General features: G+C 43.5%; 7 protein-coding genes and 1 long non-coding RNA gene across 18 annotated transcripts in view; 4 read left to right on the forward strand and 4 right to left on the reverse strand.

The window, feature by feature from the left end:
- Positions 1-82,414: 82,414 nt before the first annotated feature.
- On the forward strand, positions 82,415-87,639 carry LOC110520134 (heterogeneous nuclear ribonucleoprotein A3). 2 transcript variants are annotated; one of them, XM_021597222.2, is made up of 11 exons: positions 82,415-82,551; positions 83,970-84,092; positions 84,177-84,323; positions 84,409-84,619; positions 84,712-84,798; positions 84,900-84,968; positions 85,056-85,109; positions 85,208-85,345; positions 85,467-85,595; positions 85,688-85,758; positions 87,125-87,639. In XM_021597222.2, the coding sequence occupies exons 1-10, from the start codon at positions 82,546-82,548 to the stop codon at positions 85,741-85,743; spliced, it is 1,020 nt and encodes a 339-aa protein (XP_021452897.1). In that variant the 5' UTR covers positions 82,415-82,545; the 3' UTR covers positions 85,744-85,758; positions 87,125-87,639. The 2 variants fall into 2 exon arrangements, with proteins under 2 accessions (XP_021452897.1, XP_021452896.1); XM_021597221.2 differs by lacking the exon at positions 87,125-87,639 and adding an exon at positions 85,863-86,546.
- A 3,814-nt stretch (positions 87,640-91,453) lies between these two features.
- nfe2l2a (nuclear factor, erythroid 2-like 2a) lies at positions 91,454-99,251 on the reverse strand. Its single transcript, XM_021597223.2, has 5 exons — positions 99,012-99,251; positions 95,276-95,551; positions 94,918-95,010; positions 94,618-94,797; positions 91,454-94,044 (listed from the first exon to the last, which is right to left on the reverse strand). The coding sequence occupies exons 1-5, from the start codon at positions 99,051-99,053 to the stop codon at positions 92,794-92,796; spliced, it is 1,842 nt and encodes a 613-aa protein (XP_021452898.1). The 5' UTR covers positions 99,054-99,251; the 3' UTR covers positions 91,454-92,793.
- Positions 99,252-100,644: 1,393 nt separating this feature from the next.
- Positions 100,645-102,253, forward strand: LOC110520136. The gene is made up of 2 exons (XR_002472946.2): positions 100,645-101,116; positions 102,006-102,253. It is a non-coding gene; the product is annotated as an uncharacterized LOC110520136 (long non-coding RNA).
- Positions 102,254-104,511: 2,258 nt separating this feature from the next.
- On the forward strand, positions 104,512-143,435 carry agps (alkylglycerone phosphate synthase). 2 transcript variants are annotated; one of them, XM_036974477.1, is made up of 20 exons: positions 104,514-104,773; positions 111,690-111,779; positions 114,937-115,027; positions 115,121-115,241; positions 115,481-115,558; positions 116,592-116,663; positions 116,922-117,001; positions 118,261-118,341; positions 119,572-119,697; positions 120,013-120,121; positions 126,510-126,637; positions 127,254-127,305; positions 130,337-130,413; positions 130,522-130,634; positions 132,057-132,126; positions 132,543-132,604; positions 133,557-133,646; positions 137,363-137,462; positions 137,654-137,711; positions 141,220-143,435. In XM_036974477.1, exons 1-20 carry the CDS (start codon positions 104,568-104,570, stop codon positions 141,339-141,341), a joined length of 1,926 nt encoding a protein of 641 aa, XP_036830372.1. In that variant the 5' UTR covers positions 104,514-104,567; the 3' UTR covers positions 141,342-143,435. The 2 variants fall into 2 exon arrangements, with proteins under 2 accessions (XP_036830373.1, XP_036830372.1); XM_036974478.1 differs by lacking the exons at positions 133,557-133,646; positions 137,363-137,462; positions 137,654-137,711; positions 141,220-143,435 and adding an exon at positions 132,699-133,537 and having other exon boundaries at positions 104,512-104,773.
- A 1,309-nt stretch (positions 143,436-144,744) lies between these two features.
- On the reverse strand, positions 144,745-202,419 carry pde11a (phosphodiesterase 11a). The gene is made up of 20 exons (XM_021597227.2): positions 201,036-202,419; positions 200,095-200,253; positions 190,238-190,327; positions 189,401-189,541; positions 189,122-189,186; positions 187,099-187,231; positions 181,795-181,870; positions 179,447-179,514; positions 179,200-179,292; positions 170,025-170,075; positions 168,137-168,283; positions 167,132-167,239; positions 166,527-166,636; positions 163,756-163,846; positions 162,120-162,220; positions 161,730-161,807; positions 161,571-161,634; positions 161,356-161,430; positions 151,494-151,577; positions 144,745-147,261 (listed from the first exon to the last, which is right to left on the reverse strand). The coding sequence occupies exons 1-20, from the start codon at positions 201,834-201,836 to the stop codon at positions 147,037-147,039; spliced, it is 2,760 nt and encodes a 919-aa protein (XP_021452902.1). The 5' UTR covers positions 201,837-202,419; the 3' UTR covers positions 144,745-147,036.
- Positions 202,420-206,545: 4,126 nt separating this feature from the next.
- Positions 206,546-209,275, reverse strand: LOC110520139 (cytochrome c). Its single transcript, XM_021597228.2, has 3 exons — positions 209,125-209,275; positions 207,339-207,512; positions 206,546-207,237 (listed from the first exon to the last, which is right to left on the reverse strand). Exons 2-3 carry the CDS (start codon positions 207,505-207,507, stop codon positions 207,092-207,094), a joined length of 315 nt encoding a protein of 104 aa, XP_021452903.1. The 5' UTR covers positions 207,508-207,512; positions 209,125-209,275; the 3' UTR covers positions 206,546-207,091.
- Positions 209,276-221,383: 12,108 nt separating this feature from the next.
- osbpl6 (oxysterol binding protein-like 6) lies at positions 221,384-286,210 on the forward strand. Of its 9 annotated transcripts, none has more exons than XM_036974479.1 (23): positions 221,384-221,653; positions 256,420-256,722; positions 265,266-265,388; positions 265,563-265,616; positions 266,108-266,221; positions 267,773-268,021; positions 268,680-268,821; positions 269,830-269,933; positions 271,110-271,202; positions 273,235-273,415; positions 274,787-274,929; positions 275,957-276,064; positions 276,589-276,720; positions 277,681-277,768; positions 278,181-278,434; positions 279,243-279,380; positions 280,611-280,674; positions 280,772-280,850; positions 281,516-281,660; positions 281,890-282,034; positions 282,269-282,395; positions 282,761-282,883; positions 283,111-286,210. In XM_036974479.1, the coding sequence occupies exons 2-23, from the start codon at positions 256,567-256,569 to the stop codon at positions 283,217-283,219; spliced, it is 2,871 nt and encodes a 956-aa protein (XP_036830374.1). In that variant the 5' UTR covers positions 221,384-221,653; positions 256,420-256,566; the 3' UTR covers positions 283,220-286,210. The 9 variants fall into 9 exon arrangements, with proteins under 9 accessions (XP_036830374.1, XP_021452904.2, XP_036830376.1 ...); XM_021597229.2 differs by having other exon boundaries at positions 274,787-274,920; XM_036974481.1 differs by having other exon boundaries at positions 268,683-268,821.
- Positions 286,211-286,609: 399 nt separating this feature from the next.
- Positions 286,610-288,358, reverse strand: part of prkra (protein kinase, interferon-inducible double stranded RNA dependent activator) — a 5,067-nt gene continuing 3,318 nt past the window's right edge. Inside the window, exon 8 of the mRNA XM_021597239.2 lies at positions 286,610-288,358. This exon is cut by the window's right edge and continues 73 nt beyond it. Coding sequence (XP_021452914.1) covers positions 288,274-288,358 — 85 coding nt within the window. The 3' untranslated portion in view covers positions 286,610-288,273.

Below are 288,358 nucleotides of genomic sequence, written 5' to 3' on the forward strand. Positions count from 1 at the left end.
TAGGGGTTGGGGTTTAAGGGTAAAGGACGTCCCAAGGATCCCGGATAGCACTAACCAATCTCTTAGATGCTACCGCTACCCGCCGCCCCCATCCACACACTGTACTGTACATTCCCCTGACAGGTGGAGTGAAGGTGCAAGAAAGGCACAATTTACCCACCGCATGCGCTAAACCATGCGCTGTCATCTTTACAAAGGATCTCCAGCGGGTGTGAACGGGATCATTAGTTGTGTGGCAGCGGAAGCGGCAGTGTTGTCAGCTACCTGCTATTTACTTCCCCCTCATTACTGTAGCGCTGGCGCTGGTGGGAGTGTCAACATCATTAACATGGCTGTCATTAGCGCTGTCCTAGAACTACATGAAGAACTTACTCCTGGAGAGATGAATGAATCTTCTCTCACCACCACCCTCCCACTGAGGCTGATAGTGCAGTGAGTGAATGGGAGAGGTGTAAAGTGAATGGATGTACTGTAATTGAAGTCTGGAGATTCGCGTGATTCTTTCTTAAAATATAATATTTTCATGGCTCTCTTACGTGTGATAGCCAGATGATCTGGGCGTACTTCACTCAACGGTTGTGGCAGGAACCACAAATTGGCCGGACACATTTGAATGCTTGTAATCCCCCACAAATCGTAGGGTGAATTTCTGCAGTGCCGAGTTCTGTGGTATTTTCTTAATATGTACAAATGTTGGCAGTTTCTCAAAACCCTTGCGCTATGTAAGGATATACAATAGGACTGTTCTCTACTGATTAGGTGGGAATGAGACCTGTGTTTTCATTCTCACCAGGCATTCGTCTTGTGCAAGTGCCTGGACAGCTAACAGCATATCTAGGCTTGGATGTGGTAGCGTTGCTCCAGCTTGCACTAATTTCCAATGGAGCATAGATATAGCTAAAGAACAGTATGGGATGTTCGTGGTTATTCCAACATCACATTCACCCCATATTGTCAGAGTGTAACCAGAAGACAAGGGCCATCTTGTGTTAGAGGACAACTTCATAGAGATATGATCCATGGACTGAGAGACTGTGAGAATTCAGGTTACAGACGATCCAGCTACAGATGCAGAGGCAGGGTCCTGCTGATGTGAGCAGAGCCATCTGCATCACATTCGACATGGGAAGAGAGGACAGAAGACGGCGTCGAGACAGTCATTGTTTTTCCTAAGAGGCCTGTCCTATTAATTGCACCTAGTGAGGGTTTAAAACAAACAGTCTCTTGCACCTTGTCATCTGCCCGACCTGAGTGGATGTTATTGTAGCCAACTTCAAGGCCTCTGCAGCAGCTGCAATCACTTACAGCCGCCTGGTCCGCTGCCCGGCCCCTCAGTGCCCCCGAGTAGAGTTTCCCCATCAGCCTTTACTGCAGGGATAAGGCCGCTCCATGTCTCTGCTCTCTGTACTACGCTGTTTCTTCAGCCCCTTCAACCTCCTCCCTGATATCTGGTCAGAGACACACAACAGGAAGCATTGTATTTAAGCTCTGTGTCCATGTCTTCAAAAGGACTGTTTCAGAGGCCACAGGCAGGCTGTCTGCTTCCACATGCCTTTTTCTCCATGGGGCTGGGGCTTGGGGATGGGGCTGGGCGGTTTTCGTGCGGTTCTGACCAATGGCGGAGCTGGGACTGCTCTGATTTACTGCTCATCATTAAGTCAGCACATTCCTTCCCCCTGCGGCCCAGGTGGCTGGGGGGGCCCCGAGGCCCAGACCCAGAGGAGCAAGGGCCCATTCTGGAGCAGAGTAGAACATAGCAGTGTTAGAACAGAGCAAAGCAGAGCTGGGAGCAGCAGAGCAGCTTCAGACCAGAGGCATCCTGCGCCACGGACATGCCAACATCCCACTCTGACAGGAAACACTTAATACAGAGCATCTCAGCACCCTGTGCATTTATGAAGGATACGTGCTCTTATTTATAGGCCCCAGAATCCTGTTTCCACCTCACTTCAACTATGTGCCGATCGTGATGGAGATATAGGTACAAGTGAAAACGTAAGGGGATAGTGGACCCTGTCAGATGCAATATAATAAACACTATTCATTACAATAAAGACTGCCAAAGACCATCTGAGGATTATCTCTCACTGAGAATGAATTATGATAAAGCCGATAGCCAAATGACAGAATACACAACAGCTTGTTCTCATAATAAACAATTAGATTTGAGTTACATTTTATTAGTTGTTGTGAGGTTTTCCTGTAGGCCTGTGCAAATCTATAATTTACAACCCCATAGTCTAATGCTTTTGTCCAATTTCAGTCCTCTTGTTTTTTTTTGTTAGTTTTCCCCCTTAAGGACTCAACATTCAATGAATCACCAACGTTTGAAGAAGTCTTAAGAGATTTTTGGACCTACTTTGCCCCCTAGTGGTGGTATATGATACCATGTTTCACCCAGAAACAGCTGCATATGAGCTTCTCCACTGGAAGTCTAAGGAACAGCACACTTTACTGTAGCTCTCCCTCCGCTGCTCTCCACTAAACAGCAATACAGTAAAAACTATATTCAACCCTTTTACAAGTACGTTTGTTATTTTACAGGATGTAACGTGAGCCACTCTAATTTTGACAGTAAAGAAAATGGAGTTGTTGGACTTTTTAGCACTTAATGAAATTTTACAAGCAGACTTTTATGTTTACAAGGCTACAAAATCCCTGGCAGTCTGTCCTCGGGTCCCTTTCAGCTGTGAACCTTAACTGTGAGTGAACTGAAACGTACATTATGTCTTAACAAACTAGTTTTAGGAACACATGGGAGTATCTCGTTTCCTAGCTTGTTATGACATGGGATTAACATGGTTCAACAGGTTTGCACTGACTCTCTTGCACTGGCTCTATGCAGACACTCACTGGACTCACACATACTACACTCCAACACACACACACACACACACATACACACACACACACACACACACACACACACACACACACACACACACACACACACACACACACACACACACATACTTTTTTAACTCCACATTGTTGGTTAAGGGCTGGTAAGTAAGCGTTGCACGGTAAAGTCTACACCTGTCGTATTCGACGCATGTGACAAATAACATTTGATTTGATTTCTGACTCGGAGTTAGTCACTTTTCGTGTTCACCGTCCGTCACAACCTCTGACATTCCTAAAAGCATTGATTTAAAATGATATCCATTACAACCACGTACTCCATAGTGTTTGACTAACATACTGTGTTCGTTGAGGTAACCTACGGTTTATCAAGACAGCTTCTTTGTTTTGCTGTTGGGAAGAGCCTCTGCCTCCCCCCTGCTCGGTGGTAACATGAGACAGACCCCAGGCCATTTGCTTGGTCAGACATGCTGACCAGACGGTCACACCAGGCATGACTTTCAGCTCTGGCCTTCCTCTCTGACACTGTATTGGTCAGTTCACACCCGGGCCACTTGACCAGAGCCAACAGCTAATCATTCACAGGACAATCAATAATGTGTGGTTGTGGTTCAGTCTCATGCCTTATTGTCTAGGAAATCATGTCTTGTGTTGTATAATTTTATCAGACCAATTATTTGTGTAATAGTATGATTCATTTTGTTATTGTAAAAGGTTAAGGTTTACATATCCTATGTAAAAAAAAAAATATATACATTCGAATGGCAATTGTCAGTGATTTGGAAGGTTGACAGCATGTCTGTCTGAAACATAGAATTAGGACTTAGAGATCCTAATAAATTCGTATTCTATGGTTTGACATGCAACTATACACCTTCCCCAACAATCCATTGGTCATAATTACATATGCACTTGCATATAGTTAAATTAAAGATGCAAAATAAAACCGTTACGTTTTTCTGTCTACAACTGTATTCGCAGCCAGTGAAGTATTTGGTCAAAACGAGATGTCAACTTTGAAGTGTGAGTCAATGCAAACGGCAGTCTCTGACATTTATGACGTGTGGAGATGAGAAACATGAATCTCTCTCTCTCTCTCTCTCTCTCTCTCTCTCTCTCTCTCTCTCTCTCTCTCTCTCTCTCTCTTATAGGAAGACAATCTTGTAGCTTGTCACTTTTATGAAATGGACCCCTGTGCTTTGAGTATGGTCTCAACCTTTTCTCAATTCATCCTGTCTTGTTATGAATGGCTAAGAACAAAGCTTCCTCTTACAATTGAAGCACCAAGCGCTTGGCATACAAACGGCTTGATTGTGGCAGGTTGTAGCCTAAATGAGAGTTTGCTGCCAGGGAAAAAGAGTGTGAAACGCAAGTCCACTATGTAGTGTTTGGTGCATTGTCCTATAGTAGCATTAATTCACTGACTGCTAGAGAGAGCGGCCGTGCAGCTGTTTCCTCCATGGGCCCACACACCACCTCTTTGAACAGCGCCAGAAACACTGCATTGTAAAATGAATTGAACATCGTGGCCTTATGGTCTTCTTCCTGTTGTCATTGTGCCATCAGTCGCAGGTTAAAATGGGAGGTTAATAAGTTACGGTAACTTTCACTACACACATTATTTACGGCAGCCCCCCCCCCCCCCCCCCCCCCCCCCCCCCCCCCCCCCACCAATATCAAGTGTGTAATTTGAATGCCATTTGAATGTTGGGTCGATAAAGAAGTGTATGGACTGCCATCTCCTCTGTTGAAATGCTTTGACCACCCCCTTGTCTTTTGAGCGATTAGACTGCCACATGACTGCACAGTAATCGCTGTAAAACCATCCTGTAAAACCATCCTGTACAACCATCCTGTACAACCATCCTGTACAGGGAGCTCAGTGCTAGAGTGGATCCACTGTAAGATCAACGCTGTGCACCAGCTGTTAGAGAATGCAGTGTGGTTTCTTCCGGCTAGCGTTGAGACATGCTCTGGTTTATTGTCAGCATTAGGAGAATAAGTACGCCTCCCTCAGGAGCAAAGGCTTCTCCAGTTGTATGCATAGTACATCATCACTCTTGTTCAACAACCTGACACATATTTTGGTGGGATTGTCGCCACAAGAAGGAAGTTGTAAACCGGAGAGGCTCCCAATCCAGGAAGTCTCTTTTGGTTGGGGATAATCTTGCCTTAAGAACAGGTGGAACCCTGTGTAGCCCTCTAACCTACCTCAGAACACACAAAGAAACTAAGGAGAGTCTAAATATTCTTTCCCTTTTAATGCTGCCAATATCTGCATTATGAAAGCTTCCTTTCAACACTTCCCCCGAGATATGATCACTACCAGCGCTTCTAACGCCGATGATGGCGCCGGAGAGGATGGCTGTTGTTTTATTGGCTCTTAACCAACTGTGCTATTTTGTTCGTTTCTTCTCATTGTTTGTAACTTATTTTGTACATCATTTTGCTGTCGTTGTCTCTTATAACCGAAAAGAGCTGCTGGACATCAGAACAGCGATTACTCACCCCGAATTGGACAAATCATTTTTCTTTAATGAGTCGGATGGGAAGGATATACTCCAACACCTGAACTGGCCCTCATCCCCGTCATTCGCAGGAGAAAGATCGGGGAGCGTTGTGAGGATCAGGCGACGAGTGGATAATCTGCCTTTGCCATCCATACCGTTGGCCAAAGCTTAATCACTGGAAAATAAATGGGACGAACTAAGAGCACGTATATCCTACACACAGGACATTAAATATTGTAATATCTTGTGTTTCACCGAGTCGTGGCTGAACAACGACATTAATAACATACAGCTGGCGGGTTATACACTATCGGCAGGATAGAACAGCAGCTTCTGGTAAGACACGGGGTGGCGGCCTATGTATATTTGTAAACAACAGCTGATGCACTATTACCTCAATTACCTCGACACCGGTGCCCCCGCCCATTGACAATGTAGCTGCTCTTTAATTATTTGATACTTTTATCTCTTATCTTTTTCCGGTATTTTCTTAAAACTGCATTGTTGGTTAAGGGCTTGTAAGTAAGCATTTCCCTTTAGGATAATACACCTGTTGTATTCGGCATGTGACAAATAAAATTTGAATTAACTATCGACTTAGTGAACAACAGATCACATCCAAGCTTAGGGCGTGTTAATGTATTGTTCATATAACCTCTTTCCTGGACACTTATGTAACTCCAACCCGTCATTATATACAGATGTAGGATCTTAATTTGAGCCAGTTTTCTACAGCAGGAAAACACATTACATGACCAAAAGTGTGTGTACACCTGGTTGTCGAACATCTCATTCCAAAATCATGGGCATTAATATGGAGTTGGTTCCTGCTTTGCTGCTATAACAGCCTCCACTCATCTGGGAAGGCTTTCCACTAGATGTTGGAACATTGCTGTGTGGACTTGCTTCCATTCAACCACAGGAGCGTTAGTGAGGTTGGGCACTGCTGTTGGGCGATCAGGCCTGGCTCGCAGTCGGTGTTCCAATTCATCAAAAGGTGTTCGATGGGGTTGAGGTCAGGGCTCTGTGCAGGCCTGTCAAGTTCTTCCACACTGATCTATACAAACCATTTCTGCATGGACCTCGCTTTGAGCACAGCTGCATTGTCATGCTGAAACAGGAAAGGGCCTTCCCCAAACTGTTGCCACAATGTTGGAAGCACAGAATCGCCTAGAATGTCATTGTATACTGTAGCATTAAGATTTCCTTCACTGGAACTAAGGGGCCTAGCCCGAACAATGAAAGACAGCCCCAGACCATTATTCCTTCTCCACCAAACATTACAGTTGACACTATGCATTCAGGTAGGTAAAGTTCTCCTGGTCAATGGCGGCAAGCTTTACACCGCTCCAGCCGATGCTTGGTTTTGCGCATGGTGATCTTAGGCTTGTGTGCTGCTGCTTGGACATTGAAACCCATTTCATGAATCTCCAGACTAACAGTTCTTGCGCCGACGTTGCTTCCAGAGGCAGTTTGGAACTCGATAGTGACTGTTGCAACCAAGGACAGACAATTTTTTACCCGCTACACGCTTCATCACTCGGCAGCCACGTTCTTGTGTGGCCTACCACTTTGGGTCACTTCAAAATAACAGCACTTACAGTTGACCGGGCCCAGGCAGCTCTAACGGGGCAGAAATTGGACGAACTAACTTGTTGGAAAGGTGGCATCCTATGACGGTGCCACATTGAAAGTCACCGAGCTCTTCAGCAAGGCCATTATACTGCCGATGTTTGTCTATGGAGATTGCATGGCGGTGTGCTCGATTTTATACACCTGTTAGAAACGAGTGTGGCCAAATCCACTACTTTGAAGGGGTGTACACATACTTTTGTATATAGTGTAATCCTGCAGCAACAGGAAATTATTATAATGAATGGAACTTTTTGTAGGGGTTGATACATGTTTCTTAAGGGAAAATCAAGTGGATATTACAAACTTCAGAAGCCTTTTTAAACCTCAAATACACTACAAGTTTTTTCCATTTGCAGGAAAGTTCTCCTGCAACAGGGTGATCAAACTAAGACCTTACATCTGTAGCACTCAACAGCTGGCTAGGGGCTCACAGAATGGCTAATTTGCAATGCTTTTTATTGCAGTCATATAGCTGGAGCTGTAAATGCCTGTCTGATTGGGCATTGTGCTAGGTTGTTTAGTACACACGGAAAATGCTCTGAGATCTCCCAGGAGGTGCAGATTGGCATCATTCACTCGAGAACTCAGCCTAAATTCAATGCTGATTTGAGACCGAAAATGCATGCAGGTTGATTAACAAAGATATTTAATGTTTGTATGTTTTTATAATAAAACATGTACTAATCATAGCATTCTAGGACGTTGCTGCAGTAACGGAACATTTAACGAGAGGCCTAACGACGTGAGTGGAATAGGGTTCTTACAACCCAGTCTCTGATTGGCTGGTTGTCACCTGCATGAATACTGTGGGGGCAGAGATTGGCAGCTCTATAACTCCTTCAGACAGGTTTGTCATTCAGTGTCAATGGCCCACCAGGGAGCTCCCCCCAATATCAGAGCCAACACTGACGGACGACTGTAGGCTCAGCTGTTGGGATGGTGTCACTGACACGCCCTCCCATTACCTGTCACATGATATGTGTCACTGACACGCCCTCCCATTACCTGTCACATGATGTGTCTCTGAAGTGTGCCGCAATGACATCCCATTCCAACTAAGGCCAAGAGCATGGTTATGGTCAACTTTGCGCTCAGCCTGCCTCCACAGAGGAAAAATAAAATGGTCATTCTATAATGTTGTGGCTGATAACATTGTAGGGTGGTGATGAAAATACTTTCTATATTGAATTCATTTTCAGCAAAACCAATGGGGCGCTTTATTTCCTCATGGGAATCTTATTGAGGTCCTTGTGGCGTGGCTCACAAAACACTATGCCCTGCTCAGTAACACCGCCTCGAGGGCTTCTATGGAGGTTCCAGTCATTGTTCGATTGTTCTGCCTCGCTTCACAGTTCCTACTGGCTCAAGTGTGAAATACAGTACATAGCAGGAAGGAAGAGGGGCTGGGTGGGGGTTGGGTAGGGAGCATGAGCCCTGACCATAAAGCCTGGCAACCGCCCTGCTGCATTGTTCACCAGCGTCATTCCAACGCGGTCTCATTGGATTCCTCCTGCCACTCTGCACATCCTGTTGTTTTATTGGCACTAAAAGGTCTTTGCTGGCAGCCAGACACAACATGTATCCTGACCATACTGGTTGTTTGCTTTTGTTTTACCATATAGCTTCTTGCCGAGCATGAAGACGGGAGGACTAAAGAATTAGAACCTAAGGGTGTTTAATGCCATGTTCAAAACGGAACGACTGGGTGTGAAGAAGCACTCATAGCAGAGCAACAATCAGGAGAAACATCACCCCCCACCAATAATATGCTGAGAATATGCTGCAGGGTACCGTTGATTGAGCATACTAAGATATTTCCTATCCTGTACCCACAGCCTATGTCAACCAAATGTCTTCTTGTAGCACCACCTTGTGGTCAAGCACTGTGGTCCTCTCAGGGAGAAAAGCTCTCCGGCATTACATTAAAACATTGATCTGTGCAACAAATGGCTCATCTCAATTCTGGTCAACTATACAAACACATACAAGTATGTTATTTTGTTTGTAAAGAGAGATGTTTTTTTCACAGAGGATTATCAAAATCAAATCCAAATGAATTTTATTTTCTGTAAATACAGTCATACAGATAGGTCCTTCATTTGAGCCAGTTTTTTACAGCAGGAAAATAATCCTGCAGCAACAGGAAATGTGAATTGTTATTTGGATTATAATTCATGGACATTTTTGTAGGGGTTGATACATGTTTAGTTCGGGAAAATCAAGTCTGACATTTTAAAAAGTGGAAATTACAAGCTTTAGAAGCCATTTTACACTGTGAATACACTACAAGTTTGCATTTCCTGCTGCGCAAGAACATTCTGAGCAACAAAAGAGTGATCAAAGTAAGACCCTACATCTGTACAGGTCCACATCCATATTTTTTCAAAAGAAACCTATTTTGCATTAATTTATCTTTTCTCTTTATAAATAGTCAGATAAATGGTTTCATATGCTAACCACATTGAAACATTCTAGGGAAGAACTCCACATGTACAGTTTGCAGTCTACAGCTGTCTGGAAAGTCAAACAGCCTGTGTGTGTGATTGGGCCTGGACATGACAATGAATCTCATTTCAACAGGGACTGCACCCTCTGGTGGTGGGGTCTAGAATGCTCTGGACAATTATTTTGTTGCTCTTCCCAACCCCAACCAACAGGGGCTACATTGCGATTTGAGAGTAAAAGTGGAGGAACTGTCTCCACTATTGGTTTGCTGTTGTCTTCCCAGTTTCACCTCTGCAATACCACTCCATCAAATATAAATCAATAACTGAAATCATATTCCTTTTGTGTTTCTGTCATCGCTATTTTTTTCCAGTAGCACTTGTCATGATGGGATTATGATGTGAGTGTATGAAGACACCAATAAATTAACTTATGAATGAGTTATTGTCCAATTGGCAACAAGTCCACGTTAGGTTACTCTAGGGTATTGTCCTTCTCTTGTATGGAAAGTAACCTACCTCAGATGTTAATGAACAATACTTCATAAATTCATTTGTTTTTTTAAACCCCATCTACCATTTTTGATCTATCGCTCATGGTAAGGAAGCGAACATGTGCTGAGAGGCCTGTAGTCGAGAAGTTTGATAAACGTTTCAAGATGGGGGAGAAGACATGCTTTACTGTGTCAGGAAACCTGGTCAAAACAACACAAAATGCCTAGAGTGAACGGAGGCTACCTTGAAAAGAAACTGTATCCATAAACATCTATAAGCATCTATAAACACCACAAAGTTTTAAAAAGCTATCAGATCAGAGAGAACCATCTGCAGAAGGTAAGGTAAGGTAAACTATACAGTTGAAGTCGGAGGTTTACATACACATTAGCCAAATACATTTAAACTTAGTTTTTCACAATTCATGACATTTAATCCTAGTAAAAATTATGTTTTAGGTCAGTTAGGATCACCACTTTATTTTAAGAATGTGAAATGTCAGAATACTAGTAGAGAGAATGATTTATTTCAACTCTTATTTCTTTCATCACATTCCCAGTGGGTCAGAAGTTTTCATACACTCAATTAGTATTTGGTAGCATTGCCTTTAATTGTTTCACTTGGGTCAAACGTTTTCGGTAGCCTTCCACAAGCTTCCCACAATTAGTTGGGTGAATTTTGGCCCATTCCTCCTGACAGAGCTGGTGTAACTGAGTCAGGTTTGTAGGCCTCCTTGCTTGCACATGCTTTTTCAGTTCTGCCCACAAATGTTCTATAGGATTGAGGTCAGGGCTTTGTGATGGCCACTCCAATAGCTTGACTTTGTTGTCCTTAAGCCATTTTGCCACAACTTTGGAAGTATGCTTGGGGTCATTGTCCATTTGGAAGATGCATTTGCGACCAAGCTTTAACTTCTTGACTGATGTCTTGAGATGTTGCTTCAATATATCCACATAATTTTCCATCCTCATGACGCCATCTATTTTGTGAAGTGCACCAGTCCCACCTGCAGCTAAGCACCCCCGATGCACCCCCCATGATGCTGCCACCCCCGTGCTTCACGGTTGGGATGGTGTTCTTCGGCTTGCAAGCCTCCTCCTTTTTTCTCCAAACATAACGATGGTCATTATGGCCAAACAGTTCTATTTTTGTTTCATCAGACCAGAGGACATTTCTCCAAAAAGTACGATCTTTGTCTCCATGTGCAGTTGGAAACTGTAGTCTGGCTTTTTTATGGCGGTTTTGGAGCAGTGGCTTCTTCCTTGCTGAGTGGCCTTTCAGGTCGATATAGAACTTGTTTTACTGTGGATATAGATACTTTTGTACCTGTTTCCTCCAGCAACTTCACAAGGTCCTTTTCTGTTGTTCTGGAATTGACTTGCACTTTCACACCAAAGTACGTTCATCTCTAGGAGACCTAACGCGTCTCCTTTCTGGGCGGTATGACAGCTGCGTGGTCCCATGGTGTTTATACTTGCGTACTATTGTTTGTACAGATGAATCTGGTACCTTCAGGCATGTGGAAATTGTTCCCAAGGATGAACCAGACTTGTGGAGGTCTACAATTGTTTTTCTGGGGTCTTGGCTGATTTCTTTTGATTTTCCCATGATGTCAAGCAAAGAGGCACTGAGTGTGAAGGTAGGCCTTGAAATACACTCACAGGTATACCTCCAATTCACTCAAATGATGTCAATTAGCCTATCAGAATCTTCTAAAGCCATGACATAATTTTCTGGAATTTTCCAAGCTGTTTAAAGGCACAGTCAACTTAGTGTATGTAAACTTCTGAACCACTGGAATTGTGATACAGTGAATTATAAGTGAAATAATCTGTCTGTAAACAATTGTTGGAAAAATTACTTGTGTCATGCACAAAGTAGATGTCCTAGCCGACTTGCCAAAACTATAGTTTGATAACAAGGAATTTGTGGCGTGGTCGAAAAACGAGTTTTAATGACTCCAACCTAAGTGTATGTAAACTTCCGACTTCAACTGTACATACACAAAAGTATATGGACACCCCTTCAAATTAGAGGATTCGGCTGCTTCAGCCACACAACCGTTGCTGATTGGTGTATAAAATCGAGCACACGGCCATGCAATCTCCATAGACAAACATTGACAGTATAATGGCCGTACTGAAGTGCTCAGTGACTTTCAACATGGCACCGTCATAGGATGCCACCTTTCCAACAAATCAGTTCGTCAAATTTCTGCCCTGCTAGAGCTGCCCCGGTCAACTGTAAGTGCTGTTATTGTGAAGTGGACACATCTAGAAGAAACAACAGCTCAGCTCAGCTACACAAGCTCATAGAATGGGACCGCCACGTGCTGAAGCGCAAAGAGCGTAAAAATTGTCTCTCCTCAGTTGCAACACTCACTACCAAGTTCCAAACTGCCTCTGGAAGCAACGCCAACACAATAACTGTTCGTCGGGAGCTTCATGATATGGGTTTCCATGGCTGAGCAGCACACAAGCCTAAGATCACCATGCGCAATGCCAAATGTCGGCTGGAGTGGTATAAAGCCGCAATTAGACTCTGGAACAGTGGAAACGCATTCTCTGGAGTGATGAATCACGCTTCACCATCTGGCAGCCAATGGACGAATCTGAGTTTGGCGGATGTCAGGAGAATGCTACCTGCCCGAATGCATAGTGCCAACTGTACATTTTGGTGAAGGAGTAATAATGGTCTGGCACTGTCTTTCATGGTTCGGGCTAGGCCCCTTAGTTCCAGTGAAAGGAAATGTTAATGCTACAGCATACAATGACATTCTAGACGATTCTGTGCTTCCAACTTTGTGGCAACAGTTTGGGGAAGGCCCTTTCCTGTTTCAGCATGATAATGCCCCCGTGCACAAAGCGAGGTCCATACAGAAATGGTTTGTCGATATCGGTGTGGAAGAACTTGACTGGCCTGCACAGAGCCCTGACCTCAAACCCATCGAACACCTTTGGATGAATTGGAACTCCGACTGCGAGCCAGGTCTAATCGCCCAACATCAGTGCCCGACCTCACTAATGTTCTTGTGGCTGAACGGAAGCAAGTCCCCGCAGCAATGTTCCAACATCTAGTGGAAAGCCTTCCCAGAAGAGTGGAGGCTGTTATAGCAGCAACGGGGGGGACCAACTCCATATCAATGCCCATGATTTTGGAATGAGATGTTCGACGAGCAGAAAAGTCCACATACTTTTAGTCATGTAGCTAAACCGCCAGAGAAAGAGAGAGAACATAACACACCTCAGGTTTTTGTACAGTACCCCTGAGAGCAGGGAGGACACTGAATCTTCTCTGTGATTGGAGAGATACGGCTCAGGGCTGGAATCAGGCCGAGTCTGTGAAAGCCTGGGGATGGTGTAGTGAAGCTAGGCTGGTCCAAGCCGCAGTGTTGCTTCTCTTAATGTAGCGTTGAGATGATGATGGCAGACTCCATCACTCCCTCTCATCTGGAAGAAAACTAGTTTAAAAATAAAAAAAAATACAAATAATACGATGTTTTATGTCACATACACCAGATATATGTAGTGAAATGTGTTGTTTTACAAGGTCAGCCATAGTAGTAGGTTGCCCCTGGAGCAAAGGACAAGGACAAAATCGACAGTGTACCATGGTTGCAGTGTTCCAAAAATGTTGCTTCGTTTATACTGTATGAAGTCTGTTCGTGGTCAGAATCACAGGGTTTGACCATCTACTCTTTCTAGTTTCTGTTCAAGCAAGAGGAGAGGCAACTGATTGATTGCAGTCGTAACCGTAACAAGTTGTAATCGCTAAATGAATATTGAAAGAGATATTGCTCAATGGGAGTATGGGTGTAAACTACACTAAACAAAACTGCCATGTTGGTTTATTGGGTACAGAAGAATAAACCACTCCACTAGCTGCATCTAATGTACAGTACGGTGTAGGCCAGGACTCTCCAACCTATTTCCTGTTGTTTTTCATTCCAACCCTAATCTAGTGCACCTGATTATAATAATTAGCTGATTGATAAGATGAATCAAGTTAGTTACGACTGGAGTTTTGGAGGGTAGCTTTCCAGGAACAAGGTTGGATAGCCCTGGTGTAGGGCTAGGGTACACACACTGCTTCCCTTGCTGGTTCAGATCTCAGAAGGTGTGTTGTTTCCCCACACACATTGGTTTGCTGCTTTCTCTTTGATACTAGATTAAAACTCTCAGTTCCCATGAGAAAAACTCCACTGTTTCCCTTGAACATGGTCTGTACAGTTTTTTTTTCAAATCAATTTCTCTCCTACAGATGGTTGTGATGCCACTGAAGTCATCAGGGTCATGCACTTCCCTCTGTAGTAGTTTGCCAGCAGTGTCTGGCTGAAAAATGGAGCACTCTGGACGAGAGGGGTATATGAACGGAGATAGGTTGACACAACCATTTATTTGGCTCAGGTGAATATAGCCGAACAGCAGCACAGTCCCCTCTCTGCAGCATGGGCCAAAGCCTATTGGAAAATATTCCCTCAGTGTAGTTTAATTTTAAATCCCGTTTCTACCCAAAGTATAACCAGTAATAAGGATGTTGCTGTCCTTAAAAGGGGCAGTACAGTTAAATACGTGATTTTCCTTTATGATATTTCTACTATGGAGGTCGAAATAAAACTGAAATTGTAAAAAACAAAACGTGATAATGTCATTTTTGTGTAAAAAAATGCCTGGGATTTCAGCCTGTCCAGGTGGGATGGAACTTTTGGCCCACATCATGACATCAAAATGTGATCTGATTATAATAGACCAATGACCATTCATTTGGGTAAGGGTGTGGGCTCTAGACCAGACCAATCAGGGCTGTGTATGTAAATATCTTCACATTTGTTTCCTAACTGTCACGGTTTTCTGTATGTGAAGGAGAGTCGGACCAAAATGCGGCGTGTAGATTGCGATCCATGTTTAATAAACAAACGTAAAACACGAATCGATACAAACACTACAAAAACAAAGAACGTAACGAACGTAACGAAAACCGAAACAGCCCTATCTGGTGAAAACACAGAGACAGGAACAATCACCCACAAGCACACAGTGAAACCCAGGCTACCTAAATATGGTTCCCAATCAGAGACAATGACTAACACCTGCCTCTGATTGAGAACCATATCAGGCCAGACATAGAAATAGACAAACTAGACAATGAAACATAGAATGCCCACTCAGCTCACACCCTGACCAACCAAAACATAGAAATATACAAAGTAAACTGTGGTCAGGGTGTGACAGTACCCCCCCCCCCCCCCCCCTTCTCTCTGGAAGAGTCTGGCTGACTGGCAGATCTGGAAGAGTCTGGCTGACTGGCAGATCTGGAAGAGTCTGGCTGACTGGCAGATCTGGAAGCTCCATGCTGACTGGCTGCTCTGGCTGCTCCATGCTGACTGGCTGCTCCATGCTGACTGGCAGATCTGGAAGCTCCATGCTGACTGGCTGCTCTGGCTGCTCCATGCTGACTGGCTGCTCCATGCTGACTGGCTGCTCTGGCTGCTCCATGCTGACTGGCGGCCCTGGCTGCTCCATGCTGACTGGCGGCCCTGGCTGCTCCATGCTGACTGGCGGCCCTGGCTGCTCCATGCTGACTGGCGGCCCTGGCTGCTCCATGCTGACTGGCGGCTCTGGCTGCTCCATGCTGACTGGTGGCTCTGGCTGCTCCATGCTGACTGGCGGCTCTGGCTGCTCCATGCTGACTGGCGGCTCTGGCTGCTCCATGCTGACTGGCAGCTCTGGCGGCTCCTTGCAGACTGGCGGCTCCATGCAGACTGGCAGCTCTGGCGGCTCCTTGCAGACTGGCAGCTCTGGCGGCTCCTTGCAGACTGGCAGCTCTGGCGGCTCCTTGCAGACTGGCAGCTCTGGCGGCTCCTTGCAGACTGGCAGCTCTGGCGGCTCCTTGCAGACTGGCAGCTCTGGCGGCTCCTTGCAGACTGGCAGCTCTGGCGGCTCCTTGCAGACTGGCAGCTCTGGCGGCTCCTTGCAGACTGGCAGCTCTGGCGGCTCCTTGCAGACTGGCAGCTCTGGCGGCTCCTTGCAGACTGGCAGCTCTGGCGGCTCCTTGCAGACTGGCAGCTCTGGCGGCATCCTGCAGACTGGCAGCTCTGGCAGCTCTATGCAGACTGGCAGCTCTATGCAGACTGGCAGCTCTATGCAGACTGGCAGCTCCTTGCAGACTGGAAGTTCTGAACAGGCGGGAGACTCCGGCAGCGCTGTAGAGGAGGAAGGCTCTAACAGCGCTAGATAGGCGGGAGACTCCGACAGCGCTGGAGAGGAGGAAGGCTCTGGCAGCGCTGGACAGGCGAGGCGCACTGTAGGCCTGATGCGTGGTGCTGGCACTGGTGGTACTGGGCCGAGGACACGCACAGGAAGCCTGGTGCGGGGAGCTGCTACCGGAGGGCTGGGGTGTGGAGGTGGTACTGGAAAGACCGGACCGTGCAGGCGCACTGGAGCTCTTGAGCACCGAGCCTGCCCAACCTTACCTGGTTGAATGCTCACGGTCGCCCTGCCAGTGCGGCAAGGTGGAATAGCCCGCACTGGGCTATGCAGGCGAACCGGAGACACAGAGCGCAAGGCTGGTGCCATGTAAGCCGGCTCAAGGAGACGCACTGGAGACCAGATGCGTAGAGTCGATGCTCACTCTAGCCAGGCCAATACGCGGAGCTGGAATGTACCGCACCGGGCTATGCACCCGCACTGGAGACACCGTGCACACCACAGCATAACACGGTGCCTGCCCGGTCTCTCTAGCCCCCCAGTAAGCACAGGGAGTTTGCGCAGGTCTCCTACCTGGCGTAGCCATACTCCCTGTTAGCCCCCCCCCCCCTCCAATACATTTTTGGGGCTGCCTCTCGGGCTTCCTTGCCAGCCATGTTCCCTCATATCGCCGGCTCCTCTCTCCGGCTGCCTCTGCTCTCCTAGCTGCCTCCACCTGTTTCCATAGGAGGCGATCCTTTCCCGCCAGGATCTCCTCCCATGTGTAGCAACCCTTGCCGTCCAACACATCGTCCCAAGTCCATTCCTCTTTGCGCCGCTGTTGCCTGTCACCACGCCGCTTGGTCCTGTTGTGGTGGGTGATTCTGTCACGGTTTTCTGTATGTGAAGGAGAGTCGGACCAAAATGCGGTGTGTTGATTGCGATCCATGTTTAATAAACAAACGTAAAACACGAATCGATACAAACACTACAAAAACAAAGAACGTAACGAAAACCGAAACAGCCCTATCTGGTGAAAACACAGAGACAGGAACAATCACCCACAAACACACAGTGAAACCCAGGCTACCTAAATATGGTTCCCAATCAGAGACAATGACTAACACCTGCCTCTGATTGAGAACCATATCAGGCCAGACATAGAAATAGACAAACTAGACAATGAAACATAGAATGCCCACTCAGCTCACACCCTGACCAACCAAAACATAGAAATATACAAAGTAAACTATGGTCAGGGTGTGACACTAACACCCACATGATCAGACTAAGCATTTCAAGGGCCAAAATGAGGCTCAGGGAAGTAAATGATAACAAATCTACGAGTTATTTTCATTAAATAAACACACACAGTGATTTACAAGACACACAGTGATGATTTAAAAAATACAATTAAAGAGGATGTGTTTTTATGTGTTGCATGTGAGCCTCATGCCAAAGACATTTTTTGGATAGATAAAGAAGCTTTTCGTATTTTGAATTGAATTTCAGCCCTGCAGGAAATTAATTGTCCATTATTTAACATTACAAATTACAGTTGAGGCACAGCGGAGAGAGCTCCGAGATGGAGAGATTTGACAAATGGATTTAAAGTATCAATGATTCCCTCCAAGATGCCTGTAGTGAAAATGCACAAGATGAAATGACAGAGGATATTAGGTAATAATGTGTGATACTCAACATGATAATAGGCATAATGTGGTTAGTATGTAACGAATATGTTTATTTCTGTCACAATTACGTAAACTTAAACATGAAATTACATTAGGTTGAATTGGAGTATTACAAATTGTCATGATGGTTGCACGTTTTGAAAGGGCTGAAGCTATGAAGCAGACGTTGTGGGAGTGTTTTGCTTGGAGGATGCTAAACTATGTGTTTGGACGTTATTATGGAAGGAAGACCTTAGGGTTTGACTGGCCTTCCTCCTCTAGACCCCACCTAGCTCTGGTCTACGGACAGTGGTCCACCTAGGTCCTGCCCCGATGATGCTGAAGACCAATGGATAATTCCATTGAATTCCTAATGGCATGGTCATTGAGCGTCATATCCTATTATATAGCCTAGTTCTCTTCATGCCAATGGAATTTTGTACAACGCACTACATTTTCATATCCCTCGATTGACAGATACAGTTTACGGATGTATATTGCGTCAAAAGACGTACATTTTTCTAAAATAACTCTATGTGCCTACATCTACATTAGTCACCGTGCTTACAAAACATGCTTCACACCATCATACCATCCCACTCTGGAGTTGGGACGTCGCCTGTTGAGTAATGAAGTGTTGGAGTTCAGTAATGAGAATGTTTACAGGGCGTGCTTGTTGCACATGAATCAAGCCCAGTGTGTGGTTACGTAAATATGAGCTTTGCCCTGTGCGCAGCCAGCCAGTCAGAGCCTCTTCTTTTTTTTTTTCCTCCTTTTTTTTTTCAGGAAATGGGAGCCAAATTCCTGTGGAATGAAGAGGAAACGTGCGAGTGTCAGCCCTGGCCTACCACAGGATCCTCTGAAAGGAGAGGGTCTGAACAGCCATGGCTCTTTCCTTTGGTGTGGACTTGTAGCAGGACTCGGTAGGTGAAACTGCCGGAATAACAACACACACATCCTGAGTGTTCTTTTCATTAGCAGCACGGTTGAATGTTTTCCATCATCCTGCTGAGAGAAATGAAGAGACCCTTATTTCTGAACTGGACAAATGACCTTTTCCCCTCTTGGGAGATGCAGCTGCATTTAATATTGAGCGTGTGTGTGTGTGTGTGCGCACTCTAAGGGTCATGTGGGATTTAAGGATTTCCTGTGCCCCTGTTGTGGAAATAATAATTAACCACAACATGTTATTAAAGCCAGGGACAAATGTTGGGCCCTCTCAGTGAGCAGTTAACAAGGACTCAGGTACCTGGATTCCTCTAATTTCCTATTAGCGTTTGACGTGAGGCCATGTTTTCCATTTCGAAGTGCCTCCGTTCACTGATCCTAGCGGTTTGGAAGCATGACCTCAATATGTCAGTTGTGTAAACCTATCAATCCAGCCTGGATGAAGCGATGTTAAGGTATGCTGGCAGACAGTATGTGGAACATGTTATTGGTGATTCATATTAGCCCTTAACCCAACTAATCCCCCCATTAACTCCACCTGCAAACACCTCATATCCCAGGTGACCCATTTTCTCAATTACTAATGCCATTAGTCTGCACATTCCATTTACCCAGACAGCTTTGCCTTTTCGACACCAGCATACAGCCAGTTTCGTGTAGATTCCATGACATTTCTTTCGATGACTACGTTATTATGTGTTCCCTGTAGTCCCAACACACAGACTGCTGTAGAAGAGTTACTGCAGCTCTCAAATGAAACAGGCTTGAGTGATAAATCTCACTATTTCTTCCACTAAGGCACATAAACAGTAAGTTAAGTCCTTGGAGGATTCTACAGTACAGTAGTTACATACATTTGGCGTATTCATAAGGGGTTGGCTTCTCCATAGAAGGCAATATGGGTATTGGTGTTTCTAGCCAATCAGGATACCCGTTTAGTAACCATTCTTTTTTGTTGTTTTTCCTTCTTTGCGGCCTCATGACCTCTGATTTAGTGATAAGCTGCCATAATGACAGTTTGAAGTTGAATTTGATCTTAAGAAAGGAAGCCTGTTCTGTCCTTTACTCTGATCCTTGCAGAATCTTTTTGAGGATTCGCCACACAGAACGCATTGCACCAAAAGCATTTTAAAACATATTTTCCAAAATTCACGTTGAGAAATAGGAAAACTTATTTTGAATGATGAAACCGCATCCATTTTTTTTTAAAGAGCCGACTGCTCTGTAAGATATTGGCTGATAACAAGAATGACAGTACAGCCCAGGTCAATATATTGCTTCTCATCATGATCATCAAAGCACCATCCATCTCTCTGGGCAAACACCACTGACACTTTAATTACAGTTGATAATGCATTCATCCTGTCAGGATAAGGGGATAATCAAGGCCTCTCCACAGCAGCCAGCCACGTAGACAATAGTCATCAATGTCTGAGCTACATCAAATAAATTCCTCATTCACTGCTAAAGCTAGAGTTTAAAGATGCCTTTAGGGATAAACAGTTCCTACTTCGTTTACCGGAGTGTGGTACTTCAAGGAGAGATTAACTTGCTTCCCTGGCTTTGTTACTGAGACTGGCCAAATTTAAAGTGGGGTTTATAGAGTTCTGTTTATATCTACTGTATATAGCTAGCTAAACTACTTTGATAGATAGCAAAGTCAAGGTCATGCAATATTCAAATCACAAAATGCATATATAAGAATACCTTTGAATTATGCTGCCCCCCCCCCCCCCCCCCCCCCCCCCAGGTCCTTTCAAAGGGACATATCCATGCAGTGGTTTTGTCTAACACTGTGGTTACACAATGTATTGGATGTTTAGCTACATTGTAGCTTTCATCAGGGTGGATATCGTCTTCACACAGACCATCAAGTAGAAGTTGGTTTCGAATGGGAGCCACTGGATTCCAGATGATGTGTCAGTGCTGGAGACATCCCTAAATAAACATGGCTGCGCTGCAGTTCTTGAGCACCCCCGCCCAACCCAGGCCGGTCTGCACAATACCACAGCATGGAGTCACACAGCGAGGCAAGGCTATTAACTAGATAGAAACCCAAAGCTGGAATATATACATGTTGTCATTTTTTTTTATTATTGTGTTGTGTAAGAACAGATGCAATTCTGTTCTCAATGAAAGTTATGAGTACTCGGGCTCTATGTGAGAAAGCATGGGGGACGGTGCTGTCCCATTGGAATACAGTACAGATGTAGCAATTAAAGCCGATCTCAAACAATGCTCTACTGTGAGCTAGACATATTGGAGAATGAACAGGAACAATGCATCCAGTTTAGAATGTTTTACTCCAACCTCACCGAAAACAAAATAACTAGCCACTAGAGACAAGGGAAGTATGTGCCTGGCAACGAAAATAAAAGGAGCAACTCTAGAATGCTCTGGGATTTCCTTAAAGTAAACCCTCTTAACGAATAACAGTCAATCAACAGGGGAAAAGCACTTAGCAAATATGTACTTTTATAATGTCTCACATCCAGTTTGTTCGTTGAAACACAGCACAGAGAGATGTTGGTCTCTGCCCACTGCTTCCATCCATTCATTTGTTTTCCTCATATTCCCTATTGTATGCCAGTGACATATCGTCATTTAGAATATCAACCCACATTGGTGCAGGGTTGTCGTTCCGCACCACCATAAGAGTTCCTCACTCCCTGATGAGCCACAATCAACTCCGCAAAGCCATTATAGTTGTTGTTTTATTTACAAATATGACCAAAGTTTTGCCAGGTGTTAAAACCACAGGTTGGAGAAAGAGATGTCCTTGGGCCTGTGCTGTGATGTAGCTGACAGAGGCCATTTTGAAAGGTAGCATGGCCCAACCCGGTGTGTGTGCCTGTCTAATAACCTGCCCCAACCCCTCAGCACAGTAGGAGAGAGACAGCAGCAGGGGGGAGTCGAAGGGAAATTGTATTTTCTTTCCCACCAAGGGGTCTCCCCCTGTCAACCTGTGCTGTGGAACTGTCTGGAAGTTGATCTGCGAGTTTATGCTGTTAGGACATAATTAATACAAGAATCCAATTTCTCCAGCTTCGCATTCACTGTGATGCGATTATTGTGGTGGTGATGAACGTCATATGGTGCTTTGTTCGCTATGTGGGATATTTATAGCAGAGGATTGTGGGGGAATGATCTTCTGCTGTGCTAGACCAAGTCAGGTTGTCAGATATATGGAAGCTGAGGTAAAACAGTAGAGAAACTAGAGAAATTGTCTAAGAGATTATTTTGACAACTAAGGTCTCTCCATGACTTATACTTATATTAGTCAAACATTCAGTGAAATAAACGACTTCTTACGAGCTATTGCCCTTGTGCCCTTCCAACACCTTGCTACTCCTCAAAGTCAACATTAAAACTGAGATTCACATTTTGTTGGAGAAGAACCCTGCATGCCACTGTGCTTGTCTGTTAAATAACCAGTCTCTGCACCTGCTGTAGAGTCTGTCCTGGTTGTGTTGTGTGCTGCAGACACAGTCATGCCTCTCATCGTCCAGTCACCTGCCTGGTGCCTGGCTGCAGCCCTGCACAACCAGATGGCTCGCTTATCACACAATACTTATCACATAATGCACCCAGCTCTCCCTTTCTCCATTATGGCAATTAACAGAGGGCCTGGTGGGCAGACATGGAAAGCAACCTGCTTGTTTGAAGGCTTAAGGCTGTTTGGTTAACATGCCCTCATCAGGATCTCAGACCTTCACTGGGAGAGGGTGGAGAGCCATATGTTCTGACCCACGTTGTGACTGAGTGTTCCTGTTATCACCGGCTTAACTCTGTGCAGGTGGAAATGTCCCACATATTGAAGTGGTTTGGACAGTGTTTTTCACCTAATTTATTCACCTCATACTGTGAGTCTTCCCCATGGCGGTGCTGGACCTTCCTCATTAAAAAAAAAACAATGGTGAAGTTGACTGTGTTCCACATGCCTTGTTCGAATATTCTGTCAGTCGATATGTGCTGTGCTGTATAGCCACGCAGTTACTCTCACTACAGAGCCAAGGATGTTTGCTTAACTATTCAAAATCATCTTTGGTGAGGAGCAGGAAGGACCTCGACAGGAGATGCCAATTGTACTAGCTTTGTGTGCCTTATGTGCCTGGTACTTCGTACTTCCAATTCAAAGCAGCTGTAGATGTCTTAAACTCTGTTTTTTGTGCTTTTTTCCTTTGTGACATACTAGTGTCTCTAATGGTTACAGGTTCTAAGCCACACAATCACAAGACAAGGACTCTCACATGGTCTCATGTGACTGTCACACTTACCCTGGGAGTGACATGACCGACACAGACACAATGATTAGTGTGAAGGCATGCAGGAGCTGGGTAATAAACAAGTGCATCGATTAATGTCTCTAAGTCCCAATAATGGCTCTCCCTGGACCATTTCTCCCTGGGCTCCCCAGTGTCGTCTGGGTCTGGCCGGTGTAGGCCGTCATTGTAAATAAGAATTTGTTCTTAACTAACTTGCCTAGCTAAATAAAGGTTACATTAAAACATTTTTAAAAGTATCTTGATAAACACACCAAAAACAAATATTTTTTATTTATTATTATTTTACCCTTTTTCTCCCCAATATCGTGCTATCCAGATGGTAGTTAGTCTTGTCTCATCGCTGCAACTCCCGTACAGACTCGGGAGAGGCAATCGTCAAGAATCCTCCGAAACACAACCCAACCAAGCCGCAGTGCTTCTTGACACAATGCCCACTTAACCCAGAAGCCAGCCACACCAATGTGTTGGAGGAAACACCGTACACTTGCCGACCGTGTCAGCGTGCATGCGCCCGACCCGCCACACTAGTCGCTAGAGCACGATGGGACAAGGACATCCCGGCCGGCCAAGCTCTCCCCTAACCCGGACGACGCTGGGCCAGTTGTGCGCCGCTCCGTGGGTCTCCCGGGCACGGACGGCTGAGACAGAGCCTGGACTCAAACCAGGATCTCTGGTGGCACTGCGATGCAGTGACTTAGACCACTGCACCGCAGTGACTTAGACCACTGCGCCACTCGGGAGGCCAAACGTCATGGTCTAAAGGCCAAACACATCTGTTTCTGTTCCCAGTTAGAGCAGGGGCCGATACAATCTCCTGTAAAGATCAGTGGGGGTCGGTGCCGTTTAAGATGAGGGAGGACGATTATTGTTTTTATGAGCATGGCCTTATTTCAATTACAGCATATTGGATGACTTATTCATATTCGATTCACTCAGCTCAATGTTACATTTATAGGTTCAGGCTACTACATGATACTCGTGTTTTCCCTATACACATCATAAGGTTGCTACAACTTTGCCCTTGAATGAAAGTTTACAATGTCGGTGCACAGGTCAAAAGTTGACAGACAGTGACACAATACCGCTTTGCACACTTTTGCCTGCATCTAGCTGATCTAGGGTGTAATCATTAGTCCAACAGTTGCAAACAAGAGTTTCTATTGGACAAAGTCAGGTATGTTTTCCCCCGTTTTGTTCTGTTTGCTTCCATTTAAGAAACGGCGTAATGAAAACACGCCTGATCACACGCTAAACACAGTTCGCTTTCATAGCAGCCACATACAAACAGCTCATTGTATATTCCTTCACCAGTCTACGGGCTCTCCTCCTCTCACCTTTTCCCTTCACTTGTGGATTTCAGTACATCAGCTGTCTGTGACCAGGCAAAAAAAACTTTCCAAGCCAAACCTTCATATTATAACTTCTAACTGCTACACACAGCCTACCTCGTTGTCCCCATATTATAATGTCATCGTCAACATAGAATCATGCAGTACAGTGTACAGTTTAGCAGTTACACAGGCGAGCCCCGGTGGTAATAAATTAATAAAACCAAAAGCTTACCTTGACTTTGAAGAGTTCTAGCATTGGATAACCATAGCCTGCTAGCTAACATAGCATCCCTGTCTGTTTGAGCTGGGTGTTTGAGTAGGGTAAACTAGTTAGCTGCATTTGCTAGCTAGGTAACTGAATGTGAAATGAATTTGTTAAAAAATAAATGTTCAACTATTGTCTCTCTCTGAGTCAACTACTTACCACATTTTATGCACTGCAGTGCTAGCTAGCTTATGCTTTCAGTATTAAATTAATTCTGTGATCGTTTGATTAGGTAGACAACATGTCAGTTCATGTTGCAAGAGCTCTCATAGGTTGGAAGAAGTCCTCCGGAAGTTGTCATAATTACAGTGTAAGTCTATGGAACCATCAGCCTCCTAGGTTTTGTATTGAAGCCAATGTACCCAGAGGAGGACGGAAACTAGCTGTCCTCCGGCTACACCATGGTGCTACCCTACAGAGTGCTGTTGAGGCTACTGTACACCATTGCAAAACAGTATGTTTTAATCAATTATTTGGTGACATGAATATATTTAGTATAGTTTAATCTAAAAAGTTTAACTTATGTTTCACTATTTTTATGAAATTTACTGAGGAGAATGGTCCTCCCCTTCCTCTTCTGAGGAGCCTCCACTGGTAAAGATAGAGATCATGGTTTGAAGAATGATTATGATGATTATGATGTTTCCCATCACACAGACCAGTCTACTTTTTCATTTCCTGGTGAGTCATCTCAGTCGTCTCAGCTCCAGTCCTGTTCGGCTTTGCTCTGATACAGCCCTGGTTTCCCTCCCTTGCGGTTTGATTAAATTCCCCATTTGTCAGGAGGAAGATGGTTGATATGCAGAATGTGGCGTTCACGCATTACGCTGAGGCAATCCTAGCTGTTTGTGAAATGAGATCGGAGGCTTGTACTGGTTTGATAGGCTAGATAACAGCAGTGAGTAATGTGCAAAAGGTTTTGCCATTATGTCGCTTTATTGTTTTCCATTTGTTACCGACTGTGTTTGAAGACGCTCGACGTCTTTGGAACCCAAAAACAATATTTTAAAATTGTGATTACGAGGAATTTCATTTAACATGATCAAATTGATGCTCAGACGTTGATAACAAATGTCCTTGTTGAATAAAGAATAGATCATCAGATTGACGTTTTTAAATGTAATTTAGATTTAACCCTGGCTGCATGTGTGCAATTTACAAGTTGTGAATGAATTGTGATGCTGAGAACTTGTAAGTATTCTCTTTTTTTTTTTTCAAGCTAAACTTTGTTTATCACCTATAGTATATCAAATCATGAATTTATTTGGGAAATAGAAAAGTAATAATGTGGAAATTACAATGGAATGAGAACTGAACCTGGCTATATTGCAATGGCAAAGGTTTATTGCGATGCTCACTGGAGTATGAATTAATTTGCAGCATGCAGTCACAATATTAATGAACAATTATTTATCACAAATCTGCACCATTCATACCATTTACTGCTTGACATCCTGCACAATTATCACCCAAATGTTAATATATTCATGGTGTCATATAACTTTTGGTTTTTCGACATATAATGATTTAAATATTCATTTTATACACAACTATTATGATTTTTGTAGCTAATCAATATTATGCCAACTATTCTCAGTACCATAGTTGGTGTCAGAAGCAGACCTGCTACTGTACATTTTTAATCCAATGCACACTCCCTCTGGATGTGATTGCTGGTGCTGAGAGGAAGTGAAAGGACAATGCTGTGGGAAGAAATTGTACTGTAAAGAAGTGACCCTTACCCTCACTTTGCCAAGCAGCAGCTTTACATTTAAATGGCCGTTCTCAACATTTGTCAGAGAGGAGCACAGATCAATCTCAGCGTGAGCCTTAGCAGAACCAGGAAGCAGAACCAGGGGGCTTGTCTGCAGGTTGCTGTTACCAGTGGAGCTTGTCTCCTCAGGCATTCTCCTCAGCACTGTAGCTAGCGTTCTAAAGACTGGCCACTCTCATTAGAGATGTCAATATAGGAATTACAGAAGCCTGGCAATAGATTTGTTACAGATCGTTGTTCTTGGATTCAGTTCAATACATCAAGGCAATACAATCCCGTTTGTGTGTGTGTGTGTGTGTGTGTGTGTGTGTGTGTGTGTGTGTGTGTGTGTGTGTGTGTGTGTGTGTGTGTGTGTGTGTGTGTGTGTGTGTGTGTGTGTGTGTGTGTGTGTGTGTGTGTGTGTGTGTGTGTGGCGGGGGCGGTAAGACTCTTTCCCTTTGATAACTCCCCAGGCATCTCTCTGTTATGTTCTGCTTTTCATTTTCTCACGATGGCCCTCAACATGACAGAGGAGGAAATCTGGAGCCAGAGCACTACTCTAATGAATAAAGTGTGACGAAATACAATTCCATGTTATGGGTGAAGGAGTGAGAGCTTCCCACAGCAGGAGGAATTATTTTTCATTTGGAAAACAATTACTGGAAGGCACTACGCAGGACTGTCAAAGGGTTTAAGGATGAGAAGGTTCATGTTGCTCAAGCTCAGGGAATGCTGGCAGTATCTGTACGCAAACAACAGTTGTGAGGAAACCTATTGTTCATTCAGATAGTGTTGCCGACCTAATCAAGGAGGTGACACGGATTATTTTTTCCAGTGTTATTCAGTCGATCCTTTGGGTCATCCCTATGATGCGGGACATTTTCTGTCCCCAAGAAATATAACTTCTTATTTAGTGTAGAATAGGCTTTAACTATAAGGTTAGGTGTCCTTTACCTTAAAAACACACAGATATGGATCTTGAAAAGTAATTTTATTCATTTTAAAAACACTTTTTTTCCCCAAGTGGAAGTACAGTAGGTGTTTTTGCCATGTCTCCAGGTGTTATTCATCAACTTCTAAGAAAAATATAAGCCAGAAAATAAACTATTTAAAATGTTTATCATTTTATAGACCTAGTTCAAATCTTTCTCAAAAACTTGTAATTATTAGTATTGTATTTAACATTGTGTGTCCCTGATATCACTTTCCACTCATTAGGTTTGTAGTAATTCTGCTTATAGAAAACAACCCCTTCCTACAACGACATGTTCAGGAAGTGTTGTCATTTGGGGAAACAATGGCGCAAAACTAAATATCCATTTTTTCATGATGATACTCTGTCTCACTCATACATTTCCACCATTAGGAAAACGTATACTGACCAAAAATATAAAAGCAACATGCAACAATTTAAAAGATTTGTCTGAGTTAGTGCATAGAAGGACATCAGTCAATTGAAATAAATTCATTAGGCCCTAATCTATGGATTTCACATGGGCAGGGGCGCAGCCATGGTTGGGCCTGGGAGGGCATAAACCCACCCACTTGGGAGCCAGGACCACCCACTGGGTAGCCAGGCCAAGTCAATCAGAATGAGTCTTTCCTCTCAAAAGGGCTTTATTACAGAGAGAAATACTCCTCAGCTTTTTGTGCGTATGGAACATCTCTGGGATCTTATTTCAGCTCATAAAAAATGGGATCAACACTAAATGTTGCATTTATATTTTTGTTCCCTATATCTAGAATGTTTTTCAAATTTCTAAATGTTAAAATACATGCATATAGAAGTTTCAATCATATTCAAGTGTTTACCATTATGCTCGTTAATCTCAAACAACATACAGAGTTAGGGCTAATTTAGGCAAAAAAAACATCCACCCTGTTAGGATTATGCAATGCCTTTATGGGATTATGTGCCTGAGCTTCATCAATATGTTTTTCTGAAAGTCAAGCATTTCCTTTTTCTAATAGAATACTAAACAAATAAAATATATATATAATTTCCCCCCCCCAAAAAAAGGTTAAGAGGTCCAAAAGTCACTGGATTGTTAGAATGACCCCCTTTACATCCTGTTTTCCACCTCCTAACTTCCTCTCTTGTTTGACAACACTGAGTTATATGACATTTGAATTGAAGAGAAAACAAATCACCTCGCACCAATCAAGTGTCCACTCATCTGTTTCCCATGCATGTTGTGTGTGAAGAGGTGCACCACAGACAGTGATAGATATGCACATGGGAATTTGAGCTCTTGATGGGAGTGATGTCCTCATTTGATGTGTGTGGTGAAAATGAGCTGAAATCTTAGTCTCTGCAGGCCTCAGCCCCTCTCCTCTCCTCTTAGACTGCTAGCTAATGAGGCTGTTTCTACATCTCTGCATCCGTTGTTGACTCCCATTCGCCGTTAGAACTGCTGATGCAGTGGATGCACTCATAATTTCTTGAGGACCCATAATTCCTCTGCCGACTGCTTTGCGTTAATTATTATGCTATCTCAATTCACTGGAGCTTTAATTAATATTTTTATCACAGGTTTTGTTTCAGCCCACTCAGCATTAGTGCAATGCCTTGAAGACCCGCTTCTCATCGTCCTCCTATAACAGATGTGAGTTCCTTCTCATTTCCTCGTTTTAATGGATTACTTCCTGTGTTTAGACTGTTCTGACTGTTGAAATAAATAAATGATTAGTTGACGGTCAATAATACAGGTTATTCCATTGATATTGTTGACAGTACGTTCATGATCGGCTACCATACAAGTAGCACTACCACGAGGAGAATTTCCGTCAAGTTCCCTCTCCCCTCATTTTTCATGCTTGTGCCGTGATGACCCAGAAATGTGTGTTTGCAGGGGGGGATGTTTTGATCCCATGTCTTACGCTGTAGAATAATGTAAGAGCACCGGTGTGTTGCTGCTGCGGCGGCTGGGGGAGCGTGTTGCCATAAAATATTAACGACTTGGAGACACCGCTGATGAATGTAATTGGCCCTCGCAGCTCTATCTGTGCATGTTAATGAGATGGGCTGGTATTTTCAAATCAGGCGTGCCCCAGACACTAGCGCTGCGGTCTAGAAAACCACAACAAAGAATATATGAGTGGACGCACCCGCACAACCAAATAACTAAAGACAGGAAATGAATTTCCTCTAATAATACCGTGGCTTAATTCCATTATTTATTTGGCATGTTAAGTTTGTTGCACAGCATGTTGACGTGCCAACGTTTGAAATGGGTGTTGATGTCATTTGTCTGGGAGGTCTTGGCATTTACACCCTGCATGTCCAGTAAGCAGGACGCCACTGTGAGACACTGAGGTTCCAGGAAGAGCGGTGGAACGGAGCCAAGTGTAAAGCTGTCTGAAAACATGTGCACCTGCACAGCACCTGTCCTGCCGACGCGCCCGGGGTCAAGCCCTAGCTGACAGTAGTCCTCTGGAACGAAGCTGCAGTCTCCACAACAGAACACGGTCGGCCACCTCAGGAGAGAACACGCGGCAGCGTTGGCTGCGAACAGCTTGGCTCTGGCCTCCCCAGGGGCAGGGCTGGTAGAAACAGCAGAAAATAGCAACAGTAAAGCCTTGCTCTTAAAAGGGGGAGGATACCAACCTGCAGTTGGCCAAGCAGAGATTACTACACATTGAGAACATCACATTGTTCCCTATTCAATGCAATTGGTCTACGTAATTCTCTTAGGTGTGTGAAAATGTAATCAAGTATAGAGTGAACGCAGCAGATGGAGCACAGTGTCAGACGTACTTTCATTTTCTCGTCGGCTTTTTACCTTTCAACTGACTGCATCATGGCCATCATCATTGGCTCCCAATAAAAAGGACCTAATTTCCTTTGATTGCAGAGAGTTAGCCTTGGCTGGAGTGAGGTGTGATCTACTGTATGCCTAGTGTCCCGGACAGAGACGAGGGATCCTGCTGGAGCTCTCCAGCCCTTTCAAGTGTGTGTGTGTGTGTGTATGTGCCTGTGTGTGCGGACATGGCTGTGGGAAGATGTTTTAGGGTGGGGGTACTGAATTTTTTTTGCATTTCTCCCTGCACTGCTGATGAGTATTTTACTCGGCTCCGCTCATACAGTTGTAATAAAGGCCGAGTGGACTAATTTGGTGGAAAACTTTTGTGCCAGTTATTTGTATGTATTTTTTATTGTGATTTATCAGGGGGTGCTGCGGCTATGCGTGCATAGTGCGTGTTTTAGTGTATGTGTGTGTGTGCGTGCGTGCATGTCCGTGCGGACTGGGAGGGACCTGCCTCAGAGGGTTGGGGGAGAAGGAGGCAGCAGGACAGATGGTCTCCCTCATGGTGGCTGAAATAGGAGGGAATTAAAGGACTCCCAAGGTGTACACTCTGATGCCAATTACACCAAATAGATGGAAGTAGACCTGCAGGCCCCCAGTGAGCCAGCTCCATGGGGGAGAGAAGGGGGCTCACACACACACACACACACGCGCGCGCGCACACACGCACACACACACACACACACACACACACACACAGACATCTGGCCTACAGAGTCCTGCACTGGCTGGGTGGAACCACACCACCAGTCTGCCAGGGATAAACACCACGAAGAGGTTACCGACATACACAACATGACCAAAAGTATGTGGACACCTGCTCGCCAGAACATATCATTAAAAAATCATGGGCATTAATATGGAGTTGGTCCCCCATTTGTTGCTATAACAGCCTCGGTAGTGAGTGATGCAACCAAGGACAGACAATTTTTTTAACGCTACACGCTTCATCACTCACATTCTGTGAGCTTGTGAGGCTTACCACTTTTCGGCTGAACCGTTGTTGCTCCTAGACGTTTCCACTTCACAAAAACACCACTTACAGTTGACCGGGGAAGCTCTAGCAGGGCATAAATGTGACAAACTGACTTGTTGGGAAGGTGGCATCCTATGAGAGTGCCATGTTGAAAGTCACTGAGCTCTTCATTAAGGCCATTATACTGCCAATGTTTGTCTATGAAGATTGCATGGCTGTGTGCTCGATTTTATACACCTGTCAGTAACGGGTGTGGCTGAAATAGCCAAATCCACATATTTTAAGGGGTCCACATACAGTGCATTCAGAAAGTATTCAGACCCCTTCCCTTTTTTCCCACATTTTGTTATGTTACAGCCTTATTCTAAAATGAATTAAATCAATGTTTTCCCTCATCAATCTACACACAATACCCCATAAAGACAAAGCAAAAACAGGTTGACATTTTTGCACATTTATTAAAAATAAATAACAGAAATACCCTATTTACATAAGTATTCAGACCCTTTGCTACGAGACTCGAAACTGAGCTCAGGTGCATCCTGTTTCCATTGATCATCCTTGAGATGTTTCTACTACTTGATTGGAATCCACCTGTGGTAAATTCAATTGAATAGACATGATTTGGAAAGGCACACACCTGTCTATATAAGATCCCACAGTTGACAGTGCATGTCAGAGCAAAAACAAAGCCATGAGGTCGAAAGAATTAGAGCTCCAAGACAGGATTGTGTCGAGACACAGATCTGGGGAAGGGTACCAACACATTTCTGGAGCATTGAACAACCCCACGAACACAGTGGCCTCCATCATTGTTAAATGGAAGAAGTTTGGAACCACCAAGACTCTTCCTAGAGCTGGCCGTCCGGCCAAACTGAGCAATCGGGGGAGAAGGGCCTTGGTCACTGAGGTGACCAAGAACCCGATGGTCACTGTGACAGAGCTCCAAAGTTCCCCTGTGGAGATGGGAGAACCTTCCAGAAGGACAACCATCTCTGCAGCACCCGATCACGGCCGGTTGTGATACAGCCCGGAATCGAACCAGGGTCTGTAATGACGCCTCTAGCACTGAGATGCAGTGCCTTAGACCGCTGCACCACTCGGGAGCAGAGCTAATTCAGTTACTGCAGTGTTGGTTTGTTGTGTCTTTGAGTAGCCCTAACATCTAGAATACAGCATTTCAATAATCCCAGAAGCTGTTCCAGTTTGTTATTCTTAGTTGCCTGCGGGAGTTTGAAACTGTCAATTATTTCTGTCTTTCTTGTTTCCTGTCCATGATTCTCAAAAAGCTTGTTCTGCGCCACCAAGTAAGGATATGTGGCAATTTAATTAAGCAATACCCTACCATCCAATCAATAAGAGAAACATAACAAACCCACTGCGCCTCCGCATAGCCTGAGGAATCCAAGCTTTGCAAATGAAAACACAAACAAATTAAATAGTTTTACAACTCCATCAATACTATTCTTCAGAATGATTGAAATACATCAAATATATGGTTGTTATTATTATCATTGAATATGTAATGCCTTGTACATTTCTTCTGGCAATATTTGCACAGACTTGGATTTCTTGTTGGTATCCTTTCTAAACCCATTTAGAAGACTTGATCATCAGAATCCATTAGCTCTGCATTGCCCCCGTGGCTGACTGACTGAGACACCATTTACAGAATGAGCGTCTCCTCCCCAAAAACCCTGCCTTTCCATCAATGCATTATTGATAATGAAGAAGTGGCCTAATGAAAGTAAAGGCTGCCTGCCAAAATCAGCCATAAAAATAACATTTGGACCAGAGGGACCGTTTGCTCATCCATTATGTACAGCCAAGTGTCTTTACAGAAACCCTCATCACATTGTGAAGGTCTGCCTGATAATATTTTGATGTCACACCTAAGCTTTTCAACCACTGTTCAAAATGTTCTAGGCACCTATCAGCTGACTGAAAGATGGATGGCACATATTGAATTGTGCATACAGTATGTTATACACAGCGGGTCACTGTGTTCCCTCTAAAGGGTTTACACAGCATTCATAAAACAGAATGAGAAATCAGGTTTATATCGTATCGAATGTAAATAATGCCAAATTGTAGCCTGTGAGTTATAGCCCCCAAGCATGCCTGCTGTTTCCCCTGTTGCATAAATTCATGACCAGTAAATCATGGGAATCTGAAAAACAACACTGAGAAAACAAACCAATGCATAAAAGATCATTTGAATGTTTGAACATGTGTAACTAATCAACATTTTTCTTTACATTTCCCTTTGCATTTATTTGTACCCACATTTATGTTGGAGGTTGCGGATGTGTGCTGCGAAAATTACCTCAAAAAGTCATACGCTTGACAAAGGATAAAATCATACGCCAGCTGTTTATTGAAGTAATTCACCGTTTCGTTTTGGCAATCGCGTCAGATGCAGCTCAACAGGAAATTGGAAATCTTGAAGTTCCACCCGTGCTGAGCTGAGTGGTCAAGACTACTGTGTGTCCACAAACCCTGAGTGCGATGGAATCTGTAGCACAGTCCAATCAAAGCAAGCCAATGCTCACATACAGCGCCACACGCTCAGACATGCATCATGTATTTCTATTTCAAAACACCCCAGCAAAATAGGTATGCTGTTATGAAAACATTTAACCTACACATTTAACTACACCAAATACAGCAAAACATCAAATCATTGAACCATAGTCTTTTTTATTTTGTATATCTTGGTCTGGTGTTTTTCCTTCTGTAATGTAGTGAATGACCCACTTTGACCTTTCAGATTCACCAAGAAACTCACCAGAATTGATTTGTGGCTGGGCTGCAGAAAAACTAGTTGGAAAGTTGAAAAGTAAACCCGTAATACAGTTGGTCAATAGTAGAGGTGTACCGTCGTTGCGCAAAAACCGTGTTTAATGTTCCTGTTCCCAGAAATATGAGAAACCGGGGTGAGGAAGCACGTTAGTGTGTGGCTGGACACTATCTTTACATTTTCTCTCTCAGCATGCAGGAACTCCTCCTATGACAGTGGGCGCAACGCTCCTCAGAACCCAATGCTGAAAGGCAGGCGTCTGCCAAGCAGGATCCCAGTCTGAACCTGAGGGTCATCCTCTGACTGAGAAACTGACAGGTAGTCCTTCCTTTGAAAGTTCTGCCAGTGGTAATTGTCCTTGATTAGAGAAAGCACCTATATAAATGACTCATGGGGAAATTGAAGGTTTAGTCAAGTTTAAAATAGTGACACCATGCTCTACTACTGTTCCTCCTAGTTTGTCATGTGAACACCACACCACAGCTGATCACGATGAACTTTAACACTTTGGAGCCTCCTTGGTTGGTGTACCATCAGCATCCTGTCATTAGGTCTGCACAGAGTGGAACATGGAATCCTTTAAACCTGGTTCAGATTGACTATATATGGACAGACGAAGTGGTAGCAGCTGGAATCGCTTTTGGGCACAGTAAACATGCTCCCCTGATTAAAAAAGGTAAACACAACATGCCTATGCATTCAACCAAAGAACCTCATCTCATGCAATACTGTATTCATAACAGAAATACCACTGCCTCCGCCAGGCCAATTCAAACATGTTGGGTAGATGGTGTTATTATTTCAATGACATTATATTGTTTTCTTAGAGGCTTTGGCCCCTCATCCAATTATATTCCCATGTTCAGAGAAACTCATGTTCTCAGCAACTGTGTTAGTGTTATTATCTGAAGGTTCAAGGTTCAGTGCTGAGCCTGCAAACAGTATATGTGTGCTATATCATTTCCCCTGCAAATATTATGAATAGAATCTAGCAGCAAGCTGATCCTTGCTTTCCACAGCAAGCCATGTAGGCTACTATATTTACAACGCTTTAACAAAACACTGATATTAAGACGAAACAGCCAAGCCAAACCGTAATTGGAACATTTGTCTCCTCTTGCCAAGATTAGTTTTTAATTTACTCATCAAAAGACTTAATCAAATGAAAGGAAATCATGTCAGATATTTTATATCTTTAAGCTAGTATTCAGTATCCTTAGTGAATGATTTTAATGGAGTAAGTCATATTTCAGATTCCCTGCTTTTCAGATTGTATCACGTCTCAACATTTGTCACCTGTCAAATTATTTTCCCTCTGCGTGTCACATTCATTTGTCAAAATAGGCCTGCTCAGAGACGCCTACTCTTTCAGATTCAAGTAAATCAGATTTGCATCCATATTTATTTGGACTTCATATTTATGGTAATGTTAGACTAATAAAATTGTGTGATTGTAAATGAAATTGATCTGTCTTAATATGTATAAAGCAAATATTAGCCCTTATGCCTTACTTTATTTTAAAAACTGCAGTTTTCAGTCAACATTTGGGTCAATAAGCCGTATTCCATATAAGATACGATATTGCTAACACAGCTACTGTAGACATAGCCGTGGTTGCCATAACACTTGCCAAGAAAATAACAATGTTGGCCCCATTTACTGTGAAGGTAAAGGAAAGATGAATTCTGGGAAAACTATGTTACCTGAATCCTTAAAGAGAGTTTAACTTCTGCACATAAAGAAAGCTGGGCTTGGCCTGGCTCCAAACTGCAGGCCACGATGACTCCCAGGATAGAGAGTTACTGCAGGCTCTTACCACATTTTTAACACATTCGTATTTCTGCAGGCTAGTCTGATCAATGCCATTGAAAACCATTTCTTATAATTCTTCCAGCTACTTAGGGGCACATCTGAATTATGGGCAGCGTATCCGACACACATTTATTCTTTCCTCCTGACGGTTTTATGGAACTCATTATCCGCTTTGCGGCCGTGCCTCTGAATGGGGAACCTGTGGGATTTTTATGTGTAGCCAGCAGCTACTCTACTGACCACGTTTAATGTTCTCGCTCTCACAGCCAGGAGAGAGCGAGAGGGACAGAGTCCCGTGTTCATACATCCGGGCACCTCTGGAAACACTAGCACCCATCCACCCCTCACAGTGGATCAGTGTTGGAGCAGTGTGATGCGTCTGTCTGAAGGGGTAGAGAGCAGAACGGCAGACCCCAGGACCCAGGGCTTTAATTTATCTCCGGTGCAACGCCTCATTACGATGGTGTTAATGAGGAGCAGATGCAGCTGCGTACATGGAGGATGTGTGTTGAGGTGGCCGGGATGTGGGGGGTGGCCGGGTGTGGATGTAGGGAGTGGGTGAGTGTGGGGGAGGCTGGGAAGCTGGGTGTGGCCTACGGGGAGGGAGGCTGGAGCCCAAGCACTGCCTCTGGCTGCTTACATCTTAACCCATAGGAACGTAAGGAGGTCTACACTCTTCATGTGCTTTTACTTTTAAGGGCAGATATACATTTCAAAGAAATGATCTAAGTGAAATGATGATGAAGAGAGAGGTATGTTATGGTTATGTGAAATTAGGTAGATCTACATAGTCCTTTAGAAAGAGTCACCAGATTTTTGGCAAATGGCTTGGATTTAATCGTGTGTGGTTAATGACTATCAATAAGTCCTGAGAACATCAATCTTCTCTTTTTGAAGTTTAAAATGTCATTAAATGAAATCTCCGCCAAGTGTCTTTTATGTTCCCTGTAGTTTAATCTTCCTCATCAGGCACGCTTTTGACCCTGTCCACATCAAGTAAAGTTTAGAGATACTAGCTTATTTTGTGTTTATGTTTTAAAGTAGGATCCTAGTGTTATTGGTTCTGAAGAGGATGCTTTGGGTTGAATTCATTTCCCTGCAATAAATTATATGATAGGCCTGTAGGTAACACTTTACATTAAGTTGCCCCTATTACTATGTAACTACACAGTAATAACTTTAGTAATTGTAGTTACTATGTCATTACATGGTAAAGGTTATTACACAATTGGAACAAGGACTTTGTAATTACACATCCACTTGCTGAAGGTTATTCCACGTGTAATTACTAACGTTGTTACGCTCTTGTTCCACTATGTAGCTAATGTTTTGCAATTACATGTTCGAAAGTCACCTGTGAATTACCATGTTAATAACTCAAACTAAAATTGGACCTTGTTACATGTACGAACAATGTAGTTACAATTACAAGGTAGTTACAATGTAACAACCTTTGCAGACCACAGCCAAAATTAGGAGACAGGAGAACATTAGGTATAACCCTTTACGTTACTTTGCACTTACAACCAATTCTGTAATTACAATGTTGTTACAAGGGATAGACATGTCTTTACAATGTACTTGCCGAGGAGCAAGCAACTTAAATGTAAAGTGAAGTGACTTTTTATTACTTTGTAGGTACAATGCAACAACATTTGCAGAGCGCAGACAACAGGCTAACCAGGAGCAATAAGGATACTTTCCCTTCATGGATTCAACAAGGATTCACATTCAAACCATTCAAATTCAATTCCCCATTTGAGACTCAAAGGAGTAACTCATTTTAGTTAGTCAAACGTACTAATATGGTTGTATAACGCTAGCTAGCGTTATTATTCACAGCTAGCTAAGCACTGGCACAATGTCAATAAGTTTTCCAACCAGGTCAATGAAAAGGTTACAAAATCGCCATAATTGCTCCTGGTTGGACCATTGTCTGCAAAGATGGTTGCATTGGAATTACATAGTAATTCTAAAGGTTATATCCTACTGGGTTTCACTTTACATAACATTGCTTGCTCTTGGGTAGATACATGAAAAGGACAAGTATATACTATGTAACTACATTGTTCGTACATTACGCTTGATTCAGTATAGGCTTTAAGACAGGTCATAACTTAGAAATAAACTCCTTGAAAATGACTGGTAATTCATGGCAGGGTGTAAAATTGTTGTTACCAGGTCCCAGCCCACTTATCAACCCTGGTATTACATGTGGACTCAGTGGTAGTGGCACCTTGTAGTTACATGTAACAAGGTCCGATTTTAGTTTGAGTTATTAACATGGTAATTCACAGGTTTCAAACGTATAATTACAAAACATTAGTTACATAGTGGAACACGATAGTGTAATAACATCAGCAGTTACACATATGGAATAACCTTCAGAAAGTGGATGTGGGGCGGCAGCAGGAAGCCTAGCGTTTAAGAACATTGGGCCAGTAACCGGTATACTGTCTGATATACCACAGCATTCAGGGCTCGAACCACCCAGTTTATAATACCAGACCGTATACCGCGGGAATGACAAAACATTTCTTTTTAATGCTCTAATTACTTTGATAACCAGTTTATAATAGCAATAAGGCCCCCGGGGGTTTGTGGTATATGGCCAATATACCACGACTAAGGGCTGTATCCAGGCACTCCACGATGCATTGTGCCTAAGAACAGCCCTTAGCCGTGGTATATTGGCCATATACCACAACCCCTCGGGCCTTATTGCTTAAATATACCACTGCATTGTTGAATAGTCGTTGCTGATATTTCTAGTTTGACCAGGTGTTTTCAGCAACTGATATTTTGGAATTTGGTTGTCATATTGTCAGGTTTGCTAGTAACAAACTAGTTAGCTAGCTTCCTAGCATAGTGTTTGATATGCAATGTGCTCTCCTCGTAAGTAACAGGGTCGACAAGTGTCCTGGCGAGAAGGCATTATGCCAGGCAACAATTGGGCCTCAGCAGCTCACTTTGCTGTTATTCTGGCTGCAGAGGTCGGGACTGTGTCAGCGGTAACTCGTTGTCTAGCTAGCAAGCAAGGGATAAGAATATATAGAATGAACAACTGGGTCACGTCCTTAAATATAGGACTAATAGAACGGGGGGGGGGGGGGGTCGTTTCTCTAGCAACCAAAAGATGAGAAATTATGTTTACCGGTAGAAATGACATTTTAAAATGTTTGTTTTTTAAGCAAATTCATACTTCCTCATTTCTACTGGTAAATGTTACTACAGTTATTACTGTGTAGTTACATAGTAAAAGGGGCCACTTCATGTAGTGTTACTGCAGCTTTTATCCAAAGCGACATAGTCATGTGTACATACATTTTATGTACAACTGGTCCCGGGAATTGAACCCATTCACCTGGCAATGAAAATGCCATGCCCTACTAACTTAACTACGGAGAATGAATTGTGTCTCCAGAGGTACTGAGTGTGAAGGAGCACAATGCCATGTCCTGGACAGGACACCACGGCTGCTGAGCAGACAATAGGATGGCTCCTCAGCTTTGAGGTTGCCATTGTGACTACCCAGACAGAGGCAGCCTTCCCTGGAAGTAATGATCTCTCTGATCCTCTGGCTGCCAATTGGGGCCATAACAAGCTTTATTCGCCCTGAAACATCCCTCCTTCTAGTGGGAACGCTGTCTCCCCGGGACAACAATGCTGACAGCCAAGCCCAGAGTCGCTGGCTCTTCTTTTAAGTTTTTATGAGGTTGGCCTTCCCCCTGCTATTGAGGCAAATGTAGGCCATCAAACAAAGCAATTTACGACCCTGGCTAAATTTGACCTTGGGCCTCCTGAAATACCAGACAATTGCTCCCTTTAAAATGGAGAAGCCTTAAGACTGAGAAGCTTTGTGTGTCAAATACACAGGCTAAGACATGTTTTTCTCTTGGCTTTGTTGTAAACACCTATCTATGATATCAGCCATCTATAGACATTTTTAGACTGGACTAGCTGGTACAACTTCCCAAACTAGAGGAGGAAGAAGAAATTCAGATTGAGCGTCTCAAAATATGCCTCATGATGATCGTGTGCTGAGTAATTCCACTGCCTCACTTTACATGTGACAATTTAATTGGCTGTTTGGCATTTTATTAGAGCTCTAGTGAAGGAAGGCAGTGACCTGGGTGACTCCTGGCTTCTGGTTCTGAGACAGAGCTACAGGGAATTCCGTATTTACTGCAGGGGTGTGCTTGCCTGGTTGACTGGCCATCACAGGGCTTTCACTCTGCACTGTTATGATTAGTTCCTCCTAACCCTAACGCCACACTGGTTTCTTTTGTCATTACCGGTCCTCTCTCAGAGATGAAAAACCAAAGCCACACTTGCGTCACAATTCCTGAATTCTCTAATTTCCCCAGTATTTAGCAGAATGCCTCGTCTTAGTTCCACCCTAAATCTCCTGCCCATGTGTAGGGTGTAGCTTAACATTGAGATATGAAAACAGACCTTATGAACAAGAAGTGGACTTGAGAGAATACAGAAACTACCATCAACTGGATAAATAACCCATTGAGTTTCAATACTAAAAACATATTTTTTAACCTTTTTTTAACTAGACAAGTCAGTCAAGAAAACAATATTATTTGCAAGGACGGCCTACCCCAACCAAACCCTAACCCGGATGACGCTGGACCAATTGTGCACCTGCCTATGGGACTCCCAATCACAGCCGGGTTGTGATACAGCCCAGGATCGAACCAGGGTCTGTAGTGATGCTTCTAGCACTGAGATGCAGTGCCTTAGACTGTTTGGGAGCCCCGATAATTAGGAAACATCGACCAATATACACTGAACAAAAATATAAACGTAACATGTAAAGTGTTGGTCCCATGTTTCATGAGCGGAAATAAGATCCCAGGCATTTTCCATACACACAAAATGCTTATTTCTCTAAAATGTTGTGCACAGATTTGTTTACATCCCTGTTAGTGAGCATTTCTCCTTTGCCAAGATAATCCATCCCCCTGAGATGTGTGGCATATCAAGAAGCTGATTAAACAGCATGATCATTACACAGGTGCACCATGTGCTGGGGACAAGAAAGGTCACTCTAAAATGTGAGATTTTGTTCACACAACACAATGCCACAGATGTCTCAAGTTGAAGGAGCGTGCAATTGGCATGCTGACTGCAGGAATAGGAATGCCCACCAGAGCTGTTGCCAGAGAATTGAATGTGCATTTCCCTACCATAAGCTGCCTCCAACTTCGTTTTAGAGAATTTGGCAGTACGTCCGATATCACAACTGCAGCCCACGTGTATTGTGTTGTGTGGGTGAGCTGTTTGCTGAGGTCAACGTTATGAACAGAGTGCCCCATGGTAGCGGTGGGGTTATGATATAGGCAGGCATAAGCTACGGACAACAAACACAATTGCATTTTATCAATGGCAATTTGAACGCACAGCTATACCGTGACGAAATCCTGAGGCCCATTGTTGTGCCAATCATCCGCCGGCATCACCTCATGTTTCAGCATGATAATGCACGGCTCCGTGCTGCAAGGTTTTGTACACAATTCCTAGAAGCTGAAAATGTCCCAGTTCTTCACCCACTCGTTGAGCATGTGTGGAATGCTCTGGATTGACTTGTACGATGAGTGTTCCAGTTCCCGCTAACATCCAGCAACTTCGTGCAGCCATTGAACAGCCTGATCAACTCTATGTGAAGGAGATGTGTCACGCTGCATGAGGCAAATGGTGGTCACACCAGATGCTGACTGGTTTTCTGATCCACGGCCCTACCTTTTTTTTTAAGGTATCTGTGACCAATAAAAGCCTATCTGTATTCCCAGTCAGGTGAAATCCATAGTGTAGGGCTGAATTTATTTTGGGCTTCTACATCTGCATTAAATGCTGTTTGGAGTTTTAGGCTGAGTTTCTGTATAGCACTTTGTTACATTGGCTAAAGTAAAAAGGGCTTTATGAATACATTTGATTGAAACTGTTGCATGTTGTGTTCATTTTTGTTCAGTATATATTGTTATAGGTCAACAGTCACTTGCGAAAGTATTCGGCCCCCTTGAACTTTGCGACCTTTTGCCACATTTCAGGCTTCAAACATAAAGATATAAAACTGTATTTTTTTGTGAAGAATCAACAACAAGTGGGACACAATCATGAAGTGGAACGACATTTATTGGATATTTCAAACTTTTTTAACAAATCAAAAACTGAAAAATTGGCCGTGCAAAATTATTCAGCCCCTTTACTTTAAGTGCAGCAAACTCTCTCCAGAAGTTCAGTGAGGATCTCTGAATGATCCAATGTTGACCTAAATGACTAATGATGATAAATACAATCCACCTGTGTGTAATCAAGTCTCCGTATAAATGCACCTGCACTGTGATAGTCTCAGAGGTCCGTTAAAAGCGCAGAGAGCATCATGAAGAACAAGGAACACACCAGGCAGGTCCGAGATACTGTTGTGAAGAAGTTTAAAGCCGGATTTGGATACAAAAAGATTTCCCAAGCTTTAAACATCCCAAGGAGCACTGTGCAAGCGATAATATTGAAATGGAAGGAGTATCAGACCACTGCAAATCTACCAAGACCTGGCCGTCCCTCTAAACTTTCAGCTCATACAAGGAGAAGACTGATCAGAGATGCAGCCAAGAGGCCCATGATCACTCTGGATGAACTGCAGAGATCTACAGCTGAGGTGGGAGACTCTGTCCATAGGACAACAATCAGTCGTATATTGCACAAATCTGGCCTTTATGGAAGAGTGGCAAGAAGAAAGCCATTTCTTAAAGATATCCATAAAAAGTGTTGTTTAAAGTTTGCCACAAGCCACCTGGGAGACACACCAAACATGTGGAAGAAGGTGCTCTGGTCAGATGAAACCAAAATGGAACTTTTTGGCAACAATACAAAACGTTATGTTTGGCGTAAAAGCAACACAGCTGAACACACCATCCCCACTGTCAAACATGGTGGTGGCAGCATCATGGTTTGGGCCTGCTTTTCTTCAGCAGGGACAGGGAAGATGGTTAAAATTGATGGGAAGATGGATGGAGCCAAATACAGGACCATTCTGGAAGAAAACCTGATGGAGTCTGCAAAAGACCTGAGACTGGGACGGAGATTTGTCTTCCAACAAGACAATGATCCAAAACATAAAGCAAAATCTACAATGGAATGGTTCAAAAATAAACATATCCAGGTGTTAGAATGGCCAAGTCAAAGTCCAGACCTGAATCCAATCGAGAATCTGTGGAAAGAACTGAAAACTGCTGTTCACAAATGCTCTCCATCCAACCTCACTGAGCTCGAGCTGTTTTGCAAGGAGGAATGGGAAAAAATGTCAGTCTCTCGATGTGCAAAACTGATAGAGACATACCCCAAGCGACTTACAGCTGTAATCACAGCAAAAGGTGGCGCTACAAAGTATTAACTTAAGGGGGCTGAATCATTTTGCACGCCCAATTTTTCAGTTTTTGATTTGTTAAAAAAGTTTGAAATATCCAATAAATGTCGTTCCACTTCATGATTGTGTCCCACTTGTTGTTGATTCTTCACAAAAAAATACAGTATTATATCTTTATGTTTGAAGCCTGAAATGTGGCAAAAGGTTGCAAAGTTCAAGGGGGCCGAATACTTTCGCAAGGCACTGTATATGCTTTTGGTAGGCTATCTACTGCTATAGGCTCAAAATGTCCAGAAACAAAGGACTTTCTTCTGAAACTCGTCAGTCTATTCTTGTTCTGAGAAATGAAGACTATTCCATGAGAAATTGCCGAGAAACTGAAGATCTCGTACAATGCTGTATACTACTCCCTTCACAGAACAGCGCAAACTGGCCCTAACCAGAATAGAAAGAGGAGTGGGAGGCCCCGGTGCACAACTGAGCAAGAGGACAAGTACATTAGAGTGTGACGCCTCACAATTCCTCAACTGGTAGCTTCAATAAATAGTACCCACAAAACACCAGTCTCAATGTCAACAGCGAAGAGGCGACTCCTGGATGCTGGCCTTCTAGGCAGAGTTGCAAAGAAAAAGCCATATATCAGACAGGCCAATAGAAAGAAAATATTAAGATTGTCTGTGTTCTTTTGCTCATCTAAATCTTTTCTTTTTATTGGCCAGTCTGAGATATGGCTTTTTTTTTGCAACTCTGCCTAGAAGGCCAGCATCCAGGAGTCGCCTCTTCACTGTTGACAAAAACAAGGACATTTCTAGGTGACCCCAAACTTTTGAACGGTAGTGGAGAAAGTACAGTGCATTCCGAAAGTATTTAAGACCTCTTGACTTTTTTCACATTTTGTTACGTTACTGCCTTATTAAAAAATGTATTCAATTGTTTTTTTCTCATCAATCTACAAACAATACCCCATAATGACAATTAAAAAACAGGTTTAGACATTTTTACAAATGTATTAAAAATTGTAAAAATCTGAAATATTACATTTACATAATTATTCAGACCCTTTACTCAGTACTCTGTTGAAGCGATTACAGCCTCGAGTCTTCTTGGGTTTGACACTACAAGCTTGGCACACCTGTATTTGGAGAGTTTCTCCCATTCGTCTCTGCAGATCCTCTCAAGCTGGATGGGGAGCATCGCTGCACAGCTATTTTCAGATCTCTCCAGAGATGTTCGATCCGGTTCAAGTCCGGCCTCTGGCTGAGTGGCCACTCAAGGACATTCAGAGACTTGTCCCGAAGCCAGTCTTGGCTGTGTGCTTAGGGTCGTTGTCCTGTTGGAAGGTGAACCTCTATCCCAGTCCAAGGTCTGGAGCGCTCTGGAGCAGGTTTTCAACAAGGATCTCGCTGTTTGCGCCGTTCATCTTTCCCTCAATCCTGACTAGTTTCCCTGCCACTGAAAAGCATCCCCACAGCATGATACTGCCACCATGCTCCACCGTAGAGATGGTGCCAGGTTTCCTCCAGACGTGACGCTTGGCATTCAGGCTAAAGAGTTCAATCTTGGTTTCATCAGACCAGAGAATCTTGTTTCTCATGTCAGAGTCCTTTAGGTGCCTTTTGGCAAACTCTAAGCCGTCTGTCCTGTGCCTTTTACAGAGTGGCTTCTGTCTGGCCACTCTACCATAAAGGCCTGATTGGTGGAGTGCTGCACAGATGGCTGTCCTTCTGGAAGGTTCTCCCATCTCCATAGAGGAACTCTGGAGCTCTGTCACAGTGACCATCGGGTTCTTGGTAGCCTCCACGACCAATGCCTTTCTCCCCCAATTGCTCAGGATTGGCCGGGCGGCCAGCTCTATGAAGAGTCTTGGTGGTTCCAAACTTCTTCCATTTAAGAATGATGGAGGCCACTGTGTTCTTTGGTACCTTCAAGGCTACAGAAATGTTTTGGTACCCTTACCCAGATCTGTGCCTCGACACAATCATGTCTCGGAGCTCTGCGGACAATGCTTTCGACCTCATGGCTTTGTTTTTGCTCTGACATGCACTGTCAACTGTGGGACCGGTGTGTGCCTTTCCAAATCATGTCCAATCAATTGGGTTTATTACAGGTGGACTCCAATCAAGTTGTAGAAACATCTCAAGGATGATCAATGGAAACAGGATGCACCTGAACTCAATTTCTCAAGTCTCATAGCAAAGGGTCTGAATACTTATGTAAATAAGGCATTTCTGTTTATCTAAAACCCTGTTTTCGCTTTGTCATTATGGGGTATTTTGTGTAGAGTGATATGGACATTTTTTTTATTTAATACATTTTAGAATAAGGCTGTAACGTTACAAAATGTGGAAAAAGTCGATGGGTCTGAATACTTTCCGAATGCTCTGTATTCCCTGTATTCAACATTTATAAGGCTTTGCATTTAGGGGGGACATAGTATTAACAGCATAAATAATATTGGGCAAGGGAGGGATTCTCCATCTTGTTCTATTATATAGATTCTTCTCATGCATTTCTTTACGAGACAAGGGCTTCAGTAATCTGTATCCTTTAGCGAGAGAACCCCATGGAGATGCATTTAAAGAGATGAATTGGTATCATCCCCAGTGTGACAGACTCCTCATCTGTCTCTGCTCGCGTCCATTGATCACAATTTATTTTATTTGTGTTGCATTATTAGGCGGAAGGGAAGCATTGGATTAATAAAAGGCCTGATTATAAAGTTAAACAGAAACACTATACTGTTCCACGGGAAGCCTGCTTCAGCTCAGGAGGCCCGACTGCTGCCTGACCTTATACCTTATTACATTGTTGGCTGAAATCAGAGGTAGCGCTTATCATTTACCATAGATGTAATTCATTTAACGATTATCACTTGCTTCTCTGTTGGATTTACTTGTCTAATTCCATCAGAAGACTCTTATATTTCTAAGTGATTTATCGTGTCCAAGACATACGTATTGTATGAGAATTGACCGATGGTTGTACAGTGAAATCATTACTTACATTATGTGGAAATGTGTGTTACGCAAGTATTACCACTCTGGGCTTTAGAGGAGATTACAGGTGAGGCTTTGCCTTAACGCCTCACCCTAGAGCAAGGTATGTTGGCCGTAGTAAAAATCCAGCTGTTTGACCAAGTGCCGATATGTGTAAGTCATTCTTAATGACAGGGTCAACCTGATAATAACAAAGCAAAGTTTACACTTTCAACTAAAATATATCTCTGAATTCTGTTAGAATCCTTGTTGTGTGTGAGTGAGAGAGCGATATACCAAGGCTACTGGGCCCCTGTTGGAGCTCTAGCAGTGTAGCCCAGTGCATTTATGGATTGCAGTAATTAAACTAATTAGATGGGCATGCGGTCTTATAATAATGAGTTTGTGTCAGCACATGGCAAATCATGGTGATAAATAAACTGATGAATGCAGGGAATATATTTTTTCTTTTTTTAAGTGTAATTGCTACTAAGATGGAGAGATTTAGATTTTGCGATACTATTATTTGTCACTCGTAGTTTGAGAAACTATATGATGAAGGGTATGTACTGTACAACGCATAACCATTTAATGGTCGGTAATTAAATTCATTGTGTGGGTTTTTCTCTTTATTGGTCCATTCTTTTCCAACGGCTCCTCTATCACAATCTGGGGGGGGGGGGGGGGGGGGGGGGCTAGAGTGGGGAATGAACCAGCAACTCTGCAGTAGCCTAACAGGTGAGGTCCACCACCTCCTGTGCCATGGAGGTTGAGACTGAGGATGTAACGCAATGACATGCAGGGAGGCATCCGACACTGAAGACTGAGGCTGACAATGCTACAGTATTTCCTGATGTAGGTACCATTAACACCCAGTGCGGTCCACACTCGCACAGCGCTATTATGGAACTGTGGAACCTCAAAAGGGGGTCTCACTGCTTACTAAACTTCAAGTACAGTACATTTTCCCATTTTGTGAGTTAGACGTACAAGAGATGTTGACAGACCTAAAAACAATATATCGTTTTTATCCATACAAAAGAAACTACTACTGCTATTGCTTGTAACATTACTACTGTGTAGAGAAGATACTGGAAGATAAGCCCTTGTGCCTTTGATCAATGAAAATGTCTGCTGCTGCCCGGCATACACAGGAATGTTATAATGTTAACATGATCCAGACGTTAGTGTAGATTACCATATCATGTATGCTTATTCAAGGTGCCATTGAGAGCCACACATTAGATTAGGACAATATGCTGAATGTGATTATATGCTACTTATTCAACTTGCCATTTATCACAAGGGTTAAATAAATACAAACTGAATTAAATGTGAATCCTCTTCCCTTCTGAAAGAAAACAAAAGCCCAGGCTCTCCTTTGAATATTCCTGACACCTCCAGACTAAAAGATGAGACGTTATTTAAATACGAGCTTGCGGACTTCACCTGATGACCTCCTCTAAATATTATTTACGACCCAAAACATCTTTTAATTCCAGATAGGTCTTTTTAGCGATATCCGAGTGTCAGCGCTCTAATGCAAGGCGCAAGGCTGTGCCCATTTTTCAAGCAGACAATGAATATTCAAAAGATGTGCTTTAGAAAGGCGGGGTGAAAAAAAAAGGGGAGAGTTAACATTAATTAATATTCGTAGCAGTAAAAATGAAAGCGAGACCCGGGCTAATTTCAAAGGACAATTAATCATAAGGATCCGTAATTACACGGGGGAGTTTACAAATGATTTTTTTTTTTTAAAGGGTTCCAGAGTTAAAGAAAGAAGATAATCCCCAACCCATCAAAATCACTGGCTCACCACAGTCCCAGCAGAAAGAGCAATTAGAGCAAACAGCAGAGGAGAGGTAATTGTGTGCCAGGAGGAAGCCCAGGCAGAATCTTAATTGCAGTGAACGAAGGAAGGATGATCACTTTCTCTAACTAACACCTGATCGTACTGAGGGAGAAGAGAGGAGATGCAGACTGGAGCCGGTCTGTAACCACCTCCAGGTGCCTGGGTAAAATTAACCCTTCAGAGGTGTTCTGGTAAATGTGGCTGTAGTACATACTGTGGAGGCATCTCGAGCAACCCATCTCTCCACGGTCACGTCATGGATGCTCATGGAGAGGAGTCAATCTCACAGGAAGTGTTTCCATTACCGGTCACAAGTTTCAAAAGATTCTTCTATACGGAGATATTTATTTACTGAGCGTCTACACTGTACATTTACTGAATATTCACTACACTCTGAATTGGCAATGTCTACGCTATAACATCAAAACCTCGCAACGGTTTACTTTAAACAATTGTTGTGATGTAGGCTCACTTCGCCAACATTAGCCATGTTTGCACCTTCTTGTGTGTTTCAGAGTCCACTGATCAAAGAGAGACAGAGTCTCCAATGAGAGCCACACATAAACCTCTCTTTTATAAAGGGATAATGGTGTTTACTGCAAGTCAGAGCCTGCAGGTGTTAGTGAATAGCAGTGAAGGTTGTTAGGCCCTAGGCCCTGCTGTATTTGTCAGTAGGCTAGACTTGAAAAGGCCTCTGTTCACATCTGGTCTCTGTGTTATAGCACCAATCGGCACAGACTTGTTTATGGTCACTCCGAGGTACCTCCCTTTGTGAGCATCATGTGATGGTTCAGTCATAGAAGCTCACTTCTTCATAGCAGTTGTTTTCACCATGGGGCTATTCAGGGTCAAACAACACACTCACATGGTGATGCCTTCGCTTTGATGTCCAAGCTGTGTGAGATGATGTGCTTTTTGTTTTGTTGGGATTGAGATAATTACCCTCACGTCTCCAATCAGAGAAGCTGGGAGATGTTGGACATGCTGACATGAAACATGTAGCTGGTCTTTTATTGCTTCCTCTAGGGAAAGGAATGGCAATTAAGTTGAGACATTGATGCCGAGACAGGTGTGACATCATGAAAGGTCACTGTTCAAAAACTGAAAGTGTAAGGTATCAAGCTTGGGACTCTTGGCATTCACTTCAAATGCAATGGGTGGAGCTACACTTTACATGTGCCTTTATTTCTGAGTAATTATTGTTGTAAATACATTGTAATAAGTATAGTAACGATTCGTTATTACAATGTACTTATGGTTACTAACGTGCGCTAATGTGACTAGAATGACGTTGTATACAACAGTCAACCTTCCGGGACATAGTCATGTCTAATATGGGCAGAAAGCTCAAATTATTGTTAATCTAACTGTACTGTCCAACCTATAGTAGTTATTACAGTGAAAAATACCATGCTATTGATTGAGGATAGTGCACAACAACAAAACACTTTTATCACAGCAACTGGTTTGATACATTCACCTCTGAAGGTAAGTAACGTACTTACATTCAGTAATCTTGCTTTGATTTGTCATCTTGAGGGTCCCAGAGATAAAATGTATCATAGTTTTGTTTGATAAAATCATTTTTTTTTTTTCAAATGTAGGACCTGGGGTCTACAGTTTGACCCCACTGCTGTCTCTGCCTCCACACCCACCCTGCCCGGCCATCTAGATGTGTGAAAGTTAGTGTATAAGCTAATGATCCATCATGTATGACATTCCTGGGAGTGTGTAAACTTCAATGTTTTGTTACCATAGCATTTTTTTATGTTCTCTATAGTTATGTACTTGAAAATGTATCAATTGACCAATTTGGCACTTTTGGGCAGACTCCTGGCAGACTTGATACAATATATTGTTCAGTAATGTAATTCTTCACTGGATCAGTCTGAAACTCACGCACACTGTGGTCATCTGAAGGTCAAACTCTAAATTACACCTGGACTCCTATCTGAAAGTATGGCCTTTCTCTTCCATTTCACCAGATCTGATGAGTTATATTCTCCTACATGAATTTCACATTTCCACAAACGTCAAAGTGTTCCCTTTCAAATGGTACCAAGAAAATGCATATCCTTGCTTCAGGTCCTGAGCTACAGGAAGTTAGATTTGGGTTTGTCATTTTAGGCGAAACTTGGAGATAAAAAAAAAAGGGTACGATCCTTAAGAGGTTTTAAGATGCCTTTATGTTCATTCACCCTCTCCTCTTCCATAGTTACCCATCCTCACCCTTCTGTCTCAGTTTGTGAACGAAACAGTCCAGTTGACCTTCATCTTGCCTTCCCCAATCCACAGTGTGATAAAGGGATCACAGCTGGCAGATCAAAGTGATGTCTTCACCCCTCAGTGTCTGCCGAATGGCCGCTGAATAACGTCACAGTGGCGGTGAAATGGCTCGGACATAACCTGATCCGTGCAGTGACGTCGCACCGCACCGCGCTCCACCCTGCAATGCATCAGTGCCAGGAAACAGTGGACCTGGAGACGTGCTGATTGAATCAGGGGCCAGGGAGACTCTGGGGAGAGTTCATCCATGTCGGGCCAGCAGAAGGCTCCCCTCTCCCTCTCCCCCTCACTAAAGCTATAGTCTCCCGAAGCACAAGACCAGGAGCTCAAAACCCCACCAGACCGGACCCACAAACTGAATCCTCTCCATCTTACATTGACATTTGAGTCCTTTAGCAGACGCTCTTATCCAGAGCAACTTACAGTAGTGAGTGCAGACATTTTCATTGGTCCCCCGTGGGAATCGAACCCACAACCCTGGCGTTGAAAATGACATGCTCTCCCAACTGAGCCACACAGGACTAAGAGGGAATTTAGAGGAAAACGTCAAATGGACCACTTAAGTTGAAGTAGGTGTATCAGAAACTATTCCTGTGCATAACACATTATGTAGAAATGCTTAGTGGAGCTGTTGACATTCACGGCCTTGGCAATGCACAGACCAAGTCTTTTAAGCCAAATGCCAACTGCTCATTCCCCCGGCTCTGTGTGGCTAGATAGCATCTAACATACAAATAAAGAGTTTGTGTTGTTTATTCTTATGAGAGAAGCAGCTATATTTTGCGGGCATAACCAATACCGTAAATTCATTAGTTATGATCATCATTCTTTGTTCTTCAACGTCTTTATCGTTTACCGAAGTCTTTGATGGCTGCGAAATGCATCATATAAATCCTGATGATTCCACCACCAGGATAAATGACCAATACCTTTGATTCATTACTGTTTAATAGCCTTGAAGATAGTGCAAATCAGATTTGTCAGATTACGCTACTGGGTTTGCCATTTTTAATAATGAAAATTACAATGATATCCGATAATAGTTTATCATTCTAAAGTTGAAGATATTACAATGGAGCTGTTGTGAAAGTAATGAAGCTGACACGTTTTGCTTTATCATTTAAAGCAACAGTACAATAATAATAGAATAATCAACCATTTCATTTTTCATGCTTATGGGTCGTTTTTTTTTTGCTCAGTCAACACAATGCATACCAATGTCTTCAGATGATTTGCATGTTAACTTTTCTATTTCCGAGGATGAATCGGAAATATGACGACAGGTTAAAAAAACGCTGTATTTGCAAAGGTCATTCAAAATGACTTTTTTCAGGGATGAACGTTGTTTGCATATTGTTTGTGTGGTAAAGAGGGGAGCCGTTTAATTCCTTTTGCAATTGTCCCCACGAGGTGGTATTATATCTGTCACCAGTCTAAATGGTGACAGGCTGTGTCCTATATGACTTTGACCCGCCTTGTCAGCTGGCAAAGAAAAAATCCCCAGGACAAACAGTTGTGAAGTGCAGGGGTATTAGTGACAGTATAAGCAATTTAGTGAATATATTTTTTCTAGAGATATTGTTTGTCTACAGATTTAACATGGTTTCAATCAGTTGGGGGTGGGTGTCTTCTTAGTGTTGTCCTGTGTATACATGTGTACTACCTATCATGGGTAAAAATGACCTATGCTCCATGCTCCTATTGGACTAATGCTTTCATCTCCATGTTTGATGAATTATTGTTCAGTGGCAGATGGGATGAATGAGTTATACATCCATAGGATATGGAGAAGTATTCAGACAGCTGCTTAAAGAAATGAAAAAGGTGCCAACTGTGATGCATACCACTTTTGATATGAAGTGCTGCTCATTAAGTACACAGCTATTCAAAATGTGTCCACGCATACCTGGACCTGTGTACTATAAGCAGAGTGTGTACTTTCACATGAGCCTATAGGGCCTACACAAGGATGTCAACAGTATATGAGATGGGTATACTGTAGTAGGCCAGGGGCCTACACGCTTTTCTAGCAACAAAAGAATGTCGCAAGCTAGTCATTTTTTTCCTAGCTTTCAAAAAGGCACATTCTTCTCCTCTCCCCTTCAACTCTTTCCTGGGTCCTTAGTGTACAACAAAAAGTAGTGCACTGTTTCTGTCAACGTACCTGGTAAAATAGTGGTTCATAAACAGCTCTAAGGCTAGCCCTATAAAAGCTGTGATTTTTTTTCTCCCCAATCTCAATTGTTCATAGAGAAACAACTAAATTGCATGTTCTGAGTCCATGTCGATGCTTAAATCACATCAGAATACTTTTTTTTTTAGGTCTGTAAGAAAACCAACAAATTGGGATAACGTTCATGTTGTATTGATTAGACAGGAGCTTGCAGAGATGTGTTTATGACAGTTTGAGTTGGGACACGTGACAAATGCATGTACTTACAGAATTGTTTGGCGAGCTACTCAAGGCTGGGCTGCGAGCTACTGGTAGCTGGCCATCGACCTGTTGGATAACCCTGAAGTAGGCCATATGACTGAATGAAGCTCTGCGTTGTAGTGGCCTGTTGTACAAAAGATGTCCCTATCAATACAATGACTCTAACCTTGTCTCTACTTTAAGAGGTAATTTTAGAATATTGTGATACATGGACTTCAGCTCAGGGAGCTGGCATATTTATGTTTTAAGTCATTTAAATGTGGCACAATAAATCACGCAGAAGCTCTATTTGTTTTAATTTTTGAGTAATGTTGCAATCCAATTAAATTAGTTGTAGATTTTCTGTTTTATTTTATTGGCCAATTGGGCATTACAACCTACGAGCGGTAATGCATATATCTGAAAGTATGATAAGTCATTAAAACCGTTTCCTAATATGCTAATGTATTAAATTAAACTGTCTTGGCCTCTGCAAGAACAATAAAGCACATTGATTTAAAAGTATTTCTTCTAATTTCAGATATTAAACCTCCTGGTGACTGTATATCAGTCTTGTCGAGGTACTCGTGTCTTCTAACAGTGAACAAGGGCAAATGACCAGAGAGCATCCCAGTGTGCGTCTCTCTCTCCCTCTCTCTCTCACCACCTTCCCCCCACAAACGAAAGCTACACTCAGCCCCCCCCCCCCCCCCCCCCAATCCCCTTCAGAGCTCCACTGTTCCAAAGTAAACTCAGTTGCCATAGTAACACCCTCCCGGCTAGTTTTGTAAGGTCACCAGCCGCCGAGCTCTACCCTCAGAGAGCAGGCATAACTAATGTCCTGCAGGTTCAGGCTTGATGTAAATAGTCTCAGGTGACAGCCTACTGTACAAATACTCAATTATGCTTGCTTGAAAGGAAATGATTTGTTGTAACAGCCAGCACTCAACCTGCGTGACATCAGTGTTGCCGGGGCAACGCCGGCTGATTGCACGGGCTGGAATTAGGTATTGATCAGAGGAGGGGGGCCAGCGCCAGCTTGGGACTGGAAGCCTTCCACCTCTACAATTTACAGAGGGGGTTGGGAGTTCTGGGGACAGCGGGGGCTCCACACAGCGTCCAGCTCAGAGAGCTGAAAACCCCTCAGGAACCAATTTACACTACACACGGCTACAGTGCAATATCTGCAGCAGTCAATAATAGAAATCTGATGCCCCTTCTGCAACCAATGTGACCGGTCCTCCCTCTCGTTAGAACTTGGAAGTTCTAGGCTAATCCATGGAGCACAATAGATTTCCAATGGAACACAACTATTTTTGACTTTGGGAGTCTACTCCGGGTAATTAAACCACTGAGTAAGGAAGGCTGTGATTAAGGATAAAGACCCAGCCTTGAGAGGGTTTCAGTGAGGATAAATATCAGGGAAAGAATCACAGATTTGACATAGTGAAGACCTATTTCTAACCAGTAAAAAAAAAAGAAAAAAAAAGAAGCGTGCTTCAACATCTGTTCTTTGTTAGCAGGCCTCTCTTTTAGAACCCTCTTGGTTGGTTTGTAGCACACTATAGCACAGGCTTCCGGTGTGTACGTCTCTGCCATTCAGCTGGTTGTGAACCCTCTATAAAAAAGGTAATGCCCTCTGGCACAGATTATCCATTATATTGACTCCAGTGGCCGCTCTAACAATGAAAATGAATGTCTTCAAAAATGGAAGGCAGTCAGGAGGAGGCAAGATCAGGTGGGACCATTCTAGCCAATGAGAGGGCAGATATGTTTGTGAACAACAGGCACAACTCCGATATAGTGTTTTTTCTCAAAGTTGATGTCACGTGTCCTACTTATATTAGTACACTCGGAAGAACCTAATCATTGCGAAACTAACATTTGCTCAAATAAGCCATTACATTTTTTTGTTGACCAAATTCAACACTCTCATTGACCTCCATACAAAAACGCTGTGCTTTGTGAGCGGAAAACCCCAAAAACACTGCAGGAGACAGATTTTGGGCCCAGTTATCCCTCTCGCTTCGCCTCTTCCTCTCTGGCTCCAGTCATGATGGAATCAATCACTTGCCCCTGCCAGACACCTGACAACTCCCTCTCCTGGCAGCTCTCAGAAATGCAGTGTGTAGGGTGAGTTCACACCCCTTCACATCTGACCATGTTCAACCCGAAAGAGTCCATTGTAGCCAAATCTGCTTTCCACATAGAACTGTCTACTTTACATTACACAGACGTGGAGGATGTCAGCCCCTTGTCTCATCACAGGACTGCATTATGGAAGACATTGGCTATAAATGTGATCTATGTGTATAAAAGTACTGGCTCAAAAGGCTACAGCCGCTGCTGCCTCTTTAATAAGAGCCAGCTACCAACAAGAGCAAATTCCAAGACCTCGATGTCATGGAAAAACCCTGTCCAGTCTTCCCAAGATTTCATTTGTAAATCCCTCAGACATACGGCATAACATTACTGCTCTTTGTCTCTGACTGGACCTGGGACTGGGAGGGGGGGGCAAGCTGATGTCACCAAACACTGGCCTTATAGCAAAATGATGGCCCCATCATCAGCACAGCAATGACAGCTTCATAAACTTTGATTTAATCAGACGGGGGAAATTGAACCATTATATGAGCTAATCTACAACTACGAGATGATATATCTCAGGCGCAATGCACTGATGGCTCTGATGAGAATTCATCCCCGTCGCTGGCGTCGTAGAGTCAGGGTTCAGATCTTAAGTCAGTCTCACACCATGGACGACAGCATATTGTGGCCTTCACCGTTATAACATGCGGTGTGTGGAGTGTCTGTGCGTACAAAAGTTTGGGCACCTACTCATTCAAGGGTTTTTCTTTATTTTTACTATTTTCTATAACGCATGGAATCATGTAGTAACCCCAAAAAATGTTAGACAAAATCTTAATATATTGTATTTGAGATTCTTCAAAAGTAGCCACCCTATGCCTCGATGACAGCTTTGCACACTCTTGGCATTCTCTCAACCAGATTCATGAGGTAATCACCTGGAATGCATTTCAATTAACAGGTGTGCCTTGTTTAAATTTGTTTTTTTTAAAAATTTCTTTCCTTCTTAATGCGTTTGAGCCAATCAGTTGTGTTGTGACAAGGTAGGGGTGGTATACAGAAGATATTTGGTAAAAGGCCAAGTCCATAGAATGGCAAGAACAGCTCAAATAAGCAAAGAGAAATGACAGTCCATTACTTTAAGACATGAAGGTCAGTCAATCCGGAACATTAAGAACTTTGAAAGTCTCTATGATGAAACTGACTCTCATGAGGACCACCACAGGAAAGGAAGACCCAGAGGTACCTCTGCTGCAGAGGATAAGTTCATTAGAGTTACCAGGCCCAAATAAATGCTTCAGAGTTCAAGTAACAGACAAATCACAACATCAATTGTTCAGAGGAGACTGCGTGAATCAGGCCTTCATGGTCAAATTTCTGCAAAGAAACCACTGCTAAAGGACACCAATAAGAAGAAGAGACTTGCTTGGGCCAAGAAACACGAGCAATGGACCGATGTAAATCTGTCGTTTGGTCTGATGAGTCCAAATTTGAGATTTTTGGTTCCAACCGCTGTGTTTTTGTGAGACATAGAGTATGTGAACGGACAATCTCCGCATGTGTGGATCCGACTGTGAAGCATGGAGGAGGTATGATGTTATGGGGGTGCTTTGCTGGTGACACTGTTGGTGATTTATTTAGAAATCAAGGCACACTTAACCACCATGATGCCTCCCAAGTGGTGCAGTGATCTAAGGCACTGCGTCGCAGTGCTAGATGTGCCACTAGAGATCCTGGTTCAAGTCCAGGCTCTGTCGCAGCCGGGAGACCCATGGGGTGGTGCACAATTGGCCCAGCGTCGTCCAGGTTAGCGGAGGGTTTGGCTGGCAGGATGTTCTTATCCATCATGCTCTAGCGACTCCTGTGGCGGGTTGGGCGCAATGCATGCTGACACGGTCGCCAGGTGAACGGTGTTTCCTCCGATACATTGGTACGCCTGGCTTCTGGGTTAAGCGGGCGTTGTGTCAAGAAGCAGTGTGGCTTGGTTGGGTTGTGTTTCGGGGGACGCAGGGCTCATGACTTTTGCCTCTCCAGAGTCCATACGGGAGTTGCAGCGATGAGACAAACTAACTACCAATTGGATACAATGAAATTGAGGAGAAAGGGGTAAAAAAATATATATATATATATACACTCAGTGGCAAGAAAAAGTATGTGAACCCTTTGGAATTACCTGAATTTCTGCATAAATTGGTCCTAAAATTGAATCTGATCTTCATTTTAATCTGCTTAAACTAATATCACACGTTTTCATGTCTTTATTGAACGCACCATGTAAACATTCACAGTGTAGGGTGGAAAAAGTATGTGACCCCTTGCATTTAATAACTGGTTGACTCTCTTTTGACAGCAATAAAGCCAACCAAATGTTTTCTGTAGTTGCGGATCAGACCTTCACAACGGTCAGGAGGAATTTTGGACAATTTTGGACAATTTTGTACAAACAGTTTTGTAAAGATACAAAACTGTTTCAGTTCAACAATATTCTTAGGATGTCTGGTGTGAACTGCTCTCGAGGTCATTCCACAGCATTTTAAAATCAGGTTGAGGTCATGACTCTGACTGGTCCACTCCAGAAGTCGATGCAAACCATGATGCTCCCTCCACCATACTTTACAGTTGGGATTAGGTTTTGATGTTGGTATGCTGTTTTATGCTTTTTTCTCCATACAGTGTTGTGTGTTCCTTCCAAACACCTCAACTTTAGTTTATCTGTCCACAGAATATTTTTCCAGGAGCACTGTGGAACATCCAGGTGCTCTTTTGTGAACAATGTTTTTTTGACAGCAGTGGCTTTTTCCGTGGTGTCCTCCCACGAACACCATTCTTGTTTAGTGTTTTACGTATCGTAGACTCGTCAACAGAGATGTTAGCATGTTCCAGAGATTTCTGTAAGTCTTTAGCTGACACTAGGATTCTTCTTAACCTCATTGAGCATTCTGCACTGTGCTTTTGCAGTCATCTTGCAGGTCGTCCACCCCTAGGGAGAATAGCAACAGCGCTGAACTTCCTCCATTTATAGACAATTTGTCTTACTGTGGACTGATGAACATCAAGGCTTTTAGAGATACTTTTGTAACCCTTTCCAGCTTTATGTAAGTCAACAATTATTGATCTTAGGTCTTCTGAGATCTCTTTTGTTCGAGGCATGGTTCACATCAGGCAATACTTCTTGTGAATAGCAAACTCAAATTTTGAGCGTTTTTTTATAGGGCAAGGCAGCTTGAACCAACATCTCCAATCTTGTCTCATTGATTGGACTCCAGGTTTGCTGACTCCTGACTCCAATTAGCTTTTGGAAAAGTTATTAGCTTAGGTGTTCATATACTTTTTAGAACCTACACTGTGAATGTTTAAAATATGTATTCAATATAGACAAGAAAAATAATGACACACAAATTATTGTAAGCACACTGTGTCCGTCTATTGTTGTGACTAAGATGAAGATCAGATCCAATTTTCTGACAAATTTATGCAGAAATCCAGGTAATTCCAAATGGTTCACATACTTTTTCTTGACAGTGTTCATACACATACACTGCAGTTAAAATGTTTGGGGTCACTTAGAAATGTCCTTGTTTTTGAAAAAATGACATCAAATTGGTCAGAAATACAGTGTAGACATTGTTAATGTTGTAAATGACTATTGTAGCTGGAAACGGCAGTTTTTTTAAATGGAATATCTACATAGGCGTACAGAGGCCCATTATCAGCAACCATCACTCCTGTGTTCCAATGGCACGTTGTGTAAGCTAATCAAAGTTCATCATTTTAAAAGGCTAATTGATCATTAGAAAACCATTTTGCAATTATGTTAGCACAGCTGAAAACTGTTGTTCTGATTAAAGAAGTAATAAAAAACGGGCCTTCTTTAGACTAGTTGAGTATCTGGAGCATCAGCATTTGTGGGTTCGATTACAGGCTCAAAATGGCCAGAAACAAAGAACTTTCTTCTGACACTCATCAGTCTATTCTTGTTCTGAGAAAGGAAGGCTATTCAATGTGAGAAATTGCCAAGAAACTGAAGGTCTCATACTACTCCCTTCACAGAACAGTGCAAACTGGCACTAACCAGAATAGAAAGAGGAGTGGGAGGCCCCAGTGCACAACTGAGCAAGTGGACAAGTACATTAGAGTGTCTAGTTTGACAAACAGAGGCCACACAAGACCTCAACTGGCAGCTTCATTAAATAGTACCCACAAAACACCAGTCTCAACGTCAACAGTGAAGAGGGGACTCCTGGATGCTGGCCTTCCAGGCAGAGTTGCAAAGAAAAATACATATCTCACTGGCCAATAGAAAGAAAATATTAAGATGGGCAAAAAAACACAGACAGTGGAAAGAGGAACTCTGACTAGAAGGCCAGCATCCTGGAGTCGCCTCTTCACAGTCATTAACAAGATTAACAATGTCCACACTGTATTTCTGATAAATGTGATGTTATTTAAAATAATTGACACCTTTTTTTTATGTCTTTTCTTTCAAAAACAAGGACATTTCTAAGTGACCCCAAACTTTTGAACTGCAGTGTATACATAAAAAAAAAGCATGGCTACCACAGCATTCTGCAGCGATAGGCCATCCCATCTGGTTTTCGCTTAGCGGGACTATCATTTGTTTTTCAACAGGACAGTGACCCAACACACCTCCAGGCTGTGTAAGGGCTATTTGACCAAGAATGAGTGTGATGGAGTGCTGCATCAGTGCTGCATGGACCTGGCCTCCACAATCACCCGATCTCAACCCAATTGAGATGGTTTGGGATGAGTTTGATCGCAGAGTGAAGGAAAAGCAGCCAACAAGTGCTCAGCATATGTGGGAACTCCTTCAAGACTGTTGGAAAAGCATTCCAGGTGAAGCTGGTTGAAATAACGTGTGCAAAGCTGTCATCAAGGCAAAGGGTGGCTACTTTGAAGAATCTAAAATCTAAAACACTTTTTTGGTTACTACAATATTACATGTGTTATTTCATAGTTTTGATGACATCACTATTATTCTACAATGTAGAAAATAGTAAAAATAAAGAAAAACCCTTGAATGAATAGGTATCTCCAAACTTTTGACTGGTACTGTATGTGACGTCTATGTGTTCCTTTGTCTTGTGCCAGTGGTAATTAATGTGTGTATTCTTTTGTTTGTTCGGCTGTGTGTTGCTCTGATTCTATCAGGGTCATTGTCATATCTTATATTCTTATAATGCAATCAATGAAGGTCTTTTCCCACCATCTATTGAAAGTCAAAGCCAACCTATCTGGGACCGTTCTGAACTGTTCTGTCAAATCTAAGAATCAAGCCCATATTTCTTGGAGTCGTGTTGTGCAATTCCTCACTCCAGTTTGTGTGCGCGCTCGCACCTAATATACAAAAGATCTATTGAAATATGCATGAGACCCATGATGCCTGCACTAAAAATACACTCAAATAGGGAATACATTGACAGCTCTGTTATTGAGCTCTCCTTGAGATTCTTGTCACAGCAGCCACAGATCTCTCTCAAGACTCATGTATTATCAAAAACACACCATCTCTCTCCCTCTCCCCCTCCCTCCCTCCCTCTCTCTCTCTGTAATATATCTCTGTATCTATCTACAGTATCCATCTTCCATCTTTCTCTCTCGCTGTCTTTCGTCTTTCACACCATCTCTCCCCCTCCTCCCTCTCTCTCTCTCGCTGTAATATATCTCTTTATCCATCTACAGTATCTTCCATCTTTCTTTCGTCTTTCCCTCACACACACTTGCTTATACTGTGCCAACACAAAATGATGCACACATTGGATGTGATTTACAGTGTCTTTTATTCATACTTAAAGACACCTTGCTACAGAATGGAGGGGATGTTTTAGGCACATTGAAGATTTGGAACACATACAAGGAGAGAAAAGATCAACCAAGCCAAGTCATTTCAACAATTACCCCTATAATCTTAAATTAGGTTCTTATTTTTACTGTCAATGGGGATCTAGAGGGCAGCGTTTATGCCACACTAGCCACTGTTCTACCATAAAGAATGATCAAATGAGTGGAGAAACGGCCACTAACATACCTAGCACTTTATATGGCATCGTGGTCCCATTTTAAAAGACATATCCCACTGGGCACAGATGTCAAGTCACCATCTATTCCACGTTGGTTCAACATCATTTTGAAATGACGTGGAAACAACGTTGATTCAACCAGTATCTGCCCGGTGGGCTATGCCATGGTAGCAGATATCCTATCCTACTAACCTCTGGTTTCACTGGCTCTATTCAAACATGTTGTAGATGTTATAATGCCGTAAACAGCGGCGCTGTCCTTTCCAACCCGGGTTACCAACTGCTGAGTTACAGCTTAGACCCACAAGGCCAAATTGGTAAGCGTCAGCACCAGTTACACCTCTGTAATGGGGCCTTGAAATACGGCTCTGCAACTTTAATAAGTTCTAGCAGAGTCCAGGGCTGAGGGTTGCTTTCCCCAGGTGCTGCTCAGAGTTAGTGAACATTTATCACCGAAATATCTAACACCACTCCTGCTAAAGCAGACAAATGCCTTCCTGCTCTGGAATCCCTTCCGTAGTCATCAGAATCAGGCCAACAGATCCGCCTTTAATAGTTATCTATGGAGCCTTGCCTACGCAATGAACACCCACATTTATTTCACCGCTTACACCGGCCCAGGGTAAGTGGATCAATTAGGGAAGACTACAAGTTCAGCATCTTTACACATAGTATCAATTGTTTAAGTTGAGCTCCAGATTATCTGGGATCTGTACCCCCCCCCCCCCCCTCGATCTAAAGCAATGCTCATTACAAAGGCTCTTCTGAAAAACACAACCTTGGCACATGCCTCCGCACTAATGGCCCACAGATTGATTTTTAATTAGTAACACTTTTGGATGGTGGCCAATTCAAATGGATCCTATATGAATAACTAACCACCATTTTAGTTTTAGGTGTGCAGTATAGGTTCTCTCTAAGTGGATGGTCTTAAGGCTGAACGTTGATTGGATTCTCACAGGACGACCTCACTGAAGTCCACGGCTCCTTCGACCTGTAACATGTTCAGAATGATCATATTTAGGATCTAGCCAAAAATATTTGACAATACTCAGTGACTTGTTGTGTTGGTTGAAATATTATTGTACAACAACAAAAAATATTGTTATAGACCTATGGTATGCAATAATTGTGCACCACACGTGGCCGTAAGAACAATCTGAATGTTTGGAGAGTTCCACACCTGGGTGATTATAGAAAGATGAGTTGGAAACTAAAGTGGGTCAGGTCAGATGAGTGTTGGGTTGGTGTGTATTTTAGAACAGGACATGAACTGTCAAACAGACAGGTCAGATGAGATCTCCTCAGTGGTAACTGTCACCCAAGTGAGTCCAATAGGGAAGAAACCATATCCTGTCCAACTGAGACTGCTAAACTAGAACAGAGAACTATGGTGCAGAGAAGATGCACTACTGACGATTCAGCCTGGTCGCAAACCATACCGGCAGATTCACCGCACCAACTGTACCATTCAAAATGGAATGATCATTTAGACACAACATCAAGCTATACCGTATGTACTGTATATGAATACACCTATAGGGTTTTCAGATATACATGTTGAGTGTCAAAATGTTACTAAAATGGTGCTAACATTTTAAGACCCGAGTGTTAAATGTACGCCCTTATGAAACGGTGTTGTTGAGACGCAGTTTCCAAAAGGTATCTTTGATCTCACCTACTGTATGTGACCAAGAGCAATCTGGAGCATCATGAGAAGGGTGTCAGAATGCAGTGAGTGAGTTGGCAAGGACAGCCAGTCCTAAACGGTAATCTGACTTGAAGGCATGCTCGGTGTCCAGCCGACGCGTGTGTAAGTCAACCTGAAATAGTGTCCTTCCAATCGGACGCTTGCTCTAAGAGCTCGCTTTACCCAGTGCCCTGTCAGGATGGGGGATGTCGTGTAGAGCATAATCACTTGTTCCAGTGCACCGTGCAGCCCCACACAGGGCCAGCCCCAGTGCACCGTGCAGCCCCACACAGGGCCAGCCCCAGTGCACCGTGCAGCCACACACAGGGCCAGCCCCACTGCACACTCCAGCCACACACAGGGCCAGCCCCAGTGCACACTCCAGCCCCACACAGGGCCAGCCCCAGTACACACTCCAGCCCCACACAGGGCCAGCACCAGTACAGACTCCAGCCACACACAGGGCCAGCCCCAGTGCACACTCCAGCCCCACACAGGGCCAGCCCCAGTGCACACTCCAGCCCCACACAGGGCCAGCCCCAGTGCATACTCCTGTACACACTATTAACAGCAGAACTGCAGAAAAACAGTGCCTGACAGGCGGGAACGAAGGACACTGTCTACCGGTGTCGCCTCCGCTAGTTACTCCGGTACACAGCAGGCGGAAGGCAACACTGTGTGCTAACTAACGAGCTTGCTACTTAGCGACACAGTGTGCTAGCTAGCAAGCTAACTAGTTAGCACATAGTGTCGCCCCCGCCTCCAGCGCACCGGAGTCATCCGTAGGACGAGCTAGCTACCACACAGTGTCCTTCGCTGCCGCCTGCCAAAAACCCGCCTTCGCCGTCGTTAACCAAACTGCAAGAAAACAGTCCCTGACAGGCGGTCAGTCTACCGTCTACCGTTGTCGCCATCGCCTCTTCTTCTGTTGGGCTTATCGCCAGTTGGCATCCAATGTTAAGGTACCTACTGTTCTGGAGCGCCCCCACCTGTCCTAGCTTAAAGATGATTGGCCAATGGATGTATAAAGAGGGGTTCCTGCAGATGCAGGAATGCCCACATACAGGAATGTCAGGCTGCAATTTCACCCTTCTCATTTTCTCTGCCTCGGCTGAGAGGCTTCCATGGGTATGAGCACTGCCAACCACCCTGCCTGGATAAAATTTCGCCCCTGCCAAAGCTAAATTGAAAATAAATAGGACCCCCTTTGCTCCGCAATGTCTGAGCGCCCTAGACTTTGTCTTATTAAATCAGAGGTCTTCTAGACCCACACTACCAGCTCACTGCACATTCTGACCCACACGACAGGGCCAGCCCCACTGCACACTACAGACGGTCAGAACTATCCGGACTCCTTGGGACGTCCCACCCTAAACCCTAACCTTAACTTCAATGGGTTAGAGACCCACTCCAGACGTACACAGGACCAGGCCCACTGCACACTGAAGACTATGACAATGCGACAAGATGGACATTTCCTTCCATTTCGCCCCAAACAAAATGGACTGATTGTTTGGTATAAACATTGCTTGCTAAATTAACTATTCTATCTCTAGCCCCATCAAATGTTGTGCTTAATATATTAAGAGAACACAAACACCAGATTGTGGTTACCATTAACGTTTATCTAGACATGTTTAGCTTTGTTTGGTTCCATCAATGTGCTTTACTCATCGCCACTGTTGAACTTCTGAGGTGAGCGAGCGCCAATCATGTGATGCTTTTACGGGCCTCTCGTTATTTGGTTTATCCTGGTTAAGGGGTGCACATTGTTTATAAGAAACTCGAACATTTCTGCAAATGATCAGATATCATGAACGTGGCTGCAAAGTCACTGCAGAAAATGTGCTTTAAAACTGCAACATTTTATCTACGCCACACTGCAAAAAATGTGTAGAATTGTAGCAGTCCACAGTAGGTGGAAACAGCGCCACTGGCCGCCCCACCAACATTATTGTTTTTGTTGCCGAGCTTGCGCCGTAGCGCAGCATGGTAAAAGACATTGCAGTACATATTGTGTTCTTCTAATTGCGCGTGCGATGATGTTTGAGGAGAAAAAAAAGTGTTTGTTGACTGCAATAACCTTTGTAATATCGCAAATTGGCGTGGCTCCGCCAAGAAAGACTGAAGTGCACAGCAGCAAGATTTTTTTTATCATTCATTAAAATTGATTTTATACAAATTAGGCTTTACCTTTGCATTTCTTTGTCTGGTGGAACTGGACAGCGTTTCAACAAAAAAAAACTGTGTGCATGCATGTGTGTTTGTCTGTGTTTACTGTACACAGGCTACATGTGAATTGTATGCATCCTGGGTGTGTAGAGGCCTCACATAGCATGGCACACACACAGATCCGACCCAGCATTCCACTCAACAGTCATTTATTGGTGTGATCCATCATTATCATGTTTTATTATAGCCAGCGTTGGAGATACAATTCACAAATAGGCACACTCGGTTGAAATGACAGCCGGGGAGAGGGATGTCCTTTACCGTTGTCCTCTGCCAAGCGCTTTCAGAGGAGCCTCCATGGTGCTGATCCCAGAGACCCAAAGAGCAGCCCAGGGATATGCAGGGGAGCATGGGGGTAGCAGGAACCAGCCATGACAGCCCAGTACACTGTGGGCTAGGCCAATAGAACCCCATTATTGACCAGAGAAGGAGAGTCAAAGAGAAAGAGAGAACTGCTGCTCTCAGTGACAGCAATGTCACATGACTACCTTTGTATTCAGTGGCCATAACTCACTGCCTGAGCGTGGGGATTGATTCCAGGTCGGACGTTCCCTGGAGGATCCCTGGCACTCAACAGTTTGATCTGTAGATTAATGCAATAAGGATCCCCAGGCCAGGCCTTCGTCTCTGGCCAAACGCTTACGCCTCCCAAATTTGTATCCAGCAAAAGGTTGAGTCCCATGTTTATTTGGGTAATGAATTGCAGTAATTAATGCACCTATTGATTCCTCCACAGAGTCTCCTACAAAGGCCAGTCAGATTTTTTATTTAGAGGGAGTGCACAGAGGGTGAGGGGAGGCCAGAAAAAACAAATACAGACAAGACAATTGCAATATGTGCTTGTAGAATGAGAGTGTAATTGTTCTATGAATCATATTTGAATATATTCAATTAAATCTCACAAGTTGGAGGCGTTAGATATTCCCTGCTTTTATTTCACTTCTCTTTCCCTTCCTGGTTGTAATAAAAATGCAAATAGTGAGGGCAACAGGGAGCCGGTAAGGACGTTTGGCTGAGGAGCGTTTGGTGTCACACTAATAACCACAATGCAATTTCCCCCAACAAACAGGCGAGTGTGCATTAGCATATAATCTTTTGGAATTATGAATGTGCAAATCTCTATCACCTTTCCTTGTGAAAGAGCTGCTAGAGATAGGCATTGGCTGAAAATGAGATCTGGCGGGAAACATTTACTTCAAGCACAGGAACACTTCTCTATTAGCCAGATAGGCATCAGCGATGCAGTTATCATCCAACGATGATGAACTTGTATTGATTCAGTTGTGGATCATCATAACATATCCCTTGTATTGTATGTGTATTACCCTTGGCTTAGGCCTTTAGCTCATTATAAAAGCACGAGGGCTCTCCCGATTGGTTGTTCTTCCCTGTGCTGTGGTTCTATGTCTCTGTGCCGTAGTGCCCTATGTAAACACCTGGTCACAGCTGCTGTGACACTACTTACCAGGGTCTGGAGAACAATGAACACTGCCAGCCACCTCATTTATTGTCATTTGTTGCCATTTACCTTAAGAATTGTTTGTGCCGCTTGCGAGTAATTATAGGAAAATGTGCTTTTGACCTTAGATTTTTGTTGGAAAAACTTGAGTTTAGTTGTACTATGATCAATAATTTTATATTGATAACAATAGGTATTACAACAGCCAAAAAATGCCCCGACACCCAAGAGGTGGGTGGGGTTTGTCAGGATTATCTCACAGATCTGCATCTGAAGAGACGCAGGCATTCACTAAAACAGATACGTTTCCTAGTTGCAATGTGTTCTTTTAAGATAAGAAAACTTAATTGTCCATTTGGTTCGTGCAAAATGGAAATTCGTCTTTGGCGGTCTGGCACACAAAAGAATGGCTTATCAAGTAGATTTATAATCTCATATACAACTTTTCTTCCCCCATGTCTACAGTTGATAACTTGTGTTAGCCCCGATTTAGCCCTAAAGTCTGAGTTGTTGTAGGATAGGTGCAATTGAATCATTTTCTTTACCATTTCAGTTGACGTTATATACCTGTTTTCCCAGTGGAGTTCTGTACACCGTTTGAGTGTATAAGAGAAAATGTAACAGAAGTGATTACCAATCTCATTAATAACACACTTAAACTAAATCCTGGTTGGCAAACAGCTCAGTCTATTGTTAAGTTTTCCCCACTACTTAGAACAATGATTATGAATAATGATTTGTTTTAACCTCCTAAATTTCTCAAGAACCTATGGCATGCCTTATTAAAGACAAAATAGGTAGAAGACTAATTAAGCTGACCAATAGAAATGACAGCACGCTCAACTGCCAGAGCTAAGCAAGAGCTTGAAAAATGGCTCCTCTGCAGTTTCAATTAATCAGGTGATTTTGCTTAATTTTGTTTGACGTTGGCAGAGGAAACGTCCTCTGGGAGTATCTGTCCTTTGACCACTAATGCTTTAGTAATTCTCCCATCAGTAAGAGCATGATTGAACCAAATCGTGTGTGTGTGTGTGTGTGTGTGTGTGTGTGTGTGTATCGAAATTAGTATTGCATTCTCAGTTATCAATTACTCCTTGTTTTTTCCCCATGCAGAAGTGAATGGGAGTTGATTGCAAAGCCCACACAACCAAGAGTGGAACCTGATTAACCTTTGGTTGACTCCAGCAGCAGCACGTGTGCATAGCAGCTTCCCTTCCTCTCCATCCGATATCCCCAGCCAGTAGATGTTTCAGCTCACCTCTGCTGCAGTGATTAATTAACAATAGAACCATTCAATGGCCCAGTAATTACCAAACACTTCGGACACTGCAACATTTTTCAGCTCTGTCACACAGGCTTGTCGGCGGCACCGGCTTTCACCTGGAATCCTCAGGCTCCTTGCTCTTCCTAACTTTGTTTTCTCTGACGCAGATTAGATCTGCCACCCCATTACAGATTCATTTTCCTAATTTTTCATGTCTGCGCCGCGCCCCATCTGCACAGGGCTGATAATTGTGGGGACCAGCCCTGGTGATTAACATCAGCAGAATTAATTACGCCCGCCATTAAGGCTCCAGGTTGCACACAATGATCAAGAGAAATTAACTTTCTCCCCAGCTCCTAAATCATCTCACCTTCAAGTGGAGTGATGGCACAGAGAAAGCCAAAGCCCTGGCCCCCGCTTGCCACCTTCTTAACCAAACAAGAGGCACGCATCCCATGCCCACCCACCCACCCGCCTGCCGCCCACTAAGGAGATTACAGCCGGAGCTGACGGGTATCAATTACACCACCTTATGTGGTGGGATGAGAGAGTGGTACCCTGGGCCCTGTGACTAATAGCCCTGGGTTGGAGCCACCCTGCCTGCAGATACCCTGCCTGCAGCTGGAGATCAGGGAGCTAGCTGCCACTCCGGGTAGGCAGGACCTACTGCCAGATGCTGGGGGCTGATTGGTGCACAATCCAACTTGTCAGTTCACTGGCCTGACATTCAGAGCTACAGTATATGGTTTATTACTCCAAAAGAGTGGATGATCTGGCTCTGTCAAGTCTTTCAATAATACAGCAATGTTCATCTGTGCGGGTCAAATGCAAAAGACGAGGTATGGTATAGTAGCTCTGGAAAGCAGCCGAATGTCTTGAGGTTTGCCATTGTGTTTGTGTAGCTGTTCATACAGCATGTGGCCTTAGCTGTGTTGCATTGATAGTGAGCTGTGTAAGGTGTGTGAGCATAGAGTGACGGGGCAGGCTGGCTCCTCAAAAAAGGAGAGTGATGTGTTTTTAAGCTATGCTAATGAAACAGGCCCCGTGCCCCGGCTGTACCGAGAACAGTGGTAATGTCAGGTGGAGATAAGCACATTGCGCCTGTATCATATTGACTTGTCAAGGTTAAGCAGTGAGAACCAGGGGAGGAGTGGGAGGTGAAAACGCTCCATCCTCTCACTCTTTCCTTCGCCTGCTGAGGAAGACGGTGGGGGGAGGGGAGAAAAAGGGAGGCTGCCCTGCTCCAACCTTCAAACAAAACACAGTGCAGATCAATCAGGAGCCACAGAGAGAAAGAGAGTATAGACAACAGAACAGTCATGGGTTTGGCTTTCTCCTCTCATTTAGATTGAATTTGATTTAGCTCCACATGATCTAATTATGCGCAGACCTAAATCCCTTTGGAGTTTTCTCCGCCATATTGAGGATGTCATGATGTGAGAAATGGCTGTGAGATATTAAACAGACCTGTGTGTAAGAGTGTTTTATGGATGCACATCACAGTGAGCAATAATGACAGTCATTGGATATCCTATTTGAATGGTAATAAAAACTGTCTAAGCATCTGTGTGCTTATGTTTTAAGGCCTATGGAAATATAACGGTAGTGCAAATACATTGTGCATAGGGATATTGGATTTAAATCACTGAGTAATATATATATATATTTTTTCCTCATGATAATTGGCATAGGTGTTCACCTTCATTGTAATGGGGGGGGGGGGGGATCTCAAATTTGCAGGGATTAAGACAGTCAGCATCTTTCATTCCCCTAAAACGATGAGAGGTGCACTATCGCCACACCAGCCCCCCTGCTTCAGGAGGATTTAAAAGGTTAAAAGACTAGTCAGCAATTACCCTCTGTTCATTTGAGGTAAGCTGTAAAACACAATCGCATTACAGCTGCAGACAAATGCCAGGCACTGCATCTACAAAGGAAGTGGCCATCGCTTACCTCTCACTGCACCAGCTGCCTTTTACTATCCTGCCTGGTAACAGCTCCTTTGGCAAAGGAGATCAGAGGAATGGGATTTATTGTCCGTTGTTTACTTGTTTCTCTGTGTGCAACAACAGAACTCTGTTCGTCAATCTGAGGTAGTCCAGAGAGTGTCGGAGTGACGTTTACTGCACATATTGCAGGGAAACAGGTAAGCAGAGCACACCATCTACAAAGTAGTCCCCTTTGACTCCAGCACTCAACAAATCAGAGCTGATGGGCAGGCTGGAGAGGCACTGACACAGAGCTCCTTAAAAGCCCTAGTGTGCCCCAGGAATGTGGTAGAGGAAGGCCAGGGAGGGCAGAGCAGAACAAGGCGATGTCTGGGTTTCGTCTGGGGCCCTACCCGATGTCTCTTCGGTCTCCTCTATTAAAATCTACAGTATTCACTTTAGACTTATAGAATGCTCTCAAATGATGCGCCATACCCAAAAAATGGAGGAACTTCCAATTCTTTCAGGTTATCGGTCAACAAACCCCTAAGAGTTAGGTTGGTGTGTGGGGGGTACCATCTCAATAGAAAATTAGTCCTGGGCGTTTAAGTCATTAGATAATACTTCCCGTATTAGTGGGGTAGGCAGACAGATTTACAGCACTCTGTGTGGCAGGCAAGCCAGGCGGCTTGAGGTAACGTGGGGGATGTTAACTCCACTCATTAAAAAACAGAGGATGTCATCACTCTGCGCCACCGCTGGACGGTACGTGTCACACGTATCCGCCATAGGGTAGCTTCTGTCCAGCACAGTCCACAACATCCTCTAAATCTGTCATCGCAGCCCAGACCTGCGACCCAAAATTGGCCATGCCACCCTGTTTTAGGGAGAGGACATGTGGGGAGGGGGGTGTTTTTGTAGGTGGACATGTGTAAGCATTTAGGCACCCCTATGTGTAGGACTGTGGGAGACAGCGCTTGGGACACGGCGGCCGGTGCACATGGTCCGAGGTGTGGGCTTGGTGCTCATTACAGACCCGTTGCTGTACACTGACCAGATAAGCAGAGCAGGACAAGATGAGAGAACACTGCTGCCTACACATAACTGCAGCCAGCCCAAGAGACTGTCATACTGTAGCACTAAATTAAATCCCTTTCAAAAAGGTATTCATTTTTAAAATTTAAATAAGGAATAATATTGTCCTTGTGTGTTAGGTGTTCTTAAGCGTACACATACACTGTGTACAAAACATTAAAACACCTGTTCTTTCCATGACAGACTGACCAGGTGAAAGCTATGATCCCTTATTGATGTGACTTGTTAAATCCACTGTAAAATCAGTGTCGATGAAGGGGTGGAAACAGGTTAAAGGAGGACTTTTAAGCTTTGATACAGTTGAGACATAGATTGTGTATGTGTGCCACTCAGAGTGTAAATGGGCAAGATATTGAAGTGCCTTTGAACAGGGTGTGGTAGTAGGTGCCAGGCGCACTGGTTTTTGTCAAGAACTGCAACGCTGCTGGGTTTTTCCACGCAAGAAATGGTCCACCATCCGAAGGACATCCAGCCAACTTGACAGCTGTGGGAGGTATTGGAGTCAGCATGAGCCAGTATCCCTGTGGGGTTGGTAGAACTCAATATTAGGAAGGTATTCTTAATGTTTTGTACACTCACTGTTTGTCTACATTGAAACATCTAGAATAGTGAACGTTTGCTGTGTGGTGGAATTAGGGGAGATCAGTTGACATACAAAAGGAGAGAGAGTCATTTATTAGATGCTGAGGATTGGATGTTACGTTAATTTGAACTATAAACAATTATTGCTATAGATGCATTACTGTGTTGTGTGCTACCAACACAATGTCACTTTCATTTTATTGCATTTACACATGCTTATTTTGTTATATGGGGTACTTACTGTGTGTGTACATGTATGATTATAGATACTGTATATAGCACATAAAATAAAAATGTGTTGTGTAATCAACAGATCCTTACTCTTTTCCTTTCCATGCACTGACATAATTTTCTTAGATCTCTGTGTTTTGCCTGTAATGTCAATGTTTTGCCTGCATTGAGAGAGAGAGAGCATGAGAGAGAGAGAGAGAGAGAGAGAGATGTTTGATCTGCTTCGACATCGTGCGTACGGCTCCCTCAAAGGACGTTTTGAAGTATTGCACTATTTGAAGAGTAGTTTATCCTCAAAATTCCTCAAAATTAATTAATTCTCCGTGACAGATATGAACTGTTTTACAATAAAGTTTTTCCATAGTGAATTACCAAAAGGCATAGAGGGGCAATATTACTACAGCAATCTAATTTAGCTCAATAATTGTCATGTTTATAGCCTACGAAACAGATGAATAAGAATGAGAGAACATTTGATGCCAAAGACTGTTAAACTATCCAGAAAAAAAGGAAAAAAAAGTTCACTGAACAAAAATATAAAAATGCAACACGCATGAGTTACAGTTCATATAAAAGAAATTAGTCAATTGAAATAAATTCATTAGGCCCTAATCTATGAATTTCAAATGACTGGAGTACAGCCATTGGGAAGTAGTGGAAAGTAGTTTGGGGCCATTTTATTTTTGTTGCCCGAGCAGCAGATGGCTATAGTCAGTGTGCTAATACAGGACTATTAAAAGGCCCAGTGCACTTACTTTTATGAAAAAAATATTTGTATTGAGATTTTTCAGCGGGTGCTACAGCACCCCTACTTCCTTCTGCTATGAATACGAATATGCATCTGTTACAGTGGAGGCTCATCCTCCTCAGTGAATTTCATTCAAATGTAAATAGTAAAACATTTTTTAAAAGTTATCCTTTTTAGATAAAACAATACATGCACATCACCAAATAATTGATTAAAACACACTATTTTGCATTGAAGGTCTTCAGTAGCCTCAACAGCACTCTGTAGGGTAGCACCAGGGTGTACGTCCTCCTCTGGGTACATTGACTTCAATACAAAACCTAGGAGGCTCGTGGTTCTCACCCCATTCCATGGACTTACAAAAGTAATTATGACAACTTTCAGAGGACGTCCTCCAACCTATGAGAGCTCTTGCAGAATGAACTGACATGTTGTCTACCCAATCAAAGAATCAGAGAATGAATCTAGTACTGAAAGCAATTGACTCAGAGAGAGAAAGACAATAGTTGAACGGTTTTGAACAAATAAAAAAAATGGAGGGTCAGCTAAAGCAAGCGTTAGCTATATTTCATATTTTTTTTAACTTTCACTTAATTAGCTAGCAAATTCAGCTAGCTAATTTAGCCTACTCAAACACCCAGCACAAACCGAGAAGGACGCTATGTTAGCTAGCTGGCTATACAACACTGAAACTCTTCCAAGTCAAGGTAAACTTGTTTTTATTAATTTATTGCCACCGGGGCCCACCAGTATAACTGCTAAACTCCTTGCTGACTGTACACTGTACTGCATGATTGTAGCAGGTTTACTAACACTTTAGTTCTAGTAGCTATGTTAACTATGACATTATAATATGGTGACAACGATGTAGGATGTGTGTAGCAGCTAGCAGTTATGATATTTAGGTATGGCTTGGAAAGATTTTTTTGCCTGGTCACAGAGAGTAGATGTGTTGTGCACTGAAGTCCACATTTGAAGGGAAAAGGTGAGAGGAGAGCGCGTAGATGTGAGAAGGAATTCTACAACGATCACAGGGATCATACTGTATGTACGTGGCATCTATGAAACTAAACTGTGTTTGCATGTGATCAGGGGTGTACTCATTCCACCTATTCTGTTGAAAAAGGTATCTTAAAATGGAAGCAAACGGAACGAAAAGGGGATAAACATACCTGAATTTGTCCAATAGAAACTGTTGAACTAAGGATTACACCCTAGAAAGGCTAGATGCAGGCAAGAGTGTGCAAGGCGGTATTGAATGTGTCAATGTCGGTCACCTTGATTACTAAAATTTCTCAACCTGTGCACCTACGTTGGAAACCTTCAAATCATTGGCTAGGTTGTAGCAACCTCATGATGGGTATAGGGAACATTTGAGTATCATGTAGTAGCCTGAACCTATCGGTGTTACATTGAGCTGAGAGAATGAGTGTCTTCCAATATGCTATAATTGCAATAAGGCCATGCTCAAAAAAACAATAATATCGCCTTCCCTCATCTTAAAACGGCACCGACTGCTTCTGATCTGTTGGTCACATACCTACAAAAAAAAAAAAAAAAGTAGGGGCATGGATCAGAAAACCAGTCAGTGTCTGGTGTGACCACCATTTGCCTCATGCAGGATAACACATCTCCTTCGCATAGAGTTGATCAGGCTGTTGATTGTGGCCTGTGGAATGTTGTCCCACTCCTCTTCAATGGCTGTGCGAAGTTTCTGGATATTGGGGATACAGTTTGTGCAGAAATGATTTGGTTGTGCAAACCCACAGTTTCAGCAGCATCCGGGTAAGCTGCCTCCAATGTTGTTTTAGTGAATTTGGCAGTAGGTCCAACCGGCCTCACAACCTGAGTCTGAGACGATCCCGCAGGTTTAGAAGCCGGATGTAGGATGTCCTGGCGTGGTTACACGTGGTCTGCGGTTGTGAGGCCGGTTGGACCTACTGCCAAATTCACTAAAACAACATTGGAGGCAGCTTATGGTAGAGAAATTAACATTACATTATCTGGCAACTGCGCTGGTGGACATTCCTGCAGTCAGCATGCCAATTGCACACTCCCTACAATACTTGAGAAATCTGTGGCATTGTGTTGTGTGACAAAACTGCACATTTGAAAGTTAACTTTTGTCCCCAGCACAAGGTGCACCTGTGTAATGATCATGCTGTTTAAATTCAGCCACTTGATGTCACACCTGTCAGGTGGATGGATTATCTTGGCAAAGGAGAAATGCTCACAAACAGGGATGTAAACAAATTTGTGCACAAAGTTTGAGAGAAATAAGCTTTTTCTGTGTATGGGAAATTTCTGGGATCTTATTTCTGCTCATGAAACATGGGACCAACACTTTACATATTACGTTTATATTTTTGTTCTTGGTGAAAATATATATTAGACTTGGATGCTTTCAATGCACTATTTGCATAAATGAAAGAAAAACAAAGATTGTGCTCTCCAACACTAGCTGCATTTTTTATCTGTTAATTGAAAATGTCTTCCTGGGGGGAGAGGGAGATCTTTCCGCGGCCACTTCTCTGCACAAGTCATCAAACAAACACTTGCTACCCCCCCCATACATGTGTAAATATTATAATAGTGCCTTCCCTACTGAGACATTGACTTGTTCGCATTCTTATCTTTTATCATTTGTTATTGTTGCATTAAGGAGAAGGAACCTACATGTAACATTTCATTGGACAACGTATGCCATGTGTGTCCTATACATACGACTTAGAAAACTTCACTTGAAACATTAGGAAGATATTTTGGAGATGAATAGCAGCTGGATTATGACATATTTACTACCCTTTTGAGGGACTTTGATGTCCATGCAGCATTCCTTCCTTGAATAGGATATTAATAGATTATGCACTTGATAATTATGCAACAGACATGTTTATGACTGCTAGTGGACATTAGCTAAATAAAACCGGTGTGATATTCTTGCAGAGGAACCGTAGAAACTGTGAATGACAGCCAGCCGATGTTCTTTATTTCCTGGTCACAGAAACAATAGGCATTAAAAGATGGTTTACAGAAATAACAGTGAACTAACAGTGCGTGTGGAGTGTGTGTGTGAAACGTCAATTTTGTGATGGCCAGGTGAGCAGGTCCTTATTCAGCTGGCCCATCCCGATGTAGATGGTGTTTATTCTATCCAAGTGGTGCCATTAGACATTGTGTCTGCTGATATTTGGCTGTTTCTTTTCATCCAATAAATTGTCCCTCTCCTCTCGTCATCAACAGTGCAATCATTCTCAGTGATGCTAGAGCACTGGGGAGGAAAGAAGAGGCCAGGCCCTCCAAGATGGATGTGTGTTATTGTTTGTGTGATGACAGTGGGTTTCAATCAGATCCTCCGCACCCTAATCCCAGGTAGAGCTTTTGAGATGCTGAGTCAGGTCCTGCTTCATCGATCCATCACCCCAGGCTAGCGGTGGGCAGGTGTAGTCCCCCTCTCCCCGGAGACACAGGAAACACCTGGCCTGCTCTCCTCGGGACTTCATCATCCCTCCGTCTCAGGCTGCTGGGAGCTCAACGTCGCCAAGCAGAAACTGTGAAAGCAGCACTTTTGTGCTCGTTTGTTGTCTGTACACAAGAATTAGGGAAGGTAGTGTGGCTCTCCCTCACCTCCCACACCTGCTCCCCCACCCCTACCTCTCTCGCCCAGGAAGAAAGGAAATGCACTGAATGGACCGCACACACAACTGCGTCAGAATTGCCTGAATCTGTACAAGGCAGACCACATACATTTGTAGAATAAACCTCAATGACACCACCCTGTAATTACCAATGCATTTCATCTTTATGACGTCACCCCCAATTTTTCAAAGTGAATGCTCTTTCAATACAGCTTTTAAACACATCATTACGTTGATAGTGTGGTAAGAGAATGAGCAGTGGTTATAATTACATTTGAGGCTAGTAACAGGCCAGTGAGGGGCGAGAGTGTTTCTCCTGCAGCAGGTAGTCAATTAGAGGCAGAGGGAGACTGTGCAGCAGCGCAGTCCTCACCTCGGTTGCTTCTCCACTGAGGTGCTGTAAATAAAGTTTTATTACAGCACACTATCTGCTTCTCTTCTCCTACATCAATAGACCAATCCATTCCAATGTAATCACTTCTTCACCTTCTATTTCTCATTGAGACTAACAATAAAAGGTCATGGTTGCCACTTTAATCTGGCCAAGAAGGTGACCATTTTAAAGAAATAATGGCTGCCTTTTTTTCCTATTTTTTATGTAGCTGGATTCCTCTGCTTTACACCCCAAGAGTTATTACGTGTGTTGTCGCTGACAAACTAAAAGAGAAAGAACGACCCAAACTGCTTTATTACTCCCAGAGAGCTCTGTGAAGACAGCTGCTGTTATCTGTCAATATTTAGAAAGGAGAGAAAAATGTTCCTGAGTCCAGCCTTGGCCTGAAGCTCATTAAGAAGGCTTCACCAGCGCCATCTTGACTGTATCAATACACAATATGGCGGAGACCATGTATCAGTCTACACGGATCATTCAATACAGCAAATCAAATTGAGAAAATCGATTTCATATCCTAGGAACTCCCAAACATTGCTATTCCTTTATCAGTCCATACAAGAAGGCCATTGCTTTATGAGGATGTTTAAGTAAATTGCCTTGTCTTCCAAATCCTCTGGAGGCTTAATGTCCTAGGAAGACGGAAAGCAGGTCAAAGTAGATTAAGCAAAAAAAAACATCTTGCTTTGTTAGTTCCACAAACACACAGTCACTTTGTGGAAAACTAATATGAACATTGGATTTGCACATCGCAGGCAATTCATTTCAATGAAGAAAATCTGAACCGCCGAAGGAAAAAAATAACATTCCGTAAATGATATACAGCCTGTTTGGAGCAAAAGGTTAAGGGAACCGGTATCATTGGCGGAGAGTAAAACTTCTGCTTTTCCCAGACAACTTGGAACAGCAAAGAGGACATATTCCACATTCAATAAATTGTATTTTCAAAATACAGACATCAGTGTAGAATCAGTTTTTTGGCATAGCAGGACACCAAACTCATCAGCCAAAAGAGCAATTCCCTTTTGTTGAATATTTTATGCAGACCTATAAACATGGAGTGTACATGTGGAGCCCAATGGCTCTGGTAAAACCATTGATATGAGACCATGTCTTTGGTGTTTGGCCTTGGAGGGGAGACCATGCTGAGCTGTTTATGAGCCTCTTGAACAAAGAATGTACTGTGATCTGACATTCCATAAACTTTAGAAGGCATTTTATCGATGATTAATGTGATTGTCAACAAATCTGCATGCAAATTGTGGGAAATGTCGAATAGCCCTGGGCTACAGAGGCTCTAGACATGGACTAAGTCATAAAATTGTGAGGTGTGAAAAGCCACACAATTTTCCCTTATTAGAAACTATTAACTCATTGCCTAAAGCTAATCTGATTATCTGAAGCTTGTCTGTCATCAGTAGCTCTCAGCCAAGGTCTACAGTTTCGTTTGCAGATCACTCATATATTCACATGACACACACACACACACACACACCCCAAAAACAATGCCACAAATGCTACCTTTAGCTCCCAATAAGTTGTTACACCATTAATTCTATTTTTATTTGGTGTGATTTACACCCATTTCCTCCATGCAATAGTACAGGAAACAGATGCTAGGAATTGTTATTTTCCTAAATTCCTGGGAGATTCTGGTCAACACTGATGTGCGGGCTTGGCTTTGTACTCGCATGAGAAGGGGTGGTAGACAGTGACTAAATTGACTCCCTGGTTTCCCTGCTCTGATGCTCCATTTCCTCACAGTTTCCACATGCGTATGTCCGTTTGCCCAAAGCCAGGTTGGCCATGCTTTATGGCAGGCTTCCCTCGCGGAACAACCGCTGCGTTTTCACAGGACAAGGTCAAGACTCGCCCTCTGCTTCTGCTGCGACAGACAGGTGATGGGTGTGACGGGTGTTCCCATACAGAATATGAACTGAATACAGATGCATAGAATAAAGTGGTCGACATACTCTGTTAAGACCCAGTTTTAGGGTAAATCATTATTAAAAAGGGAAACAATTAAACACCCTGGAATATTGTTGTGGGTGAATAAAACCACAGTTTGTAACAATTCTAGTTAGTTTAATTACGAAATGTTCCTTGAGTCAGGAAAAAAAAGACTTACCTAAGGAAACATTAAGGACCTATTACTACTGTTTATGATGTCGAAGAGGATTTTGAAAACAAACGATGTATTGTAGGCTATAGCTTCCAACCGTGTATGCAATAGGTCAACTGGTTCTCTTGGAATGTGATTAGGCTACAGCAGATATTTCATAGAATTGCTATATGCATATGAAAATCTTATGGGACGCTTTAATCAATTGTTGTATTTTTGTTGGTGGCCCGCTCTTTGATGGTGTGCACAGTACGCATTTAGAGTGTGGCATCAACCCAATGATAATACTCCAGCCACAAATCATTCATTTTCATGGGCAAGAGCGCCATCTAGAGGAGTTTTGACATTTAAGGGAATGTTTTGACATAGCCTGCCCTATATCTATGCAGAACCCTGCTGAAAATGACAGACACTACTACCCGTTATTGTGGACCATCAAAAGTGTACACAGTGATTTTGAAGCCAATTTGTTCACCAGTTTTAGTGATGGTTCAATCACGTATTAATGTTGTATTACTGAAAAAGCTGTTGGAATAATCATAGGAATTGCAGATCGGCACATAGTGCCATCTACTGGTCCAATAAGCAATCAGGATCATTTACACAGTATAATTTACTGACAAAAACAAATAGGTTACAATAATAAATGAATTTATTCCCCCACATAGCTCAAATGAACGCTTAACATAACAAAATGATTGTTTTTCTTTGATTCACACCAGAAGTATGAATAAGAGCCCAAGTCTTCAAGGCCAATGTCTTTACCTCTTTTAGGGAGAAAAATTCAACATGACGGAATAGATGTGGTGGCCGAAGATTCTGCATCTCAACAGTTTAGTTTGAAAGGAATTGACCAGTTGCATGAATGCTCTACATCACCTCAAGATACAGTCGGCAGCAAGCTCCTCCTCCATGAAGATTTACTGGATAGGAAGCTTTTGCTGACGGGGGCTACTATTACCACAGATATATAGTAAAACATTTGAGTTCTAAAATGGTTATAAAACTTGTATTAAATTATTGTGTTAAGTGCTAGCTTTAAAACCAAAGAGGATGTAATTCCTTCTATTCCAGGAGCTGGTTACATCATTCATTTGTCTGCCAAAAAACATCATCTAGTGCAGGACTGGACAGTTGGAAGGTAGGTAGCCTAGTGGTTAGTGCATTGGGCCAGTAACAGAAAGGTTGCTGGATCGAATCCCAGAGATGACAAGGTAAAATTCTGTCATTCTGCCCCTGAGCAAGGCAAGGTTAACCCACTGTTCCCCGGTAGGCTGTCATTGTAAATAAGAATTTGTTCTTAACTGACTTGCCTAGTTAAATAAAAAAAGGCAACTGTGTAACTTGTTTTTATGGCAGACTATATATTTATCTGCAGGCTTTTATGCATTTGATTAAAATCCTTAAAAAATTGTATTAATGAAATTCAAATGTGTCCTTTTGAACAGTGATGGGGTCAATTATAATTGAATTCCAGTCCATTCAGGAAGAAAACTGAAATGCCAATTCTCTCCAATGTTTTTCATTGACTAGAATTGACTCCAAACCTGCTTTAAGTATTTTGATGCTCAGGCACTGCATGTCATATGTACGGTGTATTAACTACCCAACTTTGTGCAAAAAAGAGCATCGTCTTAATGTGGTATTTACTCTGCGAGTTTGGGCTGTGATAAACTATTAGTAACATACAATGCGGATTACCCTTGATGTCCTGCAACAAGATGAAAGATGACAAAAACACATCACTCCTAGAATGTTTTATAGAACCCCAGATTGGGAGAGAAAATACTCCCACCTGTAGCTGGTAATAATGTGTGGGTTGGGTCAGTAGTCTGTGATATATCTCAGTGTCAGGGGGCTGTCACCCCATGTTCAGAGAATATGGGGTGTGATCAACAACCAAACAAACATGCTGTCCAGGGGTTGGGGCAAGGAGAAGTACACAGAGCATCAATCAAACTCCATCTGTGAGGAGCTGATACCGCAGCACACATGCCTCTACGCTCAGCTCTGCTCAGCGAACCTCCCTCAACACCCAGCCCGCTTCTGTTTTGTGCTATTTCAGTTCAAAATTTGTGATAGAAAATAAATAAAAATAAAGAGGTTGCTGGTTCATACATTCCTATGCTTTGTCCAAAGCTTACTGTCAAGCGCAGAGGTGCCAAGAATACACCAACGTCAAATAGACAAAGTTGGAAAATGCATATCTAGCATCAGGAGAAAACAAATTATTCAATGTGTTCTGATAATGGTCACGTCACTCCGTTGAAGTAATGTTGAGCCCAGTGTAAAACCAACTCCTGTTCCAGGCCTCTAAAATGCTTGTTGGGAGCGTTTCCTCCTTCAATTGCACCAGGGTATGACTGACTGCCTGGTTTTTGACAGCATGAATTCGACATAACCCCTCATCTGCTGCTCCCCTCAAACAGCAGCGGTTGGCATGGGCTGGGACTGGGCAGCAAGACATTGTTTATGACTTGGCTGTTCCCCCAGCACAACATTTGATCAGGCGTTAATGTTTTACTTCTTAGCTGGTGCTATGGGCAAATGAGAAACCCACAAAAAACAAAACACTCATCAATGCCAATGTTACAGATTGTTCAAAATCAACATGAGACAGAGGCTTTTTCCCATTTCGATAACATTCAGAATAAAACAAAATAATCATTGAGATCTATGGCCTCAATAAAGTAACCATTGTTGTGGTAGCATGCAGAGTATTTGCCAACTCCTACACCCAAAGGCGAGAACTCCTGGTACCAAACAAATAAAATTGTATTTGTCACGTGTCGAATACAACCTTATTGTGAAATGCTTATGGGTAGCCATTTGATTCATTGTTCATCAGTCTTATTGCTTGGGGGTAGAAGCTATTAAGGAGCCTTTTGGACCTCCAGTACCACTTGCTGTGCGGTAGCAGAGAGAAACAGTCTATGACTTGGGTGACTGGAGTCTGACAGTGTTTTGGGCCTTCCTCTGACACCGCCTAGTATATAGTTCCTGGATGGCAGGAAGCTTGGCCCCAGTGATGTACTGGGCTGTACGCACTACCCTCTGTAGCGCCTTATAGTCAGATGCCGAGCAGTTGCCATACCAGGCGGTGATGCAACTGGTCAACTATTACTGTTCCTTCATTTAGGGAAAGCTCTGAAGCAGAAATAATGTTACCAGGCCTCAATCTCATTATCAGTTTAATTAAGAAATAAATGTGCTGGAACAAACACAGGTGATATGCAATCTACAGTGTCAGAGTGAAGGGTGGAACACGGGACTTATTTCATTCATGGTTATTCATGGCTATAGAATCCTTGTTTTCATCCGTTGTAACAACTGTCTTAATAAAATGTTACGCTATAACAATATAATTAGTCTCTGTAGTTGGAATGATCTTTTACTTAAAAACAGTACAATAATACCATCTATAATATAACAGCACTGTAATAACCAAAACAAAGACATACCACACTACAACTCTAAATAGGCAATAAATAGAAATGAAGGTTAATGACAGTGAAATATTGTCATTTTTATTGGGGCTGTATTTTTTCCTGGCACCCTGTAATGGTAATGCCAGACATTACAGTACAGTACATCCAATAAAACAGTACATGGATACTTGTCCAGATCTGATTTTCAACAAGATTCTAAGATTCTATATTTATGGTGAAGCAGCTGATGGCAATAGCATATTCAAGTTGTACTGTCCAATGTCAACACTGACAGTGGTCAAATCCAAAACATTAACTTACGAGTATTCAGATACACATTTTAATGCAAGAGCAAATTGTCTGCTATTTTAAAAAGTGTTACAAATACCGAAAAACAGTTGCATTTCCCTTCATTTTATTTTAATAAAAAATCTGTATTCATGAACCATACATCTGCAACAAACAAGTTAAATGCACAAAATATTTATTTTGCTTTGTAGTTATGGAAAAATACGGAAAAACCTGGTTAATGTCTAAGGGGAAAACAATCAGCTGTGGCTATTCTGGTACATTGCCTTCAGTGTCCACTAGATAGCAGACAACTTCTTTGTTTCACATGGCACGTACACGGAGCGTGTATGATTAGCCTACAAAGTCATCACAAATGTTAAAGATCATACATTATAATAAAAATATAATTTCACTTGTATCATTGGACATTTAAATAAAATGGTACTATACTATGCAGCTGAATACATTTACTCAATGATTGATCTTAAATCAAATCAACTTGCCAGGCCTATCCGGTTCATCATGGTAAAACCGATCCTGGATCAGTTAACGACTGCACGACCAGTTTAGACTTCCTATCACGTGGTGCAGTAGCTTCCTTTCTTCTCAGAACCAAGGAAAGAGAATACTTCGCAAAATGGAGGTGATAAATATGTTGATTGTTTATCAGTGTCTGCATATATTTGCGTTGCACGTAACAATGTAAAGTGTATTATGAGCAAACAGGTCTTTGAAAATGATGCAGCGACATAATATGCACATGATTCTAACAGCATTTTTAGGAAGGCAACATTAACGTTAGCTAGCTAACGTTAGCGCCACTGCGTTTCTCAACATTTGGCTAGCAAAATTATCATGCCAGTCAGGGTTCTACGGTTACAATGTTGCAGTTTGTTTGGTTTATAGAACGTATCCACATCAAACAAGTACTTGGATGTATCATTCAGTGGAATACATAGGCCAAAATTGTAGGTCAAGCCTTAGCTACAGATTGTAACACCAGACAATGGTATCCAGTATACTGGGTGTTACAGGTTAACGTTAGGTAAAACGTTACTGTTTGGTGTAACAATTTTCGACCAACCTTAACGATTCGTCGAAACCGGGGTCTCATAAAATGTCATTGTCCAGTTGCAGGAGGTTTGTTTGAATTTAGAAAATGCTCTGTCATAAAAAATATAAAAAAATTGCGCCATAAAGGAATCCAACAATGTGAGGCGTGTGTACGCCGCCATCTTGTCTTTTTCAAGTCTTCATTCATTGATTGAGGCAGGTGGATCCACCCCAAAGTGCCGCATGTCATGACAGACACCTGTCTCGATCAACAAGAGAATACTTGAAATGGACAAGATGGCGGAGTACATGTGGTTTGATTACTTAATGGAGTCATTTTATTTTAATAATGGAGAATGTTCTAAATTCAAATGGACAAGGACATTTTATGAGACTCCAGTTTCCAAGAATCTAAGACCATATTGCTAAATTTTGTCAAATGATGTGTTACACCAAACGGTACCAAACCTGTAACTCCCAGTATAATGCATACTAAACAATGTTTGGTTAAATCACATTATCTGGTTTTACAGTCTGTAGCTAAAGCATAGACCTAAACTGTAGGACAGGCTTTGTATCCCAAGGAATGATACATTGAAACACTTGTCGAACTGTGGAGACATTCCATCATTCCACAAATCAAAATTACTGCAACATTGTAACTGTAGAACTCTGACTAGCATGATGCAATTTTCTAGCCAAATGTTAGAAATGCAGCTGTGCTAAAGTTAGCTAGCTAGCATTTTGTCACTGCATCATTTTCAAATTCCTGTTAGCTACATAATATTTGCACTATAACATTTATTTTACAACACTTTTAAAGTGGCAAAACTGATTTCCCTAGAATGTCTTAGAGTTTTGGCTAATGAGAAAATTCTAACTAACATTTACACTAAGATATTGCAATCTAGGTTATTACACTGTAAAATGTTTGAAATAAGATGGTCTGTTATTCATACAATTGCATTGTTGTGTGACATGCATACCTGTTTCGAATCATTTTAACAGGGTCATGAACATAGGGAGCCTGAACAGCTCAGGAAGCTGTTCATTGGGGGCCTAAGTTTTGAAACCACTGAGGAAAGTTTAAGGATCCATTTTGAACAATGGGGAAACCTGACAGACAGTGTGGTATGTATGCATTTCACAAGTGTCTGGTATTTACAATGCATTTATATGAGGAGTAATGTGAGCTAATATGTTGGTTTCATGTAGGTAATGCGGGACCCAAACAACAAGCGCTCGAGAGGGTTCGGCTTTGTAACATACTCCTGTGTGGAGGAGGTGGATGCCTGCATGGCAGCTCGCCCTCATAAGGTGGACGGACGTGTTGTTGAACCTAAAAGGGCTGTATCGAGAGAGGTAAGCAAACTCTGCTTCACATTCATTTGCGATTGTCAAAATGTGACAAGTGTGCGCTCACTGCTCAGCTTTTCTTCTGTCACAGGACTCTAACAGACCGGGTGCCCACCTGACGGTGAAGAAGATATTTGTTGGGGGGATCAAGGAGGACACACGGGAGGACCATATCAGGGAGTACTTTGAGACCTACGGGAGGATCGAGACCATTGACATTATGGAGGAACGCGCAACTGGGAAAAAGAGGGGATTCTGCTTTGTCTCATTTGATGACAATGACACTGTGGATAAAATTGTTGGTACGTAATGGGGTTGTTGTCGCTTTGAATTGCTCATTTTTAAATATCAGTAAACATTCCTTTGCTGAGGATTTGCCTTGTTTTCTTTTCAGCTCAGAAATACCATACAATAAACAGCCACAACTGCGAAGTCAGAAAAGCACTCCCAAAACAGGAAATGGAGGCGTCCAATCAGAGGAGTAAGCATAATAACCCATCTTTATTTGTCCAAATGTATGAATGTTTTAGAGTGGCACATATAGAACATACTTCAGTGTCAATATTGGCATTTTCTTTTTAGATAGGGGTGGTGGCTCTGGAAACTTCATGGGCCGAGGTGGTAACTCTGGTGGTGGCAACTTTGGGCAAGGTAAGTCCCTTTTCCATTTGATATGTGGATACATTTGGAACCGTAATCCCACCAGCAATGTAAATTGAATTATCTTGTGTGTTACAGGAGGCTACGGTGGCGGAAGAGGAGGGGATGGATACAATGGATACGGTGGAGAGGGTCAGTATTTACGTAACGGATCATCAGATAAGGAGCGGGAACTTGACGATGCATTTCTAAAAGAGAGCTTACTCAAATCTGAGCGCTTTTCTGTCCAGGTGGAAACTACAGTGGGGGACCTGGCTACAGAGGTGGACGTGGTGGCGGGTATGGGGGAGGAAGTCCTGGGTATGGTAACCAGGGAGGAGGCTTTGGAGGAGGATATGATAACTACAACGACAGAGGCAACTTTAGAGGTACGAACACCTGTTTTAGCCTGTATATATTGTCATGCCACATAATCTGTTTGAATGAGCTGAACCCACAGTAATTGGATGTGACAACATTATTCTAAAACTACATCCCTGTGACTCGTAGGGAACTTTGGTGGTGGAAGGGGCGGAAATTACAATGACTTTGGCAACTACGGAGGACCACAATCTAGCTATGGTCCCATGAAGGGGAACAACTTTGGTGGTAGAAACTCTGGTGGTGGCCCCTATGGAGGTGAGTATTCTCTCGCTGAGCTGGACGAGGTGATGTGCTGTCTGATGTTGTGATGACACAACCCTCATCTGTCAATCATTTGTTTATTCCAGGTGGCTACGGCTCAGGCGGTGGAAGTGGGCATGGCTACGGCTCACAGCGATATTGATACTATGACGCTCGGGTAAGTTCCGTTTGAAAACACTGAGCATACCTGACTGTATAGTACAGTGTGAGCCCACGCAACACTAGAATAACTATTTGTTTTATCCTGTATCCATTCAACAGGCTTCAGTTCTTAGCAGGAGAGGAGATGAGCAAGGATTTGTCAGGAAAGCTGCAGGTTACTGTACTTTTAGGCAGTCGTCTGAAAGCATGTAGAGGAACAGAAGTCAGAAAGTTATTGCAGCTTTAACGGGAAACTAATCCTAAGAAAGACTGTACACACAAACTACAAAGTGCAAGGGTGTAGCTAGTACCTTATTTGTGGTAGATGTTCCCCCACTTTATAATTGTTCCTTTTGTGCATCTGAAGTGTATGTATTGTTGTGCCTGTGGAATCAGGAGTTTTAACAAAAATAAAAAAGTATTTCGAACTCCAGTCAGTTTTGAATAGTCCTACATTTATTTTGCTGTAGATTGATAGATTTTCTATGGTCTTCTCATCTTTGTCGTTTTTGAAGAACTTGGTCCTGTCAGAAGGGCCTATACGCATCAGGCCCTCAAATAAGCTAGTGCTGTCTTTTTTTTCTTTTGAAGTTAATATGATTGCAAGTCTTTGTATCAAGTGTATTATGATCTGTATTTCAAGAACCCCATGTATTTTATTAGTGACAAGTGGTTATAAGTAGTGCAGACAACAATTTTAAGGAAATGTGTTTTACACTACTTGTATGCAGTAAACAGAATTCTAGATTGTAAAAAATATTTTGACAAGTGGAAAAAAGTTTAATAAAGTTGTGTAGTAAAGTCTTTTGAAGTATAGTGCATCATTGGCTCAGAGAGATTGAAGGATTTGATTCTTGTCATGTCCGTCATCACTAATCAAGTGTAGCAAATCAATATCCTCAGAAGTATGTTTTGTTTTCTCTGAACTTTGAAAGATTCATTTTTTTCCCTGCCTGGATGGAAAGGGAGTCTTGGCTAGTCCTAGGGCGAGGGACACGCATCGCCTAGCCAGGATTGCACTAGTAGGATTGTTACAGCTACAAGCCACTTCAGTTGGGCCTCAGCGGGTCAGTATGGAAGATTGCAGAGTGTTTTTTCAGACAGAACCTCTTCGGTCCCAGCACAGTGGACATGTCAGCATGTTGTGAGAAAAAAGAGAAGGCAGCACCGAGAGCCACACCCTTGGAGGAAAGCATATTCTAGCAAAAAAAGTAACTAGAGTTCCTGGACACTTAGAGATCCTGTTGAGTTAGATATGACAGTTTACCAGGAAGTTCTTACTAGCTTTCAGACCTTACAGGGGAAAGGGAAGTGAGTATTTCACAAGCAGTGGTAACATAAAGAAGATGCAGGTAAGAGTAACCACTTTGCTTGGTTTACAGATCGTGAAAGAAGCATTACGACTACTCTTAAAGGCTGAAAATCTAATGACACGATTACATGGACATTTCTGGATGGGTAAGACTTAAGTAAATCTCAAAGTATACTGCAAGTTGTAAGACTGCACACACCAACATTCAAATAGGGGTGAACAATTGCTGTTGAATATGGAATCCCTTCTAAGTAAAATGGTAGCATTCACTACATTTTTGGTCATTTTTAAGAATCTCATGCATTTCTTGCACAGCTCACTGATCTCTGGGAGTCTGCAGAACAGACTTTACATTCACGCAGGCTTACACTACAGGTATCTTGATATTTTGCTCTGCATCATTTTAAAGATTTTCTATACATCGCTTTGAAAGGTAACATTTAACAAGTGTAACTTAATTAAGGATGATGATTTTTTTCAACCCCTGGTCAGACAAGGTAGGTATCATATATTCTAGTTTTAATAAATTAATCCAAGTATGCATGTCTATTAGATGTGTTTCTTGGATAAAGACATCTCTCCTAAAAGGAATTAGTGATACTTTATGTACAGTACCAGTCAAAGGTTTGGACATAACTATTCATTCAAAGGTTTTTATTTATCTTTACTATTTTCTACGTTGTAGAATAATAGTGATGTCGTCAAAACTATGAAATAACACAATAATATAGTAACCAAAAAAGTGTTAGACAAATCAAAATATATTTTAGATTCATCAAAGTAGCCACCCTTTGCCTTGATAGCTTTGCACACTCTTGGCATTCTATCAACCAGCTTCACCTGGGATGCTTTTCCAACAGTCTTGAAGGAGTTGCCACATATGCTGAGCACTTGTTGGCTGCTTTTCCTTTACTCTGCGGTCCATCTCAATTGGGTTGAGATCAGGTGATTGTGGAGGCCAGGTCATCTGATGTAGCACTCCATCACTCTCCTCCATGGTCAAATAGCCCTTACACAGCCTGGAGGTTTGTTGGGTCATTGTCCTGTTGAAAAACAAATGATAGTCCCTCTAAGCGCTAACAAGATGGGATGGTGTATCGCTGCACAATGCTGTAGTTGCCATGCTGGTTAAGTGTGCCTTGAATTCTAAATAAATCACCAGCAAAGCACCATCACACCTCCATTATTCACGGTGGGAACCACACAAGTGGAGATCATCCGTTCACCTACTCTGCGTCTCACAAAGACACAGCGGTTGGAACCAAAACCGCTAATTTGGATTCATCAGACTGTCCATTGCTCGTGTTTCTTGGCCCAAGCAAGTCTTCTTGTTATTGATGTCCTTTCATAGTGGTTTCTTTGCAGCAATTTGACCATGAAGGTCTGATTCACGCAGTCTCCTCTGAACAGTTGATGTTGATGTGTCTTACTTAAACTCTGAAGCATAAATGTGGGCTGCAATTTCTAAGGCTGGTAACTCTAAGGAACATATCCTCTGCAGTTGAGGTAACTCGGGGTCTTCCTTTCCTGTGGCGATCCTCATGAGAGCTAGTTTCATCATAGCGCTTAATGGTTTTTGAGACAGCACTTGAAGAAACTTTCAAATTCTTGAAATGTTCCGGATTGACTGACCTTCATGTCTTAAGGTAATGATGGACTGATGTTTCTCTTTGCTTATTTGAGCTGTTCTTGCTATAATATGGACTTGGTCTTTTACCTAATACGGCTATCTTCTGTATACCCCCTACCTTGTCACAACGCAACTGATTTGGCTCAAACGCATTAAGGAAAGAAATTCCACAAATGAACTTTAGCAAGGCACATCTGTTGATTGAAATTAATTCCAGGTGACTACCTCATGAAGCTGGTTGAGAGAATGCCAAGGGTGTGTGAAGCTGTCATCAAGGCAAAGGGTGGCTACTTGGAAGAATCTCAAATATAAAATATATTTTGATTTGATAACACTGTTTTGGTTACTACATGATTCCATAGGTGTTATTTCATAGTTTTGATGTCTTCACTATTATTCTACAATGTAGGAAGTATTAAAAATAAATAAAAAACCCTTGAATGAGGTGTGTCCCAACTTTTGACTGGTACTGTATGAAAAGTGGTTTGAGATTATCCATTTGTTGAGAACGCTGTGAATACTCTATGTGAAGCAAACATGATCTCTTTGTTTTGTTAGCCTCAAAGCCTCCGAAAAGATTCGTTTGAGAGAGGGCGGAGAAAGAAGGCTTGGCGTTCAAAGGTAATGTATGTGGGTGAAAGGGCCTGGAACTGCAAATACTACAATGTGCAGTGCTGTGCTTTTTTCCAACGTGTTTGTTCACTGGACCTTTTTGAAGTCGTCATGCATGGTTCACATGAAGTGTAGCTGAATAATGGAGGTAACTGTTATAGACCTGAATAAATGCAGTTGGAACCAGAGCCGTACAATGCATTCATAAAGTATTCAGACCCCTTCACTTTATCCACATTTTGTTACGTGACAGCCTTACTCTAAAATTCATTAAATCCCCCCCCCCCCCCCCCTAATTTACACGCAATACCCCGTAATGACAAAGCAAAAACAGGTTAAGACATTTTTGCAAATGTATTTCTAAAAAAACGTATCACATTTACATAAGTATTCAGACGCTTTACTCGGTACTTTGTTGAAGCACCTTTGGCAACGATTACACCCTAGAGTTTCTCCCATTCTTTGCAGATCCTCAAGCTCTGTCAGGTTGGATGAGGAGTGACGCTGCACAGATATTTTCAGGTCTCTCCAGAGATGTTCGATCAGGTTCAAATCCGGGCTCTGGCTGGGCCACTCAAGGACATTCAGAGACGCGCCAAAGCCACTCCTGTGTTGTCTTGACTGTGTTCTTAGGGTCTTTGTCCTATTGGAAGGTGAACCTCCGCCCTAGTCTGAGGTCCTGAGCACTCTGGAGCGGGTTTTCAACAAGTATCTCTTTGTACTTTGCTCCGTTCATCTTTCCCCCGATCCGGACTAGTCTCCCAGTCCCTGCCTCTGAAAAACATCACCACAGCATGATGCTGCCTCAACCATGTTTCACCGTAGGGATGGTATTGGCCAGGTGATGAGCGGTGCCTGGTTTCCTCCAGGTGTAACGCTTGACATTCAGGCCATAAGTTCAATCTTGGTTTCATCAGACCAAAGAATCTTGTTTCCATCGTCTGAGAGCCTTTAGGCGTCTTTTGGCAAACTCCAAGCAGGCTGTCGTGCCTTTTTACTGAGGAGTGGCTTCTGTCTGGCCACTCTATAAAGGCCTGACTGGTGGAGTGCTGCAGAGATAGTTGTCCTTCTGGAAGGTTCTCCTATTTCCACAGAGGAACTGTGGTGCTCTGACAGTGACAATTGGATTCTTTGTCACCTCCCTGACCAAGGCCCTTCTCCCCCGATTGCGCAGTTTGACCGGGCGTGCCAGCTCTAGGAAGAGTCTTGGTGGTTCCAAAATTCTTCCATTTAAGAATGATGGAGGCCACTGTGTTCTTGGGGATCTTCAACGTTGCTGAAACGTTTTGGTACCCTTCCCCAGATCTGTGCCCGACATTATCCTGTCTCTTGAGGCAATTCCTTCGACCTCATGGCTTGGTTTTTGCTCTGATGTGCACTGTCAACTGTGAGACCTTATATAGATAGGTGTGTGTCTTTGCAAATCATGTCCAATCAATTGAATTTACCACAGGTGGACACCAATCAAGTTGTAGAAACAGTTCAAGGATGATCAATGGAAACAGGATGCACCTGAGCTCAATTTCGAGTCTCATAGCAAATGGTCTGAATATTTACGTAAATCAGGTATTTCTGTTTTTTATACATTTGCAAACATTTCTAAAAACCTGTTGTCGCATTGTCATTGTGGGGTTTTGGGTGTAGAGTGATGGGGGGGGGGATAGAATAAGGCTGTAACGTAACAATGTGGAAAAGGGGAAGGGGTCTGAATACTTTCTGAATGCACTGTATATTTAGTTAGGACTACTTGTATAATATTATTCCAATTCTAGACATTCAGTTACATAGATAGCATTGTTTAAATTCTCCCCAATGTTAATGGGGCGCTAGCATGGCTGTAATAGAATGTTGAAGTGTTATGTCTGGTTGGAACTATGTTTTGGCTTTCACAAAATATTTTTATAGATTTTAAAAGATTTAGTTCATAATATTCAAAACTAAGTTTAATGTACATCATGGGCTTTCTGTTTTGTGGACAATAAACAAGACTATTGAAAAAAAAACGAAGGTCTAACATAGATCAACCCAATAGCTGTTTTGATTACATTGTGAATGGCATTTTGAATCTGTGTAAACTGTTTTGGTTTGTTCTGTTTTGAAAAACACATAGTTACGCAAATCCCAGTCAGCAAAGTCATTATGTTCATCTGGCAAACATTGTTGCATACTATCAAATCCAACTTTATTTATATAGCAAAATTCTTACAAATGCTTTTCAAAGTGCTTAAATAAAATTAAAGGTGGAAAGATCAAACATTTCTATGCAAATATAAAATCAAGATAGACATTAAGAGTAAAATAGCAGTGGATAGGAAATTGAATGCAGAAAAAGCGGATAAAAGTTCCTAATATTGGTAAGACAAATAAAAGCACTTTAGTTAATAGCACGGATAAAATGGTATGTCTTAAGACAAATCTTAAGAATCAACAGTTTGAGGACCTAAGATCCGGCAGGCTATTCCAAAGACCAGGACCGTAGTGTCTGAAGGCAGCCTCACCAAAAGTTTTGGTTCTGACATTTGGAATGACTAAAAGACCAGTGGCAGAAGATATCAAACATTAAAAGCATATCAGACATGTATTCGGGTGCAAGGCCATGTAGTGCTTTATAAATCAATATAGATTGTGTTTAGGCTGATATAAAACTTAAGAGTAACTGACGAAATGTCATTGTTTATTTCATTTTATAAACTGGGTCATTCGAGCCCTGAATTGGCTGACAGCCGAGGTATATTTTTATTTGATTTAACCTTTTATTTAACTGGGCAAGTCAATTAAGAAGAAATTCTTATTTACAATGACGGCCTAGGAACAGTTTAGGGGCAGAACGGCAGAGTTTTACCTTGTCAGCTCGGGGATTCAATCTTGCAACCTTCCGGTTACTGGCCCATCGCTCTAACCACTAGGCTACCTGCCGCTGAAAATTATATCAGACGGTAAACCACAGGTATGACAAAACATTTTGTTTTTACTGCTCTAATTACATTGGTAACCAGTTTATAATAGCAATAAGGCACCTTGGGGGTTTGTGATATATGGCCAATATACCACGGCTGTGTCCAGGCACTCCGCGTTGCCTCATGCAATATATCACACCCCCTTTGGCCTTAAGCAGAAAAGGGTCAGAAAATACAAAATAAACAGAGCTGCAAATCAAAGAGTAAAGTTTATAAAACAGACTTTTAAGTAACAGTGATTGCAACAATATCATTTGCATACTAAAACATGATATATACCATTCACATTTTCATATCTCAATAGCAAATCATGTATAAATGTATTTACAAGCAATATCAGTAAAACAACCTTAGATGAAAGTGGAGACCAGTACAAAAAAACTCAAATGTCAAAAATATTATAAAGGCATTCAAGGAGAGTAGGCAAGGACTATATAATAGTTCTGCTATTTTACTAACGCTTAAAGCCAAGCATCTACAACGTTGTTCTTTGCATAGTATTATTACTAATGCAGTACCAAGTAGTAAAGCAGAGAAGTGCTAGTTGTCATTTTTCTTGAAAAGCATTTTTTTAATGCGGGGGACGAGGAAGACTGTGCCATCGGTGGTCTGCTGGAGGGAGTACTCTGACGGGGAGTAGGGCTTCCCCTCCTCATCCCTCACTAGACTGAACACCTCCAGGTACAGGGTGTTAAGCTCCTGCTTCATCTGTCGCACGCTGCTGTAATTCTTGGTCTTCTCTCTCTGCAGTCGCTCCTTTTCCTCCTTCAGTGAGTCCAGGTCATACTCCAGCTCCACGATGTTCTCCATCTTGCGTTTGCGGCAGTTCTGGGCAGCCACCTTATTCTTGCCCCGCCGGCGGATGTCTCTGACCAGGGCCAGCTGGGCCTCGTTGAGCTGGTGCTTGGACATCATCTCGTTGAAGTCGTCCACAGGCAGGTTGATGATCATGTCCACAGTGAAGGGGATCTGGAGGGCCTTGGCACGCTGCTCGTCTCTGGAGAGGCGCTTCTCGGAGCGTCTCCTCTTCTTGTCTTTGGTGAAGGGGGGATCGTTGTGGCCTGTCTCCTCATCTGGCTCGGTCTTGCCATGTTTGGGCTTTTTGTCCTGCTGCTGAGCTGACACAGGGGGAGAAGTCTGGAAACCATCCGGTTGGAAAGACAGTGAGAACATCTCGGAGTAGTCAGACTCTGCACTCTCAGGGTTACTGTCCATCTCCTCCATGTCTGAATCGCTGTAGCCACCAAAGGATCCATCCCCATACATCGATTTCTCAGGGGAGCTAGCATGTGGACTTGCCTCCACAGACACACCTGAGTCCGAATCTGGAAATTCTGGCATTATCTCAGTTTTGTTTCCTCTGTCAAATGCTTCTCTAGGAGAAAGGTCATGTAATTCCATTGGTGTAAAAGTAGGCTTGTGTGATATCTCTGCCAAGGAGTTACCTCCATTTCCTTGGCCACAAGGCAGGGTGACACTTGTCACTTTTGTGTTAACAATGTCTTGATAAAATACATCACAGAAAGTTGCTGCACTGAAGTTAGTATTTAGGTCTGGAGCCTTTAGGGTCATCTGATTGAGGTGGTCAAGAGGAGCCATGTTGGGAAAGCTCTCCTCAAAGGCGTTGATGAATTCAGGTGGGCAGACCTCTGCTGCATTTGATGCCACCTCTGCCAGGTTGGGCAATGGGTAGAAGCTGTAGTTTGGATCCTGCACCTCAGGGGTGGTGTTAGTGGGCAGATATCCTCCTGTCTGATCCAGTGTGTCCTTCATTTGCATATTCAGGCATTGCTGGAAAACAAGATTCAGAAGAGTCACAACAAATCCAGTAACCCATGCAGTTTATCAGACGTCAAGATGTAACATTATAGTAAAATGCAGTATAGTACCATCACATGGACCATCACATGGACGTTCAGCATTTACTAAGACTTCGTTTCAAACCTTTGTATTTTATTCTCAATAGTAGTTGAAACTTTGCACAGGTTCAATATTCCAAATAAATTGTGAATCCTTAATTGATTAACATCTTAGCATGACATTTTGCACTGTACTTGTACTGTACGTAAAGTATTTTCTGGTTTGTTTCCATGCTACTACCTTCATCCACTGCTAAACATTAGAGCGCTATTTAAGTGTTACCAAGGACACAAGCAGCTCTGAGGCAACAGTGCTCTGTGGAAACCTGATCACAGTGGATTTAGCTGTATTATCTGCTTCTGCTGTGTGTCCCATTCAAACACACAGGACAAAGGTGAGTAGGTTCTCTCATGCATGGCTGCTGCAATCCATGCATTCTTTGGGTGTTTTTTTTTACACCACAGAGCATCGTGCCATTGAGGTGGTAGAATCTGCCTATTGTACCTGCAGCTCAGGAAGGGACAAAAGCTCCATCCAGGCCTGCTCCAAATCTGGGGAGGTCCTCTGTGGGGGCTGGGGGGCTGGGAGGAGGGGTGGCTGGGTCAAAGCTGGCAGCTCACATGCCATGACATGGTTGCTGTTTGGGGCTGGAGCTACGGTGACATCCAGACAGACGGAAGCGGTCTACAATACAAAAAGGGGGGGTGGAACACTGTAAAAGACCAGAACAGACATGGGATATTGTTTTTTAATTTGTTTGAGGGATATATATTTTTTTAAATCTAAAAGTGAATGTATTCTTACTGCCGTAGCCTCTACCAGTGGGAAGGTCTCTGCCAGCAGCTGCATACATTCATCAAATGACATGGCATCTCCGTCTTCTGTGAAGCTGACATTCTGAAGGGAAAGATTCAAAGCATATGAACCCCTCTTGCAAAAGAATAGGTAGGAATTTGAACAGAGTGCGCTACCTAGACGAAGGTCTTCACAGATTAGTTTCTAAAGAGACAAATCCACCAATGGAAAACTACAGAGCCACCTGTTTTCCCCTAATTACACTGGATGAGGTGGTTACCTAGCTACAGCGGAGCTGCACCCAACCCAGTGCAGGGAGGGCAGTGGCCAGCCTCTGACATGACTGACAGCTGTGTGTGTACTGTACCTGTGTGACTTGAGGGGGTGCGGCGGTGGTGGCAGACTGCGGTGACTGGCCGCTGGGTGCAAGGCGGGGCACGAACTCCCCCGTCTCCTCATCCAGCTGTAGCTGAGCCAGCAAGGCCTTCTCCTGCTCTCTCAGCAGCTGCTGCCTCTTCTCCTCCTCCTGCACCCGCTGCCGCTGCAACTCATGCTCCTTCTGACGGTGGCAGTAGTCAAACACCTCTCGCCCTGCGCCCAGGTCAATGTCCTGCCTCCACAGGATGTCGATTAGGTCCACGTCCTGCCAAGAGACAACAGGTTAGACTGGAACTCACAAAGCACCATACACAAGGAGATTGTGCACTAGGAACAAGGAAGTGTGTGCCTGCTGTGAAGTAGCATGGCTACTGGCTCTCGCTACAGTGCCACACCCCGTCCCTTCGGGTGTCTGTCCTTCGACAACTGGCTAGAATGTAATGAGGAAGAAGCCGTCTGAATAATAGAGGAACTTCTCCATTTCCCCAGAGTTCAGTCTCCACCCACAGAGAATACGTGCCTCTTAGCTGCTTTCCAGGCAGAGGAGCAAATAATTGAAAAGACAACAGGTCAAATGTAATATTGTTGCATCTCTGTCTGTTGTATCAGTAGCTTAGACCAAAAACAAATTAAATCAATGATCACTCTGAGGAGAAAGGTTCATTCATACAACTTGAAATGTAATGTGGTTTACTTTTTATTTGATATAACACAATGCACCACAAGGTCACAACATTCACTACTGTATTTGGAGAACCATATTGCGTTGAGACCTGGCAATAGAGTTTAGTACGGATATGTTCAGAGAAAGTGCTTACTATATTCCCCACTGGTGTATAGCACGTTTTATAACAAGATCATTTGGTCCTCCACTTCTACCTCACTGTGGCCGATGTTTATTAGCTTTCTGCGTGTAAATTCAGGAATGTCCAGAGATAAACTGTGCTGGTCTCCCTTGGGCCTTTTAACATCCATTACACAAACCTTATTTACAGAAGGAAGTGTTTCACAAGGGCCTTGGGAGATTGCATAAACCGAACATTAGGTCACACTGAAAGCTCTGAGCATGTGACTGTTTGTTTCTGGGTAATAAAGGCAAACTATACATTCAGAGAGACTTGGTCACATGAACAGAACAGAGAGAGGACAGAGGATATAAAGAGAGACAGATCAGATGACTAACAAAGCAGAAGTATGTTTAAAGAGGATGTGGATTTGGAACTTGATGTTATTTGTTAACACGGATCGATTTCAACTTAGCTAACTCTGTATCGTAAAAGGAATGAGCACAAGTAATTGCTTTGTTACTGTGTAGACCAAATCAAGTGTTAAACATGACCATTATAAGTTCAACCCATGACCTCTTATTCAGAAATGGGTATAATAAACAATGAACATTGGCTTTCTGTTTGTGTGCATCAGATGCGCAGTGCTGCTGACTACTCTTTAACCCTATTTGCCTTGGTCGTTACGTTAAAGCCAGCAATAGTCCATGACCGTTAAAGCCCGTAACGTCAGAAGGTCTGGTTAGGGCAATAAGTCCCACTATTAATATTGGTCAGAGGAGTGAGTACACGCAACCATAAATTATGACTGTGGAGACGAGGAAGAATGGCCTAAACTGACCTAACAGCTGCTGGATGAAAGCAGCTTTTGTGGTCAGCCATGTTTTCTCCTTTCAAAAACAGCAGATTGAGTCCATGTGTCATGCCTTTAGCCCACACAACTATCAGTTGCAGTCTAGAAGAGTGAAGAAATCTTGAAAAGGACAATGCCTTGTTCTTTTATAGACACTTTCATCATACAGGATCGATGAATTCTGTCATAAAAGGCTAATTAACTTTATCTAGTTTCATCAACACATTTCATAATCCCTTTTGAATAAAATAAAATGACTGGAGCCACTTTAAGCTTTTCATGTTGTCAATGACACTTCAACTCCACTCATTCATGCAGAGATGAGTGATTTGTGTACATTCACAAATTACTGATCCTCCCTCTCAAAAAAAGGATGATGTAACTATTGTGAACGGAAGATGTTGACTTCCATTGGGACCATTTTGGTAAATTGTTTGGATGAGCGACTTCACTTTTTAAACTCAGTAACTATTTTGTTATGAACTATCTTGGTGGAGTGAAGTATTTATCCACAAAATACTTGTGAAACATTCTGGTTAGTTCACTGATATTTTGCAATAGTACTTGAATGTAATAAGCTATGGGAACTGGGTTTGTAAAAAGAAATGCTCATTTTCCTGGTTGATTCTGCAAGTTAGTGTAAATAAAAGCTCTTCCTTTTCCATTCTCAAACAACATCTCTTTGTTTGAATCCCAGACATACTTTGAGTAGCTGATTTTTCATCTCAGAATGTGCAGCAACTCAAACAGAATAAAAAACATATTAGGGGTATAGACACCACTTTTAAAAACAAGCCGACCACCGATTCCAACAGTACAGGAATTAAGTGACAGCAAAACAACTGATTCGTGGACCTATATACATAATTCCTTGATACCTAAAAAAAAAAACTCATCAAAAATGATAAAAGTTGTCTATTAACGTACTTTTCCTTTGTCAAGGGAAATTTTTCAAAACACAACCAGATGAGTTTGGTTTTGGGATAAGGCCTTTACTCCAACACCATCTTTTTTTCTCCAAAAAAAGAAACACATCCGGTTACAATCCTACTGAACATTCCCCAACGCAGGTTTACTCTTTAATTTAGTGGAACCTGTCGTCAATTGATTACTAGATGAACGTGTTATTAACTGTTTGTAAACCAAGGCCAGCTGCATAACTACAACCACTTCTGGGTTATTATAATAAAGAATAGCCTACGCATTTGTTAATTTGACACAGTTGGCCTATGTAAATAGAAAATTAAATAAATTCCAAGATTAGCTGGGACAAAGAGATGTTGTTTGAGAAAGGAAAAGGAAGAGCATTTATTTACACTAACATGCAGAATCCACCAGGAAATGGAGCATTTTTTTTTACAAACCCAGTTCCCATAGCTTACTACACTGAAGTGCAATCGTACAATCAACTGTATATATGGAGCGAAGGTAGGCCTATGGATGCCATCTACGGGAACACGGGATGGGGCTCTAGTGGCGCATTGGGAGATTCCGACGGCCAAAAAAGAAGCACACCGACATAAAAATAAATGGGCTGCCTGGGGAAAACTTTCGTCATCTTGGCATATTTTTTACTTGACAATAATTGCATCATTACACATATGGATTACGATATTAACCGGATATTCAACTGTTATTTTTCGCCCAATTTAGTTGTATGCACCGGGCAGACAACCATCCATGACTCTGCAGAAATCTCTATGAACAGACCTGTCGACTACAGCGAGGAGACGGAAATTGTAGCCTAGTGCTAGAAACGCGACTGCAAATGTCAAAACTACAGCACAACAAGCTCACATATGATTATGATAGGCTATAGGCAAAGAAAGCATATGTACGATTCGTTTAATTTAATTTATTAAATAATATACGGATTATTATGGAAAATGCACATTGGGTTGAATTTGACAGTTTGTTCATATCAGGTAACATGAGTGTAGGCCTTATTTCATTTCAATAGTTTGAACTATCCTTTAAATAGTTTTTCGACTGTAGGCCAAGGAACATTTTATCAATATATCAACCTTGAGATGTTTTACAAAGCCTACTGAGTTGAATATAGTAGCCAATAACAACATAATATTTACCTGTTGACTAGGATTCATTTTATGCATCTCAGTTTCCATCATAGTGGATAGTTGGCTTGTCCCTTTGTAAAGAAAAACCCAATAGGCCTATATAAAAATATAAATTTGTAATCCTTTACAGAAATATAAAATGGTGGACTATCCGAAGGCGAGGAGTCCGGCCCAGCAATGTTTTGACTATGAAGGAAATAGTGCTTCTAATCTTGTGAAAGTTTACGGAAAACCCCAAGCAGTCTGATAGCCTTGCCCACAAGTTGCGTCAGCCAGTCAAGGGCTCCGAGAGAGCTGCGCTGGGATCGTCCCACTCAACGTCCTATTGGTTCGATAAGGCCAGTTTGTGGCTGTGCTCCGGACAACCAATGTTACATTTGCTTCCCGTTTGTTAACAAGTAATTTGCTATTTAACCTAAAAAATTAAAAGTGTATTCAAGAAGTGTCCAGATACATTTACATAATATCTGCCACCATAGATTCATGACACTAGAAGAGGTATTTTTGATAACAGCATCTTGGTTGACTTATGAACTAATATAAGAATTACAGTTATTACAATGTTATTACAACAGTTTTTACAACTATTGTCAGCATTGTTCCAAAATGTAAGGCACATTTACCAATTGTATCACCTTGACAGACTAAATACCCACATTTATTTCAAGCAGAATGCTATAAAGCTGCAGTGAATAGACTTGCAAACTGCATTTGTGTACAGGGTAGGACTATAGGTTACAATGGGAATCAAGTATGTAATGAATAAAATAAGGATTAGAAACTGAAACTATAATAAGGAACAATTGTTAGTCAACATTGATATCTGTAGTTGTCTGCAGTAGGCCCAAATCTGCTCACAGCTAATCCAACTAGGAGAGAGATGGGATGGCAACTCCTGAAAATCGATCTATTAAATAGCGACCTCTTCTGGTTTAGATGACGCCTAAGTATTTCATTCATTTGTACAGTAGCCTAACCTATACTACAGCAGGCCCCAGGCCCTCCCCTTGCACACTCTGTAGACTCAGCCACACCATTGACACAGTTGGCTTAGTATACGTTATTCAAATGTAAAACGGAGATGGTGCACAGTCATAGCCTCACATGTTTCCTTTTGCTTAAGACCCTGCAAAGACAGACTGTTGACTCAAGACCAGATGGTAGCCTCTCCTGACGCCGCTCTATGTTCACGTCCGTGGGCGTGACGTAGCGTTTGGCCGGAGCAAGGAGTTTGGGTAGCCAGGCAAATGGTAGTCTACACACAGTTGCCTTTGAAATTGACGACCAGGGTTAGATACCCAATTTATTTTTTAAAAAGCCTGTGAAATATTATTTGACATAAAAGTAGGCTATAGGCTACACAATAATTTTTATTTCAAAACAATCGGAAAATTTCACATTCTCCAATATAGCCTAGTTGTATGCACACACGTTGAAAAAAATAAGAGTATCATTATATTATCCTCCCCATCATCCATAACTTGATATTTAGGTATAGGTCTTCATTATTTAAATTAAATAAGGTATGCCTTTGCTGAAACATGTTGCTGGAATATTACACTAGTTACAATGAGATCCTTGACAGCGCCGATGTAGTATAACATTCTGACACGAGTGCAATAGGAGGTTGGGACCACATTGCAATTATAAGCAGCGTTTGAAACGTCTTGTAATGTGGTGGTCTTTAAAACCACGCTCTCTGACACGTATATGTAAAGAGCCTCACGATACCTCTAGCTATGCCTTACCTATACAGTGCAGCCCACTGTCCCACTATCTGAATTCAAATGACACTATATGGATTTTTCTCTCAAGCGCGCCCACGAATACGCGTTCACGTTTGGCAGCTCCACGTCGACATTCTTCCAGCTGTGCACAGGGCTGAAAGAAGAAGAGGTAAAAGCGGCGTGAAGCCAGCTATACGAACACTGTATGTAGGCTCCAACGAGGGACGTCAACCGCGAAATGGAGAAGAGGAAAATCTCCTGTTTTTTTACAGTTAGTCCTGCAACAATTGTATATAGCCCACTGTTTTTTTTTGTTGCATTTTATGATCTTTTTGCCCTCGTGCTGGATTGCAGCTGGCCCCCTTTAACAGCTCTCACTTCTGCCAGGTACAGTATGATCAGTTGCTTTTCTTGCTTCTTATTATAGTTTTCTCACATTTCGAATATGAAGCTATGGCATTTCACATCTGCTAATCGAATTCCAATATTTTGTAATTCACTGTTTGATGTTGCACTTTGTAACTTCATTGCAGTTAGCAACTCTCCAAACTTTATTTTATATAAACTTGTATGCTAAACTGAAGTGAAAAATGTAATGTTTGCCTTGTTTTACAGGTAGACCGTGTATTTATCATTTTAATTGTAAACTTCAGTCTGTGGCTTGTGGAAAAACTCAACAAATAGGCTATACATTTGCATAATGAATGTGGGTGTATTACTCCAGGAGGGAATATTCAGCATAAAGAAATCCAGGATTCCAAATTTGGAACCTTTAGACACGTCATCTGTTCTACATATGAAGTGCCCTAATTGTTCACTTTACAACCTTGAAGATAGTCAAGGTTGAACTGCAAAGTAAACACAAAGAAAAGCTTAATTCCTACATACTGTATAATATTGTATGATTTAATCATTTCTGTGGTGGTGGGTTGGTGGCAGAGTGTGAGAATCCATCTAAGTTCCCAACAGCAGGCTTCTCATTCACTCTATTCTATGTTGTCTTAATAGGCCCAGAGAGTTACTGGCTTACTCTTCTAAGTTTCATTTAATGCACTTTTTTTAATCACTCAGCTGTGACTGATTCCATTTTTTTTATTTGATCTCAAATCATGTTGGATTTAACTTCGGTTAGGTCTCAATACTGTGTTGAGAGAGTCGGCTTAACCTCACAATTACATATTTTCCACACTATTATGTTAAATCAAAGTGTTCACCAAGCAAGCACACCAATGAGAAATGTAGCTACTACATTTCACTCTCTTGTTATATGTTGCAGGTGAAGGAGTGGTGAAATGGGTTGGCACAAAGGAATAGCCTACGATGTGGCACTCTGGCTTTCCAAGTAAAGTTCTGTGATACACTTCGACTCTAATTGTTTGCAGTCAGTGCATTACAGAACTTTGTTTTGGGAGTTAAAGCTCCGGCCTGCGGGAAACAAACCTACCATCTGGAGAGTGGAACCATTATTTCACATGCCACTTGCAGACTGCAAAAGGGAGAATAAAGTTTTTATTTTGACAATGACTCATGAGTTTTCACCAACTTTTGTAGTATGTATCTGCTTATAAGTAAACACGCACTTGGTCTATTGCTATCAGAGTGAAATGTCTGAACTATTCATGAAAAATGGACTCCCAGAAAGCCATGGTAGAGTGTTACATAATTTCCTATAGGACGATGTGGAGACTCCAGTCATACCTCACTATCACTTGGTCATGTGACTCAATGGACATGAGAAGGAAAGATAAACAACAGCAGTTGAAATGTTCAAACCTCATTTTCACTGTCCTGGGTCATACAATGTAGTGGTCAAACATCTCATAACCATATCAAACCCATAAACATGAATGTCCCAATTCAGATACTTTTTTTCTTCATCATTTTCTGTTGAGTATTGACATTGCGTCATGCGAATGCTGGATAATTGTCTGTTGAATCATTCATTGTTGGAATGTAAGTCTGAATAAAACTATTTCAGAGATGTACATTGAGTGGACAAAATATTAAGAACACCTGCTCTTTCCATGACATAGACAGACCAGGTTAATCCAGGTGAATGCTATGATCCCTTATTGATGTCACTTGTTAAATCCACCTCAATCAGTGTAGACGAAGGGGAGGAGACAGGTTAAATATGGCGTTTTAAACCTTGAGACAATTGAGGCATGGATTGTGTACGTTGTATGTCAGAGGATGAATGGGCAAGACAAGATATGTAACTGCCTTTGAACGGGGTATGGTAGTAGGTGCCAGGTGCACCGTTTTGAGTGTCAAGAACAGCAACGCTGCTGTGTTTTTCACTCAACAGTTTCCGTTTATCAAGAATGGTCCACCACCCAAAGAACACCCAGCACACTTGACAAAACTGTGGGAAGTATTGGAGTCAACATGGGCCAGCATCCCTGTGGAAAGCTTTCGACATCTTGTAGAGTCCATGCTCAACGAATTGAGGCTGTTCTTGGGGAGGGGGGTATATGTATTATGTTTCTTTCAAATCAAATCGAAGCTTTCAATACATCAACAAATAGAAGACAGAGAATGCAATAAAATCAATGGCTCCTTTAAATGGCACATATTTGTTAGTCTTAAAGACACATGCATAGATTTAAACACTACACCAACATGGCATATTTTGGTTCCCATTCAATATGATCACTGTCTTAAAATGAAACCTATTTTTTCTGTGTTTTTAAAGTTTATTCATGGTCTAATATTTAGAGAGCTGGGGTGTATTCAATATGTCTTGCAATGGAAATAGTTTACCGTTTAAGAACCAAACGGAAGCAAACAGAGAAATAGAACAAAACAGGGAGTGACCTACTTGAATTTGTCCAATAAAAACTAATTTTTGTTGCAAAACGTTTTCAGTTTGGACTAAATGGTTCCTGTTGCAAACCCTTTTGCGACAGACAAAACATTTTTGCAACAGAATCGGGGTAATGAATACACCCCTGGATTCTGTGGTAAACTATAAAGTCAAATCTGTTAAAGAGAAAGGCATACATTTTCCATTAATTAAAGGCTCACTCTGTAATTTCTGTATCCAGCAACAGTCTGACCCTGCAACTTTGTTTGTAAGGCTGATGGGGCTGGGGGAAATGTAACTACAGTCAAATTCATACCAGACTATGAATTCAACTGACAGTCCAGATCAACATGATTATTTTTAACATATTTTGATTGTAGGTATATGCTACAATACTTACCATGGAGTAATAAATTACAACCTGGGAGGGGTTGCAATTTATTATTCCAATACAAACAGATTATTCTGCACAACAGTGACTGTAGCTTTATAAGTAGCAATTCCATTGGTTACAGTAACAGCATGAACTTTACAAAAATCATGTGATCAAAGGTCATGCAGTTTCGAGGAAATCGCCTTATGGTCGCTGCAGTTGCTTCTTTCCATCTGCACTATGCAGCTATCACCTGCATTGTGGGAGGCACTATTTGTCTACCAATCATTTGGGTGTTTTGTTTGACCCAAGTAAACGTGGCCAAATACCTGACTGAAACAGCAACCAACTTTGTGCAATTCTAAAGCTACAGGGGATACAAATGAAAAGTGATATTTGAGACACCACTCTAACCAATGAATTGTACACACATTTTTCCAGTTGTGAGTGTGTGATATGGGGATATAGAAAAGTTTAGACAACAGACAAACTATTATAAACACTAGCAGCTATGTTGACGCTGTCATGTCGATCTGAGCCTTGCTGTTGCAAAACCATTAAAGTGTCAGACTTGTGGCTGTTACAGATGCCCCTCCCCCGACGTCACTCTACCGTCGTCTTCGTTAGGCTTACCGCTCGAACACACACATTCTATCCCTATGCTGACCTCTGACAGCTGCCTCTCCCTGCACAAACACGGAAGCAGCATGGCGTCAGACAGCAACAGCTCCGAGAGCCAACGAATTGCACAGCAAAGATTGAGGATAATTGCCGGGCATTTACAGAAACATAAGGACGACGACTCGGGAACTATCGCAACTGAATGCAAAGCTGAAGCGAATAAAGGGACGGTGCCGAGAAAGAGGTAGGACTTGGCGGTGGTGATGCGATAGCAGTGGATGGAGGATGGCTACGCTGAAATGCTAGCTGGTAGCTAAAAGTGATTGTCATACAGTATGAAACAGCTGTCATGCATTTCCTTGTTATTAAAACACAGTATTGGTGTCTTTTACAAACGGAGAGGACCTCCTCGGCATATGATTATTCATACATTTCCGATTTCATTTAACTAAGGAAATTAGCCAGTTCTATGTGCGCCAACGTTAATGGTCCTCAAACAAAGTGTTCATTCATCGAAGAAGTGGGTGCGGCGGGACTGTATTCTATCCAACTCTTTAATTGTTGTTGTTGTAGGCTGCTTAGAATGTGTTATAGGAATGTTTGATATTGAGTTGAGGTCAATCCTACATCATTTCCTGTACCATTTTGTCATAACTTGCCAACGTTATGTGAGCACCGCTAGCCACTCGCAGTGACAGTGGGCAGCTGGAGTTTATGTAAAACTACAAGATCAGCTTGCCAACATTTCAAACTATTTCAAGGTAGCCTATTCAATTTCACATCTATATTATTAACTATAGCTTAATAGGCTACTGGCATTGTTTTGATACGGACACTATTCTGATCAACTAGGGAAATCTCAGCTCTGTTTGACAGACATGACCAGAATTAGACGCTACATTCTTGAGCAGAAAACAAGTGGTCATTATGATGGTGAAAGTTGTATATGTAGTCTTATAATCTATTTTTATCTAGAGGTTGTTTTTACAGATTTAGTTGGGATTTAGGTGTGGGACACCCTCCCCCAGTCAACACAATTGACAGAAGTCAGAATGGGATAAAGTTCACCAGTAAAACTTTCTGCCTAAAACTTGGATCTGATTGGCCAAGACCTGTGGTGGTCTGACTCTCAATTCCTTTTGAGGCGAGTGGGCTGTTCAGCTTTCACAATCGTGCTGTAGTGACATCTAGTGTCAGATATGTTTAAGCGACAAGGATGACTAGAGGACACTTTCATATTTATACAGAACAAAAATATAAACTTAACATGTAAAGTATTGGTCCCATTTTTCATGAGCTGAAATAAAACATCTCAGAAATGTTCCATATGCACAAAACCTTATTTCTCTCAAATTCTTTGAACACATTTGTTAGTGAGCATTTCTCATTTGCCAAGGGTGCTGAGGAGTATTTATGTCTGTAATAAAGCCCTTTTGATGGAAAAAAACGAATTCTGATTGGCTGGACCTGACTCCATAGTGGGTGGTCCTGTGGCTGCACCCCTTCCCAGTCATGTGAAATCCATAGATTAGGGCCTAATGAATTTATTTAAATTAACTGATTTCCTTATATGAACTGTAACTCAGTCAAATCTTTGAAATTGTTGCATGTTGCATTTTACATTTTTTGGTGGAATCTCTCTCTATTACCTAATGGATGGTCATTTTAGTGCTGGTTCATAGACACTATTGTTTGAGCTATGACAATAAATAAGACATAAGCTATGCCTATTTCCCTCATTTGAGTGCCCCCCTTCCACCATTATCCAAATTAGAAATCATTTTGTGGACCACTTGCATTATTATCAGTACACATAAATGTAACCTCTGAATTTGCCTACATTTTCTGGAATTGCACTTGGGTTGTTCCATGTCATTTCAGCAAGCAATGACACCCACCATCTCAGATTGTTTTGAAATGGTTTCTGTGTAACAGTATAACTTTAGACCGTCCCCTCGCCCATACCCGGGCGCGAACAAGGGACCCTCTGCACACATCAACTACAGTCACCCACGACGCATCGTTACCCATCGCTCCACAAAAGCCGCGGCCCTTGCAGAGCAAGGGGACCCACTACTTCAAGGTCTCAGAGCAAGTGACGTCACCGATTGAAACGTTATTTAGCGTGCACCGCTAACTAAGCTAGCCGTTTCACATCCGTTACATCTGCAGTTAGAAACATAAGCATTCCTGTAACATTATTATGTTGAAATAAAATTTGACCTCTGGTAAATTTAAGCTAGATGGCCCTTTTTTAATTTATAGTATTCAGACAATATGCAATAAATATAGCCGTATACGGCCATATCGTAGGAATGGCGTGGTAGGGGATGTATGCCGTTTTACAGGCTCCTAACCAATTGTTCTATTTTGTGTTTTTTTCCGCTTTGTTTAACTTATTTTGTACATAATGTTGATACTACTCTCTCTTATGACCGAAAAGAGCTTCTATCAGCACAGCGGTTACTTACCTTGAACTGGACAAATACTTTTTTTTTTAATGAGTCTGACTCAAAGGATATAATGTTGCTCCCAGACAAGGCCCAAATCCCCATCATTCACATAAAGAAAAGGAGATCAAGGTGCCTTGTTTGAATTCGTTGGCAAGTGGGTAACCCGCCTCTACCATCCATTCTATTAGCCAATGTGCAATCACTGGAGAATAAACTGGATGAGCTCGGTTCGAGACAATCCTGCCAATGACACGGATTATATACAGTTGGCTGGGTTTTCTGTGCATCGACAGAACAGCTACATCCGGTAAGACGAAGGGTGGGGGTGTGTTTATTTGTCAATAATAGCTGGTGCGTGATGTCTAATATTAAGGTAGTCTCGAGCTATTGCTTGCCTGAGGTAGAGTAGCTCATGATAAGCTGCAGACCACACTATCTACCTATAGAGATCTCATCTATATTTTTTTGTAGCCGTCTATTTACCACTACAAACCGACGCTGGCACTAAGACCGCACTCAACAAGCTGTATAAGGCCGTAAGTAAACAAGAAAATACTAATCTAGAAGTGACGCTCCTAGTGGCCAGGGAATTTAATTCAGGCAAATTTAAATCCGTTTTTCCTAATTTCTACCAGAATGTCACGCACAATCAGAGGGAAAAACATTCTAGACTACCTTTGCTCCACACACAGAGACGTGTAGAAAGCTCTCCTTCGCCCTCCATTTGGAAAATCTTGATAACTCTCACCTCCTGATTACAAGCAGGAAGTACAACTGACTCGTTCAATATAGAAGTGGTCAAATTACGTAGATGCTACGCTACAGGACTGTTTTGCTAGCACAGACTGGAATAGGTTCCGGGATTCATACAAATGGCATTGAGGAGTATACCACCTCAGTCACCTGCTTCATCAATAAGTGCATTGATGACATCGTCCCCACAGTGACTGTACGTAGATATCCCAACTAGAAACCATGGATTACTGGTGACATCCACACCAAGCTAAAGTCTAGAGCTGCCACTTTCAAGGAGCGGGACACTAACCCGGACACTTATAAGAAATACCGCTATGCCCTCAGACGAACCATCAAACAGGCAAAGTGTCAATACAGGACTAAGGTTGAATCCTACTACACCGGCTCTGGCGCTCGTCTGATGTGGCAGGGCTTGCAAACTATTACATACTACAAAGAGAAACCCAGCTGTGAGCTGCTCAGTGATCATGCTCTCCATAGCCGATGTGAGCAAGACCTTTGAACAGGTCATCATTCACAAAGCCGCAGGGCCAGATGGATTACCAGGACGTATACTCGGACCAACTGGCAAGTATAATTTTCAACCTCTCCCGAATCGGGTTTGTAATACCTACATGTTTCAAGCAGACCACCATAGTCCCTGTGACAAGAAAACAAAGGTAACCTGCCTAAATGACTACTGCCCCATAGCACCCACGTCAGTAGCCATGAAGTGCTTTGAAAGTCTGGTCATGGCTCACAACACTATCATCCCGGAAACCGTAGACCCACTCCAATTCACATACCGCCCCAACAGATCCACAGATGGTACAATCGCAATCCACATTGTCCTTTCCCACCTGGACAAAAGGAACACCTATGTGAGAATGCTGTTCATTCACTACAGCTCAGCGTTCAACACCATAGTGCCCACAAAGCTCATCACTAAATTAAAGACCCTGGGACTAAACACCTCCCTCTGCTACTGGATCATGGGCCGCCCCCAGGTGGTAAGCGTAGGCAACAATACATCTGCCACACTGATCCTCAACACGGGGGCCCCTCAGGGGTGTGTGCTTAGTCCCCTCCTGTACTTCCTGTTCACCCACGACTGCGTGGCCAAGCATGGCTCCAACACCATTATCAAGTTTGCTGATGATACAACAGTGGTAGGTATAATCACCGACGGCGATTAAACCACCTATAGGGAGGAGGTCAGAGACCTGGCAGTGTGGTGCCAGGATAACAACCTCTCCCTCAACGTGAGCAAGACAAAGGTGATCATGGATGACAGGAAAAGGAGGGCTGAACACGCTCCCATTCACATCAACAGGGCTGTAGTGGAGCTGGTTGAGAGTTTCAAGTTCATTGGTGTCCACATCACCAACAAACTCATGGTCCAAACACACCAAGAAAGTCGTGAAAAGGGCACAACAACGCCTTTTCCCCCTCAGGAGACTGAGAAGATTTGGCATGGGTCCCCAGATCTTTAAAAAGTTCTACAGCTGCACCGTCGAGAGCATCCTGCCCAGTTGCATCACCGTCTGGTATGGCAACTGCTCGGCATCCGACCGTAAGGCGCTACAGAGGGTAGTGCGTACAGCCCAGTACATCACTTGGGCCAAGCTTCCTGCCATTCAGGACCTATATACTAGGCGGTGTCAGAGGAGGGCCCAAAAAAGTGTTAGACTCCAGTCACCCAAGTCACTGTTCTCTCTGCTACTGCACGGCAAGCGGTACCAGAGTGCCAAGTCTAGGTCCAAAAAGCTCATTATCTGCTTCTAATATTGCCTCATTATTGTTATTTTATTGTTACTTTATTTTTGTATTTTTTTTAACATATGAAAATATTTTATTAAATTAACGAAACTGAGAATTTAACAAATAGCAGAAACAGCACCACCTTGTGGTCATAACCTGGTAATATCAACCAAACAACTTAAATAAAGAAATTCAGAACATGGCTAAATAACCATCACCAAATTCACTGAGAATCCATTACATGGTGTAAAGAAACAATGCTCCTAGCTGTAGCTTCATAGTACTTGTCAGACATAGAGAACTGATACTGTATACTGGCCGTTGGGGTGGGCTTGGTTTGTGTGTTCCGTGGGTGTCTTTTGATTTCACGTCTTAATCATTGTTAAGAAGAGGTTTGGTCCAAACTGGATATTGGTTACTATATTTATAGAATTTTATATGAATCCTATAAATTGAAATCGCCAATTTGGGAGCAATCAATTAGCGTAATTGAGTTCAAAAAGTTTTTCAACAAAACAATGTTGCAGGAATGCAATTTGAGATGTTGGGTGTCATTCTTCTTCTTTCCTGTGCTTTTTGAGGTGGAACGACCCACTTTTCACTGGAGTGTAGGAATGTTGTACACTTCAAAGCTGGGCTACTGGTTTTTCTACTGCTGGAATGTCATTCTGGAGTTGACTTTCAACCTATACCTTTTGGGCACGTTGTTTCAAAAGGCGTTTTTAAGGCCAGTCCTTTCAATAACAGTCAGACCTTTTGTCTCTTTCTGTTGGAATAACTTGAGTGCAGACACAAAATGAGGCTACCAATTTCATAAGGTGTTGAACTAGCCTAATGTTTCTGGTGATCAGCATTTTCTTATGCTGTGTGTAATATTTATTACAGTACTTTCAAAAGATTCCCCCAGCTCTCTTAGGATTAATGTTAGCTAAGGGACAGAGACCAGACCACTGTTGCTTCCATTTAATTGCACAATAAATTCATTAACCTCTGGACAGCCGTATTCGGCTGCTTGTTGATGCGTGGAGTTGTGTCATCGTCCAGTGTGATGACAGGAGATCACACAGACTGGCATGGAGAGTATGTCTGTCTCTCATTTCTCAGGCTCCTCATAATTTACACTGCCTGGCTGTTTTGGCAGGCATTCATCATGGTTTTACTCCACTACGTTAGCATCCCATCACGTGTACCAACGTGATTCATGGGTCCCTTCTAGGAGTTGTGGGCCTATTTCATCTGTCTGCTGGGGAAATCTTGAATCATGTCGTATTATAACTCAGTGATTTCTGAAAAGGATTCCCTTAGGATGAGCATAGTGATTTAACACCGACGAAGAAGCACATTACGGAACTGTCAGAGCTCAATTATGTAGTAGATATTGAGATACAATTCCCCGGTGCTCAACCCTGTTTCTTGTGTCCTCTTCCATGATTATCATTAGGCCTAAGACGACGATGTTCCTTCCTTGGAAAATCATTTTAGGAGAATATCCGGTTGTTGGACATACCTTTGGTAATGCCCTTCTATGATATGCATCATGATGCTTCTCCGTGGAGTGTCATCATGTACTTAACGACCTGAGATCTAAGCCACACCCTGTCTGATTGCTGTTGATGATAGTGTTTGAGATGAATAGGTTTTCTTCCCCAAAGTTACTTTGCCACCAGCTTTTCACTGTTACCCCTATATGCATTTAGTAGTGGCGCACCACTGCTGCTAAATTGTGGCCGTCGCCCACCCACCGCTGACTCTGCCACCGCTGACTCTGCCACCGCTGCTGATCTAACAAATCCTAGGGGGAAACACTGCCTGTGGTTGGCTGTGTGCAGTACACATGGGAAGGTCATCTGTCAGGGGTTACGCCTAGGTGCGACTGCAGCCTCCCATACTGCAAATATGGTTACTGATAGCCATGTGGAAAGCCCATTGAATAACTGATAGCAAAATGAGGGAACTGGGACATTTCCCCATTGCAACAGATTGATGTCAAATAAACCACTTTTTCAACTACTACTGTTTGCAACAGGATGTCACGTATGGACAGTCTGACGTTTTCATGAGGTGCAAGGCCTTCTAAAAGTGCTTCCGTGTATTGTCTTCCTGCCTTGAGATTGTTGTCCTGTGTCCTCCTTTGACCTCAGACAGCATTAGTACAGTATTAGCTGCTGCTACAATAACAATGAAACTGACTTCAACTGTTTGTTTCCCAAGGCAGGAGATTATGAAGTGGAATGGCTGGGGGTACAGTGACTCCAAATTCCTATTCAATAAGAAGGGTCAAGCAGAATTCACAGGCAAAAGGTATAGTATACTGTCCCCAACATTTGCAACCAATTTTTTTTTATTCTCATGAAGAACATGATATGTATTATGATCTGTAAATATGAATGTATCCATTATTCAGTGATGGAATTCTCAATCTGGATTGAACACATTCTCAATCTGGATTGCACTCTCCACTCCACTACATACAGTTGAAGTCGTACGTTTACATACATTTAGGATGGAGTCATTAAAACTGTTTTTTCAACCACTCCACAAATGTATTGTTAACAAACTATAGTTTTGGCAAGTCGGTTAGGACATCTACTTTGCATGACAAAAGTAATTTTCCCAACAATTGTTTACAGACAGATTATTTCACTGTATCACAATTCCAGTGGGTCAGAAGTTTACATACACTAAGTTGACTGTGCCTTTTTAAACAGCTTGGAAAATTCCAGAAAATGATGTCATGGCTTTAGAAGCTTCAGATAGGCTAATTGACATCATTGAGTCAATTGGAAGTGTACCTGTGGATGTATATCAAGGGCTACCTTCAAACTCAGTGCATCTTTGCTTGACATCATGGGAAAATCAAAAGAAATCAGCCAATACCTCAGAAAAACAATTGTAGACCTCCACAAGTCTGGTTCATCCTTGGGATCAATTTCCAAATGCCTGAAGGTACCACGTTCATCTGTACAAACAATAGTACGCAAGTATAAACACCATGGGACCACACAGCCGTCATACTGCTCAGGAAGGAGACTCATTCTGTCTCTTAGAGATTAATGTACTTTGGTGCGAAAAGTGCAAGTCAATCCCAGAACAACAGCAAAGTACCTTGTGAAGATGCTGGCGGAAACAGGAACGAAAGTATCTATATCCACAGTAAAACGAGTCCTATATCGACTTAACCTGAAAGGCCACTCAGCAAGGAAGAAGCCACTGCTCCAAAACTGCCATAAAAAGCCAGACTACGGTTTGCAACTGCACATGGGGACAAAGATCATACATTTTGGAGAAATGTCCTCTGGTCTGATGAAACAAAAATATAACTGTTTTGCCATAATGACCATCGTTATGTTTGGAGCAAAAAGGGGGAGGCTTGCAAGCCGAAGAACACCATCCCAACCGTGAAGCACGGGGGTGGCAGCATCATGTTGTGGGGGTGCTTTGCTGCAGGAGGGACTGGTGCACTTCACAAAATGGATAGCTTCATGAGGATGGAAAATTATGTGGATATATTGAAGCAACATCTCAAGACATCAGTCAGGAAGTTAAAGCTTGGTCGCAAATGGGTCTTCCAAATGGACAATGACCCCAAGCATACTTCCAAAGTTGTGGCAAAATGGCTTAAGGACAACAAAGTCAAGGTATTGGAGTGGCCATCACAAAGCCCTGACCTCAATCCCATAGAAAATTTGTGGGCAGAACTGAAAAAGCGTGTGCGAGCAAGGAGGCCTACAAACCTGACTCCGTTACACCAGTTCTGCCGGGAGGAATGGGCCAAAGTTCACCCAACTTATTGTGGGAAGCTTGTGGAAAGCTACCCAAAATGTTTGACCCAAGTTAAACAATTTAAAGGCAATTCCCCCAAATACTAATTGAGTGTGTAAACTTCTGACCCACTGGGAATGTGATGAAAGAAATAAAAGCTGAAATTAATCATTCTCTCTACTATTATTCTGACATTTCACATTCTTAAAATAAAGTGGTGATCCTAACTGGCCTAAGACAGGGAATTTGTACTAGGATTAAATATCAGAAATTGTGAAACTGAGTTTAAATGCATTTGACTAAGGTGTATGTAAACTTCCCGACTTCAACTGTAAAACCTTCCCCTCCTTTGGTCGTCACTAGTTACCACAGCCACAAAGTCATAAACCCAGCCTATTTCTACAATTTCTCTTTTGAAAATGTGATTTTTAACCCTAACAATAACCACACTGCTAACCTTATGCCTAACCTTAAATTAAGACCCAAAAGCACATTTGTGTGGTCATGAATTTTTACGATATAGACAAGTTGGATATTGTGGCTGTGCTATCTAGTGGAATCCTCCTCGAGATCCTAATTTAGAGTGGGGTGCTAGTGCCATCTAGTGGCTGGTATCTGTATCCTGCATATCTTGCCTCAATTCAGTCCCAGACATAAGAGGTCAATTAGTGTGATTATCGGTGATTTGAAAATCCCTGTTGGAAACTCGGATCATTGCCTTGAATGGAATGTTTGTACTTCTTCCCATTGACCATAGATAGGCTAACTGTTTTTTTTAGTTCTGTGTCTGCCAACAGTTCTCATGGTTGAATGTGTGCAATATAACTTTTGAAGAAATATGCTGAGTGCTGTCGGAAATGATTACTTTGAATCTCAGTGGATGTAGAGAAGCCTTTTATCTCCACTCTGCCTCTAGTGACTGAGGATGTGTTCAGTGAACACCGGCAGCAGAATGGATCGCTCTTTTCTTTGGCAGTTGTTTTACACCTTTTTATCTATCGCATTATAAAGGCAGAGATGGGCCTTATTGGTTTGTACTTGTGATGTATAGTTTGAAGAACAAAGCCTTGCCTGTCAGACTCAAATCATAGGGGTCTTGTAGACTGCATGCTGTACTCTGCTGTGCTGTATGTTAAGCTGTGTTTGGGTAAGGGGGGGGGGGGGGAATTATACAGGATGCTGTGCAGGAAATGGTTCCTCTGTTATTCTAAATTGTATCAACCACCTCTTTCCATTCTGTGCCTTCTCTGTTGAATTATTTCTGGGTGCTACATATGCGTGGCTGGGTGGAAGGAATGAAAGTCAGAGATTTCTCCTCTCCTCCTGAGAGAATTCTCCTCTGTGACAGAGGCTTTTTCATTAAGGAGTGTGTTTCATGGTCTGCTGGACAAAGGCAGACTACAGTCCCCTGATGTGCTGGCCTCTGCTGTGCCAGCGGTTCAAGTACACAGCGGCTGGCGTGACTGGGACGGCACGGACAGCGCTGTCATTGGTCTCGCCTAATAACTTCATTCAGCTCCGACCACTACACACTGACGTCACATCAATGACAGTCGGACAGGGTTTTCTGTGTATATTTCACCAGTTCCCAGCATAACACCTAGGTCCTGAGGGATTATGTTTACAGATTGGGTCAGAGGTCAATTGTGGGGTAACGTTCCTTTCTTCTAAACCTGTGTGTTTCTGTTCATTGCAGGTATAGGCTAAGTGGGATGGTCCTGCCCAGTTTGCAGGACTGGTTTGAAAACACCTTTGGCGCCAGTGTGAACCATAAAAGCCCCGCGACAGTGAGTGACGTTGTTTTCAACCCTCGTCACCTGTTGAATTGAATTCCAATGACCAGTCCGTTAATGGCTCCTCCTCCCATGTCTTTGTCCCAGCCCGCCCTGAATGCCAGCGCTGTTCCACCGGCCAGTCTGAACGAGGCGTTCGTTGAGGACCTGAAGGCCACGGGCATCCCCTTCTCCCATGAGGCCGAGGACAGGGTGTTCCGTGCCCACGGTGAGGCATGCTGGGAAGGCTGTGGTCCTCCAGGGCGATGGGCGTAGTCTGGAGGGGTCTCACACAGACACTGAATGTTGTGATCAGGACGTCACCTTTTTGTTTTTACGTAGGACATAAGCAGCCTGAATCAGAGGAAGCTGTCAATATCACACTAATTATACTGATCATACAACCATAATTGCTCTTTTTCGTAGTATACTAAGTATATCACATTTTTCTCTCTCTTATGTTAACAGGTCATTGCTTACATGAAATCTTTGCTCTCAGAGAAGGGAAGAAATTTGAGCGGGTTCCGGACATGGTGGTGTGGCCAAGTGAGTTTTTGCGACACTACTATTGAAAATGGTCCTTGTTTTGTTTTTTTCCCTCCCACATTGCTTCTTTCCATCCTGGCTTAGGTGAATTAAAGGGTTAATCTCTGCAGAGGCGTAGGGATATTAATATGTATGAGCGGAGGCTTAATAAGAAGCATCAGGGGGAGGGCGTTTGATATCCAATACACCACAGCCGGGCCCAGCACAGTACCCCCATGAATTACGCCACTGAGATTGGTTCACTGCAGGTATGGCCGGCACTATTTTATAATGTAAATGAGTGTTGACTTATGGCTGGAACTTGATTAGCCGGCTCCCAAATGGCCAGCAAATCACAAAGCTCCTGTAGCAGCATCCAAATTGGAACATCCCCTGAATTTTAAACTCTCCAAATCCACACAAAATTGCACTCCCTCTAGTCGCAGTGATGTAAAACATGAATGCCAGTGTAGTTACTTTAGTATGGTTGTATATTTAAGTGGAACGTTGTTAGTCTTGTGAACTCTTATTCTCACACCGAAGCCCTTTGTTTAATTGGACGGCAGAGTGTGTCGGAACGGAGACATTTCTCATTGGCCTAGCGAGGGAGGGCTTGAGCCCAGTGAAGCTGATCCATGTAGGTGGATTTTTTCTGCTCGTGTCTCCTCACCCTCAGTCGCTCAGCCAGGGGACCAGTGTGAATGGACGTGGGATTGGCCAGAGCACCTTGTCCGCATTGATCCCCCACACCCCACCCCAGAGACCCCGGCTTCATGCTCTCTGGCTCCATCTCAGGAATGGCCCCCAGCCAAATCAGAGACATCTTTCCCCGGAAGCCCCCCCTGCCTATCCCTGTCTCTCTGCTCTAATAGCCCAGGGCTTATGTGATTGTTTGTTTTCCGGAGGCTGATGGTTTATGTGGCATTTCTTAGTCCCTTTGCCACATGAGTACTCTTGTTCTCGCCCCTAACACTAATTTATGGCTGTGTGTTATATAATGACATGGGATAAAATGTCCATCCCAAAATTGTTGCGGTGTTCTTTGCCTCCGCAGACTGCCACAGCGACGTGGTGAAAATTGTGGAGCTGGCATGCAAGCACAATGTTTGTTTGATACCGTACGGCGGTGAGTCTTTTTAAAAATGTTTTGTAAACTCTATAGTACAATTCATTCTAATAATATCTGCTTTTAAAAAATTTAAAAATCTCCGAAATGTAATAACTGATTTACGAGCAGATTGATAATGATAACTGTTATGCCATGCCTTCACCATATGACCTGAACAGGGAAAAAGTCTGCTCCGGGTCCTAGTAGTACTCTCCTGGTCATGCGACCTGGTCCGGGAGAACTGCAGGCCCTAACCCCTCTCTTGTCTTCCTCCAGGAGGGACCAGTGTGACCAGTGCTCTAGAGTGCCCCCCGGAGGAGACTCGCTGCATCGTCTCTCTGGATACTTCACAGATGGTGGGGGAATCAGAGCTGCACACAGACATGCGTCCCATACAGCAATCTGCTCTGCTCAGCATTTTGTCTCAACACAACTTACACTTTTCCTCTTTTTATATGACAGTATAATGTCTTGCATAGTACGATCAGCTGACAATATATATTTTAGTAGGGACAGTTAGCCAGGGTTTCTTTCTTTTGGATGTTAGAAGCTCCTACTGCTGTGAATGTTGGACTCTAGAACTAACTGTAGGTGTGCAGACAGGAAAGGTAGCGGTCAGCAGAGGATGCTCCTATATCCACACCAAAGCTCATTCAGACTTCCAGCCGAGACTCACTCTCATTATTGAACTTTGGGAGAATCCTGTGGCAATAATTTGCCAAGCTATCCTCAGAGAAATGACTGTTAGTGAAGGATACCCAATAGGAAACAGCATTTAATAGCAGTACTGTACCCACGGCGCTGTTGGACAACTCTCTGCCCAGGTGATATATTGGCAGTCTGGACAGCGCTAGTCCAGCAGCCACTGAGGGGGTGACGTAAATGCTCGTGACCAGTGCGCTGGGTCAAGGGTCACGGGGGGTAGCGTGTCTGAGGGAGGCACATGAAAGGCTGTGTATGACAGCAGCAGACACTTTTACTACCTCTGGAGAATGATTGATGGCTCTGGGAGGGGAGCTCAAGCTGGGTCAGGGGGTTCCTGGAGAGGCTGAAACGAGAGGGGGATATGCTGGACTGAATGTTTTTAAAAGGAGTTTAACCTTTTGGAATCTATCTGACTGATGCTGTGTCCTCCCCATGGCCTAGTCCTCTAGTCATGCCTTCCACATGTGTGCTTCACCTTGCTGTTGGGAATCGCTACTGAAATAACCCCCCCCCCCCCCCCCCCCCCCCTCTCCCCTATTGCCTTTCTCATTGGTAGATGTTGTGGTCACCACAGAATCTGTTTTCTTCTCACAGTCGTTACAAAATGCTGCACGCTGACCTGTTTGGGCATTTAGAAGTAAGACAACTGGAATGTATTTTAAGGAAGTGATTCAGTGGGTGAAGGCAGACTTTGGAGGACAGCCATGAATATTTGCTGTCAATGCAACTGCATTTGAATAAAAAATCCTCTCTAACCTGTAGCAGATGTATCGGATACAGAGCCTGCTTTTCATTTGGGCTCAACTCATAAGGCATCGAACCAAGAGCTTGTTTTGTTTGTTCTAGTGGGATAAGCGAACAAAGCAGTGACATTTTCTGACCTCCTGAGTTTTTGTCTTTGCATCTGCAGAACCGCATTTTGTGGATCGACGAGAAGAATTTAGTCGCCCACGTTGAAGCTGGCATCATCGGTCAGGATCTGGAGAGATTAGTAAGTGGTTTGCCTTCGTCAGAGCTCAAGTTTCTAAACCATTTCATACCCAATCATTTCCCATGAAAGGCTCATGTCATTAAGATGGTAAGATGGCCACGAAATCAACTCCCATCCTTTCACCTGTAGGAAGCCATGCCTCTTCACCCTGGGTTAGTTGTTTACTGGGAGTACAGAGAAGCCATGCCTCTTCACCCTGGGTTAGTTGTTTACTGGGAGTACAGAGAGACCATGCCTCTTCACCCTGGGTTAGTTGTTTACTGGGAGTACAGAGAGACCATGCCTCTTCACCCTGGGTTAGTTGTTTACTGGGAGTACAGAGAGACCATGCCTCTTCACCCTGGGTTAGTTGTTTACTGGGAGTACAGAGAGACCATGCCTCTTCACCCTGGGTTAGTTGTTTACTGGGAGTACAGAGAGACCATGCCTCTTCACCCTGGGTTAGTTGTTTACTGGGAGTACAGAGAGACCATGCTCGGCAGGTCTGAATGGGAGTAGAAGGGGTAACTATGTTACACAGCGGAGCAGTGGAGTGTAGAGGCTCGGGCGATGAGCAGATGGCACCATGAAGCTAATTCAGGAAAAAAATGGAGAAGGAGCCAGTGTTTGATGTGGAGGAATGCGTGTGCTGCATCTCAAACAGGCGCCACTTTTGCATATAGAGAGAGGCCATTTTGACTGAGCAGATGGCTCAGTATTGAAAGCTGCCTGTCGGGGAGAGCAGTGCCATAAAACACGGCCTGACTCTCCTCACGTCACCCGGAAGAGAGGAGCCATTAGAGCAGACCAGGGCCATGCCTGCCTGCCGCAGGGGCCCAGCACTCGACAGCTTTATTACCTCAAATATCTTTCATTGTGCTCCTAAATGGCTTTGTGTGTGCACGCGTTCTCCTTTTTTTTTTGGATCAAGGTCAGCGTAGAGCCTTGTCAGACCAGGGGACACCCCACCATCCAAAACTATCTCCTCCACCTTTATTTTGGTCGGTTTATTTTAGACCGTTGTAAAAAAAATGTGTGATGTCATCAAGCCAAGAATTTTGATCACAAAAGCCCCATAACGATCCCACGATTTGAATCCAACAATGGAAGAGGAGTTTTGTTTGTCTCATGCCGTTTTGGTTTCATACCAAATTCTTGTGGTTTTAGTGGTTGAGTTATTTTAACCACCTACAGTATGTGCTCCTATGAGCACGAATGAGTGTACTTCTCTGTTGTGTGTGTCCTCCGCAGCTCAACGAGAGCGGCTACTGCACGGGGCATGAGCCCGACTCCATGGAGTTCAGTTCCCTAGGAGGCTGGGTGGCCACGAGGGCATCGGGCATGAAGAAGAACGTATACGGCAACATCGAGGACCTGGTATGTGCCCGCCCTCTTCTCTCTGACGAGCTCTGATCCTACTAGGAGACTGAACAGGCAACAGGTTTTAAAGTGAAAGGCACTAATTAGCGACTTGCACGTGAAGTTGCTGGCACGGGCCATCAAAACCATCGCTATGGGAACCATTCTATTTGTTTTTCCTGGGAAGAAGCCTGCTTGCTTTGGTTAAGATCTGTCAATGGTTGACAGAATGTAGCCTTGAATATGACCTCAGCAGCCCAGGTAGCTCCTTTCTGCGGCTATTAAAGTCAAATGTAGTGACTTGAGCTGCCATCTTGTTCGTCCTGTGTGCAGGTGATCCACATAAAGGTGGTGACCCCTCGAGGGGTGATAGAGAAGAGCTGCCAGGGGCCACGCATGTCCACTGGGCCAGACATCCACCACTTCATCCTGGGCTCAGAAGGTAAGACTTACCTCTCCTCTTGTGGCGCATGACTGCAACATGATAAAAGTTTGCCCTATCTGCATGAGTTCACATGTGTGTGTTATGTGATGAGGGTGTAATCTGATGGGGGTGTTGTTGTAACGCGGTACTTCTCACGTAACGGCTCAGGTTAACCTGAACCAGAGTGGGAGAAGAGATCTAGCCATGAGAGAGGGCTATTGGTTTCGGGGCCTCTGTGCTTCATGCCTGCCCACGCCCCCACCCCTTCTGCCCCCCTGTCCTTGTGAGAGAGCCAAGTGAGAATAGTGCCATATGCCAGACCCCCCCCCCCCCCCACACACACACACACACACACACACACACACACACATAAAGAGGAGGTGCAGGGACTCCTGGCACTGCAGTGTTCAACAGCTGTGGGTACACACGCCCAACAAAGCACTGCAAGCTGCTCACTGACTACACACTGGGGCTGGGCAGACATCTCCATTTGTACTCATTAGAATGGTTTTTTGGGATACTTAACGCACATCTGCGAATGAAAGCCTAACAACATGGATTTAATTTAGTCCAATCATCTCTTTTTAAATTACCTTCAATTCAGGGACACAGAGTTTGAAATAAAGACTATCGGAATTGTTGAAAGGGGAGGATGGGTTGGCTCAGATGTGCCAAACTAGTTGTTCCTCGTCTAAATGGTATTAGGCTCGAGTTTTTAGGCCATTTATTTTTTTTATTCTGCTGCCTACTGTGAAGCCAGCCCCTGTTAGGTAGGAGAGGAGACGGGACCACCATGTCCCCAGTCTCAGACACTGTGTGGGCTCCTGGCTGGGCGGCCTGCTCTGCTGCTGGAGCTGAGAGAGGTCATTTTCTGCTTGGTCTCATTACAATATCTCCCCTTGCACACGCATCCCACACGCTGACACCTGGCCACACAACAGAGCCCCTAGCACTGGAACCCAAACACTGCTCTGCGTGTTAAGTGGCCAGGCGTCCATTTCATTAAAAATGACTAAGAACCCTCTTCCTCTTCTCATTCCGCACACAGTATCTCGCCTCTCGCTAATCTCCCTGACCTTGAAGCGGCCTGAATACCAAACTATTTCCCTCTGTCCTTCTCTAAGCAGCGTAAAAAGGGATTGATTGGAATAATCAATAATAATCAGGTTTCTGTTTCTAAGCCATTGCCAACGTTATGCAGGTGTGTGAAGCAGACCAGCACTAATCTCATGTTGTGTGGAATTAATGTGATGTGAAACTGCCTCCTTTGACTCCTAACGAGTGGCCTCAGGTTTCAGCTGCATGGCATCTCCCACATCAGGCTTGTTCACTGCTGCTTTTGACAGGAAGTACTTTTTTTCCCTCACTGTGGGATAACAGAACGTAGGAAATACTGCATGGTGCTGACTCCTCGGTTGGAAGGGACATCTCCTCTAAACAACCCTGGTTATAGCAAGGTTAGATAGGGCATGTTTATAAAGAGGATTGCAGTAAAACTGGCTCCTGCTGTCCCACTCGCATGCGATACAGTCTCCTCCTCTGGAGTCAGTGTTAGTTGACCTTGCTGAGCGCTTTCTGCTGGTCCTACCCAGCCTCCTCGCGCTCTCGCTCTCTCTCTCGCTCTCTCGCTCTCTCGCTCTCTCTCGCTCTCTCGCTCTCTCTCGCTCTCTCTCTCTCACTCGCGCGCTCTCCGTCCGTCTGTCCCTCCGTCTGTCTGTCTCCCTCCGTCTGTCCCTCCGTCTGTCTGTCCCTCCGTCTGTCTGTCCCTCCGTCTGTCTGTCCCTCCGTCTGTCTGTCCCTCCGTCTGTCTGTCCCTCCGTCTGTCTGTCCCTCCGTCTGTCTGTCTCCCTCCCTCCGTCTGTCTGTCTCCCTCCGTCTGTCTGTCTCCCTCCGTCTGTCTGTCTCCCTCCGTCTGTCTGTCTCCCTCCGTCTGTCTGTCTGTCTCCCTCCGTCTCTGTCTGTCTGTCTCCCTCCGTCTGTCTGTCTGTCTGTCTGTCTCCGTCTGTCTGTCTGTCTCCGTCCGTCTCGCGCCCTGTCTCCGTCCGTCTCGCGCCCTCCCTCCGTCCGTCTCGCGCCCTCCCTCCGTCCGTCTCGCGCCCTCCCTCCGTCCGTCTCGCGCCCTCCCTCCGTCCGTCTCGCGCCCTCCCTCCGTCCGTCTCGCGCCCTCCCTCCGTCCGTCTCGCGCCCTCCCTCCGTCCGTCTCGCGCCCTCCCTCCGTCCGTCTCGCGCCCTCCCTCCGTCCGTCTCGCGCCCTCCCTCCGTCCGTCTCGCGCCCTCCCTCCGTCCGTCTCGCGCCCTCCCTCCGTCCGTCTCGCGCCCTCCCTCCGTCCGTCTCGCGCCCTCCCTCCGTCCGTCTCGCGCCCTCCCTCCGTCCGTCCGTCTCCCTCCATCCGTCCGTCCGTCTCCCTCCGTCCGTCTCCCTCCGTCCGTCTCCCTCCGTCCGTCTCCCTCCGTCCGTCTCCCTCCGTCCGTCTCCCTCCGTCCGTCTCCCTCCGTCCGTCTCCCTCCGTCCGTCCGTCCGTCTCCGTCCGTCCGTCTCCGTCCGTCCGTCTCCCTCCGTCCGTCTCCCTCCCTCCCTCCGTCCGTCTCCGTCCGTCCGTCCGTCTCCGTCCGTCCGTCTCCCTCCGTCCGTCCGCCTCACTCCGTCCGTCTCCCTCCGTCCGTCCGCCTCACTCCGTCCGTCTCCCTCCGTCCGTCCGTCTCCCTCCGTCCGTCTCCCTCCGTCCGTCTCCCTCCGTCCGTCTCCCTCCGTCCGTCTCCCTCCGTCCGTCTCCCTCCGTCCGTCCGTCTCCCTCCGTCCGTCTCCCTCCGTCCGTCTCCCTCCGTCCGTCTCCCTCCGTCCGTCTCCCTCCGTCCGTCTCCCTCCGTCCGTCTCCCTCCGTCCGACTCCCTCCGTCCGTCTCCGTCCGTCCGTCTGTCTCCCTCCCTCCGTCCGTCTCCCTCCGTCCGTCTCCCTCCGTCCGTCTCCCTCCGTCCGTCTCCCTCCGTCCGTCTCCGTCCGTCCGTCTGTCTCCCTCCGTCCGTCTGTCTCCCTCCGTCCGTCTGTCTCCCTCCGTCCGTCTGTCTCCCTCCCTCCGTCCGTCTGTCTCCCTCCGTCCGTCTGTCTCCCTCCGTCCGTCTGTCTGTCTCCCTCCGTCCGTCCGTCTGTCTCCCTCCGTCCGTCCGTCTGTCTCCGTCCGTCCGTCCGTCTGTCTCCCGTCCGTCCGTCCGTCTGTCTCCGTCCGTCCGTCTGTCTCCCTCCGTCCGTCTGTCTCCCTCCGTCCGTCTGTCTCCCTCCGTCCGTCTGTCTCCCTCCGTCCGTCTGTCTCCCTCCGTCCGTCTGTCTCCCTCCGTCCGTCTGTCTCCCTCCGTCCGTCTGTCTCCCTCCGTCCGTCTGTCTCCCTCCGTCCGTCTGTCTCCCTCCGTCCGTCTGTCTCCCTCCGTCCGTCTGTCTCCCTCCGTCCGTCTGTCTCCCTCCGTCCGTCTGTCTCCCTCCGTCCGTCTGTCTCCCTCCGTCCGTCTGTCTCCCTCCGTCCGTCTGTCTCCCTCCGTCCGTCTGTCTCCCTCCGTCCGTCTGTCTCCCTCCGTCCGTCTGTCTCCCTCCGTCCGTCTGTCTCCCTCCGTCCGTCTGTCTCCCTCCGTCCGTCTGTCTCCCTCCGTCCGTCTGTCTCCCTCCGTCCGTCCGTCTCCCTCCGTCCGTCCGTCTCCCTCCGTCCGTCTGTCTCCCTCCGTCCGTCCGTCTCCCTCCGTCCGTCCGTCTCCGTCCGTCCGTCCGTCTCCCTCCGTCCGTCCGTCTCCCTCCGTCCGTCCGTCTGTCTCCCTCCGTCCGTCCGTCTGTCTCCCTCCGTCCGTCCGTCTGTCTCCGTCCGTCCGTCCGTCTGTCTCCCTCCGTCCGTCCGTCTGTCTCCCTCCGTCCGTCCGTCTGTCTCCCTCCGTCCGTCCGTCTGTCTCCCTCCGTCCGTCTGTCTCCCTCCGTCCGTCTGTCTCCCTCCGTCCGTCTGTCTCCCTCCGTCCGTCTCCCTCCGTCCGTCTCCCTCCGTCCGTCCGTCTCCCTCCGTCCGTCCGTCTCCCTCCGTCCGTCCGTCTCCCTCCGTCCGTCCGTCTCCCTCCGTCCGTCCGTCTCCCTCCGTCCGTCCGTCTCCCTCCGTCCGTCCGTCTCCGTCCGTCTGTCCGTCTCCGTCCGTCTGTCTCACTCCGTCCGTCCGTCTGTCTCACTCCGTCCGTCCGTCCGTCTGTCTCACTCCGTCCGTCCGTCTGTCTCACTCCGTCCGTCCGTCTGTCTCACTCCGTCCGTCCGTCTGTCTCACTCCGTCCGTCCGTCTGTCTCACTCCGTCCGTCCGTCTGTCTCACTCCGTCCGTCCGTCTGTCTCACTCCGTCCGTCCGTCTGTCTCACTCCGTCCGTCTGTCTCCCTCCGTCCGTCCGTCTGTCTCCCTCCGGTCTCGCTCCCTCCCTCCGTCCGTCTCGCTCCCCCCCTCCGTCGCGCTCGCTCCCCCCCTCCGTCGCGCTCGCTCCCCCCCTCCGTCGCGCTCGCTCCCCCCCTCCGTCGCGCTCGCTCCCCCCCTCCGTCGCGCTCGCTCCGTCGAGCTCGCTCGCTCCCTCGCTCCCTCACTCCGTCGAGCTCGCTCGCTCCCTCCCTCCGTCGAGCTCGCTCCCTCCCTCCGTCGAGCTCGCTCGCTCCCTCCCTCCGTCGAGCTCGCTCGCTCCCTCCCTCCGTCGAGCTCGCTCGCTCGCTCCCTCCCTCCGTCGAGCTCGCTCGCTCCCTCCCTCCGTCGAGCTCGCTCGCTCGCTCCCTCCCTCCGTCGAGCTCGCTCGCTCGCTCCCTCCCTCCGTCGAGCTCGCTCCCTCCCTCGTCTCTCGCTCGCTGTCTCCCGCTCTCTCTCGCTCGCTGTCTCCCGCTCTCTCTCCGTCTCTTGCTCCGTCTTCTACCTCCACCAGAGTGTGGGTGTGACGATGCCCCTGAGAGGAAGCCCAGGGTATGTGCCGAGGGGTGATGATGGAGTCACGTTCTCGGTTGGGCCACTAGAGAGCAGCATGTGGCATGTAGTGTCACATTAAAGGGCTCATTAACGGCCCTGGAATGCACAGGACAGCCCCTAATGGATCTGGCTGTACAGACTACATGTCATCTCAATGGGACAATACTAATGCGCATTACATCAGTCAAGTACACATTTACAGAATTACAGATTCATCTGAAGGAAAAGGTTCTGTATTTTTGAGATTTCAAAAAATGTTATTGATGATTTTATTTTGAGGAAACGTGTGAATTCAGAGCCAATAATAGACCAAGACAATGTATGGTTCAACTTGACCTGACAGTATGTAATTATTGTGGCTATTTTCTCAAATTAGCCAACGTTCATAAACACTCATTTAGCCATTATCAAGACATCTGTTCTTTTTATATGGAAATAGTAATTAACAACAATATACTAAATGAAAAATCACATTTTGATTTCCTCCCGCAGAATTATTAACGGGTGACTCTCTGAGGTTATCACTATTTACGGTGATTAAGATAAAGTCTTTGTTTACAATCCTTTCCACCGTTCAGGTTTTATAGAGCCAGTTACTGCATCTATACTCTCCATGGGATTTGTAAACCGAGCAAAGCAAAACAGGATTCCTTTATTGGTGTGTTTACTGCGTAGTTAGTTTCATTAGTTGTTCATAGTTTGCCATTTGGGAGTCCGTCCATGTCAATAACATGCATCTGCATTCAAATTGTCATCCTTTTCTACAACCTCTTTGTTAGTTTTTCGGAAACACGGGAAATGGCGTTGTCTGTTTTGATAGAGAACCTTCCTTAAGGGACTAGTGCATCCCAAATGGCACCCTCTTCCTTCAATAGTGCACTACTTTTTACCAGAGCCCTATGGGCTCTGATAAGAAATAGTGCTCTATAAAGGGAATAGGGGTCCATTTTGGACATAGACATTCTTGCGGCAGAGAAAATTCTACGTGGAACATGACACGTAAAAGCTACAGACACAGTGGATACTTTGTGGGGTCAGAGGTTAGCTGGGAACCCTGGGCGACATGTAATGGGCGCCTGGCGTTGGCCTTCCTTTGATATGGACCTGTTTTATTTCCTCGATAAATCTCATTGGTCTCCTGTGAGCAGCATGAAACCAGATCACAAGAGGTGAAAGGTGACACACAGGTCACCACCAGTGATGTGGTGGTAAAGAAACCAGGTGGATGAACGCTTGCACAATTTTTTTTAAGGTGCGGAAACGGAGTTTTACATGTGGTTACCCTCCACTACACTACTGGTCGTCACCAACCCAGTTGGTTAAGTCAGGCATTACCGCTTCAATTATCAATCAAACCTAACCCCAACCAATGTCAGGCTATTGTTTCGAAATCGTTATTGTGTGAGAAGCTCGGTTTCTATTGTGTGTTCCCTTGTGTTTTCCCCTAGGAACTCTTGGTGTGGTTACCGAGGTAACGATGAAGATCCGGCCAATCCCCGAGTACCAGAAGTACGGCTCGGTGGTCTTCCCAAACTTTGAGGCGGGAGTGGCCTGCTTACGAGAGGTAGCCAAGCAGGTAAAGACCAATTACCATCTTGTGTTGAGTGTTTGTACAATGTAACCTATAGGCCACATTATATAACAATGAGAACAGTAGCTAAACTATGCAGGTATTGAACAGTGCAGATCAATGCAATACTGTAGTGTACAAACAAAGGGGTCAGTTAATGATGGGCAGATCTCCAATTCTGGGAAGGAATTAATTTGAATGATAATGAAGACCATAATAACGAATAAGCTACCTCTTTTCACTCTTACTGGGCAGTGCTGATGCAACCATTATCGATGACTACAAGCATATGATTAGTGCAGCTCCGTTCGTAACAGAACTGAGTTGAGTCGGTACACTAGTATAGCGCACACTTTAAGGTATCGACCACTGAGCCGTGGCTTTTCATGGACGGGGATCCACACACGACCAGGAATGTCTGCTCATGTCTACAGGTTGTGTATTATTGTGTGACAAATGTCATTTGAAAGGTTTTTCCTCTAAATTCCGAAACGTAATGCAGGTTCAACTTTCACTAGGGAAATTACTAGAATAAAGTGTGGGATGGGGAAATGTTCTCAAAATAAAATGAAACGTGCTCCTAAATTATACCTTCCCCCCCCCCCCCCCCCCCCCCCCCAAGAGGTGTGCACCTGCATCCATCCGGCTCATGGATAACGAACAGTTTCAGTTTGGTAAGTCATCATTCAAAACCCTGCCCTTTCATCTCTGCAAAGGAATCTACATTGTGTGTATAAAACATTAGAACACCTTCCTAATATTGAGTTGCACCCCCACCCCACTTTTACCCTCAGAACAGCCTCAATTTGTCAGGGCATGGACTCTACAAGGTGTCGAAAGTGTTCCACAGGGATGCTGGTCCCATGTTGACCCCAATGCTTCCCACCGTTGTGTTAAGTTGGACGGGCGTCCTTTGGGTAGTGGACCATTCTCGATAACCACAGGAAACGGTTGAGCGTAGAAAAACCCAGCAGCGTTGCAGTTCTTGACACAAACCGGTGTGCCTGGCACCTACTACCATACCCAGTTCAAAGGCACTTCAATCTTTTTTTGTCTTGCCCATTCACCCTCTGAATGACACACATACACAATCCACGTCTCGAGGCTTAACAATTCCTTCTTTTAACCTCTGTCCTCCAATTCATCTACACTGATTGAAGTGGATTTAACAAGTGGCATCAATAAGCGATCATGGAGTTCACCTGGTCAGTCTGTCATGGAAAGACCTCATAATGTTTTGTACACTCTGTGTGTCTTTGTTTAACACAGGAGCTCAAAGTGAAGTATATTTTTCTTGAGGTCTGGGGGAATGTATCAGGCGTTGGTGCCCGACGTGCTCTCTGGCTCCACACGCGGCCTGTGCTGTGTGGCTGACCTGGTTTCCATTTCTAAGTAATTCCCTCTAGTTCCCTCCACAGTTCACCCCCCTCTGTAGCCTTTCTCAGACAAGGCTGGAATCTGAGGAACATGCTAGTACCTTCTAGTGATGGGGGGGGGGGGGGTCGATATCCATATCGGGATATTATTTTTCATGATATATTGCATCGTTTTGACTATAACGCAATATTATTGTTGCGCTAGTTGGCTGTACCTGCACCAAAACTCCTTCATAGCCTTTTCTCCATCTTCATTTTAAATAGGGAGACGGTTTGTTTTCAGCACTTTTATTTCTGACTGATCAAAACTAGTTTTCTCATGTCTCTCTCTGTCCCACTGGAGCAGACATATGGTGAGGAATATGTTTGGAACATGGAATCTCAATCAAATCACAGTATCGAATCGCAATGCATGTAGAATCACAATATATATCGTATCGGCACCTAAGTATCGTGATAATATCATATCGCGAGGTGCCCGGCAATTCCCAGCCTGAGTCTATGCCATGTCTTTCTGCTAAATCATTGTATTTTGAAAATGGTCTAATTCCTTGAATCTGATGTTCTTTTTAATTGCCATTTGGCCTGGTTTTGTGTGAGGCTGCCCCTCCCCCCCCCCCCCCCCCAACTGTAATCCATTAGAGGAAAGAATGCAGCATTGGCAACGTTTCTTCATGTATGCTTTGTGCCTGTCTGCTGCATTGCATTAAGTTAAATGTAGCGTTATTTCAACAGAGTATCTAGCTACACACACACACACACACACGACTCGTGGACTGAAGCCCAATGAAAAATGACCTTGGCAACAATTAAGCAGTTGTTATATTGAAGTTTTACAATATTTTTCTTGAGGTCTGGGGGAATGTATCAGGCGTTGGTGCCCGACATCTTTGTAAAGTTCTTCAGTCTCCTGGGATCTCATTAGTCTCCCTTATATATTCCCACTTTTCACCGAGTGAGCACTTCTTAGCATTAAGCAGGCAAGATGAAGCGACCAGGTTTCTCACTAATAACTGAACCTCAGTCTGGACTGATAGGATACCTTCTTGGACTTATTAGTGCCTTCCCAGCGAACCGGGAACATTCCCAGGATATTAGCGGACATTCTCATTAAGTTCTAGTTAGGATTTTATCTAGCATTAGCATGATAACATTCAAATGTTTTTGGGTTTAAAAATAATAATCATTTAAAAAAAATACAAATGTATTTTAATGTTTTAAATTAGATATTCTTGGAATGTTCTAGCATCCACTAAAATGTTGTGCACAACGTCTAACAACCACCACAGAACGTTCCCCTGAGGTTTTTGTATTAGGTTTCCAGGTAATGTAACAGAATGTGTTCTGTGAATGTTCTTGCAACGTCAGGCAAATGTTGTTTCATACAAACACTGTATAATCATCAGCACACCTGTACAGTTTTGGTGTTATTAGAACGTGTTGGGGGCAATCTAATGAATGTTCTGGGAATGTTCACAGAACCAGTTTTTGTTTGCTGGGTTGCCTTCCCTTTTAATTCCCCTGGCTGCTGAGTGAAGGGATCTGATGTATTCAATGGGCCTGCTCATTTCCGAATTGTACAAAGTAAAAATATATAAAATATAGGGGCCACTTATCTCAATACGCTAGTATGATGAAATGGCAAGTGGTATGTTAGCCGTTGACATGCATTAAATGCAAACGAACAAAAGGCAGACTGGGGGGGAAATGACACACTGTATGTACAATCCCTCTCCTCTCTGGTCGTTGAGTATTTAATTAATGAGCGTGATGGCTGCGGGAGACCTAAAGACCCACAATCAAATTTGGAATGGAAACAATTGGAACACTAAGTGATGAAGAGACTGTGAGACGGAGGGGAAAGAAATGAAGTGTTCAGTCTCCACAGAGTCACCCAGGACTCTACCCCACTGTGATTGATAACCATCCCATCGGCTCCAAGACCCTCACTTTAGCTTGTCCACAGGCGCTTTGTGTGTCCGATCACGAATAAATCAAAACGTGCGGTGGCTGAGGAAGACGGATATGGCCGTGTCAAGCCCACTTCCCCTCAGGAAACCCACTGATTTATTGTCCCTGTCGCAGGCACTTGTAAAGTTATTCAAATGTTACCATTTATTTTCCTCCTTTTGTTTCCACACCTAAATAAATGTGACTCGGTTGCCATGTTAGTCCTGGAGGAAACAGGCAGGAGATGGGTGGGCTGAGTGTGACCAAATGTGTGAATAAACGATATCGGTAGTTCCTCTAAACTGTATTGTCCAAAAGAGAAAAGACAGAGGTCCACTTGGCTTTTGAGTTAAGGGACTTGGCCCTTCTGTTTCTACAGGTCATGCCCTGAAACCTCAAGTGTCGTCCATTTTCACAAATTTTGTGGAAGGGTTAAAGAAATTCTACATCACCAAGGTAATTCTTAATGATTTGGCAGAAATACTACTCCTCATTTCTCATTTGTATGTCATTTGTACTTCCTGGAAAGGGTTAAACCAATTTTACTTCCCTGTTTTTTCCCAGTTCAAAGGTTTCGACCCCCACCAGTTGGTTGTTGCCACCCTGCTGTTCGAAGGGGACCGCGAGAGGGTCTTGCAGCACGAAAAACAAGTTTACGACATTGCTGCAACATTTGGGTAAGTAGCCGCTATTTCCTTCTCTCAGGTCAGCAGATGTTACCCAACATGCATCCTAAATTTGTGAGGGTTAAATTCCCCCCTTTTATTCTGGGAGACTGTCTTCAGTGCACAGGTTACATACAACACAAGACAAAACCACAGTTGGTACCTGGTACACTCCTCATTGTGAGAAATCTGCCTTAGGCCTTGCTTAGAGGCATTCCATTTCCATAGTGGAAGAGCTTGGCCCCTCAGGCTGAAGGTGGTGTGTTTGAACCAATCTAAGACCAAGTATAAAGAGCAGTGTGATGGATCACCTGTGGCCGTCCTCCTGTCAGACCTACTTTGGTGTGTGTGTGTGTGTGTGTGTGTGTGTGTGTGGGGGGGGGGGGGGGCTATTCTGATTGATTGTGAAGCAGATCAATAGAGGCCCTGGTGGAAATAAGTGATCTATCAGCCTGAAAGGGATGCTATCTCTCGCCATTCTGTATGTGTGCACCTTAACTACAACAGCAACAAACCTGGGTTCCTCATAGTTCCCCAACATGTTCAATTCACCTGCACTCGTGGAATTCTGGAGACATTCCTTCTCTCTTCTAACAACCCCGTATACAACTGAAAGGCCCAGAGTAATCGATTACATATACAAAAGAGTGTTGTCGTGTGTAGTGCCACAGAGGTCAGCGAGTAGCCGTGCTGTAAGGCCCATGTCTGAGGTGCCTGGGGGCCTACGCTGGGCTGGGGGTCCCACCCTGACCGGAACCACACTGTTCCACACCATTAAAGAGGAATCGGAACATACTGTAGAAAATAACTCACTACTTCATCCCCCTGAACACACCTCATCCGCTCTGTACCTAGTCATCATAAACAAACCTTTCATGAAAACACTGGGCCCATGAGAAATACCGTTATTGTCTTGGTGACCCTATGGATTGTGTATTAGTGTTGCTCCTTGGCCCAGTGCACAGCTTCCAGTCCATTCCTCAGGTCACTGGCTTTGTGCCCTCAGGTATTATCCTGACCGATTCACAAGTTGAATCATTGAAAAGGCCTCACCTACCAGGCAGTGTGTTGTGTTTTTAGTTTTTCCATCATTTCATCATCACTTGTCGAGAGCCTGTGATCGATTGGGTGGGTCTGTAAGGGATATTGTCTTCTGGTTTTAAGACATTTGGGGAGAAAATTACAGGTAAATCAATTGAGTGATTTCTTAATGAGTGCGTCCTGATTTTAATTTGGGTTGTTGGTTGAAAATATTATTACCCGTGGTCGGTGATGGATGTGTGGTTGACCCGCAGGGAGGCACAGAGCGGCAATCATTGATTTGAACATTGTTGGCAGTGAATGGTACTGATGGGCATCACAGGCAGCTGTGGTCAGGGAGAGATGACAGGGCCAGAAAGGAACATGTTAAATATTAACTTTATCTTTTTCCAGGGGCCTGGCAGCTGGAGAGGACAATGGACAGAGAGGCTACATTCTGACCTTCGTCATCGCTTACCTCCGGGTGGGTCACTTCTCCCCCTCTTCTCCTCTATTCTGCCATACTCTCCTAGTGTCCAGAGACAGCTCGGGGAGGGGGGGGGGGGGCACTGCTCACAGGGGCAGATAGAGACCTCTGTCAGCTGATAGGATAGAAGGAACATGCACACAAAGGCTGCAGAATGTGACCTCTGAGATATCTGGCGCCTCTGTTCAGCCAGGGATGTCATGTTGTCATTCGAGGAATCTGGACATGAGCAATTGACGGTGAAAAGCTAGTTTCCTCACGCGAAGTGTGAAACACTAAGCTATATTGTGTGCCTCCTTTATTTGACTTCCAATAATAGTTATTTTATTTGATCATATGTTGTCTCCTTCTCAAATCCAAGCCCCGTGCTATTATGTTCTACTTCAGCATTTGTCTTGCGGTTTATTTAACAGGACTTGGGGATGGACTACTACGTGGTCGCAGAATCATTTGAGACATCGGTGCCTTGGGACAGGTAAAGACAAAGATGGCAGCTTGTTTAACCTTTGTGAATGAATGAGTGTCTCTGAACTGGTGTGACAATTCGACATCACTCTCTTCCCACACAGTCAGTTTGAAGAGCCCCAAAGACAAGTATCTCAACCCCCACTCCCTCTCTGACATTCACCTTCATGCCTGCCTTCTCCCTCCATTAACTGGCTGTGCGTGGGAGGGAAGACTGCCTCTCCAGCCCCAGCCTGACTCTGTGCAGGGGGGAGCGACAGGGAAAGAGGGAGACATGGCCAGTGTGATGCTTTCATGTGTGCTGCTGGGTGTGAGATTGAACATGAATATCCAACATACAGTGTTGGAAATTCAGTGTAAAAAACCTTCCCATTATGAAACCACACAGTTCTTCCCACACATGAACAAAAAAATGACTGACTCCCTTGCACCTTAAAGCGATATCTCAGGAGAGTACACCCCCCCCCCTTTTTTCCACAGACACACGGGCAGACACACACACACACACACACGCGTGCTCAGCACCCCACTGTGTAGACTGCCTGATGGGGGTTAGCGGGCGAGCATATGTTCAGGGCTCATTACCCCTCTTCCTCCTCCATCTCTCCACACTAGGCTGCACATGCCTGGGAGTGACGGCCATTAGAGAACAGAGTGAGCCAGTCTCTCCCAGCTACAAATACCGAGCACTACAGTCTCCATAATGGTGTGAGGTTCTCCACCTTGTCTGTCTCTCTGTCTGTGTACCCCACAGTGCGGGGCCAGAGGCCTTCTCTTCACATAACTCTCGACAGCTCAGCTCCACCTGTCGTACTGGGTTAAATCATGGGGCTGTGCACCCTATTCCCTATATAGTGCATTACTGGGTCTCAGACAGGGCTTTCATCAGGTCTTAACAGTCTGCTACTCTTCAGGAGAACATGCTAGTCTTTATGTTTCTCTCTCCTGTTGTCTTTCTTCAGGGTGTTGGACCTTTGCCGGAATGTCAAAGAGCGTATTAACCGAGAGTGTAAAGAGCGAGGGGTCCAGTTTCAACCCTTGACCTCATGCAGGTACGTTTAGGAAGAGACTTTTCAGCCGTCTTGGTTTCCGAGCGACAGCACACTTGCTGACATCGTGGAGATCATGTTAAAAAAATCCTCTATGTACCTCTGCATCTCTAACTCCATGATTCAACTTGTGTACATATTTGACTGGTGTGGTTGATCATGTCCTATGATTAGATCTTCTAAAACGTGTTCCCTGCTATGAGTGGGCCAGTAGTGTGCGCGCGCAGGCAAGAGAGGAGTCCTGTGTGACCTTCCCTGTGTGACCTGGCCACACACGCACAGACTGCCTGCTCCTTGCTCACTGTGGACAGATTAGGCCCCAACCTGATTAGGCTTCAGCCATTTATTTCCCGCCTGCAGTCTGTCACATGATTGATTTGCCCATTTAACCTCTAGAAGCCAGTACACCCTCCGAGCGATGGGCCACGTCACAGGAACAACAGCTCTTCCCACAACTCCTCAAAAGAGACGGGGGGGCTAGAGAAAAACAGAGAGGAGACGGGGGGGGCTAGAGAAAAACAGAGAGAGGAGACGGGGGGCTAGAGAAAAAACACAGAGAGGAGACGGGGGGGCTAGAGAAAAACAGAGAGGAGACGGGGGGGCTAGAGAAAAACACAGAGAGGAGACGGGGGGCTAGAGAAAAACAGAGAGGAGACGGGGGGCTGGAGAAAAACACAGAGGAGACGGGGGGCTGGAGAAAAACACAGAGGAGACGGGGGGCTGGAGAAAAACACAGAGAGGAGACGGGGGGCTGGAGAAAAACACAGAGGAGACGGGGGGCTAGAGAAAAACACAGGAGACGGGGGGCTAGAGAAAAACACAGAGAGGAGACGGGGGGGCTAGAGAAAAACAGAGACGAGACGGGGGGCTAGAGAAAAACAGAGAGGAGACGGGGGGCTAGAGAAAAACACAGAGAGGAGACGGGGGGCTAGAGAAAAACACAGAGAGGAGTCGGGGGGCTAGAGAAAAACACAGAGAGGAGACGGGGGGGCTAGAGAAAAACACAGAGGAGACGGGGGGGCTAGAGAAAAACACAGAGGAGACGGGGGGGCTAGAGAAAAAACACAGAGGAGACGGGGGGGCTAGAGAAAAAACACAGAGGAGACAGGGGGCTGGAGAAAAACACAGAGGAGACGGGGGGCTAGAGAAAAACACAGAGAGGAGACGGAGGGGCTAGAGAAAAACAGAGAGGAGACGGAGGGGCTAGAGAAAAACAGAGGAGACGGGGGGGCTAGAGAAAAACACAGAGGAGACGGGGGGGCTAGAGAAAAACACAGAGAGGAGACGGGGGGGGGCTAGAGAAAAACAGAGGAGACGGGGGGGCTAGAGAAAAACACAGAGGAGACGGGGGGCTAGAGAAAAACACAGAGAGGAGACGGGGGGCTAGAGAAAAACACAGAGAGGAGACGGGGGGCTAGAGAAAAACACAGAGGAGACGGGGGGCTAGAGAAAAACACAGAGGAGACGGGGGGCTAGAGAAAAACACAGAGAGGAGACGGGGGGCTAGAGAAAAACACAGAGAGGAGACGGGGGGCTAGAGAAAAACACAGAGAGGAGACGGGGGGCTAGAGAAAAACACGAGACGGGGGGCTAGAGAAAAACACAGAGAGGAGACGGGGGCTGGAGAAAAACACGAGACGGGGGGGCTGGAGAAAAACACGAGACGGGGGGCTGGAGAAAAACACAGAGGAGACGGGGGGGGCTAGAGAAACACAGAGGAGACGGGGGGCTAGAGAAAAACACAGGAGACGGGGGGCTAGAGAAAAACACAGAGAGGAGACGGGGGGGCTAGAGAAAAACACAGAGGAGACGGGGGGCTAGAGAAAAACACAGAGGAGACGGGGGGCTAGAGAAAAACAGAGAGGAGACGGGGGGCTAGAGGAAAACACAGAGAGGAGACGGGGGGGCTAGAGAAAAACACAGAGGAGACGGGGGGCTAGAGAAAAACACAGAGAGGAGGCGGGGGGCTAGAGAAAAACACAGAGAGGAGACGGGGGGCTAGAGAAAAACAGAGGAGACGGGGGGCTAGAGAAAAACACAGAGAGGAGTCGGGGGGCTAGAGAAAAACACAGAGGAGACGGGGGGGCTAGAGAAAAACACAGAGGAGACGGGGGGGCTAGAGAAAAACACAGAGGAGACGGGGGGGCTAGAGAAAAACACAGAGGAGACAGGGGGCTGGAGAAAAACACAGAGGAGACGGGGGGCTAGAGAAAAACACAGAGAGGAGACGGAGGGGCTAGAGAAAAACAGAGAGGAGACGGAGGGGCTAGAGAAAAACAGAGGAGACGGGGGGGCTAGAGAAAAACACAGAGGAGACGGGGGGGCTAGAGAAAAACACAGAGAGGAGACGGGGGGGGGCTAGAGAAAAACACAGAGGAGACGGGGGGGCTAGAGAAAAACACAGAGGAGACGGGGGGCTAGAGAAAAACACAGAGAGGAGACGGGGGGCTAGAGAAAAACACAGAGAGGAGACGGGGGGCTAGAGAAAAACAGAGAGGAGACGGGGGGCTAGAGAAAAACAGAGAGGAGACGGGGGGCTAGAGAAAAACAGAGAGGAGACGGGGGGCTGGAGAAAAACACAGAGAGGAGACGGGGGGCTAGAGAAAAACAACACAGAGGGGAGACTGGGGCTAGAGAAAAACAACACAGTGAGGAGACTGGGGCTAGAGAAAAACAACACAGTGAGGAGACTGGGGCTAGAGAAAAACAATACAGAGGAGACGGGGGGCTAGAGAAAAACAACACAGAGAGGAGACTGGGGCTAGAGAAAAACAACACAGAGAGGAGACTGGGGCTTGAGAAAAACAACACAGTAAAGAGACTGGGGCTAGAGAAAAACAATACAGAGGAGACTGGGGGCTAGAGAAAAACAACACAGAGAGGAGACTGGGGCTAGAGAAAAACAACACAGAGAGGAGACTGGGGCTTGAGAAAAACAACACAGTAAAGAGACGGGGGCTTGAGAAAAACAACACAGACTCTTGTACTGGTGTTTCCTTTCCCTGAAGCACAGTGTTTCATTGATAAGGGTTTAGTTGAATTTTCAATGCAGATCTTTTTGCCCTGGTTAGAGTTATAGTAAATATGCACATGCCTACTAAGATGGTTAATATCCAATAAATGTTTAATGATAAGGGAATCGAGCATGTTATCATATTAGCCCTGTGCTTCTTAAAAGGAAGCACGTAACGTTTTCAAATAGTATTCATCTTTTGAACTGTGCAAAATGTCAGTTATTATTACAATTTCTTGTTTTGCGTATTCATGTGAAAGCACAATCTTTTAGCCAGTTGCGGACACCAGCGTTGAAGCATATTGTGTCCTGAACCGTTGTAAATGTAGCTCGGATAATCCAATCAAAGTGTGCTGATGGCCATTCAATGTCCTGATAATGGGATGTTATTAAAGGTGACTGATCCAGCGCATCTCCTCCGCGTCTTAGAAAACATGAGGGAGAATTGGGGTCAGAGGTTCACGAGGAAACACCAGCCTCTCGGCTCCATCTGTCTGCTCTCCGATTCCAATGAGAGAGAGAGAGATAGAGGCATTTATTGTTAGAAAATGGATTTTGGTTCTACTAAACGATGCTCTCTTTGGATTCATGTGGAGAGAGATTGCAGTGGGACACGTGTGGACAAAAGCCTTTAAGAACACAACCCAGCCTTTTATTCTCTGTTGTGAACACTGTCATGTTGAAACCCTTTTCTCTTGCCTTGCAGAGTGACTCAGACCTATGACGCTGGCGCGTGTGTTTACTTCTACTTTGCCTTCAACTACAGAGGACTGGCGGACCCAGTACATACATATGAACGAGTGGAGGTAAATCTACAGAGCACTCCAAATATGTACTAGCTACCCACTCACAGACATGCATCATTTCTGACCTGAAACTCTTAACCGTTACCACTCTGGAGGATGCATGACCACCATAGTTAAGGGTGACGATAGTCATTGTGGAAATGAGGGGCTCATTGATGCATTGATGTGTGTCGTCTGTTGTCCATTCCTAGCACGCCGCTAGAGAGGAGATCCTAGCCAATGGAGGAAGCCTCTCGCACCACCACGGAGGTACAGTCAAGTGAACATCCCTACATCTAGAAGTATCCCTACATCTAACCATGTCAGCACGTTTTGGCACTGTTCCTTTTGGCTCCAAAACCCGACAGCATTCATACTACTGCCCTGCCTCCTCACTTAGAGATGAGTGGCAGGGCAGTGGTTTGAAGTCCCATTAGGGTAGTCTGACAGGCTCTGTCGGTATGCTGCTCTACGTAAGAAAACAGGCACAGAACAGTCTTTTGAAAGCCTCTGTTTTGGCTAGGAGGAGACCTTTCATTGCTTCCTTGGGGTGTCCAAACTTCCCCACAGTGCAGACAGTCTGCTGTGGCTCTTTTGTTCAACACGGGCCAAATGAAACGTGAGCAGGGGAGCGAGGGGGGAAAACGGCTCTGTTGGTACCCTATCAGGGCTAACCCAAATGGCTACCTTATCTATATTGCCATCCGCCTGGCCGGTTTCATACATCACTTTAGGCTATTCATCACGCCTGTCAGAAACAGCATGCAGTGAATCAGCTGTGATATTAAATCGCAATTTCTCTCGAAGGCGGGGAAGGTTAAAAATTAGAAGATTGCTAATACTGGAAGGCAATAGGCCAGGGTAAATGATGCCGGTGTTATCGCCCGGTATTTACTGACCTCCAATCGGTGGGCCAGCCGGCCACCCGGGGCTGAGCAGGGGGGTGTGGGGCCAGGGGGGAGAGGGGATATTGATGCAGCTTCTCGGTGCGAGGCCCCACTCTGTAATTGTGATTAATAACAGCTGGGTCTGCTATCTGAGCGAGGACAGGCCGGTTTGTCTGCCCACAATCACCGCGTGACAAATGGAGCTAGTTTCACTGGGTTTTGTGTATCAAACAAAACAGATGTAGTCTGGGAGGACGAGGTGGGAGGCCACCGCAGGAAATATACATTTTTCTAACCTGTGTTTACACCAGGTCAGGCTGCCCAGGGTGTGTGCGCGCGCGTGTGTGTAGTGGCTCTGGGTGAGTGGAGTGTTTTGTGTGTGTGTGTGTGTGTGTAACCCTCTATCTCCAGTTCTCCACTATCCATCCCTGCAGCATAATACACTCTTGCTACAACACAACTACATTGTCGTCACATACCATCCATTCATGACAATATCTTCTATTGTGTTGATGTTCTACCCCCAATGTTTAGCTCTAAGGTGGTCACTGTTGTGTCAGAGTAGAATGTAAAAGGACACGACATGTTTTAGCAGGAGCAGAGCTGTTGGCACACCAGTCAGGTTGAGAGTCATCCGTCAGTGTAAACTTAGAAACAGTCCTGGTTCTTCAGACACTCACCCCACTGGACTTGTCCCTGTTCATTTCAGAGAGACACAGGCCCACTACACTACCCTCTCTTTCATGTCCTGGTCTCCAGTTGTTTAAACAGGCCAGTGCACACAGAGAGACTGCGTGGCAAGGCTCTCAGCTCAGTCCTATACTCCACATGGGGGGTGTTCCAGAAGAGCAGGGAGGCAGCTCCTCCTGACTGTGTGACTCTATAGAGTGTTGGCCTAAATGCCGTCGGTCAACTGCACTGCTACTACACAGGTCACCGAGAAGCGCAGCTGGAAACCAAGAAAAATGAGTTGAATTAGCTTATTTTCCGTTCATTAGCCATAGCTCTCGTTGTTGGGCCGTCTCCCAGAGGTACACAGAAATATCTGCTGTTTCTAGACCTCGGTGTTTCTCTTTCTCATTCATTTTCAAAATAAGTGCCTGCCTGCTCCTCTTTGCATGTCTCAGCTGTATGGCCAAACCCAGGGTAGATTGATTGGAATAGCAGGCGAAAAGGAGGGAAAATGACAAGATAGATGTGTAAATTATCACTGTGATGGAGGCAATGATGCAGTCCCGGCACCTTCTGTTTTCTCTCCTTCCTGAGTGGAGGGAGGGATGGAGGTGGGACGAGGGAGGGGAGAAGGAGGGAGGAGGAGGAGAGCAGGCCACTTTGTTAGTTATTGGGTAGCAGCGGATTGGGTGACTGACTGGTCCCACTGTCACCATCTGGGTGTGCGTGGCGTGGCCCCCCTGTTTGTCCTGACTTGTCAGGAGACGGCCCTCTGTGGCCCCATGGCTGATTTCCATCTGTATCCCCTGGCTGCTCCGCCTCGGCGTCGCTGATAGCATGGCGCCCTCCCATCTCCCCAAGCCTCCCCCATGCTCCAAGTCTCAGTCACCCCCCCCACCCCCACCCCCTTTCTCTCAACTCCCCCCATTTAACATGTGAGGCTGGGCTGGCTCTCTTCAATGCCAGCGACATAGAGACAGGGTGAGGCAGTTCAGTTACGGGGGAAGGGATGGTATGTGAGCGCCCCTTTTCTATCTTGCTCTGTTAAATTTGTTGCCGTACTCTTATCTAATCTCTGATGGTTATATCTGCACATTACCTGCAAGAGCTTGAGCTCCCAACGCATGTACTCATTTCAATGGCACCTGTTGAAGATCACTCCATTCTCAGGGCTGTTTTTAGACTAGTGGAAAGAAGATAGCTGTGTGTGCTTTTCCAAGAAAGTGCGACCTTACGCTTGATGTTTACCCAGAACAAACAGACTGCCTGGTTTCCCCTCTTCAAAGACACAATGTCGCTTTCCGATTGACTCTGATCTCAGCACAGGTTCCTCAACTTTCTCTGTTTGTTATTTACTTTCTAAATGAATTGTGTGTAATCAGACAAAAGGAGTGAGGTTGCTGTGACCTGTTGTGGAACATGTGGGAGGGGTTTGTCATTCTAAAACTGATAGTGGATTGAACGCTTCTGTAGCAGTTTCAATGTGGTGCCAGTCCCATGAATGCTCCTGGTTTCCAGCCATGCTCTGGTGTTGACTGTGTGCCAGGGACCAGTGAGAACCTGTCCCTCTCCCAGAGGCTCCAGGCTCCCTGCTGCGGTCCTGGCAGGACTGGGGGGGACTCTGGAGTGTGTCTGTCTGTCTGTCTGGCCAGCTGGCAGAGCGCTGGTCTGGGCTCTCTCCAGCTCCTCAACAGGAGCCTCCTCACAGTGGGCCTGCGGCCAGAGCCATGACAGAGGACCATTGTGTCCCCATGCCACCGGCACAGTCAGTGGCCAGGGTCAGAAGGATGGCGGTGTGAGCGGGTGAGCGTGGCACGCTGGGACTTTAGGGCTGTGCTGGTCAGCCTGAGGAGAACACGCACCCCACACACCGTGGTGGGGGGGGATGATAAGGTAGTGGAAGCCTGCTCAGGGAATGCGGGAGGGAGAGGCAGAGCGGGGCGTGCATGCGGCGGCCAGCCGGCACCTCCTCGGGGAACACACAGGGCCTAATGAGTTTGATAGGCTGCTGGGCTCCATAAATCATGCCATGCAAAACATTTCTCCTCTCTGAATAAAAGCATTTATCACCTTCTGTTTATTCACTCACTCTCACAAGATTGATTGGCTCCCAAGCAGCCTGCTGCGCAATCAGGCGTGCTGATTTCTCCTTTCTTTTGTGTTTATTTTTTTCTTCTCCCTCTCTCTCTCTCGCTCTCTCTCTCTCTCTCTCTCTCCAGTTGGGAAACTTCGGAAGGAGTGGATGAAGGAGAGCATCTCCAGCTTGGGTGTCGGGATGCTCCAGTCCGTCAAGGATTATGTGGACCCAGATAACATTTTCGGCAACCGAAACCTCCTCTAATTTACTCCTTGCTTTGTTTTCCACCTTTTTATCTTCACACCTTTTCTCACAGCCTCTCGTGCAACTGGCTTTAACAGTTACTAAAATGTGAAATTGACACGAAAAGAAATATAAACGTCCCCCCCCCCCGCCTCCTTCTGTATGACTTGAGTTGCGCTGTCATCGTCAGACGTGGTTCCATTCCTAGGGTGCGTGTCTGTCTGGTTCTTGAGGAAAGCAATAAGCCGGTCACCTTTCACTTTCCTCGCGCTACATTCTGTTGCAGGCGGGTAACAATAATCGTCTACGATTCATTTTTGACGATCATTGTTTCAAAAGGCCTCGGCCCTTTCCAGAGTGTATCATACTAACTACAGCACGGTGATTGTGTACTGTTGCTCGTTTCAGTCACGTGTACAGCACGCTATAGGAATGGCCTTTCAATACCGTACATGATGCGAGCTAACTTTTGTGATCCCATGTTTCCCATTTATTAATTCATGAATTGTTTCCTACGACTGATGCCATCTTCACTAACTTAATTAGTATTTGTACACGTTGTTTATTCACCTGTGTTTGGCACTACTTTAGCGGTAAGTCTGAGATGAACGCACTCTCTAAATCCCTGTGCCTTTCTGAAGACGTCTCCCTTTCCTCCTCATATACTCCAGGTGCAAAGGTTACCGACTGGAAGCTTGACTGGTTTGTCTTTTTTTTTTTTTTTATGGCATCCTGTTTCTTCCCTAATAATGACCATGCCCTTCATTCGAGATTTCTCTGTTTCCAATTGGTCTTTGTTTCTCAACTCAAGCCCTCATGCCTTTTTAGTTATGACTTAGAACGATGAATTATTGCCACAAGAGCTGTGTATTTTGTTTGGATCTAAACATGTACCTACCTAGGAGTACTTACATTATGCTTGAGTGGTGCCTACTGAAAATTGACCTCAGGGTTCAAACGTCCCGACCCTAAAACCTTAGCTATTACGTTAAACTGTCATATTGAAGAAACTATGACAAGGTTAGATGACGCATCTACCAACTCATATTATTATTGTTTTTGTATTTTCTGAACTAGATTTTAACCTTGCATGGTCTTTGCTTGTCATATAGAGTTCAGTTTGTGGACAAAGCCAATATACTTGGATCGTACATGCTTTAGTGTGTACTTTAGTGTTAACAGGTTACAGACAACTGAATCCCAATGCCCATGTTTGTACCAAAGACTTTTCACACAACCCTTTCACCATGCAAACATACTGGATGTATATGTTTGTACATGTTGTATAGTTAAATACATTTAGTATTACATTAACATTTATATATCCTGATACTTTTTTTATTATTCATATATGCAAGTACCCAGAAACCATCTCTAGAAATATCCAAAAATGTATAACTGTTACTGTAAGTATTACATGTACAGTACTTATTCCTGTTCATATCAGACAAAACTTCATTAAAATGTAATTACAATTGTCACTACTTCAAAATAAGTTGCTTGTATTTGGATGTATTTACACACAAATACATCAGAATTCATCGCTAGTCTGCTGAGTGTCCCAGTATTATGGTTTTGTTTGAAAGGATACATTTGAGTCAAACAAAGTTGTACCTTTGTCACTTAACGATGATTGTGTAGCTAAGTTTGGCCTCTCTTTTGGAGGCATGTGTTGATGTTGTGGCCAATCCTGATCTCGCAGACATGGAATCTACTGTGCGCGGTGCTAGAGAAAGATACATGAAATGTTGTTGCGACCATTTTCCTGTCACTACTACTGTATGACTTTGTTCCTCCTGTTCCCAAGCTAGCCTCACAGCTTTCCCACAGTGCATTGTGTCACCCTATGCCACCTTCCTGCCCAAGTTTCTCATCTCCAGCTCCAATAAACGTTTTGCCTCAATGAAACGTCAATGAAGGAAATGGTGGGGGCCCAGACAGTATTTTCTGATCAGTTTCATGCTTTTACGTCTTGTGATGGTATCGAAAGAGAACTTAACGAGAGCTTGAAATTTGAATGTTTGTTATTTTCCACTTGATAGTATTAACATTCAAGTACATTTTGTTAATGCTGTTTTGTGCAATAAATTTAAATAAAAACAAGCGGTTGTTGTAGATTGACACATCGGTTGAATGGAAATACTGTATCCAATTGACAGGAAATGTCACTGCTTGTTTCTCGCATACAGGTGATGTCAGAACACACATTCTCTCTCCCACACACACACACACAGAGAGAGGGCTTGACGGTCAGCAGAGCAAAGGGCCCGGTCCTCATAAAGATACAGGCATTGTTTGGCCGCCCACTCGTCCTCTTAAGACACGCCAATTGACTCTACCTTCTTCAAGCTCAAGGTAATCCAGAACGGAGGAGTTGCTGTAACACACATCCTTTCTGTGCTTCCAGTCAAAGGTATCTCGAGCAGCTCCCCTGAGATTCATCCTCCCACTCACCCACCCACACACTGCTGCTGTTGCTGACGTCAACATGAACACAGCACTTATCTGGGGAACAGCTATGTTCAGATATGTAGCAATCCCGATCTTCCAGAGAGAGATTCATCACAAAAGGATAATCCATGTTGATTTATATGCCACCACCATCGCCCTGATTTTACACTTGAGTGTACAAAACAGTAGGAACACCTTTCCAAGACAGGCTGACCAGGTGAAACCAGGTCGAAGCTATGATCCCTCATTGATGTAACTTGTTTAATCCTCTTCAATCATTGTACTTGCCCATCAAGGGGAGGAGACTAGTTGAAGAAGGATTTTTAAGCCTTGAGACATGGATTGTGTATGTGTGCCATTCAGAGGGTGACTGAATAAGACAAAGATTTCAGTGCCTTTGAACAGGGTGTAGTAGTAAGTGCCTGGTGCACTGGTTTGAGTGTGTCAAAAACTGCAACACTGCTGGGTTTTTCACACTCAACAGTTTCCCCTGTGTATCAATACTGGTCCACCACACAAAGGACATCCAGTCAACTTGACCAACTGTGGGAAGCATTGGAGTCAACATGGGAAAACACCTTGTGGAGTCCATGTCCAGCTGAATTGAGGCTGTCCTGAGGGCAAACGGGGTGCAACTCATTAGGAAGGTGTTACTAATACACACTTTGGAATGTATACCAGCAGATATGAATATTTCTCCGTTATTTCTACAGTAGGTCTTGTGCAGACACATTTCCAACTTAGTCCTGATTTGAATCACTGCTCAGCAGGTAATCAGACACTCGATAAGGAGACAGTGCTGGAATTCTCCAATGCGACTGTTCAGATTGCATCCATCCTCTTTATTCCTATATACACATTTGTCCACATGGGGTCAGTATGGTAACAGGAAAAACTTGTGCATGTGTACTCTTCATTAGAGAATGGAATCCCTTACACAGCCTTGCAAAATAATGAAGGCACAGACAACTAGCAGCACATTTTTATTTCAACTTAACAAAAACATTGCACATTTTCCAGTAACATGCCTGTATAGGTCCATCAAGTTCACCTAGCTTAATGAGAAAAGAGTAGTAACCAATGATGTATATAAACCCTGAATTGCTATGCTATGTATTGGCCAATGAGAGGCTTGAAGCCGCTGGTCGGCCATATTGGCACTCCCCAGTGGGAGCAGTCCTCCATAGGAATGAATGGATTTCGACAGTATTTCAATGAAATGTTTCAAGGACAGTATTCCAATTCAAATGTTTCAAGGACAAAATTACATTTATTTGAATATTTGTTTTGAACTTAAAAATGATACTTTAAGGAACATGTTTTTATTTGTGTTATTTACTTAAAATGTGTATGTTTAGCTGACATAATATACTTTAAAAGTATGCATTAAGGTGTCTGTAATAGAATAAACTTGGCTAAATCAAAGGTAAACATTAATAAATGCATTTCCATACAATCCAAAATATTTTTTACAACGGTGAGGGAGTGCCAAGATGAAGGTGAGGTGGCTTCAAAACAGCGCCCCCTGTCAGTCTTCTAGTGTATATATAAACCATTGGTAGTAACAGAGGGAAAACATGAAGAAATACAATAAGCTGTTTCCAAATGCTAAAGAAGACAGTACCAAGTAAAAATTGGCCACATTTGAAACCAAATGTAATAAAAATATTACAGCAATGTTAATACTTCACCAAACATGATGCAATTGTATAATCCATGCAATTAAATTAAATAGTCATATGCATATTAATAATAATGTTCAAAATACGAGGTATTTGTTGGCTCAGGTTTTTGTTTGCTACATCCATAGCAGTTTGATTTCAATACTGTAGTCACACCTCATGCAATTCAATTTCCCACCGTCAATTTGTTTCAACTCAAATACAGTAGCACAAAGATCCATGCCACACGATGCGCACAGCTACATGTTTAAACTCCAATTAACAAAGCTACAACAATTCATACCCCGAATAAAACCTCAACATGGAACCTAATGCGGCTACGGCACGGACACGCTCTGTTCTAACGGGATCCAAACGTGTTAATAGTTTAGAACAATTGTACGTTTCGATTTGTTTTGGTGTGAATACCTAGTTGTGTTATGTACTGACATGGTATTCTGAGGTACACTAGTAAGGAATGAGCTGCCATTACACTATTTGTGTGACATTCCCGATGCACCTTTCCCTCAGCTGAAATAGCTTCAGCAGAATATATAGCCATTCTCTGTTGAATCAACCTGCAGCGGCCATCTAAAGGCCATAGACTAAAAACAAGCACGTCGTTGAGATTAGTAAACCAATGGGATGGGAGCCTAATTGTAAATGGGCAAATTATTCATAAAACGTGACATGATCAGAACAATTTTGCAAAGGCACATTGTCTATGTGTGTGATTGATCTCTTTCCCAATCACGTGCCTTATAAAACGACTCTTCTGGGTCAGTAATACTTCTAACGTAACTTACATGTATTAAATACTCTCTAACTGAGACAGGGGATCAAGACCAAACTCAGAATGGTCAAATAGAATCTCTCAAACTATAGAAGAATCTCAGTGTGTGACGACGCCATGCATTTTTCATAAGGACTTTCAAACAAGGCACAAGGAGTGGAGTGGAGCGAACGATTTGCATTGCAAGCGTAGCCACAGGCCCTGCTGGTTCCCAACACCTTGACCCTCAACACTAGCTAACTTCATGACTCCAAATCAGCCAAGCATCCAAATTAACAACTGCACTTGCAAGTACCATCTCTTCAAATGTCATATGTACAAAATAAAATAAAAAAGAGTAACCACCCTCCCCAAGAACAATATTCTAGCAACAGATATCGAAAGCAACGTAAGGGATGGCATAATGACGGTACAGAAAAACAACAGTTAGGTCATCTCTACATACACTCCATGCACCTTGTAGTGAGGTTGCAGCTTTCTCCTACACCTGCCTTATCACTGTTTGCCATTCTGACACAGAGGTCTGAAGTTTCCTCACACTTGCAATGGTCAGAGGAATAACTAGCTGCGCTGCTCTGACTAACATGTCAGACACAGCTCTCTCTGTTTCCCACACAGGAAGTAGCTGTGGAAGGAGCAGGAAACACCTTGACCGTGGCGACAGTCTAAAGCCCATCTCTAGTGGCAAAAGCAAGCAGAGCGCAAGAAATCTCTGCACTGCACTGCACTGCACTGCCTATTCTGCAGGCTGCATTAAAGAGTAAAGAAGCTAAGAGGCGGAGGAAATATTGCCTGGAGAGGTCAGCAGGAGCTAGCTTGCCGGTTTGGGAGGGTCACCTGCACAGCAAGGTGTGTTGCAAGGTGTGTCGCCCAAAGAACAAGTTCTTGTTTCTGTGGTGTCACTGCTGCAATGGCTTGTGGGTTTGGACTCACTCTGGCTGCGTTGTCTCTCTTTGTTTAGCTCCCCCCACTTGGCCCTGTTAGCCTGGATCAAGTCAACCATTGGCTGGAGCTTGGGGTTTATTTTCACCAATGTCTGGAGAGAGGGAGAAGAGAGCGAGAGGGAGAAGAGAGCGAGGGGGAGAAGAGAGTGAGAAGGGAGAGAGAGAAGAGGCAGGGTGTTATAAAGTGAGATAAATGAAGACCATCTTTCACGTAGTACATTATTCATCATACAAAAAATATGCATCTGACTGCTAAGCTATCTGCCACCCTAATATGTACAATAGGCTACAGTAGAGCACATTGCCATGCAGTACAGTAGAGTACAGTAGGGTACAGTACAGTAACATACAGAACATTACACTGTACTCTACTTGTTACTAAAGGTAAATGTACTGTCCTCTACTGCAGTTGTTCCCAAACCTTTTATAGTCCCGTACCCCTTCAAACATTCAACCTACAGCTGCGTACCCCCTCTTGACATTGTCCGTAAGCTTGAGTACATTTTCACATAAAAAATCATACAATGATTGAAAGACTTGTGCGTTGTCCTTGTTATTAATGCAGACAGAGAAGAGCTCCAACTTCTTAATTATAGCCTCAATTCTGTCCCCCACATTGAATATAGTTGCGGAGAGTCCCTGTAATCCTTAGACCCAGATCATTCAGGTGAGAAAAATCATCACCCAGGTAGGCCAGTCGTGTGAGAAACTCTTCATCATGCAAGCGGTCAGACAAGGGAAAATTATGGTCAGTAAAGAAAATTTAAGCTTGTCTCGCAATTTAAAAAAAGTGTCAATACTTTACCTCTTGATAACCAGCTCACTTCTGTGTGTTGTAACAGCGTTACATGGTCGCTGCCAATATCATTGCATAATGCGGAAAATACATGAGAGTTCAGGGGGCTTGCTTTAACAAAGTTAACCATTCTCACCGTAGTGTCCAAAACGTCTTTCAAGCTGTCAGGCATTCCGAGAGGTATGGTATCTGTTGCTTTTATACATGTCTTACTACTCGAAAGTCGTCTTTATTCTCGCTCAAAAAAACTTTAGTGGCTTGTTTTTCAAATGGTCATGTTTTGTTTCTAAATGTCTGCGCAAGAGTGAAGGTTTCCCGTGAGAGAGTAACGGTTAATGTGATGGATGTTAATTATTTGACTAGGATACCTGTATTTGACATTGTGTTGTTATTTCGCTGAACACTAGATGGTTGAATTTTATTTTTGGCAGTGAAACGAGGCTACTCAGGAGAGAGAAAAACCTCACCCAAATGTATAGCCCAGTTGGAAAATATAAATGTAGTTTAAAAATGTGAAGAATTTTTATTTGGCGTACCCCCGACGGTATTACGCGTACCCCAGTTTGGGAATACATGCTCTACTGTACTGTGCTGTCAAAACTTGGACCATATCTCTTTCATTACTTGTTACTTTTATTTCTTATTCTTATTTTTTATATTCATTTTTAACCGCATTGTTGGTTAGGGGCTCGTTTTCGGCACATGTGACTAATAACATTTGATTTGATTTGATCTGAACCAATCATAGACGTCTTTTTTGGGGCCAAATCAAGAACGGTCCGGAACAAATCTCAACCAATCATAGACGTCTATGTTTAGGCTGAATCAAGTCCGGTCTAGACCGGACATCTGTGGACAGACCAAATTTCAACATCTTTTCAACGTCCATAGATGTCAGCGTTGGACGGTACTCACTGGGTTAATATGAAGAAAAAATGACTTACTGGACTGTAATTAGTTACTAGTGTCATTCTTGCTGTGGAATTGTAAACGACAATTCAGTCACTGTGACACATTGCCTTTCATACAGCCTTTAATGAATTACCTCAGAGGCGTGGGGGGTTCTCTTCTCTTTACACTGCATTTAGGCTCCTTTAAATATTATCTAAATCACTTGGCTTCCCATTGCACACTAATTAACCCATGTTTCAAACACTTTCCACAACAGACACAAAACACAAAGCCGCCATTTAGGAAGAGATACTGTACACATCGCCACGACAACAGGGGATAATTTCATTTATGCTATCAATTCAATTCACATAACTTTTATATCCGGATAGGGAACTTTATATGTGGTGATGGGCTGGGGCATGCAAGACACATAGCGACATAGGACGCAATACACAGTATTAATATATATGAGTGGAATAACTCACAATGTTATAAAACGCTACAAGAATTGTCTATGAGTATGTGCTCAGTATCTCATCATCCCCGCCAGTGTGCAGTTATGGCTGGCCCGTGGCGCATCTCCATACATGTTTTATGAGTCAAATCAGTACAATCTCATGCCAGAAAATGATCTACGGAACTGCCTGTTGCCTGAAACTGTCAAACCTGTTACAACCGCTAGGGGGGATTTGAAAAGCATGTGTGTTCAGAGGGTGCACTCACAAACTCACACAACAATTGCGGTGGTACACTGAAGTTATGTTTCCTAATTGGGTGCAGTTCAGCAGTCAAGACTACATTTACATGATCAAAAGATTCCGCATGGCCTCTCATTCATATGCTATGCATAATCATTTCCAGAGACGGCTTTTAGTTTGCACTTCAAACTAGAACCTAGTGACCGTATGTCCACAACATTCCATAGTGAACATGAAATATTCCAAATGGTGTGTTTCCACTGCGAATTTTGGAGAGCTCCAGACACATTGATTCATACAGTTTTACCATTACCAGAACCACTAGGGTACGTCCCAAATGGTACCTTATTCCCTATATAGTGCACCATTTTTTTTTTTTATACCAAAGTCATTTGGAATAGGATGCCATTTGGGACTCGACCGTACACTACACAGGACCAGCTCCCTTCTAGTCGCCATGGCAGGTTGTTGTTAGAGCACTCAGTCTCCACATCCACAGATGGTGAGTGTTCAGTAAAGACTGACTCCTGTCAGGGAGTTGACATTGCACCCTGTGTGTGGTGCTGCAATAGCGTCACGTTCCTTGGATGGACAAACCCACTCTGTGATCAATTTAATCTCTCTGAGTTTGACTAGTACTGCTGGAGAATAGAGGAGGATTTCCAATTAGGATCCTGCCAATGTCTCTCTTCTCTTTCCTCCTTCATTCTAAAAACCCCTCTATCTTGTTCCAGCATCAGTATTCCAGTGCAGTAGACGAAACGAGTGGGGATAAAGACGGAGCGCCATGGTTATCTGGTAGGCTTTGAAGATGGGAGGTTACATAACGCGGGATTAATATGCCACACAGTAGCACGAGGAGAAGGAGATCAGTGAGATGCTCTTCCTCCCACAGACACAAACCCCTGGCGCCTCTGAACTTCCTCCTGCTCCCCTCTCTCTCTCTCCCCTCTAATTGGTGGCGGTATGGTCGTGAGCTGTATATCTGCATTCTCTAAACATGAGCATTTGCAGGCCACTGTGTGAGTCTGCATCTAAAGACACACAGAAAGCAAATCCCTTTGTTCTAATAATGTAGTTTTCAAAGCAGTAGGGGGAAAAAATGGCAGTCTACCATCACTTTGAACACAAGTTGCTCCTGAATTAAACGTTTGAAAGCATATTTGTCCCAATATTACAATATAGTAGGCCTACGTTTGCCAATCAAAATATATGTGAAAACATATTTACATTTTTATTTTTTTGGGCAGAGTTGATCTGGCAAAAATCATGTCTGTAACTGTCTGCATACTGTATGGCATTCCCTGTATTTCTCACTTGTTTGCTTTGTGCTCTTGGCCTCTAACTCTCCTTGTCTTTATCAGTGGCCTTGATCTTCCCTGGAAGTCAGTCATCCAGTCTTCCTCGGTCTCCCACACACACTCACTGCCGCAGACGTCATGACCTGGCTCATCCGCACCCACGCACGCATGCACACAATGAGAGCACAGAGCTGACTCTCCCTATTCATTCCCTCTTTCAGTGCTGTGCAGTTGAGGCACACTATACCTGCATTAAAGGGAGTTAAGCATGTAATATACTGTATCATCATCACTAACGTCAATGCTTCCCTCATTCATTTGTTTGCTTGGCATTCTCAAGATCCGGAAACGAGGTCTCATTCTAGTGCAGTATTCTCAAATAGATAGTACACGTCCTTGGAGTTATTTCAGAGATTTCAAAAAAATACCTTATTTTTCTAAGAGGTGTCTCTAAAAGGAAAGAATGTTTACTGCAGTGACATTTCCACTGCTGGCGTCATTAGGGACAATGGCAGGCGAAGGACGGCCTCCTCTGTAGAGGGGGCTATTCGGCTAGTGGTGCTTGGTGGTAGTGAGAGCAGTAGATTGAGTCCCTTAGGGTATGGGGAGGCTGTGGTGGCATTGCGGAGGATTACCTCATAAAGCGGAGTACAGATCCCATCGATCCACTCCAGCTGCAGCCCCGGCAACTCGTCCTTCCGGTTTCGATCAAAAATGGCCTGGAACACAAACACACGCTTAAGCCTCATGATTCCTTCACTGTTTGTTCCACTTCCTTCCTACAGACACACTAGCCCTGGATCATGATTCTCAGTTCCATTACATTACACATAAGAGCCCAGATACTCGGTCTGAACATTAACACACACCGCCTGCAGTACGCTTTTAAAGCACAAGGACTTTATCTTTCATATCAGCAAGAAATCATTTCCAAAAAAGAAAAGGTGAAATTGATGCACCTTTATAGGGTTAGTGTTTCCAAACGGTCATATCTTCATGTTACAGCAAGTGTTTCCGGAAGAGAGATAGAAGATCGAGGGACCACCTGTGCTAACTAGCTATCTAGCATGCTCCGGTAAATGTATATTTTGCATTTGTGAATTTATTTTGAATGTGATATAAAAGTAAAGAGTTTCTAGAACCGCATTGCAATTGAGAATCGATTCACGTTTAGACTTAGTTCTTGTCTGTTTAGGCTGCCAGAGCCAGTCTACCTCTTACAATAACATATATGGCTCTATTTCTGGCGTTAAGGCGGCGCTCGTGTCAAACGCACATTAGTTTGCAATTTTGTCATTTAAAAACTGTCACACTGGCATTTTCCAGCCCTAACGCCAGGTTCGGCAATTTATCTGTCTAACATCAGCATGCTTGCTCTCAGATGGGAGGGGTGGATATATTTAAGGTGTGTCCTTAAACACACACCTTAAAGTGCTAATTTCAGGCAGCGCTGGTCAGGATGTTTAAGACCAACCAAAAGCTGGTTTTAGCGGTAACACAGTTGGTTATGGCATGAACTTTGACAGCGGAAATGCAGCTTATCCAGCAGTGACAAACACAGCCCATCTGCACATGGGACAAGATGTGCTTTTAGTGCCTGGATACTGTATATTTTATTAAAAACCAAGCATACCCTCCCCTCCTCTTAATGAGAGGGGGACGGTAGCTGGGGGGCTCCCGAGTGGCTCAGTGGTCTAAGATACTGCATCTCAATGCAAGAGGTGTCACTGCAGTATTAACTTTTTCTGTCCTTTCCCAAAAGCATTATTTGGCTTTCTGCCCGTTCCCAAAAGCATTATTTGGCTTTCTGCCCGTTCCCAAAAGCATTATTTGGCTTTCTGTCCTTTCCCAAAAGCATTATTTGGCTTTCTGCCCGTTCCCAAAAGCATTATTTGGCTTTCTGTCCTTTCCCAAAAGCATTATTTGGCTTTCTGCCCGTTCCCAAAAGCATTATTTGGCTTTCTGCCCGTTCCCAAAAGCATTATTTGGCTTTCTGTCCTTTCCCAAAAGCATTATTTGGCATTCTGCCCGTTCCCAGAAGCATTATTTGGCTTTCTGTCCTTTCCCAAAAGCATTATTTGGCTTTCTGCCCATTCCCAAAAGCATTATTTGGCTTTCTGCCCGTTCCCAAAAGTATTATTTGGCTTTCTGTCCTTTCCCAAAAGCATTATTTGGCTTTCTGTCCTTTCCCAAAAGCATTATTTGGCTTTCTGCCCGTCCCCAAAAGCATTATTTGGCGATTGGCTGTGTTGGCTATTTAACATGTGTACAATTAAGCCCTACATTTTAGGCTTATGCACTAAAATACTAGCACACAGCTCGGACACCTGTGGTTCGAATCCAGGCTGTATCACATCCGGCCGTGATTGGGAGTCCCATTGGGCGGTGCACAATAGGCCCAGCGTCGTCCGGGTTTGACCGGGGTAGGCCGTCATTGTAAACAAGAATTTGTTCTTAACTGACTTGATTAGTTTAAATTAAGGTTAAATTTTAAAAAATTGCGAAGGCTGTTTTCTTTTTGTCCTGCCCAATTTAATCAAGTAGGCTAGTCTAGACTGTTGATATAGTGTTTGGCTCGTGAGACCGCTTGGAAATAAATCTTAATCGCCAAAGTTTTATTAAAATATGAAGTTTGTAAGGAGTAAAACAGTGAGCTGACATTCCCTTTTTATCTATGTATTGTAGGCAGACCTACATTATTTTAGCCATGCTTTGGACGTGTGTAAAACCCCCTCCGTGATGTAGGCTACATGTGTCCATGCCCATCACGAAACGAGAGATGAAACCCTCTGTGAATACCAGTGACCCTCCTATTTAGAAGTTATTTTCCTGTAACAATTGTTTGTTTTCCGTTTCCTATTTTTTAAACCCAAGCCCTCCGTAGGCTACCCTTACCCTAGGCCTACTACAACGAAGGCTGGTTCAACAGTAATGCGTTGTGCCTTTTTTTATGCTAGCGATTTTAGAATGTATTTATTGTTGTTGAAAAAAAACCCGACAGATTGCTTGTTTTTCATAGAATTGTATTAAAACCAAATTTATTACAAAGAATCACTGTCCTGGTTTTATGGTGAGAATGTCCGTGGCACGCAACTTCTGGAGAAGTGTGAACGCGATCTGTAAGATGGTTCCAATATGTCTATAAAACATTCTATTTGGGAGCAGTACAACGGTGAGTGGACATTCTCCCTGTCTCTTTATATTGGATCTTTGTCCGGCCATTATGAAAAGTTTAGATGTGTGTAAAACCCTCTACAGTCTGTGTTGTTTTAATATTATTTGGGCATGGGAACCAATTATGGAGCCTGGACGTGTACTTAGATACATCATATTTAAAACAAGTTGTTTTGTTTTGTTAAGAATTTGATTCAAATCTCTTTTTTTAGGCCTTATGAATAATGAATTTAATCTTACTTATTGAAAATCTTTGGCATGTCCATTCTCAGCCATAATGTAATTCACAGCAGGCCTAGCCTCTATATCAGTATATTTCTACATTGAAAGCTATGCAATTTCTTAGAACAATGTGGACTCCAAACAGGTTCAAGTTAACATATTTAGAATAGATGGGATAGGTCTACATTGGAATTGGATTTGATTCCAAGGCAATACATAAAAGACTGTAAATATACACAACTTGAAGCAACAACTTATTTAGCCATGGAGCACATCCTGATTGGCCAGTGAGGGGCCAAGCCTCGACACACCCACAACTTGTTCATTCATCAAAACCCAGCCCTTTCGCGCCAACGCCAGCATCTGCGGCAATAATTTTGGTTGTGAAAACGGCAAAATAAGAGCATGAGAAAAAGGGGGAGTGGCTCCTAGTCCTAGAACATGAATGTACACTTCAGTACTGCAATAGAACTGTTGTAGAACTGAATGCATAAAATGCACCCTTTACCATTATGCCAAACAAGTTCATTCCAGTTCCTATTTTCCATTCTGCCTCAGTCTCCTCTCTTGCTGCATGAAACTTCTGAGGCCCCAGAGAGAGAGAGAGAGAGAGAGAGAGAGAGAGAGAGAGAGAGACACACACATAGAGAGAGACACACATAGAGAGAGACAGAGAGAGAGAGAGAGAGAGAGAGAGGACAGAGAGAGACACAGAGAGAGAGAGACAGAGACAGAAAGAGAGAGAGAGAGAGAGAGGCTGCGCTTCACAGATAGTTACTGGGCTACGCTAGAATATTGAGTTGAATATTTAATTCACAACGCCCACACACACGCTCAGCGCTAAAGGGTTTGACACAGGCTGCAAAGCAACCTGAGGCAAGTGCATTAGCTAGCTACTTCAGAGGGGAACCAATGTGGCCGGGCATGATTAGTCAACTGGCAGTAATTACAGACGGACGCTACTCTGCTCTCCTCCCTAAGAACCTTCAGCACCGTTTGGACTTCAAAGCTCAAAAATAAAACACCAGCAACTCTTCTATTTTAGTGCATTGGCTTTGAATACAGGACTTAAACATGTAGAATATACACTGAGTGTACAAAACATTAAGAACACCTTTCCATGACATAGACTGACCAGGTGAATCCAGGTGAAAGCTAGGATCCGTTATTGGTGCCACCTGTTAAATCCACTTCAATCAGTGTAGATGAAGGTAGATGAAGGGTTTTTAAGCCTCGAGACCATTGAGACATGGATTGTGTGTGTGTGCCATTCAGAGGGTGAATGGGCCAGACAAAATATTTAAGTGCCTTTGAACAGGGTATGGTAGTAGGTGCCAGGCATACCGGTTTGAGTGTGTCAAGAACTGCAACGCTGCTGGGTTTTTCACTGTCAACAGTTTCCTGTGTGTATCAAGAATGGTCCACCACCCAAAGGACATCCATCAAACTTGACACAACTGTGGGAAGCATTGGAGTCGACATTGAGGCTGTTCTGAGGGAAAAAAGGGATGCAGCTCAATATTGGGAAGGTGTTCCTAATGTTTTGTACACTCAGTGTAGAACGATGGGTTGCCTCATGTCAAGGCTGACCAGGATTATCTTGCAGGATTTTTTAAAATCATTCATGGAAGATTTATGATACATTTTATGGCCCCTGTTGTATACAAGTTAGAAGGACACGGCAGCCAATGGGATTAGAGGAAGGTGTCGTTGTCACTTCTTTCTGTAAACTATAGACAGGGGCAGAGGTTTAATTGATGTTGTACGTGTTTGGTAACAGGCTTGTGCAAGAGCATTATTCTAGGACATACAGAGCCGCCTAATTAAAAACCTAGTCCAAATACTGCTTAAGGTACTGTAGAGCAGGGATCATCGACGAGATACATTTTTCTTGAGCGGATGGTCAGAGGGACAGAATGTAATTACAAATCAATTTTAGAGCATAAGAAGCCCAAACAGATATAATATTTGATTAAAACATAATCGTTTCAAACCTTGCTTACATTTGTATATACGATCACATACAGTATATCTCTGTTATGCGTGGGAATACTTTGGAACACTATTCAAATCACTTGGAGCTGATTTGCTGGTGTTTTTTTTGACAGTCCAACAATTAAACCATTTTGCTCCGAAAACTTGGGTTTCAGTCAGGGAACCCTACTGTAGAGGGACACTATGTACGAGTTGACAACTCTCCTCTCTCACACCGTGTGATGCAAGCTCTATGTAACAAGTGAACCATGTCTGGACTATAAATCCTATGGCCAGGGGTGAGAGTAGATTGAATTTCTTTCCCGGTGCAGAACCTCCTATGTGTGCACAAGCTTCTTGTCGAACCACATCGCATTTCGGAGCGTAAGGCTATACCACCGGTTTTCAAGGCCATGCGTTCATTTTTCATGCTTCTGACATGCAGTAATGACAAATAATGGTGTAAAAGCCTACAGTTTTCTTTATATTTGTTTTGAATTATTGTGAACCCAAAGTCCCCCTCCGCATCTCCTTCACACAAATCCAGACAGCTGGTGTTCTGAAAGAGCTGCAAAATCTGGATCTCTACAAATCAGCTGGGCTAGACAATCTGGACCCTCTCTTTCTAAAATTATCCGCCGCCATTGTTGCAACCCCTATTACTAGCCTGTTCAACCTCTCTTTCGTATCGTCTGAGATTCTTAAAGATTGGAAAGCGGCCACGGTCACCCCCCTCTTCAAAGGGGGAGACACTCTAGACCCAAACTGTTACAGACCAATATCCATCATGCCCTGCCTTTCTAAAGTCTTTGAAAGCCAAGTTAATAAACAGATCATTTCGAATCCCACCATACCTTCTCTGCTGTGCAATCTGGTTTCCAAGCTGGTCACGGGTGGACCTCAGGTTCTAAACGATATTATAACAACCACCAATAAAATACAGTACTGTGCAGCCGTCTTCATCGACCTGGCCAAGGCTTTCAACTCTGTCAATCACAGCATTCTTATAGGAAGACTCAACAGCCTTGGTTTCTCTAATAACTGCCTCGCCTGGTTCACTAACTACTTCTGAGATAGAGTTCAGTGTGTCAAATCAGAGGGCCTGTTGTCCGGACCTCTGGCAGTTTCTATGGGGGTGCCACAGGGTTCAATTCTCGGGCCGACTCTTTTCTCTGTATATATCAATAATGTCACTCTTGCTGCGTGTTATTCTTTGATCCACTACTATGCAGACGACACCATTCTGTATACATCTGGCCCTTCTTTGGACACTGTGTTAACTAACCAGTCAAACGCTCATCACTGTCAAACGCTCCCTAAAACACTTCTGTGAGCAGGCCTTTCTAATCGACCTGGCCCGGGTATCCTGGAAGGACATTGACCTCATCCCGTCAGTTGAGGATGCCTGGTCATTCTTTAAAAGTAACTTCCTCACCATTTTAGATAAGCATGCTCCGTTCAAAAAATGCAGAACTAAGAACAGATATAGCCCTTGGTTCACTCCAGACCTGACTGCCCTCGACCAGCACAAAAACATCCTGTGGCGGACTGCAATAGCATCGAATAGTCCCCGCGATATGCAACTGTTCAGGGAAGTCAGGAACCAATACACGCAGTCAATCAGGAAAGCTAAGGCCAGCTTCTTCAGGCAGAAATTTGCATCTTGTAGCTCCAACTCCAAAAAGTTCTGGGACACTGTGAAGTCCATGGAGAACAAGAGCACCTCCTCCCAGCTGCCCACTGCACTGAGGCTAGGTAACACGGTCACCACTGATAAATCCATGATTATCGAAAACTTCAACAAGCATTTCTCAACGGCTGGCCATGCCTTCCGCCTGGCTACTCCAACCTCGGCCAACAGCCCCCCCCCCCCCCCCGCAGCTACTCGCCCAAGCCTCTCCAGGTTCTCCTTTACCCAAATCCAGATAGCAGATGTTCTGAAAGAGCTGCAAAACCTGGACCCGTACAAATCAGCTGGGCTTGACAATCTGGACCCTCTATTTCTGAAACTATCCGCCGCCATTGTCGCAACCCCTATTACCAGCCTGTTCAACCTCTCTTTCATATCGTCTGAGATCCCCAAGGATTGGAAAGCTGCCGCAGTCATCCCCCTCTTCAAAGGGGGAGACACCCTGGACCCAAACTGTTACAGACCTATATCCATCCTGCCCTGCCTATCTAAGGTCTTCGAAAGCCAAGTCAACAAACAGCTCACTGACCATCTCGAATCCCACCGTACCTTCTCCGCTGTGCAATCTGGTTTCCGAGCCGGTCACGGGTGCACCTCAGCCACGCTCAAGGTACTAAACGATATCATAACCGCCATCGATAAAAGACAGTACTGTGCAGCCGTCTTCATCGACCTTGCCAAGGCTTTCGACTCTGTCAATCACCATATTCTTATCGGCAGACTCAGTAGCCTCGGTTTTTCTGATGACTGCCTTGCCTGGTTCACCAACTACTTTGCAGATAGAGTTCAGTGTGTCAAATCGGAGGGCATGCTGTCCGGTCCTCTGGCAGTCTCTATGGGGGTGCCACAGGGTTCAATTCTCGGGCCGACTCTTTTCTCTGTATATATCAATGATGTTGCTCTTGCTGCGGGCGATTCCCTGATCCACCTCTACGCAGACGACACCATTCTATATACTTCCGGCCCGTCCTTGGACACTGTGCTATCTAACCTCCAAACGAGCTTCAATGCCATTCAACACTCCTTCCGTGGCCTCCAACTGCTCTTAAACGCTAGTAAAACCAAATGCATGCTTTTCAACCGTTCGCTGCCTGCACCCGCACGCCTGACTAGCATCACCACCCTGGATGGTTCCGACCTTGAATATGTGGACATCTATAAGTACCTAGGTGTCTGGCTAGACTGTAAACTCTCCTTCCAGACTCATATCAAACATCTCCAATCGAAAATCAAATCTAGAGTCGGCTTTCTATTCCGCAACAAAGCCTCCTTCACTCACGCCGCCAAACTTACCCTAGTAAAACTGACTATCCTACCGATCCTCGACTTCGGCGATGTCATCTACAAAATTGCTTCCAATACTCTACTCAGCAAACTGGATGCAGTTTATCACAGTGCCATCCGTTTTGTCACTAAAGCACCTTATACCACCCACCACTGCGACCTGTATGCTCTAGTCGGCTGGCCCTCGCTACATATTCGTCGCCAGACCCACTGGCTCCAGGTCATCTACAAGTCCATGCTAGGTAAAGCTCCGCCTTATCTCAGTTCACTGGTCACGATGGCAACACCCACCCGTAACACGCGCTCCAGTAGGTGTATCTCACTGATCATCCCTAAAGCCAACACCTCATTTGGCCGCCTTTCGTTCCAGTTCTCTGCTGCCTGTGACTGGAACGAATTGCAAAAGTTGGAGACTTCGCTGAAGTTGGAGACTTTTATCTCCCTCACCAACTTCAAACATCTGCTATCTGAGCAGCTAACCGATCGCTGCAGCTGTACATAGTCTATCGGTAAATAGCCCACCCATTTTTACCTACCTCATCCCCATACTGTTTTTATTTATTTTATTTTCTGCTCTTTTGCACACCAATATGCACACCTGTACATGACCATCTGATCATTTATCACTCCAGTGTTAATCTGCAAAATTGTAATTATTCGCCTACCTCCTCATGCCTTTTGCACACAATGTATGTAGACTCTCCTTTTTTTACTGTATTATTGACTTGTTAATTGTTTACTCCATGTGTAACTCTGTGTTGTCTGTTCACACTGCTATGCTTTATCTTGGCCAGGTCGCAGTTGCAAATGAGAACTTGTTCTCAACTAGCCTACCTGGTTAAATAAAGGTGAAATAAAAATTTAAAAAAATAAAAACCTCCAAACGAGCTTCAACGCCATACAACACTCCTTCCATGGCCTCCAATTGCTCTTAAATGCTAGTAAAACTAAATGCATGCTCTTCAACCGATCGCTGCCCGCACCCGCTCGCCTGACTAGCATCACTACTCCAGACGGTTCTGACTTAGAATATGTGGACAACTATAAATATTTAGGCGTCTGGCTAGACTGTAAACTCTCCTTCCAGACTCATGTTAAGCATCTCCAATCCTAAATTAAATCTAGAATCGGCTTCCTATTTCACAACAAAGCCTCCTTCACTCATGCTGCCAAACATACCCTCATAGAACTGACTATCCTACCAATCCTTGACTTCGGCGATGTCATTTACAAAATAGCCTCCAACACTCCACTCAGAAAATTGGATGCAGTCTATCACAGTGCCATCCATTTCGTCACCAAAGCCCCATATACCACCCATCACTGTGACCTGCATGCTCTCATTGGCTGGTCCTCGCTACATATTCGTTGTCAAACCCACTGGCTCCAGGTCATCTATAAGTCTTTGCTAGGTAAAGCTCCGCCTTATCTCAGCTCACTGGTCACCATAGCAACACCCATCTGTAGCACACGCTCCAGCAGGTATATTTCACTGGTCATCCCCAAAGCCAAAACCTACTTTGGCCGCCTTTCCTTCCAGTTCTCTGTTGCCAATGACTGGAACGAATTGCAAAAATCACTGAAGTTGGAGACTTATATCTCCCTCACTAACTTTAAGCGTCAGCTGTCAGAGCACACAGCCCATCTGTAAATAGCCCATCCAACCAACTACCTACCTCTTCCCCATAATTGTTTTTGTTTTTCTGCTCTTTTGCACACCAGTATTTCTACTTGCACATCCTCATCTGCACATATATCACTCCAGTGTAAATTGCTAAATTGTCATTACTTTGCCACTATTGGCCTATTTATTGCCTTACCTCATTTGCACACACTGTATACAGATTTTTATATTGTGTTATTGACTGTACGTTTGTTTATCCACGTGTAACTCTGTGTTGTTGTTTTTGTCGCACTGCTTTGCTTTATCTTGGCCAGGTCGCAGTTGTAAATGAGAACTTGTTCTCAACTGGCCTACCTGGTTAAATAAAGGTGAAATAAAAAATGCTTTACCTGTACAGTGTACCCCCACTATTCATTTCGCCGGGACGCCGTACTGAACCATACAGCCTTACTTTCACCACTGCCTATGTCATAGGCTTTATATAGCCCAAAAGCAACAGTGAGATTTGCTCATATGATGATGAACTCACAGATGGGGTGAGCTTCAGTTCAGATCTCTCTCTGTCCCCCTGCTCAAAAAACTCACTGGTGACCAGTTCTGCCACCTAACAGGAGAACATCAGAACAACTGTTAGCATGAGAGAATACAAGGACTTCTACAATACAGGCCAGGCCTGAGAGTATTCACAATATCCTAATATACACTTTTCCGGTGTGCGTGAATGAAATACCCTGCCCTTTTTACCTTGCGTGATATTTCCCAGGGTTTGGTGACGGCCCCCAAGTCACATGCTGTCATCAACATGGACCTGTGAAAGTTCAGTCAGACATTCGTAATCTCAGTTGAAACACACACAATGCCCTCAAAAGAAATACGTTTTCTGCATCACAATGATTTACTTACCTACACATGTCTCTGTGGCCTTTCACGTTCCAATTGTATTCGCCTTTGTTGACCAGCTCAAAAAACGTGTTCCTGTTCCTAAAAGAGAGGAAGGATGAATTCTAGGCCATTTTGTTCATTCGAGTGTGAGTGATATACAATCCACAAGGAGGCAGTACAGACTAGAATATCTGTTATCTAACCAAGCTGGGAGCATGAGAATATAAACAATGCATTCTTACCTGTACGTCACGTTGGTATGTAAAAAAAGAAAAAAAGAATGAAAGATGAAACCCGCAATAATAGTGACAAAACAAATAACTGACTGCTCTATCCTTTATGCTGTATGAGACGATATCGTCAAATATGTCTATATCAAATCCCATCAGCCGGATACAATAAGGTACATACTCAAAGTATAGAGTGAGGTCGGTGGCTAGGATGGACTGTTTCAAAAGCTGCATGAGGTCCCCGTATTCTCTGGACGACAGGTTGGAGAAGATGTTGTGTCCCTGCACACACAGAAGAGGCTCAGAAAACATTTCATCAATCACTGTCTAATTCAGCCTGAGAGCCGGTCTGTTTGTGCTATTATGCACCCTGTCACTCCCTGTCACTCTTGAGCTCAACAATGACAGCATATACGTTGGCTCAACAATGACAGCATATACGTTGCCTCAACAATGACAGCATATACGTTGGCAAGAGCACAAACAGATCTGGCACCAGGCTTTGTTTACTTCATCAACAGGAACACAATATTTTTAATAGATTTCCTTAACCCGGTACAGGTGAATAAATAACCGAAACAGTGTTTTGTGGCGAAATCTAGTCCAATCTGTACATGAGCAAAATGAAGGTGTCATGATCTGACTAGCAGCTCCAGCATGACTTTGTGGCTGTCAGCACATTCAGTCTGTGACTTGAGAGGGATTCCTCAAGTGTCACATCTTTATGTGTAGTGCTGATAAAGGGGATGGTGTGAGTGTGACACTCACTGTGTGTGTGTGTGTGTGTGTGTGTGTGTGTGTGTGTGTGTGTGTGTGTGTGTGTGTGTGTGTGTGTGTGTGTGTGTGTGTGTGTGTGTGTGTGCACGTGCGCGCCTGGAGTCAAAGGCAAATCTGCCAGAGGCTGGAGACCGAACCATCAGGGATCAGAGGGAAAGCTCTTAAGAAGTAAGTGCCACTTCTCACTCTCTCTCCTTTTCATATCATTCCAACAGATCTCTCTCCATCATATATATATATATAATATATCCCAGTCCCACTTAGAGTGCCCATCACCAGGGGAATGCCCAAGAAGAGAGAGATGGTGAGATATGGGGAAGGAGAGAAGGGCTTCTTGAACCGGGTGACCCCTGATTCTCTCTGTTCACGCTCGAGCTGAGACAGGTTTTCTCCAGCACTGCAAGACCAGCCTCGATCCTTAGTTCATTGGTTCCCATGAAATATTGAATACCGTAACGTCAGAGATGTAGAGTTTGTTTTTTCTTCACTCTATCTTAATGAGAGGGAGAGAGAGAGAGAGAGAGAGAGAGAGGGAAAGACTGATAACGGAGAGAGTGGCGTTCGTTCGTCGAGACGTTCCGTTTTAATTAATGGTTCCTGCTCTGGTTGGTGGACTGAATCCGTGCGCTCGTTCTTTTCCTCTTCAATTAGACGCACTGCTCAATGATATGCTAATGACCATGGCAGTAATTCAGACACTGTATCAACAGAAACCATTATGCTAGTCACAGCAAACATTTGTCAGCTTACTGTGTCGTCAGCGTCGTGATAACGAGTCTATTGGAGCCCTGCTGGCTGGCTCTTGTTTCAGCAGACACCATCAAAACACAGCTAATTACCACCAGTCTGTCTGACCACACTAAAATCAGTCGCTTGCTTAAAACGTCTCTCTAAACCAATCATTGTTTTTGTAATGACATTGATTTTTTTTTTGGGGGGGGGGGGGGCGTGATATTTGTCTATTCTGATCGCTTCTTTTTGTAATCCTGCACAAAATGATGTTTGTAGTCTGTCAGTAGCGAAACAGTGATGGAGCTCACCTCACTCTGCAGGATCATTACGGCGTGGTTGAAGTGGTGATGCTCGAGAGTAGCTGAGGTTCCATACAGCAGAGACAAGGCTGAACCTGTCCTGAGAAAGTCAAAGAGAGAAAGGGGGATACATAGCGAGAGAAAGAGTTAAACAGGCAAAGCACAACAGAAACACTGGAAGAGAGAGGATCCTCCATTGAGACCTCTCTAAGTCTCTCCAGTAAACCACTCCACAGTCCACTGTCAACATGTTCTCACAGCAGCTCAATATTGCAGCAAGTGAAGCTAATATCAGAGTCTGTGGAGGGAAAACCTTCCGTGTTCACCATCTGGAATCATTCTGGGCCAATGGGTCAAAATGACACATGGGCTCCCGATGGTGACTGCGGTGTGTGGGCAGATCCACTAGATTCAACAGTTGTTTTTCCTGTGGCTCTAATTGTGCTCTCCACCCCAGCCGCGTTTAAACTCTCTATCCCCTCTCTCTCTCTCTCTCTCGCTCTCTCTCTCGCTCTCTCTCCCTCAAACAGACTCCTATGTACATCTTATGCAGTTTGTTTCTCCACTCTAGTTGAGCTGGGCTGGATTACAACAGATTGTTGCAGGTGGGCTTGCAGAGCACAGAGTGTGTGTGTGTGTTAGTGATGGGTGGGTTGACTCATAGAGAGAATTCATGAATGTATAATTATTGTGCAACTAATACTGATAGACTACATTGAGTTTTTTTCTTTCATTATTTTTATCTGGCGTTAGTGCGTAAGCCTAAGCTTTAAGGTCTAACTGTACGCGAGCCAAATACACAACAATTACCAAATGCTTTTGGAAACTTGGGTAGAAAGGTTAACGCCGATCCACTGAGGCAAAAAGGTTGGAGGTGAATTCCGTTTGAGAAAAGTTGTGACATGGAGAGTTGAAGATAAAGACAAGGGAGGGCCAGAACAGTAGCCTAATGTTTGAGAAAGATCTTATGTGTGATGATTGTGAGGCCCCGTTCAAATTTGACAGTCACAAAACTGGGACTTCAAATATGGCACGTCAAGGGAACTGTACTGTCTATAACAGTGGAGGATCCACAGAGGAAGAAATGGAGGACCATCCTCCTCAGTGAATTTCATAAACATTTTAATAGTGAAAAGCTTAAAAAGTTAGATAATAACTATACAAAATATTTTCACGTCACCAAATAATTGATTAAAACACACCGTTCTGTAATGAAGATCTACAGTAGCACCATGCTGTCGCTGGAGGACAGCTAGCTTCTGTCCTCCTCTGAGTACATTGACTTCAATACAAAACCTATGAGGCTCATGATTCTCACCCCCTTCCATAGACTTACACTGTAATTATGACAACTTCCAGGGGACATCCGCCAACCTAACAGAGCTTTTGCAGCATGAACTGAGATGTTGTCCACCCAATCAAAGGATCAGAGAATGAATCTAGTACTGAAAGCATAAGCTACAGCTAGCTAGCACTGCAGTGCATAAAATGTGGAGAGAGATTTTTTATTTTTTTTAATTTTCACTTACTAAGCTATCAAATGCATCTAGCTAGTTTAGCTTACTCAAATACAAGTCTCAAACAGACGGATGCTATGTTAGCTAGCTGGCTATGACTATCCAACACTGGAACTCTTCCGTCAAGGTAATTTATTGCCACTGGAGCCCGCTGCTGTAACTGCATACTGGCTCTATACTGTACTGCATGATTGAAGAAGGTTTACTAACGTGTTAGTTCTACTAGCTATGTTGACTATGACGCTACTTTAGCTAATATGGTGACACAGACAGCTGCGTTGTGCACTGAAGTCCACAAGCGAGGGGAAAAGGTGAGAGGAGGAGAGCACATAGATGAGAGAAGGAATACAACATTTGCTTGTGATCAGGGATGTATTCATTCCACCAATTCTGTTGAAAAACTTTTCCTAAATGGAAGCAAACGGAACGAAACGGGGATAAACATACCTGAATTTGTCCAATATAAACTCTTGTTTGCAACTGTTGGACTAATGATTACACCCCAGATCAGCTAGATGCAGGCAAGAGTGTGCAACAGCACTGACTGCCAATGGTCTATAACTTCTCACATAGCCTAACATAATATAAACTCCTGGTGAATTAAGCAGTTTTTACATTAAAATTATACACCAAATATAAATGTTTACTAGGGAACAGGAGTGGAGAAATGATTTGTGATTTATTTCTTTCAGCATCTTGAGATAATGAATACGTGGTTAGGGACCGTCTGTAAATGTGCTATCTTTATCAGCGTCATAAAAGCTGATAGTATTTCCACCGCATAAAATATGCATCCAAGCCGAACTGAAATCGTCTCAGAAACATGTTGGGCTGTTTTCACAGCTTGTAATTCCCTTAAAACAGGTCAAACTGATGTAATTTGGAAATGTAGTCTTCTTCTAGGGCAACAAGTAATGACAGAAGAGATGTATCTAATTCTAGACAAGTTGACTACCAAATGTCAGAAATTATAAGCAGAAATATAGGGCGATGTAAATTAATCTTTAAAAAATAAATCCTACAGCCCCCGTAACAAAATATTTCTGGCATCTCTGACTGCACAGAACATTTTCTATTTTTGCGGGTTAGGGTTGGGTGCGGCCTCAGATTTTCACTTTATCATATATAGCTTGCCGGTTGCGGATAGATTATTAGCAATTACGGGCTGGGTGTGGGTGAATAAACAACTGATCCACGCATCACTAGAGTGCTTGTGCATGTGTGCCTGCAAGCGTGCGTGTGTCTACGGACAGGGTCACCCACTTGGCCTGGAAGGCGTTGTTGGTTCCTCTGTGGTCCAGGTCGTGACAGACACAGCCCACTATAAGAGCCAGGATCTCAATCTCCGTCAGGGTCTCTTGGAAGCCTGCCGTCTATAGGGACACAGCAGGGACAGGACGTCACTCAGGGGCCACACACACAAGTAAACATAAACCCACACACACACAAACATAAACTAAAACACACACACACACTGTAGGTAGGATGAGCATGGCGATGAAGTAAACAACATATGTAAATTGGAGTTAGGTCGCTATGGGGTCAACAGTTAGTAGTAGTGTACTGTAGCTCTGGGTTACTTATTAAAACACAGCACTCCTGGGCTCTAAATGGCTTACACACAACTATTTAATCTCCCTCTTGGCACATTCAATTCAGATGGGACATGCATAAAGCTGTGCTTGGTTACATCAAAAAGATTGAGAAGGAGCGCGAGGAAGATGGAGAACAATGGACAGAAGATGAAGCAGTTGGTGCGCATTAGTCAGTGTCCACATGTGTTGGGGCACGTGTGGTGTATTTGTACGGTCTCTGTTTATGCTAATGATAGGCTAATGCTAGACTCCCTGTGCGTTCTCCATATTCACCGTTAGTATGGCGAACATGCACTGGCAGACGTTGAAGGCATGCCTCCAGTTGTGGTACAGCACCATGCGGTAGTTCTTCCTGACCGTCAGCAGCCATCTGCACAGAGTCTGTAGAGAGTCAGGGGCACAAGAGGGATGGACAGAACAGGGTCCGTCAGCAGACAGTAGGCTGGTGCGTCAGCTCTCACATTCAGGCCGGGATTCAATCCTATCGCCCTTTGTCGGCAATGTACATTTTAAAGACATCATTTACGCTGCAAATGTAGGCTCAATCGGAAATGTCTTTAATGGCGCATTGTACAAATCCGCAATCGTATTGAATCACGGCCTCAATCTAACCTGCCATAGCAGTGTTTCCACTGTTGTTGTTAACAAACACACACTTCCTATTGTGAAGCTACAGGTAACTGCCAAAATAATGGAAACACTTGAGTAAATGAGGGATACAAAGTGTATTAAAAGCAGATGCTTCCACACATCCCATCATGCTTAGGGTCATGTATAAAAATGCTGGGCACGCAATTATTTTGGCTACCATGGCTATGCCCCCATAGCATGACAATGCCCCCATCCACGGGGCACTAATGGTCACTAAATGGTTTGATGAGCATGAAAACGATGTAAACCATATGCTATGGCCGTCTCAGCCACCAGATCTCAACCCAATTGAACAGATTATGGGGCGTTGCCTGAGACAGCGTTTTCCACCACCATCAACAAAACACCAAATTATGAAATTTCTCATGGAAGAATGGTGTCGCATTCCTCCGATAGAGTTCCAGACACTTGTAGAATCTATGCCAAGGTGCATTTGTTTCCATTATTTTGGCAGTTACCCGTGTGTGGCAGCAGTAGCAGAAGTAGTAGTAGTAGTAGGTCTTTCCTGTTGAAAACCATTCAGTAATTGTATTTTACCATGTGGAAAAAGCTACTGTGTAAATACCACACTGCATATTTGATTGAATAGCGGGCTCTGACAGAGCATTGGGTCAGAGCCGCTCTCACCTCGTAGTCGATCTTGAACTTCTGCACCATGCCCAGCTCCATAAACATCCTGAGGGCTGCGGTTATCATGGCGTCCACATCCAGAGAGAAATCATCAAAGGAAAGCTTATCGATGCCAAGCTCGCAAACAAGGGGGATGTTAGCAGCCTGGGTTATGGAAAGAAGAGAAAATTCAACATATGGAGAGTTGCTAATGAGGACTCTGAGAGCTCGTGTTTAGAAAGGGTTGACAATTAATGAGAAAGTATCACCAGTGGAATTCATTGTTGTTATCTTCCTGTGAGCTCATTAACAAATTGTGGTAGTATTCTATATTTAACCTATAATACTAACACAGAAACACCACTAAACCAATTTAATTATCCCAAGACTTCAATCCACATGAATGAAAACCAAAGCAGAATTGCTCAGAAAGACAAATAATTGAAGTTGTTGTCTTATTGGATTACATGTGCCATTGGTCTTTCTTTCTAAGGGGGATAAGGTAACATCTCAGAATATGAAGGTGTTGCTGTTCTCCTTCCCCAATCCCTGGGGCTGCGGGTAGAGGACACAGCAGAAGTACCATCCAGGCTCACTTCCACCAAGAGAACACAGCAGAGCAGCCAGGAAAGCCCACCTTTTCTAGGAACCGTTTGTCTTTCAGGTCAGCAGGTGCGTCGGGCTAATTCAGCGCCTTAGGTTATGAATCCTAGCCAAGTTTTTTTTTTTTCGCCGGTGACATTTACAATTCTCTGGAATCTGGGGTAGAGTGTGTTTACTGAGGTTCTGTATGTAGGCCAGTTATGAAACGGGGGAAAGACAGGATGGGTGCTGCTGAGCACTGTGTTGTGCCTGCATGTGGTGAGGGGGCTGGAGATCTGACAGATGTCACATTGCATGGCTGATGCTCAGTGCTAATGGCCACCGGGACAAGCCCCATATCAAAGAGCAAGAAAGACATTTAACACATCACACAGTTCTGAGAATGTTTTTTTTTTCTTGGATTGGTTCCAGAGGCACGCTCTATTACTGTCTAAATAATGCAAAGAAAGTGATTGGCTATTGATTGACTAATTCATTCCAAATACCACAATTAGTTGTTTTCATGTGGGACTTGAAGGAGTACTGCCCCGACCTGTATATACAGCACGCTGCCTTGCACCACACTGCAGTCCAGGGAAGCAATTGGAAAATGAGGTCCGTGAGGAGAAGCCATCAATCTATTCCTATCATGTAGTACCATTAATGATTTCTCATTTTACATTGGAAGGTAATGCGTGCCAAAGCTTCATTCCGAAAGTTATTTCTTAATTGAAAAAAAAAACATATTACTCTGGGCGATGAACTACAAGTGGGGTTTTCCCCACAATTCACAGTCTTTTGTTCGGTATATATAATATTATTATTATTCTGCAAAATATGTCTATTTAGCATCAGTATAAGCCATAAATGAAGAATGTTTGTTTGCTTTACTTAAGCTTTAATAGATAATGCATCACAAACATCTCAACCAGCCGGTTGAGTTGCCCAATTATAGTAAAATAATTCAAGTAATAACAACACACAGAGTTTAAAAAAAAATCTAACTGTATTATAGCTCCAGTACCATTGTTGTGAATGATATATATTCATGTCAAAGTCACCAGTCAACTCCATTACACTCAAAAGTTACTTCAACTTCAACCAGTGAATGCTATAGCTATAGTGATGCTAGCTATTCTACCAGTCTGTCTCAATGAGTGTTAGCATGCTAATAGCACACCATGCACACAAAAAAACTACATTTTTAAGGGGTATGCAGTAGGTTTATGATGATATCACCAAAGTATGTTGTATCAGACATTTCAAACACACACACACACACACACACACACTTTCTCTCTCATATAAGAATAAGACCTAATACCTTGAATTTGTCGACCTCAGTCTTGGAACAGGTTGCATGGTATGACAGAACCTGCAAAAGAATAGAGAACACAGTGGTGACAAAAGTACCCGATTGTCATACTTGAGTAAAAGTAAAGATACCTCAATAGAAAATGACTCAAGTAAAAGTGAAAGTCACCTAGTAAAATATGAATTATGTAAAAGTCTAAAAGTATTTATTTTTAGTATCAAAAGTCAATGTAATTGCTAAAATATACTGTACTTAAGTATCAAAAGTAAATGTATTAATAATTTATAATTACTTAAATTAAGCAAACCAGACGGCACAATTTTCTTATTTGTATTTATTTATTAATAGCCAGGGGCACACTCCAACACTCAGACATAATTTACGAACGAAGCATTTGTGTTTAGTGAGTCCGGCAGAGCAGAGGCAGTAGGGATGACCAGGGATGTTCTCTTGATGCGTGCATGAATTGGACCACTTTCCTGTCCTGCTAAGCATTCAAAATGCAAGTACTTTAGGGTGTCAGGGAAAATGTATTGAGTCAAAAGTATATAATTTTCTTCAGGATTGTAGAAAAGTAAAAGTTGTCAAAAAAAATAAATAGTAAAGTACAGATACCACAAAAAAAACTACTTAAGTAGTACTTTAAAATTATTTTTACCTAAGTACTTTACACCACTGGAAGCACATACAGTATATTTTACATACAGTATTTCATATTCATAACACTGGCTATAGATATCAAGTCATGCTCACTACACTTAGGACAGTCAAAGTCAGTAATACTTAATAGGTCTTAAAAGGACTTTAACAAAGGTTATTTATGGGGCCCTTCTGCTAAGCTATTTGTGGACCAAATAGGAAAAACCTTTGGTGTCAATGACTGACCACCTCAATCTGCTCTAAAGGTTATGTGATGGAAAATGTTATTGTCTGATGAGCTAAGCCTTGAATTGTAAACAGCATCTCCTCTCACTCTATCTTGGTTTGTGCAGGTGACTGTGACCTCCTCCTCAGACCAATTGGCAGCACGAGTAAAGTGCTCCGTTTCAAGGTCCCAGCATTGAGAGAAAAAGCCTTGTGAGGTGTCAGTCAGAACCAACGTTAATGATGAATAATGTAAATCATGCTTATATGTTGTTTGTTGTTTGCGTAGCAGTAGAAGAGAACTGAAAGGGAACGGCCGCTTCAGAGTTTTGATCAAAGCTTGGATTGAGTTTGTGAACTTCTCCCACCGTGATACTAAAGGTTGATTCATTTACATTGAGTTTGAGTCCTTAGTGGGGAATTTCCACAACAGTTACTACAAGCTTCACGCCGTTGATCTATGTGCCTGCGTGCACGTGGGTGGAGTCTGATTTCTGGAGTAGCGGACACCTTTTGAGAACATGATGTCCTCGCCAGTCCCACTCCCGTTCACAAGGGGGTGATAGCAAAATATTAGATTTTTGTCTTTTCATTTTGTGAAAAATAAAGAAGAGTCGCATTCCTTTGCTAATAGTAGCATAGATAGAACAATGAGGCAGATGTTTCACCGGAAGAATAAATCTGAATCATCCGGTTGGCATTTCCACTCACCACCAAATATGGTGATGAGCGGAAGCCCAGTGGCTGGAAGTGGGAGAAGATGGAGGGTGATGGATTTTGGTCAACATTCTGCTAAGTTTCTCATCGATGAAACATTTGACAGAGAGTAGTGCAGGCACTGGAGATAGGTGTGAGAACAGGTGGGTCTAGGCAGGTGTGATGTCATTGATGATTGTGTTCCTCTGTATGGTATCTTTTGCATGTTTTGTATCGTTTGAAACATTTAAAATACCCCCAAAATACCACACAAAAAAAGAAACGTTTGATCCCAATATCGTTTTCTGTTCCCTAAACTAGAATCAGTTGCGAACATAGTGGACTACGTTTTGTAGACTTCACAGAGTAGGGATTCCCTAACAGATATATGCAAATACATGCTAGAACGCGCCAGTAGGATCTCGCTAGCTCGTGCTTGGCTCTACCCACTATGATTAATTTGCTCCCATTGGAAACAACAGGCTGTGGTCAATCTTGGGTTAGTTATTTAAAATATTAGATAGTAGCTAGCTGGCAGCCTGGCTAGTGGGCTTTATCCTGTTAGCCAGCCTTTTTAGCTTTCGACATCTCCATGTGAAATAATCAAATGTACTGTATGATGGGAAGAAAGAAAAGCCTTCATGTTTTGGTCAGGGAGAAAAAAAAGCACATGGCTAGCTAGTTGGCTCCAGCAGGTGCTGCTACCGTTTCACACAGCCTATAGATCAGATCAGGAACCAAGTGACAACACTGCCCCCACGGCTGTCTCGGTTTTAAACTATTACAAGGAGCCGCCCTTTGTGTGACGAAAAACGACATTGCAACACTCTGTCTTGTGTCTGCATAGCGCTTGTAGTAAGTAAGCTTTAACGGACAGTTCTACACTTACATGTTGCACCACCGCAACATGCAATATTTTACCGCAAACACTGCGGAAGAAGTTGATCTTTCGCTCGGGTGAGGCTACAATACATAGAGTTTCCCGGGAAAGCTGTGAAGCACAGGGGAAGCTGTGAAGCACAGAGGAAGCTGTGAAGCACAGGGGAAGCTGTGAAGCACAGGGAAAGCTGTGAAGCACAGGGGAAGCTGTGAAGCACAGGGAAAGCTGTGAAGCACAGGGGAAGCTGTGAAGCACAGGGAAAGCTGTGAAGCACAGGGGAAGCTGTGAAGCACAGGGGAAGCTGTGAAGCACAGGGGAAGCTGTGAAGTGAGCTGTAGCCTATTGCGTGATTCTGTTTATGAGTCTGTTATTAAATCATGCCAAACAATGTTTACTGCTTTTCATTAAATTATGAATGGCTATAAATATTGTAGAACCTATTAGGTACATTCGTTCATATGGGCAGGCACTGCATGTTTACTGCTATTCATTAAGTCACATATGGCTACAAATGTTGTATATACATTAGTTCATTTGGGCAAAATATTGTAGGCTAGACCTATATACATTAGTTCATATGGGCAGAATATTGTAGGCTAGACCTATATACATTAGTTCATATGGGCAGAATATTGTAGGCTAGACCTATATACATTAGTTCATATGGGCAGAATATTGTAGGCTAGACCTATATACATTAGTTCATATGGGCAGAATATTGTAGGCTAGACCTATATACATTAGTTCATATGGGCAGAATATTGTAGGCTAGACCTATATACATTAGTTCATTTGGGCAGAATATTGTAGGCTAGACCTATATACATTAGTTCATATGGGCAGAATATTGTAGGCTAGACCTATATACATTAGTTCATATGGGCAGAATATTGTAGGCTAGGCCTATATACATTAGTTCATATGGGCAGAATATTGTAGGCTAGACCTATATACATTAGTTCATATGGGCAGAATATTGTAGGCTAGACCTATATACATTAGTTCATATGGGCAGAATATTGTAGGCTAGGCCTATATACATTAGTTCATATGGGCAGAATATTGTAGGCTAGACCTATATACATTAGTTCATATGGGAAGAATATTGTCGGCTAGGCCTATATACATTAGTTCATATGGGCAGAATATTGTATATAAATTAGTTCATATGGTTACATAAAGGCTGAAGGCCTGTATCTAGTTTCTACAATGTATTTTGGTTTCAAAGTATGGATTTAGTTTTATCTTGTTATTACACCATCCATTAGCACCAACCATTCACTATAAAAGGCTTAGCAAAATACAAAAAATGAATGGGCAAAAACAAGTGGGCCTAAAATATTTATTTCAAGAAAGCCAAAAATAATAGTAGGTTACATAACAATGCTCTTCCGTAAAAACAAGTTCATGAACAAATCGTCCAAGAATGTGCTTTGTGTTCTGGTCTGATAAGGATTTTGGAGCTGATGAAAGGTTTGAAATTGATAAGTGTCACAAACAAGTGTCCAAGTAGGCTAGGTGCTCATTTTTGTCTTCGGGGAAGACTCCAGCTATTGAGTCGTATACTCCTCAACCGGTGACTTCAGACCCTTCTGTTGCTTGCGGTAGCGGGGTCGTTGCCATGGCGGTGGAACGCCAGCGAGTTGCTGCTCCCTTCTCATTTCACCTCTTTGCTGCTGTCGTTGCAATGCCTCTATGTGCCAAGAGTTGCCTACATTTTACGATGCCAGCCCTCCTCTCTGTTGTTGGTCTCCACCAAGTCTTGCAGGACAGCATCATAGCACTTCCATAATTCTGAAAGAAATAAAAAAAAAAGATAGAAGAAGATTAGCAACCATGTTATTGGCCTTGGGCATGCTGTAATCATAAGAAGAAGACGGCCATTACTTTGTTAAACAACAAACAAGACATACCTATGGGAAACATGGTCTTTCTTGTGTTCTTCAGATAACTTGGAGATAACCCCATCGGTGAGGGTTATGCGACCTCACCATTCGAAAAAACATTATATTCAGTGCACTTGCAGGAGGACTTATTTTGCAGTCTGTCGTTCCCGCCTGTAGGTGTATCCATGCCTCAGAATATTTCTTTCCACACACAGAAAGGATCAATTCGGGTTCCATTTCTTGTTCTGACCTCCTATAAGAATAGTGAATGCTGAGGGTAGCAGTGCAAGATCTTTCTAAGCAGAATATTTGGATTATTAGCATATGAATGACTTGTAATTCGATTGCTGGACTATCGAAGCCATCCATCCAACCCATTTATTCAGATCCTCCCCACAGTAAATTGTGATCTGCCCCTAAAGCTCTGAACCCTCCATGCTGAGGAATGCTGGGGGAACAGAGATGTCAGCCCCGATGTCATTCCCTTTGCTCCCCCCATCTCCTCGGAGAAATACCTTGCGCAGCAGCCTTGCAGTTCCTTATTTGATCAAGAGAGCTCATGTTTATTCATTGCTGCCAGAGGCAATGCATCTCCACACTCGTATTTTCCCCATAGCCATTCCTTCCTATGCCGCTCTTCACTATGCTCTATCCCAGGCTTCCTTCCTGTCGACCTGCACAGCCCACTTGAGAGCACTGTCCTCTCTCTCACAAAAAAAACATAGAAGAAGCTGATCAGTGTTGCATGCCTTATTATTGATCAGATAAGGGATTGCTTTTCACGATCTCTCTTTAAAAATCAATATGGCCCTTTGTGGAGTGCAGACTACAAACAGGGATCCATTGATGCTCACTGATGCAGAAATATTATGTAGAACTATGACACTAAAAACTCCTGAGTGGTGCAGCGGTCTAAGGCACTGCATCACAGTGCTAGAGGCGTTGCTATAGTCCCTGGTTCGATCCCGGGCTGTATCACAACCGGCCGTGATCGGGATTCCCACAGGGCGGTGCACAATAGGCCCAGCGTCGTCCGGGTTAGGGGAGGGTGTGGCCGGGATAGGCCGTCATTGTAAAATAAGAATTTGTTATTATTAACTGACTTGCCTAGTTAAATAAAGGTTTAAATAAATTAAATAAAAGGAGGCACTGAGTCCACTATAACAGAAGAGAGAAAAAGAGAGTGTGAGAGAGGAAACCAGGACAGAGAAAAGGAGAGTGGAAGAGAGGAAACCAGAACAGAGAGGAAAGAGAAGAGAAAAGGAGAGTGGGAGAGAGACAACCAGGACAGAGGGGAACGAGTAGAAGAGAAAGGGAGAGTGGGAGAGAGGAAACCAGGAAAGAGAAGAGGGGAAGATAAGAGAAAAGGAGAGTGGGAGAGAGGAAACCAGGACAGAGAGGAAAGAGAAGAGAAAAGGAGAGTGGGAGAGAGACAACCAGGACAGAGGGGAACGAGTAGAAGAGAAAGGGAGAGTGGGAGAGAGGAAACCAGGAAAGAGAAGACGGGAAGATTAGAGAAAAGGAGAGTGGGAGAGAGGAAACCAGGACAGGGAGGAAAGAGAAGAAGAGAGGAGAAGAGAAAAGGAGAGTGGGAGAGAGGAAACCAGGACAGGGAGGAAAGAGAAGAAGAGAGGAGAAGAGAAAAGGAGAGTGGGAGAGAGGAAACCAGGACAGAGAGGAAAGAGAAGAAGGGAAGAGAAGAGAAAATGAGAGTGGGAGAGAGGAAACCAGGACAGAGAGGAAAGAGAAGATGGGAAGAGAAGAGAAAAGGAGAGTGGGAGAGAGGAAACCAGGACAGAGAGGAAAGAGTAGAAGAGAAAGGGAGAGTGGGAGAGAGGAAACCAGGAAAGAGAAGAGGGGGAGATAAGAGAAAAGGAGAGTGGGAGAGAGGAAACCAGGACAGAGAGGAAAGAGAAGAAGGGAAGAAAAGAGAAAGGGAGAGTGGGAGAGAGGAAACCAGGACAGAGAGGAAAGAGAAGAAGGGAAGAAAAGAGAAAGGGAGAGTGGGAGAGAGGAAACCAGGACAGAGAAAAGGAGAGTGGGAGAGAGGAAACCAGGACAGAGAGGAAAGAGTAGAAGAGAAGAGAAAAGGAGAGTGGGAGAGAGGAAACCAGGACAGAGAGGAAAGAGAAGAAGGGAAGAGAAGAGAAAAGGAGAGTGGGAGAGAGGAAACCAGGACAGAGAGGAAAGAGTAGAAGAGAAAGGGAGAGTGGGAGAGAGGAAACCAGGAAAGAGAAGACGGGAAGAGAAGAGAAAAGGAGAGTGGGAGAGAGGAAACCAGGAAAGAGAAGAAGGGAAGAGAAGAGAAAAGGAGAGTGGGAGAGAGGAAACCAGGACAGAGAGGAAAGAGAAGAAGGGAAGAAAAGAGAAAATGAGAGTGGCACTGTAGCCAGCATGGGAGAGCTTTCCTGATGGTGTCAGTGGACTGTCTGAGTCAGACCCCACTCTCAGCCACAGTGAGAGCACCACACACCAGAGCCCTGCAGTACAGTCCATTTTAGTAGGCCAACTGCCCACCCAAATGTGTTGCCACACTAAAACAACAGCACAGTATCCCAATATCCACACTGGACATCTACTACTGGAACCAAATAGGATAGACTAAACGTAGACCAAATTCATTCATTCAAAAATCAATCCTGCTGTAATTTTGGTCATTATACACAATAAATATGATTTGACGAGAAACCATTCAGGATACCACTGCCACAATATATTTTGTTTAAAGAGCAACTGAACGCAAAAAACAACTCTGGTTGAAAACAGCCTATGTTGTAAGGACAGACGCTGGGAGACGAAAAGCAAGTACAGGGAGTGAACATTTAATCAATAACAGACAAGAAACAAAACACGGACAGCGTCTGGACAGGGGAAACATAACAACATTAATGCTGACACGGGATGACTCTGAGGGAACAGACAGATATAGAAGGGGCAATCAACAAAGTGAAGGAGTCCAGGTGAGTCCAATGAAGTGCTGATGCACATAATGATGGTGACAGGTGTACTTAATGATGGGCAGTCCCGGCGTGACAGAACCCCCCCCAGGGGCGCCACCCAGGCATCCCACCTGGGCGAGCCTGATGGGCAGGCCAAGGCATTGGAGCCCAACGAGCCGGCTGAGGCATGACGTGGGATGGGAGCCTGCCGAGCCCTTTGAGGCGTGGGAGTCTGCCGAGTCGGCTGAGGCGTGGGAGCCTGCCGAGCCAGCTGAGGCATGGGAGCCTGACGAGCCGGCTGAGGCATGGGAGCCTGACGAGCCGGCTGAAGCATGACGTGGGATGGGAGCCTGCCGAGCCAACCAAGGCAAGAAAACCTCTCAAGCCAGCTAAGGCATGGAAGCCCGACGAGCCAGCTGAGGCATCCCCGGTTCCTTCGGCAGCTGCACTCAACATCACCAACCAAAACAAAAACGAAAAAAACTCCCAACATTGATATCAACATTCTGTCAGGACAGACACTGGGAGAAGAGAAGCAAGTACAGGGAGTGAACATTTAATAAATAACGGACAAGAAACAAAACACAGACAGTGTCTGGACAGGGGAAACAAAGCGACATGAATGCTGACTCATGGATCAAACTGAGGAACAGACAGATATAGAGGGGGCAATCAAGAAAGTGAAGGGGTCCAGGTGAGTCCAATAACACGCCAATGCGCGTAATGATGGTGACAGGTGTGCGTAATGAATGGCAGCCTGACGCCCTCGAGTGCCAGAGAGGGGGAGTGGGAGCAGGCGTGAAATACACTACCGTTCCAAAGTTTGGGGTCACTTAGAATTCTTTTTGAAAGAAGCACATTTTTTGTCCATTAAAATAACATCAAATTGATCAGAAATACAGTGTAGACATTGTTAATGTTGTAAATGACTTTTGTAGCTGGAAATGGCTGGTTTTTAATGGAATATCTACATAGGCGTACAGAGGCCCATTATGAGCAACCATCACTCCTGTGTTCCAATGGCAAATTGTGTTAGCTAATCCAAGTTTATCATTTTAAAAGGCAAATTGATTAGAAAACCCTTTTGCAATTATGATAGCACAGCTGATAACTGTTGTCCTGATTAAAGAAGCAATACAACTGTCCTTCTTTAGACTAGATGAGTACCTGGAGCATCAGCATTTGTGGGTTCGATCACAGGCACGAAATGGCCAGAAACAAAAGACCTTTCTTCTGAAACTCATCAGTCTATTCTAGTTCTGAGAAATGAAAGCTATTCCATGTGAGAATTTTTTTCTGATTTAGCTAAACTGGCCTGCCTGCCTAATGTGCCTGCTAGCTACTACTAGCTAGCTTCATTGACAAACACAGAGATGGAAATCAGCTAGCTAGCTAGTGATTTTCGGGACTGATAAACAGTGTCTAGCTTGTGCTTTATTTAAAATAGTTTGACAGATTGCTGCTGATGAAGTAGTAGACATGTTCTCAGAAATCAGTCCTGAGCGCAACCAGCAGCAGCTGGCTCGATTTACTCTCTAAAGCGCACTGACTTGTTTTTCATGCAAATATTTTAACTTGAGAAATACTGCACCAAACACCTTAGCTAGATGTACAATTGGGTGACTAAGACCTCCTCTGCAAAAACCTCAAAATGAATTACAGATTTTTTGATTTATCTTAAATTAGTTCTGACTATTTTGAGGAAGTGGTGGTGGCTGTAAGGTTGCTATGGTGTCTCAAGAGTGACAACCAACAGTAACTTCCAGGGTACGATAAGCAAATATAACACAGGCACATCAAACCACACCCCCAAGATCCAAATCTTATTTTTCTTAAGGAGCAGCAGAAAAACACATGCAGAATTGGTGCGTTCAGCCCCCCTTTAAGTGCTATAAAAAGGAATGAACATTGGTGCTTACGTCGAGAGCCACGGACTGTTTGGCCCAGGACTTCTTCACCTGGTCGTACATGATGGTGTTGTTGATGCCAAGGCCACAGAAGATCACAAAGGCCTGAAACACACCACACTGCTGTTACACTCCCAAGGTCACGGCACACCGAAACAGGGAGACATGTTTGACGTCATAACAGACAAACAACTTGTTCACACACACACACGCACACACATGCAGCACCTACGCACACCACGCAAAACAAAAGTCCTACCTCGAACAGTCTCTGGTCTGCATCGTCAAACTGGTTACCATCCAGCCTGTTGAGCACCTGAGCCACACCTGCAACAACAGACATCAGGATCACTGACACTACCACAGACGCAGACCAAGCTAAAGCCCTCCTCTTTCTGAGACAACGGCCATTCCTGAGAGCCATCATTTTATCTGACACTAGTTCATTAGGGCTGGGCTACCATTGACTGGGCTGTCATACACACACTAGTTCCGCTCCCACAACCCCAATTAGCAGGAGGAAATCACACCCACACATTCATTAAAGTCATTGATAAAACAAGGCATTTTCTGCTCTCACTTTTCAGTGCAATATGCAATGCTTCTACACTGTTGTTTTGGCGTGGACTCATGTCACTGTATTTCCTAGAAGAAGGAGTAAGAAACAGGAAACAGTAGTGTTGTTGACCTGAGTAATTAAAGTGTCTAAGCCTGTTGTAATGTAAGGTTGGAGGTCATGTCGATGGCAACAATAGAACACTGTGTATCCTTTGATCTTTTATTTCAAATACAAGTCCCCTCGTTTGGAGGCACGCCAGCAAGCAAAGACAAGCTGCTCTCCTCAGTTTATCTACTAATTAAAAAACCCAGGACTTTGCTGATAAGGCTAATTGTTAGTTGATAGAGAATCGTCTTCTATCACCCGAGAGAAATTATGCTAACAAGCAGATATTCAAGTTAGCATTGAGTCTCTGGAGAGGTCATTGTACGTTCTACAGTATGTCTCTATGGGTTGTACCGTAGGTTACTGGGGTGCTGTCAATATCACTGAAGATGGAATCATATTTTTACAACCTATTTAGAAGAGCATTGAGATAACAGTGATGTAACAATCTAGCCCAAGGCCTTTTTCCTCTATACTGTTATATCATAACCTCGGTACGTGGCAGGAGGATATCTACCTTCTGAATAAACAGATCTTTGACTTGATCATTTCTCTGCTGCTGTTGTGCTTTATAATGGCTTTATAATGGCTTTCAGTCCAGATCCTGATAGTTTCCTCCCACACACACATTATTCTCTCTCCTGCTCACTCTCTCTCTTATCCCCCTCCCAACCTCCATACGCACACATGCACGCACGCACACACACACACACACACAATGCTTGCACGCACGCACACACACACCCACCCACCCACCCCTCTCTCCTGCTCCCTCTTCCCCTCCCAACCTCCATGCACACACACACACAATGCTTGCACGCACGCACACGCCCACCCCTCTCTCCTGCTCCCTCTGTCTCTCATTCTTCCATCCCCCTCCCAACCTCCACAAGCACACACACATGCATATACACACATGTACACGCATACACACACACACAATGCTTGCTTGCACGCACACACACGCACACATACCCACCCACAATGATCTGTGGTCGCGACTGACCGTCTGTAGCAGTGCTTTCCCTGGCAGCCATGCTGCTGATCACTTTGCACAGAAACAAAACTAATGACCAAGTCAGATCTCTGTGGGCCTGAGTCTAGCTGCTAGCATTGCCTCTCCTTGCAATATCTAGCACCAACACCAGACTGTAGATCAATGATGTATCAGAGTGGTGAGGACCTTGGGGTGGTTGAGGAGCACAGAACACTGCATGGTGGAGCAGCCAGGACTAGGGAGGGAACTCCTCCTCTGTGAGAACTGACTGATATGAAGGCTTTGCTTTAATCAGGCTACACTGCTTTAAAAGGGCAATCTGGGAATCACAAAACGTCACCTTTCCACTTTTTCGGTAAACAGCTAAAAGACGGGGCAGGAGAAATGTAACCACAGTCAAATTCATAAGATGGAGCTATGGATGCAAGGACTGATCATCCGTGGAATTAAAATGACAGTTTTAACCATGTTTTGAAGCTATAAAGTGTTTGTTTGCAATTACAGTGTTCACAAGCAATGGAGTAAAACAAGCTTAGGGTTGCGATGGATTTAAACAGTTGAACTAAGGGTAATAGACATTAATGCATTATATTCTTCAAGAATCAATGGCTATATATCATTCATTGAAAAGTCCAGAAATGGATGTATCAATCCCAGATCGCCCCTTTAATTGAGCATCTAAATGCTACCTAGGAGAGCAGGCGGAGTATCCTCTCTGGATTCTCCAAACAAGACACAGTGACAATCTGAGGTTATCTGAGGTTTGGGACATCATGTACGTCGGTTTGTTGATGTTCCTCTCTCATTATTAAAATCACTTTAAGCTTGAATGCTGGATTATGTCTTAGTTTTGACATCTGTCAACACAGATTTATCAACGGACTTGTAATGGCACAACTGACTATCAAAAGAAGTCTGTGAAAAAAAGGACAATTTGAGAATTTACCAATGATTTGATGGTTGCTGTTCCAAATAGGTACACAAAGCACTGAACGAATGTGGAAGCCGGAGAACTGATCTGCCTAAATGAAAGAGAAAAGAGACTGGAGCTGAAACTGGGCTGTTAGGATTTATTAGACATGTAAACTGTATCCTTGAGAGACATACGGTGCCTTCAGAAAGTATTCATACCCCTTCATCTACATTTGGTTTTGTTACAAAATTGATTATATATATTTTTTTTAAATCTCACCCATCTACACACAATACCTCATCATGACAAAGTGAGAACATGTTTTTGGAAATGAAATACAGAATTATCTCATTTACATAAGTATTCACACCCCTGAGTCAATACATTGTAGAAGCACCTTTGGCAGCGATTACAGCTGTGAGTCATCTCTAAGAGCTCTGAGAGCTTTCCACACCTGGATTGAGCAACATCTGCCCATTATTCTTCTCAAAAATGTTCAAGCTCTGTCAAATTGGTTGTTGATCATAGCTATGCAACCATTTTCAGGTCTTGCGCTAGATATTCAAGCCGATTTAAGTCTAAACTGTAACTCGGCCACTCATGTTCATTCACTGTCTTCTTGGTAAGCAACTCCAGTGTAGATTTGGCATTGTGTTTTAGGTTATTTTCCTGCTGGAAGGTGAATTAATCTCCCAGTGTTTGGTAGAAAACAGACTGAACCAGGTTTCCCTCTAGATTCTTTGCCTGTGCTTAGTGCCATTACATTTATTTTTTTTTACCCTGAAAAACTTCCCAGTCCTTAAAGATGACAAGCATAGACATAACATGATGCAGCCATCACTATGCTTGAAAATATCGGGAGTGGTACTCAGCATTGTGTTGTAATGGATTTGCCACAAACATAATACTTTGTATTGAGGACAAAAAGTGAATTGCTTTGCCACATGTTTTGTAGTATTACTAGTAGTACCAGTATTACAAACAGAAAGCATGCTTTGGAATATTTGTATTCCGAACAAGCTTCCTTCTTTTCACTCTGTCAGTTAGGTTAGAATTGTGGAGTAACTACAATGTTGTTGATCCATCCTCAGTTTTCTCCTATCACAGCCATTATACTCTGCAACTGTATTAAAGTCACCATCGGTCTCATTGTGAAATCCCTGAGTGGTTTTCTTCCTCTCCGGCAACTGAGTTAGGAAGGACGTCTTTATCTTTGTATTGACTGGGTGTATTGATACACCATCTTATTTTTTTCTACCAATAGGTACCCTTCTTTTCAAGGTATTAGAAAACATCCCTGGTGTTTGTGGTTGCATCTGTGTTTAAAATTCGCTGTTCGACTGAGAGACCTTACAGATAATTGTATGTGTGGGGTAAAGAGATGAGGTATTCATTCAAAAATCATGTTAAACACTATTATTGTACACCGAGTGAGTCCATGCAACTTATTATGAGACTTGTTAAGCACATATTTACTCCTAAACCTATTTAGGCTTGCCATAGCAAAGGGCTTGAATACTTGACTCAAGATATTTCAGCTTTAAATGTTGTATTAACTTGTAAAAATGTTGAAAAACATAATTACACTTTCACATTATGTGGTATTGTGTGTCAGTTTGGTTAGAATTGTGGAGTAACTACAATGTTGTTGATTCAATACCACGTGGTATTGTGTGTATGCTGTAACACAACAAGTGGAAAAAGTCAAGGGGTGTGAATACTTTCTGAAGGCACTGTAGAGAATGTAACGCATGCATTCTTTCAGCAGTATTTCAACTCTGCATAGGTACAAGGTTCACTATGGATCGGACATAATCATTTTCAATACAATCACAAAAACAGGGGCACCGTTGGTTGCATTTTATCGACCATTATCACGTGAAGATCAACCGTTGAGATCGGAACTCAAACATCAGACAGAAAAGCCTTGGAGCCATATCAAACGGATATTATCATATATAATTCATAATCATGTGACAGCGATCAAAGCTGTAGTATTGTTTGGGTCTTTTATGAGGCCTGCTTCTCTGATTTTAACCAATAAAAATAGCTGCTGAATGGTTTCGGTTATCATTCAAATACATACAGTAAATGTATATACTGTACAGTAAGCACCTAAACATGGTACATACAGTGCCTTCGGAAAGTATTCAGACCCCTTCACTTATTCCACATTTTGTTACGTTACAGCCTTATTGTAAAATTGATTAAATGGAGAGAAAAAATCCTCAGCAATCTACACACATTTTTTTTGCACATATTATTAAATATAAAAAACAGAAATACCTTATTTACATAGGTATTCAGACCCTTTGCTATGAGACTAGAAATTGAGCTCAGGTGCATACTGTTTCCATTGATCATCCTTGAGATGTTTCTATAACTTGATTGGAGTCCACCTGTGGTAAATTAAATTGGAAAGGCCACACCTGTCTATATAAGGTCCCACAGTTGACAGTGCATGTCAGAGCAAAAACCATGGCATGAGGTAGAAGGAATTGTCCGTAGAGCAATCCGAGACAGGATTGTGTCGAGGCACAGATCTGGGGAGTACCAAAACATTTCTGCAGCATTGAAGGTCCCCAAGAACACAGTGGCCTCCATCATTCTTAAATGGAAGAAGTTTGGATTCACCAAAACCCTTCCTAGAGCTGGCTGGCAGGCCAAACTTAGCAATCAGGGGAGAAGGGCCTTGGTAAGGGAGGTGACCAAGAACCCGGTGGTAACACTGACAGAGCTCTAGAGTTTGTCTGTGAAGAAGGGAGAACCTTCCAGAAGGACAACCATCTCTGCAGCACTCCACCAGTCAGGCCTTAATGGTAGAGTGGCCAGACAGAAGCCACTCCTCAGTAAAAGGCACATGATAGCCCGCTTGGAGTTTGCCAAAAGGCACCTAAAGGGCTCTCAGACGACAAGAAACAAGATTCTCTGGCCTGAATGCCAAGCGTCACATCTGGAGGAAACCTGGAACAATCCCTACGGTGAAGCATGGTGGTGGAAGCACAATGCTGTGGGGATGTTTTCAGCGGCAGGGACTGGGAGACTAGTTAGGATCGAGGCAAAGATGAACGGAGCAAAGTACAGAGAGATCCTTGATGATAACCTGCTCCAGAGCGCTCAGGGCCTCAGACTGGGGCGAAGGTTCATTTTCCAATAGACCCTAAGCACACAGCCAAGACAACACAGGAGTGGCTTCGGGACAAGTCTCTGAATGTCCTTGAGTGGCCCAGCCAGAATCTGGACTTGAACTCGATCGAACATCTCTGGAGAGACCTGAAAATATCTGTGCAGCAACGCTCCCCATCCAACCTGACAGACCTTGAGAGGATCTGCAGAGAAGAATGGAAGAAACTCCCCAAATACAGGTGTGCCAAGCTTGTAGCATCATACCTGAGAATACCTCAAGGCTGTAATCGTTGCCAAAGGTCCTTCAATACAGCACTGAGTAAAGGGTCTGAATACTTATGTAATGTGATATTTGATTTTTTATATATAAATTTGCAAAACATTTCTACAAAACTATTTTTGCTTTGTCATTATGTTGTATTGTGTGTAGATTGATGAGGGGAAAAAACAATAATCCATTTTAGAATAGGGCTGTAACGTAACAAAATGTGGAAAAAGTCAAAGGGTCTGAATACTTTCTGAAGGCACTGTATACAGTACAGTTGAAGTCGGAAGTTCACATACACCTTTGCCAAATACATCTAAACTCAGTTTTCACAATTCCTGACATTTAATCCTAGTAAAAATTCCCTGTCTTTGGTCAGTTAGGATCACCACTTTATTTTAAGAATGTAAAATGTCAGAATAATAGTAGAGAGAATGATTTATTTCAGCTTTTATTTCTTTCATCACATTCCCAGTGTGTCAGAGGTTTACATACACTCGATTAGCATTTGGTAGCATTGCCTTTAAATTGTTTAACTTGGGTCAAACGATCTGGGTAGCCTTCCACAAGCTTCCCACAATAGGTTAGGTGAATTTTGGCCCATTCCTCCTGACAGAGCTGATGTAACTGAGTCAGGTTTGTAGACCTCCTTGCTTGCACTCGCTTTTTCAGTTCTGCCCACACATTTTCTATAGGATTGAGGTCAGGGCTTTGCGATGGCCACTCCAATACCTTGACTTTGTTGTCCTTAAGCCATGACCCCAAACTTTGGAAGTATGCTTGTGCTCACTGTCCATTTGGAAGACCCATTTGTGACCAAGCTTTAACTTCCTGACTGATGTCTTGAGATGTTTCTTCAATATATCCACATAATTTTCCATCCTCATGATGCCATCTATTTTGTGAAGTGCACCAGTCCCTCCTGCAGCAAAGCACCACGACAACATGATGATGCCACCACCGTGCTTCACGGTTGGGATGGTGTTCTTCGGCTTGCAAGCCTCCCTCTTTTTCCTCCAAACATAACAATGGTCATTATGGCCAAACAGTTCTATTTTTGTTTCATCAGACCAGAGGACATTTCTCCAAAAAGTACGATCTTTGTCCCCATGTGCAGTTGCAAACCGTAGTCTGGCTTTTTTATGGCATTTCTGGAGCAGTGGCTTCTTCCTTGCTGAGTGGCCTTTCAGGTTATGTCGATATAGGACTCGTTTTACTGTGGATATAGATACTTTTGTACCTTTCCTCCAGCATCTTCATAAGGTCCTTTGTTGTTGTTCTGGGATTGATTTGCACTTTTTGCACCAAGGTACATTCATCTCTAGGAGACAGAACACGTCTCCTTCCTGAGCGGTATGACGGCTGCGTGGTCCCATGGTGTTTATACTTGCGTACTATTGTTTATACAGGTGAATGTGGTACCTTCAGGCGTTTGGAAATTGCTCCCAAGGTTGAACCAGACTTGTGGAGGTCTACAATTTTTTTTCTGAGGTCTTGGCTGGTTTATTTTTATTTTCCCTTGATGTCAAGCAAAGAGGCACTGAGTTTGAAGGTAGTCCTTGAAATACATCCACAGGTACACCTCCAATTGACGCAAATTAAGTCAATTAGCCTATGAGAAGCTTCTAATGTCATGACATAATTTTCTGGAATTTTCCAAGCTGTTTAAAGACACAGTCAACTTAGTGTATGTAAACTTCTGACCCACTGGAATTGTGATACAGTGAATTATAAGTGAAATAATCTGTCTGTAAACAATTGTTGGAAAAATGACTTGTGTCATGCACAAAGTAGATGTCCTAACTGACTTGCCAAAAGTATAGTTTGTCAACAAGAAATTTGTGGAGTGGTTGAAAAACGAGTTTAAAATGACTCCAACCTAAGTGTATGTAAACTTCTGACTTCAACTGTATATTGTAATGTAGCTCCAGAGGAGATGATTTTACCTCTGCGTCAAACCGGGGATCCTGGTAGGCATCACTGATGTTGACGGGCAGACCAGTGGACGCTACCAACTCTGCTATACTGTTGTTGATGAGCCAATCAGAGTAGGAGGACTTCTCCATGCTGTCTTTAAAACTACAGGGACACCCGGACGTGGAGGGAAGAGAAGAAAGAAAGTGAAATATTTGGGTCGTTGTAATTGTTGACATGCAGTGGAGAAGAGGAGGAGAAGGACCATAGTCACATGCATGTTCACTGAGAGGACAAATCTTCCATTGTGGGTCGGATCATGTTGTTCAACCGTTTGTTTGGTTGGTTTGGTCTTTTTACCAACAATAACCGTCATCATTATCATCTTAGAAAAGGGATTCTTTTTCACATCTCAAACTCAGGCACGTGCACGTCCGCTGTTGTTGTTTCCCTTTTTGCCATGATTTGTATTTAATGAATGTCTCATGGATATCAATAAGGCTCTCCAGCACCTTCTGAAGTAATGAAAAGTTAATTGTGTGATTGTCTTCCTCCCCAGTAGACGCCCACACTGCGGGAGAATTGACTCCTTCCTCGACACAGGCTTCGCATTCAGGTTAGGGTGCATCCATAGCATATTTCTCAGCTAGCGCCTCCTGTGCCTTTCCCCTAACGACACCATACTGTACATACTTGTTTATTGACAAGGAACTTTAAAGATACACATAGAGACACTGTGTCCTCTGAAATCTCTCTGATATCTCCCCCATGTAGATGTAAAACCCACACACACGCAGCAGGGACTAAACCTCAGTAGTGTGATCACTTCTCTAGCTTCTTCTGCCTCCCGTTAGGTGCAGCCAGAGAACCAGCAATAGAAGCACACAGTACCTCAAAATTATTCTCCCCAAGGGTATAGAATTTCCCAGGTGCTTTAAAAAGCCTACGCCTTTGACGTCCGATTTATTCACTTAATTAAACACATAAATCTTGCACAATCCCCTACGCAAAAAAAATAACCTTTTGGAATAGCATCATAAACACATATTCCTTTGAACTTGGTGATCATTTCTGTTTACTTTATAACTTGGAATCAGGCTATGGTCATTTGTCTGCCATTATGGGAGAGCAGTGTGCACTTCACGTGATAAGAGCAACACAAATTAAAGGTTATGCGTCTGCTGTCAGAAAAGGCTGAACTGGCCAGCCATTGCAGCCTGACATTTCACTGATTACTATATCAGTATGCTTTTTTTAATTACTGCAGTAGTTATCATTGCAGCCTTGAAGTGGGCATGTCTGTTGTAGCCTGCACCGGACTGGAGGATAATTTGTCATCCTTTTGGTGAGGTTTTTCCATCCATAAACAACCCACATTGTCTCCAGCCCCTCCACTTCCAGCCCTTCCCCTGCCTCGCGGGGGAGAGAAGCTCCCAACCCCAATTAAGGAGGACTCCTACAACATGGCCTTCCGCATTTACAATCCCCAATATTACTTCCGCCATATTTAATCTCCACATTTTCTTCCCTTTTTCGAAGAAGTGCCACAGAGAAAATTAACAAACAGTTTTCACTGTTTGAGCTTAGAACTAGTCAGATGAGGTTTTGCGCAGACTTCGCAGGTCCGTCGGCGGTGTATGTCTGCAAAGGCGGAGCTGCGATTCTTTGGCGAGAGCCTTGACATCAGGAGCAGAGGGAAATGGGGATATTTGTGTGACAGAATACGAGCTGAACTCACTACGCAGAAGCACACACGCAGCTCATGTGGAAAGAACTCCTGCTTTCAAAGGGCTGTCAACTGGACAGATTTGAATCTTTAAATCCGTAAATGTCACACAAACTCATTTGTCAAACGTGCATTTAAGTTGGCCAACTAGGCCACGGGTCTTTGGATGACTCTGATAAATATGAAGAGAATTTTTTACAGAGGAGATTCCGTATACAGTATGAGGTGGTGAAGTGTTCACATGTTAATCGGTACATCCAGACTGGACAGTGGATTTCTCCATGGGAACGAGTGGACTGTTGGGATGGACAACTGTGCACCAACTTTACCTGCTTTCTATGTCTGCACTGCATTTGGGGGACAGCAGTTCGAACGACTTGGTGAATTTCACCACCTGTGGGATGAAAAGAGAAAACACCACTGGTAGAATTGTTTCAAATGGAAATGTCCCCCCAGCATTTCCTCAGGTACTGGAGTAACAAACAATTTGTCAAGTACAAAGCACAATACATCAGATAGATATGAATTCTGTACAGAAATCTAACCATAGTCAGTGAGGAAAGATAGAGAGAGACAGAGGGAGAGAGAGAGAGAGAATAAGAGCCTACCGGTGACTCAATGTCCTCCAGCAGTTGGACAGAGCAGCGCTCACACTTGAGCAGAGTCTGGGCGCGGTACATGATCTTCCTCACAATCTTCTCCAGGTCTGTCTGCTCCTCAAACAGGTCGTTGACCACCTCCAGGAGCGACTGCGGGTCAAAGGTCACAGCACAGACACACTGACATTACTGCTGCTATTAGTCAATGCATGTCTGGTCAACTAGACACTGCACAAGACATAAGATCCCTTTTCAGACGCAACTAATAAATACTCAAAGCCATTTCAATGGAGATGTTTCACCTCACAGAGCTAGAATTATTGGTTTCTAATATGTAAGGGGACAGGATAATATCATATGCCACCGTTCCACAATAAAGTAGATCAGGCACTTTATCTAAAGCACTACCAACTCAATAAGACACAGCAGAGAGCATAAACCAGTGAGTAACGGTGGAGGATCTCTGTATCTCTCTCCCCTCTTCTCGCTGGTCTCTGTTCTCATTATGTTCTCCCCCATCAGAGATCAATGTGGGTCAAGCATTAGAGCGTCTCTAGACGCCTCCTGTGAGATTTACACCCTGGACCCTCTCGGCACACTGCTGGTCCCTTCCACCTCCTCCCGCCCTCTCCTCCAACAGAGAGGTCCAGGCAGGGCTGTACATGGCTCCCTGATCCCTACTGCAGTGGCAGCAAGTGGGCTCATAAAGATCAATACCCAGTCTCACTAGTGTCAGCAATGGGGAGGTCGGCTGCTCTATGGGGATGTAGAGACACCATACTTGGATACTAGTGCACTCTCCAACCCCCAACCCTGCCTTGGCTTGTCCCTGCCTGCTTCCCTTACCCGACTCCTGTCATACTCTTTTCTGGAGGCAGCGAAGAGCTGTGCGTTGGAGATGGCGATCCCACAAAAGGGCAGGTACATCTGCAGCACCTGTGGAGACATCACATCAGGCAGACAGTCAATAGGTTGGACATACAGACGCTGAGCTCAACACAGGAAAAAAAGGGTTCACTGTTCGAAGGATGCCCGGCCTGACACTCAGTGACCAGCCAATAGATTCAGAGGAACCGTTACTGTTCAATACACCAAGGTCAGGGGGGAAAGGTTAGTTGAAGATAGGACAGTCAATGTGAGAGCAATAAGCCATATGGTTTGTGAGTTCAAAGTCTTCCAAGTCAGAATAATGATTGCCAGCTGCCCTGTTAGGCTATGGCCACACAGAGACGCATGAACACGAATGGAATTGTATATTTATTCAGCTATTGGCCGTATTGGCCGTCAAAAGTTCAACTCATCGATTTTCAGATGAGCTTCAAATGTAAAAAGGCGGACATATTGTGCATTTATGGACAGACAATCATCTCTGTTGTCCTTCATCCGTCAACATATGACGACCATTGAAAAACAATTGGCTTAATCTGTCATTTTCTGACCCCAAAAAATATTGCCTTTATTAATATTGAGGCCAGTTTTACTCTATAGGGGAATGAAAATACGACGTAGCTGTGTGCACGGTTATATTCTCATACCATGCCCGGGGGGGGAAAACACACCTTTAAAATGGACCTAATAAAGAATGGCCTTTCATCAGTGTCATTTAATTGCCAAGACAAATAAATCAATCCAGTTTACATTTCCCCCGATTGACTGAATGGTTTGACCCTTTGCCTCAAGGTGATAACATGAATTGCATAACAGATTTCATGTTCCACTCCACCTTTTCTTTCTTTCTGTATCACAAAACATGGGTCCGCCTGCTTACAGGGCAGGCTAGATGATGTATGACTCTTGATGGCTGGGGGTTCATTAGCGTGTTATGAAAATCTAATCAACGCTTCGCAGGCAGAAATCGAACGGCATTCCTTCTGTTGCTGCCAATCCAATATTCTCGACAATGCTCTGAGGCACATGCATGCACGCATAGCCAAGGGACTGAGAAGGGGTTTGTGGTACTTTACAGTGTGCTGTGGGGATCGGCGTACTAATCAGACCTACGGTATCTGGGACAGAGTACGGGCAGGTCTATCTCACAGACCATGGGGCGTTACCTGAGAGACACTTACACCACTGCCCTTTGACGAAGGAAGGATCAAGAGCATTTAGAGTCCTTTGCTTCACATTGTTTAGTCAAATCACCTCTGTTTTTGGCTGCTGCTTATACCGCGTCAACCAACAACGTCCAACGAATGCACTTAGGTTTCAGACCCATAAGAACAATGGGGAGTTACTCAGCTGTTACCGATGATACGTCAGATACTGTTACACAGATCATCTTGTCCACCAGCTCTCTAACACTGAGGAAAGCTGATGTTTCACTGTCGGAAATGGCCGGTGCTATTCGGGATGCTTGGGACGTCCCTACCCCTAAACCCTACCCTTACCCATAATCCTTACCTAACCCTAACCGTAACCATTGTAAATGTCAATTTCAATGTCCCAAGGAGCACGGACCATCGTGAGATCCGTGGGCATGTCAGAAGATCATCAGAGGGAGAAATCGTGGCTCTTCTCACTACCGACAAGTCCAGCCTAAGACAGACAACCCATTTCCAAGTTTGGGACTTTATTTGCGCCAGACGCACAACTGTGTCCATCTATGATGCTGGCAATGGTTTTATTCTACACATTTCCCTTTAGGACTAAGCAGCTTACCATCTCTATCAATCACCTCGCCTCTGCATCTCCCGCCGGTCACTACCTTACCACATACATTCACTCTCATGCTTCCTAGGGTGACTCTGCAGCCTACACAGCATTCACTATACACACACGTACACGTCATAACGCATAGAGCACGTTCACATTCCGAGCATAAGGGGAAAGACAGCAACCCTATATATAGCATATACACCTTTACATCCACTAAAGCTATTGAATGATTTAATAACGATTTTCCAGAACGGCTGTCCAGCGTCCAGCAAGATCACATTAATTACAGACAAGACTTTGGGGACCCCGCTATGGATCTGCCTGTATAAGTAACGGGAAGAGGAGAGGGACACACACGCTCAAGTAAAGCATAGGTTGCAGCAGGTCCATTATACTACAAAGGCTGCATTACAAATAAGAGGCTTCAGCCCATAGAGGCCAGAGGGCTGACCAGTAAAGGTGTGGTTTAATAATGAAACTGACAGAGGCCTTGGGGACCCACTACTAATGTAGGGGAAGCCACGAGGCCGTGACGGCGTTGCAGTGGGCTGCTGTACACCGAAGCCTGGCTCTTAATTATTTCGTTAGCTACACAAGCTGTTTACAGGAGCTAGTTGAGCTAGCTAAGGATTGTATTCAATCTATTCAGAGATGTTATGCCATTCAGCCCATTGTTGCTGTGCCAAGAGTCTTGCCGTGTTGCGTCTATTCTCCCCCTGCGTACAGCGGTAAGTCCCCCGTTTCCCTCTGATGTCACTAGGGTTCTCTCTAACTTGCGTCAGCAGTGCATGTAGCACTTTCCAAATGCATTTAGCTGTGATTGCTCTTTATGGAGGTGGCATCAATTATTGATGTAAGAGGAATCCACACTGAGACAAATTCTCACCATGCAGCTGGCTCTTATTATTCAATTTGACCATGAATAGTTCCAGACACTTCACAGATCAGGTGAAGATGAATTATCTAGTTTCCTGTGGGTCTTGTGCGTGGCTCTGGAAGCTATCAGGGCGGGTTCACAACCCTTTATATGCCTTTATTGACTGCGGAGCTACGTTTTCACAGAACACTTTAACAGCACTGAGTGGCTCTAACTTCATGCAGACCACTACTGATTGGGTAAAACAAGCCTTCTAATGCCACCACATGATGTCGAACGGTGCTGATTAACTGAAGACGATGTAGGGCGATGAAACAACTGAAGCCATTCCTTTTCAATGGAAGATAAGCGAAATGGGCGGGGGACCGTTGGGCAATGCGACCATTGGCGAGGGAGCGTGAACAAAGCAGGACCTAAGTTGGGGAAAGCCAGAGATACTGTGTATAATGACAAGATGGTCTAGTCTCCGGCCTAACAATGGGAGTTGTTGTCGCAAAGGCTGGAAGGCAGCTGATCTGCTTAACGCTGTATTCACATTTTGATGGGAGTGGACCCTCTCGCTTCACCTCTTCCTCTCTCAGCTTTCCCACTCCCTTACCACATACATTCAACTCTCATGCTTCCTAGGGTGACTCTGCAGCCTAGTTAACATGTACTGGCAAGACAAATATGTTTGAATTATGTTTAAAGTATGAAGATCTTTAATATTGACTAGTAACTGATTACTAATTTTCGAAATATAATCAAATTCTACTACTTACATGATTGTAAACAATTCAAGATTAACCAATGTTGTAGAGAGTACATAAAAAAAGAAAAAGGCATTTTTAAAAAACACATTGCATTGAAACAACAGTAAGTGTTGCATCAGCGCAATAATGTCAAGTTAGGTTATGTGTGAAAAGACTTTGAACTACAATATATTACCCCTGCGACATATTCTCCGGAAGTGCTTTGGCTATAAAGTGCTCTGGTTCTTTATGGAGCTTAATACCAGTAGAGGATTGAGAGCCTTTAAATCGGTGTGACTATTATGGTGTCCTTGTGTTCTGCAGACTACAGTTCCATCTGCAAGCTGAGAAATGGTGCGGACTAGAACAAAACTGGAGGACAGGGGTATGTGGACTCCAAACACAGCTTTCTCAATGGTACGACATGTAGTGTGACTTGACATGATCAAATACACAGACATATTTTGCCACATTAATAACTGCGAGTCATTGTAACGTATGCCCTGTGTCATCCATCTCTAGATCAATATTCAACACACTGTGTTACTACAGTATTACCACAAAAACTATTTCTCCCAAATTCACATTGGAGATGTGTAATGAGACCTTCAATATTTGTAGAGTTTTTACAAACCTCATGCCAAACAGCTAACCTTGAAGATCACACTGCAGTGATCCCTGAATCAGGGAAAATCCCCCCATGGGTAACAGGGTGAATCAACAGCAGAGAAAGAGGGCATTTGATGAAAGGTTACAGGCCCAGTCCTCCATAATGATCATCACTTCAAGCCCAAATTGGCACTAATTACTCTGATTTGCTCCAAGGGTCTGGCCTTATCGGGAGCGAGCTACACTACATAATTTCAACATCAGTTCAACATGAGTGCAGCCAATCAAAAGAGCCAAGCACCATTTCCTGCTCTGTGTCACTGAGGGCTGTCCAACGAAGCATGTTCAGTCGAGCTCATAAAGAATGATAGAGGCCTCTCGTGGCCAAAAGGCCATTTTAGCACGGGCAGCGCCATTAAGAGTTTCCACCATGCCTCCGACATTTTAAATTGGTCAAAGTAGACAACTGGGGGGATTCCTATGGGTGGTAGCCTCACTGGCGATGCCCATGCTGTCACTGACATTATAATAGCGAAGATAGAAAGATGAGTCTTCTATCTATCTCTATGGTCGAGCTGCACCGCCCAGCCCTCTTGACAGCTGTCAGCCAGGGGAACGAGTCAGCACTGCGCGCCTCACATGATGTTAGCCCATGTTCAATCTCTCTCTAGCTCATACTGTTATCCCCATTTGCTTCAAGATATCCTGTGCCCAAGAAAGGGAAAGTAACTGAACTGAATGACTACTTGACCTGTAGCACTCATTTCCGTCATCATGATATGCTTTCAGAGGCTAGTTATAAACCACATCACCTCCTCCCAACGTACCATTGGGTGCACACTGCCAGGCCTACAGGACACCTACAACACCAGGTGTCGCAGGCAGGCCAAGAAGATCATCAGGGACCTCCGCCACATCATGCTGAATAGCCACCACCATTGAGCAAGTTAAGGAAGATAAACTCCTACGTATGACATTGGATGGTCAATTATCATGGGTAATTCATATCGACAAAGTTGTTGTGAAGATGGGGGAGGGGTATGTCTGTTAGAAAAAGATGTTCGGTGTTTTTGTCACAAAAACCAAATGTACTAGTTTTTCGAGCTCTGGTCTTGTCCAATCTTGATTAGTGTCTGGCTAAGAACAGAGCAGCACACCTTGCCCTTAACTGCATATACAGAACTAACATCAACAACATGCCTGCCAGTCTTTCCTGGTTGAGGGTTGACGAGAGAGTGACTGCTTCTCCAAGCTTCTATGAGAAATAATACTGTGATGAAAAATACAGATTGTCTGCATAATCAAATAACATTCATCTCAGACACCCATACATACAGTACATAGCATGCCACCAGGGGTCTCTTCACAGTCCCCAAGTCCAAAACAAATTCACGACGACGCAGTTTTATACAGAGCCATGATCTCATGGAACTCCCTTCCATCTCCAATTTTTCAATTTGTGTGTCTGTCCTTGTGTGTCTGTCAGTGTTTTGTTACTTGTTGTGTTTTGTGTTTTTTTTGTGGACCCCAGGAAGAGTAGCTACTGCTTCTGCAAAAGCTAATGGGGATCCAGGTAAAGAAATAAACAAATGTCTCAGCATCATTCTAGTAGGCCATGTCTCAACGCCCAAACACTAGCAATTTCCTGGTAAGACTGATGCCACGGTTACCAGACAGCCTCAATCATTTCATTGGGGTCTTTAATTTACATTTCCTTTATCCAGGGCAGGGGGCAGGGGACAGGAGAGGAGAAGTTGTGTGGTGACTGTACAGGCATGCAACCCAGCCCCCAACAATGTACACCCTCCCCACTATGGTACATAGACATAATAAGGCTCCCACTCCAACGTGATCAGCATTGAACCCATGGTAAACTATCAGCTGTATTGGTCAGCGATATAGGACTTTATTGTCTGATTTACTGTCTTATTATCGCCTCACTTAATCTCAGTTATCATACCGTCCGGGAGTCTATTACAGCAATGTGTGAGGTGTGATTATAGTTAATTGTACTTGAATACCAAATTTAAAATGTCTAATCATCGGCCATACATATTGACCTTTCCCTCCAGAAAGAGAGAAAGAGACAATGCTGGTAACCTCAGTCCAGGATTGTATTTATTTCTGTTTTTCAAATCTTAATTTTGGAACATTTCAGAAGGGAACTTGGCTCCAATGAGACATGGTGTTCCCTCATCCTTCTCTACAAATGTACAGTGGTGAAATTGAGCGAAAGTGGATGTTACAGTATTACAGTAACTCAATTGGACAGGGAATGTGGCAGAGCCATGCCAAAAACTTGAGAATGTGGGAACAGGCGTTGTTTGGCTGCCAATACCATTTCAGTTGCTGCAGCTCAGTCATCTGACAGGTGTATAAACAGGTATACAGACAACACACTTTTCGACAGACAGGGGAGCGCAATCTAGCAGTGTTCAATTAGCTCATTTTACACAATAACATTTGAAATGATCTTTAAAACAGTAATATTATAGCATAGCATCATGCAAAACTAAATAATAATTCAAGGACCAGACACTGCACCATGGGGTCAAGTTATTTGCGTCTGAGAAAGTCTATCGGTGTATTTATCCAATAAAGATAATGAGGAAATACAATTATGCATAAATTATCCAAGCTTCCCAAAGTACTCTAATCCTGTAGGGTATCAACATAACACAATTTACAGAGCGTGGCATTTGAGAACAAAGACATAAAATATGTTTAGCTACGGTAATATATTAAATGAGCGTGCAGTGTGTTGGTGATAAGCACTTATTTACAACAACAGATTGGGAGGGGGGGGGGGGGTCAAATTAAACATTTGCAGCAAAAATGGATAGTCTGTTTGAAAGGGTGCACTTCATAAATTTAATTCTACAAGGTCTTTCAATTAAAGCATTACTGCATTGTAGCATGCAGCTTCTGCCATCCTCAAAGGCCAACATAGGATTTCATCACTAATTCAGTTGTAACCATCCCGTGCATTGGCGTGATGCTAATGCAATGTGAAACGTGCTGAAAACACAGTGAAGAGACTGTGTTAGTCCCTGTGTTAGTCCCTCCACCCATTATACACAGTGGGACAACTCTAAACCTTTAATAAGTGCATTCTACCTACCATAACATATCCAAAAGGGTTTCATTTTTATTTTCAAAGAGTCCTCTGCCTTTAGCTTTATGCAGTTGCTGTTATTTGGAAGAATGCAAGGCTAAGAGATGCACTGACGAAGGAAGACAATATGTGCCTTGGAAATCTACCCTGCACAACTGTGAGCCACGTCACAGGGCTGCCTGCCTCTGCCTGGCCGTGGAAGGGTTTGAAGTGCGTAAGTACCGAGCGCCAGTGCAGACTCGTTGTGCCTCTAGCTGAGACTGGCTAGCGAGCTAAATGAATAACTGTGCCAAATAACAGCTCATTAGAAATCCGCAGATCCCATCAGGAAGATCAATGTGAGACGCCAGCATCCTTCCTACCTCACTGGATCTACCTTATTATGTTTTCCCTTCGCGCAGAGACGATTGTGTCTTTGTCTTGGGTGCAAATGTCAACTCAGCTCATCTGCGTACAGCGTGAGTCAATTCAGAATGGAAGACATGTCAGTAAAACTCACAAACCCTTGTGTGTATCCACTGACAGCTTACTGCTTATTGTACAACCCCCGTGTTTAGTCACTTTGGCTAATACATACCTATTAATGTGGTGGCAAGTAGTCAAAGTTTCTTATAATTCCATTGTGAATGTCATCTAGTACTAGAAGACAGGGTAGTTGCAAGCGCCTCTGTGAATGGTTCAATTCTACACTGAATGTAATTGGTATTTGGATGACTTCACTGTGACAGAGTCAATAAACACTACAAACTGGGTGTCTTCTATTTATAAACAACGTCCATAAATGTGTCTTACGGCGGTCCAAGATGACGAAAGACAGTGTTTCTACCTTTGAGTAGATGCATGGCAGGTTCAGCCCCCGTTGCTGGGGGTTCATTGTTAGAAAGATAAATGATGGGGAAAGCCAATTAGTTTTGCTCGCAGACATTAATGCTTAGGTAATTATAAAGTACATGACCAATCAGTCTCCACTGCTTTACAACGTGGACAGACAGCCATAAGAAAGACACCACTTACCCCTGCACCTTTGCAAGCCTTGCAAACCCCACAGCTATAGACCGTATCCCTGAAAAACATTTGCCACTTGTGCTCTAATACAGGACAATGATAATGTTACCTAACCGATGTGAACCCTCGGTTTGGACTACAAAACTCTTATCTTTACCTGAAATGCACAGGTCAGTATTTTGTAAACGCATAATAATGGTATATCTTCCCCCTGGCTTTATCTCTCATTTAGTCATTACCAACGGAATGAGAGCAGCTTAATTAAGAATGGCTTAGATGGATTTTGTGTATTTCTTTCTATCCATTTCATGTGATTCACAGACGAGAAATCGTCAATGGTCTCTATAAGTGGTCTTCATAATACGGTCCACATATCACTCTGTGTTCTGCCTCAGTGACTTCATTGTTTCTGGGATCCTATAAAAAAAAAAAGGATGTGGGCTGTTCCAGAGACGATGGAGGCATGCCTTTTTACACATGAGGTAAAACAGACGTCTATATCTGACATGTCAGGACCATTACATGTGTGGACTCTCTCAGAACGAGGGGACAACTGAAGGCTGGAACGTTCGACAGATGAAAGGGGAGAAACAGAGACCTACGCTGAGAAGTTCAGCACAAGCAATTGGCATTCGTCTAACACTCCTGTTAACGTCGCTCAAAACGGAATATTTTGAGTTGTTCGATGGTAATGAAATAGTTGAGTGTTGTTACTAGTGCAACAACAGTGTCACTACAGAGGTATAACATGTAAAGTATTACCTATCAAACCATCAAACTGCAAAAAAATGTATTGCCTTGAAATGGAAATCTGAAGTAGTTGTATCCCACTGGAGAAAATGACTTACTGGTTGAGGAAGTCAGAGACATTTTACAGAATTTGGCAACCCTTTATTGATTTTGTGGAGAATCTCCCCTAACATCACATTGTTTCCATCTAATCCACAGGTAATTTTGCACACTCAATGTACAATATGTAGCCTACTTCAGGTGACCATATGATCTAATTAAGCATTAAGACCTGAGGAGGTATAACAGCAATTAGGTACCTCAGGGGTTTGTGGTATATGACCAATATACCACGGCTAAGGGCTGTTCTTCAACACAACGCAACGCGGAGTGCCTGGATACAGAACTCCAGCCGTGGTATATTGGCCATATACCACAAACCCCTGAGGTACCTAATTGCTGTTATAAACTGGTTACCAATGTAACTAGAACAGTAAAAATAAACATTTTGTCATATTTATTTATTATTTAACTAGGCAAGTCAGTTAAGAACAAATTCTTATTTACAATGAAGGCCTACCCTGGCCAAACCCGGACGACACTGGGCCAGTTGTGCACCGCCCTATGGGACTCCCAATCACGGCCGGATGTGATACAGCCTGGATTGGAACCAGGGACTGTAGTGACGCCTCTTGCACTGAGATGCAGTGCCTTAGACCGCTGCGCCACTCGGGAGCCCATTCCCTGGTATACGGTCTGATATACAATGGCTTTCAACCAATCAGCATTCAGGGCTTGAACCACCCAGTTTATAATGTTTCTTAATCATTTTTTATTTTTATTTTTTTTTGTCTGTTGGTTGTCTTGTAAGGAGGCTATTGTCACTTTGTTATATTGTTGTCTAATGTCTTTTCATTTCTGTTTTGAATGTTGTTCTTGATTGGAAAATTAAATACAAAAATAACAGTCAAATTGCAGTTACCTTCTCATCGTCTTCAGTGAAGAGAGCCCCTCCTGGACTCTTGTTGATGGCCTGGGCTACTCCAATGATCTCCCCATCACTGTTGTGAATGGGCATACAGAGGAGGGACTTGGTCTTGTATCCTGACAGCTTGTCAATCTCATCACTGAAACGACGGTCCTACAATCCATGGAAGATGGAAGGACATAAGCGCACATAACAATTATTAGTACATTTGTGTTATAAGGCACATCACTTCCTGTGAGATCCCGTGATCAGGCCCTAACTCATTGTGGAGTGATGACATTGTGTTGCATGCAAAAATGCTGTGGGGAAAAATGGTCTTCAACCATGAATGGATATGTCAACCTAAGCACCCTGCCTGACTATACCATTAATATGGTTTTGTGTTTGATTAGCAAATCTTCAAGTGCGATTGAAAGCAACATAGTTTGGCTTGGCACTACCACACTAACTTCAGGAATGTATATGCATGAGTTGTGCATTCAATGCCTGCAGACCGGATTGTAAATCAATTGATCAAGACTACTTCAAATAAGATCAGCGTTAGGTCCTGGGGCCACTGGGGAGTCAGCTTGGCAATAGTCCACATCATCCCTGGTGGCTGGTGAAACATCACATCACCACTGAAGTATAAACATGCACGTCTCAATTCCATTTCATTACAGTAGGCTTTCTTTACTTCATGTGGTGAGATCAATTTTGCTGTTGATTAATCAAGAGTCATCGGTCATCATAGGCTTGTGTGTATGGTGATAGATGAGGGAGGATGCAAATTAATCAATTATTATTCTGATGCAAATGCAAAGCTGTGTGTTGATGTGCCACATAATCTCATCTGTTGCACACAGACAAACAAACACAAAGGTGGGAGTGCTCTCTCTCTCTCTCACACACACACACAGGCATACACACACACAACCACACAACCACACACACACCTGATAGGCATCTGGGATATTGACTGTCTCTCCATGCTCAGCAACATATCCAATGATTCCCTTTCCCCAAGGAACCTGAACTTCATCCGAGTTGCTCATGGAGGGTAAAACTGTGATACCTGCATGAACATCAAAGAATTTGGATACCAATGTCTTCTTATTTGCTGAGCCTTCCACTAAGAATAAGGAACAGCGGTCTGCATCGACCATTATACACACAAACACCAGGATTTTGTAGCTGAGGCTAGTTAAATCCAAGTCGTTAGATATGTCTTTTACCAATTCCAGGAAAAACTCTCGTTCGTTGTGTTCTTTAAGGTAATATTTGAAATCGACAGCTGTGGATGGATACTGAGGTATGTTCACTCGCGACTCCAGGAGCGCGCTCAGGATGTGGGCAGTGGTTGGAGGCAACGAGCTGGCTTTTCTCAGCAGAGCTCTCCTCCTCATACTTGTCAGTGGCTCCTGAGCCCTGTAGTTGACTTGCTCATCATATGTCCTGTTGCAATTCATTGCTTTGGACCTGGCGAAAGTTTTCCGCAGTTCCTTCTGCGATGCTCGTCTATGCGGGCCCCCATCACCTTTGCAGCTCGCCCAACTGTCTTTACAGGCGCTGACGCTTGTTTTCTCCGACTCGGCGACTGCGGTTGTACTTGCTGAAGTTTTGCTTGCCTGGTGATTCTTGAGCCATTTCTCCACCATACTATGTTTCCCTTTTCTGTTTAGGTAGTCCTCAAACAACTCAGGATGCGTATCCAGAAAACTTTCCACGTCAGAGAATACCATATTGGACACTGCCATGTCGGTTGTGTTGATGGTCCTGGCTGAACCAAATCCATAAAATTGCACAATAAATGTTCATTTATAATATTTTACAGAGTATCAAAAAATAAATAAACCTAGACACTTCTGTAACGCGACTTCCCTTAATCCATTCATAACGAAACTATCTTTGAGGTCTAGGCTACATATCTTGTTGCTTTCTGTACAAAATATGATGGAGAAATTATGAGGAATATACCACCTCACCTCCAATAACATATTAACTCTCAATTGCAATTAATAAAAGCCACCTCTCATGGATGAAAGACAGGATGCAAAAAGACTCACGGACTTCGACTGTTCTTTATTCAGAGAGCAACTGCTGCCGCGCACTGGCGGTGCATCACAGGAGTGGAGAGTGCGCAAATGACGTTGGCTATTGCCGTGTTCAAAACAACTGGGAACTCGGAAATCTCTGATTTCCGTGGATTCAAGATAACTGTCAACGAGCTCCGATTGAGAAAAATTGTTTCGAACATTCATTCAATTCGGAAACTCGGGCATCTTTCTAGAGCGCGGACATTCCGACCTGAAGATCGCTAACGTCATGATTTGACCTCGTTTTTTCCCCAGTTGTCTTGAAAGGACAATATGGAGCTGCTACCGAAGCTCAACTTCGGAGCTCTACCAAATCTATTATGTACAGAAATATTTAGAGCAGTGTTTCCAACTTTTTCCAATTCTATTTCATTTTAGAGTTTATAATGAGTAATTACATGATTGTTTAAAATAAACTATTCATTATTGAATTTAGTTAGGCCTTAATATAGCCCGTGTCTAGGTGTATGTGACAATAAAACATATATTTATTTATGAATATGCAAAAAACATTTTTAAACAAGAGCCTTAATCGCATCATGTCGGAAGTGTGATAACAGTGGCCTCTAGTGGAAATTTACGCTGTCACGTTCCAGAACACACGCACTCATGCATACACACACGCACACTTTTCTTGTTGTTGTTCTTTTACCATAATTAAGCTGTGCAGTGCACAAATGTTCACTTTACAATTGTGTTTATGGCTATCCACAACACCAATTCCTTGATCTCATTATGTTTCCATCCAGGACCATATCTCTTGTTTCACCTGTTACAACATTTCTGTGATGTGTAACTGCATTCTCCTCTAGAGGGAGCTGTACTCCACACTGTGGAATACGATCAATGGTCTTTCACGTTTGCACCATAGAAATAGATAAAGGACTCATCTTTGCATCTGTGCCATTATAGCATCTGAAGTAGCCAGTTTTCTTCACAATTGGCTGATCGCTCCTGATGACCCTGTTGGACATGACTCCAACAGGGTCACCAGGAGGGATCAGCCAATGGTGGAAGAGTTTGGCCAGAGGATGAGTCTGAGTTGTATTTCACTGTTAGTTTTACAATTGTTTATATTTTATTACAAATATTGATGGGTAAAAAATTATTTCCAAAAAAGAACTGGCGACTTCGTCCAAGATGTTTTCAACTGTCGATTCATGGACCGTCTATATATCCGGGTTGCATCTAGTTTATACAGACCAACATCACATGCACACTAGCACTCAGTCCACACAGGGTGCAGCGACGACGTCATCACCTCCTCCAACAACATGGCAGACACTGGATAAACATAAAATGTTAATATCTTTGGCTGTGAGTGATGTAAAAAAAAATGGGATGTTTTGTGTGCAAAGGTGATGACTAAAGTGTCATACTGGGAATTTTCAAATCTGACTTGCATGGAAATGTTCTTTCTGGGCCGGGCGACAGTTAAACTGCAGTACCAAAGAAAAACTGTAGGAGCAATTTAAAAAGTGCTTCTAATGACCCCTGGCCCCTTGGGAAGCCCTCAATGGTGCTGCCAATGCTAAAAATGCCTTTTGGCCACTAGAGGCCTCCTTTATTCTGTGTTCAAAACAACGGGGAACTTGGAAATCTCTGACTTCCGAGCGTTCACAACAACTGGGATCTTGAAAAAAAACATCTCCGATTGGGAAAACGCGATCATCCAACTCGAAATTCCAAGTCGGAAACTTTCTAGAGCTGACTTTCCGACCTGAAGTTCACTGACATTTGACCTAGTTTTTTCCTCGAGTTCCCAGTTGTCTTGAAAGCACCATTAGCCCTCATTCATCCTATTCACACTTCTGTGTTAAGCTTGTGGGATAAAATTATTAAACATTCCAAAAATACATTAAAATTGGGGCATATTGATTATACAAGTGATGCCAGGTGTTCACACACCATTTGAAATGGTGATTGATAAAGTCAACTTTCATATGTTCACTAACCAAAACATTACTGTACTGGCTCTCTCCAAGAATGACCTACATTATGTGTAACATGCATCTGTAGGTTGCCTAAGTCCATCACATGCAACTTGACCTGCCCTACACAACACAACTGTCATGACTGTCGAGAATCCAAATAGGTCAGATCAGGTTTGCAATGAATAACTTCAATCAGACTCCGACTCACCCGTAGAGGGGGAAGGAAAGAACTAGTGGGGATTAACAACTCACGTCCTGTTGTAAATCAAGGGAGAAGATCCAGGCCTGCGCTCTCCAAATTCACCAAAGGAATGTGTCTCAACATACATTTTCTCCGCTGAAACTCTAACACGTTCAAAAGCAAATACTGGAACAACATTTCTAGTATATAACATTACAAATGTTAGAAAGGAAATACTGTAACTTGGGAAGTATAACCACTACATACGTATATGATGTTTCCATACTGTGTTGTGCATGTAATATGCAAAATGATGAAAGTGTTTTTGTTAAGAGAGGGATGGGATTTGAGAAGTTATAAGAGATAATTGTTTCCATAACTTTTCACAGTGAGGAATCACCGCCCCGGAGTGGGTTCAGGGAGCGAGCCAGTCTGTCGGAACTGCCCCTTTCGAATAAAAGGTATAAATGATGGGTTATGAAACACATTGGACCAGAAAAAGTGTGAAGCAGCAGCTACACGTTGTAAAATGGTTTGAACTTTGAATCTCAACATGAGGTGGAGACGATAAACTCCCCTCCCGGACAATCACTGGTATGGCTGATTAGCTGTCCTAAGTAAAGTATCTTCGAAAGCTAATTTAAGTAGGACCCTCCTGTTACTCTGCTCATACCATCGTATTATGCTACTCTCATCATCCCATTGGGGAACCATCGATACAGCTGGCTAAGCCTATCTTCAAAGAAGCATCTTCAAGAGCGAATGGAGGGATAATCAACTCTGTAGTTCTGTTCAGGACTACACGACAAGTCACCGGATACCGGACAACTACAAAGAATGACAACAGTAGAAGAGTTGTTGGAACCATTTTGGACAATCAGAGCATGTTCACCAAGAGATCCGCGGTGAACCCAGGCATTTCACGTAAATACATTCATGATTTCTTGCTCAAAGCCGGCGGCGGTTCGTGTGCAAAATATATGGTTATTGTAGATGAGAGTAGTTTCTGAATGTGGCAATGTTAAGCCTCTCTGTCCCTCCATCTCTTCTTTAACAAGTATCCATGCTGTCATTCTGCTAGGGACCTGTTTTCAGTGTATTACGTCTACAGTCAATAAGTGTTTATCCTGTGTTCCCATTTAATTAGCTAGTAAATAAATAAACCAATTTGTGTAGTTCTGAACCATAAGGCTCAGGTTTTTGCAGATGCAAGGTTTACGACTTCAGAATGATGATATGATACAAGGTTATGATTAATAAGTTGACTCTGTATAGATGTGATAGGTAAATTGGTGAATTTAATTTGTGAGATGGTAACTCTTTAAAGAACCGCTCTCGTGGTGCCCCAGATCCTAATGAGTTAATTGTTACATGATTAATTTAATTAGGTAACAATTAAACATTGTTAATGTTAAGGTCAAATCACAACACAGCTGATTAGTAGAATCAGGTGTTAGTGCAGGAGTGGAACAAAATGCTGTACTCCAGGAGTAGGTTTCACCATTAAATTCAGGGTTGACCTCCCATGTAACAACCGACAGACAGAGGATTGAGAAACGCTAATGGGCACTTAAAGGTGCTGCATGGTCAATCTGACATCTGATTTGTCAGTGCAGCATTTAGGGTGATACGGCCTCCTCAGAAGTCAGGGCATTCATACTTTTGAGTAAAGCTGTTTAAGGAAGTGAGCTTGTGTTTATACAGGACCTCCCGTCAACCAATCATGTCAATGCGGAGCTATACAGAGCCCTTCGCATTGTTACAAAATTTGGGAGGCGCACAGCGATGAAGTACGGAGCTCAATTTGATATCTGCGTCCCTCCGGAGTCACCACTCCTGCATCACACCCGCCATAAGGAGCCTGCGACCATATTTTCAGGTCTTAGTCTCACATACCGTAATGGATAGACAAGTTTATTGAAGTGTCCTTCAAACTCTGCCATTTTGATATATACAAAAATAAACTTAAAGGGGCCTTATGCTGTTTGCTCCTGCCGTTAATCACAACTGCTGAATAAAACCGGTCTACTACTTGTACCGGATCTCAGGCTGTGGGGCCAATTCCCTGAAAACTTCATTTGGGAACTCCGCTCAAGTGTCTTTTACACCTGCAACGTTAGGTCACTGAACTCAAGATGCATTTCGGGCCTTAAATCAGGGTTTTTGCTCAATTCATGCACCTTGGTTGGAGAGGGAGGTAGTGTTGCCTTCCTGATACTTGAACCAGAACAGATAAAATAAATCAAAAATTGGGATAATTGTTTAGCATGTAATTTATTCAATTAACTCAAATAGAACCAGATCATGAGGTATTGGCTACATAAGACATTACCATGGTCTGTAGTAGACGTTACTTTCAAGACAACCCTTTAAAATTAGAGACTATTCCAAATCTGATTGAGGGTTTGCATTAGCAAGTATTAAAACCACTACCGATACAATTAGTTGAAACTTTTTTTTGTGAAACAAATATTACACTGCTTTGACCCAATAAATTATGGAATACTTACAGTCTATGGATCAATAATTTATGTATACGTACTAGAGCCTGTTAGACCAAGGGATATAAATTACACCATCTAAATGGAGGTACAGCTGTGAAATATGGCAACTGATCATGCAAACACCATTGAGTCCCAGCAGGTATGTCAAGCAGGCTATTCAAATAAATTGTTAAAATGCTAAGAATTAGTCTTAGCTTCTTGAAAGAGCCACCCCCCTTCTCCGCTGAACAGTTGATGATATTTATATAAAGATACAGAAAGGGAAGTCTATACATTGAACAAAGCGTAGACAGTGGTCTACGAAGTTGCCGACTTCAAATATGCTATAAGATCTGCACGCTCGCCCTTCTTCTTGATGCCAGCAAATATCATCTTTGTTCCAGGAATGTATTTCTTGGGGTTCTCCAAGTACGTCATGAGGGTATCGGTTTCCCAGACAATGCCTGAAATCACATGTGAAAAGCACAAGTTAGAATGAGAATGCAATATGTTACTGTCAGATTCACCATTTAATTTCCTGTAAGATGGTGAGAGAATCTCAGACCTTTGGATTTGTTGGCATCTGTGTAGGAATAGCCTTCAGCTTGTCCAGTCTTGCGTCCAAACAGACCCCAGAGGTTTGGACCAACCTTGTGCTTTCCTCCATTTTCAACAGTATGACACTGGGCACACTTCTGGACAAATGCCTTCTTTCCCTTAGCAATATCACCCATGCTTCCTATTGGACAAAATACAAAGAGGTAGCTATAAAAACAGAAGACCATCTCTGTAGTAGTACCCAAAAATACAGAAATGGAGGGAGGTCTCCACCATTTCCCATGACACGTTGCTGACAAGGGAAGATTATTTGTTCAGGTAGTTCAACATGCTGACTGGAATTTTATAACTGGAAAAATCTAAAGGGTATGCCTGGGACTTCCCAACTCTGACGTCACCCTATTGAAGTTGATATTCTAGCCTGGTTTAGGGTTAGGTACAGGTAGGGATTAAGGTGGAGCGGCGGGTATAGTAGCCTAACGGTTAAGAAACTTTCAGAATCCGAGTGAAATACTTAAATCTCATCTAACATGTAAACTCAGAATTCCCGAACAGGCTTCATTTCAAGTTGCTTTACCTGTTGTCCGCTGAGTTTGGCCCTGCCAGAGGTAATCTAAGACAAAATATCTACAGGGAAGCGTTGTCAACCCAACCTTCAGTACGATGGCCTGTATATCGGTTTTACGCACCCAACACTTGCACAATATGGCCAAACCTAACCGAACATTGTTCCACGCAGTCAGCGGGCCTCAGGATTTAAGTGATAAGACTCTTCCGATGTCACCCCAAAAAAAAAATCCAGAGAAAATTCCGGTAAACACTGGGGATACCTAATCCCCACCTCCTACCGCCAAAAGCACAGACAATCGGTAAAGAGCACACATCATTGTATTCAACATTCTGGCTTGTAGAGACTCCTGTATCTTTTTTAGGCAGACTTATTTCAGACTGAAAAACCAAAGTGTAACCATGGTAAGAGTGATGTTTCGGCAAAGCTGTAAAGAGCTTTGGGCCAGTAAGAGGAAGGTTGCTGATTAGAATCTCAGAGCCGAATAGGTGAAATTGTCGATGTGCCCTTGAGCAAGGCACTAAACACTCCTGTAAGTCGCTCTGGATAAGAGCGTCTACTAAATCACTAAAATGTAAAGGTTGGGGTTTAGCCTGAGTACGTCGTAAGGATCCCACATTGTCATAACGTTTCATAATTTGCCCTGCAGAATATTAACTCGCCACTAGAGGCGTTAGACAGTTGCACAACCAATGCAATACTATGTAATACTAGCTGGGAGTAATGGAGTGACAACGTGCCGGCATTTGGGTGTAACGTTGTGTAATTTAGCTAGATTATAACTAGCTATTTAGTCAAATAAGAGGGCGTCATTATTAACGATAGGTCGTTGAGGTGGCCACGTTAGCTTATCTTGCTACTATTAGTTAACGTTAACTAACTAACTAGCCAAGTTACAAAACGGCTAACGTAACTTACCTAGCAAGCTACGTTAACTAACTTGTTCACTCAAAAGACGAACACGGACTACACATGTTGGCTGATATGTTTCTTCACAGCCATGGCTTGTTTCAGTTGTTCTAAGATATTCAGTTGTGTTGACTTTAGACGCGTTAACTGGCGAACAAGCTTGTAACGTTACCGCCGCACGTTTAATCAGCGGATGACTAACGTTACAATCAGAATCAGACAAATTTTGCTTCTTTTTTTTATTTCGAAAGAAATGTTCACAATAAAAGAAATACTGACTACAGTAAACTAGTCAAATGTATTTACTCCTTCTTACCTGTTCAATGTATGTATTCCTTAAAAGTTTCGTTCACCTTGAGCTGTCTCCACGCCAGTAGCGTAATGTAACAAATGCAAGCAAGTCTCTTTCCTTCCCTGAAAAAATATGTAGCTTAAAACGTCAGTCCCTTATTGGTCAGTCACACATCTGCGTCATCATGACGAACACCGCTGTTTTGCGTTCAAGCCCTAGGCCTAGATGGAGTTGAGGAAGAAGTGACATAATGTACCACACAATGGCAAGATTCCAAATAGAAATAAATAGTAATGGCGTCTTTTTGTAGGCACTAACTCAGCCATGTTTTTTTGGACAAAGCCTATGTGGAAATTAATGACGTTTTTACAGGGTTTTTTGGTAAACACCGGCTTAGGATATATTATACGTTTTGGTGTATGAGATCATCTTCATCAGCTAACGTAATTTTTTGTGAATTTTTAAACAATGTCATTTTTAGAAGCACATGAATACTTCATAATTCATGAGGGTCATACTAACTTGACTGCAGAGGATGCTGTTGGGAGGAACTATAGAATGGACTCATTGTAAAGTCTGGAATGAAATCCATGGAATGGAGTCAAACATGTGGTTTCCGTATGTTTAATGTGTTTGATACCATTCCATTCATTCCATTCCAGACATTATAATGAGCCATTCCTCCTATAGTTCCTCCCACCAGCCTCCTCTAACTGACGGATATTATCCCATATTCCCCATTATCCCCAGTGTATTTATACCTGTGTTCTCAGTTTGTCTGTTGCCAGTTTGTTTGTTTGTCAAGCCTACCAGCATTTTTTCCTCTAGTTTTCCAGGTTTTGACCATTCTGCCTGCTCTGACCCTGAGTCTGCCTGCCGTCCTGTACCTTGCCACACCACACTGGATTATTGACCACTGCCTGCAGTTCTGTACCTTTTGAAGTCTGATCTGGATTACTGACCTCTGCCTGCCCTTGACCTGTCGTTTTGCCTGCAAAGTAATACACTTTTTTTTACCTCGACACTTTCTGCATCTGGTTCTTCCCTAAACGTGATATTGGGAGGATGTCTTCTTTCGAATGAGACATTGACAATATTTTTGCGATATTCCTACCTCGAAAAATATGTAATTTAACGGAGAATCTAGCATATTGTTATTATTTGTCTGCCTCTTTAGTCCAAGGAGCATTGCATGTTACCATTGCCAGAGATATTATAGAAAGCAGATAGGAATCCAATGAATGAAGGAACGTACTGTATAACGCCCCACCAAGAAGACTGTCGACCAATCGCGTTCACGTTGTCATGCTGCATCACGCGATTGCTAAGCTAATCATCACACAATTCCTTCTCAAAGTCAGTGTATACAGTGCATTCAGAAAGTATTCAGACCCCTTCCCTTTTTCCACATTTTGTTACGTTACAGCCTTATTCTAAAATTGATCAAATTAATGTTTCTCCTTATGAATCTACACACAATACCCCATAATGACAAAGCGAAAAAAGCTTTTCAGATTTTTTTGCAAATGTATTAAAAATGTAAAACAGAAATACCTTATTTACATAAGTATTCAGACCCTTTGCTACGAAACTCGAAATGTAGCTCAGGTGCATCCTGTTTCCATTGATCATCCTTGAGATGTTTCTGCAACTTGATTGGAGTCCACCTATGGTAAATTAAATTGATTGGACATGATTTGGAAAGGCACACACCTGTCTATATAAGGTCCCACAGTTGAGAGTCAGAGAGAGATGGTGGCGAATAGTGTGGACGAAAAGAGAGAAGCAACAGCTGTGCTGGAGTGCGACCAATATGGGTGACCGCTCTGATGATATGGAGCGGGAGGATGAGGTTCAAGGATCTGAATGGTCTGTAGTGGAAAGACATGGGAAGAAGAGAGATTGTGATACTGTAAGCAGTGGAGCGTCTAGTCTATAAAGCAAATAGAGATTCAAGGTAGGAAGCAAGAGCAATAATGTGTCTGAGTGGAAAGATGTCATGGCGTTTGAGACCATAGGGCCTCATTTACACTCTATCCAAGAGATAGGTGAAGTTAAACTATCCCGGGTTAATTGGAAATGGTAGATTGCTAATATTTTGTGGTAGCCAGGCTCAGCAAGGGAAGATTCTGCAAATGGAAAATCTTAATGGGAAGAAGATTAAAAGCCTGGTGCTTATGCTAGGTTGAGAGGAGTCCTCACTGTGGTCCCAATATCTATGTCCACAGATGATATTGAAGAAAATGTGAAGGGAGGCAGAGTGATTGAGGCCAAAGGGTTGATCAGTAGGAAAGAGGGTCAAATGAGTGAAAGCTTGTCAGTGATGCTGAGGTTTGAGAAAGTCTTGCCAGGAAAGTACAGATAGGATTCCTTACTTTCAATGTTTGAGAATTTGTCTCATATGCACTACTGTGTTTTAAATGCTTAAGAATGAGACATGTAGCTGTTCAATGTAAAGGAAAGGAAAGAAAAGATGTGCCACGTGTGGAGGGGAACGTGATTACAGTGAATGTGGAAGTAATGTAAAGGTTAAGTGTTGTAATTGTGGGTAGATGCCAGGTGCAGAGAGTGGCTAGAGAAGCTCAGAGAGATAGGATCAGTCATGATGTATCATAGGCCGTAAAACAGATTGGTAGAACTACAGTGCAGACTGATGGAGCTTACATGGATGTACCTGTAGTAAGTGGACCTACTGTCAGGGCTGGTGCTTCTGATGGTCCTAGCATGGACTTCATAGCTTTTATTGGTAAGGTTATCAATACGACTCAGGTTGTGGAAAGCAGAAATGCCAGATTGAAGGTTATTGTGGAGACAGCAAAATAAATATTGGGGGTAACATAGGTTACTGTAGAAATAGTTTTGACATGCTGAACAATCTTAAGGGTGGAGTGTGTCAGCATGATATAAAGTTTAATGGGGTTGGAGAGGGTTTTTGGGGGGGAGAAGGAAGCGTGTGGTAGGCATTAATAGGGATGTATTTGGTTTTGAATTGTATTTTCATGGTTGGTAGTACAGAATTGGGCAGATCATGACTGATCGTACATTCCAGCACAGTAGGTGGCGGCATGCACTTTAAACATTTGTTTGTGGATTGCCATGATATCATAGAAGAAGAAGAAGAAGAAGAAGAAGAAGAAGAAGAAGAAGAAGTGCATGTCAGAGCAAAAACCAAGCCATGAGGTCGAAGGAATTGTCCGTAGAGCTCCGAGACAAGATTGTGAGGTACAGATCTGGGGAAGGGATACTCAAAAATGTCTGCAGCACTGTAGGTCCCCAAGAACACAGTGGCCTCCATCATTCTTAAATGGAAGAAGTTTGGAAGCACCAAGACTCGTCCTAGAGCTGGCTGCCTGGCCAAACTGAGAAATTGGGGGAGAAGGGCCTTGGTCATGGAGGTGGCCAAGAACCGATGTTCACTCTGATAGAGCTCCAGAGTTCCTCTGTGGAGATGGGAGAACTTTCCAGAAGGACAACCATCTCTGCAGCACTCCACCAGTCAGGCCTTTATGGTAGAGTGGCCAGATGGAAGCAACTCCTCAGTAAAAAACACATGACAGCCCGCTTGGAGTTTGCCAAAAGGCCCTAAAGGACTCTCAGACCATGAGAAACAAGATTATCTGGTCTGATGAAACCAAGATTGAACTCTTTGACCTGAATGCCAAGCGTCATGTCTGGAGGAAACCTGGCACCAACTCTACGGTGAAGCATGGTGGTGTGGGGATGTTTTTCAGCGGCAGGCACTGGGAGACTAGTCAGGATCAAGGGAAAGATGAACAGAGCAATGTACAGTGAGATCTTTGATGAAAACTTTCTCCAGAGCGCTCAGGACCTCGGACTGGGGCGAAAGTTCACCTTCCAACAGGACAACGATCCTAAGTACACAGCCAGGTCAATGCAGGAGTGGCTTTGGGCAAGTCTCTGAATGTTCTTGAGTGGCCCGCCCGGACTTGAACTCGATTTAACATCTCTGGAGAGACCTGACAATACCTGTGCAGCGACACTCCCCATCCAACCTGACAGAGTTCGAGAGGATCTGCAGAGAAGAATGGGAGAAACTCCCCAAATACAGGCGTGCCAACCTTGTAGCGTCATACCCAAGAAGACTCGAGGCTGTAATTGCTGCCAAAGGTGCAAATTTCAGAGCACTCTTGTTTGAGTGTGCCAGAATGCAGAATAAGAGATGAATTTACGAACGCACCCCATTGAATTTTACAGGTCAGTAAATGCCGGCAAAAGAAACAGAATAAAATTGTTGCTAGCAGCACAATTACAGTCACTAACGCTCTAGATAACATGAAAACAGTCTAACCAGCTCTGCTAGGGCTAGTAAAATAGTCAGAGCGTGGTATTTTCTTATTTGTGTTTTGAAGGAGCTATCAAGCTAGCCAACTTTAGCCAGTTAGCTTGGGTGCTTGACTGCCTTTGTGAGGTCAGAATGCTCAGATCAACCCTACTTCTCGGTCAGTGTGTCCAGTGTACACTCTGAACACGCCGCAAGAAAAATGCACTGAATTTATGGGTGTGTTTGTAATTTCACTCTGGAGTTCCAGAGTGCGCTTACAAATGGTCCCCATCATATATCAAACTTACAGTATCATATTTATGCTCATATATATTATGTTAACTAATAGCAAAGAAAAGTTTTGGAATTGGCCTAATCAAGACCACATTAAATCTGTGTGACATGATACCCTTTGGATTTATAATTTTAGAATGTCAGTGTACTAGCTAGTACACAGTGCAGGTTTTAATCATGACCAGAGGGACCGCCTAAGTGCCAAATTATTCTAGCCAGATTTAAAACAGCATAATTCTGCGGTTCTGGTGAGAACTGACAAAATGTTTCACAAACTCATCCATGTTGAGGGAGCATGCCCTCCTTGACTCAACGCTGAGAATTCCGAGGTGACTTAACCTGTCATCAACCATTGATGTCTTAAGGTGGGTTTTAATCAGTTTCAAAGCTGAGAAGCTTCTCTCTCAAGAATCACTGCTGACTGGTGTAACAACAGAAATCTTACGAAGTGGAAATAGCTCATGGAACACCTCTTTATAAGGTCCTAGAAACACAACAAAGTCAAGGAGAGTAGACGTTCTGTCCCATCTACTTTTCTCTCTCTTATCAAGAAACTGCTTGGTTGGATGAACCTCCTGTTTGAGGTCCTTTAAATCTGACTCAATGGTCTGAGAAAAGGCAAACAGAGGCTCTTCATTCAAGAATGTTGAACTCTTTGGGTTGAGAGACTGGACCCCATGCATTATCTCACAATTCTTCTTTGAAAAACGCCTTTGCAGCTCAGCTGTGAGACTGTCAAGCATCTGATAGCTCTTTGGAAGCTCTCACCATCACTTTGGTCACTATTTTCCTGTTGTACAGTGCTCATCATCAATGAGTCATGAAATCTTAAGCTTGTTTTAGGCTGTCCTTTACACACTTATTTTGCAGTGATCTGCAATCTCTTCAACCTCTTTCCATAGTTCTCCAAAGTAACCCTCACTTCTGTAGTCCTGTAATGTGTCTGTAAGGGCACCTACTAGATCCACAGCCCTTACTAGGTCAAGAGAGCTTGATTGGAGCATGTCAGAAAGACAATTGGCATCACCAAGCACTTTACAAAAGGTAACCAAAGCCCTATGAAATGTAAATCTGAGAAAGAAGGCCCCTTGCCTCCACTGATCTATCACCACTACTTTCAAGCGTGATATCCTGCACTCTCAGAACTGCTGGAAGCCTGTCCCTCAGATTACAGCATGCCATGTATCTGCAGGCCCACCTTACATCCGTACGTCTCTGTAGTTCCCTGGGCTGCTGCTCTGGATATAACTCTTTCTGAACTGCAAGCCACTTGAGATGAACGTACGAGCCAGATACAAAGTTATAAAGCTTCTGCAGGAGAGCAAAAAAATTAACTGCCTCAGGCACTGATTTTACAGCATTGTCAAGAACCAAATTAAAACAATGTGCATTACAGTGCACATAAAATGCTAATCTTTTTAATCCATGCAGACACACCAGAATTCTTTCCGCTCATGACGGATGCCCCACAAGATTATTTCTGTAGTCCAGAACATGTTTTTCAAGCAATCAATTATCATTTTTGTGAGACCTGCTGCATCTAAGCTTTCAGCTGACTGATAGTGTAAAAAAGCTTTTGTGGATGGCCCCGTTTTAATAGTACCTCACAACTAAAGACATTTGTTCTTTTTTCTCTAAATCACTAAAAACTTAACTCTTATTATTTCACTTTGTACCATCTCAGCTAAGCCCTCAAAAACTTTGTTCTGGATTTGGTGGCTTGTGTACTTAGCATTGCCACATGCATTCATCCTTTTCTCTATGAGAGGGTCATGTTTTGCTATTGCTTCTAAGATTGTCAAAAAATTACCCTTGTTGTGAGAGTCATCAGATCTCACAACATCATGACCTCTGCGCTAAATTCTGAGTGGCAGTTAATCGGAGCACATCTGCAATTGTTTTAATGTAAGTACTGCTGTTGAAAGCCCTTTTCATAGTACCATGCTGAGTTAAGTAGTACTTTAAAGTATTTTTACTTAAGTACTTTACACCACTGATAATCAACAGTTTATACAAAAAAAACTTTATAGTCTAACATTTTCCTTAATGTTTTGTAATGTGTTAGGTTACTGATTCACTTTTTAACTTTGGGCTGGAGGAATAGTTGCCAACTTGTGTTTGGGTTGAAATTAACTCTGTGATAAAGCAATTACAGTGACCTTTGTACCTTACTTTGATGTTTTATTTTTATTTTACTAACACTGAAAGTGATGACAAGTTATTTTTGGTGTCTCATTTCCTCTTAAAATTGATATGTTTATGTTACAGTAACAGACAAGTGAAAATCTCACCTTTAAATGTGCAATATACAGAAATCGCAATGCCATTTCCTGGTTGCTAAAATTTGCCTACCATTTAAACTGCTGTGAACTGTCACGCCCTGACCATAGAGAGCCATTGTTTCTCTATGGTGTAGTAGGTCAGGGCGTGACTAGGGGGTATTCTAGTTTATAATTTCTATGTTGTGTTCTAGTTTATATTTTCTATGTTGGTGTTTTGTATGATTCCCAATTAGAAGCAGCTGGTATCATTGTCTCTAATTGGGGATCATATTTAAGTAAATATTTCTCCCACCTGTGTTTGTGGGATATTGTTTTGTGTTTGTGCCTGTGCACCACGTAGTCACATTTAGTTGTTCTTTATTGATTTATTTGTTTTTGCTTTAAGTTTCACTTTTCAATAAATATGTGGAACTCAACATCTGCTGCACCTTGGTCCCTTTCTTGCGACAAAAATATTGTATTTTGAGCTGTTTGAAGCTGGTGTAAAAAAACAAAAGTAAAAGAGCAAAAATTAAAGTAAAGAACGGGAAGCCACTACTTAGACTTGCTTTCAATGAGAATGACAGACCTAGTACTCACCATTCCATGTGAATTTGGTCGGGTCACCCAAAAAGTTTCATAATGCAGCTTTAAAAGTTCATATTTTGTTAACTCGTATCCAAATAATGTTGTTGACTCGTCCTATACCTATATCTGTGACAATCATCAGTCTACTTGCATCAGAGTAGGATTCTATTGCATTGACACGCACGATTCAGCATGCACTCTACACAGACCGATGCGGCATAAACAATCAAAGGTGCAGTAGCCCTACAGTATATGCAAATAGACCATTGCCATATATGGATCTGTGACATTTACTTTGGACTGGACTGTGTTTACAGCATGAGCGGCCGTGAGTAGATGCACTTGTTTTGAAATGAAAGCGAGAGCTGCATGTAGTCACGTGTGTAAAAAATCTTCATATCCTTTGCTAGTTAGTGAGTTATTAGCCCATTTATAGATCATTAATAGTCAGCAATAGGGGAGCGATTGCTTCCTTCTAAAGCACAAAACGTGTACATGTCTAGACATCTTTGAAAAGCGAGTCAGGTAAAGTGCTTTTTTTGTTGTCTTAGGGGCAGTGTTGTATCTTGATACAGGCTTGAATAAGCTAAGGAGTCTCTATGGGGGTACCACAGGGTTCAATTCTCGGGCCGACTCTTTTCTCTGTATATCTCAATGATGTCGCTCTTGCAGAGGGTGATTCCCTGATCCACCTCTACGCAGACGACACCATTCTGTATACATCTGGCCCTTCTTTGGACACTGTCTTAACAAACCTCCAGACAAGCTTCAATGCCATACAACACTCCTTCCGTGGCCTCCAACTGCTCTTAAACGCTAGGAAAACCAAATGCATTCTTTTCAACCGTTCGCTGCCCGCACCCGCCCGCCCGACTAGCATCACTACTCTGGACGGTTCTGACCTAGAATACGTGGACCTCCTTTGGCCGCCTTTCCTTCCAGTTCTCTGCTGCCAATTACTGGAACGAATTGCAAAAATCGCAGAAGCTGGAGACTTATATCTCCCTCATTAACTTTAAACATCAGCTATCTGAGCAGCAAACCGATCGCTGTACATAGCCCATTTGTAAATAGCCCACCCAATCTACCTACCTCATCCCCATATTGTTTTAATGTACTTTTCTGCTCTTTTGCACACCAGTATTTCTACTTGCACATCATCTGCTCATCATCTATTCATTCCAGTGTTAATTTTCTAAAATGTAATTACTTCGCTACTATGGCCTATTTATTGCCTTACCTCCTCACGCCATTTGCACACATTGTAAATAGACTTAATTTTTGTTCTATTGTGTTATTGACTGTACGCTTGTTTATTCCATGTGTAACTCTGTGTTGTTGTTTGTGTCGCACTGCTTTGCTTTATCTTGGCCAGGTTGCAGTTGTAAATTAGAACTTGTTCTCAACTGGCCTACCTGGTTAAATAAAGGTGAAATATATATTTTTAAATGGCTCCAATAGGCAGGGGGTAGCATATTTAGTCTGATTCTCTGTAATAAGGGGTTGGAAATAATAATGCATTCTATTTATAAAAGCGGTTTCTTGCATTAAACAACACAACAAAATGTTCAATCACCTCCTTGTCGAACAGGTTAATGTCAAGCCCTGCATGTTTTTTTTCAAAATCTCATGGAATGTAGGCCTACATTGAACACCACACATTGGCTGCTACTGTAGGCTGTATGATAGAACAGCTATTTAAATGTTAAAACATTGTTTTTGATGGTAGGCCACTCCAGTAGGCCTACATTATGATCAAATGGCCACAGTAGCCTACTTGGCCACTGTTAAAACTGCAACTTACAGCCTCAGTGTTCACAGTAAACACGGAAGTTGCACAGATTTTTCACAATGTTCAAGTTTGCGCTCAGAAGACCTGAAATTTGCTCAGTGCCTAATTTTTTTTAGGGAACCTGGCCTACTACTATACCCAGTTCAAAGACGCTTAAATGCCAAGGCAGCAAGCACTCTTCCTGGGGTCCAAACATATTAAGGCACTTACATTACACATAAAACAAATGATAAAACGGTACATCATATAACATTATTACACCACTACATATCTACAATACATAATGCTTAATACCATCATACAACAATATCACAATGTATGCATATGTATGTGTCTGTACCTTTTGTGTGTGTCTCTTCACAGTCCCAGTTGTTCCATAAGGTGTATTTTTACCAGTTTTTTAAAAATGTGATTCAACTGCTTGCGTCAGTTACCTGATGTGGAATAGAGTTCCATGTAGTCATGGCTCTATGTAGTAATGTGCGCCTCCCATAGTCTGTTCTGGACTTGGGGACTGTGAAGAGACCTCTGGTGGCATGTCTTGTGGGGTATGCATGGGTGTCCGAGCTGTGTGCAAATATTTTAAACAGACAGCTCGGTACATTCAGCTAGTCAACACGTCTTAAAAGTACACGGAGAGCTAACATTAATGATATGCATGTTAATCTCTCATGGCTAAAAGTGGAAGAGAGATTGACTTCATCACTACTTGTTTTTGTAAGGGCCAGCCGTGCTGCCCTGTTCTGAGCCAACTGCAATTTTCCTAAATCCCTCTTTGTGGCACCTGACCACACTACTGAACAGTACTCCAGGTGTGTCAAAACTAGGGCCTGTGGGACCTGCCTTGTTGACAGTGCTGTTAAGGCAGAGCAGCGCTTTATTATGGACAGACTGCTCCCCATTTTAGCTACAGTTGTATCAATATGTTTTGACCATGACAGTTTACAATCCAGGGTTACACCAAGCAGTTTAGTCACCTCAACTTGCTCAATTTCCACAGTATTCATTACGAGATGTAGTTGAGGTTTAGGGTTTAGCGAAAAATTTGTCCCAAATACAATGCTTTTAGGTTTGGAAATATTTAGGACTAACTTATTCCTTGCTACCCATTCTGAAACTAACTGCAGCTCTTTGTTAAGTGTTGCAGTCATTCCAGTTGCTGTAGTAGCTGACGTGTTATAGTGTTGAGTCATCCGCATACATAGACACACTGGGAAATAAATGAAGTTACTTGCATTGTGTCTGCCAACGCTCCTAGGATAATGCACATTTGTTGCAGCATTATGACGACTCATTGTCACAATGGTAGAGATTAACTGAACTGGTCTTGGGTCATTGATAAATCATTATTTCAACGCAGCCTTTAAATGCGTGGAGAGATTTTGAAAGACTCCGTAGTGTAGTCTATAGCTGTGTTGAGGGTGGGGTAGTCCGACATTTGGAAAGAGTTATGGTTGGAGCAAAGGCATGTGACAGGTTGAAGAAGGAAGCTAAGAATAAATGAAGGGCCAGCGAGGGTTAGGTGGGATGTAAAATAGGATAAGTAAAGCAAGGGTGAGACTAGAGTGGATATCCTTTGTGGGACTTCAAGTAAACTGTGATGGTGAGGTGTGAAAGCTCTGTACATACCATGCCAGAGTCAAATATATAGAGCTGAGTTAGCACACTGATAACAACTATTTATGTCTGACTCATGGTGCTAATAGCCAATACTACAGTGTCACGTACTGTAATCGAGAAAGCGCTGAATATTGGCGAAGTACCAAAAATTTCAGCTGTGGGTGTGTTCAGCCTTCAATGAAATGCACCTGATGTAATGTGAGCCATGGGGAGTGGCTAAGAACTTTGAGACTGCAGACAGTGTAACCCTCTAATGACAGATACAAAATATGATAATTGCTACTGGTACAGCACTGGTAGTAAATATACACAACTCAATTACATCACTCAACAATACCTATCTTGCTTGCCACTAAAATTACACCAAATTGTCTCGGAGTTGATGGCTTTGGTTAAATTACAACCACTAGATGGCAGTCTAATTCTTGGGAGAAACTTGCATTGCTTGATGCTCCAATGTTGCATTGCTTTATACTCCAAGAGAGTGAGATGACTCAAATTCATCCTGGACGAATGGCTGGTTTAAACTTTTACCAACTGGGAGTTTTGTCCCCCACAGATAAATACAACAAAGATTCTACCCTGATCTCAATCTTTATTAGTAGTAATTAAGGGGGAATGCAGAGAGTTGGGCTCAAACCAGAAGCCACAGTGTTGTAAACAGTACCACCTGTGTCATGAAGAAACAGACCTTTTGGCTGAGGCCATAGTATGCACACATACAGATCCAGACCTTTTGGCTGAGGCTGTAGTATGCACACATACAGATCCAGACCTTTTGGCTGAGGCTGTAGTATGCACACAAACAGATCCAGACCTTCTGGATGAGGCCGTAGTATGCACACATACAGATCCAGACTTTCTGGATGAGGCCGAAGTATGCACACATACAGATCCAGGACTAAGACCCCAGGCATAAACCACAATGTGACATGGGAACACTTCTAACAGGTAAGAGACCACAGGTTGGTTATCCCACACTGCCAACAATTTGCAGTTACGGAGCGAGCACACTTCTACATGTGCCAGATAGACCTTATAGTACCATCACACACAAGGACCTATAAAAACGAACACCATTTGTCCTGGTGTTGTAGGCCATCACATTAAAATATAAAAGAAAAGTATGTTGCATAGAACAGTGTGTGTCTGTGTTTTAGTATGTTCTTTTGTTCTTTTTATAGGCACAATCAGTAAGATTCCCTGCGGTTCAAGAAGGCTTTCCACTGATTCTTGAATTTCTAAATTATGCTTAGTACAATCCTTCTAACCCCGAAACGTGTTATAATTATAATTCCTCTGTAGCGGTCTGTCTCGGGACGTCAGTCTATCAGGGAACTTGTTCACTGTGCTGACATAAAATAATCCAGTGCCTGGTTTTGCGAAACACAATTGGCCCATTTGCGCTCGGATCCAGTACGGTAATTTCTTCCCTCCAAAACTAATTCTTGCTGCAGGGAGGAGCGTTGAGCATCCGTCTGAGTGACTGCATTCAAGAAGAGAACGGGCATACACAGCACTTTTTTGACTTTCCATTGCTTATGTTCTAAACCTCGATCTCATCTACTGTATTAGCAAGGGGTTTCAACGCGGAGCATCCTAGGCTGACATCATCCGTCTCAATAGGAACGCGGGGTTTTCTGTTGCATAGGGAAGTCGTATCATTTATTTCCTGCGCAAAAAAATTGCAGACATGGTCAATACAACGAAACATCGGTAAGCTAGCAATGTTTTCCATACTTGATCTAACTATTTTATGTGAATTGTTTCCCTGCGCTTTGAAATTGAAGTAAAAAAATAAACATCTAGAAAATGCTATCCATTCAAGTGATAACTCGGCATCCTCAGACACTGTGGAAGGCTACTTATGTTTATAACCCCATCTAACCAATGACTGACTACCTGAGAAATGGATGACAGTCTACTTTTGCTGCATTTGAATGGCCGACTTCTGAATTGAAACATAACTGTCTGCAAAGGGGCCTACAATTAATTCATATTTTAAGTCATATTTAGTGGTACAGTGTCAGTTTATCCTTTAATGATGCGAAAATTGATTGGTGAGTGACGTACATACAAGTTGCATCATCACGCTGTCACTATCTGCAGTGCATGACTTGGACTGAAAAGCAGCCCGTACTCATTTTTTGGCAGCCGGTACTTAGGTACAGGAGCTCCACAATACTTTTGAACTAATATTCTACAAGGGGTGCAGGAGTTGAAGCAGTGGAACGTTTTAGGTGGTGGTACTCAGCTCCTGTGTCAGGCACAGACAATCTGGAATCATCTTTAACGTGTGATTATCATGCACCTTGTATCAACACCTTTTCCAACTCCTCTGCCAGTAGCCTACAATGATATTCTGGATGAGCATCCATCCCATCAGGGAATTTGCTGAAATGAAGGTCAGGAAGTGACATTGCAGTGAAGTTTAAAAATATCCAAAAGGACAAAGCCTTGAGGAAGGGATTTACAAGAGGAATGTTGTAATTATCTGCCTGTTTCTGTTTCTGTTTTTTTAGGACTAGTAATTGATTTAGGACCAAGGAGAGGAGACCTCAATGTATCATTCTTTCACATCAGTTCATAGAGTTCATATCGAATCCCCAGGCAGAACCAGGTCCCATATTCAGAAAGTGGCTCGGTGTAGTAGTGCTGATCTTCTTATTTGTGTGATTTAGAAGGCACAACTGATCCTAGACCAGCACTCTTATTAAAGCCACATTGAGACTAGTTTCACCATTAAACCTTTTCGTCTTTCTGATGACTGGTTTTATTGAAAATTGTGACTCACAATTGGAACCCATGAGCTGTGCTTTAATTAGTCAATAACAGTAGTTAGCTGAAGAGCCTGTGGACCTGAAGGACCCAGTCATTAACATCAGGTTAAATGAGATTCCTTTTGGAAAATGCTTAGTGGTGGTTCTGAGGCCGAAAGAGGGAAACAAATGACTTAACACATTAATGTGTTGTTAATCACTTACTAAACATTGACGTTACTGCACTGCTCTGCTTATATTAGCCACATTTTGCCCTGTGGGAACAAATAAGCCATAGTGAGCAGAACAAGCAAAGAGGTGGGCAGAGCCAAGCACTAGCTAGCGAGATCCTATTGGCACGTTCTAGCATAATCTGCATATTTCCGTAAGGCAACGCCTACTCTGTGAATTGCACGTGTGCAATAACTCAATTCGCCTTTGCACTTACTGTAAACAACGTAATTTTTAAAAACGTTTGCGAAGGGTAATGTCTACAAACCTCAGTCCACTCTGTTCATAACATATTTTGGTTTTGGGGACAGCATTGAGATCAAATGTTTAATCGATGCGAAAATTTGCAGAAAATCTGCCACATTCCATCTTTCCCATCTTCTCACTACCACATGTGACCCGTTTCAGGAAACTAGGTGTATGTCGCGGGCCACTACTTCATATTTAATGTTGTATATTTTTTATTTAGGTTTCTCCCTGCATGCGGTCACTGAGTCCGAGGTGCTAAAGGAGCTCCTTAAACTAGACCCCCCAAAAACATCTGGGTGGTTTAGACCCTGTTTTCTTTAAGGTTGCTGCCCCTACAGTATAATCGCCAAGCCCATCTCTGAACTTTTTAACCTGTCTCTCCTCTCAGGGGAGGTTCTCATTGCTTAGAAGGCAGCCACAGTTAGTCCTTTATTTAAAGGGGGAGATCAAGCTGATCCAAACTGTTATCGGCCTATTTCTATTTTGCCCTGTTTATCAAAAGTATTGGAAAAACTTGTCAATAATCAACTGATTGGTTTTCTTGATGTCTATAGTATTCTCTCTGGTATGAAATCTGGTTTTCCGCTCAGGTTATGGATGTGTCACTGCAACCTTAAAGGTCCTCAATGATGTCACCATTGCCCTTGATTCTAAGCAGTGTTGTGCTGCTATTTTTACTGACTTGGCAAAAGCTTTTGATACGGTAGACCATTCCATTCTTGTGGGCCGGCTAAGGAGTATTTGTGTCTCTGAGGGGTCTTTGGCCTGGTTTGCTAGCTACCTCTCTCAAAGATTGCGTGTATAAAGTCAGAACATCTGCTGTCTCAGCTACTGACTGTCACCAAGGGTGTACCCCAAGGCTCGATCCTAGGCCCCACGCTGTTCTCAATTTACATCAACAACATAGCTCAGGTAGGAAGCTCTCTCATCCATTTATATGCAGATGAAACAGTCTTATACTCAACTGGCACCTCCCCGGATTTTGTGTTAAACGCTCTACAACAAAGCTTTCTTAGTGTCCAACAAGCTTTCTCTGCCCTTAACCTTGTTCTGAACACCTCCAAAACAAAAGTCATGTGGTTTTGTTAAGAAGAATGCCCCTCTCCCCACAGGTGTGATTACTACCTCTGAGGGTTTAGAGCTTGAGGTAGTCACCTCATACAAGTACTTGGGAGTATGGCTAGACGGTACACTGTCCTTCTTTCAGCACATATCAAAGCTACAGGCTAAAGTTAAATCTAGACTTGGTTTCCTCTATCGGAATCGCTCCTCTTTCACCCCAGCTGCCAAACTAACCCTAATTCAGATGACCATCCTACCCATGCTAGAATATGGAGACATAATTTATAGATTGGCAGGTAAGGGTGCTCTCAGGCGGCTAAATGTTCTTTACCATTCGGCAATCAGATTTGCCACCAATGCTCCTTATAAGACACATCACTGCACTCTATACTCCTCTGTAAACTGATCATCTCTGTATACCCACTGGTTGACGCTTATTTATAAAACCCTTTTAGGTCTCACTCCCCCCTATCTGGGATATCTACTGCAGCCCTCATCCTCCACATACAACACCCGTTCTGCCAATCACATTCTGTTAAAGGTCCTCAAAGCACACACATCCCTGGGTCGCTCGTCTTTTCAGTTTGCTGCAGCTAGCGGCTGGAACGAGCTGCAACAAACACTGGACAGTTTTATCTCAATCTCTTCATTCAAAGAATCAATCCTGGACACTCTTAATGACAGTTGTGGCTGCTTTGCGTGATGTATTGTTGTCTCTACCTTCTTGTCCTTTGTGCTGTTGTCTGTGCCCAATAATGTTAGTACCCTGTTTTGTGCTGCTACTATGTTGTACTGCTACTATGTTGTGTTGTCATGTGTTGCTGCCATGCGATGTTGTCGTCTTAGGTCTCTCTTTATGTAGTGTTGTGTTGTCTCTCTTGTCGTGATGTGTGTTTTGTCTTATATTTTTATTTAATTTATGTTTATTTTTACTCCCAGCCCCCACCCCCGCAGGAGGCCTTTTGCCTTTTGGTAGGCCGTCATTGTAAATAAGAATTTGTTCTTAACTGACTTGCCTAGTTAAATAAAGGTTAAAAAAAATCATAATGATAATAATAAAACATCTACAACTTTTATTTAACTTTGCAAGTCACAGTCTTATTTACAATGACAGCCTACTAGTAAACACTTTTTTTTTTAATCGAAATGCGTTTTTTGGCGGAAATGCCTTCTTCAACATGTGAACTTTCATGTGCCTTAATTAACAAACTTGTATGCCATCTGTAAATACAAATAAAAATGTTAAATTACAAGCCTAGTTGGTTTAGCCACAGAAAAAGTAAGCAACCTTCCCACTAGCCATGATTGGCTGAGATAATGAGTGGGCTGGACATGTACTGTATTTTTTTTCTTTTTTTAACCCCTTTTCTCCAAAATTTTGTGGTATGCAATTGTTAGTCTTGTCCCATTGCTGCAACTCCCGTACAGACTCTGGAGAGGCGAAGATCGAGAGCCATGCGTCCTCAAACACAACCCAGCCAAGCCGCACTGCTTCTTGACACAGCGCCAGCTTAACCCGGAAGCAAGCCGCACCAATGTGTCGGAGGAAACACTGTACACCTGGAGACCGTGTCAGAGTGCATTGCGCCCGGCCACAGGAGTCGCTAGTGCGCGATGGGACAAGAACATCCCTGCCGGCCAAACCCTCCCCTAACCCAGACGACGCTGGGCCAATTGTGCACCGCCCCATGGGTCTCCCAGTCGCGGCCGGCTGCGACAGAGCCTGGACTCAAGCCAGGATCTCCAGTGGCACAGCTAGCACTGTGATGCAATTCCTTAGACGACTGCACCACTCGCGAGGCCGAAGTGTACTGTTAGTTAGCTAATGCTAGCTGGCTGCCTCGCTAGCTAACGTTATGTGTATGCAGTGGTGATTTTAGCATGTAAATCTTGGTGGGGCAAAAAATTCATAAAAGTGGGATGCATGCCAGCATTGCACTATAACAGTGACAAACGGTGCCCACAAACAGCCTACGTAAAGCAGCCCCAACAGCAGTCCCAACATCTTACCACTGCTACACCTGGCTATCAGAGGAGCCTTGTCTGGCAGCGAAACAGTTGATTCAGCCTCATTTACTGCCTTTTTAAAAAACATAGCTGATATGGCTGACTTGCTTAAACAAATGTGGTTTTTAATGATAATTGAGATGCACAAACTATGGCATAAGGACAAGGGGCAATCTGTAATTTCCATTAAATCATTAATGAGCGAGCTAGGACGGACGTAGTCATAACTATTTCCCTAGCACTTTTAAAATGTACAGCGACAGAATTCCGAACATAGGCCATTCTTACAGTGTTCTCCCTGTACACCAAGTCAGAACCGTAGGATAAATAACGGGGGCATATACGCAGACAAAAAAAGCTCTTACAATATTCAATGATTACATTTCTCTAAAACAGTTTATCGGCTTTATGTGCACCATAAAGTCAGAACAGTAGGCAAAATTAAGAGGGGTAAATATACCAAATTATTAGGGTGAGGCACATGGGCAACCAACATCTTACTACACAACATACACTTAGTATTAGTTTCTTAGCTACAGTATACATATCTCCCTGGCATATTACATAATTTATGCAGCAGCATACAATACATTTTTGGACTCACCTTGTTGTGCTGTGCTCACTTGAACAGGAAGGTGGCACGGCGGTTCTTCGTGGGCAAATTTTGTCATCAATGTTTGGCATTCTCTGGATTTATGGTTCTTTCAAAACAACTGGGAACTTGGAGTAAACAAGGTTGATTCATGGTGATGTCATTGATTTTCAGGTCGTAGCTCTAGAAAGAGGCCGGATTTACAATTCCGAGCTGGATGACCCTTCAAAACGTATTTTCCCAGTCGGAGCTTGTTTATTCCCGACTTCCCAGTGCTATCATGGTGATGTCATTGATTTTCAGGTCGTAGCTCTAGAAAGAGGCCGGATTTACAATTCCGAGCTGGATGACCCTTCAAAACGTATTTTCCCAGTCGAAGCTTGTTTATTCCCGACTTCCCAGTTGTCTTGAACTCACTGAAGTCAAGTTTTTGTAGTTCCGAGTTAATAGTTGTTTTGAGAGAATAAATATTATTTATTTTTTGCAAAAAATGTGTGGCTCAAAACAGATGGGGCTCTGCCCTGAATGACAGGTTACCACTGTGTGTATGATATTATTATTTGTATATCAGAGCCATTTGCTTGGCTATCTAACATTGAATCTGGTTGATTAGCTACCTGCAGATTCATGCAGGATAGTAACGTCATGAGTTGCGATGATAGTTCATTGTTTAGCTAGCTAGCTACATGTCTTAACAAAAGATGCAAGTAACCATTTCGGGTGTGTTCGTAAATTTAGTCTGGCCATCTACTCCGATTTCAGAGCACTCTCGTCTGAGTGTGCCAGAGCGCAGAATAACTGATGAATTTACGAACGCTCAACACCCGTTGAATATATGGCCGGTGTCAGTAAACGTCGGCAAGAAAGCATAGTTAAATTGTTGCCAGCAGCACAGTTACAGTTACCAATGCTCTGGATAACATAAAAACAGCCTAACTAGCTATGATAGGGCGAGTAAAATGGCCAGAGTTTGGATGGGGGCAAATTTTTAAGAGGGTATGAACGATGCTGAATGGGTGTAGACAAAGAAGAGCTCTCCAGTAGGTACCAAAACATTCAAAGACCATTTTCTCAAAAGTGAGGTTACAAGTTTTTCAATAGCTGAATAACTTTCCCATTGTTCGTCAAATGCATTGTATGATATACCATTTTGTAGCTCTGTGTATCTGCTTTTATCCAATGTAAAAAAACACAGTTTCAAATTTTGCTACATAAGACCGAATCGAGGCGGTCGGTCACATATTTGGTAGTGAGTGGAAACGCCAAGCGGATGTATACATCCAGTGAAATATCTGTCTCATTGTTCTATATGTGGTGTTACTATGCGCTAATTCAAGTTGAAGCAGTTGCAACACTTTAGTCATCACATTCGAATGTGACACCATACGAAATGCACTCGCAACTGATTTAACCTCCTATTGTCAGTAGTTCAATTCATCTAAACCCTGCTGCTCACCCCTCCCACTCATCCAATCAATATTCATTATTACCTGTTAATAATCTCAGACAATAGTTGTGCTCCAATGGGAACAAAGCCCCCTGTGTTCTCTTCCTGTAATATGATCTGCATGAGTCGGTTGTCGGGCCTGCTTAATTGTGCAACAGAAAGGGTGATCAGCGGCATCCTCAGGGCAGCAGACAGTCCCGTCAATACCAGTGTGATAACGATGACTAACTAGGTGGTACTGTACATGTGCCTGATATACCTCTCATCGAAACAAGGAAAACATTAGTACCCCCTTCCCCTGCGTAGGTAAAGTCCTATGTAAATTGGATTTGTTACTGGCGTGTGATTTTAAGTGGTGTGAAATATATGGCTCCCACTGTAGAGTGGTGATTTGTCCTGCGGCGTGAAGTTGTTGTGTCATTCCTTTTCCAGAACATGTGTATGCTTTTGCGTCTACATTTGGACCACTCGACAACAACGACGTATCCAAAATAGACAAGACAACAGACTTGTCCTCACGTATCAATAGAAAATCCCTGCTTCATTGGGCTATGGCTGTAAGCTGCTTAACATGCTGGAAGCACTCAGGGGCACTTGGCTATTCTAAGTGAGCTTCCTCCTCTTCCTCCTCCTCAACCCCTCCCAAATCTAATGGGGGCAGGCGGGAAAAGTAAAGTTTAATCCAACGATTTCAACTGTGCTGGAGACAGCAGGAGCCACTACTGTCCTACTACTATCTTAGTGTTGGGGATACTTAGCTAGGGCACTTGGCCTAGGCCAGTGGATCTGCTGTTGTCACATTTCCTTTGCCAAGGAGGGACATTTAACTCATGGCCGACTGGATGGCCGACAGCCTTTTGGCTAAACCTCCCCGAGGTCTCTGGTATGAATGCCTTTTCCTTCTCTCTCTATGGCAGTTTAGTACTGTGGAGAATTGCCTGGCTGGCTGGCTAACATTCCTGCCATAGAGGCCTTTTGGAAAACACTCAGTGGTGGTTCTGACGCCCGAAAGAGGGAAATAAATGACTCGACACATGAATGTGCCGTTAACTACTTCCTAAACATTGACTTTACTTCACTGCTCTGCTAATATTAGCCACATTTTGCCCTGTGGGCTTGTATGAGCCATTGACATCCCTCATCTACACATCTCAGCATATCATATTCTGATACAGCTCCGTAATGGATGGACTCTTATAATGACATGTTTTGCAGTCTTTGGTAACCAATTTGTACTTTTAATTAGTTGCAAATGAAGCGAACAAGCTGTCCAGCCAGTCATCTTTCCATCCTTTGGTAACGATAAATGCCTGGCAAGGACTATGATTTAGTATTCCACTGAATTTAACACAAATAACAAGATGTGACCAATATTGCGTAAGTCTTTCTATCAGCCATGTGTCTAATAATTAGGGTTGTTTACTCAGTTCCTGCTTTACTATTTGCAGGCTGGTTGGACTGTCTCCCGAGTTCAATTTAATGAACCTTGATCAGTCAAGAAACGGATGTCTGCACAGATGGCTCTAATTAGATTATTTTAATTGTACAAGGAATTCTATCCTTTGGAGTATAGCAGTCTGAAACATCACACTGTTGTAGCCATCCACTCTAATAGAAAACAATCCTACAGTATCCTGGATTTTCCTAGATTCCCTGCCATAGCCAATCACAGAGGCCGTTATTGACAAGTCTCCAAGTGGATGATTTGGATCAGAACCAGATTCTGGAAGGAAAGCACTGTAGCCCATCTGACATTCTTCAGATTAGCTGGAGGGTGAAATCGTGGTTAGATGGGATGGGACTCAGTTGTGGTTTGATGTGGGTGATTAGGCTGAGAAGGCATTTTGGTTCGGAAGAGGTGTAGGTGGGAGGAAAGCCCAGTTTTCTTGACTTGTCATGAAGGTGGTGGGGGGGTTATAGTTATACAACAGGGAACATTTGATAGTACAGGTGCCTATTTGGAAAGAATCATAAGGAAGCATGATTATTATCTGCTTAGTGTTCTCCACAAAGCCTGTATGTTTATATGAAGCTCCATCCATAAGGCAAAATCAACAAGCGCAGCACTTACACAAATTACTGATTTTGCTGAGAGAACTTGATGTCAAAAAGATTGTAGGGGCTGTTTTGTTAGACTTCAGTGCGACTTTTGACATTATCGATCATAGTCTGCTGCTGGAAAATCTTATGTGTTATGGTTTTACACCCCCTGCTATATTGTGGATAAAGTGTTACCTGTCTAACATAACACAGAGGGTTTTCTTTAATGGAAGCCTCTCTGACATAATCTGGTATTCCCCAGGGCAGCTATCTATGCCCCTTAAATTTTTCAATCTTTACTAATGACATGCCAATGGCCTTGAGTAAAGCCAGTATGTCTATGTATGCGGTTGACTCAACACTATACACGTCAGCTACTACAGCGAGTGAAATGACTGCAACACTTAACCAAGAGCTACATTTAGTTTCAGAATGATTGGCAAGGACTAAGTTAGTCCTAAATATTTCAAAAATTAAAGCATTATATTTGGGACAAATCATTCACTAAACTCTAAACCTGAACAAAACCTTGTTATAAATAATGTGGAAATTGAGCAAGTTGAGGTGGCTAAACTGCTTGGAGTAACCTGGATTGTAAACAGTCATGGTCAAAACATATTGATACAACAGTAGGTAAGATGGGGAAGAAGTCTGTCCATAATAAAGTGCTGCTCTGCATTCTTAACAACACTATCAACAAGACAGGTCCTACAGGCCCTAGTTTTGTCAGACCTGCACTACTGTTCAGTCGTGTGGTCAGTTACCACAAAGAGGGACTTAGGAAAATGTCAATTGGCTTAGAACAGGGGAGCACGGCTGGCCCTTGGATGTACACAGAGAGCTAACATTAGTAATATGCATGTCAATCTCCCCTGTCTCAAAGTGGAGGAGAGATTGACTTCATCACTACTTGTATTTGTGAGAGGTATTAACATGTTGAATGCATTGTAATGTTCAAAAAAAAATTGTATAACTGCCTTCATTTTGCTGGTCCTCATGAAGAGTAGCTGCTGTCTTGGCAGCATCTAATGGGGATCCATAATACATACAAATACAAAAGGATACCGTAGACAGTCGCATGGCTAATAAAAGATAATGTGATATGTTTTTCCTTGTTTTAGTGAAGAGATGAACATTTAATGTAGTGCAGTAAGTGTATCGAGTGATTTCAATTCCATCAGACATTTCTGCAGTCCTACGATTGTGCAAATGTTGCTCATAGGTTGCTTACTCATTTCCTCTGCAAATCCCAACTCTGATGGCCAGCGACAGCTGACAGTGTTAGCAAAATGTTTTTAACCTCTTCTTATTATTCACTCCCAGAACAGCACTGCGGTACTTTCAAAGGGTCCAAAAAGGTTAGGGACTAAATAATAGTTGTTCTATAGGGGTATATAGTGGGGTGAGATACTGTGAAACTATGGCCTTGTGTTGGGGACAGATTGAAGCCCGGTCAAGGTCCTAACTTGCTGCACCACAGATAATATGATGAACACTCTTTGAAGTGGGCAGTTGAGAGGAAATAAGGATTTCCTACTAGCCTTTGATCTACAAAAGAAGGCAGGTGTCTGTGTTTGGATGGGACGGTAGTCTCTCTGTTTTGCCTCCCTCTGTCAGTCTGACTCTTGTTTACTTTGTATAGGCCTACAATGTACTAGTAGAGAAAAGCACAGACTGTTCTATGTTCTTGAACCCATATCAGATGGCATTGTTCACACATTTCCCTAGGTGCCGTAACAAAGACTGTAGATGAACAGATCATTGTAATGGACAGATGAACAGAACCGGCAGGACCCCATTCTGTGTGTATATGTGGGCATTTCCATGTAAAAGGTCCCATGAGCACCAACATAGGAGCACATCAAATTGGGCGTCAAATGAAAGCTAAGAGTCTATATTTCTGGGAAATGAAGGCTTAGATACATTTTTTCTACCATTTTCCATCTTAAACATTCGGCATAAGTAAAGGCTTTGATTTCTGGATGGAAAAGGGGTCTTAGAAAATATTTACCAGAAAAAGTCTTAAGGGGAACTGCACCCGCTGATTTGGCCTTGTGTTTTGTCTTGCTCCTCAAGAAATGCTGGCGGCCATGACAAAAGCCAAAAGTGAGTTGGCTTGGGGGTGTGGTTTGATTTGGGTGTGTCCTTGCCACCACCAAGACACACCCATCTGTCAGAATCTTGCCCACTCAATCACAACAAACAAACAGACTGCAGGTTGAGTTCAATAACTACAATAACCTCCCCATTTGGACTGATAGTGTACTATTCAATTCAATAGTAGAAAAAGACAATACAAGTAAAAGTTGTCTAGTAAAAATGTTGTGCCAGGTCTCTCCATTTAGAGACATCAGTATCAATCCCATCTGTCAGTCTGGACTTCATCACATCATCTTGCAAGTCCCCATACATCTTCCTGTGAACACATACACAGCCACTGTTCTATTACCAATGGCAGTTAGTAATAGTATATGTTTGTGTGTCAGACATCACCTATGTTGAAGTTTGAACAAGTCAGACTAAACTCACCTAATTCTTGTTCTCCCAATCGACAACCGTTGGTGAGCATGAACAGGCTGGGGTGAGGACGTTGCCAGCGCCCCCGCATAGCAGCGCATATCAGCTCCTGGCCCCTCGTCAAAGATATTGGTCAGGCACATACAAACACAGAGCACTGATTACATTATCAGTGGTGGTTATGATTAGCGTTGGTGGGACCAACCTGATTGCTGCATTCACCTTTGCATTTCACTTCAGATATCATAAAGTGAAATAGAATGGTGAACACAGCGATCAGGCTGGTTCCACCAGGCTAGGTTATGCCCTGGACATTATATGCATTTTAGAAGTAGAAAATGAGCAACAAATAATGTCTTGTGTTTCACAATTAGGTTATCAAATGTATCAAAATAGTGAATTGGATTAGCTTCTGCATTTGTAGGGGTCTGGCCGGACACTTGCCAACAAGTGGCTGAGTGTTCCATTCAAAAGAAGGCTCACTGCGAAGGCATGTCTGCATGATGTTGACGAGGGCCCCATTGCTGGTCTTCTCTACGCTGCATGTTTGGCTGGAATCTGGACATCTCTCGAACAACTGCAGCAGGCAATATTATGAGGTGGTGTTGACTGGGAGGGCCTGTGACGGGGTGATATAATAGACAGCCTAGTGGTAAATTTCATTTTGTTCTAAAGAAAGGACAAAGCGTTTTGCTAATGCACTTCACAACCCAAAATGATTAGTTGTATCTACTGGGCTGTGGAATTGGCCTGCTATTTCATTTATTTTATTCATAACATTTTTTTTTTTTTTTAAATGTCATGAAAAGCACACATAGTTTATTAAGAAAAATGTAATGCCAAGACCGGTATTAAATACCAAGACCGGAGCAAATCGAGTTCGAGTCCAGACCGACACCAGTTAGCTGACATGACTAAGTGAGTGACTGGCATAACAAGAGAAACTGCTGATGCACAAATGTGAATATTGCACCTTGTGTATTCGACATGAAACGTGTCGTCCTTTGCAGCTCAGTTGGTAGAGCATGGTGCTTGTAATGAATAAATACATTTTTATTTCAGCTCATGAAGCATGGGACCAACACTTTTCCTGTTGCATTCATTTTTTGTTCTGTACATATATACACTGAGTATACTAACCATTAGGAACACCTTCCTAATATTTGAGTTGCACCCCCCCCCCCCCCCTTTTGCCTTCAGAACAGCCTCAATTCATCCGGGCATGGACTCTACAAGGTGTCAAAAGTGTTCCACAGGGATGTTGGCCCATGTTGACTCTATCGCTTCCCACAGCTGTGTCAAGTTGGCTGGATATCCGTTGAGTGGCGGACCATTCTTGATACACACAGGAAACTGTTGAGTGTGAAAAACCCAGCAAGGTTGCAGTTCTTGACACAAACCGGTGCACCTGGCACCTACTACCATACCCCTGTTCAAAGGCACTTAAGTATTTTGTCTGGCCCATTCACCCTCTGAATGGCACAAATACACAGTCCATGTCTCAATTATCTCTAGGGTTAAAAATCCATCTTTAACCTGTCTCCTCCCCTTCATCTACACTGGTTGAAGTGGATTTAACAAGTGACATCAATAAGGGATCATAGCTTTCACCTGGATTCACCTGGTCAGTCTCAATGTGAGAGCAGGTGTTCTTAATGATTTGTATACTCAGTGTATAATACATGCCATTTAGCAGACGTTTTTATCAAAAGCGACTTACTGTAATGTGTGCATAGATTTTACGTATGGGTGCTCCTGGGAATTAAACCCACTACCCAAGGCTATTCTCCCCCGATTAATCAGTTTGGCTGGGTGGCCAGCTCTAGGAAGAGTCCTGGTGGTTCCAAACGTCTTCCATTTAAGAATGATGGAGCCAACTGGGTTCTTGCAGACCTTCAATGCTGCAGACATTTTTTGGTAGCATTTCCCAGAACTGTCTTGGAGCTCTACGGACAATTCCTTCGACCTTATGGCTTGGTTTTTATCTCTGACATTCACTTTCAACTGTGCGACCTGATATAGACAGGAGTGTGCCTTTCTAAATCATGTCCCATCAATTGAATTTACCACAGGTGGATTCCAATCAAGTAGTAGAAACATCTCAAGGATGATCAATGGAAACAGGATGCACCTGAGCTCAATTTCGAGTCTCATAGCAAAGGGTCTGAATACTTATGTATATAAGGTACAGTACCACTCAAACGTTTGGAGACCTACTCATTCAAGGGGTTTTCTTAATTTTTACTATTTTCTACATTATAAAAACGAGGAAATAACACTAATGGAATCATGCATTAACCAAAGAATTGTTCAACAAATCAGTGGGAACCACACATGCAGAGATCATCCGTTCACCTACCCTGTGTCTCACAAAGACACGGCGGTTGGAACCAAAAATCTCAAACTTGAACTCATCAGACCAAAGGACAGATTTCCACCAGTCTAATGTCCATTGCTCATGTTTCTTGGCGCATGCAAACCTCTTCTTATTGGTGTCCTTTAGTAGTGGTTTCGTTTCAGCAATTCAACCATGAAGACCTGATTCACGTCTCCTCTGAACAGTTGATGTTAAGATGTGTGTGTTAGTTGAGCTCTGTGAGACATTTATCTGGCAACTCGAATGAACTTATCCTCTGCAGCAAAGGTAACTCTGGGTCTTTCTTTTGGAAGTTTACATACACTTAGGTTGGAGTCATTTAACCTCGTCTTTCAACCACTCCACACATTTCTTGTCAACAAACTATACTTTTGGTCGGTTAGGACATTTACTGTGTGCATGTCACAAGTAATTTTTCCAACAATTGTTTACAGACCGATTATTTCACTTATAATTCACTGTATCACAATTCCAGTGGGTCAGAAGTTTACATACACTAAGTTGACTGTGCCTTTAAACAGCTTGGAAAATCCCAGAAAATTATGTTACGGATTTAGAAGATTCTGATTTGAGTCAATTGGTGGTGTACCTGTGGATGTATTTCAAGGCCTACCTTCAAACTCAGTGCCTCTTTGCTTGGCTTCATGGGAGACCTCCACAAGTCTGGTTCATCCTTGGGAGCAATTTCCAAACGCCTGAAGGTACCACGTTCATCTGTACAAACAATAGTATGCAAGTATAAACACCATGTGACCGCTCAGCTGTCATACCGCTCAAGAAGGAGACGCGTTCTGTCTGCTAGAGATGAATGTACTTTGGTTCGAAAAGTGCAAATCAATTCCATAACAACAGCAAAGGACCTTGTGAAGATGCTGAAGGAAACAGGTATAAATGTATCTATATCCACAGTAAAACGAGTCCTATATCGACATAACCTGAAAGGCCGCTCAGCAAGGAAGAAGCCACTGCTCCAAAACCGCCATAAAAAAGCCAGACTACGGTTTGCAACTGCACATGGGGACAAAGATTGTACTTTTTGGAGAAATGTCCTCTGGTCTGATGAAACAAAAATATAACTTTTGGCCATAATGACCATTGTTATGTTTGGAGGAAAAAGGGGGAGGCTTGCAAGCCGAAGAACACCATCCCAACCGTGAAGCACAGAGGTGGCAGCATCATGTTGTCGTGGTGCTTTGCTGCAGGAGGGACTGGAGCACTTCACAAAATAGATAGCATCATGAGAAGGAAGATTATGTGGATATATTGAAGCAACATCTCAAGACATCAGTCAAGAGGTTAAAGCTTGGTCGCAAATGGGTCATCCAAATGGACAATGACCCCAAGCATACTTCCAAAGTTGTGGCAAAATGGCTTAAGGACAACAAAGTCAAGGTATTGGAGTGGCCATCACAAAACCCTGACTTCAATTCTATTTGTGGGCATAACTGAAAAAGTGTGTGTGAGCAAGGAGATCTACAAACATGACTCAGTTACTCCAGCTGTCAGGAGGAATGGGCCAAAATTCACCCACATTTTTGTGGGAAGCTTGTGGAAGGCTACCCAGAACGTTTGACCCAAGTTAAACAATTTAAAGGCAATGCTACCAAATACTAATTGAGTGTATGTAAACTTCTGACCCACAGGGAATGTGATGAAAGAACGAAAAGCTGAAATAAATCATTCTCGCTACTATTATTCTGACATTTCACATTCTTAAAATAAAGTGGTGATCCTAACTGACACAAGACAGGGAAATTGTGAAAAACTGAGTTTAAATATATTTGGCGAAGGTGTATGTGAACTTCCGACTTCAACTGTATATGTGGCTGTCATAGTTTATATGTCTTCACTGTTTTTCTACAATGTAGAAAATAGTCAAAATAGAGAAAAATCCTGGAATGAGCAGGTGCCCAAACTTTGACTGATAATGTATGTACTGTGCTTTAGCTGAGATTATTCTTTACACAGTCAAGGTTATTTGTCCAGGCCTCAGTTGTTCCTTGACTAGCACCATTCATTCTCGCTGTCATTAATTCCAACGTTATAACTTCCTATATTAACTGTATCCACAGGTTAATTGGGAGAGAGTGGGGTGATTGCTACTGTTTTTTTGTTTTTTTGAGGCAGTGCTGCCTGCCAGTAGTAATCGTCTCTGATTGACTGAGAGATTCAAGGAGCTGTCATTGTTTAGTAACATAGCAGATGCAACGCATTGAATACATATTTTTGCTTAGTCACAGAAGCTTTTTACTACAGTGTAGTCCCACATCATATGAAGGAATGTGTCTACCTGATTTAGGGGACAGTGTGAACAGTTGGGGCCAATTTCATCGGAAAACTTTTCCTTGGTGTTAAATACAGTCTGAACAAACCTAAAATGTATAAGATGATTGTTCGGATTACGGGATGCCAAGGTCATATTTTTTTTCATATTCTCTTCCAGTTCAAGGGTTGTTCAGATTCAATTAGATCTGTGGAATATACTTTTTTTTAATGGCTAGCTCAGAATATGAGCATTCCAAAAGTAGTTTTTGTATTGGAGTCCTTTTGGGAGCCTAGAAAATGTATTTATAAATCCCATCGTTGGATGGTTGGGTTTCCCAAGGGACTCCATTGGTTAGAATTAGCCTATGGAGATGGGTATTTTCGCATTTCACATAACACGCATTACCTGTCGTTGTTGATGAACCCATCTGTGTCATCAGGGCAGTAACTCGGGTCACTATCAGAGGCCTTATGATGGCGTGTCCTTTTCATAGTAGTCGAGGGAGACTGGAAACAACGGAGGTGTCACAAGGGTACTTGTTGCACAGCACTTTTATCCTGAGGTCTTGCCTGACAAGCAGTGAAAATTAGCAAGTGAACAGTAAATTAAATCATTTTTGGAAATCGCTAAAACATTGCATTCACATTGCTGGACATGTTATGATACCCACCCTTGCTCCTTCTGGTAGGTCCAAGGATCCGTTCATGACCAAGGATCAGTCTGGCACTCAACTATGCACTTTGTCTAACAGAAAAAAACAGGGTCAACTTTTTTTGTTTGGCATACATTTTAAAGTGAAAAAAAACTGAGTCAAAGTGTAATTCCGTTACTGTGGAATTGTGTGCGCGCGTGTGTGTGTGTGGGGAAGGGCTTTGGCTGGATGAATCAACAAGCCCAGGGAGACTCACGGCTGTCTGTGCTTGTTCCAGTGCCATAATCAACAGCATCACAGCAAGCAGCAGTCCACCTTACTTCCCCATCATCATCTGCCCATGACAGGGATTTTGGCTGCTACTACCATGAATGAAAACTGGGATGTTTTTTTTCTCCCGTATAGCCTACAGTCTCAACATTAAGACCAGGCCTATTTTTGCATTTGTCTAATCATGCACTCGTTCTTTGTGCTGCTCTGGTCAAGGAAATGCAAATACACGAGTAACATCAATGGTAAAGCACTGCGTCGTTCACTTTTTATTTGTTTATTTTGTCCTTCGTTGTCTGTTTTGGCTAATAAGGTCTGTCCCATTTTAAGGGGATTTAACGATCACATTTTATAATGGACCTATTGGATTTGACGTCCTTGGGAGCAGGCAGCGTTCAGTAAATAGTCAACACCTTTTCAACAGCTGGAGAGAGGAGAGACAGTATTTACACAGATGTATTACTGTCAATCCATGACACAGGAAAGAGATGACGGTTTGACGAATAAGATCTTTTTGAAAGGTATGATTTATTGTAGCTCCGTCGAGTGTAATCGCTTCTGCAGCATTTCCTTTTGTTATTTTAGCTGATGTTGTCTTTTTGGCCATTTGATTGGGTTTTAAACCGAGGGAATACAATGTTTTGGACATTCAAATGCTGACAAGTTAAGATAGTCATCGAAAATGTATAGATTCTATGACATTGGTTTTTGGTTGAACCTCGACTCACGTTGGTTGATCGCCCTCCACTTCTTTCCTGAGTTGAGATTGTCTTAAAGACATCCATTTTTTTTGGTGTTTTTAATAGAAATTCTAATACAAATATTCAAAAAAAGATTTTGGGATGATGAAACTTAAAATGACTATAACCAGATACAAAGTATGTAAAAAAAGATAATGGACCTATGTATTTCTAAATAAGATCATCTTTGAGAACTAACGATCACCAAAATAAAAACTAGACAGTCAGGGAGAATCTAAAATTCCAGGAGTATTTTTGTCATGGAATTGGGCCCCTATTGATTGTGTTATAATGTTCAAGTCACTCAGATAGCATAAGAACACGGCATAAGCCATTGCAAAATGTGTAGAATTGCAGGAAATTAGCTTTAAAACTTGCAATTCTCTCAGCCCCATGTCAAAAATGTGTCGAATTGCAGGAAATGTGATTTAAAACTGAATTAGTTTTCCTTAGATCCATGACAAAATGTGTAGAGTTGCAGGACATTTGCTTTAATACAGCAAACAATTATCTCCACGCCCTGCCAAGCCCACCACGTAAGCCCCATTTTAATCCAGATAAAAACCCTGGAACTATGTGAGGACAAACTCCCACTATTGGTGAAGAGGACTAGCCATGACTTCTCTGATGTGTTTCTCAGTCTGTTTCTTCTTTGTCAGTGTAAATGCCTCCAAAGAAAGCAGTAAGGCTGCTTTATTCTTGGCAAAAGATCTGATCTGATTGGTCAAAATACCAATTACTGGCAAAAGATCAGAATCGGGCCGCCTGTGTAAACGCAGCCAATGAGACTTGCATGCAAAGGGATTCTTGGGATTTTTAGCATGCTGTGTAATCAATGGACATTGTTTGGTGACATTTCTCCTCGTGTCAAAATAACCCAGAGCTAAGCCCTGCTGGGAAACTGATGTTTGACTAGAGTCTGTTAACAATATGCTAGACACAAGTATCATTCATTATCCCTGCTTAGAGCTGAAGGCATTCTCTTGACCAGTGGTACACACTGTACAAAAGTGACAATGTAAATCAAACACAGGCCACACTACAAAAGTATACAACCTCAAACAGGAACCAGCTATTTGAAATGTAATCATTGTATGTTTTTCCCTGAATCAGGCGAATACCTAGAATTTGTTGAGAAGTTGAGCTACAAGGATAGGGCTGACTCAATGTCAGGGCAACTTCCCCTTCAAGCTAAATATAACATAGCTAGCTTTCTGTATGCACAAGCTAAGCGCCTGATGTGATGTTCAACAGTTTTCAGTGCAGAGGATGTGCTGACTTCTGTTGTTGCAGAAACATTAGCCTATTCAATCAGCTCAGAACTTCTGTCTCCAGACTAGCCTCCAAATAGTGGCCAAATGTATCATCATTCAAATGGTCATATGTCTACTGAGTGCATTGCATACCAACTTAAAAAAGAGAAGCTAACAAATTATTATCATTTCTGAACTCAAAATGTCACATATTTACAGTGTTTAACCAGTGAATTTTGTAACAACATTTCTGGGTGTGTGTTGTCTTTTGTAGTGTAGGGCAGCCATATTTTTGAGTGGTACTAATTGGTAGTAAACATGCTTTTAGAATTTACAATACATTTTCGCACATTTATTGATAAATACAGAAATATCTCATTTACATCAGTATTCACACCCCTGAGTCAATACTTTGTAGAAGCTCCTTTGGCAGCGAGTCTTTCTGGGTAAGTCTCAAAGAGCTTTCCACGCCTGGATTGTGTAACATTTGCCCGTTATTCTTTTAAAAATTCTTCGAGCTCTTTTGATCATTGCTAGTCAACCATTTTCAGGTCTTGCCATAGATTTTCAAGTAGATTTAAGTCAAAAATAACTTTTTAAGTCAAAAATAACTCACTGTCTTCTTGGTAAGAAACTCCAATGTAGATTTGGCCTTGTGTTTTAGGTAATTCTCCTGCTGAAAGGAGAACTAATCTCCCAGTGTCTGGTGGAAAGCAGACTTAACCATTTTGCCCGTGCTTAGCTCCATTCCGCAATCCTTAACGATTACAAGCATACCCATAACTTGATGACAAATATAACACTTTGTTGTTGTTGATCCATCCTCAGTTTTCTCCTATCACAGCCATTAAACTCTAACTATTTCAAAGCCACCATTGGCCTTATGGTGAAATCCTTGAGCGGTTTCCTTCCTCTCTGGCAACTGAGTTGGAAGGAAGGAAGCCTGTATCTTTGTATTGACTGGGTGTGTTGACACACCATCCAAAGTGTAATTAATAACTTCACCATACTCAGAGGGATATTCAATGTCTTATTTTTTTCCAATAAGTGCCATTCTTTGCGTGGCACTGGAAAACCTCTGGTCTTCGTGGTTGAATCTGTGTTTGAAATTCACTGCTCGACTGATGGACCTTACAGATAATTGTATGTGTGGGATACAGCGATGAGGTTGTCATTCAGAAATCATGTTAGTCATTTGCATGGACTGCTATAATAGTGTTTATGTGACTTGTTAAGCAAATTTTTACTCCTGGACTTATTTAGGCTTAACATAACAAAGGGGTTCAGTACTTATTGACTCAATACTTTTCAGCTTTCCATTTGTAATAAAAACGTAACAAATAAAAATAAACATAATTCCACTTTGACATTAAGGGGTATTGTGTGCGCAAGTAACGACAAAAATCTAAATGTATTCCATGTTAAATCCAGGCTGTAACACAACAAAATGTGGAAAAGGTAAAGTGGTGTGAATACTTTCTGAAGACAATGTATATTATATACTGAACAAAAATATAAACGCAACATGTAAAAGTCCCATGTTTCATGAGCTGAAGTAAAAGATCCCAGAAATGTCCCATACGCACAAAAAGTTTATTTCGCTGACATTTTGTGTTAAAATGTGATAACGTCCCTGTTAGTGAGCATTTCTCATTTGCCAAGATAATCCATCCACCTGACAGCTGTAGCATATCAAGAAACTGATTAAACAGCATGATCATTACACAGGTGTACCTTGTGCTGGGGATAATAAAAGTGCAGTTCTGTCACACAACACAATGCCACAGATGTCTCAAGTTTAGAAGGAGAATGCAATTAGTATGTGGACATTCCTGCAGTCAGCATACTAACTGGTTTTCTGATCCATTCCCCTACCTTCATTGTGCGTTTCTGTATTCCCATTATGTGAAATTCATAGGTTAAAGCCTAATAAATGTTTTTCAATTGACACATTTCCTTATATGAACTGTAACTCAGTAAAATCTTTGAAATTGTTGCATGTTGTGGCATTTATATTTTTGTTCAGTGTGTATTTCTTACATATTGTTGTACAACAGGCGATGTTCCATGTCCTATCTGTGCCCAGAGACGATAGTCACAGTAACAAGATTTAAGAGATTAAACTCATTACTAATCAAGTCTAGGAAGGAGAGCTTCCAACAAGCACTGTTGTGACATCCAATGCTGCTTTTTGTAGCTGTGTGTTGCCACGCCATCTAGACAGGGATAGACTGCACATCACCTGTATGCTACTCATTCTATGCATGCACTGCACTGGCGGCGTTTAACCATGAAATGCATTTATCTACAGTAGTCCGATACTCTCCATGTCTTCTTCCTAGACTGATGAGGAGGAAGGGATCCGTTAGAGAGACATACTTTTCTGAATAGGCTCAGGTTGTGTCTGGGCTTAGTTCCTAGTTGGTTAAAGACAGGGGCTGGTAACATAGATCAGACTGTGTGTGTAGTAGAGTATGTTCATGAGAGAGAGCGTGTGTGTGTGTGTGTGGGGGGGGGGGGGGGGGGGGGGTGAGACCAGGCTACAGATGTATCCTGTTGTTGAAATAAGGAATCCTCCTGAATCAGCTCTTTCCTGTAAGAACTAGGCCTACACTCACTACTGTAACTATGGAGTAAGGTTACACAGAGAGAAAGTGGTGATCAGGCCAGACGTACTGATAATCATACCCTGTGTGAGGGAGCAGTTTGGAAACAAGTCCACTGATTCTACCCTGCCAGCGTCTCTTTTTACACAGCCAGTTATTCGGCAGGTAGCCTAGCGGTTAGGAGTGTTGGGTTGGTAACTGAAAGGTCGCTGGTTCGAATCTCAGTGCTGACTAGGTGAAAAATATGTCGGGTGACTCAGGATATGTCTGGGATATGCCAAAGACATTTTTTTCCAATTCGCACATTCGTATAATCCACACTTGTGCATGTGTGAAATAGGACAAATGTAAGCACCCACCAGTTATTATCTACTGTACTTCTATATCAGATGTAGTCCTACCAGTCGTCTGTTTCTGTCTTTTGGTTTCAGCCACTTCAGAGGAGAAGACTCCTGTTATGTCTTACGCTGCCTGCTGTGAGATAGAAAATGAAAACCAGAAATTCCGCTCTAGTCCTCAGGGTGCAATTAACCTGAACCGTGTGTCCCTCTCCCTCAGCCTACGCTAGATCAATACTGAGGCAGGGTGACAGCTATCTCACACAATGACTCTGCACTTACACAATACTTAGGTGTCAGCCTGCCTGGAACTATGGACAGACTGATGAGAGTTTTTTTTTTTTTTTTGTCTGGTCAGCTGAAGATGGATCATCCATGTTTGTATGGAATCTCTTACAGTATGGTGACTTAGGTGATGTAACCATTGCATGTCAGATGATTATACTGACTGTTCATTCCATATCCATTCAAAACATATCTAGGCCTAACAATTGTAAGAGCTAGGTTACATCCTAGACTAGTTTGCGTTCCAGATCCTGCATATACTGTACACTGTGTCTTGCATTGATTTGGTAACCCCGCCCGATTTGGCGTCATTAACAAATGTATCATAATGGTAATTAGAATGGAAGCAGAGGGATTTATGTTGCCTGTGGGATCTGGGATGGCTAGTTTTTCCCGCTGCAATCGAGACGCTGATTACTGTCATGAATGAACTGAACACACAGCGATCTGCCACACAACAGAACTGAATCGTATACAAGGTGGAGTGGACGAGAAATGTTAATTGGGTGTCCTGTGTCTCTTCTCATCTCTGTCTGTGAGACAAGGGCGATGGGAAAAACCTCAGGCATGCATCACTGAGCCAATTATACTGGGTGAGTTTGCTCTTCGGCTGGGTGAGACACCGAGATATGCAGAGTAGGGATAGGAGGCCAGACACCACTGCACTGCTGGGTGGGATATGAGTGAAATACAGAGCCGAGCAGAATTGAGATGTCACCTTTCTCACCATAACAAACATAATAATTAAAGAGATTCTCCGGTACGTTTGTGTACTTTTTAGCCAGTAAAATCAAACAAATGTCATTTGTCACATGCGCTGAATACAACATGTGTAGACCTTACAGTGAAATGCTTACTTACAAGCCCTTAACCAACAATGCAGTTTTAAGAAAAGACCTACAAATAAGTAAGAGATATGAATAACAAATAATTCAAGAGTAGCAGTAAATAACAATAGCAGGGCTATATACAGGGGGTACCGGTACAGAGTCAATGTGGAGGCTATATACAGGGGGTACCGGTACAGAGTCAATGTGTCAATGTGCGGAGGCACCGGTGTCGTGGTAAGTGAGGTAATTATGTACATGTAGGTAGAGTTATTATTATAAGTGGCTATGCATAGATAACAGAGAGTAGCAGCAGCCTAGCAGCAGCAGGAGTTCTGAAAGTAGCGCTCACGAGCAAAACGTGTTCCCCGACTATTGAGTACTATGTCACATACAGTGGGGTCCGGAATTATTGACACCCTTGATGAAGATGAGCAATAATGACTGTATGAAATAAATAATTCCAATACTGAGCTATATTGTATGCAAAAAAAAGAGGGAAATTATAGCTCTGAAAAATAGATTTTGTTTAACAAGTAATGTTTTGGTTTTTTTAAGGGTAGGGGTCATAATTATTGACACCCCTAAAGATTATTATAAATAAAGTAGTCAAAAGTTTAGTATTTGTTCCCATATTCCTAGCACACAATGACTATACCAAGCTTGTGACTCTACAAACTTGTTGGATGCATTTGCAGTTTGTTTTGGTTGTGTTCCAGATCATTTTGTGCCCAATAGAAATGGGAAGTAATGTATTGTGTCATTTTGGAGTAACTTTTATTATAAATAAGAATATAATATGTTTCTAAACACTAATAAATTAATGTTGTACTAGGGCTGGGTGGCAATGTTGTGCAGATACTTTTGCACTACCGCGCAGATGAAATATCTGAGTTTTCCTCTTTAGTTAACACTATCAAAGTTTTGCCCTACTGTGGGAATAGTGCTCGAATCAACTCAATATTAGTCACTTCCAATGTAAAATACCGAAACAAAACAAACTATGCAAAACTAACTGTTTTTTATTTATTTAACTGCATTGACAGGCACGACTCAGGCCCGTACTCTACACAGACCGTTGTGCCCTAACCAATTAGAGCTGCAGTAGGCCTATTTGCAAATAGCCATGGCCATGTATCTGTGCCATTCAATTTGAACTGGACTGCGTTTACAGCATGAGCGGCCATGAGTAGATGCGCTTGTTTTGAGATGCGCTTGTTTTGAGATCAAAGCGAGAGCTACCTGTAGCCACCTGTGTACATTTGTTCATATTCTTTGCTAGTTAGTGAGTTATTAGCCCAGTTACAGCTAATTTCTAGTCAGCAATGTGTGAGTGGTTGCTTCCTACAAGAGCACAAAATGTGTGCGTTTCTAGCCATCTTTGAAAAGCTCGTCAGGTAAAGAGCTTTTTTTAATCTTAAAGGGGCAGTGTTGTATTTTGAGATGGTCTTGAATACGTTAAGTAGCCAATAGGCTGAGGTTAGCATAATTTGCCTGATTCTCTGTAATAATAATTAATTGTATTTTGTAAAGTGGCTTCTTGTATCAAACAACACACAACATTTACAGTCATCTCCTTCTCTGAAGGACAAGTGGATAAACAGGTTAATGTCAAGCCCTGCATGTTTTTTTCAAAAGTCTCATGGAATGTAGGCCTACAATGAACACCACACATTTTCTGCTACTGTAGGCTGAATGATAAAACTGCTATTTCCATGTTAAAATTGGATGCGTTTTCTCCATTGTTTTTGATGGTAGGCCACTCTGGTAGGCCTACGTTATGCTCAAATAACCAGAGTAGCCTACTTGGCCGCTGTTAAAACTGGAACTTAAAGCGGGTACAGCTTCAGTGTTGTAAACGCACGCAGGAATTTGCACAGAATTTTCACAACGTTCAAATTGTGAAAATGTGTCTCAACATTTTTGAGGGAATATTGCTGGACGGTATGCCATGTTTGACTATATACCGGTATTGATGCACGGACCGGTTTGGGTTTTTACTTTACCTTCTATAGCTGTATTTAAATGTTTGGTTTGTTAAATGTGATACACAACTCCGACTTGTAATGTCCAATTTTATAGTTTATACTCCATTTGTAGCCAGATCTGACCCGCTTGCTTACAGCTGAACTACAGTCGAACAGACTTCCTGTGTAAATTAAGACACCGCAGAGCCGGCACGAGATATGTCTTGAACATTTGACCTCAATCCAGGGATAAGGAATGTGTTGTACTCCTAATTGTCCAATTATCCTAGAAGCTTAAACGACTGCTTGTTTTTGAGGAAACTGCTGTTTTCTTCCTCATGCTAGCTAGCAGTAGCCACAGCAGCCATTATAAAATGGAACATTGCGTTCAACAACAAATCAAATGAAAGTTTATTGGTCGCTTACACAGATTTGCAGTTATCGCAGGTGCAGTGAAATACTTGTGTTTCTAGCTCCAACAGTGCGGTATTACCTAGCAATACAAAACAATACACACATGATCCAAAAAGTCAAAAAGAAATTCATAAATAAATCAAATCAAATCAAATTTTATTTGTCACATACACATGGTTAGCAGATGTTAATGCGAGTGTAGCGAAATGCTTGTGCTTCTAGTTCCGACAATGCAGTAATAACCAACAAGTAATCTAACTAACAATTCCAAAACTACTGTCTTGTACACAGTGTAAGGGGATAAAGAATATGTACATAAGGATATATGAATGAGTGATGGTACAGAGCAGCATAGGCAAGATACAGTAGATGGTATCGAGTACAGTATGTACAAATGAGATGAGTATGTAAACCAAGTGGCATAGTTTAAAGTGGCTAGTGATACATGTATTACATAAGGATACAGTCGATGATATAGAGTACAGTATATACGTATGCATATGAGATGAATAATGTAGGGTAAGTAACATTATATAAGGTAGCATTGTTTAAAGTGGCTAGTGATATATTTACATCATTTCCCATCAATTCCCATTATTAAAGTGGCTGGAGTTGAGTCAGTGTCAGTGTGTTGGCAGCAGCCACTCAATGTTAGTGGTGGCTGTTTAACAGTCTGATGGCCTTGAGATAGAAGCTGTTTTTCAGTCTCTCGGTCCCAGCTTTGATGCACCTGTACTGACCTCGCCTTCTGGATGATAGCGGGGTGAACAGGCAGTGGCTCGGGTGGTTGATGTCCTTGATGATCTTTATGGCCTTCCTGTGACATCGGGTGGTGTAGGTGTCCTGGAGGGCAGGTAGTTTGCCCCCGGTGATGCGTTGTGCAGACCTCACCACCCTCTGGAGAGCCTTACGGTTGAGGGCGGAGCAGTTGCCGTACCAGGCGGTGATACAGCCCGCCAGGATGCTCTCGATTGTGCATCTGTAGAAGTTTGTGAGTGCTTTTGGTGACAAGCCGAATTTCTTCAGCCTCCTGAGGTTGAAGAGGCGCTGCTGCGCCTTCTTCACAATGCTGTCTGTGTGAGTGGACCAATTCAGTTTGTCTGTGATGTGTATGCCGAGGAACTTAAAACTTGCTACCCTCTCCACTACTGTTCCATCGATGTGGATAGGGGGGTGTTCCCTCTGCTGTTTCCTGAAGTCCACAATCATCTCCTTAGTTTTGTTGACGTTGAGTGTGAGGTTATTTTCCTGACACCACACTCCGAGGGCCCTCACCTCCTCCCTGTAGGCCGTCTCGTCGTTGTTGGTAATCAAGCCTACCACTGTTGTGTCGTCCGCAAACTTGATGATTGAGTTGGAGGCGTGCGTGGCCACGCAGTCGTGGGTGAACAGGGAATACAGGAGAGGGCTCAGAACGCACCCTTGTGGGGCCCCAGTGTTGAGGATCAGCGGGGAGGAGATGTTGTTGCCTACCCTCACCACCTGGGGGCGGCCCGTCAGGAAGTCCAGTACCCAGTTGCACAGGGCGGGGTCGAGACCCAGGGTCTCGAGCTTGATGACGAGCTTGGAGGGTACTATGGTGTTGAATGCCGAGCTGTAGTCAATGAACAGCATTCTCACATAGGTATTCCTCTTGTCCAGATGGGTTAGGGCGGTGTGCAGTGTGGTTGAGATTGCATCGTCTGTGGACCTATTTGGGCGGTAAGCAAATTGGAGTGGGTCTAGGGTGTCAGGTAGGGTGGAGGTGATATGGTCCTTGACTAGTCTCTCAAAGCACTTCATGATGACGGAAGTGAGTGCTACGGGGCGGTAGTCGTTTAGCTCAGTTACCTTAGCTTTCTTGGGAACAGGAACAATGGTGGCCCTCTTGAAGCATGTGGGAACAGCAGACTGGTATAGGGATTGATTGAATATGTCCGTAAACACACCGGCCAGCTGGTCTGCGCATGCTCTGAGGGCGCGGCTGGGGATGCCGTCTGGGCCTGCAGCCTTGCGAGGGTTAACACGTTTAAATGTCTTACTCACCTCGGCTGCAGTGAAGGAGAGACCGCATGTTTTCGTTGCAGGCCGTGTCAGTGGCACTGTATTGTCCTCAAAGCGGGCAAAAAAGTTATTTAGTCTGCCTGGGAGCAGGACATCCTGGTCCGTGACTGGGCTGGATTTCTTCCTGTAGTCCGTGATTGACTGTAGACCCTGCCACATGCCTCTTGTGTCTGAGCCGTTGAATTGAGATTCTACTTTGTCTCTGTACTGACGCTTAGCTTGTTTGATAGCCTTGCGGAGGGAATAGCTGCACTGTTTGTATTCGGTCATGTTACCAGACACCTTCCCCTGATTAAAAGCAGTGGTTCGCGCTTTTGCCATCAATCCACGGTTTCTGGTTAGGGAAGGTTTTAATCGTTGCTATGGGAACGTCATCTTCAACGCACGTTCTAATGAACTCACACACCGAATCAGCGTATTCGTCAATGTTGTTGTCTGACGCAATACGAAACATGTCCCAGTCCACGTGGTGGAAGCAGTCTTGGAGTGTGGAGTCAGCTTGGTCGGACCAGCGTTGGACAGACCTCAGCGTGGGAGCCTCTTGTTTTAGTTTCTGTCTGTAGGCAGGGATCAACAAAATGGAGTCGTGGTCAGCTTTTCCGAAAGGGGGGCGGGGCAGGGCCTTATATGCGTCGCGGAAGTTAGAGTAACAATGATCCAAGGTCTTTCCACCCCTGGTTGCGCAATCGATATGCTGATAAAATTTAGGGAGTCTTGTTTTCAGATTAGCCTTGTTAAAATCCCCAGCTACAATGAATGCAGCCTCCGGATGAATGGTTTCCAGTTTGCAAAGAGTTAAATAAAGTTCGTTCAGAGCCATCGATGTGTCTGCTTGGGGGGGGGGATATATACGGCTGTGATTATAATCGAAGAGAATTCTCTTGGTAGATAATGCGGTCTACATTTGATTGTGAGGAATTCTAAATCAGGTGAACAGAAGGATTTGAGTTCCTGTATGTTTCTTTCATCACACCATGTCACGTTAGTCATAAGGCATACGCCCCCGCCCCTCTTCTTACCAGAAAGTTGTTTGTTTCTGTCTGCGCGATGTGTGGAGAAACCCGTTGGCTGCACCGCTTCGGATAGAGTCTCTCCAGTGAGCCACGTTTCCGTGAAGCAAAGAACGTTACAGTCTCTGATGTCCCTCTGGAATGCTACCCTTGCTCGGATTTCATCAACCTTGTTGTCAAGAGACTGGACATTGGCAAGAAGAATGCTAGGGAGTGGTGCACGGTGTGCCCGTCTCCGGAGTCTGACCAGAAGACCGCCTTGTTTCCCTCTTTTTCGGAGTTGTTTTTTTTTGGGGTCGCTGCATGGAATCCACTCAGTTGTCCTGTTTGTAAGGCAGAACACAGGATCCGCGTCGCGAAAAACATATTCTTGGTAGTACTGATGGTGAGTTGATGCTGATCTTATATTCAGTAGTTCTTCTCGACTGTATGTAATGAAACCTAAGATGACCTGGGGTACTAATGTAAGAAATAACACGTAAAAAAACAAAAAACTGCATAGTTTCCTAGGAACGCGAAGCGAGGCGGCCATCTCTGTCGGTGCCGGAAGTAGTATATATCAGAACGAGCAATGTCAGACTCCGGAATATATACAATGTGCCTTCGGAAAGTATTCAGACCCCTTAACTTTTTCCACATTTTGTTACGTTACAGCCTTATTCTAAAATGTATTAAATAAATAAACATCTGCACACAATACCCCATAATGACAAAGTAAAAACAGGTTTTTAGAAATGTTTGTCATTGTCCTGTTGAAAAACAAATGATAGTCCCGCTAAGCCCAAACCAGATGGGATGGCGCATCACTGCAGAATGCTGTGGTAGCCATGCTGGATAAGTGTGCCTTGAATTCAAAATAAATCACAGAATAAATCACAGACAGTGTCACCAGCAAAGCACCCTCACACCATAACACCTTCTCCTCCATGATTTACGGTGGAAAATACACATGTAGAGATCATCTGTTCACCCACACCACGTCTCACAAAGACACGATGGTTGGAACCAAAAATCTCCAATTGGGACTCCAAATTTCCACCGATCTAATGTCCATTGCTCGTGTTTCTTGTCCCAAGCACATCTCTTCTTATTGGTGTCCTCCAGTAGTGTTTTCTTTGCAGCAATTCAACCATGAAGGCCTGATTCACACGGTATCCTCTGAAAAGTTGATGTTGAGATGTGTCTGTTACTTGAACTCTGTGAAGAATTTATTTGGGCTGCAATTTCTGAGGCTAGTAACTCTAATGAACTTATCCTCATCAGCAGAGGTAACTCTGGGTCCTCATGAGTGCCAGTTTCATCATAGCCTTTGATGGTTTTTGCGACTGCACTTGAAGAAACCTAAAAAGTTATTGAAATGTTCTGTATTGACTAGGGTTGCAAAGGGTCGGAAACTTGCTGGACATTTTCCATGGGAAGTTAAACCAGGAAAAGTTGGGATTTTTGCTTAAATTCATCCAAAAAACTGGCTTATAACAGGGAACCATTTTTTTGTGCGATATACATAAGGCAATTCTAGGTCTTGTGGCATATTTTGGTTAAACTATCCCCAATTTAATGGAATTGCAACCCTCTGCATGCACAGTGCATTCTTCCATCACATGTGCAGTGCACTCTTCCATCACATGTACAGCTGATTCTCAAGATCTTGCACACTAATGAGATGCTATTGAGCCCCCACTATTGCACTGTCTGAGCCAAGGACTACATGCTTTCTGGTACGTTTTGATTACAATACTGGGTGGGGTGAATATATTATATGACATACATGATTTTTTGTTAACTAGTAAATAGTAGCCTGCAACAAAGTGTGTTTAAATCATTTCTAATTTGTTAACAATTTCTGCTAGTTAGAGTTTGGTACGATGTGGGTTTTGGATTGCTTGAGCCTGCTAACTGCGGAGTCTTAATTCACCTGTTTCCATACATGTTTCATTAAAAAAAGATTGCTTACAAAGGAGTTGTTTAATCTAACTGCTTAACTATTTATCTGTACATGGAATTGTATTTGTTTTGTTTTTTTACTCATGTTTTTCTAATCTTTACAGGAAAATGCCACAGGCACTATCTGATGTATGGAGACATTTCACTGCAGCTAATGTAGAAGGAAAAGCTGTGTAAATTTGTAAACACTGTGCCAAATACACTGCTCAAAAAAATAAAGGGAACACTAAAATAACACATCCTAGATCTGAATGAATAAATACTTTTATCTTTACATAGTTGCGTGTGCTGACAACAAAATCAGACAAAATGTATCAATGGAAATCAAATTTATCAACCCATGGAGGTCTGGCTTTGGAGTCACACTCAAAATTAAAGTGGAAAACCACACTACAGGCTGATCCAACTTTGATGTAATGTCCTTAAAACAAGTCAAAATGAGGCTCAGTAGTGTGTGTGGCCTCCACGTGCCTGTATGACCTCCCTACAACGCCTGGGCATGCTCCTGATGAGGTGGCGCATGGTCTCCTGAGGGATCTCCTCCCAGACCTGGACTAAAGCATCCGCCAACTCCTGGACAGTCTGTGGTGCAACATTGGTGGATGGAGCGAGACATGATGTCCCAGATGTGCTCAATTGGATTCAGGTCTGGGGAACGGGCGGGCCAGTCCATAGCATCAATGCCTTCCTCGTGCAGGAACTGCTGACACACTCCAGCCACAAGAGGTCTTGCATTAGGAGGAACCCAGGGCCAACCGCACCAGCATATGGTCTCACAAGGGGTCTGAGGATCTCATCTCGGTCCCTAATGGCAGTCAGGCTACCTCTGGCGAGCACATGGAGGGCTGTGCGGCCCCCCAAAGAAATGCCACCCCACACCATGACTGACCCACCGCCAAACAGGTCATGCTGGAGGATATTGCAGGCAGCAGAACATTCTCCACGGCGTCTCCAGACTGTCACACGTCTGTCAGTGGCGAATTTGCCAATCTTGGTGTTCTCTGGCAAATGCCAAACGTCCTGCACGGTGTTGGGCTTTAAGCACAACCCCCACCTGTGGATGTCGGGCCCTCATACCACCCTCATGGAGTCTGTTTCTGACCATTTGAGCAGACACATGCACATTTGTGGCCTGCTGGAGGTCATTTTGCAGGCCTCTGGCAGTGCTCCTCCTTGCACAAAGGCGGAGGTAGCGGTCCTGCTGCTGGGTTGTTGCCCTCCTACGGCCTCCTCCACGTCTCCTGATGTACTGGCCTGTCTCCTGGTAGCGCCTCCATGCTCTGGACACTACGCTGACAAACACAGCAAACCTTCTTGCCACAGCTTGCATTGATGTGCCATCCTTGATGAGCTGCACTACCTGAGCCACTTGTGTGTGTTGTAAACTCCGTCTCATGCTACCACTAGAGTGAAAGCACCGGCAGAATTCAAAAGTGACCAAAACATCAGCCAGGAAGCATAGGAACTGAGAAGTGGTCTGTGGTCACCACCTGCAGAACCACTCCTTTATTGGGGGTGTCTTGCTAATTGCCTATAATTTCCACCTGTTGTCTATTCCATTTGCACAACAGCATGTGAAATGTATTGTCAATCAGTGTTGCTTCCTAAGTGGACAGTTTGATTTCACAGAAGTGTGATTGACTTGGAGTTACATTGTGTTGTTTAAGTGTTCCCTTTATTTTTTGAGCAGTGTAATTTGTGAAGAATGCAACAAAGATGCAGAATCATCTGGCCAAGTGCATAAAGTTCCCTCAGCGCTCACAACAAGCAACCTGACAAAAGTCCCTCTACTTCTATTTGAGGTGAAAATTATGAATCATACACCTTATCGATAGCAACAGCTCATGGTCCTTCTGGAATTAGAAGGTTTTTTTTTACTCAATGGAGGAGCATAGTCAGAGAAATGCTGAGGAATGTGTTTCTCGAGCTGTGTATGCTACTGGTTCACCTCTGATGCTCACAGGCAATGTGTATTGGAAGAGATTTCTGAATGTTCTTCGCCCAGCATACACCCCTCCAACCAGACATACTTTATCTACTCATTTGCTGGCTGCAGAGTTAAGAGTTCAAGTGAAAGTCAAGCAAATCATAGAGAAAGCAGACTGTATTGCAATCATCTCTGATGGGTGGTTGAATGTTCGTGGGCAAGGATTCATTAACTACATCATCTCCACCTCTCAACCAGTATTCTACAAGAGCACAGACACAAAGGACAACAGACACACCGGTCTCTACATTGCAGATGAGCTGAAGGCAGTCATCAATGACCTTGGACCACAGTATTTGCACTGGTGACAGACAATGCTCCGAACATTAAGGCTGTTTGGTCTGAAGTGGAGGAGTCCTACCCTCACATCACACCCATTGGCTGTGCTGCTCATGCATTGAATCTGCTCCTCAAAAACATAATTTCACTGAAACAATGGATACACTCTACAAGAGAGCCAAGGAAATGGTTAGGTATGTGAAGGGTCATCAAGTTATAGCAGCAATCTACCTCACCAAGCAAAGTGAGAAGAATAAGAGCACCACATTGAAGCTGCCCAGCAACACCCGTTGGGTGTTGCCATATCACAGTCTGCCGATATGGACAGCCCCATCAAGAGGATCCTCCTGGATGATGCATTTTGGAAGAGAGTGGTAAGCAGCCTGAAACTCCTGAAACCTATAGCAGTAGTCATTGCACGGATTGATGGAGACAATGCCATCCTATCTGATGTTCAGACTCTGCTTGCAGATGTAAGAGAAGAAATGCGTACTGTCCTGCCCACTTCACTGTTGCTCCAAGCAGAGGAAACTGCAGTTCTGAAATACATAAAAAAGCGTGAAGACTTCTGCCTGAAGCCCATACAAACCACAGCGTACATGTTTGACCCCAAGTATGCTGGCAAGAACATCCTGTCTGGTGTAGAGATCAACTAGGCCTATGGTGTCATCACTACCGTGTTTCACCACCTTGGCCTGGATGAGGGCAAGGTTCTTTGCAGTCTGACAAAATACACTTCCAAGCAAGGGCTTTGGTATGGAGATGCAATATGGCAGTCGTGCCAACATATCTCATACCTCCATCATCCGCCTCAGTGTGCAACTGGCCCTTGTTTGGGAACACAAACCAAGCACACAACAGGGTGACCAATACAAGGGTTGAAAAATTGGTGGCCGTCCGGGCAAATTTGAAGCTTTTTGAGCCTGACAACGAGCCATCCTCAACAAGGTTGGAAAGTGACAGTGAATGAGGCATCAGAGTCTGATGTTTAAGAGGTGGACATTGAGGAGGTCCAGGGAGAAGACATGGAAGCCTGAGAGGAAGACAACCAAAGCTTTAGTTTCTAGACTATCATTTTACAGCAACAATGTATGTGGAAAACGTATTTGGAAGATATTCCCTTTTGTTGTTCAGTGAAATAATCCCATGTGAAGAGTCACCTCATTTAATAAAAGTTCAATTCGTAACTAAATTGTTTTTTAAATTTCTATTGGATGGATTTAATCATTTGCAATTATGTCTACTTATGATAAGGTAAAAGGTTTATGTTTCTGTCTCCATATGATATGGTAAATATATCCAATGCAAAACATCTACATTTAAAGGGTATTAATATTAATTTGCCTATATTTCCATTAATTCCCATATATTCCCGTTTAATTCCCATATATTCCCGTTAATTCCAACAGAAAGTTTCCACCTTTGAATATACCCCAAAATGTGCAACCCTAGTATTGACTGACCTTCATGTCTTAAAGTATATAAACTACCTTGTCACAACACAACTGATTGGCTCAAACACATTATGAAGGAAAGAAATTCCACAAAATTAACTTTTAAGAAGGCACACCTGTTAATTGAAATGCATTCCAGGTGTCTACCTCATGAAGCTGGTTGAGAGAATGCCAAGAGGGTGCAAAGCTGTCATCAAGGCAAAGGGTGGCTATTTGAAGAATCTCGAATCTCAAATATATTTTTATTTAACACTTTTTTGGTTACTACCTAATTCCATGTGTTATTTCATCATTTTGATGTCTTTGCTATTATTCTACAATGTAGAAAATAGTAAAAATAAAGAAAAATCCTTGAATGAGTAGGTGTTCTAAACCTTTTGACCGGTAGTGTATGTACTCCTTGTAAAACATGTCAGTGTAGATCCCTTAACTATAATAATAAATAAGCTGTATCACTCACCATTTCACCCAGCTCTAGACGCTACCATGATTAAGGATAATCTGTAATGAATCGTAAATGATGACGTGAGAAAGTTAGAGGGTCAAAGATCATACCCCCGAGACATGCTATAACCTCTCCTGTTATTGGTAATGGTGAGAGGTTAGCATGTCTTGGGGGCATGATCTTTGACCCTCTGTAACGTGCTCTCTCTCTCTCTGCTGTGTGTGCATCTTGCTAGCTGTCACTTAAATGGTGGGGTGCTGAAGCTCAATTGGCTAGAACTCGAATTGCTAGGATGTGTAGTGTCGTTTAGGCTCTGGGCTGGATGGATGCACAACCGGAAACAGTGATGGGAGGAGGAGGAGGGGTTAACATAACGTAGCCTAACGTCTGTGTGTCATGTCTGTCTCTGTCTGTGCTGCAGATGAGAGGAGCGTGAGCCGGGGAAAGCGTGCTGCAGAGCTGCATCAGATAATGCTGTTTACCCACATGGCCTGGAGCCGCTGCTGAGGGAGGAACAGCCGAGTCCAGTCAGAAAGCCACAGAGAGGGGTGCTACAGGGAGGGAAGCCATGTCCTACCACCACCACAGGAACCCCAGCCAGAGCAGCCACCGCACCATGAGCGCCGAGGAGAGGTGCTCTACGCCCGTCCACCACCACAAGGCGTCCACGCCCACACACAAAAGCGCCTCGTCCTCCTCCTCGTACCAGCGCGACACCCGCCAGGTAAGCGGCGCCCGCCTCCAGACAGACAGAGCGAGACACAGTCCGCTGCTCTGGGAACAGTGTAGTGGTGTGATTCACTCAATCGGGCTCCCCTGAGACTGTCTCTGGAGCAGCAGACAGACAGAGTGGGACTGACTGGAGGTAACAGCTCCCTGAGCGCAGTCTGTAAGGGCGATCACTGTGAGCTGTGCTATTATGAGGAGGTGATGACTATGCACTGTATGTAACTAGCTACTATCATTCTAGGCGTTTTATGTTGTGCACTGTAGTATGTTGTAGAGTACTGGTGCCAATACCTGGCATTGTGGCTTATCTGTGTCCACTGTTCACCATGTCCTAAGTCGGAGGTATTGTAAACAGTGAATTAGAAACATTCTTTATTTTAAGGGTCAGCTTACAGGGGCTTAAATGTTAGCCCCTTTTATAAGCGTGTGAAGAGGAAGCCTTTCTACTGTCTCGGTCTGTGAACTGAACTGCCATATCACCGTAGCCATGGAGAAACAGGACACTTATCTGGAATCTCTGACATCACAGCTTTTCTGATGGGGGGGGGGGGTCGTAAATAATTCATGAGGTAGAGTTAGAAAGCCAAGGCTCGATTGGACCAGTGTACATGTGGCACGCTCTGGTATTCTGTGCTGTGTGGGAGCTACTTCTGCATTCCCGTAACCATGGGAGATTGCTCTCTGAAGAGGAGTGCTTTGGGGAGTTGGTGGAGGAATTGCGGCCTGTACAGTAGCAGTCAGGCTTGCTGCTGAATGAGAGATTTAACCCTTCCTGTGCCTCCTACTCTGTTCCCTGTCGTGCTGTACATGGTGTACAAAGAGACCTTGTGAGCTCTGCGTTCTTCTAGCCTGTTCTGTGAATTCACTCTAATCTAAACAGCATATTGATGTCCCATTCCTACTCCGCTAATTTAATGAGTTTAATTAAAGTAGCAAGCAAGGGAGGTAAGAGGCATGCAAGAAATTAGGCACTTGTCCAATTGATTCACCTTACTCGTCCTTTGTGAGACTGCGATGCCTAGAAAGGTTATTGGCCGATAGTGACTGCTGTTGTATTTCATTACTGTAGTAATTTACTGGGTAGATGCTGTAGATCCAGGGAAGCACCAGAGGATTGTCTACTATAGTACACAGCTATTGTTGTGTTGAGGCTGGAGGTGGGGCCATGTGGTGGGATTTGTTAATACAGGCTGATCCTGTGTCCTCATTGGCTCCCGAGTTAAAAGGCGCGACCAGGTTCAACCCAGCTCAGTATCGCCATCACCGTAGCGATGCATTAACTCGAGCACCAGGAGTAATCTTTTATAACTCTGTTGCTTCGTTGTTTATGTGGTTAGGGGGTGTAGAAAGAGTATGTGTGTATCAGTGTCTGTATGCGTGTTTACTGCTGTATAAGGGTCACATCCTCCCTAGAGACTCCTGGGGAAGTGGTGCAGACCACAGTCCCAGGGAAAAGACCTTGGTAGGCTTGGCTGGCTGCAGTGTGTTTCAGTGTGCGAGGGAAAGTGAGTACAGTGGCTATTTGTGGGGGAAGCCTTAATGAGATCCAGTCCCTATGGGATCAGTGCATGTCACTTTCTCTTGTGCTGCTGACTACCGTTAGGCACTCTGGACTGGAGACTCTCACAAGTGCAATTAGAGACACCACCTGCAGTGTATAGTACCGACACACTGATTCCGCGCACATCCTACACAGTCATCCCTCTGTGTGTCTAGATAATCACGCGAACCTTTTTCTCTATGCTATAACAACCGTCTGCCGTCTCTTGGTGTGATAAGATGGTTCTGAGGCATGGAGATAAGGAACATGATGAGTCTGAAACGTTTGCTTCCCTTTATGCTTCTGTGGGGGAGCAGGGAAAGTCTTTTGATAGCAGATGACTGGTGGATTTATGGCTGTGGAGAAATCAATGACGTGATTATGAACAGCAGCAGCAGCAGATAGAGGCTGTGTTCATGGTAATGGTCAGAACACATTGATGGAAGATGAAAGGATGAGGAAGCGCTGACAATATAATACATCTCCGCTGCAAAAGTATATCCAATGAAGCCCTTGTTTTGGGTGTCCAGACATTAAGTCCCTTTAAAAAAAATGTTTTAACTGGGTTATCCCATTCCTGGAGAGATACCGTCCTGTAGGTTTTCACTCCAACCCTGTTCCTGGAGAGCTACCCTCCTGTAGGTTTTCACTCCAACCCTGTTCCCGGAGAGCTACCGTCCTGTAGGTTTTCACTCCAACCCTGTTCCCGGAGAGCTACTGTCCTGTAGGTTTTCACTCCAACCCTGTTCCCGGAGAGCTACCGTCCTGTAGGTTTTCACTCCAACCCTGTTCCCGGAGAGCTACCGTCCTGTAGGTTTTCACTCCAACCCTGTTCCCGGAGAGCTACTGTCCTGTAGGTTTTCACTCCAACCCTGTTCCTGGAGAGATACCGTCCTGTAGGTTTTCACTCCAACCCTGTTCCCGGAGAGCTACCGTCCTGTAGGTTTTCACTCCAACCCTGTTCCCGGAGAGCTACTGTCCTGTAGGTTTTCACTCCAACCCTGTTCCTGGAGAGATACCGTCCTGTAGGGACGCTAATCTAGCACCTGATTCTAATAATTAGCTGTTTGATAAGCTGAACCAGGTTAGTTGGAGTGAAAACCTACAGGACAGTAGCTCTCCAGGAACAGGGTTGGAGTGAAAACCTACAGGAGGGTAGCTCTCCAGGAACAGGGTTGGAGTGAAAACCTATAGGAGGGTAGCTCTCCTGAAACAGGGTTTGAATGAAAATCTACAGGAGGGTAGCTCTCCAGAAACAGGGTTGGAGTGAAAACCTACAGGAGGGAAGCTCTCCAGAAACAGGGTTGGAATGAAAACCTACAGGAGGGTAGCTCTCCAGGAACAGGGTTGGAGTGAAAACCTACAGGAGGGTAGCTCTCCAGGAACAGGGTTAGAGTGAAAACCTACAGGAGGGTAGCTCTCCTGAAACAGGGTTGGAATGAAAACCTACAGGAGGGTAGCTCTCCAGAAACAGGGTTGGAGTGAAAACCTACAGGAGGGTAGCTCTCCAGAAACAGGGTTGGAATGAAAACCTACAGGAGGGTAGCTCTCCAGAAACAGGGTTGGAATGAAAACCTACAGGAGGGTTGCTCTGCAGGAACAGGGTTGGAAACCCCAGCACTATACGTTCTTTGCAAGGATTGGCCCATAGATCCTCCTCTTAATGGACAATCCATGGGCAATCTGTGTTGGGGGGGGGGGGGGGGGGGGGGTAAACCTGCCATCTGTTGCCCTTGTCAATGTGTGAAGTGGAGAGTACAGCAGACACACTACGTATTCCCACCTGCTCCACTATAGGTCAGGCTTCTGCCTTCTGGCACCTAAAGGTTTAACTCAGTGCTTTCTTCCCCTCGCCCTTCCTGCAGCTCTGAGTCAATCATGTTTATTACAGTGAGGCAGTGGAAAAGGCCCAAATGGCACCCTATTCCCTACAAACTTGAGTGTACAAAACATTAGGGACACATGCTCTTTCCATGACAGCCTGACCAGGTGAAAGCTATGATCCCTTTGTTGGGTTTTTGATAATATGAAATATACTTATTCATGTCACTGAGGGAGAGAGGGTAATGTGTAATGTTTACATTATGTCAGGATATGTTAGTGTTAGCCACCAGGGATCCTATGGGAGGGATCCTCTGGGATGAGAAGAGACACAGCCTGGTACCAAACACCATGACAGCCGCGAGTTGGGGAGGAGTGAGCACTTTGGGTCAGAGGTCAGGTCAGATGAAGAACAGGTATCACTAAAGTTCTGTCTAGCAACAGAGATGTATTGGCTGTTCAGATGTGTAGGAGGAGACTCTTCATAGGAGAAAGGGATAAATATCAGTGCTTGTGTGAATATGTCTTTGTCTGTTCAGCTGTTTGACCCTCTGGGATGAATAAACTTGGTTTAAGCTTTCATATTGTCCGTCGAGTTCTTACTCTGATATTTGGAACCTAACACCTTATTGATGCCACTTGTTAAATCCACTTCAATCAGTGTAGATGACGGGGTGGAGACCGGTTAGAGGGATTGTTAAGCCTCGAGACAATTGAGACATGAATTGTGTATGTGTGCCATTCAGAGGCTGAATGGGCAAGACGAAAGATAAAAGTGCCTTTAAACGGGGTATGGTAGTAGGCGCTAGGCACAGAAGGTTTGTGTCAAGAACTGCAACGCTGTTGGGTTTTTCCTGCTCAACAGTTTCCCCGTGTGTGTCAAGAATGGTCCACCACCCAAAGGACATCCAGCTAACTTGACACAGCTGTGCGAAGCATTGGAGTCAGCATGGACCAGCATCCCTGTGGAACACTTTCGACACCTTGTAGTCCATGCCCCGACGAATTGAGAGTGTGCAACTTAATATTCGGAAGGTGTTCCTAATGTTTTGTACACTCAGTGTACAATTCTCTATATTCCCTATGGGCCCTGGTCAAAAGTATTGCACTATTTAGGGGATAGGGTGCCATTTGGAATGCAGGCAGTGTTTATATTACCTCACACGGTGTTACATCTCATCAGTAGCGCAGCAACAGCCCAGCCCCTCTCACACTCAGATTTATGGCAAAGCAAAACCCAAGACTGCAGCAAATGACTCTCGTCTCGTTACAATCACATTGGCAGTGATTACCAATGCCTGGCACTTAGGTTGTCTGCTTCTGATCAGCGCTAGGGTCCAATGGGTACTTAATGTTGTACTTGAATTAACATCCATCGTGATGGGGGATTAGTCACTACGGTGTGGATGTTCCTCTGGCAAATCTCAGTCTGCTACTTGTTGTTGTTCAGGTCGCAGGTGAGTTGCCGTGCTTAGTTGCGAAAGCAAGAGAGATTCGCGACACAAAATCAACATGGTCTCAAGTGTTGTGGTGTCAGCATTGGCGGATTTGAGTTTGTTGGGTGTGCTTCAATACACAGCGAACATACCAAACAAGGCGGGATGTTGCCTAATGCTCAAGCAGCAGTAGTATGCCCTCAATGCGCTGTACTCTGGGAGTCCCTGGGAAAACAGACGTGTCAGATGAAGCTGCCATAGGAATTCTGCTTCTGCCGTGCCGTGTAGGTCTAGATAGTTATAGTCCAGATTTACCCTAATTTGTCCCCAAGGACAGTTGGTCCTTTTCCCTGCTCCTAAAGACCTCACCTGTAGTAACGGTTTGATTCATTGCAGTATTGGAGATGAATGTAGCCTACCACACCACTGTGTACCAATGAAGGTTGGTCCCATGAGCTGGTAGTTAGTTACCATTGAAAGATATCAATAGCCTGGACATTTGATAGGTTTATACTCTTTCCATGCTGGTGGATGCATAATGCATTGCAAGCTTTAAAGCAGTGGAATAATCAGTCGCGCGTTGGATCCAGTGGATATCATGGCTATTAAATCACAATCCCAGGCAGTAAAACGATTTAGACTACGTTAAAGCGGAAATGAAACATTTTAGGAAGCCAGTGTCCTTTTTAATAATGCTTTATTAGGCCTAGGTCTTCATAAGATAGCCGACTTCATACAAATAAATATACACAGTCCCAGTCAAAAGTTTGGACACATCTACTCATTTCAGAGTATTCTTTATTTTTACTATATTCTACGTTGTACAATAATAGTGAAGACATTAAAACTATGAAATAACACATATGGAATCATGTAGTAACCAAAAAGGTGTTAAACAAATCAAAATATATTTTATATTCTTCAAAGTAGCCACCCTTTGCCTTGATGACAGTATTGCATACTGTTTGCATTCTCTCAACCAGCTTCATGAGGTAGTCACCTGGAATGCATTTCAATTAACAGGTGTGCCTTGTTAAAGTTAATTTGTGGAATTTCTTTCCTTCTTAATGCGTTTGAGCCAATCAGTTGTGGTGTGACAAGGTAGGGATGGTATACAGAAGATAGCCCTATTTGATAAAAGACCAAGTCCATATTATGGCAAGAACAGCTCAAATAAGCAAAGAGAAACGACAGTCCATCATTACTTTAAGACATGAGGGTCAGTCAATCCGGAAAATTTCAAGAACTTTGAAAGTGCAGTTGCAAAAACCATGAAGCACTATGATGAAACTGGCTCTCATGAGGACCGTCACAGGAAAGGAAGACCCAGAGTTACCTCTGCTGCAGATGATAAGTTCATTAGAGTTACCAGCCTTAGAAATTACAGCTCAAATAAATGCTTCACAGAGTTCAACTAACAGACACATCTCAACATCAACTGTTCAAAGGAGACTGTGTGAATCAGGCCTTCGTGGTCGAATTGCTGCAAAGAAACCACTACTGAAGGACACCAATAAGAAGAAGAGACATGCTTGGGCCAAGAAACACGAACAATGGACATTAGAGCAGTGGAAATCTGTCCTTTGTTCTGATGTCCAAATTTGAGATTTTTGGTTCCAACCGCCGTGTCTTTGTGAGACACAGAGTAGGTGAACAGATGATCTCTGCATGTGTGGTTCCCACTGTGAAGCATGGAGGAGGAGGTGTGATGGTGTGGGGGTGCTTTGTTGTTGACACTGTCTGTGATTTATTTAGAATTCACGGCACACTTAACCAGTATGGCTACCACAGCAATCTGCAGCGATGCTACATCCCATCTGGTTTGGGCTTAGTGGGAAGGAGAGTGATGTAGTGCTGCATCAGATGACCTGGCTTTCACAATCGCCCGACAACCCAATTGAGATGGTTTGGGATGAGTTGGACCGCAGATGGAGGGAAAAGCAGCCAGCAAGTGCTCAGCATATGTTGGAAAAGACTGTTGGAAAAGCATTCCAGGTGAAGCTGGTTGGGAGAATGCCAAGAGTGTGCAAAGCTGTCATCAAGGCAAAGGATGGCTACATTTTTGGTTACTTCATGATTCCATGTGTTATTTCATAGTTTTGATGCCTTCGCTATTATTCTACAATGTAGAAAATATTAAAAATAAAGAAAACCCCTTGAATGAGTAGGTGTGTCCAAACCTTTGACTGGTACTGTATATACTTTGATCTTTGGGTTGTTCGAATCTTGAGAGGATGTTGAAGTAAATAAATCTGCTGTCCTCTGTTGCAGTATGAGCAAGCTTTTATTTAATGTGGTGTAGATGTATTTCTTTAGAAGTGAGAGAATGACTCATGACCATTATTTTAATAATAAGAATAAACTACACAGGGAAGTTGTTTTAGTGAACTGAGGCTTTGCTCTTGTTCTTTGTCTATCAAGCACAATCAGGGAGCTGGAAGCCTGATTACTGTGTATTGGGACAACAAAGTTGTATATTATTGGAGCAACCTCAATCCATCTATCCTCCAACATTGTGAGGATACAGATTTAGTGGTTATGATGCGTTCATTCCTCTTCGTATTCCAGCGTAATGGGGGCAAGTATGCAAACGTTTCTGAATGAACTTCTTCGGAAGCATCTCGTTTTTTGAATTAATTTCTTTGGAAGGTGAGTTGAACTTTTTAAATAGAGGGCTTGGAATGGCCTACTTCTCCTCCCAGGCTGCTATGGTGACTGAACTGGGGCAGACCAGAACAGAATACCAGCTGTAGTCTCTGGCTTTCTGCACTGGGCTGGTTAAAAAGCTGGTTGTTACACACTGAAGTCAAGTCTACTTTGCCATATTTATTAGGCCGTCCAATGTTGTTCTCTCTCACACACACACACACACACACACACACACACACACACATACACACACACACACACACACACACACACACACACACACACACACACACACACACACACACACACACACACATAGAGAGAGAGGCCCACACATAGAAACAGACACAGAGAGCGAGAGGAGGTTGTTGCAAGGTGAGAGGTGTATTTTTGTCCACAACAGTGCAGCAGCCAACAGTTTGTTTTGCCCTGGGTGTTGTGTGTGTGGTTATAGCCACATGACCCTTCATGGCCTATAGTAATCCCTGGGTGTTGAGTGATGCCTCATCCTGTCATGCACACACGCAGACACACACACACACACACACACACACACACACACACACACACACACACACTGGGCTGTCAGCGCTGCAGGGGACTCTTATTAGGCAGATAATAATGTTTCCGTATTCAGCTGTAACCTCACCTGACCATCGCCCGACCCACACAGCCCAGTGGGGATTCTCCTGGGTCTCTGTCTTATAGTGGGACACTTCTGCCCTGTCATACGTATCCTTACCTGACCCCATCCCTCCCTCCACTCCAGAGGAGGCCTGTGATTTGCAGAGCCAACAGAAACAGGAGAGCAGACTAAGGGAAAGCTAATGGAGTGGAAATGCTGAGAGGGCTACAAGATACTCAATCGGGCAGTATTTCTGTAAATAGTTAGACAAAATGCCCAGTTCGATGTAATATACTGTAGTATACTAGTAGTATTTCTGTTATAGCTGGTAGTATCTATTATTCATACTGTTTACAGGTAGAATCCGATGCGGCCAAGGCCGGGGGCGTTTCTTGACTGTGTTCCCTGACCCTGGAGAAGTGAACAGATGAGTTCCGACACGGCTCTGTTTTTCTCTCCATCCCTAGGAGGCAGACAGCTGGGAAATCATTGAGGGACTGAGAATCGGCCAGAGCAACGTCCAGAGGCCAGATAAACACGAGGGCTTCATGCTGAAGAAGCGAAAATGGCCACTGAAAGGCTGGCACAAGGTAGGGCTTAACGACGAGTAGGACACAAAACTGTTTACTTGTTTTCATCGATTTCCTTGTTTGCGAAACCCTTCAGAAAAGTCACCAAACACAATTCTCAAAAGGACATACATTTCTAGAGACAAGTGCTGCTAGTCACCAACTCAATGTTTTGTTGTTGTTGTTTTTCCAAAGCGTTTTTTTGTCCTGGACAATGGGATGCTGAAGTACTCCAAGTCGCCCATTGATGTGAGTAACCCTGACTAGTAGCCACGGGGCAGAGACCAAGGGCAGCCTCGCTTGGCATGGCTGTGGCACCATGGTGACTCAGCAGAAACACCCCCAGGGTCACTCTGCCCATTGTGTTTCAGCTGCCCAAGTCAGCCTGCAGGAAATCTTCCAAATTACTGGCTAAACTGCTGCGTCCACACTAATCAGATGTGTACAAAGGGCCCTTCCTTTCACAGGGCTTCCTGGAAGCAGCCATGTTCTTGTCAGCCTTGATCTCTTTGAACCGAACTGGCAAACTAGCCTCAATGCATGATGTTGCGTAATAGTGCTGAATCACATGATGATTACTTTTGAATAAGACTTTAGAGACAAGTAGGTCTGTAGCTTTCCATCGTGATGCTCTTTTCTTTTTCTTCACCTTAAGATTCCATTTATTTACACAGCAACAATGAGTGATCACACCTGCTTACATGACATACGTTGACTTCTGTTAAACTCTCTTCTCTAAGATTCAGAAAGCCAAACTGCATGGCTGCATTGATGTGGGTCTGTCAGTCATGTCCATCAAGAAGAGGGCCCGCCGCATTGACTTGGACACAGAGGAGCATATCTACCACCTCAAAGTAAGCTTCATTGTGACCGAGATAGAAATGATGGATGATATAGGCTAAGTTAGGAAGGGGACAATTTCTACACTGAGCAAAAATGTAACCATTTCAAAGATTTTGCTGTTTTACAGTTCATATAAGGAAATCAGTCGATTGAAATAAATTAAATCTATGGATTTCACATGACTGGGCAGGGGCCACCCACTTGGGAGCCAGGCCCACCTAGTGGGGAACCAGGCCCAGCCAATCAGAGTTTTCCCCACAAAAGGACTTTAACTTTACAAAGGATAAAATGCTCACTAACAAGGATGCACAACATCTGAGAAAAGTAAGCTTTTTGTCCATATGGAACATTTCTGGGATATTTTATTTCAGCTCATGAAACATGATACCAACACTTTACATGTTGCGTTTATATTTTTGATCAAAATATGTAAAAGATATGGACACCTCTTCAAATTAGTGGATTCGGCTATTTCAACCACACCCGTTGCTGACAAGTGTATAAAATCGAGCACACAGCCATGCAATCTCCATAGACAAATATTAACAGTAGAATGGCCTTATTGAAGAGCTCAGTGATTTTCAATGTGGCACCGTCATCGGATGCCACCTTTCCAAGGTGTGTCAAATTTCTGCACTATGTAAGTGCACACAAGCCTAAGATCACCATGCGCAATGCCAAGTGCCGGCTGGAGTGGTGTAAAGCTCGCCGCCATTGGACCCTGGAACAGTGGAAACGCCTTCTCTGGAGTGATGAATCACGCTTCCCCATCTGGCAGTCTGACGGACGAATCTGGTTTTGGCGGATGCCAGAAGAACGCTACCTGTCCAAATGCAGAGTGCCAACGGTAAAGTTTGGTGGAGGAGAAATAATGGTCTGGGACTGTTTTTCATGGTTCGGGCTAGGCCCCTTAGTTCCAGTGAAGGGAAATGTTAACGCTACAGCATACAATGACATTTTAGACGATTCTGTGCATCCAGCAGTTTGGGAAAGGCCCTTTCTTGTTTCAGCATGACAATGCCCCCGTACGTACACAAAGCGAGGTTCATACACAAATGGTTTGTCGAGAACGGTGTAGAAGAACTTGACTGCAAAGAGCCCTGACCTCAACCCCATCGAACTCCTTGGGGATGAATTGAAACGCAGACTGCGAGCCAGGCCTAATCGCCGAACATCAGTGCCCGTCCTCACTAATGCTCTTGTGACTGAATGGAAGCAATTCCTTGCAGCAATGTTCCAACATCTAGTGGAAAGCCTTCCCATAAGAGTGTAGGCTATTATAGCAGTAAAGGGGGGGGACCATATTAATGGCCATGATTCTGGAATGAAATGTTCGACGAGCAGGTGTCCACATACTTTTGGTCATGTAGTCTAGGTAGAGTAGCCTACATAAGCATTTCACTGTTGGTCAACACCTGTTGTTTACGAAGCATTAGACAAATAACATTAGATTGGATTTACTGTGTCATCACTCTGCATTTGCATTATTCAAAGACTATGCCCTTTCCTCTCCTTCTCACGTCTCTTCTATTCCTTTCCCCTCTTCTCTTCTCTCTTCCCAGGTGAAGTCTCCAGACATCTTTGACTCCTGGGTGGTCAAGCTGCGCCACCACCGTCTCTACCGGCAGAACGAGATTGTCCGCTCCCCCCGAGACGCCACCATAAGGACGTTCCCTCCCCCTGCCACCACCGAGTCCCCCATCCCACACCCCCACCCTCAGCCAGCCCCCACCCCCATTGCGGGACAACATGACGTAAAGGTGGGCCTCTCTTCCCTGGCGGTTACCTCGGCACAGTTGTTCTCTGCTGTGGTAAGCTGAACTTTTACGTCTGTCTGACTCAGGTTGGCTTTACATGGTGGTAGTGGCCCTCATACAACGCTGTTAACGTTTCAATATACAGCCACTCAACATTTTCATTTGTGACGGGGTTCTAACAACCCTGCTCGGTTACCGAGCTAATTATAAGACTAATGGCACTGAATCCCCCAGGGAGGGGAGAGTCTCTGGCAGACTCAGGTTATTAGGACTCATCAAACAAACCTGTATTCAGAGCAGCTGGGCCTGGGTCTCGGCCTGCGCGCTACGGGCTCTTACTGATCAGCACTCTCACAGGACGTGAGTCAATAAAGATCTGTGGCTTTGAAGTGGTGAGGATGCAGAAAATCTTTACTGTTCTGAGTAGGAAGTCTTTGGTGATTTGGACATGCTATATCTCCTGTCCTTTGCTTCACAGTTACTATACTAATTTATCTTAGAAAGCAAGAATTCTATTCTAATTTCTCTTAGAAAGAATGATTTCTCTTAGAATTTCTTTTAGAAAGCATGAATTCTGTTAGAATGTGTCTCGGAAAGCAGGAAACGTACATGTTTCTCTCACATCTGGTGCGTGTTATTCAGAAGGTACATACTGTATGTCTGCGGTGTGTTTACTAACCCAACCCCCTGTGTCTCTATCCCTGTCCTCCAGCAGCCCAAACCCACCACCCTTCCATCATGGCAGTCCCCCCCAGTCCCTAGCAGCAGCAGCCTGCCGGCCTCCTACAGTAACGGACAGAGCAAAGTGGCCGCATGGCTTCAGGAGTCGGAGGAGATGGACAAGTGTACAGAGGGTAAGTGCTCTCTTCCTACCATCACTGCTGTGAAACATCCATCTATTATATCGGGATGATAAGGATCAGCAATATATTTCCCTTTCCCTGCCAACATTGAAAGATTTACTGTATTATTAATTTGATGGGATATTCTCCTCATGCCCATGTCTGATTTACAATAGCTCCTGATAGTAGCAACTAGGGTTGCAAAAGGAGGGTACATTACTGGAAACTTTCAAAGTTTACCAGTAAACTACCAGAATTTTTGAATCTTTCAATGATTTTATGTAGTCTATCAATACGTCTAGTGGCCCTTTTGGGTAATTCAGATTATCACAGGCGTCTAATTATCTCTGGCCCCCTCTCTGGCTTTACAAACATGTCAAATGTATGAAAGAATTCCGATTTTCAAATAAAAAAAGAGAATATCAAAGCTGTAAAACATAAATATTAACCATCAACTTAATGAACGCCATTTAGTGTTTAATATAAGGGTTTCGGCGTTAAATATCCTTATTTTTCTTTTACACTATTATTTATTTGACTATGTCAATATGTATTTGTTGTCTATGTTGTGTAAAAAGTCAATAATTGGACGAGTTGCAGAAGTAATTGAAAATAATGCCATTGTTGATTAGATTATTTGGCTGTTTTCTCTTGAACCATATGGTCGATCGACTGGAAACTCATGGACAATACTAATACTGTATATTCATTGAAAAAAAATACAGTCATTGAAGTATAAATGACAAAAGTTACGATAGATTGCCATAGACTTGCTGTTAATTACCAAAATGACTGAAGATTCCGGTAACATTAGTAAATTACCGATACCTTTTGCAACCCTAGTAGCAACTGCCTGTCATATTATTCCACTTTGTTACTTAAACTAATGAGGATATTTGTTTTTCCATAATGGTTCTCTCATTTGTTAAACACAGCAGTGGTGGAAAAAACGATGAGTCACGTTGTGTCAGACGTGGTCTTCCAGTGTGTGACACATTGCCTTGTGTTGCTTCTTCCCAGAGCTCGCCCGCTGCCAGTCCAGCCTGATAGAGCTGAGCAAGTTACTGCAGAGCCTGGAGATCTTACAGAGGACCCAGTCGGCTCCTAATTTCACTGACATGCAGGTAACACACACACAGACAGACACACACACACAGACACACACGCACATAGCAAGAAGTAGGGAGAGTTTAATCTTAGCACAGCATTGGCTGAGTGTGGTGTGGGGGGGTAGGGGTGGCTGTTAATCTAATGGATGGAGGTGTGTATCTCTGGGCCTCATGGTCAGGCTGTGTGAGGCCCAATCCGTTTCCAACACAGCCTTCATCTCTGTCACTGTACATCGACACACTCTAATAGACTCACATAATTCATTGTTGCTTTCCAATCGATGTATAACAAATTGCATTTGATTAAGAGCATACATCAACGTTTGAATGTTTGCCATTTGCTTTGAATCGTTACATTTCATTAAGAGAAAGAATTTTTCATTAAGATAAAGTTATTTTTTTACTCAATTGTGTGGAGACGATCCCATCCTCAATTTCATAGCTAACAATGTGTGGGTTGCCTACCGGGTGGCGCAGTGGTTAAAGGCGCTGTACTGCAGCGCCAGCTGTGCCACCAGAGACTCTGGGTTCGCGCCCAGGCCCTGTCGTAACCGGCCGCGACCGGGAGGTCCGTGGGGCGACGCACAATTGGCCTAGCGTCGTCCGGGTTAGGGAGGGCTTGGCCGGTAGGGAAATCCTTGTCTCATCGCACACCAGCGACTCCTGTGGCGGGCCGGGTGCAGTGCGCGCTAACCAAGGTTGCCAGGTGCACGGTGTTTCCTCCGACACATTGGTGCGGCTGGCTTCCGGGTTGGATGGCGCTGTGTTAAGAAGCAGTGCGGCTTGGTTGGGTTGTGTATCGGAGGATGCATGACTTTCAACCTTCGTCTCTCCCGAGCCCGTACGGGAGTTGTAGCGATGAGATAAGATAGTAGCTACTAACAATTGGATACCACGAAATTGGGGAGAAAATTGGGTAAAAAAAAAACACAACAAAAAAACAACAATGTGTAGTTAACTGTCATTGCTGCTACGTTTTCTGGCATCATTGCTGCTATGTTATCCGGCATCATTGCTGCTATGTTATCTGGCACCATTGCTCCTATGTTATCTGGCACCATTGCTCCTATGTTATCTGGCATCATTGCTCCTATGTTGTCTGGCATCATTGCTTCTCTCTTAGTGATGATGCAACCTTTGCTTGTCTTATTAACCACCTCTCACATATTCTGATCCGTGTTTGTTATGTAGAGCAATTGTGTAGACATGTCAAAGAAAGACAAGCGCATGAACAGAAGATGGAGAACAAAAAGTGTCGGCAAAGATGCAAAATTGCAGCTTCAGGTACCTCTTATTTCTTAGATATCCAGTCTCTCTCTTTTTCTGTCTCACGCACACACATAGCTCTTTGGAATTGTTTCTGGTTTAGTAGCCTCCATACAAAATGCCCCAGACGCATTCAAGGCAGTCTTTCTGTGTCCGAACGCCCTCATTGTGCAGCCGTCTGCTTTTTTCTTATATTGACTAAATTCCCCTATTTACTTTTAACACTCTCTACTGCTTTGGGAAAAGGCTAGTCATGCTTTGAATTCATATAACGCTCCGTTTTTTAAAACTGGTCCAATGGCCGATTTGCAACAACAGGCCGTTTAAAAGCCTTTTCCTTCATGATACTGAGTTCTTATCACTACGGGTGTTCTGGTAGATTATGTAGCCCAGAACCAACCGTTTCCTCACCAGCGGCCCTCTGGGATACGTAGTGTTGATGAACGAGTGAGTCATCAGTCCAGGAGAAACAAGGGGAAAGGCTTTTTCCTTGTTTTATGGTTTATTTATAGCTGAGGAACATGAAAAGAACATTGGTTGGAACAAAGCCTCTGATTCAACTGTGCCTCACTGTCTCCAATGACTTGGCAGACTTGGTGTGATTTATAGAGGGATGTAAACAAACATACAAGTGTGCGTATCTATCTATTATTTACTATCAGTCTGTGTGCTCAAATATTTAGCTGAAGAGACAGCAGAAGGGTGTTATATAAGGAGCCAGAACTTGAGCTTAATCTGGACCCATTCAGTCCTTTCTGTAGACACATAACTTGGCCCACATTCCCACCACCTACAGGGCCTTCAGAAAGTATTCATACCCGTTGACTTATTCCACATTTTGTTGTGTTACAGCCTGAATTCAAAATGGATGAAATAAAAACAATTCTCATCAATCTGGCCTTGTGTTTTAGGTTGTTGTCCTGCTGAAAGGTGAATTTGTCTTACAGTGTCTGTTGGAAAGCAGACAACCAGGTTTTCCTCTGGGATTTTCCCTATGCTTGTAGCTGTATTCCATTTCTTTTTATCCTATAAAACTCCCTAGGCCATGCCAATGACAAGCATTACACATAACTTGATGTAGCCACCACCATGGTTGAAAATATGAAGAGTGGTACTCAGTGATGTGTTGTGTTGGATTTGACCCAAACATAACGCATTGTTTTCAGGACAAAAAAATGTATTTGGCACATTTTTTGCAGTATTACTTTAGTGACTTGTTCCAAACAGGATGCATGTTTTGGAATATTTGTTATTCTGTACAGGCTTCTTTTCACTCTGTCATTTAGGTTAATATTGTGGAGTAACTACAATGTTGTTGATCAGTTTTCTCATATCACAACCATTAACCTCTGTAACTGTTTTTAATATCACCATTGGCCTCATGGTGAAATCCATGAGCAGTTTCCTTCCTCTCTGGCAACTGAGTTAGGAAGGACGCCTGTATCTTTGTATTGACAGGGTGTATTGACACACCATCCAACTTCACCATAATAACTTCACTATGCTCAAAAGGGATATTAATCATCTGCTTTTTTATCTGCCAATCGGTGCCCGTCTTTGCCAGGCATTGAAAAACTTCCCTGGTCTTTGTGGTTGAATCTGTGGTTGAAATGCACTACTTGGTTGAGGGACCTTACAGATAATTGTATGTGTGGGGTACAGAGATGAGGTAGTTATTCTATAATCACGTTTACCACTATTATTGAACACGAAATGGGTCCATGTAACTTATTATGTGACTTGTTAAGCACATTGTTACTCCTGAACTTGTTTAGGCTTGAATAACAAAGGGGTTGAATACTTATTGACTCGAGACATTTCATCTTTTAATCTTTTATTAATAAAAACATTTAAAAAATCTACAAACCACTTGGTCATTATGGGGTATTGTGTATAGATCAGTGACACAATCTCAGTGTAATCCGTTTTTTATTCCGACTGTAACACAACAAAATGTGGGGAAAGTAATGGGGTCTGAATACTTTCTGAGGGCACTGTAAGTCTTCCAGGTGGTACTTACAGCGCCCCCCACTTCCCTCCTCCCTCTCAGGTCCCATCTCTCCCTGTGAGTGCCAGCATGTCTCCAGTTCGCCTCCACTCCTCAAACCCCAACCTGAGTGCTGAGCTGGTGGACATCCAGACCCCTGCCTCTCGCCTGGCTCCTGACAACATAGAGTGTGGAGGCGACTACATCAAACTGCAGGAGGACTTCTGCCTCATCGCTCAGAAAGGTGACACACACACACATATATACACCGACAGACAGACAGACAGACGCAGACACACATACAGGCTGCTGCACTGAATAGAAAAGTAATGTTGGACCAGACTGTCTATAAGTATGGGTCGCGACCCACTTTGGACCTGTTAATGGTGGGTCGCGACGTGTCAGAGTAAATGTATCATTATTTCATGAGTGACTCATTGATTTGGCCAAGTGCAACTGCGCTCTCTGCCTAGCAGCTGTGTCTGCACAGTTTGGCCACTGCGCGAGTGGGAGGGAGATGTGCTTCGTGGTTCTTTTTTTCTGCAGTTTTCGTGACGATCCCTCGGCGACCCACACACTGCGGCGCTGTCGTTCAGCAGCAGACGATGCGCTGTGAGCCACTGGCTCCGCATTCCGACGCACCTCTGTCATCCAATGGACTCTCACGCTAGCCACAAGTTCTGACTGAACTCAGTCGTCACGAAACGCGAATACAGCGATGAGTTTCTCTCTCGTGGTTTGATACAAACTTTGAGAAATAACTAGGAGCGCCCACCATGTGTTTTGTGCGGGGAATTGCTTTGGTTATGAGTGTCTCAAAACGAACAAATTTAAAAACAACACGTCCTGACCAAACAGCATGACGGTAAACCCAGGGGCCCCTTGGAAAGACAGGGCAGTGGACGTCAGCTAGCAAGGCATTGTTGTCATTTTATTACGGGTGTTGATGAAAAGCAGAAATAATATCTCACAGTAGCCGATGTGAGTTTCTTTCAAACAATCACCTTCTACACAGCTAATGGCTAGTTAGTTACCGTTAGCCAAAGCAAGCCAGCTAGCTACTGATAGTGCAACCCTAAAAATGATCGGGCCTACTGTACATATCACTGTAGAAATAGTTGAAAACAAGTCTAGAACTGTTGCAGTTAAAATGTAAGTCCTCATTTTTATTCTGAACTGGAATAAACTGATTGAAGCAAGATGCTTTTTGCAGCAAACACTCACAAGGGTCTGGGTTGCTCATCTACAGCAGGAAGCAGTGGGTTTTTAATGGGGAACAATAAACATTCATATTTATATGGGTATTTAATTGTTATTTGTTTTTGTCTATATTGCATTTGTTTTAGGCAATGGAATGTACCCATATTTACAAATAGTTGCATGTTTTCATAAGCTTGGGTCCCAGGAAAACACAGAAAACCTAATTTGGGTCATAGACTGAAACAGTTTAAGAAACCCTGTTTTATACTATTGGAATACATTTGACACCAACCAACAGATTTATTTACACTTCACGTGGCTTTACACTAGACCATAGCACTAAAATAAAGAGAAAGCGACACTGAAGAGTTGTAACTAGAGGGTGTGTTTTAAAGGGATTTCTGGTTCTTTGCAGTCCACTCTCTGCTAAAGTCTGCGTTCAACACAGTGGCCATAGAGAAGGAGAAGATCAAAACGATGTTATCAGACCAGGATCAGTCATCAGGGCAGTCTGTCCAGCTCATCACCCTCAGGAAGTCTCTGTCACAGGTGAGACATGTAGGTGTTCTATAAGAAATGTACTACAGTACCCAGAATTCCCCTGCACTGGGAACTGTCATTATAAATGGTTAATATTGTTGTTTTTTGTCAGAATTCACTGCGTCACTTCAAATATTCAGTGCAGCACATATTTTGTTCATGCAATGGATGGAGAGATGAGGTGTTTTGAAAGAATGATATGGCTTTCATCATTTGTTTTACTAGACACACTGCTTTTGTTGTCTGTTTCCATGAGAATGGATCCATTTGTATATTGTCACATAGTGAGACTGAGCTAATAACTCGTCGTGGAAAGCAGAGCAGCCGTTGCTGATTCAATCGCTTTCATCTCTTTCTGAGACGTGAAACGTGGAGACGTGGAAAAAGAGGACAGCTTAGTTAAACAACTGCTGTTATCTTTTCTTCCAAATAATTGGAAAGTAATATTAACTGTGCCTCTCAAGTCCATTAAGTTGACTCCTTCGGGTTGCCAATGATTTCATTGGAGCGCGCTCTGTGTTGACATGTCAAATTATTTCTTTTTTTTCGAAATGTGTCAACCGTTTATCTACTGTTTTAATTGGGAGTTTTCGTAATAGTGCAGGTCAAGGGTATCAGGCCATGGCGTGTGTGTAGAATAATGGTATGGCTACAGAGAGGGTTGTCGGGATGTCAACTTAACATGCCCTTTGCAGCTAAGGGTAGTCAGGGTAGCTGATGTACTATACTCTCCTTAGGGACCTGTTAGGTAGGTTTGATTGGAGATATTACAGTTTAGACCAATACAGACCATAACTGCAGCAGTAAAAATCTGTAGAACTATAGGTGATATTATAACTGTATAACATGACATTATAATCATTGTCACAAAATATGTCCATAGTGTGCCAGTACATACAGTATAAGCCTCCGATTTGTCTGTGTTAATGAATGTAGAGCTGCACGACATAGATCCAGTTTTAATGCTTATCTTTTTAGTTCTCTATTCCACTCTGTATTTTCTCATCTAGCTGACAGATTAGTGATGGATCATTATTTCTTTCAGGCCCTGTCCCAAAACGCCGAGCTTAAAACCCGACTGGGCCGCATCCACTCTGAGTCGGTCCTGTCTGAACAAACAGTCAGTGTGAACATCATTCCCAGTTCTGACGAGGTAGCTACATCTTCAACCAGATAAACTTGTCTGAAGTTTTTCTATTCCCCAAAACCAATGTCCTCGACTTGCATAAAACCTGCCATGGCAGTGCTGAATGTGCTTACAGCAGCCATCCGATAGCTGCCAGGTGAGGTCAGGGAGAATAGCGTGATCTTGTATGCTGTTTTTCCACCTCTGTGGTGATACACAGGCATTATAGAGCTGGCCATGTAGCCTTAGTTAACTGGAAAACATTGTGGAATCTCTGCTTACTGCATTTGCCAATTACACTATTGATTCCTGTCCTTAAAGAAGGATGGTGCTTCCAGTATATCTTGGCAGGTGAGCTTACTGATCATTAAGTTATGCTGACCCTGACGTCAAGGTCAATGGGAAAATGACTAATCAGAAATCATTGTGACCGCAGTCCTTTCAGAAATATAGGATGAATAAAGACCCCCATTACACATTGCAGTTCTGTCATTTCCCTCTCCCAATTAACTTCAAATAAGTTAGTTGTGTTTCACTGTGTTTTCTTACAGGCTGGTGAGCAGATGGGAATCCCTCTGACACAACAGACGTCCAATGAGAGCAGGCTGTCCATGTCCGAGTCTGTGTCCGAGTTCTTCGACGCCCAGGAAGTGCTTCTGTCTGCCAGCTCGTCGGAGAACGAGGTGAGAGTGGGGCGTTGAGAGGGGGGATGGCAGCAGGACCACGGGGAGCAGATTGAAGAGGAATGGGGAGGGTGAAAACATGTCAAAGAGCTGGGAGCTCAGATAAAGCATGGCCGATGGCCGAGTGGAGCTGGAGTTCGTCAGCGATTCACGAGAAGAGTGTGAGGGACAGAGATAACACAACGGAAAGTCAAACAAAGCCACACTGGAGGGGGGCTCTCCAGTCTCCATTCTATTATCCTGCTGCTTAAATCCTTCAACTGGGTCCAGTCATGTCCAAAAGCACGGCAGCATTTCTCATGCCACCGTCCCCTGTGATTTCCCACCTCCAGGTTTTCAATGATAAGCCCTTCTTTATGGATTTGACATGGTTCATCCTCTAGACTGATGGTTTGTGTCCGTTCCTAAGCCACAAAGATGGCCTTTCTCACTCACTGCCATGAATACCAAGCACCAGTCAATATGGCCTCATAAAAGCCAGCAGGACTGGCTTGCTGCTCCCCAGGTATGCAAACCCAGTGCTGCTAGCTAGAGTCCCACTGAAGGATTACTCACCAAGGATATCCCATCACTAGTCTAAGGCCAAATCCTCTGCCTCAGGTGCCAGGCCCTATTCAAACCAGCAGAATGCTGTTGGCCAAAAAAGCTCTTCCAGCAGCTGACTGTACTGCAATAGAGGCCATTACTGCCAGCCACAATCTGCTGTTCTCTGGCACCGTCAATGAGTTCATTGTATGTTACTATATATAAAGTGCATGGAAATGCTGCAGTGTCTCATCTTTTGATTACTGCAGAGCGAGAGAGAGAAAGCCAGTGCTGACTGCAGTTTGCTAGCCACTGGCAAACTGTAGTGTGTGTGTGTGTGTGTGTGTGTGTGTGTGTGTGTGTGTTATTGACTAGGCTCTCTGGGTGTGTGTACTGTACTGACTCAGTGGCTCTTTTGTCCCCCGCTCCCTCCAGGCCTCAGATGATGAGTCATACGTCAGCGATGTGAGCGATAACATTTCAGAGGACAATGCCAGCGTGACCGATAACGTCTCCAGACAAAGTAGGTCCCCCCTCTGCAGCGGCCTCTCCTTCCATTAGAGCAGGGGGGCTAATGTAATAGAGGTGGTGGTGAACCCCCTGCCCCCACCACCACCTCCCCCCTCTCCCACTGCGATGGCCAGGTCATTTATCAGTGAGGCAGGGATTGACCTTGCAGGGCTCACAGTGTGCCAAGAGCGGCACTCAGGGTTTATGAAAGCTGTCAGGGGAAAGTGAAGCAGGGCCTCCCTCTCCTCTGCACAGGCACTCTATCTTCTATTCTAGCCATTCATCCTTTGACTATGTTTCAGTCATGAACTACCTGTGGCTATTATGAAATGCAAGGACTAGGATTTGACGACGCCTGGTTCAGACAGTCGTGAGTCCTCGAGGATGCTTCGTGACAGTATTGTACTTTCCTATTTGTTTTTCAGTGCTGAACGGAGACCTGGCAGGAAGTGCCTTCCGTAACGGGCGGCGCCCGTCCCTCCCCGCCCCCTCGCCGGACTGCAGCAACATCAACCTGTGGAACATCCTGAGGAACAACATAGGGAAGGACCTGTCCAAGGTGTCCATGCCCGTGGAACTCAACGAGCCCCTCAACACCCTGCAGCACATGTGTGAGGAGCTGGAGTACACTGAGCTATTGGACAGAGCTGCCGATACGGAGGACCCCTACGAACGCATGGTATGGCCCCAAACACCCACCCCTCTGAGTACCAACACGTGGTACAACTGAAATGCTCACCCCCCTGAGAACCAGTGCATGGTACGGCCCAAATGCTCACCTCTCTGAGTCCTAGAACTGTATGGATGCACTTAGAAAAGCCACAAGTATAACTCTGCATTCTCTACCACCACAAGGTATGACCTAATCTTACATTACTGGAACTCTTAGTGATGATGTGACCCACTAAACCAGCTAACAGACCCCAGAAGACATAACCGGAGAGGCTCATTAGATGACGGAAAACCTCTTCGGGTTAAGATGGGAGTTCATCAGCACAAGCAACTATATACATTCCCGGTCTCTACCATCACTAGCCCATACTGGGTGAGTCCAGTCCATGGCATGTGCGCTGGCGTGGCGTTGGCAGTGCCATGCCCAAAGTAAACAGTCTGAACAACAGCCCTGGCCTCTTCCAGAGACATCACGCTTCGCTGCAGCTGTCGACCTTGTTCAATCTCACATCTGTCATTCTCCTGTCTGTGTTACCATAACAGGACGGTGTGTGAATACTAACGTTGCACATGCAAGACAAGTATGAAAATAATGATATTTTACTGGGAGGTTGTAAACCAGTATGTACCAGGGGTTTAAATGGCATTTAGATCATTTATTCATGTATTATTTTAGGCACAAATTATTCGTTCGTCACTTTGATCAAACAAAGAGAACTTCTGTTTCAGTGTAACGCCACTGGCAGTATTGATGGAAAGCGTTGTGTATGTTTTGCGTTGTTAGCGTTCATTGTGTTGCCGTTTCTCTGCTACAGGCCATTATGGCGGCGTTCGTCATCTCAGGATACTCCTCCACGTACTACAGAGCGGGAAGCAAGCCATTCAACCCTTTACTGGGAGAGACGTATGAATGTATCCGTGAGGACAAGGGCATGTGTTTTATCGCTGAGCAGGTAGGTACTCGGAACACATTCATCACAGAGTTGCGCGGGGCCGTATGTATCAAGCGTCTCAGTAGTAGATATGGGATCAGTTTAGCCTTTTACATAATGTGTCGGTAATCCTGTCTAGCTTTTTAGAATTTTTCTTTTTTATCTATCGCGTACTGTACACCCTACTGTACGGCCTACTTATTGAGAAAAAAATAGTATAAAAAAAAAATATATATATATATAATATTGAGTTGTACCCCCTTTTGCCATCAGATCAGTCTCAATTCATTGGGGCATGGACTCTACAAGTTGTCGAAAGCGTTCCACAGGGATGCAGGCCCATGTTGACTCCAATGCTTCCCAACAGTTGTATCAAGTTAGCTGCATGCCCTTTAGGTGGTGGACCATTCTTGATACACAAAGGAAAGTGTTGAGTGTGAAAAACCCAGCAGCGTTGCAGTTATTGACACAAACCAGTGCGCCTTGTACCTACCACCAGACCTAGTTCAAAGGCACTTAAATATTATGTCTTGCCCACTCACCCTCTGAATGGCACACATACACAATCCATGTCTCAATTGTCTCAAGGCTTACAAATCCTTCTTTAACCTGTCTCCTCTCCTTCATCTACACTGGTTGAAGTGGATTTAACAAGTGACATCAACAAGGGATCCTAGCTTTCACCTGGATTCACCTGGTCAGTCTATGTCATGGAAAGAGCAGGTGTTCTTAATATTTTGTCCACTTGGTTTAAATATTTGTTTTAACCCCCCCCCCCCACACACACACTCACTAGAAAGACAAGACGGGTTGCCTCCCACAATGTTCCCTAGGTCTGGGTTTTCCAAGACCAGGTCAAATGTGCCAGTTCTCTCATGTACTGGAGTCTGTAAGATCAATTTAATAGTAGCATGAGCTGCAGTATTGTATTGCACTGTGCTGCAGACTGACAGACCTGTCAGGTTTGGTGGCTTTCGGCGTGCTTAAACAAAGACTGTGTCCCCCAGTCGGCTAACAGTGCCTTGAAAGGTATGATGGTAACTCTATTTTGTTCCCCGTGGTCTGACTGAACCTAGTCTGCACTTAGCCTAAGTGCTGGTGTCAGCTGTTACCAGGTACCCAGTCTGCATGATAGTCACAATATAAGGACTCACCTTCTTGTATCTTGACCTAAAATAAATTCCTCTACGAGGCAACAATCTAGCAATATTGCCACTGATAAGACGTGTGACGTTTGATTATCTCTTGAAGGTGAGCCACCATCCACCAATCTCAGCTTGTCACGCTGATTCCAACAAGTTCACCTTCTGGCAAGGTAGGTTATCTGTTGAATTACAGTGTCACACACGTTGTGCACTTCCTCAATGGGGTCATTGTTTCCTTTTTTCTAATTCTGCCAATTTTCTTCTCAGATGTCAGATGGAAAAACAAATTCTGGGGGAAATCCATGGAAATCCTCCCCATTGGCACAGTCAATGTTATGCTACCAAGGTAATCCATCTTTGGCCCTATTCTTCAGCTAAACACACACACACACACACAGTCACTCTCTGTTTAACATCCTTTAGATGTTCCTTTGGGATGGACCTTCTGGCAGGCCAAACTAAATGTCTCCACGGGCCCAGTTTGGTCCCCACTGTCATTCGCTATAGGAGCCACCTAAATAACTCCATAACAGTGGCCTTACCTACTTAGAGCCATCAGGCCTCTGCCAGCCTCCCCTTGCCACAGCCATCACTTCACCCTGTGGAGTGGGCTCTATGCTGGGTCCTGGGAAGCTTTAAGGACCTACTGTACTCCCTACTGAAGTTCCCTTGACTGGGTTAGGGAGGAGTGAGATGGGCTGTGCTCTATTTCCCATCCTGTGAGAAATGAATCAGAAAGGCAGAGGAGCAGGAAGGGGGGTGTGGGGGGGGGGTGCTGCTGAATAAGCACATAGATTATAGGAGATTGCAAGCGTCTCTGCCTCGACCGAAAATGAGATTGCACAGGTACCCACAAGCCCCCGCTGTTTTGTTTATGAGACTTGTGATTATGTTGCCCAGTAAACATCTCAGAGACACAGACCGACTTAATAACTATCCTTGTCTGTGATTACTGTAGATATCCTGAGAGTGTTTCAAGCTTTTCACGCTAATCGCTATTGTGCCGTTCAGCTTTGGGGACCACTATGAGTGGAACAAGGTCACCACCTGCGTGCACAACATCCTAAGCGGCAGAAGGTGGATCGAACACTACGGGGAGATCACCATTAGGAACACCAAAAGCAGTGCCTGTATCTGCAAGCTCACTTTCGTCAAGGTAAGACATCGGTGAACTCAGCTGTGAATATGACCAGTACAAACACTCAGAAGTCCAAAGGCAATTATGTGCTGAGAAACGACCATCCCTGTGAAAGCGTTTATCCCATTACCATAGCTGTCTCTTTTATTTGGAATTGTAATTCTTGTCTACTTGTTACCTTTCAGGTGGGGGATGAATGCTATTTATCTTGCGGTCACAATGTTACTGTTACCATTTTATTTTGCAGGGAAATTACTGGAGTTCTAATGTCAATGAGGTTCAAGGGATCGTGATGGACCAAGAGGGGAAGGTAGTGCATCGGCTGTTCGGAAAATGGCATGAGGGCCTTTACTGTGGAGTCCCGCCCTCTGCCAAATGCATCTGGAGGACAGGTAACCACGTTAATCATACTGTTGCTAAACAGAATGCTTTGAACTGTTTTAAAAAAATTGGATATCTCCTTTCATTAAGCAGATAACAGCATTAAATTAGAACATATGCTACTAGTACATGAGACCATAATATGGGAACAAAGAAAGTGTTGACAATGGTGTCAATAGTCCAGACAATTCGACAACAAAAAAAGGACTTGAAACGGATTCTTGATTCTTGTGTTCTTCCCTCAGGCTCCATGCCCACCGATTACGAGCTGTATTATGGCTTCACCAGGTTTGCCATTGAGCTCAATGAGCTTTGCCCTGAGATGCAAGATCTGCTACCACCCACAGATGCCCGCTTCAGACCCGATCAGAGGTAGAGTCAAGACAGCCGTCACACTTCCAGCTACTGTGAAGGTTGTTGTAAATGCCCAGACGGTATGAGAAATGCACTGTGTGCTACTGCTGCCACCTGCTGAGAGAACGTGGTACAGTAGCATTATCGTGCAGATCTGACTGTACTGGACGAGTGAACCATTGCAGCTTTACTCCGATCTACATTTTCAGAATTGATTTGTGAAGCTATAAAAAGGGCTTAAAAACGAGTTTTGAAATCAGAAGTAAGACACCGGTCAAATAGTATTTGTACGGGTAAATATGTCGATAAGCTTTGTGTATTTCTCTGCTGATTGACACTTGACAGTGTATTTGAGTGATAGTGATGTTGTTTCTCTACATTAGGCACCTGGAGGAGGGCAATGTGGAAATGGCTGCCTCAGAGAAGCAGCGTATCGAAGACCTGCAACGCACCAGAAGGAAGTGGCAAGAGGAGAATGACATAAAGCACGAGCCACGCTTCTTCAAGTAAGTACAGAGGCTAGGGGGTAATTTAACAATGACGTAAAGTATAAGCCAGGCTAGCTTAATGGGGGAAGAACGAGGGGTAGATTGGGGAATGGATCCCCAAGATTGACAGCAATACATTCTGGCTGTTCCTCCTACACTTGTGTGGCCGAGTTGTCATTATCCATTCCACTCATGACATTTAACTCCCTGACGATTTAATTGATTGCCCGTCTCTTTACTCCCAGGAAAGTGGTTGATGCCAATCATAGGGAGCGCTGGGTCACCAACAACACCTACTGGGAGCTTCGCAAATCCCCCGGCTTCATCAACATGGAAAACCCTAATCTATGGTAGCATATGGATCGCTATACAGACCATATCATCACCGCTGACAGAGGCTTTTTCCTATGCACAATACGGTTTTCAAATGAACCTCTCATTGACAAGATGACAGTGTGGAAGGATACAAAAGACTTCAGAGCTGAGAGATGAGTTGGACCATCCGTCACCCTGTTTGGCACTGCAGCCAACCAGTCACCCATCCAAGTATCCTCTTGGATCCCCCCCATTGAGCTTGCTGCAGAGGCTGGGTTGTCAGGGCAACAATCTTACCACGTAGATCTATCCTAAACTGTTTTGACTTCAGAGTATGTCCTTGCCTTAAAAAGTCACCTATCCACACCACACATTTTAAAGCTTTTAGTGAAACCCACTTGAGTTCTGAAAGCAGTTTGATTTAGACTAGTGTTTGGATTAGGCTTTTGATTACCTATTACTGTATGTATCATGCATGTTTAGAGTGCAGCTTTCATTGGCATATGCTATATAGACTATAACAAAAATAAAATTGAAAAAAGTCTGATATTTTTGCAAAAATATCGTCAACTCATAGAATTTAGTGAAAATGTAACTATTATACAATATTGGCAAGATTGCTCTTATTTTTGGATCGGCCTTTTTGTATTAGTTGAATCTGTATCGTAGCTGTATTCTCTCTTGGGACACATTTTTGTTTTTGCAGTTCATTTGTTTTAGTCACTGGTATTGATGGACGTTGCTGTATCCTGAGAGGTTTCCTCAGCAACTCCAAAAAGACAAACCCCTTGAGCGGAGACTTTTAGTTCCAGTTTGCCTGGAAGAGGAGCATCATTACAAGCCCAACTGCTGATGCGTAAGCACTGACCTGAGAAACAACTTCCTTTTTGACCCTTCATGTCACTCACCACAACTGTTATTGCAAACCACATGTATAGACTTTACTTCTTCCCCTTTACAGCTCACATTCAAACTAGTTTTAATAGTTTAAGTTAAAAAAATAAAAGTTTTAAAAAGTCATTATAAATATAATTGTAATGTTCTTTAATTTCCTGTACTACAATTTCTGTGTTTTTTGCTGTTTGCAGTTTAGCCTGTAGTATAACTGAAAGGACATGTGTAATACTAACACTCAGGACGTCTCATGATGATCTGAAGAGATTCCTACCCAGAACGGTTGGCCTTGTGCCATACCCTTCTGAGGAATCAATTTAAAACCTGGTCACTTATCTGGATACATGGTTACACGAATCATCTTTGATTCTGTCCATATATAGTGAGGGAGCCAGTGGGCTCGTCAAATGTATTTCCGTTCCACTTGAGTCCGGTCTCGCGTTACTTTCCTGACCAAGCCACTAACTGAAATGTCATAGTGAAAGTGGAGTCCTCCTGTGGCAGTATAGAGGTCAATGTGTCCTCTACTGGGAACCACATGACTCATGACCATTCGACCGTCACAACTACACCAGACTGACTACCCCCACTTATACAATTAGTGTTTTATGAAACACTAGAGCCACCTACTGTCAGTTCTTTGAAAACACTTTACATGAATTCATATGTATGTGGAAATCTGTTATGTAGAGGCCAAGGGCTTGAGTAAGTCAAACAACTTTTATTACGTTGTTTTAGAATGTTCAGAACTTTCTGCTTTTGCAAATGGCAGAATGTGGATGTTAAAGCCAAAGACCAACATTTTAATAAATAAAAATAAACTTGTTCAAGTTCTGTGGTTTTAATTAGGTAGTTACGACACAGCTAATGCTATTTATTATATTTGAATATCCTTTAAACATGTGTCCAGTTCCTAGAGAGTTTATCCTTTACACCAACCAATACAATTGAAACAGTTTAGATCTTTTACTGCCAAACATTTCAGCTTTAATGTATATTTGATGTTCCCCTCCCTCTGTCACTGTGTTAAAGTCAATACACTATGGTGACATTTTTTACATTACCACAGAATCTGTAGTGAACAACATTTTTACATTGGGATTATATTTACTTGTTCTTTGAATTGTTTTGTCCAGAATGAAGCCTGAAATCGAAACAGGAAAAGTGTTTTTATGTAAGAAATATGTTGAATTTAAATGTTCAATTGTAAAGAAAACTATTATTTTGTGTGCAATATCCTGTGCAGTACTGCAGATTAGATCCCAAAAATTATAGATATGTATTCAGAAATCAATTGTCAGTGTCAATTCCACTTTCTGTGCCTTAATACATTTTTATTAACGCGTCTCACACAATACTGATAAGAAACCCCATACAAGCCAGATAAGAAAACCATTTAAAATCCAATAAACTACTTTCCCCACAGAGTATTATGTACTAAATAACGACGGTCAGGGAATGAAAATGTTCTGAATGCGTTACATTACACCAAGGAGGGAATGTTGTGGTCTGAGATCTTGTTAAGAGGGAGGGAGAATGGGAGACTGTGGTCACACTCAATTGACATTACCCATAAATAATCTAGAAATTCCTTATTTTCTGTGCAGCCACGCCCACTCATTTGTGATCACTGTTATTGGCAGTGCACTACATGTAAACAGCGGAATATTCCTATCTCTTTTGGATTAGATTTATGCAAAGGCTACACCATCCACTCTAACACCAGTACTTTGTTCATAAGGACATTTGAGGATAATGTACTTTGTAAAGTTTTAGTTCTAGATTAATACATTGTTTTCAGAGAGACCAGGAAAAAAAAATAAGAGACTTGTTTCATCAGAGTAGAACAGCTAGACCTGAGTAATTCATCAGTTACAATGTTTATATCTGCATGTTTAAATGACATAGCCTGCCAATGAATGTTGCAAATGCCTTACGAAATATGTTATTTTCTCAATTGGGCTTTTTCTTTTGAATTTTGGACTGACTTGTACCACTACGCACTGTGTCAGCTGAATTCTATCTATTTTCTAATGGGTACCTTCTAAAGTGCAATTGTCAAAGTACATATCTTTCCATGACCACTGTACACTGCTGCTACATAGTGCTTGTTCTAATAAAAATACATAAAACTCAGTGGCGTCTGTGACACAAACTGTTTATCACTGTTTACCAAATCCAGCCATGCATTAGGTATGGTAGTGTCATGGTAAGTACCTAATAGTGTATTAACACCATCGTACTCCTGCACAGTAGATGGCAGTAAAGGACCGTGTGGGCCTTTGCCAGTGAATCAAAGACAAGTGAAGGAATTCTTGCACCGGGTTGAGATAATATTTTGGGACTGCCTTGGCTATTTAGTTGTTTTTCCTGTCAGCTCTGCCGCTACCATGTTGACCCAGACCAAGAGACTAGAGAACTGAATTATTACCATCTCCCCTGCAATCATGTTTATATAGGTCATTCTACAGCACTGGTTTAAAATGGGGGGGGGGGGGGGGGGGGGGTCAAAGGTCAAATAAATGTAGGATGAGGCCAATGTCAGGTAGCTTTATTTAACATGTCTGTCACACTTCACATGTAATAAATATGTATTAATATGGTCAGGTACACAGCACGCGCTTGGGATGAGTCCGCCAAAACATTGAGACGATTTACAATACACCTTGATAAAAGGAAACGAAAATGTGATTAAACCGCCCAGCCTCGGCTCTGTGACTAACTCAGGACAGGGTGGAAAATCCTCCGTAATCGGCATAAAACATTTCGCAAGACTCGGTGTGAAGGCCGACACAAACTCAAAATCTTCAAAAACACACACAGCAGCATGACTTTCATATACAGCTGACATAACTAGGCTAGCAACAACATTACAGGCAGACTGAGCAAGATGACGTCACCATACACAACAGGGCAACTACCTGCTTAGTCATCAACATCAAAGCTACCAAGATTGCAATTATTGGCTCTTGCTCATTTGTAGCATGAAGAGACAATAATGGCAGTCTTGGTCTTGAAGTCTAAGTCAGGAGTTGTCCAGATGTTTCCGAGAATGCCATCTTGCTACCATTAACTTAAAAAAGATACATTTTACAAAAAGAAATGTGTTCATAATAAAGACATGTGGTTTTATATCCAGCACAATTTCACCTAAACAAGCTAAATGTAACTTTCTAGTTGAGCAGATGTTTATAATGATAATTGTTGGGAGATAAAGTCACTGTAAACAAAAACCTGCTTAATATTAGTGTTCTTTGTAAATACATGTGGTGGTAGTCAAAAAACACCAGTCCTTCTCCCTATGACTGAATAAAACCAAATAAAAAATAAAAAAAACAGTAATATGGTCTTAAACCAACCAAAGCTCAAAACCTTTTCTCTAAAATCAAACAAAGTGATAATGGACTCTTTTTAATGAGCCAATTGGAAAATAGGGGTTAATATTGCTATGGAAAATTATTTCCGTCATGTAATTGAATCTTGGCAGAGAGAAATAACCAATTAAATAAAGCAGAGATCGTTTAGAAGATCAAACCAAATACAAAATGTGAAATTAATGTATTGTGAATGTATTGTGTTTGTTCCTACATAGTTTATCCAATAGGCCTTCAATCGGCTTCATTATTTTGGGAACCTATAACATTACGTTAAATTCATTATTTTCTCATAACCTTAAAGGTAAACGAGTCCAAACCAGTTTCCATCACTAATTTTGTTCAGTGCAATACAGTTTTAAATTGTGTATCATTCAATAAATGATTGGGATAAATTGGAGACTATTTTCGATATGTCGACATTTTGGCAGCAAAGCCGTTCCAAGACTAGTGTCCATTCTATTCCCTTGTCCTTGTTTTTCTACTGTACATAATAACCCCCATGGGATTAGATGGTTTTTTTGCGCTGATCTTCTCAAAGTAACTTCAATATCTGACAGAAACCATAGGTGATGAACAGTGTTGACTGTCACTGTTATAAAAACAACAACTGGATTGTTTTGTCTGAATCGCATGATTCCTATTGATACTGCCTTCAATATCCACCAATTTCATATGGAGTAAACACGGGTAAAGAGTGAAAACATAATGGTAGATGGAAGATAGCTACATGTTTCAGTTGTGATGAAATTGGGTTTTTTTTCCCTCCTCAATTTCTTAAATATGTTCTGCAGGTGAAACAGTGGTGACGTTTACTAGGGTCGTTCATTTGATAGAAGCCATGATCTTGATGTACTGAAGTGCGCTGTGTGCAGCGTCATTGTGTGCGTTGCCGCAGGAGATGCCCGTG

Source organism: Oncorhynchus mykiss, chromosome 3 (assembly GCF_013265735.2).
Source record: "Oncorhynchus mykiss isolate Arlee chromosome 3, USDA_OmykA_1.1, whole genome shotgun sequence".
NCBI classification, from domain to species: Eukaryota; Metazoa; Chordata; class Actinopteri; order Salmoniformes; family Salmonidae; genus Oncorhynchus; species Oncorhynchus mykiss.

Bases quoted from the DNA above. Each gene is read 5' to 3' on its own strand.
- LOC110520134 (XM_021597222.2), top strand. The intron at 84,969-85,055 runs GTAAGTCCCTTT...TGTGTGTTACAG, and splicing joins TGGTGGCAACTTTGGGCAAG to GAGGCTACGGTGGCGGAAGA. The intron at 85,346-85,466 runs GTACGAACACCT...TGTGACTCGTAG, and splicing joins CGACAGAGGCAACTTTAGAG to GGAACTTTGGTGGTGGAAGG.
- nfe2l2a (XM_021597223.2), bottom strand. From the start codon at position 99,053: ATGATGGAAACTGAGATGCATAAAATGAATCCTAGTCAACAG. The intron at 95,552-99,011 runs GTAAATATTATG...GTCTCTTGGCAG, and splicing joins AAATGAATCCTAGTCAACAG to GACGTGGACCTAATCGACAT. The intron at 94,045-94,617 runs GTACAATAGGCA...CTTGTTTTCCAG, and splicing joins TGTCCCTTCCTGAGCTGCAG to CAATGCCTGAATATGCAAAT.
- agps (XM_036974477.1), top strand. From the start codon at position 104,568: ATGCTGACCTCTGACAGCTGCCTCTCCCTGCACAAACACGGAAGCAGC. The intron at 111,780-114,936 runs GTATAGTATACT...TGTTCATTGCAG, and splicing joins GCAGAATTCACAGGCAAAAG to GTATAGGCTAAGTGGGATGG. The intron at 132,605-133,556 runs GTAAAGACAAAG...GTCTTTCTTCAG, and splicing joins ACATCGGTGCCTTGGGACAG to GGTGTTGGACCTTTGCCGGA.
- pde11a (XM_021597227.2), bottom strand. From the start codon at position 201,836: ATGGCAGTGTCCAATATGGTATTCTCTGACGTGGAAAGTTTTCTGGAT. The intron at 189,542-190,237 runs GTAAGGGAAGCA...TTTGACCCGCAG, and splicing joins AAGAGTATGACAGGAGTCGG to TCGCTCCTGGAGGTGGTCAA. The intron at 161,431-161,570 runs GTAAAAAGGGCA...TTCTCCTGTTAG, and splicing joins CCTGGGAAATATCACGCAAG to GTGGCAGAACTGGTCACCAG.
- LOC110520139 (XM_021597228.2), bottom strand. From the start codon at position 207,507: ATGGGTGATATTGCTAAGGGAAAGAAGGCATTTGTCCAGAAGTGTGCC. The intron at 207,238-207,338 runs GTCTGAGATTCT...ATGTGATTTCAG, and splicing joins AGATGCCAACAAATCCAAAG to GCATTGTCTGGGAAACCGAT.
- osbpl6 (XM_036974479.1), top strand. From the start codon at position 256,567: ATGTCCTACCACCACCACAGGAACCCCAGCCAGAGCAGCCACCGCACC. The intron at 256,723-265,265 runs GTAAGCGGCGCC...CTCCATCCCTAG, and splicing joins ACCAGCGCGACACCCGCCAG to GAGGCAGACAGCTGGGAAAT. The intron at 266,222-267,772 runs GTAAGCTTCATT...CTCTCTTCCCAG, and splicing joins AGCATATCTACCACCTCAAA to GTGAAGTCTCCAGACATCTT.